The sequence below is a fragment of the Aedes albopictus genome, chromosome 1 (genome assembly GCF_035046485.1).
Source record: "Aedes albopictus strain Foshan chromosome 1, AalbF5, whole genome shotgun sequence".
NCBI lineage: Eukaryota > Metazoa > Arthropoda > Insecta > Diptera > Culicidae > Aedes > Aedes albopictus.
Genome location: NC_085136.1, coordinates 281,423,180 through 281,708,293, shown reverse-complemented (window position 1 = coordinate 281,708,293; position 285,114 = coordinate 281,423,180). Strand labels below are relative to the sequence as shown.

Here is a 285,114-nt window from a genome sequence, read left to right as displayed (position 1 = left end):
GGGATGACGGTGCGCAATCTAACTCAACATCTACTCTCAGCTGGTCAATAAGCCCACCTTTCGAATCCCGTCCTTCTGCAGGAGCTTATCGAGAAACTTCCGGCGAATATCAAATTCCAGTGGGCCCAGCACCTCATCTACTATCCTGCTCCATCATTGCAGACCTTCAGCGATTTCATGTCGAGCGTAGTAGAATCAGTCGCCAAAGTGGTTCCCTATGGGGGAAGTAAAGGTAAAGCAGATCAACCAAGGGGTAAAGAGAAGGGATTCGTGCATGCCCACGCCGAGAAGGTTAGTTCCGGTATCGCCACGGATAAAGGCATACCCTCCGAAAAATCTTGCCATGTCTGTGCTAAATCTGGTCATCGAGTGAGAGAATGCGGGAAATTCAAAGAGAGTACAGTAGAAAATCGATGGAAAATTGTACGCTCATTGAAACTGTGCCGGAGTTGTTTGAGCCCTCACGGCCGTCGAACATGCAAAAGTTCGAGCTTCTGTGGGATCAACGGTTGCCAATATCGCCATCATCCATTGCTGCACTCCAATTTGGCAACAAATAGTCAACCAACGAACCCCTCAAAAGATGAAAATCACAACTACCATCACTGTGGGCAGTCAGTACTCTTTCGGATTGTCCAAGTTACCTTATACGGGGAAGCAGGAACCTTGAATGTTTTCGCGCTATTGGATGAAGGATCATCTACTACACTCATTGAGCGCAGTCTCACGGAAGAACTGAATGTGCAGGGACCCATAGTTCCACTGTGCCTGACGTGGACGGGTGACATGTCACGCTCAGAGTGTGACTCACAAACGGTGACCTTTGAACTATCAGAAGTCGGGCAGCAGAAACGATATCCGGTGAAGAATGCCCGAACGGTTACGTCGCTCAATCTGCCAGCACAGACACTTCGGTTCAAAGAGCTTCAGAAGCGGTTTTTACACTTGAAAGGCCTACCGATTCGAAGCTATGAAAATGCGAAACCAAGATTGTTGATTGGACTCAGAGATGTTTCATTGGCGGTACCAAGAGTCGTTAAAATGGGAAACGGCGGACCAATTGCAACAAAAACATCGTTGGGTTGGACAGTATACGGGTGTGTTTCCGGCACTAGGCAACCGGAGTACTTGAATTTCCACACCTGCGACTGTGAAGTTTTGAACGAGATGGTGCGAACCTTTATAAGCGCTGAGGACCACGGCTTGCAACCAACCCGTCAGGTGGAGTCTGAAAGTGAAAAGCGAGCTCTTTGTCTTCTTGAACAAACAACGGTTCGAGTGGGTGATCGATTTAAGACAGGGCTACTGTGGAAGCACGATGACATCCGAATGCCAGAAAGTTATCCGATGGCTCTCCGACGTCTTGAATGTCTCGAACGGAGGATGAATCGAGACCCGATCTTGAAGGAAAATGTTCATCGACTAGTAGCTGAATATCAACTAAAAGGCTATGCTCACAGGGCAACTGAAGAAGAACTGAACTTGGCCGATCCGAAGCGTATCTGGTACCTTCCACTGGGTGCTGTTGTCAACCCGAAAAAACCAGGGAAGGTTAGATTGGTTTGGGACGCGGCTGCAAAAGTGAAAGGGATTTCGTTGAATTCCGTCCTACTTCCTGGACCCGACCTGCTCACACCATTGCCTGCAGTGTTGTTCCGCTTCCGTCAATTCCCTGTAGCAATTTCGAGTGACATCAGAGAAATGTTTCATCGGATACTTATGTCCGAACCCGACCGCCATTCTCAACGCTTTTTGTGGCGCCATAGTCCACACCAGAAACCAGAAATATTCCTGATGGATGTGATCACGTTCGGCGCAACCAGCTCTCCGGTGTCTGCGCAATTTGTAAAAAACCAAAATGCGCTGGAATTTATAGATGAATGCCCTCGGGCCGTTGAAGGTATTCTAAAAAGTCATTATGTTGATGACTACCTTGACAGCTTTGAGACAGTCGGTGAGGCAAAGTCGGTTAGCAGCGAAGTCAAGGTAATCCATTCGAAGGGCGGTTTTGAGCTTCACAACTGGTCGTCCAATAACAAGGAGGTTTTGGAACATCTCGGAGTGGCAACTACAAATGAAGCAAAACAGCTAACACCAAATAGAGATATCAGTACGGAACGTGTTTTGGGTATGCGTTGGATCTCGGAGGACGACAAGCTGGGGTTTTCTACAACGTTCACAGAGGAGAATCTCAGGAGATTGCAGCGCTGATCGCAACCAGTGGAAGGCCAACGAAGCGACAAATATTGAGATGCGTTATGAGTCTGTTTGACCCACTCGGCTTGTTAGCGTGCTTCTTGGTCCACGGTAAGGTTCTCATGCAGGACGTATGGAGGACGGGCATCAAATGGGACGAACCCGTCAACAACGAGCTGCTGAAACATTGGGAAAGGTGGATTAGACTGTTGTCAAACGTGAAGGGCTTGCGCCTTCCCAGGTGCTACTTCCACAACGTTAGCTCTTCTGTCTACGAGTCACTACAAGTCCATGTATTTGTGGACGCCAGCGAAGTAGCATATTCGGCAGCTGTGTACTTTCGTGTCATCGGTGCGGATGGGACGGTTGAATGCTCACTAGTAGCTGCGAAAACCAAGGTCGCCCCCTTAAAGTACGTTACGATTCCGCGTTTGGAACTGATGGCAGCCGCTTTGGGCACATCCCTGTTATCGATCGTAATTGACGGTCACACAATTCCAATCAAGAAACGGTTTCTGTGGTCCGATTCCAAAACGGTATTGTCATGGATTCATTCCGATCATCGCAAATATCGTCCATTCGTAGCTGCTAGAATCGGGCAAATCCTGACGACAACGAATGAATCCGAGTGGAGATGGGTACCAAGCAAGTTGAATGTTGCCGACGAGGCCACGAAGTGGGGGAAGGGCCCTTGCTTTGACGCAGACTGTCGCTGGTTCATTGGACCAGACTTTCTCTATGCTCCTGCGACTGAATGGCCACAAGCTGAACAGATAGAAGTAGTTACAACGGAAGAAATTCGACCTTGTTTTTTGCATCGCGAAGCCCTACCGTTGCGATTGATTGAGTTTGATCGTTTTTCAAAGTGGAGTCGTCTTCTGAGAGCGGTAGCGTACATGCTTAAAGCTGTTTCCATCTGGAGAAGACACGGTAGGAAGGACGAAAGTAATTCGCTATCGCTTACGGTATTTGCTGTTCCGTTATCGCAGGAGAATCTTCAGGAAGCAGAGGTGCTGATCTGGAAACATGTGCAGATTGAAGCTTATCCAGATGAAGAAGCGTTGCTTTCGAAATGCTGTGCAGTATCGAAGGAAGAACAGGCGAATCAACTCAAGACAAGCCCACTGTATGCGTTATCTCCTGTCATGGACGAAAAGGGAATTATTCGAGTAGACGGTCGCATCGGAAAAGCCAACCAGATACCAATCAGCGTAAAATATCCGATTATTCTCCCAAGGCGTCATCATGTTACACTGCTTCTTGCTGATCACTATCACCGTGAACTTCTTCATGGGAATAATGAAACAGTGTGCAATGAAATGCGCCAACGGTTCTACGTGCCACAGCTTCGCGTACTTATTCGCAAGGTTTCCAAGCAATGTCATTGGTGCAAGGTAGCTAAAGCTCGTCCAGAAATTCCAAGAATGGGACTTCTACCAGAAGCTCGGCTATCTCCATTTGTCAGGCCATTCAGTTTCGTTGGCCTGGATTATTTCGGGCCACTTCTTGTGAAGGTCGGACGCTCGAATGCGAAAAGATGGGTAGCCCTTTTCACATGCCTTACTATAAGAGCTGTGCATGTTGAGGTGGCCTACGATCTGACTACTACATCTTGCATTTCCTGTATTACCCGCTTTGTAAGTCGTCGAGGAGCACCACTGGAGATACATTCCGACAACGGACGGAACTTTGTTGGAGCGGCGAACATTTTGAGGGAACAAGTGAAGCTAATCGAGTCCGAAGTTGCTGCTACATTCACTACAACAAACACAAAGTGGGTTTTCATCCCGCCACTTGCTCCCCACATGGGAGGCTCCTGGGAGCGCATGGTTCGTGCGATCAAAACCGCTCTCTTCAACCTCCCGCAAGAACGCAAGATGGACGATGAGGCCTTTCAAACGATGTTGGCTAGGGCCGAAGCCATCGTCAACTCCAGGCCACTAACATACTTGCCACTTGATTCGGAGGAACAGGAAGCAATAACTCCGAATCACTTCCTGCTTGGCAGCTCGAGCGGTACCAAACAGCCCGCGATTCCAACAGCGGATAACCGAAACCTCTGCAAGTCCTGGGAATTGATAGAACAGCAACTGGATATATTTTGGAAGAGATGGGTAAGGGAATACCTTCCAACACTAACTCGGCGAACAAAGTGGTTCGGTGAAGTTAAACCTATCGAATCTGGAAGTCTGGTAATGGTCGTCGACGATACCAAACGAAATGGGTGGATACGAGGTCGAGTATTGGAAGTTGTAGCTGGACAGGACGGTCGGATTCGACAAGCCCTGGTACAAACGTCTGCTGGAGTGTTCCGTCGACCTGTTTCGAAACTGGCAGTCCTGGACTTGAAGGATTCCGATAAAGCTGCGTCGGACACCCATCTTTACGGGAGGGGGGATGTTGCGGCACAATCGGGAACACTGCCGAGATCGATCTGTCTACAGAACCACCAGCAAGAAGAAACGTCAAGATAAAACGAAAAACAGAATGTCATCTTTGGAAGCAAGTTTGAAAGCGCATTGATTATTGAATTAAAATCTATTTTTCCTTAAATTTGTTAAACTAATAATAAGTTAGTGCCTATATAACGAGTGTGTGAATCAATTTACTTGAACTCTAGGTTGGTACTAATAACATAATGTACTAGAAATTGAATTATAATTATAATAACTTTAGCAGAGACATCGCTCGTACACAAGGCCGTTCAGCACCAGTGTTAATTGAGGAATATAAGAGCGAACTGATTTGTAAGTCACTATATATTATCTTGTGAATTCTACTAAACGATTCTATTTGTAGTTTGAAGCATCGTCGTAACGAATAAACGCTATCGAAAGCAGTTCTGCCTTTGTTCTACCAGAACACGGATGGTACGTGGAAAATGCAGAATATAAACAAACATCAACTGCCATTTCAAATTAATAGTGAACTGTCGGATGAATTTTGACAGATAAATGAACCAAAACAACTTGTATTTTCATGGTCACTAATATTACAAGTGCTAACAATATTAGTGGAAAATTGAGCCTTTATGCAACACAAATTATTAACACTTGTAATATTAGTACTTGTAACTTGTATGTTGTAGCTAATATTATTAGCCCGATTATGCTACAGGGCCCAGGGGGCGTTAATGGAGAAGGCAAGTGGAGATTGGGGTGATTCAGGTGATCGTAAGGGGTCTCTGGAGATTTCAAGGGTTCCAGGAGGTCTCAGGGGTGCTTTATGGGGAAACAGGGGAGTCTCAGGGGGCCTTAGGGGTGTTCCAGGAGGCCTCAGAAGAGAATCAATGGGTCTCAGGGGACTCCTGGGAAGTTCCAGAGGGCCTTAGAGGCGTTTCAAGAGGTACCAAAAGATCTCACTGATATTCCAAGGGGTGATACGAGGTCTCAGGGGCTTTTAAGGAAAACTAAGAGGTGTCTTAGCGAGTTCCAAGGGGCCCGGGGGTTCTCAGGAATGCTTCAGAGGCGTCCCAGTTAACACAAAGTCATATATAATGTTAAATAGAAGGCTAAAGTGGAGGCAATTGCTTCCGTTCAACAGCGTCAACAGCGTGTTGAGGGGTCTTAGCCGATCTCAGGGGAGTTTTAGGGGACCTCAGGAACGCTTAAAAGGGTCAGGAAAGGCGCGTCAGAGGGTAGCAGGGGCGTCTCAAGGAACCTCAGGGGTTCCCAGGAGCCTTCAAAGGGGTTCCAGGGGGCCTTAGGAGTGCTTTATGTGGTTTCAGGGGCGTTCCAAGGAATCTCAGGGACGTTCCAGGGGAGTTCCAGGGGGTATCAAGGGGATTCCTTGGTATCTCAGAGTGCATTGAGAGGCCTCAGGGGCGTCCTAGGGACTTTCAGGAGGTCTCGATGGGGCTTTAGAAAGTCTCAGGCGCGTTTCAGACGGTCTCAGAGGCATTTCAAAGGATCTCAGGGGCGTTTCATGTGTCCCAAGAAGTCCAAGAGGAGTTCCTGGAAATCTCAGGGGCGTTTTAGGGAGTTTCATGTGGGTTTCAGGGGGTCTCAAGTGTACTTTAGGGAATCTTAGGGGTGTTTCAGACACGAATGCCACATAAGTGGTAAAGTGTCTTTAATAAATATTAATAATAATAATAGGGGTGTTTCAGGGGATTCCAGGCAGGCTTGACAGAAACTCCCTCGCGAGAAAATGAACAGACGATTTCGGCGATTTTCTGAGGAGTAAAAATAAAACTCAGATATGACAACGCACATCCTCAACAGTTTCGAACGGGAGCTTGTCACGCAGCGAGGAGTTCGTCTAGCACTCATAATTGCATGTTGTGTTTTACACGTCCACTCACACTGTAAAAGCAACGGTGGGAGCTTTTCTTAGGCTTTTCTTAGGCGAAGCATGTTCAATTGTTCAAACACCAGTGAGGACTCCCCACCTTTGGCTCTGAAAGGTGACCGAGCATCATGTGCACTGCACACGAGTTGTTCAAGTAGAGTTTGCCTAGGCGTGGCAGGGGTTCAGCAGTGGTCTCTGCTAGGACTCTTCAGAAATATTACACACCCGCAAGCATCAACTCTGTACAAGTGACTCGGCACCGCTTCCAAAGTGCCCTAGCCTGGTCAGGGGTGCCACGGGCACATCAGGAGCAATGCCAGCCAGTAAGTTCCTTATTAATGCTTACTGGCGCGCGCGATGGAACTGGTTAACGAGATAATACACTCTTAGACTACCACGGAGTAGAAGGGTGCTGGTGGTGACGGCATTTAATCCTCTTAGACCAAGCCCACGAACCGCACCGGTCGCTGCTAAGAAGGGCTCGAAAACGAAAAGTTTACGTACGGTTCGTCACGGGGCTTAGAATTTAGAGACAAGCAAACTACGGTCTCTATCCGTAGGCTCGTGCGCTCTCTCGCGTTCAACTCTCTGGGTAGCGCCAAGAGGAGACGGAGAATATGAGTAGGGATTTGTTGACAATCGTTCCTGTTGGGCTCATATAGTTTGTAGAGAATGATTTTCCAGTTTTGTGTAGGTAATTTATTTTAATTCGTACCAAATATTGATATTTATTCTCGCTCTGAAATTTCCAACGAAATAATATCATAGATCATTACATCAAAAACATTTATCTGACATACAATAGTGATAGAGTGACAATATAAACTCGGAAAAATAATAGAATGAAACAGACAAGTTTTGATTAAGTATGTTTTGAATAAAGTTTTCCTTTCTTCGCCGATCATACATATCGAAAATGTATTGATTTTCTCTTTAAGTTACGATTGTCTAAATTGCACCTTAATTTTTTATTCGGTCGATCGTTTTCAAAATTATATTTGAAGAACTTATATTGAATAGTGATTCAGTTCGGTTACTTTGATACATGTGTCATATCTCTGATACGCTGCAATCATCAATATTGACAAGGACAGTAATTGGGCGTGATCTTACACACGGAGCCGCCACACTACCCAAATTTGAGTTCTTTTGACGCAACCCCATAGTTTGGCCTAATAACTCAAATTTGAGTAAATAGATTAAATTCACACTAGGTAGTTTGCCTTTAACTCCAGCAAAAAATATACTCAAGAGTAGGTAAAATCAACCCAAACATAAGTTTTTTCAACCCAGTTTTGACAAAAACGGCATTTACCCAAAATTGGCCCCAAGTGGGTCGATGCAGCTTGCTTTGTTTTTGACAACATCGGTTTTTCTTTCAGAGAAAACAACCTTATTTTTGGTAGAAAGTTTAAACGATACTTACTTTTGAGTAAAATAAACTCATAAATAGGTAGTTTTAGTTCTCCGTGCACGATTACTTTCCAGGGTGCTTCCTCGTACTGGATTAGATGAGATAAAAGTAGTTACGATTGTTTAGAGATACTTATGGATGTGGATTCATTCAAAATTAGAAAAATTTAATATTAAGTAACGCAAGATTTTGCAGTTTTAGGTCGCCTCCCTCCCCAACATAACAACTTTTGTATGGGAAATATCGAAATTTTATGTGAAGCGTAACACAGCGCTAGACCAACTCCCTCTCCCACAATATGTTTGCGTAATTGAATGAATCCTATGTAACTCAATTCAAAAATCACAGATAAACTGCAGATATTTTTTGTTAAAAAAATTAAATCATACCGATATCAATCTATACTGTTGGAAGACAGTATTTACTATGACCAAGAATGTTTACCTACGCGAAGTTGTAAAGGACACAACTACATTATGAATGCATTTTACACACATGTCCAGAAAATTATAAGGAAAATGTAAGCTATTACTCAATAAACCTTATTATAAAAAAAATGCTCAAAAGCTAAAATTCAGATATAATATTTGCGGGGCTGATAAATTTCTTGCGAGAAAGGCAACATGGATATCAAAGCGATAAACATTATTTACAGTAAGTCACAATTCTTTCCATAAGTCTCTTCTAAAGTTGATAAAATACTTCATCATTAAATTTCTTCAAACATTAGGTTTTTAACAATTGTTTCCGGAAGTTTCTTCAACATTATCTTCTAAAGCTGCTGCATAAGTTGCTTCAAATTTATTGTTCAAATTTTCCTCAGGCGTTATAGGCATCTTTTGTGTCTTGATGCAGTTGGTCCTGGAATCTTGTTTGTAGTTAATCCTGAAAATTCTCTTTTAGTTGCTCGAGGAATTTATTCTAAAGTTGTTTAAGAAATTTCTGTTAGAGTGGCACCAGAACATTTTTCTAGGAGATGCTCCTATATTTTCCATGCAGTATCGCCACAACTTTCTCATTGAATTTTTTCGAGTTTATTTTCTCCAGGATGATTTGAGTTTCTCCATATATTTCGCTTAGAGTTGCTTATAATTTTTCTCCAATAATGTTTCCTGAAGTTTCTCCAAAAATGTATCCAAAAGTTTCTCCAAAAGGGCACAGGAGACGCTTCATGAATCTCGCCTGAGATTTTTTTCTTTATAAGTTTATTCAGGAGTTTCGCTTGGACAATTCAAATTGGATTCGTAAGTTTTGTTCGAAAAATGTGTGAGTCTTATAATAGAAATTTAAACAAACAGTGAAAATTAAACAATATTGGCAATCAAGTTGAGATTTGTTGAGAATTTTGTCAACTTCGTGCTTTGTGTTTTTATGTTCTTCGGATAGGCGAAATGTGAAATTTTTGCTCAGCGTTGCATTGACTGCGCTTAAAAACTGCAACTAATTTTTAAATGATTCAAGATTACATTTTTAACAAACTTTCATTTGATTCGTACTACTTATAAATAACTATAAGCTGGCTTCGTGACTTAGCTGAAATGCCGAAATATTTCGGAGTTGCGATTTCGAATCTTCCCAGAACGGATTGTTCTTGTTTGTTTATTTATCATTTAATTTGTGTTCAACACTGTGAAAATTGATTAGCAATTTTTTTTTGTTTGATTTCTTAATAAATTTAACGAGTTATTTCAAATAATCGACAAAAATTTCGATTCGTCTTAAAGTACTCCGCGGGCCGCATCTTAATGCTTAGAGGGCCGCATGCGGCCCGCGGGCCGCAGGATGAGCACCACTGATCTAAACAATATTTCTTCGTCATTATTTACCTACCATTAGTTTGAAACCTAGCTCCACTGCGCTGTGTGATGCGCCTCTAGAATGTACCTTCAATCCAAGAACCAAGAGATCTCAGGGGAATTTCAAGGGGGTCCCAAAGGATCTTAGGGGGTACCGGGCCAGGAGGTCTCAGAGCAGTTCAAGAGGCTCTTAAGGGCGTAAAAGTTCAGCCACAAAAGTTCAGCTTATTGGGCGCAGTGGCTTCATTTTCCCAACAGGAGAGGAAAAAAGGGCGTCTCGGGTGGTTCTCGGGGGCACCAGGGCATCTTTGGGGCACTTCAGGGGCTTTTCAGAAAAGTTCCATTAGGTCTCATTATTGTTTTTTTTGGGGTCTATGGGGTATTCCAGGGGAGCTACAGGGTGTCTCGTGAGTACTAGAATCAAAATCTTTTGAAATGCCTTGAAACGGCCCTGAAACCTCCATAATCCCATTCATACGCCCTAGAAATCCCCGTAATCAGTTTGAAACAGGATTACGATTCCCACCCAAGACCTATTATCGTCAGAGTATTAGAGGGACTGAACCCTACTGCAAACACTCACAATACCAGACGCTACGAATGGTTATGGTCTGTTATAAAAATATGAAAACGTTAGTGGAGTTCACGACAGTTAGATTACCAGACTCGACGCAAATGGTCTTAAAGTTTGGGAAGTGTTTGGATCGTCCTTGAGGATGTCATGGATGCTGCGGATGTTCTTGCCCAGGTTATGGAAGAAGGCTATTTATCTATGAACAACTTTACAATACACATTTTCTGGATAACCAATCGGAGGCATTAACATTCAACATGTTTGCTGTCAAATGGAAGTTGCCGTCAAACAATTTGATGTTCTGTTGCTTATAAATCAGATTTCAAAAATAGATAGTTTATCACCATTTTTATTTTAATGTTGGGTAAAACGCGCCATTAGTCCGCAGTTGACTCCATGTTGACAAATTTTGCACATAAAATTGCATGCATAATTATTTGTCCCTTACAAGTACAAATTATGATTTTATCTTTTGTACTGGAAGCTGAAAGCGTAACCGGTGTGTTACACTTTTTTTTCCATACTTGCCATCTGCGAACTGCTCATATTATTTTGATGCGTAATTATTACTTAAGTTCAAACTAGTCACGATACACTAGTCGTTGTGTATTGATACTAGTCTACTTTTTGCCTTCTTTCCCAACTCGGGTTACACTTTCCGAACCAACCAAACGGCAAAACAGTGGCGGCATCGCAGACATTATGGATAAACCGCCCGCTAAACTTTGGACTCGTTATTGTTGCGCTGCGCTGGAACTCACCAGTCGCAAAGACATCCTTACAGTCTTTGGACTCCGGGTGGATGTCGGACATCGAACGTCAGACACCACCGTCCGTCGCTCCACGTTCGGCTGCATGTGATGACATATTATCAGTGCTGGTTGCTGAACGGCTAGCTAGTGTAAAAGCAAAGGATGTGCTGTGCTATTAGCGAGTGAGCGCAATGCGCGGAAAAGTAACAAGCAAATATTCCAATTGTACAAAACAATTTCATTACTCGCAATTGGTCGCATGTTGAAGGGTGGGTGATATTCACCATGCCTAGTTGAAGTAAAAATGATGCTGTCTTTCTTGCTGTAAATTGGCAATATTGAACGGTTTACTGGCCTAGTATTAAATACGAAATGTATTTTGAGGGCCCTTTCAGTCGAAGCGCTAAGCGCGCGGGTATTCATCAATACCATGCAGAAGGATACAGAGGCTAGAGCACGTGTAATACCTACGTGGTTTATGGACAGCCCCTAACCTAAGGTATACAACTTCAACTTATTGGACGCAGTGGCTTAAATTCCCCAACAGGGGAGGAACAAAAAACCTCCCCGGTGGTGGGTCGTATGTTGACAGGGAAGATTGGGCATACTTCAGTAAGCCGTGCGTCTCCAGATTAGAAACGACCCACTACAGCGTTAGTTGCCTATGTAAGGGGCCGCTGATCCATGCTCAATCGTACATCTTGGTGCTCCATAAGATAAGGGTGATGGTGTCCAACATTGCGAGCCAACCGTAATCCCAGTGACGAAAAAAGCTTTAGATTGGAGCTTGGTATGTGGAACTGCTGATTTCTCAACTTCATTAGGAGACACCGCATATTCGTCGATCTACACAGCCGAATGCTCATGGGGTGGCCAGGTTTTTGTTTCGAGATAACAATTATCGTGTAGTCTTCTGAAGATCTCCAGTCAATTTTGATTATCCGACTTCAAAAACCCATCAGGTAGATCAATCACTTCCGGTACCCAAATAACGCATTTGTTACAGAAGGTTCACGGCAGCGCAAGTTTTGTTGCGGAGAAGACACTGTGACTTACTTCTAACAAATAAATACTTACTTGGAAGTAAGTTACAGTAACTTCTACGGAACAAAAACCAGTGCTGCCGTGACTCTTCTGTGCAAAATGTGTTACTTGGGCATGAAAGCCATAGGTCATCATTATGCTGATCATTATCAACAGCATAAGATAATGGTATTTTTTGAATTTAAAGTATATTTTAGTGTGCCACTTTTAGTGTGGACTTGCGATTGGAAACTCGGTACGTGGAACTGCCGATCTCTCAACTTCATTGGGAGCACCCGCATACTCGCCGATCTACTGAAGGACCGCGGGTTCGGCATCGTAGCGCTGCAGGAGGTGTGTTGGACAGGATCCATGGTGCGAACGTTTAGAGGTAATCATACCATTTACCAGAGCTGCGGCAACACACGCGAGCTGGGAACAGCTTTCATCGTGATGGGTGATATGCAGAGGCGCGTGATCGGTTGGTGGCCGATCGACGAAAGAATGTGCAGGTTGAGGATCAAAGGCCGATTCTTCAACTTCAGCATAATAAACGTGCACAGCCCACACTCCGGAAGTACTGATGATGACAAGGACGCATTTTACGCGCAGCTCGAACGTGAGTACGATCGCTGCCCAAGCCACGACGTCAAGATCATCATAGGTGATTTGAACGCTCAGGTAGGCCAGGAGGAGGAATTCAGACCGACGATTGGTAAGTTCAGCGCCCACCAGCAGACGAACGAAAACGGCCTACGACTCATTGATTTCGCCGCCTCCAAAAATATGGCCATACGTAGCACCTTTTTCCAACACAGCCTCCCTTATCGTTACACCTGGAGATCACCACAGCAGACGGAATCTCAAATCGACCACGTTCTGATTGACGGACGGCACTTCTCCGACATTATCGACGTCAGGACCTATCGTGGCGCCAATATCGACTCCGACCACTATCTGGTGATGGTCAAACTGCGCCCAAAACTCTCCGTCATCAACAATGTACGGTACCGGCGACCGCCACGGTACAACCTAGAGCCACAGACAAACAGACATACCACTCAAATCACAATCGTCGCACGATTTAACGGTCATTTTGAAAATGCAGTGTGGTTCGGACTGTGCTCGCATGTGTCATGGTGGCGCTGCTGTGCCTACACCACCTCTCAATTTTCGAGAGAAATGAACGCGACGCCGATCAATGTTTACATAAAATGACGCAATGATGAACCTTCATTCATGTTTTATGAATGGATGACGCAACGGGGGAGTCGTCACCTGCTAAATTGTTACATCGAACCGAGGGAAACAACACCTGCAAATGAATGCTTCGGATTGAGCATTATAGAGGGTGCTAGTGAGCTGCCAAACGATGATTTTGAAACAAATTTCTTCTAAGTAGTATGTCTGTTTGTCTGTGCTAGAGCGACTGAAGCAACCGGATGTCGCCTCAGCATACGCGCAGAATCTCGAGGCCGCGTTGCCAGACGAGGGCGAGCTCGATGAGGCCCCTCTAGAGGACTGCTGGAGTACAGTGAAAGCAGCCATCAACGACGCAGCCGAGAGCACCATCGGGTACGTGGAACGGAATCGACGGAACGAATGGTTCAACGAAGAGTGCAGAACGGTTTTGGAGGAGAAGAATGTAGCGAGGGCGGTAATGCTGCAGCAAGGGACTCGACAGAACGTGGAACGTTATAAACAGAAGCGGAAACAGCAGACCCGCCTCTTTCGGGAGAAAAAGCGCCGCCTGGAAGAAGCGGAGTGTGAAGAAATGGAACTGCTGTGCCGTTCCCAAGAAACACGGAAGGTCTATCAGAAGCTCAACGCATCCCGCAACGGCTTCGTGCCGCGAGCCGAAATATGCAGGGATAAAGACGGAGGCCTCTTGACGGACGGACGTGAGGTGATCGAAAGGTGGAAGCAGCACTTCGATCAGCACCTGAACGGCGTGGAGAACGTAGGCGCGGGAGCCCACGGCAACGGAGGAAACGACGACGCCAGTGCAGCGGAGGACGGTAACGAACCAACTCCCACGCTGAGGGAAGTTAAGGATGCCATTCACCAGCTCAAAACCAACAAAGCAGCTGGTAAGGATGGTATCGCAGCTGAACTCATCAAGATGGGCCCAGAAAAGTTGGCCACCTGTTTGCATCGGCTGATAGTCAGGATCTGGGAAACCGAACAGCTACCGGAGGAGTGGAAGGAAGGGGTAATCTGCCCCATTCACAAGAAAGGCGACCATTTGGAATGTGAGAACTTCAGGGCGATCACTATTTTGAATGCTGCCTACAAAGTGCTATCCCAGATCATCTTCCGTCGCCTGTCACCTAAAACAAATGAGTTCGTGGGAAGTTATCAAGCCGGCTTCATCGACGGCCGGTCGACAACGGACCAGATCTTTACCGTACGGCAAATCCTCCAGAAATGCCGTGAATACCAGGTCCCAACGCATCACCTGTTCATCGACTTCAAAGCGGCATACGACAGTATCGACCGCGCAGAGCTATGGAGAATCATGGACGAAAACGGCTTTCCTGGGAAGCTGACTAGACTGATTAAAGCAACGATGGACGGTGTGCAAAACTGCGTAAGGGTTTCGGGTGAACTATCCAGTTCATTTGAATCTCGCCGGGGACTGAGACAAGGTGATGGACTCTCATGCCTACTCTTCAACATCGCTCTGGAAGGTGTGATGCGACGAGCCGGGCTCAACAGCCGAGGAACGATTTTCACAAAATCCGGTCAATTTGTGTGCTTTGCGGACGACATGGACATTATTGCAAGAACATTTGGAACGGTGGCAGAGCTATACACCCGCCTGAAACGCGAAGCAGCAAAAGTCGGACTGGTGGTGAATGCCTCAAAAACAAAGTACATGCTGGTAGGCGGAACCGAAAACGACCGGATCCGTCTGGGTAGTAATGTTACGATAGACGGGGATACTTTCGAGGTGGTGGAGGAATTCGTCTACCTCGGATCCTTACTGACGGCTGACAACAACGTGAGCCGTGAAATTCGGAGGCGCATCATCAGCGGAAGTCGGGCCTACTACGGGCTCCAGAAGAAACTGCGGTCGAAAAAGATTCACCCACGCACCAAATGCACCATGTACAAAACGCTAATAAGACCGGTAATCCTCTACGGGCACGAGACATGGACCATGCTCGAGGAGGACCTGCAAGCACTCGGAGTTTTCGAGCGACGCGTGCTAAGGACGATCTTCGGCGGTGTGCAGGAGAACGGTGTGTGGCGGAGAAGAATGACCCACGAGCTCGCTGCACTTTACGGCGAACCCAGCATCCAGAAGGTGGCCAAAGCCGGAAGGATACGGTGGGCAGGGCATGTTGCAAGAATGCCGGACAACAACCCTGCAAAGCTGGTGTTTGCAACTGATCCGGTTGGCACAAGAAGGCGTGGAGCGCAGAGAGCACGATGGGCGGACCAGGTGGAACGTGACTTGGCGAGCATTGGGCGCGACCGAGGATGGAGAGCGGCAGCCACGAACCGTGTATTATGGAGAAATATTGTTGATTCAGTTTTATCTTGAATTTGATGTAATACTAAATAAATGAAAATGAATTTAGTGTGCCACGGAATGGGTATGAAAAAAAAGTTTCATAGATTTATGAAAAAATATAAAGTTTACGCTTGTTTGTTTTGATGCATGATTTCGTGACGCTGCTTTATGTTATTTTTACTGAGCGTCATGTTTCCATGACTAAGTAAGTGTCATGTTTTTTGATAAATGAATAATATCATAAAGATGCATCTAATGGCTGCATGACTTTTTCGTCATGCACGTTTGCACTGTTCGCTCGTATGGATTTGACCTTCAATATTAACTTCTATTCTTGATCTTGATGATAGTGTCAGTAGCGATTGTCATAATTAACTAAGAAAAACACTACTGACCGCCTGTTCTGATGGTAGGAGTATACTAAACAGGAGACCCCCAATTCATGGTATGATGCGACTGTATACTTTCTTTCAGTACCTAAGGATTCATGGTTGGGAGCTCCCTAGGTAACCAATAAGCATTTGAATAAGCCGTATTTATGTTTCATATCTGCATTCGGCCTGCTTACTGCTTAATTCAAATCTACTTAAAATATGACAGCAGTTTCGTAGCATTTCAAATGCACGATATGTTTTGGTCAACAAGCATCATAACTGCTACTTTATTGCCATGAAACAGCTAAGGGAGATGAGTGATGCTAAAATCACAACACGTTTCCACTTTCTTATTAACGTGCCACGGCTTTAGAAGCCATCATCATTCGCATGTTCAGTCAATCATAGGTAACAACGAATTAAATCAATGGGAAAACATGCATTGGCAAATTAATTCCATGGTTGGTTTTCTATGGTCGATTTTATTATCAGCACCCGCCGAGCTCATAGAATGACGAAGCAACTGCCGGTGTTATACTCATGCCTTAAATCAGGGGTTCTCAAACTTTTTTAGTTTGCGACCCACTTTTGATTTTCAAAGAATTTGGCGACCCACCAGCATAGATATTTGTAAAATTAGTCATTTTTTGGCAAATTTGTTCTGCCTTAAGGGTTAAATAAATACATTTTATCACTTTCATAGGTTGTGATGAATTTACGTTACGTAGCCTTCAAACTTTAAAAAAAAGTTGTTTTGCTTATTGATGGTGCTCTTAGGTTTTTGGAAAAATCTAAGAAAGGTTAAGGTGCCCAAGTTTGCAACATCAGTCTTAAAAATTTGAGATAAGATTCCAAATTTCTTATATATTTTATCAGTCTGGCTCCAGATATAGTGGCAATTTTATGCTTCTGCAGACCTTTAAAATCTACTTTAAATTTAAATATTGTTTGAAAATGCTATAGATATTCTCAACGAGTGGGTGAACATGAAATAGTTTTAGAATTATAGTACTGCAGGGTGCTCAGACAAGTCCTCTTTTCAGTTGTTCCGTTAAAGTTCAGATTATCGACATTGATCTGAATTTTACAAACCTTAGCTATACTGAAATTCGGTAAATTTTTTTGTCACAGTTTGAATTTTTTTTGCTGATTTTTGGTTTTCATAATTTTTTAAATATTTTAACTGCTGAAATTGGCGTGTAAATCTAATAGAAAATGCTAACTGCAAACAAAAACTTGAACTCATTTTTTTTTCAGAACACGTAAGTAAAATCTAAAATTTTACCCTAATTTTAAAATTTTCGATTGCAAATTCATAGTTTTAGAATTGATTTCACTACGCAGACAGTAGTTTTAATATTCAATATACTCCAGGCAAGACTTATCACCCTCATTCTTGTTTTTGATCGAATCCGATCGAAACGTAAATCGTTCGCATTCCCGTTTACTGCCAAGGGAGTATTTAGAAATTAGAAAATGGCTAGCAATAACATTCGACATAAGACTTCGCGACCCACCAAAAATGAGCCCGCGACCCACCAGTGGGTCGCGACCCATAGTTTGAGAAACGCTGCCTTAAATAGATCAAAAATCCACGCGCTTCATCTGATCATCTATAGCTTACCCTGTAGCGCGGTTCAGCACCATCGTCAACCCGAGGATCGAAGGATCGAATCCCAATTTGGCCGAAAGCAGCAAAAAAACAGCAACAGCAGTTCAGAACGTGCCCCAAGCCTCAAAAGCTCCACAGCAGAAGAGTGAGAAAAAAGAGAAAGGGAAGCCGTAAAATGGACAGGGGAAATACTTGTTTTTATTTTTGACAATCTGCGGGATAGGAGGGATAAGCATTTAATCAGCCGTATATCGGGCCAAAACCTGCATATTATAAGCACTAATGACGCATATATGGCAGATTAGCATTTAATGACCTGCTGTAAAGGCACATATAGTGCCGCATTAATGCCATTTTAGCTGCTTACTGGTTACCTGGGTCGTGTTTCTCCGAAAAAATCAGGTGTCCTTGCTAAGTAAAACCAAGAATAAAAAAAATTAGGTTTTTTTTTTATTCTTCAATCACTTAACCTAATTTACAGCTCTATTGTCCACTAGGGCAGTGCGTGAGCGATTCCAATTGGAAGCTGTACATTCACTTTGTAGTGGCGTAGTGGAGCATTCCAGGTGATCTCAGGGGCGTTACAGTGTGTTTTGAGGGGGTGAAAGGGGGATTTCAGAGGCGTGTACCGTAAGTACCGTTAGTAAAAAAAAAGTAAAAAAAAGAACTTCTGCAGCTGCTGCAAGCCTGAGCGTCAGTTCTCCAGGAGGAGCGGCGCACAACAACATCTAATCCACATGTCAGGGGCGGCTGATCGACGACTGAGTGCCAGAGAAGGACTCTAAGCTCAACTGTGCACTATGGTCCTTCGGAAAGTAGGGTGTAGGTGTTCGGCTTTACTGGGTCGACTTAACCACTATTACCAATATCAGCTTACACAAGCTAATATCTAACACATGTAAATATGTCTGACCTGTTTGATTCAGTAGAGTACAAGATTCAACCGTTAGTTAGATGTCAACGTGGAAAAAAACTTCGTATTATTCATTGCTAAAATTGCAAAAGTGTTTTGAAAACTACAATGGCGCTTTCGTCAGCTATGCGATTATGGGCAGTTTACGAGCCAGCCGTAAAAAAACATTGTAACGAAAAATCAGCAACGACCACAACGAGCTAAAAGGGCTTGCGATTGGAAACTCGGTACGCAAAGCTGCTGATCTCTCATTGCAATTTTGCATACAAACTTCAGAGGCACAAATCTGACGAACGAAGCGTCGAACCAAGCCGCACTTGTTAATCCTGGCTTTGCTCACTTGCGAAAAGAGGCAGCTTTTCCAAATCAAGCGCATTTGTTTATGTATTCTTAGGGTTCGTTCTTAGGAAAACGTGAGTAGGGGCCCAAGTCGGCCATTGCGGCAGCCATGTTTGTATTCTCTGAAGTTTCTCTTTAATGACCTGCTGTATAGGCGCATTATTGGTTACCTGGGAGAACACACCCGAAACTCCCCATCTTTCTTTTAGAGTCTGCTAGAGTCTGATGCATAGTTCTATGTCTATCATGTGTGTGATATGGTAGGTGAAGAAAACAAGCACCTCACATCCAAAGTAACGTTCATTATTTTCTTGATAGTTTTTGGATCAAAATGAAGAATGCTTGATCTTCTTTTCTGTAGCGGAACGTGTTCCACACGTTTGGTATCCTTTTGGAGCAATTTGGCATGCGCCAAATGAACTTCTAAATGAATTTTATACTTGAGTTGATCGAATTATAAGCATGCATTTGGATACCGTTTTCATTTTTAGGAACAGGAAATATGGCATTTAAAAGTGGTTGAACCCACACAGATCGAAAAAAGAGTGTAAAATTCTGTGATATATGATGATGTAATTCAGCATGACTCTGAGTATTTACATGACATATAACACAAATTTACATGACATATCATGTAAACCATCATAACACTAAGTTTAAATGACGTGTAAATACCATTATTTTTATCTGAGCAGAGCATGTTCTGAAACAAATAGAAAACATTTAACCCCAATAGTGATGCAAGCCCTTGACGGTTCGAACCACCATGATGGATTTTCTCATTTCATACAACAAATGATGCATCACAAAGCTGCCCCATTCTAGAGCAGTGGGTCAGTTCACTTTGGTGGAACATTGAAGAACTTTCTCTAGAACTTCAGTCATTCATCTTCGCTACAGAACTGCATACAATCGCCCTGAGGAAAAAACACCGAATTCTAAAATTTACTAGCTTTAAGCCCTTTGATGGTACGATGAACTTCCTTTGAAACTGGCTCAAATGCTTGAATCGGGAAAATGCTTACAACAATTTGGTAGTTCACGCTCCGGCTACCGTGGGCTTATTAATCGAGCTCCCGTGGGAACAATTATACCTTCCGTTATGGGATTTTCCCAACACCCTTATGCGGAACCAGAAACTGGATAAAACAAAGCTTACCAAAGGATACTCGATCGAGAGCGCAGTTTCGGGTTTTAATATTTCAATTTTCCGAACCGCGTGTCGAAAGTTTCCCTCTTCCCTCCTCCCTGGGTGGTTGTTGTCATCCGGTTGATATCCATATGGGTAAAAACAGAAAATCCTTCCCCGAACAGTCATAATTTTTGCTCACCTCTTCGGCGTCGTCGTCGTCGTCGTCGTCGCCTTTCCACCCCATTGAATGTGTGTGGCGTCGTTGGTCCGGTGTGGTGGTAGCTCCTACTTAGGTACTGCTCTGCAGTCTGACAGCATTCTGCAAATACCGATTTGCTTGTGGAGATGCCCGCTGGCAGTTGGAGTACGGTGCACGTGGTGTGATGGGAAAACTTGTGATGAAGTCACCTAAACAATAGGACGTAGGAACATTAAAGATAGAAGATAGAAGATAGAAGCTAGAAGCCAGAAGCTAGAAGCTAGAAGCTAGAAGCTAGAAGCTAGAAGCTAGAAGCTAGAAGCTAGAAGCTAGAAGCTAGAAGCTAGAAGCTAGAAGCTAGAAGCTAGAAGCTAGAAGCTAGAAGCTAGAAGCTAGAAGCTAGAAGCTAGAAGCTAGAAGCTAGAAGCTAGAAGCTAGAAGCTAGAAGCTAGAAGCTAGAAGCTAGAAGCTAGAAGCTAGAAGCTAGAAGCTAGAAGCTAGAAGCTAGAAGCTAGAAGCTAGAAGCTAGAAGCTAGAAGCTAGAAGCTAGAAGCTAGAAGCTAGAAGCTAGAAGCTAGAAGCTAGAAGCTAGAAGCTAGAAGCTAGAAGCTAGAAGCTAGAAGCTAGAAGCTAGAAGCTAGAAGCTAGAAGCTAGAAGCTAGAAGCTAGAAGCTAGAAGCTAGAAGCTAGAAGCTAGAAGCTAGAAGCTAGAAGCTAGAAGCTAGAAGCTAGAAGCTAGAAGCTAGAAGCTAGAAGCTAGAAGCTAGAAGCTAGAAGCTAGAAGCTAGAAGCTAGAAGCTAGAAGCTAGAAGCTAGAAGCTAGAAGCTAGAAGCTAGAAGCTAGAAGCTAGAAGCTAGAAGCTAGAAGCTAGAAGCTAGAAGCTAGAAGCTAGAAGCTAGAAGCTAGAAGCTAGAAGCTAGAAGCTAGAAGCTAGAAGCTAGAAGCTAGAAGCTAGAAGCTAGAAGCTAGAAGCTAGAAGCTAGAAGCTAGAAGCTAGAAGCTAGAAGCTAGAAGCTAGAAGCTAGAAGCTAGAAGCTAGAAGCTAGAAGCTAGAAGCTAGAAGCTAGAAGCTAGAAGCTAGAAGCTAGAAGCTAGAAGCTAGAAGCTAGAAGCTAGAAGCTAGAAGCTAGAAGCTAGAAGCTAGAAGCTAGAAGCTAGAAGCTAGAAGCTAGAAGCTAGAAGCTAGAAGCTAGAAGCTAGAAGCTAGAAGCTAGAAGCTAGAAGCTAGAAGCTAGAAGCTAGAAGCTAGAAGCTAGAAGCTAGAAGCTAGAAGCTAGAAGCTAGAAGCTAGAAGCTAGAAGCTAGAAGCTAGAAGCTAGAAGCTAGAAGCCAGAAGCTAGAAGCTAGAAGCTAGAAGCTAGAAGCTAGAAGCTAGAAGCTAGAAGCTAGAAGCTAGAAGCTAGAAGCTAGAAGCTAGAAGCTAGAAGCTAGAAGCTAGAAGCTAGAAGCTAGAAGCTAGAAGCTAGAAGCTAGAAGCTAGAAGCTAGAAGCTAGAAGCTAGAAGCTAGAAGCTAGAAGCTAGAAGCTAGAAGCTAGAAGCTAGAAGCTAGAAGCTAGAAGCTAGAAGCTAGAAGCTAGAAGCCAGAAGCTAGAAGCTAGAAGCTAGAAGCTAGAAGCTAGAAGCAAGAAGCTAGAAGCTAGAAGCTAGAAGCTAGAAGCTAGAAGCTAGAAGCTAGAAGCTAGAAGCTAGAAGCTAGAAGCTAGAAGCAAGAAGCAAGAAGCTAGAAGCAAGAAGCTAGAAGCTAGAAGCTAGAAGCTAGAAGCTAGAAGCTAGAAGCTAGAAGCTAGAAGCTAGAAGCTAGAAGCTAGAAGCTAGAAGCTAGAAGCTAGAAGCTAGAAGCTAGAAGCTAGAAGCTAGAAGCTAGAAGCTAGAAGCTAGAAGCTAGAAGCTAGAAGCTAGAAGCTAGAAGCTAGAAGCTAGAAGCTAGAAGCTAGAAGCTAGAAGCTAGAAGCTAGAAGCTAGAAGCTAGAAGCTAGAAGCTAGAAGCTAGAAGCTAGAAGCTAGAAGCTAGAAGCTAGAAGCTAGAAGCTAGAAGCTAGAAGCTAGAAGCTAGAAGCTAGAAGCTAGAAGCTAGAAGCTAGAAGCTAGAAGCTAGAAGCTAGAAGCTAGAAGCTAGAAGCTAGAAGCTAGAAGCTAGAAGCTAGAAGCTAGAAGCTAGAAGCTAGAAGCTAGAAGCTAGAAGCTAGAAGCTAGAAGCTAGAAGCTAGAAGCTAGAAGCTAGAAGCTAGAAGCTAGAAGCTAGAAGCTAGAAGCTAGAAGCTAGAAGCTAGAAGCTAGAAGCTAGAAGCTAGAAGCTAGAAGCTAGAAGCTAGAAGCTAGAAGCTAGAAGCTAGAAGCTAGAAGCTAGAAGCTAGAAGCTAGAAGCTAGAAGCTAGAAGCTAGAAGCTAGAAGCTAGAAGCTAGAAGCTAGAAGCTAGAAGCTAGAAGCTAGAAGCTAGAAGCTAGAAGCTAGAAGCTAGAAGCTAGAAGCTAGAAGCTAGAAGCTAGAAGCTAGAAGCTAGAAGCTAGAAGCTAGAAGCTAGAAGCTAGAAGCTAGAAGATAGAAGATAGAAGTTAAAAGATAGAAGTTAGAAGTTAGAAGATAGAAGATAGAAGATAGAAGATAGAAGTTAAGTTAGAAGTTAGAAGATAGAAGATAGAAGATAGAAGATAGAAGATTGAAGATTGAAGATTGAAGATAGAAGATAGAAGATAGAAGTTAAGTTAGAAGTTAGAAGATTGAAGAATGAAGATTGAAGATTGAAGATTGAAGATTGAAGATTGAAGATTGAAGATTGAAGATTGAAGATTGAAGATTGAAGATTGAAGATTGAAGATTGAAGATTGAAGATTGAAGATTGAAGATTGAAGATTGAAGATTGAAGATTGAAGATTGAAGATTGAAGATTGAAGATTGAAGATTGAAGATTGAAGATTGAAGATTGAAGATTGAAGATTGAAGATTGAAGATTGAAGATTGAAGATTGAAGATTGAAGATTGAAGATTGAAGATTGAAGATTGAAGATTGAAGATTGAAGATTGAAGATTGAAGATTGAAGATTGAAGATTGAAGATTGAAGATTGAAGATTGAAGATTGAAGATTGAAGATTGAAGATTGAAGATTGAAGATTGAAGATTGAAGATTGAAGATTGAAGATTGAAGATTGAAGATTGAAGATTGAAGATTGAAGATTGAAGATTGAAGATTGAAGATTGAAGATTGAAGATTGAAGATTGAAGATTGAAGATTGAAGATTGAAGATAGAAGACAGAAGATATGTTGCTTTTCCGAATTTCCAGAAAGGTAAAAGTGTTCCAAGCTATTGGAATTCATAGGACGTACCTCTTCGTTGACGATCTCACCATTCATCCCATCCATCTCGTTCCTCTTGATTGCTCCTCGTTCACTCGTCACAGTTGCTCCGAGTTTTAATTCATCCTCCGAAACCCACTCACGCGCACGTAACACGCACTGTTACAACCGGCGATGAAGTGGAGAGACAATAAACTCGCGGCTGGAATTTGACGAATGGGCGGTGGTGGCGCGCGGAAGGACCCCCGGTGGATGCGGGTTTAATAAGATTAACATTCATCTCGGCTCGGCTGATGAACCGACGCGGCGGCGGTCCATCCCCACCCGGGACGATGAAAAACTGGGCTTTTCCGTTGTTTGGTAGGGATGTGTGGCCCCAGTAACTGAGTTATTCATGCTCTTGTGGTAATAAATAATACTTCGATAAGGGAGAGATGGGAATTTATATGCTTCGATCGGGGCGGTAACAGCTGGTTGGGTGGGTGTACGGTGCGGTTTTAATCAAAACCGCATATTAAGCCACTTGATATTTACTTTTTTGAATTGTTTTTGTTCAACAATGAAGAATTGATTTTTTTTCTTTTTTTCATTACTACCATCTCTTATCTATTAAATTGGTTGTAGATTTAATTTGTTAAAAACATAAAAAATCGAATAGGGTAAATGTACCAATAGTGGTGCTATTAGTAGCTCCTTGTAGTAAAATAATTGAATAAAATTAATAATACAGCAAAATAAAAAGTCTAAATACGTTAATCGATAGTTTTTCACTTAAATTTGCTACGAAAAATGTAAAAACCATTATTTATTTCAGTTTTTGCTAATAAATCACTTGCACCAACTATAGGTACACGGTTCCTATTATGGAGGTAAAATTTAACATTGGTTCCTATAGTGGCGCATCCCATTGAATTCTTATGGGACCCACCACTATAGGAACACTACCACCACTATAGGTGCAAAGGAGCAAAAAAGCTAAGCAAAATAATGTTTTAAAAGCCAAATCCTGAACACAAAACTGAATTAATGTTTTTAATTAGGCATGCTGCATCTATTAAAAATGCCATTTGCAAGCTTTTTGGTCGAAATAGTGCTGAATTGCCACTACCACCACTATTGGTACTACCTCCACTAAGAGAGCTTTTATCCTAATAAAAATTTCGATGGAGCTAGAGTTTGTAGTTTTATCTGCTCGGGGATGATCCAGGATTATTCACGAAACGATAATTTATTGCCTCCTAACTTCGCTAATACTACGCTATGTGAATTTTGAACATGGGCGGCATGATGCCTACTATACCTTTATGCACAATACAGCGTCCGTTTTAATCCGTAGGCGTGGATTAGCCAAAGTTGTAATGTTGCTAATTCAACATCTGTCAAGACGAGCACGAATCTTAGCACAATGCGTAGCGGAACGCTTGCATATGTGTCCTACTTTGCCGGAAATAACTAATAATCCACTGTTGGAAGGAAAATCAACAAGTTTTCCTCGCACATATCGCGACATCGCAGAAAGGACATAAATCTTTCCTTCTTTTTTATTGCATTTTCATTTCACGCGCGTGCTTGGGAATGAATGGCAGCCTGACGACACATTATTAGAGTGGATGGCTCACTTTCGCTGGTTGGCTGGCTTGCCGGGGTGCCGTATCTTCCCCAGTGACATATTGTTGTGTTCGGTTGGCCACGTTTGTCGCTACTCACCCGGTTTTATGCGGGCAGCTGTCAGATTTGTCACCTTGCTTATTTGGAAAGTAATTTCCAGAGTGACCTTCCACCTTTCAACGCAATTGTCACCGCGCGTCTGCGAATACCGGCAGAGATCCAAACGCAAACGTTAGGTCGCATTTTGTCTAGTTTCGCTCGTAGTGGCATCCTCTACCTATTGTGCATTTCGGTTTCCGGCGGATGGATCTGGGTCATAAATCTCCATCAGTTTCACTCGTAGTTTGTACAGATGTTGTAACTTTTTCGGTGCCCATATGGTTGGGTGCTTTATTGTCATACGTTGGATATTTTTATCCTGGACATAATCGTGAGCTTTGATCCTACTATGTCAGCAAACGTAACAATCATCCGCTTCTGAGGTTCCTCAATACAATTATTGCCAATAAACGTAACGAGATGTACAGAATGTAGGGTAGAAGTACCAGTTTTGGCTAATCGTCTATTTCGGCAATGACAGGGATGCCAGATGTTTTTCTTGAAAAATTAGTATAACTTTTTTCAACAATATTCTATGCAAAATTTGGATGAAAAATCTGTATCCCATACAAAAATGAAAAAGCCCTTCTAGCTCAAAAATCTGTAATGCATATAAATCTGTATAGGGTGACAAAGGGTATTATCGGCAGGTTTTTGTGGGCCAAATTGTCTGAAATTTGGGCACATAACTCAGCTTGGTTGGGAAGGATTTGAGGCAAATTTTGAGATCAACAGGTTTAAAAAAAAACCCATGACGAAGAGAACAAAACTGCCGAAAATACGAGAATATTTCTTCTTCTTCTTCCTCCTCTTCTTCTTCTTCTTCTTCTTCTTCTTCTTCTTCTTCTTCTTCTTCTTCTTCTTCTTCTTCTTCTTCTTCTTCTTCTTCTTCTTCTTCTTCTACTTCTTCTTCCACTTCTTCTTCTTCTTCTCCTTCTTCTTCTTCTTCTTCTGCTTCTGCTTTATGGCTCTACGTCCCCACTGGGACTGCAACATCAGGTATCAGTAGGTCGGCTCTAGAGGCACGTTCTCCTCCATTTGGGAAATTTGTGCCACTTGGGACTTCAACATAGTGTTCTTTGTGCACTTCCACAGTTATTTATTGAAGGGCTTTCTTTGCCTGTCATTGCATGCATTTGTATATTATGAGACAAGCACAATGATACACTATACCCAGGGAGTCGCGAAAATTTTCCCGACCGGAACGGGAATCGAACCCGCCGTGTCTGTATTGGCGGTCCATAACCTAAACCACTAGGCCAACTGAAGCCCCCACAAATCCTTCTGATACATATACATAAATCGGCAAGAACTATGTTTTACAAGTATATTTTATGTTTACACGTTCACACCCTAGAAATCAGGTAAAGCCTCCTGCCCAGACAACCAATTTACATGTATATTGAAGTTTATGTTCATGTTATACGCACTTTTATGCGTTAAAGTTACATCGCATATTTTGCAGTAAAAGTGCTTTATGCGTACAAAAGTGGAGGCGCTATACGTACATTGACAGAACCATAATAATGCTATATGACGTGAAGCGATATCTTATGCGATGCACCGTGAGCATTATTGCGACGTAATTCAGCATCTTATGCGACTTAATAGTATTCGAAAAAAAAAAACAATTTTAGTCAGGTCGATATCGAACTAATGATCTTTGGATTGTTGAGCCACACTTCACACTTAACACCAAACGCTACTTATGAAACAAACTGATTTATTATCATGATATTCTAACTGACCTCAGTGTTTGGAACGCACTTGGTTCACCTGCGCTGTGCGTGTTTGGCAGACTATCTGAAGTTAAAAACGACGAGGCACCGTTTCCCGCACAGTTTTCACTACACCCCTCTCGCTAGCACCACCCATTGTTGATTATCAAGGCAACAAAACAAATAATGATAACTTTGTAACCATGATTACGGTTGTTCACTTTCTTGTAGCATTTTGGAACTGCATTCGCAGTCCACATTATGTTATCACACATGTTATCACATATAAAATCACATTATGTCAACATAAACACTTCTAGCTAGAGATGATCCAGTCCAAGGCTTAAAGTCTCTAAAATAAAGCGAATTGAATTGCACTTCTAGCTTATGCGAGTTTGTATGCACACTTTAACGAGTTTATTTGTACTTTTATGTGATTTCATCGATAAACCAATGCGAGTTAAATAGACACAATTTTCAAAGTACCAAGCGAAATCGTATAATCATCGCAGTACGCAACTCTTTTGACGCTTTGCGGGTTTACTTGCACGCTTTTGCGAATAAGTAAAGTAAGTATAGTTCATCGTAATAAAACATCAGATTGTCATCTACTACGATGTACTCATACCAAATAAAAGTTGATTTGTATTCTTATATGACTTTACCTGATACGTTCAAGAAATATCATCATATGCGACGAATATTGTCCGTCCGCTGTTCATATATGCGCTGCCCATATTCGCATAGTCGATGTAAGCGCCACAGTACTTTTTAATATTCTTTTGGAATTTTAACAATGAATAAATATAAATTTTAAGATTTTTTCCGCGTTGACATCTAACTAAGGGTTAGATCTTGTGATCTTTTTAATAAAACTGGTCACAAATATACACACGCGTTAAATATTTGCTTTTGTACGGTGGCATTGCCAATGGCGGTTACATCCACTATGCGAATATGGGCAGTGCGATAGTGACTTAAAATAGTACTTTTTACGATGTACCGCGTGCATTCTTATGCGATTCCTGGTTGTCTTGGTGATACCTCCTGGAACGTCCCCAGAAGCACCCTGAAATATCCATTTGGAACCTCCTGAGACCCCTTGGAACGCCTCTGAGAACTACCTGACACCTTGTGAGGCGCCTTTGAAATTTCTTTTAATTCTTGCTGGATCCTCCATGGAAACCCCAGCACCCCTTGAGAACCCCTAAAACAGCTGAAGCCCCGCAACCTATTTGAAACCCCTTTAAACGACCCGTCAGGACCCATATAACCGGTGCGGTAGACACATTCAGGTATTCAGCAAGGCCATGCTGATGCTGAGGGCAATTGGTTTGATTCCCGGTCGGGCCAGAAACTTTTCGTAATGTTAATATCTCGGTTCGTGGCTATCGTTCTCCATCATCAGTCACGCCCATTGCTCGCCAGGTCATGCTCCTCCTGGTACGCTCATCGGGCTTTTTGCGCTGCACGTCTTCTTGTGCCAACCGGATCGGTAGCGAACACCAACTTTGCAGGGTCCGGTATTCATGCCCTGTCCTGATTTTCCATAACTTTGTACGGTCGATACTGTCATGTACCGCCTTGAAATCTTAGTCTTTGGGACCTGGTGTTCACGGAATTTCTGAAGGATTTGCCGTACGGTGAAGATTTAGTCCGATGTCGATCGGCCGTCGATGAAGCCGGTCTGATAACTTCCCACGAATTCATTCGTTTTAGGTGACAGACGATGGAAGATGATCTGGGATAGCACTTTGAAGGCAGCATTCAAAATAGTGATCGCCCTGAAGTTCTCACATTCTTATATTAAAATAACGTCTTGCTCGAAAAACAGTTTTGTTTTCGAGGGGGCTGAACCACCGTGCACCAACTGTTCCGAGTTACAAACATCATCAGATGGAACAAGTTTCTCTTCGAATCTTTGAGGTAGATCGATGTTGAAAAAGCATTGGCCAGGTGTTGAAGTTGCACCAATACAATCTTCCCAATTATTTGATGAAAGGCATCAACAATTATTTCTCGGACAGGTCAATCAGAGCTTCGTTCAATGAAGTGAGTTCAAATTTACACAACATCCTAACTGACGTTCTTCATAGAAGTATACTAAGACCACTGTTGTACAACCTACGCTACACCTTGGAATGTATATTCCTCCGTTGCGAAATGGACTTTAACTATCAAACTAACTAATGGATGCCCTTTACGCGCATCTTCCACGTGAGTACGACCTCTGACCAAGTCACGACGTCAAGATCATCATAAGATAAACATTAGATAAGTCAGGATAGATAAGTCAGAAGGATGAACACAGACTAACGATTGGAAAGTTCAGTGCTCACCAGCTGCCTAACGAGACGATCTACGACACGTCGATTTTGCCGCCTCCAAGAATATGATCTTTAATGGCATTGTCTTTCAACACAGCCTTCCTTATCATTACGCCTGAAGATTACCAGAGTAAACGGAATAGGAACATCGACTGCATTCTGATTGATGGATGCCACTTCTCCGGCATTTTCGACGTCAGAACCTATCCCGGATCGACTCTCATCAATACCTGGTTTTGGTCAAGCTAAGTCCGAAACTTTCCGTCGTCTACAATGTATGGTACCGGCGACCACCACGGTACAACCTAGGGTGACTGTATCAATCGAATGTTGCCTCAGCAAATGTCTACAACCACGAGGACTGCTGGAGTCGATGTCAATTATTCACAGGTCCGGTTGAACGTATATGTTTGTCTGTATTTGTCGCCAAAAATATGTAAACAAATCGATCAGCTGATCGCAACATAACGTTCACCAGAAAATTGGTTCGCAGCTTCTGGAACGTGACGTCACCTTCGGCAACTTCGTGCGATTTTGGCTTGTCGAAGTTGACATGACACGACTATTACTTCAAAATTATCATATCACAAATACCACTTTGTCCGATGGGCCTAACCTGTGAAATTTAGAACATTCTCCAGCACAATGTTTATTAAAACTAGCCATCAATGATTTAGTTGATAGCATCGTTGGGTACGTGGAACGGAGACGATGAAACGGTTGACTCGACGAAGAAGGCAGTGCGATTTTGGAGGAGAAGGACATAATACGTGGAACGTGGAATGATATAAGCAAATATGTAAACAGAAGACCAGTCTCTTTCGGGAAGAAAACGCCGTCTTGAAAAAACAGAATGCGAGAATATGGAACTGCTGCGCCGTTCTCAAGAAACACTGAAGTTCGCTCGGTAGCAGAATGCATTCAGAATACACTTCGTGGCGGGAGACGAAATGTACTAGGATGATAACGGGATGTTCTTCAGAAATGCCGTTGATATTTATTCCCCACACATAAGCTGTACATATAAGCCCATATAGGCCCACATATAAGGGGCCCATATAGCCGAGGCGGTAAACGCACGGGTATTCAGCATGACCATGCTGAGGGTGACGGGTTCGATTCCCGGTCGGTCCAGGATCTTTTCGTAAAGGAAATTTCCTTGACTTCCTTGGGCATAGAGTATCTTCGTGCCTGCCACACGATATGCACATGCAAAATGGTCATTGGCAGAGGAAGCTCTCAGTTAAAAACTGTGGAAGTGCTCATTGAACACTAAGCTGAGAAGCAGGCTTTGTCCCAGTGAGGACGTTACGCCAAGAAGAGAGAGAGAGAGACATAAGCTGTACTTCGACTACAAGGTGGCATAGAATAATATCGACAACAACACGACACTGTGGACAATTATAGACAAGAATGGCTTTTATGAGAGTTTGTCTAAACTAATCAAACAACGAAATGCGGAAGGGTTCCAGATGAACTATATCCAGTTTTTTTTTTGTTTAGAGAGACTTTACCTCTGGGGCATTCGTCTCTAAGATATCCAGTTTATTAGGGTCTCACCAAGGACTGCAACAAGGTGAGGGACTCTAATGCCTACTCTTCAATATCGCTCGGGAAGGTGTAATGCGACGAGCCGGGCTCAACAGCCAGGAGTGCAGTTTTCATGAAATCCGGTCATTCCGCCGTTGTCATAGCCAATAACAAGCTTCAATTCCACGACATTTCATATCCCATAATATTTACGACGAACTTAGCACTGGATATGTGAAAATATTCATATGAATCAACTTCACGCCCAGCTCGATAATAGCAATATATCATTACCCTTCGAGCAACAACAGTGAATGAAGCATATCGTCGAAAAGATAAATAAAACTCCTAGTCATAAATATTTCATGGCCTCAATCTGTGCGGCTAAAATGCACGCAGAGCTTCCTCATTTTCAATAAACGATGTAGCAGTAGAACCACAATGCATACTGTACGTACAGTGTATCAAACAATTGTCCGTACAGCAATTTTTTGGTCAAAATAATTTTTCATTTAAATGATTATAACTTTTTTATACGTCAATCAGAAACGCTGAAATTTTGAACAATTATAACCCATATATAAAAGCTCCATTGGTAAAATTTTGAGCGAGATCGAATAAGTTTTCTGAAAGTTATAGAACTTTTAGTAAAACTTATAAAATTTTTGAATACATTTTTAAAACATTATATCTTAATGTGTACTTGATGAAACTTTTTCAATATTTTTCGTGTTACAGCTTATACCTAAGGCTTTCATATGCAGCTTCGTTTAAGGCTTTATATTCACTACAAAAAATATGAGAAATCTATATATGTTCAGAGTGTCATTTGGAAATTTATCATATTTTGTTCAATAAAAGTGTCAAGTGTTTTCAACTTTTTTAAACTCTCTTAATGATATATTTTTATACAGGACCTACTAAACTACATATGAAGAGTAGGTCCTATGGATTTTTCGTTCAGTTAATGCACTTTTATTGGTGGAAAACGTTTGGCAGATTACATGTGCAAAATATGGTAAATTTTAAAACATCGTCAACTACATACGCACATTTTTCATATTATTTGTAGTGAATATAAAACCCTAAACATGGCTGCATATGAAAGCCTTATGTATAAGATGTAACACAAAAAAATTGAAAAAATTTCATCGAGTACATATCTAGATATAATAATTTAAAAATGTGTTCAAAAATCTTATAGGTTTTACTAAAAGTTTTATAACTTTCAGAAAACTTATTCGATCTCGCTCAAAATTTTACTAATGGAGCTTTAATATATGATTCATGATTGGTCAAAATTTCAGCGTTTCTGATTGTCGCATAAAAAAGTTATTAACATTTGAATGAAACATTATTTTGACAAAAAATTGCTGTACGGACAATTGTTTGATACACTGTACATGTGACGTCGCTCAGACATCCATAGTCCATTATTGTCGGCCTTATCATCATCGACTGTCTCCACCCGGTTGAGGCCTAATTATTATTACACCCCGCCCTCAAGTGCGGTGCAATAAATATCCCGCATACATTGAACCGTTTTCTGAGACCACGCCGCCATGCGTCCAACCAACTCTAGTAGAGTAACCGAAAGCGTCGTGATTGGGCTGCTGGCTGGCGGCTACCGGTTACAACAGTCAGTGGCAGGCGATGTGACATCACACCGCCTCCCACGCACAATTTTCCACGAGGAAAATCTAGTGCAAAGCATGGGGATGAGCTGAGAACTTTCCCATTGATCACGGTCCTGGGTGTACCTAGCGAGCGCTAGCTCGCGCGACAAAAGGATGGACTTTCACCCTCCGTAGGTGGCTTGCCAGCCAGCCAGCCTAACTCATGGCGGATTGACGCGTGTACAATTCGTCACGCCGGGTATTCATTTTGAGAGGCAAGTGGTATGCAGAGCAGACGGAATGACGTCAAACATGAGACCCTCTGGAGCAACTCCTACTTTACGTATGCTAACGGGTACACACCGGTTTCGGTGCACGAATGTGGGCGGATTTAGCAAAACGGTTCATCAGCAGAGCGCCATTTTTGGTATAGGTGCTAGACCTGCTGGTTGATACAAGCAGCTTGATTGATTAACATTAGTGGTACCTACAAAATATTCCCCAATTTTTCGGAATCAAGTCGCTCCAGTCAAAACCAAAACCATTGCATTGGTGAAATTGGATGGCGTACAGGAGCATTTTTGGATCTTGCCATCCACAAAACGGACGGAGCTGAAAATGCTACTGAAGGACTATCACGTGTTTTTTGTTTAACATTTTGAGCTTCGTTCGTTTATCAGATCTCTAGATCCGTGCTTTTGGAATTTGTATAGGAACCATTGTGATGACCATCTTTGGATTTACTCCAGAGTGTCCGCCTCGGAAAGCCCTGGAAGTTAGGTAGTTTTGGAATTTCTCGAATCCCGGGAAATTATTCAAGAAATCCGAAAAGTCCCAGGAAACCCGAGATGAACGCAATTACAATTCAGATCGTTATATTTCGAAGTAACCTAACCGACTTTACTTTTGAAATGTGTTTTCTAGCATGCCACCATAATATTGAATGGCCTTATTTTGGTTTGTATTATAATACCTTCAGCAAACTGCACATTGTTCTGCTGCCTTTAGCAAGCGGTCTGTTACCATATCAGTAGGTCGGCTCCAGAGGCACGTTCTCTTCCATTTGGGAAATTTGTGCCATCGCCATGAACACGAGCCTATTCATCATTTACCTGACGGAGCAGGGAAGGAAAAAGGATAGGACAGGGAAAAGGACAGGTAAGGGAATAGAATCGTCATGACCGCAAAAGCGTATCACAATGGGTTCACATAGCGTCCTGAAAAGGACACTGTAATAACGCATAAGTGTATCACAATGAGTTCAAACAGCGCCCTGAGAAGGGCACTGTGTTAACGCATAAAGCGTAAAGAAAACCTATAGCTCTTTACATAATCCATAATCAGATTCACAGCTATCCCAGGCAAATGAATCAGCTTGCTGAATATTCGCCATGTGATAGCTGAGTCGGCAGTGGCCAGACAATGCTTTGACCAGCATGCTGCAGTTCTGCTTTGACAGATTTGATAGATACTTTGCCAACCCTAGAGATGGCTATTCCAGTATTGTTTGTGCTGAGTGGCAGCCCAGGTGTCAATCTGAAGCTTTACTCAACACTTGGATACCGCAATAGCTGGCTCAGGGCCAATTAGGTCATGTGATGCTCCAGTGCGAGCTAACTCATCAGCCAATTCATTTCCAGCGATGGAAGAATGGCCAGGTACTCATACAAGGTGAACAGCGTTTGCTGGATTCAGCTCCTCGATGTGAGTCCGACAAGCGATAACTATCTTCGACCTGGAGTTGGCCGAAGCAAGTGCTTTAATAGCAGCCTGGCTATCTGAACAGAAGTATATTACTTTGATAATTACGTACTGCTGAAGTGCTGATTGCACTCCGCACATAATAGCAAAGATTTCGGCCTGAAAAACGGTGCAGTGTCTACCAAGTGAATAAGACTGATGCAGCCTTAGCTCACGAGAATAAATACCAGCACCTGCTCGACCTTCGAGAAGGGATCCATCAGTGTAACATACGATGCCGTCTGAAATACTTCTTTCCAGATATCCAGATGTCCACTCCTCCTGGGAAGGCAATCTCGTGGAAAATGTCCTACATGGGAAATTACAAGCAATTGTAAGATCACTTGGAGCAAGGACAATTGTCCCAATTCACCAAAAGTGGAAACAACGAAGTGAGTGTTGATATACGATTCACAGGAGTTTCCTCTAGTAAACCGAGTACCCATAGAAGGTAAGTGCAAGAAAGTGCTTCTTGTTTGAGATGAATGTGTAGTGGGGCAACGTCAAAGAGAACTTCGAGCGCTGCCGTGGGAGTTGAAGAGAACGCTCCAGACATCGCCATTAAGCACATCCTTTGAATATGGCCTAATTTTGATTGGGCCGTTCTCATTTCACCCTTTTGCCACCACACAAGACATCCATAAGCAAATATTGGCCGAACAACAGTTGTGTAGATCCATTTGATATACTTGAGTTTTAGACCCCGAGTTGTACCAAAGGTTCGCCGGCATTGCCCGAAGGCCATACAAGCTTTCTTGATTCTGAACTCAATGTGAGGTGTCCAGGAAAGCTTGGAATTAAGAATGACTCCAACGTACTTTACTTGTTCAGTCACATCGATTTCAGAATCAAAGAGACGCAAAGGTCGAACGCCATTACGGTTTCGCCTTTCCGTAAAAAGAACAATAGATGTTTTACTCGTATTAACCGAAAGGCCATATTGGCGAGACCAACCCTCAACTACCCGAAGAGCGTTTTGCATCAGGTCGAAAAGGGTGCTGATGCACATACCGACTAACAATGTTAGGTAGTCATCGGCAAAACCGTAAGTAGGAAAACCGCTATTATTGAGTTGCCTCAAGAGCGTATCTGCTACGAGATTCCACAAAATTCCTGCAGGAATCCCTGGAAAGAAACCTCTTGAAGGAATCCAGGAGGAATTCCTAGAGATATCCCTAGTGAAATTCTTAGAGAAATTCCGTGGAACTATCCCTGGAAGAATTTCTGGAAGAATTCCTGGAGGAATCCGTGGATGAATTCCTGGAAGAATCTCTTGAGAAAGTCTAAGAGGAATCCCAGGAGAAATTTCTCAAGAAATCTGAAAATTTATGAAGGAACTTTTGAAAGAATGCCTGGAAGAATGCTTGGAGGTATTCCTAGAGGAATTCCTAGAGGAATCCTTACTGCAATCCCAACAGTACTTCCTAGAGGAATTCCTGAAGGAATGCCTGGAGAAACCCCTGGAGAAATTCCTGGAAACATGCAACGGTATTTGACGTTGCAGGAATTTCTGGAGGAATATCTAGAGACATTCCGTGAAAAATCTCTAGAGGAATCCTTGAATAAATTCCAAGAGGAATCCCTGGAGAAATCTCTAGAAAAAAAACGGAAGGAATTTCAGGATATTTTCCATGCAGAATCAGTATTTCAGGAGGAATTTCTGAAAGAAACACAGGAAAAATTCTTGAAGAAATCCAAGAAGCAATTCCTGAGGGAATTCCAGGAGGAAGTACTAAAGATATCGCTGAAATTCCTGAGGAAACCCTGAAGGATTTCTAAAAAAAGTACTTAGAGGAACTCTTCGAGGAATTCCTGTGGCAGCTTCTGAAGGAATTCCTGGAGGAATAGATTCCTCCTGGGTTTTATCAGGAATTCCTCCGAGATCTCGAAAGCAATCTCAAGAGAAAATTTGCATGTGAATCTCTAAACAGTTCCTGTAGGAAGTCTTGGATTTTGTGGGGTGTACTGACGTAGCCACGGGAAGGGGGGGGGGGTTAGGGTTAAATCCCCCCTCCCCCCCAGGAGCCAGAATATACAGAAAAAGCCAGAAAAAAAATGTCAAATAAAAAAAGGGATCATTGACCGTTGAAAACCCCTCCCAGAGACAATTTCTGGCTATGCCGCTGGTGGGGTGTGAACAAAGATGAGTGACATTCCCCTTGGGTGTCCTTCCCCTAGCAAGCGTCGATGATAGCAAGCATCATGACAAGGTGGGCTGAGTGATGCTACCTCATTGAGGAGTGCAGCTTTGGCGAAGCAAGTCACCTGCATCGCGAGGTCCCGTATCATGCCAAATGATTCTACTGTAGTTTGGTAAGATGGCTGGGAACGGATTGATCCGGTGAGTTACGCATTGTTCACAGATTTGTATCTGGAGGGATTTCTGAAAGAATTCCAGGAAGACTTTCTGCGGGCATCCCAAGAAGAGTTCTTAGGGGCATTTTTAAAATAATCCCTGAAGTTGTTCCTGAAAGAATAACAGAAGGAATTCCCGGGTGAATCCCTAGAGGAATTCTTGGAGGAATTTCTGAAGAAACCCCATGGGTCAAGAAGAATCCCGGAAGCTTTTACAGGCGTCAATGAGGAAGCTTGAGAAAGGCACATGGTGTGGATTTACTTTGGTAAGTGATGTTGTTCATGCAGCCTCTACTGTGTTCATTTTTACTAAAATATTAGACATGTCGATACCGTGGACGATGAACCATTCAATTAGTTTCGTTGGTGCAGAACTTAAAATAAGAATATTTACAAAAACTGACTCAGGACTTTGGGTTGATACTCCCTGGACGTGATAAACCTTTTAATATTTGTTGGGAAAGTACACGGAAAATGTTGCTTAGTTTCATATATCGTTAAATATTGTAATGATATGGAACGAGCTCACCGATAAATATCCATCCAAGTGGCCAGTAGTCATGTGCGACTGATCCTGATTAATTGATAGAACTTCTTAGCAAAAACTATATCGACGGTTAAAGATTCCTCAAAACGTAGCAACGGATGAAATCGACGAAGTAAAATACTGTGCAGTACGTAGATAAATAAGCTCATAAAAACAAAGAAAATGTTTAAGGACAAACGTCTTGAAATCCGCTTCAACAGTGCATCAGAACTTCAGACGCACAAATCTCAAGAAGCAAGCTTCAACAACAGTGCATTTTATTATTTCATTCTTGCTCACTTGTAATAAGCTTAAAATAAGAAGATCAGGTGCGTTGGTTTTCGAAGAGATTTGTGCGCTCAAAATCGTGAGTAGATGTCAAAGTCGGCCATTGTGGTGGCCATTTTGGGTTTCTAACAAGTCTGTCCTTAAGAGAAAATCAGTGGATTTTACTGTTCAAACGTGCTGTTTTATGCCAACCAGTTTCCATGCTATAAAAATAAATCAATCAGCTTGTCGCTTTACTTCAAGTTTCAGTCATGGCGAACAGCAGTATAGTGTTCATTTTCTGGTTGCATGACTACTCTCTTCTCTCAGTGATACGATGCGCGCGTGTTGTTCCTTACGTTCATAGTCCGATCACATCCTTCCAGTCAGCACATGCAGAATAGTGTTCAAAAACTGAAAAAAATCAACTTTATATTTCCAATTATAAAATATTCGATCATGTTAGCAAAACTAAACTTCACACGCTAAAGAATCAAAAGCTGATTGATTGATGGTCGACTCTTGCTCACCACAGGTCAGCATTATGGTCCATTGCATTGTCGTCATAGCCGTTGCTGCTATTCACTGATGATGAGGAGAGAGCGATTATCCAGAGAGCTAACCCTATATGGCAAACACGTGCTGACTGCTCAGCTGACGTGCATACAGACCTAGATACGTGCATGCAGGGTAGGTAGTAATGAAATAGTCGTGAAAGGGGTCGCACAAGTTAAGGCCCATGGGAGGTATGGCATTGCCAAAAATGCAAAAATGCAGGATATGGGTTTTCCTGCTGTTACTGCGGGCTGCTGGCCGATGATCTGTTGCATGCTGTATCATACGTGTGGTGCCTATTTGGTCTTAACCATAAGAGAAGGTGTGAACAGTTTACTGCCGTCATTTATGATGCAGTTTGGGGTGGTTTCAAGGTGGTTTGGATGATGAGAGGACAGAATCAGAAAGATAAAATCCAGTTAGTTGCTAGGCCGAAATTGGCGAGCTGCATATTATTTTTACGAGGGGGTTTGTTCTCCACCTTTTAGGTATGGCGCATATGTGTTGAGAAGAATGCATCTATATACCCTGGTGATCTATATTAAAGATCATGAATTTTGATATTGATTGGTTTTAGTTTAAGTTCTTGATGTTGGTTGCACTTGTGTAAATGATAAAATCTTTAATCCTGTCTGATGAATCCGATGAATCAGTATCAGTTAGCAATAGTTTACAGAATTCTTATTTTAATTATTTTTTAATATGCTGCTTCTAATCCAAGAAGAATAATATACTGAGTTGGCACGGTAAAGTACCCCCTCTTCCATCATTCTCTGTCTGGTGTTTGTTTAGTAGAGTAATGTAAAAGTAAAAGCTGCGCACGCCAATGGCTGGGTAACGCGCAATGCAGATCTTATCTTATCAGCAACTCTAAACTTCCTCGATACACTCAACGATTGGAAAGTTCGGCCCACACCAGCTGACGAACCATAAAGGTTTATAATTGATCAATTCCGCCGCATCCAAGAACATAGCTATTTGTAACACTTTTTGCTAACGCAAAATTCCTTATCATTACACTTGACGATCACCGTAGCATCATACGGTAGCAATATCCACGACGGTACAACATAGCTAGAGCGATTGAAGCAATCTCGATGCAACATAACCGGACAAGGGCGAGCTCGATGCGGCCCCTCTAGACAGAGGATTGCAGGGGCAGGGGTTCGAAGTCGGCTTCGTAGGTCATACCGGTGCCCTGCGGTCGAGATCGATCCCTACAGCGATTAAGTGGCCGCGGAGAGGAAATCCCAATCTACTGGGTTGGATCTGAGCCCGCGGTTGGAAAGGGGTCCCCGGCAAGGGTCGGGGTAGGTGAGACCCTGCTGTCTGCAACCTACGGATGCATCTGATAGGGCCTGAAGGGTAGTGATACCCTTCCTTTGCGGGCAGGTCAGATCGGGTTGCATGTGGGCATCAGTTCATGATGTCCGCTCAGCAGTAGGGCGCGGGCGGGGTTGACCCTGCCCGCCTTCCGAGGACAAAGGGAGTGGTGAGGACCACTCGGGAAACTGGCTAAGCGCCAGCATGTTACCGTGATGGACTCTCCAAAGCGAGTCATCGATGTTCGTTGCTGCAGGCTACGCAGCTAACCTTGAGGGTGCAATGCGCACTAGCCCCTCTGTGAAGCAATATCTTCTTGGTGGTTCCGGAGAGACGTAGGGTTTGGCGACCATAGGAATGTGTTTAGTGGGTCGAGGAGAGAGTAGTCCTGGCTTCTACTATTGTAGTAGAAGACGGCCTCAGCCCCACACTATCCTAACCTTCCTGTTAGGGTGTCTGTTTGCAGATTATCCCCCTATGGTTTAGAAGGAAAAAAAAAAAGACAGAGGATTGCTGGAATATAGTATAATCTGCCACACACGAAGTAACCGAGAGCACTGTCAGGAATGAAAGATGTCGAAGAAACAGCGTTACAAGCTTGAAGAGGATATTCCAAGCTGAAGCGAATGATAGTGGTCCGAGGCATGGTGGAAAAGTTCGTAGAGGAGTACGGTCATGAGAAGGATGCCAATTAAGTGTCGGTATGGTTGGAAACTTTGAACACGATCAACAGAATTCCAGCATGTGCAAAATGAAAGTGGATATGAGCACAATCGCTTGATTTCGAACATATCGTAAATACGATGGAGAGTTTTGGCTGCTCCCTTAAAGGCGGTATTACGAAAAATAATGAAGCACTACAAATACACATTAAAACAACATATAATAGTGGAACCTTACAAATGCGTAATAAATTAGGACATCACAATTGGACAAATACAACACAGAACGCAAATGTTGCCCTGTTACCCTATTGGATAACCATTTCCGATGCCAGGATGACGAGGTTTCAGAAATTTTGTTGGTCTATCAGTCAATCCTGTAAAAGTATTTTGTCTGGTTGGTTCCCTTTTAGTTAACAGTGTCGGTTGCTTTCATAGCTTGCGTTTTGTCTAGGAATTTCTAATCCTAAGGGGGCATCCCGATTCGAGTTTCATCACTAGAGTTCTATAACTTGAAGTCAGTGCCAGGGAAAGGTTTACATCTCTAGTACTTAATCACGGCCCGAAATAGTCTGAATGTTGGCAATCGAAATAGGATTGCGGCCTCTATTCTGCCAGAGCCCTATAAACGGGCGAATCGGTGACTTGATAAACACCGAGTCACAGTAGTCGATGCCGCTGAACGCGAAGGGACTATCCGATGTAACACGGGATCTATGGTGATCTGCTGTGCTCTGCTGGTTAAGTAAGGTACCCCGGGGCAAGTGAGAATCGGGGGCAAGTGAGACCTATAGCTAGTATTTTTATTATTATTTATTTTTAAGACTAACATTCTTCATGGAAAACATAGGTATCACACCTACGTATACTTTGAATACAAAAAATGTTATTGTTTCAACCATAAAGTGACCATATACGTTATTGTTGTTTATATGTAATTTTCAATTCACTAGGTAAGATTGACGTGCTCTACTACATTCGTCGTTTAAAAATAGATTTGTCATTATACAAATACTTTTTCGGTTTCAGGAGAGTATTTGGAGTTCTTGCAACTGATTTCAAGCGAAAAAGCTGTATTTTGTTTTTATTTATTACCTTTAATTTACTGCTCTCACTTGCCCCAGTGCATTTCGCTATCTGGGGTAAGTGGGACCTATTAGAATAAACAAACACAATTTTATGGATTCATCTCACCTTGTCCAGCCTATGATGAAATTAGCTCAAAAGTCAATAAAAATTGACGCGTTAGGTAATCTACTGTTGAATTATACTTTATTACCTCTATTTAGATGATGAAATTCTTGTTAAAAATTGTAAAACCTTGGGTAAAACAAAAAAAATCAAAAGCTTGTATTTTTTATGTTTTTCTTTAAATATCTTCCATTATTTTTTCACTTAACGCTGCACTTAATGTATTCTTTTGAGCATTCAGGAACCGTCCATAAAAAATTAAAATAGAGTAATGACCTTTTCAAAATTCATGATTTAAAAAAAAACATTATTTAATGATCGTAAGATTATGTAAGGGAGAAGATGTTACTGAAAATCTCGAAACCCCAGATTTACTTTTGGCGAGATTCATCAACTATATAATATAGAGACCAAGTTTGTCTCTTCACTTTACGGCGCTTTTTGTATAAAAAAAATCAATTTATTTTGCATGAGCTGCTAGAGTTGATTCAAGAATTTTTGCCCCAGCGATTTTTTTATGTCTTACGTAATTTATGCACGATACCATAAACCTCTTCTTACTTTAATCTCTAAAGATAGTCATTCATATACGAGATTTATGATTCATGTTACCTTATTTGTTGCAACTTATATTAAGCCCTTTGAACAAAAACTCTGAATAGGTCCCACTTGCCCCGTGAAACGCAGTAAATGAAGATCTGCTACACTTTTCATTATATGCATAATATATGGAATTTTAAAATTTTGAAACAGTTTTAATGCACGTTAATAAGTTTAAATATACCAACAACGTCTTTTGGGTTCATTGGAATTATTAAAAAAAATGTGTTCTGAAATTTTTGGCATGACAAAACCAAAATAGCGATTTTTTAGGTCCCACTTGCCCCGGGGTACCTTATTGGAGTTTGCTCCGGAAGCACAGCAGTGCTACGTACGGCGAACAAGATTCCTTCCTCCGATGGCCCAATACATCTCGCAACTGATGCTACGTCCAGCGAGTAGTAGGACCTTGCGGTAATGTTCGTCAAGCAGTTCTGCCAGCGGACACGATTATTGGGTTTATGACGCTATCCGGGACTTCAGCCTTCGAGAGACGTCCGCCCACACGGGGTATGGGGTTTCAGGAGTGGGGAAGACTTCCGAGATTCCTAGCCGAAAGTTCTTCCTAGTAAAGCTGTGATTGGGCTAGACGAACTGGTTCATGATCAGCCGCGTCAAGGTCTACTGATGTCGACAGCTCGCTAGAAATTGAGTTGATTGATCTTTGAGTGGCTACTCGAAGTACGCTGATGTACTTCAGGCAATACGTTAGAAATCGACGAAGTTTGGTGTATCTTGTATTATCTTTCGAGCTTCTTCGATAGCCTTGGCGGATTCTACTTCCGTGACGTTCGATAGAAGCCAACAACTTGGAAACTCTGATAGCCATTGCGGACCTCTCCACCATCTGGTTTGGTTGAGCAAGTCCGAGCGAAGCAGACCACGAGACAGTTCACTGGCTGGGTTTTATATTCTTGGTACAAGGTGTCAGGTGGAGATATCGGTCGAAGATTGAAGAGTGGAAACGAGATTTCGGGAAACTGGCTAAGCGCCAGCATGTTACCGTGATGGACTCTCCAAAGCGAGTCATCGATGTTCGTTGCTGCAGGCTACGCAGCTAACCTTGAGGGTGCAATGCGCAATAGCCCCTCTGTGAAGCAATACCTTCTTGGTGGTTCCGGAGAGACGTAGGGTTTGGCGACCATGAGAATGTGTTTAATGGGTCGAGGAGAGAGTAGTCCTGGCTTCTACTATTGTAGTAGAAGACGGCCCCAGCCCCACACTATCCTAACCTTCCTGTTAGGGTGTCTGTTTGCAGATTATCCCCCTATGGTTTAGAAGGAAAAAAAAAACACTACGGACTGCCTGTTCCGGTGGTAAGAGCCCATTAAACAGGTGACCCATAATTCATGGTGTGATGCGGCTATATGCTTACCGTGCCTAGGAATGAATGGTTAGGGGGGTCTAATAAAACCCTAACCGCTTAACGGAGCCTGTGGAGTACTAGGGCGCCCTTTACAGTATTCTGCCCTTACTGCGCTAACCGGAGCAATGGTGCAGTTGACCTTGTGTTTCTCCGAGATAATCTGCTATCCTTCTTAAGCCTCAACTGCAAGGCTCAATAAGGATGGGATTATTAGTATGTTGTTTATTAGTTTTAATTATAACCTATATGGCTCTTCGCATTATGCGTTCTTCACAGTGTCCTCTGTGTATCTTCGTCTCTGGCGTTCTTCAATCGATACCGAATTGGTTTTTATCGTTGCTCTTTTTTCTTGTGTTGTGGTTGTAAGAGTTTGATCGTGCCTAGTTTGGGTAGTGGCTATGGTTATGACAGCTCAGACAGCTTCAGCATGAAAGAACAGCTTTGGTCCAAGAACCTTACTTTCGTAGGAGGGATTTCTATGTAGATATAATGGTTTAATTATCACCTATATATTCCGCATTTTGCGTTTGACCCGATGTTTGCTACTTTCAGTAAAATTGAAATGGCAATCTCGCGTGTCATGCTTCGACCCCCAAAATGTTTTGATAAAACTGTTTGTTTGCAGCCTTGCTATTTCCAAATCTTGGTGGGATTATACTGTCAAGTTTATTCCATAAGTGGATAATGCATCGTATGGAGATCAGACTTATCAATGGGGCCTCTTTCTTCTGAAATGATTAGAACGCTTGTCGAGCATCACACCCGTGATGTTTTTTCTGGCAAACACGCCTTTCCATGGGAACCAACATGCTTACCAAAATGGAAAGTCCACTGTGATTTGTTTACACAATGTAGTTTACGATATCGGAAAAGCATTCATTTAACAACAATTTTGTTTGGGTGTTTTCTTGGATTTCCAGGATACTTTGGAACACGTACCTTTCGATTCCATATTGGAAGCCGCACGGATTGTCCTATTTATCTTTCAGTGTAATTTTCGTCGAATGTTGTGTTAAATTTAGTTATTTTAGCTTGATAAATAATAAGTTTAGTGTATATTTTTCGTCTAAACCGGTCATTGGGACCAACATTTCTTCTCGGCTTTACGTCAAGCAGCGATTAGGAAATTGAGTGTTTGTGGATGCTCCTATGCGGGAGTCTTGTCACCACTTTTGAGGAATGAGGAATTTCGTATCAGAAACGCAATTGAGATAACTTAATGTGGTTTTCCTACTTATGATTTTGTCCATCACAAGCCTCAACAGGCTGCTTCATTTATATATCTTAGCTGAGAATCCGACTGTGGAACTTTGAATCCTTTGATATGTAACTACCCAGCTTTTACGCAACTGCGTTTCCGAGTACTCGGTAAACACTTAATTAAGTGAAACTGACCTAAGAAGCCTGAATCTTCAGGATGTTCTGTTGTTTTGAAGTCGTTGTGGTAAGTAGCTACAGGCTTACTTTACGCTTTATGCGTTTTTTACAGTGCCCTTTTTTAGGGCGCTGTTTGAATCCGTTGTGGTACGCTTATGCGATTATGTCGACGCTATTCCTTTACCTTCCCTTTCCCTATCCCATCCCTTATTCCACCCTTCCCTCTCCCTCAGGTAAATGATCAATAGACTCGTATTCATGGCGATGGCACAAATTTCCCAAATGGAGGAGAACGTGCCTCTGGAGCCGACCTACTGATACCTGATAATCCTGCCCAAGTAAAATTTATAGTCAATTAGATTAGAAGAGGTTCTCAGAACCGTAATAAAACCAGAATGTAAGGTATAAGGTTTTATGATGGTTCACAAAATTTCTTGAAGACTAATTTCATCAAAATGTTGCTTGGGTGAAGTGCCCATGAGGTATCTTGAGACCTCCCTCAACCCCCCCCCCTCTGAGAACCCCTGAATCCTCCCCTGTAATTACTCTGAGACCCCCTGGAACCTCCTGAGAACCTTTGCAACACCCCTGAGCCTTCCTGGGATCCCCCTAGGATCTCCTGGAGCTCCCCCTGGACCCCTCTTATAATCCTCCTGGAATCCTCCGAGAACCCCAGAAAATCTCGAGAAAATCCTGAAACGCTCCTGAAACTCCCTGAGAACCTCTGAAACGCCCCTGTGGCACCCTGGATCTCCCTGAGAACTCCTGAAATGGCTCTGAGACCCCCTTAAACGCCTCGTATAAAGTACTATTTTAAATCACTATCGCATATATGTATGTATGGCAGACGGACAATTTTCATCGCATATGATGTTATTTGTTGAGCTTATTACGATGTATCAGGTGAAGTCATATAAGAATACAAATCAACTTTTTTAAGGTATGAGTACATCGTAGTAGGTGATATTTTTATGCTTAATTGCGATCAGCTTTACTTATTCGCAAAAACGTGCGAGCGAACTCGCAAAGAGTCAAATGAATTCGCATAATTGCGTACTGCGATCATTATACGACTTTGCTTGATGCGTTTCATAAAAAAGACAATTACACCGTCTTCGACCTTGCGGCCTGTACAGACTGAACATTACTAACATTTGACAACGGATCACACATAGAACACCCAGTGGCCCAGTGGAGAATTTTCCGTTTCACGAAAAGTTTTCCCCGACTGGAGCGGGAATCGAACCCACACTCGGAGGCTTACGAGACACCTAAACGACTGACGCCGCTAACCGCTCGGCCACGAAGCCCACAATGCGCCAGTTTAACTCGCATTGATGTATGGATGAAATCGCATAAAAGTACAAATGAACTCGTTAAAGTGTGCATACAAATTCGCATAAGCTAGAAGTGTTTTTGTTGACATAATGCGATTTGATATGTGATGATAACCAATAAAGAGTTACTGTTGGACTGTAGATGTAGTGCCAAAAAGCTACAAGAAAGTGAACAGCCATAATTATGGTTACAGTCATCATTATTTGTTTTATTGGCGTGGTAATCTACAATGGGAGGCGTTAGCCAGTGAAGGGCAGTGAAATCTGTACGGGAAATGGTGTTTCGTCGTTTTTAGCTTGCCAAACACGCACAGCACAAGTGAACCAAGTGCATTCCAACAAACACTGAGGTGAGTTAGAATATCATGATATTTAACCAGCTTGTTTCATAAGTAGATTTTAGTGTTGAGTGTGAAGTGTGGCTCGACAATCCAGAGGTCATTAGTTCGATATCGAGTTGACAATAATTGTTTTTATATATATATATATTATTAAGTCGCATAAGATGCTGAATTACGTCGCAATAGGGCACACGGTACATGGCATAAGATATCGCTTCAAGTCATATAGCTTTATTATTATTCCGTCAATGCACGTATAGCGCCTCCACTTTCGTACGCAAAAGACACTTTTACTGCATCTTATGCGATGAAACTTTAACGCATAAAAGCACGTATAACATCAACATAAACTTCATTATACGTGCAAATTGGTTGTCTGGGAGGGCTCTTGGGACCCCCTCAGAACACCTAAAACCACCGGAGATCTCCTGAAAGTCCCGAAAAATAAGTTGTCACACTTTCGGTTCGTCATAAATTTACATGGTCCGTGAACCTACAGTATCGGACAATAAAAATGCACCAAAGCTGTTTTCCCATACAAACTAGCCAACTTGGGATTGCCATATCTCAGTTATGTCTCAACCGATTGTTCTCATTTTTCTATGACGAACTACAAAACATTTCAATTTTCAAAAACTATTGAAAAAGTTCAGTGATAACTATTAATACAAAAGTTACAGATAGGTTGAATTTTGACAATAAAAATGCACCAAGACAAAAATATGTGTAGCCTAAAATGCTGAAGTCAAATAGCTATGGTGTCTTCAGCAAATTTGTTCATTGTTCATCATCACACAAGAAACATATTTCTGAGATGAACCAGCCTCGGGCTGAAAATCTCATAAATAAAGACATAAAAAAAAAAAAAAAAGAAACATATTTGCCGAAGACACCATAGTGATTTGACTTCAGCATTTTGAGACATACCTGAGATATGGCAATCCAAAGTTGAGTAGTTTGTATGGGAAAACGGCTTTGATGCATTTTTATTGTCCGATACTGTAGATTGGATTGGATTTAGTTCTTGAGAAATTCTTCTGGTTGGTGAGCCCAGATTGGGAACCACTGATCTTTGCAATACAATTACAATTCCTTGAATATTCCTTGAAGTGCAGATTCCAAAAAACCTTTTCACTTCATCCTTTGATTCCACCCCTCCCCATTTTGGGCGTAAATTGGGGTTTTAGTGTACACAATTCAGCGAGAAATCACGAGTTACCTATATTCAAGGACGTTCTTTATAGCCATTGAACTCGTCTACGCTACACACAATTTTTAAAATTTTTGTATGGACGAAAGTCTACGAGGGGGAAGAGGGGGTCTGTGTTGACCAAAACTTGTTCTACGTGGTTTATGAACAGCATCACTGGCCAGATCATATACTATAGTTGCATGACACAGTATGACCAGGAACATTATTCTTAGATGTTCTAAGGATCACTAGCTATCTATGAAGATCCGTGGACCGATACACAAGGAAAATTTTAGAGACCGTAGGAAAGGCATTGAACTCATAATTCTACAGAACATAGATGCTTAACCTAAATTATTATAAAACTTATTTATAATACAGCGAAAGATTACCAGTCACGCATGTAGATTCATTGTACTCTCATCACGTCGTCACCTTGAACCCTCCCTATACCTCTAGCTGCTCTGAGTACAATCAAACTAGTTTTAACTAACGTTCATTCGGTGTGTTGTTTTAGGGGAACCGCATAACGCCCCCCGGGGGCAAAACGCCTACACGCGATTTCATCATATTGTGAAGGTTTTTTTTAGATACAAGCAATCTAGAACTAAAACTGAGCATGTTAAGCCCAAGAACGGCTGCTATTGTCGAAAGAAAATCGTGAAAAACGACGATTTTCCACATTTGGAAAGATTTCCTAATTTGCAGCGCACAGAAATTAAGACATTGCGCGCGTGTAGACTCCTACTACACAGTTGGTTCGGGGGTGCAGTAGGAATTCGTGTTGGGGGAATCACAGAGCTTATGGGTTTTTGTCAGGCGTATTGCAAGATAGCACCATAACTTTTTTGGCAAAGTTGTAGTACTAGAATAGATCTACCACACAATGCCAAATATCATCCATTTGGTTGGCAATTTGGCCGATAGAGGCGCTATGTAGAAGGGATTGCTATGTAGATTGTGCGATATTTGCCAGAAAACCATTCGCCAGAATACCATTCGCCAGAAAGACATATGCCAGAAAATACCGTTTCCCAGAAAACCGTTTGCCAGAAAGAATCATTTCCCAGAAAACCATTTGCCAGAATGTACCATTCCCCAGAAAGTACCATTTCCCAGAAATTTTCCAAAGTTCTCAATCCAGAGGTTTTCCCAATCTAATGATAATTTAAAACATGCCTAATGAAAAATAAATCGTGTTTTTTATTTGTTTGGGATCGATTAGCCCACGATAACGATTGTAAAAATGTAAATTTTTATTTTTGTTCAGATTTATATGCGAAAGTTAAATAAATTATTGGAACTGATGTAAGAGCAAACAAGAAATGGTTTAAGAGTAACTTTTAAAGAAAAGCCTATATTTTGAGGAACGGCAAATCACTCTGAAACAAAAAAAAATATGTGAAATCAAGCCTTTCAAACTTTACAAAACATTAAATCTTTCATGTTATTTTAATTATTTTATTGCGCACAACAGCTTATTTTTTCAATTAGAACATTTCCGCATGTGTGTATTGTGGACAAGTTGATCATGATTTATTTTTTTAACGAAATTTGATCAATACTCATCAAAGATTTTCCTTTCCTCAACACATAGGATGTTCTTTCCAGCTTTTACTGATATGGAATTTTTGGCTTAACTTATATTTTTCAAAGATTCCCTTCTATCAATTGAATATAATTTTTAAGCTTATTTTTGACAATAACAATAACATGATCATTTGTAATAAAAAAATTTGTGCCAAACAGCAAAATTACCCGGAATTGTTGATCACGCACTTAAGTCAATCGAATACCAAAACAAAAATCTTCTGGAAGCAACGAGTAAAATACACAGAAATAATTACTTAAGTGACGGTTTTACCTATACCATTAGCCAGACTGCCACTGCCCGAAAGCCACTACCCCACATATCACAAGCTTGATGTACCATTAGGCCGAATATCACTTAATCAAATACTATAAAAAGCTTGTTCATAAGGACATCAATTCTAATAATTCCAGCAGAGTTTTTCCTTCTTTCAATCATCTGCTGTTCTTTCTAGATGAACTTTTTAATTTATTTGCGCCATTTTTAACCAATATATTCCTTTATCACGGTGAATGTAACATGTGAGCTTAACATTTTTAGGCTTACGGTATTATGACTATTGGCGCTCCGGCTACTGTTATAATCTTAATATCAATGATGTTAGGGCATTCGGCTGAAGGCCGTTGGGTCGAATGTTATTTGGTCGCAGTTCATTAGGTCAAAAAGTTATTTTGCCAAATGGTCATATTTTTTTTAGTTTTCTCCTTTTGTGCTGTTAAAATAATTGTTGAGGTTGGAGCTACTGTATTTTACCCATAAATCTTTCCTTTTAAATATAGGAACAATGAACGGGTTTAAGATCTGTTATTTTTTTTTCAATAATTCTAATAGTTGAATTCGGTAATACCAATATTGCTTTATGGTTCTAACATAATCAACAATTTATGCTAAAAACTAGTCTTACAATGGAACTAGAAAGAACAGCCTGTGTTAAGAAGAAGGAAAAACTCACTCTTTGAACTAGAGAGAATAGTTTCGTTGCAGAAAAATAGTTTTTGCGTCGAAGCCGTTGATGTTCAACTAGTGAAGTTTGCCTTCTTTTGAACATAGGCTGTTCTTCTTAGTTAGTAAGACTAGATTTTGATATTAATTGTTAATTGCGGTAAAACAATAAGGCAATAATAATATTGTAGAAGTATCAGCTAATTATTGGAAAACCGAACAAATTTAAGGAACCATTCCGATTCCTGTTCCGTAATCACTGAATTGCGATTCGGGATCATCATTCTACTCATTGACCATTCGGCATAATATACTTCGGTCAGCAGTTTTTTCATAATACGTGATGTTTGTGGACCTATGCACTTATAGCCTAGTTACATCGAAGTCTCACGCTTAGTATCATACAGGCGTATCTGCAATGATCCATTTTCTCTTTGCTCAAAAAACTACCGGTGAATCGTTTCGTTGTAGTAGTTGTTTTCGTTGTTCTAGCCCTAGTCGTCCTTTATCGAAACAAACCAAGAGATCATCCTAGCAGTGAACATATTGAATTATTGTAAAAGATTGAAACTAACGAGATTTTTTATGTTAATGGACTGAAATATATCCACCAAATTCTCACAATCACATCTTTAGTTTCAATTAATTCTTAGAAAACGGAGAAAATTTCAATTTCTCGAAAGTACCATTTGCCAGAATGTACCAATCCCCAGAATTTAATATTTAATATGTAATTCTGGGGATTGGTACATTCTGGCAAATGGTACTTTCGGTCAAATAGTATTCTGGCAAAAGGTACATTCTGGCAAATGGTTTTCTGGCGTTTGTCATTCTGGCGCATGGTTTTCTGGCGAACAGTTTTCTGGCAAATATCGCACAATCTGCTATGTACACTAGCCAGTAGAAGCACTCATAAGTTATCATATGCGATATCTCAAGGTCTACTTCCCAAGTAACACACTTGTCACCGAAGAGTCACGGCGGCGCAGGTTTTTGTTGCGCAGAAGTCACTGTGACTTACTCCTAGCAAATAAGTGTTTATTTGTTAGAAGTAAGTCACAGTGACTTCTGCGCAACAAAAACCTGCGCCGCCGTGACTCTTCGGTGACAAGTGTGTTACTTGGGTTTATTTGGAACAATGCTGTCTTTGATAAAGTTGTTCAGCAGGTCAAGAACAATCTGGTGATTCAACAATTAGTTTGTGATTTCGACGCTAGGTGGCGTTAGTCATCAAGTTAGGATCTTGAAAGTGTCATCGACTTATGGAAACCAAACAAAAAAAAACCTAAATGTTGAATTACCAGACTGGTTTTTTACTTCCTGAGGTACTTTGCCGAAGACGACACTTTTCTATCTGCTCTGGATCTCGCGATAGAGAAGTTTGAAACTTTACTTGATAACTAACGCCACCTGGCGGCGAAATCACCAATTAATTGTTGAAACTCCAGATTGCTCTTGACTCCCTGAAGAACTTTGTCGAAGATGACACTTGTCTTTCTGCTCTGGTTTCTGAGACAGCAGAGTTAAAAACTTTACTTGACAACTAGCGCCACATAGCGGCGAAATCATCAACTAACTGGTGGAACATCAGATTGCTCTTTACTTCCTGATGAACTTTGCCAAAGACGGCACTTTTCTAACTGATCTGGATCTCGAGATAGCAAAGTTTAAAGCTTTACTTGACAACTAGCGCCTCCTCCGGGATGAATCTGCCTACGGCAGAAAATCTCCGAATAAAGAAATAAAAAAAAAACTAGCGCCACCTAGCGGCGGAATCACCAAGTAATTGTTGAATCACCAGATTGTTCTTGAATTCCTGAAGAACTTTGCCGAAGACGATACTTTTCTATCTGCTCTAGATTCCGAGACAGCAGAATTTGAAACTTAACCTGATAACTAGCGCCTCCTAGTGGCAAAATCGCAAACTTGTTATTGAATCACCAGATTACTCTTGAATTTCTGAAGAACTTTACCGAAGGCGGCCCTCTCCTATCTGCTCTGGATTCCGAGCAAGAGAAGTTTAAAATGTACTTCACGACTAGCACCACCTACACAGCTAATCGCGTTCGATATTTTTTTACCGAAATCTCAACTGCTGAGCGAACGGCAATGGAGTTTTACCGAAATTCTGTAAAAAAATACAAATTCTTGGTAAAATATTATCGTTTATCTGTCAAACTCTAACGAAGATCAGTAAATATTGCCAGCTTAATCGATTTTTTCCGGTAAACAAAACTTAACGGTTGAGATTTCGGTAAAATATAACCGAAGTCGGTGATTTCTTCAAAGTATGTAGCGGCGAAATCACCAATTAATTATTGAGTCATCAGATAGCTCTTGATTTTATGAAGAACTTTGCCGAAGACGACACTTATCTATTTGCTGTGGGTCACCAGGTAGAGAAGTATGAAACTTTACTTGACGACTAGCGCCACCTAGCGTCGAAATCACATACTAATTGTTGAATCATCAAATTGCTTTTGACTTCCTGAAGAACTTTGCTGAAGACGACACTTTTATATCTGCTCAGGATCCCGGGATAAAGAAGTTTCAAACTTCATTTGATGACTTTTTACTTGATTACTTGATGACGCCACCTAGCGTCGAAATCACAAACTAATTGTTAAATCATCAGATTGTTCTTGACCTACTGAACAACTTTGCCAAAGACAGTATTGTTCCAAATAAAGTAGATCTTGAGATATCGCATGTGATAACTTATGAGTGCTTCTACTGGCTAGTGTACATAGCAACCACTTCTACATAGCGCCTCTATCAGCCAAATTGCCAACCAATTGGATGATAGTTGGCATTGTGTGGTAGATCTATTCTAGTACTACAACTTTGGTTAAGAAGGTATGGTGATATCTTGTAATACGGCCTGAGATATTCGCTCACACCCCCAATTAGGCAAAATCTCATAAGCTCTGTGATTCCCACAACACGGACTGCCGTGTAATAGGAATCCGTGTAATTGGAATCCGTGTAATAGGAGACCGTAGAGACGAAACCGTGTAGTAGGAGTCTAGACTGTACATGGAATCAAGCCATTAAACTACCACGCGCCTCCTACTCCTTCCTTTGGTGCCAGGAACAGTTCGATGGAGCCCCTTGGTATTTCACATCAAGTTAAAGCGGGAAATGACAACGGACGTTTTGCCTCACCAAAAAAGGCGTTTTGCCTCCTGCAGTTTCCTGGCACCTAAAGAGTAACACTTTTTTGAATTGTTTATTTGAATGTGAAATTTTTCTTGCACGCGGGTCAAAAGTTGTAAAGGTAAGGGAGTAAACTGCTCCCCAAGGCAGAATACGACCTGAGGTTTATGACCACATATGCTTAGCCAGGGCATTATGCCCCTCTTTCCCCTATGCAGTCAATTTTTGTAACATTTATTGCTCACGGTAGAAGGAAAGGATGCAATAATGAACTGAACAGAATACAAACAAGATTGCAAAGCAAGTTCTGCCCTTCTCAAATATTAGTCTAGATATTTTGCTATTTTTACAAATCGTAGCAAACTTCCAACATATGGCAAACACAAAGAAAGCTCATCGATAGGGAGACTCCCTAAATGGGCAAATGTTGATGACGTACAAGACTTCTCCGCCACAGCTCTCACAGGGTCTTGTGGGGAATTCCAAAACGAAGGTACCTACCTGTGCACAATTGAACCGACCGAAACCCGGAAGAAAGGAGGCAGAGCAAAAACTGGGAAAAGCTTTCGCCAAAGTAGTACCAAAGTTCAACGACCCACGATGACGACGGCCGGAGGTAAACTTGGTCACACGCATACCTGGCTACACTCGAGAAGAGCGAGCAATCGTGCAGGTTGGCGAGCTTTTGAAGATCAAACAGGTGATTCCACCACTGCGTCGTGCCACCCTGCGCGTGAGAGAGTGAGATAAAATGAGAAAGATCGAAGCACGCCATGGCAGGCGATCGTCGTGTGAACGGTCTTGTACTTACCTACAGCAGCGAGCGAAGCAACCTGATCACCTGAATATTGGAAGATCGCGGACTACGCTCTCTCTCGCGTGTGATCGCCGCAAGTTCACCGCCGCCGAAACTCCGCGCAATCTGTATGTATTCTAATCTGCTTGAACCGCGCGGTGCTGCTTTGTATGGGGCTCCGGTTTAATATGTTTTGTTTTTGTTTTTCGTGGCCACGGGGGTTTTCGGGTGAGCGCTCTTTCTCTCTCTTTTACTGCTCGATGGATGCAGCCAGCAGCAGCGCGGTGTGTGTCAACGCGCACGCGAGATAACATTCCAGAGTGAGAGACCTCCTCTCGGTTCGACGTGATCGGGTGCTGAAGAGGAAGAAAGAGCCAGCAGAGATCGCAAACCTCGCGCAAAGATTTAACTTTACCTGCCCACCTGCTGCCAGCCAGCCCGACCAGGCGGCCTTTGCCTTTCCTACACGCCTGTCAGTTCTGCCTATCCCGGCCATCATCATCGCCCGCCTGCCCAGAGTTCGGTGAGCGCGATCGTGGTGAGTCAATTGATGCCTCTGTGGTAGTGGTTCGCCAGCATTTTTGGACTCTGCGCGAGACTTCAATGCGCACTTGCATCTGGAAGACGAAACTTGTCTTGACGACGAAACCACTCGCGTACCTACGAGATTCTGCAAAACGGGCTCCCGTCGTCGTCGTCATCGTCGTAGTCGATCGGATCGGTAGAGTGCAGATTGCATAAGATTCCAGATCTCTACAGCAGCAGCTTCACGGAGGTGCGAAACTGCAATTTGTTTTCGGGGTTGTCGGACGTGCGCGTTAATCGGTTTCGTGTGGGTGTTCAGAGTGTTCTGTGAAACCAAGAGCCAAGATATTGCCATCAGCGAAGATGTCCTACCAGTGCAAGAACTGTGAGCGTGAGAAAGATCAAAACAATAACTATGTGAATGCCACCTATGCGGCCAATGCCAACGGAACTCGTGGCAATCGGTCGGCCTCGGCCCGGTCGTCCGGCAGGAACTCCAACGCCGGCATCGGAGCAAGTGGCGGCAGTGACAACGTTAACGGATCCGCCGGGGGCTGCTCCAATGGTGGGGCAGCGGGGTCCCAGATGACGGGGGCCACCCAGGTGACGGCCAAAGTGATGTGGGGAAGTGTCGGAGCGATCAAAGAACTTCGCGAGAAGGAACAAGCCGAACGAAATCAGGTCACCAGGGCCGGTCGCCGACAGTAGAAGTAGAAGTGGAGTGGAGTATGGCAGAAGGCAAGAGAAGCAGAAGAAGCAGTAGTAGTAGTAGTGGAAGAAGTTGTTCTAGCGGGCAGTGCGCGAAAGCGGTTGGAGAAGTTTTTTTTGCTTTTATTGTTGCGCCAGAACGTGTGCGAATTTTCAATGTTATCAACTTTTATTCTATCTATATTGTAGTAGTTAATTTATTATCATTAATATTATTATCGGATCGTTGAGATTTTTACGACATTATGCAAAGCATCGACCGAACAACGAAAGGAACACCAATCAATGAAGATCAGGTGAGTTTGTGTTGTAGCATTAGGCGATTGGCAAATAATTTATTTCCCGATTTTCTGTCTGTTTTGCATTTGCTAACAAATATATTTCAAATACTGCGTTTATTTAGAATATGTCACGTTTAGCAATCTCCCACTTCACTGTATGATTCAATCAAAACACATACAGTTGAGTCGCCACCACCACTTTTCATAGACTTTAATTTCTCGACCATCTTCAATTTGATCGAGATAACTTTCCGGATGAATGGAGGGTGCAACGCCGACTCAAGCGTAAGATATAAATAAATTACCACGCGTCTCCATGAGTCAGACATGTTGAAACAAGTAGCTTTGAATGTCTCCGTTTGGGCTGGATCGCTGATAAAATTGAACCTCTGGAGAAATCATATTTTTTTTTGAAGAATATCTGGAGTATTTTTTTGATAAATCTCTTCAGGAATTTCTGAGACAATTTCAGAAGATATCCTGCAACTGTGTACTTTTGTCGTTCTTGTACGTCAGAGTGTGTCAAAGGACTAGGTGTTACGAAAAGGTAGGGTGTGCTTAGTGCTCAGGTAGTGGGGTTCTGGATCTTCCGTCTCCTACCTTCCAACCTACCCCCAAACCATATCCATTGCCGCAAACCCCATCGTCCCCTCGGGATCACCAGAAAGTATCACCTCTATGATGGTCTAGTGCAGTTCACACTCTTAAGATTAGTTTGCACCTGCGGACTTCGTGACTCGTCTTCTAGAGGAACATCACGGTATGGGGTACAGGAATATTGTCATCTTTCCAAGTGACCGCACATCTCCCTTTGTCCTCGAAAGAAGGGGGAAGGTCAATAGTAGTCCTTAGATACCGGACTTTTTCAGGGACTCCATTTCATATCACGGGCTAGGACATTGGCGTAAATTCAAGGTGGCCAAGGGGGCTTGGTCCTCTCCAGAATAATCAATTTCGGGAAAAATCACGAGATTCAGGCAATAAGTATCTTTGGAGTATATAAAATCTATATAGACATGGCCATGACCCTCCCCCGAAGACCCAGAGTTGCGAAATATCAGTCTTGTCAGGTGACTACTGATATTGCACCATCGTCACTATCACTCCAGGCCGTTCAATATCAAAACGACAACGACAGGTAACGATGATATTGACCCGCACTCTAGATCACAATCATTGCAACTGTTGTGATATTTTAGTGATTTTCGCCAAAACTCAAACTTTTTTGTGACCAACATGCAAAACTTGTTATTTTGTACCACATATTAAAATATCAGCTTGGCAAATCTTCATTTGGATTTTTAAACGAATTTTTAAGATGGCTATCAGTGATATCCACACACCATCACAGTCAGTTCAGTTCTAATGGATCAAGAAAAGTGACGGTGACTCAATAGAGCGCACGCTGACTTGGATCGCAGTCGGCCTATCAAAATCAGTGATTTGCTTACCGTAATCTGGGGGGTAGTTGATCATCGGGGTGAAGTTGATCACAATGGGGTCCACGTCCTTCAACCGCTGAGGACGCCTCAATTCTGTTTCAATGGAAATACTTTTGATGTAAATCGATCGTGTGAATATATTTGAAGAATTTTTGAAAATTTTTATGGCAATTGTGACATATTTTACTTAAAAATATCTACTTTTTTGGATGCGTATTGAAACTCGGTGAAAAGACTGCCTTTCAAAAAATCGGCTCCCAGCAACGCCTTGTACATCGAATGACTCACAAAACACTTTTATTTATTCATGGTAGGCTTATTGAACATAGCTTTGTGTTAAATTTGATGTTAACATTTAAGTTTTATTTGAAAAAAAGCATATTTTTGCGAAAGTAAGACGTTTTTTAAGGCAATTGCATACCTTTAGGCGTTTAATGTGGGTCATTCTGTAACTTACTAAACTTTATTTTATTTTTAACTTACAAATTATATCAGTTGTAAGAATTTTAAAAACTTATTCGGATTCAGCATCATCAAATTTAGTTTATTCAATAATTTACCATTCTTAGAATGTTATGTCATTGGTTGATCAACTTCACCCCGTATTGAAAATTTTCAAATTTGGCCATTTGAGCAATTTTTATAATATTTAGCAATTTCTTGTAAAAATTTCGTTAACGGAATTTGAAACAGGTCCACTCAGTACATGTTTTAAAAATATTTGTTTGGAGTCATGTGCATTGTACTTGATTTTACTCAAAAGAATAGAGGAAAAGTGATCAACTTCCCCCCTGATTACGGTACCATTGACAGTGACAGAGTGCAACTCTGCCTAGACCTATGATCTAGTTACGCTTATGGGCTCGGATCCAACATGGTAGGCTGCGTCACGACAACGACATACCAAGGAGTCTTCCACGCGGTCAACTGTCCGATAGAAAGGACTAGTTTGACCGCATGTCATCGATGCGGTATTACCTGCGTAGCCGACTTTCGTACTCTGAGACCACCATTTTGCTGCTACCTAGTCACTTCTCGAATTCACGCGCAACCTCCTCTGCAGATCTGCGACTATATGGGCGACGATCAATAAAACGGCGTACCTGTCAAACACATCTCTACATCCTCTGGACAAGAATGTGGTTACGCACTGTGTGAAACCGAGGACACACGGACAAAACGTGTTCCGCCGTTTCCTCTACAGTACACCGACGACTAGGGAGACCCGCATGATCAAAATGGTGTAGATGCAGTCTAAAGCAGCCATGACCCGAAATTGGAATATTAATTCCCCATGACATTTGTTCACCCAATCATCTCCCTCAGAATTAACCTGTTGGTCCACCAACCATTAGTAGAACTATTCCACGCACGCTGTCATTTGGTCATTGAGGTCTACCTGAAAGTTCTGCGTATGCCCCGCATGCCACGCATTTAGATGTATTCAATATCCTCTTCAAACAGGTTGACAAAAGGTTTCCTACCGGTGATGACACAAAAGTATCAAAGCACGGCACGGTACACACTTGCCACTATTGCGCACATTACCCGATAAGTAATACTAAGTAAGTATGGATAAGGCGACACTAGCCAGGAATTGCACTAATCGGTACACACCGCAGAGTAAATGTCATTTCAAATGGACATACAGGGGATAGAAAAAAGGATCGGGACAGGCAAAATTTTCACCTTACATAAAATGTAAGTTTTTACAAGTTAGTCAACTAGTTGTGTATCAGTGATCCAAAATTGGAAAAGATCGGGCTATTCTGCACGAAGTTGTAAAGATTCTTGAAAAAGGTATAATTATTCGATAACCAACTTTGAGCTGTTATTTCTCCAGATTCAATGAACCAATTGCAATGAAATATTGACCATTTATGACTTATATAATGAACTCTGGAAAACGCTTGACTTAAGTAGAAGTTTTTAACAAGACAAAAAGTAATGGCGATTTCATTTATTTTACGATTTTTTAGTAATTTGGTCTATTTGTAATATGCATCCCATTACTTTTTCAATTTATTGGCGGCTATGTTGTTATTTTCCTTCAAAACACATTCATATATAAGTCACTTAGAGGGAAATTGAATGAAATATTAATTGCATCTTGAATTTTCAAACGATCTTGAAGTTTTGGATAATTTGGTGTTTTATTAGAAAATAATCTAATCGTTATAATTTTCCTACGTGTCAATAATTTTAAGTTAAGTCAAAGGTTTTTCATAGCTCATTATGTAATTCATAAATGGTCAAAATTTCATTGCATTCGGTTCGGAATCCGGAGGTATAACAGGTAAAAGCTGACTATCGGATAATTATAGCTTTTTCAAGGATCTTTATAACTTCGTGGAGATTAGCCCTATCTTTTCCAAGTTTGAACCCCTGATACATAACTATTTAATAAACTTACAGTGAAAATTTGAGAATATTTGATGCACTTTTTGAAAAGTCACAGCTACTTGAACATTTTTTGAAAATTGGAAATTTTGCCTCTCCCGATCATTTTGTCTATCCCCCATAATAAATCTTGCAGGCGTAAACGACATGGTTAACAAAGGTGAGCTAGAGATCATCGTCGATCAACATCCCAAGTGTTTGACGGAGGGCTTCAAGGTGATAGTGCAATCACCTGCCATAATCACTGCCTGCATCTTCGACTATTGGTTGTTCACAACAACAACCTCGGTTTTTGTGGTGATCCAGCTACAGTTTTCTAGAGTTTATACAATCCTTAATAAGCCATCAAGTAGGTAGGCAGCAGTCAACTCCGCCTCTTCGATCGATTTAAAAGACACGGACACCGTTTTCAACCAGAGGCTGTACAGACTGAATGAAACTTAACAACGGACACGACACACATTATGAGCACCAGTGGATAAATACAAGCAAGAAATATTTCTTGCGAAATGTTTCATCACTCGGAGCGAGAATCAAACCCTCAATCCATGGCATGGTACGTTTAGACGCTTGGTAACGCTAACCGCACGGCCACGAGGCTCCACCGTAGGCTTCCAGTGTAATATTATCAGCGAAGCAATGGCCACGCCCACCGAGAACTATAGCTAAAACACCTCTTCGTACATTATATTTCACTGGACTCTGGATAGAACCTTGTTGAACTTCTGAGGTTATGCGAAAGTACTTCAGACCCAATTCTGTGCGGTATACCAGTACTCGATTCTAAGAACAGTTTTCAAGCATCTTTTACAGATATTCGGGTACAGCCACACTAAGGAATGCTCTGGTAATATGTAGCTACCTAACTGGCGCTATTGAACGCATTTTCTTCGTCGATGGTCACTTGTACAGTAGTGAATTCTTCTTATCTTACGCTGGAGCTCTATTTCCGGAAGCCGAATTAGTTGCTCGAGAGACCATCTACATCCTCGGAGCCGCAACAGTGAATGAAATGAGAAAATTTGCTATTAGACACTCAAGGTGGTTTCCTGGGGTTGGGTGGGGATGAAAAATAGACCCATCAAACCACATCATTTCTCATTTCTTTTTTTTTTTCGCGGTACGCCCGTTAGGGAAGTCAAGAAGGGGACCGTGCACGAACACTTACTTTAGTAGGCGTTCAACCAGCTTGTCGTCTTTTTCCTTAGATGGTTGAGCCCCTAGTTCAGCATTATAGACTCTCCGTATGACTCCAGCTCTTGGAGGAGGAGAAGGGCCAACTCATCTTGCTGTTAGTCGGCCCGCCATTTTCTCTCTAGTTCCAACCCAAGCAGCACACAAGTCACAAAGGAGTGTCGACAGCGCAAGTTTTTGGTTGTACAGGAGTTATATTTATGTAATTCTAACCCAAAGGCAAAACTACTTGAAAATGACTCGTTTCCAATCAAAAACCTGCGCTGTCAACACTCCTTTGTAACATGTGTGCTGCTTGGGAACCAGCTTTACGCTCAGTGGTAGTGTGAGCCTCAGTACGCCGTCAAACGCATCCTTGCGGTTATAGTGTAGTTCCTCTCTCCTACCTTGGCGTCGTAGATTAGCCCCCTTCTCTGGAAGAAGCTCTCCAATATCCGGCATAGGCTATCCGGGATTACTAGTTGAAGTATGGCACACTCGATGGAGGCCCAGCTGACGCTTTTGAACGCATTCGTCACGTCCAACGTGACAACCGCGCAATAGCGAATTACGTTTCGTTTGTTTGTCCACCTGAGATCGACCCTTTCGGAAGCCAAATTAGTTACCCAAAACACCAAATTCATCAGCCTCGACAGAATAATCTGCTCCAACGGCGATATCCAGCAGATAGATTAGTCTATAGCTTCCCAACTTTCGTTTCTCGACCCCCCCAACCGCTTGCAGGCATGCTTCGAATGCATTACGAAAAGCGTAGTGACGACAGACTGGGGGGTTGCGAGAGCCAAGGTTGGGAACCGTGGGATTAGTCTGTACGTCAACGGGTTGCCAGGTGGCTTCCCATGGTATAGGTCCAGCAGTAGAGCTATTATATATGTATCGCTGTCCGGTCATTTGTCCGAATGTCGTTTGGCCTAATGCCATTTGGCCGAAAGGGTCTTTTGGCCGAATTATTATCAACATGATTTGGAGGCGTGAGCAAACTCTGGATAACATTCTAGCTGCCAATATGATCATCAGAAATATTTCATTTTTTTATTCATAGGCTATCAAGGGATTAGTTTGCGTTGAAACTGAGAATATTTTTGTCACATTTTTTTCCTGCTTTGAATCATAGGTTGTTCTTTCGAGCTATACTGATAAAGGAAACGACCCTTTTGGCCAAATGACCTGGAGGCCGGTTAAAGAGTTCCGTTATCCTAGACGGCTCTATCTGTACTTGACTCCGAAAACTTTTGTGTGGCCTCACAGGTTCAGCTGTGTAACCTGCACTATTGTCGATTGCCCACCCGTCGAATGCCCCTTGCTTGCCGTGCAAATCCGGCCTTTGGAAAGCACTCTTGGATAATGTGGTCCTTTTCTCCGCACTTCCGACAGAGTTTGGTTCTGTTTGCGCCTCATAAATTCTGACCAGGCACACTGACCAGCCAACTTTGATTTTCCCGACTGCAGCTGCTTTGTCAAGCTCCTCTACTGGGAGGTTACCCAAGCAACCAAAAGTTCGGATTCCACTTGAAGAACGAACTCAGAAGTTCAAGTTCGGTTCAATTCCAGGTTTCGTTGAACTTAATTCTCCAAAAAGTTACTCTTGTATTATTTATGAACTTGGAAGTACATGTACAAGCTTTTGACTTCTCTTTAAAACGACATTAAAGTCGAAAAAAGGTTCAGAAAGAACTTATGGTGAACTTTAAAACAGAGTTCAATAAAATATTAACCGAACTCATGTTGAACTTTTGCGTGCCTTTAAAACTCAAATATAGTTCATTTGGAGATATTCCAACAACTTGAAATCATCCGTTCCGAACTTGTTTCGAACTTGTTTTGAACTTACTACTCAAAGTTCGGATAAATATTAACCGTACCAAAAGTGAACTTCACTTGAGCTTCGGCGACAGCGGGGCCGGGGATAAATTCTCATTCAATTAAATCACTCGGATATCGAGCGCAGCAGCGACAGCTTGTGTTAATTTCACAAGTACACTTTGTTTCACTATAATATTTCAATGTACTTACTTGTAATCAGCGCAAAGCATCCGTATTGTGTGGCTCAAAGGCTGTCCCCCGCAGCGGACAACTGTTCCACCTCGGATGCCATCGGAGTTTTTTTTTGTCCAGCTTTGCTGGATGTTTCCAACCCCGTCTCACTTGTCGCTGCAGGGCGCCGGTAATCGACGCAATCGTAGTCACTGGAAACCAAGCTGAAAACTTATAATCTTTCTTGAAGTCGATGCACTGGCCCTAATTTATTGCTTTGCACTGCGAATCACAACAAACTGAAAATGTCAAACTGTGTAAGTTCACAAGAAGTTCCACGTGAACTTCTTTCGAACTTTCGACTTCAAAAAGTATTCCAAGTTCAGAGAAAGTTCACACGAGAACCTCATTGAGCTCTACTATATGAAATCAGCACATTGAGTGAAATCCCGCAGTGCCTAACAACAAATACATGGAGTAGTGGTTAGGCACCGGCTTTCAACGAGGAGAACCCGAGTTCAAATCTCAGTAAGTAAAAAACATCAAACATTATTTCAAGGTATTAGTCAATTTGGATTCCACATGAACTAATGTCTCTTAATAATAAATTACTTTTGAGGACTAAACACTTTTTTTTCATTTTTTCGAAGCTTATTTTTAAGCTGAATAGCGATCCTTTCAGCGACACAAGTGTACTTTTTGTGAACTCAAGTTCGGTTAATTACTTAAAAAGTGAGCTGAATAGAATGCTATTCATCTTCCTTCGAATAGCTGATTAAGCCCAAACATGCTATTTTATCCGAACTTTTGGTTGCTTGGGTAACCAAGGTTAACCGTGGTGATCTGCTTACCTGCCTGGTATTTTCGCAGGCGGATTGACAAGGTACTTTTACCTCACAATAAATACTCTTAGAGGGCGGCTGAACGCTTCGCGACGTCGGTAATCTTGTCCAGGTTTTTACACTGTATTAGTTGCTCGAGAGACCATCTATACCTCTGCTGACAGGGATCTTACCTGCACCTTTTCACACAGAACCTCTGAGGCTAGTGCCTTGCAGGAGGGGCATTTTGCGGCTGCCATCGGCTTCAACACCAGCATCATCTCTCACGTTCTGGTATGCCGGATAATTTTCACATTCGCGCCTAGTGACGATAGTTGATGTTTTCTTCCATGGCGCTCAACACCTCGGCGTCCCAGCTCGTCGCCCCTAACGCTCTTGCCTTTTCTCAATTTCTTTTTCTTCTTTCCGATCGTAATCCAGGAATTATGCCCTTTTTCCTACCTCTCTGGAGAGCTGCATAGTCTGGGTCCTTCTGGGATGAGTGGACCACTTCTACTTTGGTGCGTCTACCGCACTTCGCTCTTCGGCTGAAATGTCCTGTTTGCTGTTTCTTCTTGGCTAGAGCCTCCAGCTTCCAAAGTTTCAGCAGACTTTCCTTAAGGTCATTGCTGATATTATTCCGGCGGGCGCCCACTTGTGTAGCCGATCAATTGTATAGCCGAAATCGTCCAGTTGTTCGATGACTATGTAACATCATTTTCGGTAGCCAACTGCTGTTGCGGTTCAACGCCCGCGTAAGGTCTGCGACATCCATCTGCGCATCCTCTGCTGGCACTGTGCCACCTTGTGCCGATCGTGAATCACGATTCGTGATTGATTACTGGAGGGTACTCCAGCATCCGTCGTGGTGGTGACTTCGCTCACGCTCTCTTTTGTGTTAGCTTTCGAACGCACGTCTGTTGGGTTCCCCTTTAAATCCGCTATTCATCTCTGCGAATGATCGTGGTGGTTATCTATTTATGCAAGCAGAGAGGCAACCCGAGGGTTAGCACAGCCCCCAATGGAGACCAGTAGTGTCATCGAGATTACTCTACTCACTGAGTAGATTTTGTACTCCCATACATGTTAGAAAATAGCAGATAAAAAAGGAATTGTTTCCGCCCTACTGGATTTAAAATATCGCCTGTGTTTTTTATTTCAATATTTTTTCGCCCTAAGCAACATTTACTTTCTTTTTGTTTTTGCGCTTCCATACTTGCAAATACGACTCACTCAAAGTGCAAATTTTCGGTAATACCAATCCCGAGCTGTGGATTTTTTTTTTTCAATTTAACCAATAATTTACCCATCTGTACATATGTATGTACGCTGAGTTGTTTGAAAATCATAATTGACCACACGGATTGGTATTACCGAAAATTTGACCTTTGAGTGAATCGTTTTTGAGCATCTACCGCTACACTGTAGTTTGTTTTTCTCCCCCTTTATGGCACAGACCTATTTGGTCCATATTTAATCTCTACTGTAGTTATCCGTGGTATCAAACAGAATGCGAACCACGCGTTTGATCGCCTTCCAGGTAGCAATTGTTCTTCTCAACACAGTCGTTGGGGAAGCGCTGCCTGTACGATAAGGCAAACAGTTTAAAACAATAAATAAATCGTTTTCGCTCGTCATACATATGTAGGTACAGAGATGGTTATGTTTAAAAATTTTGGTCAGAATTCAACCTTTTGAGGGGGGAAACAAATAAATTATTCAAGATATTTTAAAATTTTACAAATCCGATGAGCTTAACGATTTTGCCTGATTGTTTGGGAATTTTTTAATCAAATACATTTACATATTATTTATCATGATTTAAAAAACTCACTTTGTAATTGTAATTTTAGCTATTTAAATAAAGTTCTAAAGATCTGAAAAAAAATCATAGTGACTCACAAAATGGTGCTCTTTCGTATAACATCAAATAATCAATACATTATTCTAAATTTAAAAATCCAATTCACAATTAAAATGAAAATTCAGTCGAAAATTCCTTTTGGAGGATTTATTGAATAATTACTAGTTGTGAATACCGCTTGTCGCAGCATAAAGCAACCGAACGCAGTAGTAGTGGTAGGTAAAGGGTTGAGAAAGAGTGAAACGTAAACAGAAAGGAAAAATAAAATTCAGTGAAAATAGTGCCAGTGCGATAAATCGTTGTCTAGCTGAATATTTGTTTTAAACTGCAGCACTATTCGCAGACTATATAGTGAGTTAGAAGGTCAGTGGTGAAACGCTTCAGAATCTCGTGGGTAAGCAATCAAAACAAAGCATAGTGCAGAAGCAATAATATTTAACAAAACCCTTTCCCAGCAACGGTATGAATTGAATCAATATGCGCCAGAAGCCGGCAACCAAAATAGGGGAGAAAGGTCAGTTTCGTACACTGTAAGTAGATATTTAGAGAAAGTAGACTTGCCATAAACATTTATGTGAAAATTTTCATTCCTGTTAGGGTAAAGTCGCCAAATATCGACACAGGTTAAATCGGAGAAGTTGGGACGGAAACCACTTCTTGTAAGTATTAAGTTTAGTTTAGTTTATAGATATTGTGTTAATACATGAAATAAATTTCAGTTTTAAGCATTACTGAAAAACAATCGGCTGCTGTGAAAATTCTGGTTTCCCTCTCGGGAACAACTATTATCATTTCTTCCAGCGAGATACTTCGGAGTGGCCTTCGGCAATTGCTTCGGGATGTCCTTATCGAAAGAATTACAAAAGTAATTGTCAGGTAAATTTCCAAAGGGATTGCCATTCAAACTTCCAAAGAAATAGCTGAAGGAAATCCCGTAGGAGTTGCCTATTAATTTACCAAAACAATTGCACAGGCGTTTTTTTGGCTTTCAGTCTGTTAAGCGATTGAAACGGAGGAAAGATATTTTCGTTTCAATCGCTTAACAGACTAAAAGCCGAAAATCATCTGTGAATTTCGATCGAAACAGTCGATAGCATCTACGCAAAGCAATTGCCTAAATAATTTCCGTAGATATTTTCAACAATAATAGCCTACCGAACAAAATGCCAAAGGAATGGCAAAAAAAAAATAAAAAAAATGCCCAAGAAAACCCCTTAAAAATATTATAGGAATTTTTGGATCAAAACCAACAAAAATTGCTGACAGGAACTATTTTCCGAAGAAATTCTACCAAAAAGATATTCACAGGGCATCTCACACGAAATTTGCCGAATAAATTTTTAAAAGAAATGCTTAACAAAATACCCAACAAATTCTCGTAGGGATGTGTAAAAAAAAAGGATTCCAGAAAAGTGTTAAAGACATTCCCGAAGTGATTACCAAAAGATTCTCCAAACGAATTGTCAAAAAAAAAACAGCAGAAAGAAGTTGCAGAGAGAACTTTCAAAGCAATTTTCACAGAAGAAATTTTCTGAAAAAGTTCAAAAAGCCATTGCCGAAGTTTTTGATACATAAATTGATGAAAGAAGATTCCGAAGGAATGGCCCAAAAATTTCTCAAAATAATTGTCGCAGAAATTAAAAAAAAAAAGAAGTTTCCAAAAATATCATGAAAAATGTTGTCAAAGGAATTGCGATCTCTATTTGTGACAAAATTGCTGAGACGGTTTCCAAAAGAATTGCCAAATAAATTCCCAAAACTAATGCAGAAAGAATTAAAAATTGCCTTAGAAATTCCCACAGGAAGAGCTGAGAGAATGTTCATAGTAATTGCCGAAGGCATTTCCAAAGAAATTTACGAAAATATTCCTAGTGGAATTGCCGCACTGATTTTCAAAGTAATTACTGAAAAAAAAAATCAAAAGAAAATTCAGAAGAAACTTCGGAGCAGATATTCGACGCTTAGATAAAACTGGCAACTCTAGAGCCACGTTGTCAATGAATTTGGAATTAACTTTTTCGTGTCTCGAAGTATGTAATTCTTGAACTAAATTGCTTTCTTGAAATTTTGTCGAAGAGAGTATTCTTCCAAGTGGTCCAGAACGCGAGATATACAACGTTTAGACTAAACTAAAAGCTTCTTAGAACACTAGTTCCACGTAGAGAATGATTCTTGAACTGAGGGCTTCAGAGATACCATCGGGCCACAAAGGCGTTTAAGGGCTCTCTGTGGGTTTCAGTGGGACTTCAGAGGGTCTCAAGGGCGTTTCAGCGGATTTCAGAGAGGTTCCAGGAAGGGGGGGGGGGTCTTAGAGGCGTTTTAAGGTAACTCAGGAGGCTTCAGCGAAGCTTCATGAGGTCTCAGAGTCGCTTCAAGGGGCCTCAGGGTTGTTCCAGAGGGTTTCAGGGGCGTATTGGGAATCTCTGGGGGTTTCAAGGGTGCTCTAGAAGGTCTCTGCGGCATTTTATGGGGTCCCAGGAGGTGGTTTCTGGGGAGCTTCATGAGGATGTTTCATGGAGTCTCAGGGACGCTTCAGAACCCAACTAACATTTTTGCTGTATAAGAGCTTAAACGAGGTTTCTTCCAAGGGCGTTTGCTCCATAAGCTTTTATGCAGCTACTTTTGTTAGTAGGGAATTTTTAGGGGCGTTTCAGGTACAGCCCTGGAGCTCTCTGAATCGTTCTGAAACGCTTATTGAACCTTTTGGATCGCCTTTGGGAAAGCTTAGTCTTCTGTTCCCACGTAGAGCGCTCCAGTAAAATTCCACCTTTTTCCGCAAGTATGATCTAGTATGGGAAGATTCCTTGCGAAGTAATAGCATGGAATTTTCAAGCAGAATCATTACTTGACCAGTATTTGTCCTATCTTTTTACACAGTACGTACGATGTGGGAACTAGTCATAAAACAAATCCTAAACATCCTCTGAAATCCCTTCTGAAGCGCACTATAAACTTCTTCATACTATTTGAGCCCTTTAAAATGCTTCTAGAGCCCCCAAAACACCCATGCGTAAATTTTAGACGATTTGGCTTAATTCTCTCAAAGATATTGAGATTTTTCGAACACGTCCAGAAGTTTTCTGATAGATTGAAATTCAACTATCAGCCTTTAAAAAGAGGAACGCCTTGCACTAATCTAAAGAACTTGCAGCTCAAACACAGTATTTCAACAACAAGTAGTTTCAAAGAATATCCTACCCAAGCAACACACATGTCATATACGGTAGCGCAAGTCCTGGTTGTATAGAAATTTATTTGACGTAATTTCAACATTGTGTTTTTTTTACTTTTACTTTAACTTCTATAAAAACTAAAACTTGCACTGCCGTAACTATTATAACTTGTGTGTTGTTTGGGTACAAGAATACTATTTTAGAGTCCCAAATAATATGGGAAACAAATCTCCCCAGGGATCAAGCCTGCCCCGTCTCTCCTACTTAAATTGGGCATACAGGACAAACATTTGTTAACAACACAATCAGAAAACCTCGTTTGCCATACTCAGCTCGAGCCCCGTGAATTTTAAGGCTCAAAATGGCGCGTTTTTTTAAAGGTCGGTACACGATCCCCCAGAATCAGCTGATAACACAATTGAACCCGGATTTGCACAAACATCATCGTGACGGAAATGTCCCAAATGACTGTTTTTTTTCTGGCTGGTTGGCAGTCTCGATCAAAAACGCTTTCAAGCTATCGTTCAACGTAAACTGGGTTCAAAAGAAACCCAACGATAAATAAGTCAAAGCTCTGGTTCTCTCGCTATCTCACACAGCCGCAAGTGGGCAGAGTGCGTCGATTCGAAGCACTCCAAGCTAGGTGTGAAAAACAGACCCGACCGACAATCCCCCACAACAACCGTTCATTAGTTAGATTGGTGCTCGCGGGGACCGGTGTGCATGGAGGGCTCTAAGGTTCTCTCTTTGTCTCTCTCTCTCTCTTTGACATTGACCTAGACTCGATCGGACGACGAAGCTCTCTCGTGTGAATTTTGAAAGGAACGAACTTCGTTCGACGGAGTTTCTCCGTTTCGTTTGGGTCCCATCCCAGTACAATGAAGGTGCCTAGTACAATCAACTGTAGCTTAACCATCTTGAGTGTAATGTACACAGTGAAAGGGTGTTTTGGATCCGAAAAATTCCTGTCTCCGACCAGAGGGTTTCAGATGAAGCTGCACGTGACAGAAGTCTGATGCAATTTTTCTTTTTCTTGGGAAAATGTCTCAACTGGGATAAAGCCTGTTTCGTAGCTTGCATTCGTATGACAGGCACGAAGATACTCTGTACCCAAGAGAGTCTAGGAAACTTCCATTACTCAAAGTTCCTGGACTGGTAGGGAATCGGCATGGCTTCAGAAAGATTTTTGAAAGTTTTCAGGACATTCCAGAATGTTTCAGGGGTCTTCAGGGGTATCAGTAGAGTTTGAGGGAAATCCCCAAAGGTATCAGGGAGTTTTCTAATGGGATTCTTAGGCACTTCAAGGCGTTTCAAGGGAGTTCAAGGGAATCTACGCTGGGAATTTAGTGCGTTTCAGCGGGCTTCATGGGGTTTCTATAGAATTAGAGTTCAACAACATGTCATGCAAATTATATGCGCCTAGGGAAGTTTTCAGGGTATAGAAGTGGCTTTAGTAGAATTCATGGGAAATCTATGGGGCCTCAGGGGCTTTTCTGAGATATTTTAATGCGTTTCAAGGCATTCAGTGGATTTCGTAAAGTTTCAGGAGGCTTGATCAAGTTCGGCAATGCAACTTCGAAATCCTACGCGTTTGCCAGAGTTTTGGACGCAGTTTGATCTTCCCTACGTGTCTAACTTAACTGTCTGACTCAGAGTCATTCCAGTTAACATCCATAAATCTTCCAAAGTGCTTCGTCACACTTATGATTTGGAGCCACCTGATTTCGGTACCGGACCTCTCCTAAACCAGAGCCTGTGCCCCAGAATGGTTTCCTTATGTGGAATGCAGCAATTTCGTGGCTGGTGATGATGGTTTGCTGATGCACCCGTTACTGCCGTTGCGGTCGCACTCACATTGCATTGTTTGGCCCCGGACAACACGAAGAGGCTCTGTCTACGCTGTTGTGGTGATGATGATGGTGCATTTTCGTGCAATTATGGGGATTGCGTTCGGTTCGCAACCTTTTAGGTAACGGTATGACGCAATAAGGAGCATGGAAACGGTGTCAAAGATAGACGATAGATATAGAAGATTTTTCTCTCGTGCCGACGACGTCAAAGCCGCTGCTGTAGCCGTCTATGCAATGCGATACAATGTAGCTAGACGAAATGTGAATGGTAGGCATCTAGAGAGCGAGAACCAGTTTCAGGGTTACTAATTACGGAGAAAACACGATTTTAATCCAGAATCACGAGAACTGCGTGACAGGGCTACAAGTACTGTTTGGATTTGATGGGGGGCTTTTGGATTGTATGTTTTGATAGGCTGGGAATAGAGGGTGTTGGAATAGAAACCATACTACTTATTTATTCAAAACAAAGGCGATCTAAAATTAAAATGTGTGATATCTGCACAGACGAACTAACGGATTTGTCATCCATTTGTGTTTGAATTATTCCTAATTATTTTTTATCTGCTCTACGAGTTGATCATGAATATCGTGTGCATATATTAAAATGCAGATTAATACAGGTAACCAAGTCTTGGTCTGTCTCTTAAATTTAGTGTTATGTGCATTTCCACTGCCTGCACTGTAATTGAAAAAAAAATTGTCGATCCTACTAGAATTGATTTATTGTGTAACCAAAGTTGGAAAATAAAACTAACAGAAGTCGTTTTTATTAAACAACCGAAGTGATTCATCGTTGTTTCAAAAGTTTAGCGCTAGGGGTTATTTTTCTGCCGTAACAGAATATTGCGTAGCGTTAGGGCTACACCATCCGCCAGAGGTCTACCTTACCGCTTGCGAATCCCCTGGTATCCCCTGTATGAACAAGTGACGAACCTTATGTTTTTTATTTTAATGCAGGGTCAGATTTCCAACTCCTTTTCAAATTTCATCGCGCTGGGGTAGGTAATAGGTGACCACTATTATTTTTGGGGAATGTGGGGTAATATGCATTCCTTAAGCAAACGTGATCAGATTAAGATGATTTTATGTGTGTCTTGCGTTTTACATAGTTTACTACTTTGACTAAGAGACCCCAAGTTTTGGTCCGTATAATTTCAAATTTACTGAATTAAATAAACAATTCAATAAAGTGTTATGTTTTACGTGCTGAAAAACTGTTGAGGGGAAAACGGACCTTGACGTGGGACAAAACGACCTCTGGCATTTTCCACATTGAATTCCAATGAAATACCGTGGGGATCCATCGAACTGTTTACTTCAGCAAATAGGAGGTGCATGAGGTGGGTGGTAATTCATGGAGTGATTCTATATAATCAGCACGCAATCGTATAAATTACGTGCTCTTCAAATAAGACAATCTTACCAAATATGGAAAATCATCGTTTTCTATACTTTTCATTTGAACATTCTTGTCATTATTTGACTTGACTGGCTTTATTTTAGGGGCTGTCCATTTATTATGTAAGGGTATTTTCACGGGTTTTCGACACCCCCCCTCCCCCCATAAACCCTTACGTAATTAATGAACAGCCCCTTATGTCTAGTATGCTTGCATTTGAAGCAAACTTATTTATGCAATGAAATAGCGTGAGGGCTTAAAATGTAATCGGTTGCCACCAGAACGAGGAACGACAATATTTGAACAGCTGATGCGCGAGAACGGGTTCGGGAATGGCAGTTACGCACAAAGGGGCCATGCACAAATTATGTCACGCTTCTAGGGGGGAGGGGGAGTTTTGCATAACGTGACGACCCATACAATTTTTTTTGAGGTCTCATACAAAAAGTGTGACATAGGGGGGAGGGGGGTTGAAAATGGTCGATTTTTGCGTGACGTAATTTGTGTATCACCCCGAATTGCTGCCTAACCATGGGTAAATCAATCTCAAATGTCATGACAGCAAAGTTACAGTGGAGCTCGAGAACAGTCGAGTGTATGTTACACAGGTCCAGGAAAAACAACTCAACGACCTCATCATCCATAGAAAAGGACAAATGAATCAAGGGGTATATAAAACGGAAACGAAACGGCAGACCTATTCGAAGTATCCCTGGTAACAATTTGATGCTGATTAAGCGCTTCTTTAGTTTGTGCAAATCAGCCTTCATTTGAACAAAAGCTGTATGAAAGAACTGTAATTGTTTGTTCAGTTCTTAAACATCAAATTTTGGTGATTTTATTCAGTCAAAGGTTGATTTAAGCTCTCCAAGTGGCTGAATTAAGGTTGTAGAAGCGCTTATATCCAGATTGGGAATAATTTATTATTCTATTTATAGAACAGATAAGGATCAGATGAAGCATTGGAGTCGCTTCTTCTTCTTCTTAATGGCTCTACGTCCCCACTGGGACTTGAGCACTTCCACAGTTATTAATTGAAGGGCTTTCTTTGCCTGCCATTGCATGAATTTGTATATTGTGAGGCAAGTACAATGATACACTATGCCCAGGGAGTCGAGAAAATTTTCCCGACCGGAACGGGAATCGAACCCGCCGTCTCCGGAATGGCGATCCATAGCCTTAACCACTAGGCTAACCGGAGACCCCACTGGAGTCGCTTAATCATCTTTAATTCAGCAAATAATCATCACTTATGCAGCACTACAATTAAAAAAATAAATATGTCTCACAGAGTTCTAGCCAGAATTACCATTAGGCTCTTATAGGTGTAGATGTTAGTTCATAGTGGCTGAAAGAGAAATATATAAATATTCATTATAATTGAGAATCGAACTTGGTTGCATTGATTCATAGTCTCCTACCTTAGCATCTGCTCCACCTGGAAAGGTACGAGCTTAGTGATTCGTAGGAGAACAAGTTACATACTGCCATGTCTGATTAAAGGTTGAATGGCTTTGAACAAAGGCTGTGCTAAGGTTGAATAAGCGATGTAAGTGCTGGATATGAACGCATACATTAGCTGTCAAAACATCATTGTTTTGTTTACAGTTAAGTGCTTCTCGATTTTGATAATCGTGAATCTCTGGTAAAGTCACGCAAAATTAATAAAAAATACAGGTAAATATCCTTAAAATACTACTAAGGCATGGATAGAAACATGTTTCTTTATTTATTTTTAGGGAACGCTGGCAGTTTCGACGTGAAAAACTCACATCTCTATCGTCATTATTGTATTGTTGTTTTATAACCCGTAAGAGATCTTCTAATGCTTTTAATGCTTGATATTAATATTAAGTTGAATTGGCGATTTCGTTGCTTCTCTTGTTGGTACATTGTAGAAGTTTGATTGAGAGCCGAGTACTTCTGACAAATAACACAGCGCAACATTTTTTTTGTCTCAAGAGCAAACTTATGTGTCTCCGAAGGATTTTGGGCCGCTGAATCCGAATCCGGGCTCAGATTTGCTCCAACACGTCACAATTTTGAGCTATACCTCAATTTATAGGGCAAAATATGCGATTTTGGGCTTTTTTGACTGCAAGCCATTAAGCATGGAAATATTTTTTTTAAGCAATCAAAAGGTTAATTGGTTAACTAACATCTAAATTAACGTCTCTTGCAAAATATTTCGTTTTACTTAATCAAATTTGATAGATTTAAACATTTTATGTTAGTATGAAAATTTGCATGCAACTTTTGGAGGGTGACTTGTATGGGAAATATCGTACCTTACATAAATCGCTTAAAATTATCAAATTCGATTTGGTAAAACGAAATATTTGGCATGGGTCGTTAATTTAGATGTTAATTGACCAATTAACCTTTTGATTGCTTAAAAAAATATTTCCATGCTTAATAACTTGCAGTCAAAAAAGCCCAAAATCGCATATTTTGCCCTATAAATTGAGGTATAGCTCAAAATTGTGACGTGTAGGAGCAAATCAGAGCCCGGATTCGGATTCAGCGGCTCAAAATCTGTCAGAGACACATAAGTTTGCTCTTGAGACAGACCAAAAGCTAATTTTTGATACGCTGTGTAATCGATTTCCTCTTCCGCTGGCTTATCAAGTGGCGCATCACAAACCACCACGGCTCACGGATCTGGAACCTGCCGATTCTCTTTCCCCTGATAGTTGTTTAACACTAGGGATATCATTGGTGCCATACAATTTTTCAAATAAACATATTTAATCAAGCGATACTGTATCATGTGCATATTCCGTGCAGGTTGCTTTTCGATATGGTGGCTTCTGCACTGCCCATATTCGCATAGTCGATGTAACCACCAACGTCTGCTCTGATGGGAAAACACGAATTTATAGATTTTTTCCGGATTTACATATGCACCGACTATTTGAATGAAATAATCTGTCAGTTTCGTGGATTACAGCTACAAAAAGTGAGCCGCAATGATTTTAAGATGTTTCATGTAATTTTTCCACATTTAAAACGTGTACGTCAGTTTATGCGACCATTCAGTCGTTTTGATGAAAGATTACACGGATAAGTTGACGTAACAACCAGATTGCTATGACCGTTATGTTAGCTATTACGGTACCCGTTTTCTGAACACGTGTTAGATTTTTTTCCGGAATGTCCGTCTTCTTCTTCTTCTATATGGCTCTACGTCCCCACTGAGACTTGGCCTGCCTCGCTTCAACTTAGTGTTCTTTGAGCACTTCCACAGTTATTAATTGAAGGGCTTCCTTTGCCTGCCATTGCATGCATTTGTATATTGTGAGGCAAGTGCAATGATACACCATGTCCGGGGAGTCGAAAAAAATTTTCTAGACCGGAACGGGAATCAAACCTGGGTCTCCAGCTGAATGTCCGTATTCTTGCGTTAAATACATTGTTTGTTGATAAGCAGCAGTCCCGACTCGAAAGAAGATGTACTAACCGTGGTTTCAGAAAAAAAGCTAACACGTCACATTCTGAAAATGTGAACTATCTGATAGTGCGGTAGAGCGTACCATAAAGCGTGGGCATCGTAGTAAAATTCACAGTTGGTCGGCTTTAAATCAGACCGGACCAACTGTTTTTCAATGATTATGGGAAAATGTCCTGCAAGAAATTGGGATATCAAAGCATGTGCATTATTTCATGAAATACTATGATTCCTTGGCTTATCTTTACCTGTCAAAAAAATCGCCTAGTGCAATTTGACTTTACGCCGACCAGTTTTCTTATTTCGTTTGATGTGTGCAAAATACCGGAATTAACATTAATCCCCAGGCTCTGCGATGGATCCTAACGGCTTCTTCCAATGCACCATGCAATTGAAGCAGTCTATGTTGAAAAGGTTATTTTATGCCTTATCCAAAATATGGTGTTGTAAGTAACTATTTATTAAGAAATACCTTAGTAATATTTACATTTTTTTGAGATTTACTTGATAAACTGAAACATTAAGTGTCACCCGCGGGCCTCATTATTTTTCCTCATATTCGACAAATTACGAAATGTTACGAAACTAATTTCATTTTAATAACCTTGTACTATTCCTCTACACTAAGTTTTTACAATTAAATTAGTAAATATCAAAAGCTCATACACCCAACGCCTAATCAGATAGATATGGATTCAATTTATCTAAGTTTTGGAGGATGTTTACGACTGGGAAGAAATGTTGAACTGATGTGGCTTTCTCAGTCTAACAGGATTAAAACGGCTATGCTAAACTCCTGACCACTTTTGTTAGACTGAAAAGCCACAACAGTTCAGTAGTATTGTTTCAATGATGGTTTAGAAACAAAACGTACAACTTATAATAGTTTTGCTGTGGAATGATTTTACTCGTGGCTAACCATGAGTTTACTATATCATTAATCAATCAGGTGCCACAAAAACTCACGTTTCGGGATTCAATGAGTTTGCTTCAAGCACTTAGTAAGTACCTGAAAGGGAGCTTGAGGAGTTTACGTCGTAATTCAGAGGAAGTGATAGAGATCTACCACAACCATCCATACAAAAAATATAACTGTTTATACATGAGGTGTTTGGATTCTATACTTAGGAGATTTGACAAACACCCATTTTAGAGTAATTTAAAGTAAGCACGTTAACTGCGAACAATACTCGCAGCTAACCAGGATCACGACATATGGCGGTGTTGCATGAACTACGAATTGTACCAAGTATGTAAATAAATCGATACAGTATGAACCCAATTTTGTCAGCCCCACAAACTTTTTGCTCTCATTAACTTACTGTCAAACTTTAACTAATTCAATCACGTTCATCACTAAACTACTGCTTGAAAATCTATTTAGAGATTTAAGGAGAACAAAAAATGTGTCCCCGAAACAGGCTGACAAAATCGGTTAACTGATGTATAATGAAGCGGATAAAACACGGCAGGCTGTGGTGGGGTGGGTACGTAGCTCGTATGCCAGAGAATGGCAAACTTATACCATATTAGCAGAGAACCAGGAAGGAGCCGTTGGCTTCGTGGTAGGACGCGCACGTGGACCTTTTGGGTCTTCCTCAACTGCATTTTGCGGCCCTAAGGGGCTCCAAAATCTCAGGGCGACTGGAAGCGATTGATCCAGGATTAAGACCAGTGGAAACGATTACTTCAATCGGCGTAGACTCACCATTACGAGTTGTAGGCTATCAAGTATCAATTTGTTAAATTATTCGCATGTTGTTGTCAAAGCATCATAAATGTTTCAGTATCTACATTGCATCCATAATAAGTATTAAACATAATTGAGAATATTCACTATTAAAGTTGTTGATATTGAAAATGATTTTCAGGCATCTGAAATCAAATAATTAGATATCTCAAATATAAATTATGTTTATGTCAATAAATTATCTTAATAAATAATCTCAATAAATTATGTTCAAGCACGTTTTATGGGGAGATTTTAGTTTTCTTGTACACAGACGTCAGTATTGCGACCACATGGTGGTTACGTCAAAACGTTCTTTTCAATATACTCACATGTTTTAGAACAGACACATTTTTTTAATAATTGGAGCATATGCTATACATGGTGTAGGATATGTTAAGCTAAAAAAGTGGATTTTGACCTATGTGGCGTTTACGTCACCTATGCGAATATGGGCAGTGCAGCAGTTATGAAATCCAGCGTTCGACGATCGGAGAGGACAAAATCCTTTTTCTATGTTTTTAAAAATAACACTTTTTCACATTCCTCTAGTATATTTTTTAGATCAGGTGGTACTAAGTGCCACTTCTGCTGTTTTTTTATATTTACTTTATTTAATGCTAAACCTTCAATATTGAAGATAAGAGGCTGTTCATAAACCACGTAGACCAAAATTTGACCATCTCAGGCCCCTCTCCCCATCGTAGACTTTTGTCCATACACAATTTTTTAAATTTGTATGGAGCGTAGACTTTGGCTAGACCCCCCTCCTCCCAAAGAGTCTACGTGGTTTATGAACGGTCCCTAAGCTGAATAAAGAAATGTAGAGTAGATGGATAATCTTCTTTTGAGTATCGTATGCAGCATACGACGGCAGGCTGTATAAGAGATAGGGGGGGTTGGGGTTAGACGAACCACTCCATGAAAGAATAAATATGTCAAAATTGTAAAAAATAAACAATTATTTACCTGGCTACACGCTTCTGTGATGGGATGTAACTTTGGGACGTCAATAAATAAGCTTTTTAGACATTAAATTGCTAAGCTATCGCATTTTATTTTTAGTTTCCCAGTTCTTTTAAACTGTTCCGTCCTATACACAACGAAATTTAGGTAAATTTCATGGATTATGGATAACGGTGGTGGAATTAATATTTTGCGTTGTATGGGGGTAAGACGGTCCGCCTTGAGGGTGGGTAAGACGGACAATGTTGATAGTGCCATGAGAAACACATTGAAACCCACACATTGTTCTCAGATTGAAATCTATGGAGTACAAAAATGATTATGGAAGCCGTGTTTTCGTGTTGGTTTTTGTTTAAAAATTAATTATATTAGATTTTTTGTTGTTAGAACATTTTGAACTTCGTAAAATTGCCTGAGTATTGCATACTGTTAGGCGTTTATCAGTGTATGGAGGTTTCCAATTTACAAAATAGATTTGAATTTGTAAAAACACGTTTTACTAAGAGATTTAAAGCCAAATTTAGATTCTACTATAATCATCATTCAACACAATTAATGGCGTATTAGCTGATTTTCCAAACCTGTCCATCTTACCCACCCTACCGGTCCGTCTTACCCACACTGTTGAAAAACATACATATTATCAGGTATCAGAAGGCCGGCTCCAGAGGCACGTTATCCTCCATTTGGGACATTTGTGCCATCGCCATACATATAAGCCTATTTCATCATTTACCTGAGGGAGAATGGGACAAGGGATGGGAATTAGGAAAGGGAAAGGGAACGGTGATGAAATAGGAAGGATTACCCTAGAAGAGGGAATGAACACATAAGCGCAATGAGAGCTCATAGCCCATACCACAATGGGTTTATTCAGTGCCCCGAAAAGGACACTGTAGAACGCATAAGCGTAAAGAGAGCCTATAGCTCATTGAAGGTAGCTTGTGACGTCATGCGACTTTCAATATGACATTAAAGCATCCTCAATGTTCAAGAAATCACCCAAGCAAAAACTACGTTTGAGCGAGTACTTTCTTGAAAACGTATACAACTTTGTGTAAAAGAGTCACTGTGGACATCCCAAATTGGGGGGGGGGCGTGTGAGTTCACATGAATAGGCATGTCAGCCACACGAACATCACAGATGTGATAATCGACAATGCGTTTCAAGAATTTCAGAGAGAACTAGGTTATCAAATGAATCTGGAACTCATTACTTCTTTATACAACGCACGCACCCTTTCGGGATAAAACTATGGAGTAATTTCACGTCATGAAAATACCCAGTAGAAAACTACTAGAGTTCAAAACATGTTTGAAATACTCAAATCCCTCTGGAGAAAAATAGGACAAAACCCCATTTGCTCCTGGAGATTTGAAGTAAGCAAAGTGTTTTAGTGCCCACTTAGTCGATTATATGACACATTCTACGGGCCCCGTATCATCAATACCAATTTTTCAAAGTTGAGTTATGGCATATTTGACATTTTTATCACATTCTACATTACTTTTGTCATCCAAAAATGTATTCGACATGATATTAGTGTTACGATAAATATAAATTGAATGACGATTAAGATTAACATTAAAATCGTGATTTTAAGTCTTTTAGGCACACTTTTCATCCAAACTATCGTATTTTAAACGCCAACACACTGATTTTTCAAAAGTCTTCCATCATTTGTAGATAAATGTATGTAGATTTTTTAGCATAAAAAGATTTTTAATCGGAAGACTTTAAAACTCTGAAATATGGCTGATCATAGTATGGGTTTTTATTGCGTTGTAACGTCACGAAAAATCAACATTTTCAAATTTTATTCAAATACGGAAAACGTTACAAATATGAAATTTTGTATGCTCTTTGTACTCGAAAAGATCTTTCAAATGAGATTAAAAAAAAGAAAATCGGTTCACGGAAGCCTGAGTTTCACCTGGTTGAAGTTTGCGTTGTAACGTCACGAAAAAAAGTTCTGTGGAAAAGACCAAATCTTTCTGGCTTGGACGGCTTCTGAATTGGACAAACGTAGTTCTATATTCAAAACAGTTTCGTTCTCGTTGTGTATGAGCTCTTTTTCGAGATATCGTTTATAAATTGCGTACCATTGCTGGTTAATAAACTACGTAGACTTTTGAAGGACGGGGAGATGGTGTTTGGCCAAAATCTACTATGTAATTGTACTGCGATATTGTAAATTTTTTTAATCGTAATCTAGTACCACTCAAACCGAAAATTTCTGTGATATGAGTGGCCAACAGACGAAATACTGACGAAATTACAAAGTTATTAAGTTGGTCAAAGACTTACAGTTGATGGATAGTTTGAGAGAGAACTTACAAATTTTAAATTTCATACATCTCAGGATCCCTTTTACATAGAAATACGATTTCTTCGGCAAAGTTGTTTTGTAAGTAATGGACTTGCAGTTGATTTATCAATAGGTGCGAGATTTTGCCACAAGAAGACGTTAGTTTCCATTTTGCAAAAGCAGGCAAGGGATTAGAATTTCTTGAAAAGTATTCTACAAGCTGGAACTTTTTTCACTTTGGACATATTGTATTCAAATCAAATTGTAATCAAAGATCAATGTGTAATTCTTAGCTTATAAAATTTTATTTGATTTGATTCACTTATTCCTTAGATATAAGACTTAATAGAACACAGTCAAAATATTATTGTGCTAAAAGAGCTTCATCTTTGTGTAGAGCTAACCAATCAAGTCCAAAATTGTAGATATTAGAGATAACAAGATGAGAACTATCAGTCAAAATTTGAGAATTTTTGATATATTTTATAAAAAGTTTTGGCTTGTTGAATGTGTTTTGGGTAATTAATAAAATTGGCATGCTTTTGAAAACTGAAACCACCACTGTGTGGCAGAAATTAACCCTCTAATACCCAATCCCGCCTTTAGACGGGATATAGTTTGAGCATTTTTGTAATTTTTGTTTCGTGGAAAATCTTTTTTTTTATATTTTTGGCTGATATTTAGGACTGTTCTGTATATCTCAAAATAGTTTTTGGTGTATTTTGAAGCATTTTTACATTTTTTAAAAATCATAGAAAAATTGATGTTTTAGTCATCTTTTAGAAGTCATTGTTTATTTTGTATTGAATCGCTACAATTAACAATTTTAAATTTTTCCCAAATCATTCTACCCTTGTTTAATAGTTTAAGGGAATCGAATACACTCTAAAATTATTTTCCTTAAAATTACACGGAAAATAAAATTTTCTGTGAAAAAAAATTAAAATAATCATATTTCAACAATAATCATAAAATCTCAAAATGTTTTCATCTCAAAAAGTCTGTTCCCCAAATTGGGTTCCAGGAAAAATATAAAAGTGTGGGGATGTTCAAAAATAAAAATTAGAAAAATCAAAAACTTAAATTCACGAAATCGAGAATTGAAAAGAATCATCTTCCAAAACATGTTTAAATCGATTTTAGATGACGAAAAATGATATTTAGATCAAAATCAAAAATTTGGGTATTAGAGGGTTAATAACATACGGCTATTAAACTGAAAGTCTAGTGATCTACCAAACAACTTTAATGAAGCAACCATCTTTCCAATTAATCACGATCCTGAGATGAGTAAAACTAAAAATGCGTATGCCCTCTAGCGTCTCCTAGTGGAAGTATTTGAAATCATACGGCCCATCAATTGAAAGTTCTTGACCAGCCAAACAATTTTGTCGAGGACACCAACTGTCTAAATTTTAGGATCTTGAAATATATGGGATGGATATTACGTCAGTGTTACATCTATTTTTGATATAACAAGAATCACCGACAAACAGACGTAACACCTACGAAATTGAAACTCATATGTATCTCGGGACTCTAATTACTTAGACTTTAGACTTTTAGAATGTTGATGTCTTTGGAAAAGTTGTTTATCTTGTCCAGAATTTTCAGTTAAAAAGTCGTTTGGTTCAAGTTTTTAACTGACTAGTGGTAGTTGAAATTTTGAAAAATAGTGCACTTTATATTTATTCAAAAAATATTCAACATGTTGTAACTTCTTATAAGGTGCCCAAAGATTTTGCCAAAAAATAGTTTCTCAACTAATCAAAATTTGTTGAAAACTTTTTGAGAAATTCTAAATTATTGTAAACTTTTAATAAGCGTCTCCCAGTGTGTCTGAATCTCACATCCAATAGTAAATCAGCTGTAAGTTTTTGACTTATTAAACAGTTTTACCTAAGACACTAACTCTCTGAGTAATTATGACTCTGACATATATATGATAGATTTTTTTTTGTCAGAATTAGGTCTATTTGTCTCTGGAATCACATAAATTGATGCCCCTAAGTGGTATTCAGATCTTCAGGTATGTCTTTGGTTCAATAACTGCTCGCACATCTTAAAGCGTTTTTAATTGAATCAATGACATTGCATAAATTATTGAAAAAATGTTTAATTCGACGGCGTGATTAGTTTTATGCTGCAAAATCTAAATATCTGGCGGTGCGAAGTATTGGATATCAACGGTTTAGTCTTTGGGACAATATTAGATGAATATGGGTGGTACTAGGCCGAAGATGGGTACCATTAACCTTCTTGAAGGAGTTTTCATACTGCTGATAGCAACAACTTAGCCCTCCGAGCCATTTATCACAAAACGGTTTTTTAATATAATAAAGTTGCTCTTGGAGCAGTAAAAATAATGCAATAATATATTCACAAATTCGGGCAATTTTGTCTGATTATTCTGATTAAAAAATGATGTGCATTTTCGTGACGTTACAACGCGAGCAGAACCCTGTTTGAAACTGAACGTTGTAACGTCACGAAATGTAAAAGTCGATTATCCAAAAAACGAATCCGAAATGTAAATGTTTTATTTCACTGCATTGAAGAACAAACCAATAAATTTCAATGGTGGGAGAAATTTTCAGTTTAAAATACAAATCCGAGAAAATTTTTCAAGATGTTGGTTGCGCGGTAGAGGGGGTCTATTCTAGCGCGTTGTAGCGTCACGCTACTAATACGCATTTTAAACAAATTTTTCTAATGAAAACTAAATGTTAAACAGGTCAAACATATCGGAAATTTTACAAGGAATCTGAATATGATAAAATATTTTGAGGTTTACAGTCGTTTTTATGAATTAAAGTACAAAATCTGACTACGGATGCGTAGAAACGTTGTAACGTCACGGTAGAATGTGCCTTATCTCGACGGCGTGATGAGTTATATGCTGAAAAATTTAAATATCTGGCGGTGCAAAATAACGGATCTCAGCGCGCTAGTCTTTGGAACAAAACTAGAAGAATATGGGTGATACTAAACCAAAGCTGGGTGCCGGTGTCATTAACCTTCATGAAGGAGTATTCATACTACTGATAGCAATAACTTGGCCCTCCGAGCCATTTATCACAAAACGGATTTTCAATAGAATAAAGTTCCCCTTGAAGCAGTGAAGATAATGCAATGATATATTCACAAATTCGGGTAAATTTGGCTGATTATTCTGATTCTAACATGATGTGCATTTTCGTGACGTTACAACGCGAGCAGAACCCTGTTTGAAACTGAACGGGCGTTGTAACGTCACGAAATGTAAAAGTCGATCATTCAAAAACAAATCCGAAATTTACATGTTTTATTCCATTGAATTAAAGAACAAACCAATAAACTTCAATAGTGGAAAAAAAATTCAGAATAACATAAAAATCCGAGCAGATTTTTTAAGATGTTGGTAGCGCGTTAGAGAGGGTCGGATTCTAGCGCGTTGTAACGTCACGCTACAAATACGCATTTTAAACACGTTTTTCTAATGAAAACTAAATGTTCAATAGGTCAAATATATCAGAAATTTTACAAGGAATCCGAATATGACAAAATATTTCGCGGTTTACGCTCCTTTTCATGAGTTATAGAGGAAAATCTGACTACGAATGCGTCAAAACGTTGTAACGTCACGGTAGAATGTGTCATATAGCTTCAATTCTCGGGTGGAAGCTAGAGATTCGCAACTACACAAAAGACTGGTTTATCCGAAGATATTTTGAACTTGAACAGATCAAAATTCCATTCAGGAATACCTCTTGCGGTCCGCACAGTCCGCAGAGGACAAGCTTCTTTCAAAGCAATAGTTATGGTATACCACAATGGAGGACGTTGTAGGTACAAAATCAGTATGTATGGCCAAGCGTTACGGTTCATACAAAATTTTTAGGATTTTCATACAAAAAAGCGTTACGGAGGGGGGGAAGGGGGTCCAAAATTCACGATTTTAGCGTTACGTAATAAATGGATGCTGCTTCACCAATTTTCACAGAAATACTACGACCGATCAGATAGGATCGAAGCTAGATGAGAAGGTTGTTGTTTATGCCTAGTTTGTCAAATTTTGCCAAAGAAATTTGGAAATTCATTTTATCAAAGGTAGATGGCGTCAATTTGATGGCCGCTTTGAAACTGGCGTATCAGGTACGACGCAAAACACGTCGGGTTAAAGGTTTTGGAACGAATCCGTGCTGATCCTTAGATAGGGGAGACTGGGGAGACTTGATCCCTTTTTCTTAATTTACCTGAAAGTTTAAGAAAAAACAAAAAAAACTAGATCCGATTTCCATACAAAATGGCAGGTAAACATCCATTGCAAGTTAATACACAACAGAAAGCCTTTAAATTATTGTTAAAGTTTTCAAAACTGTGTTTTTATGGAGGCATGTCTTATGATGCATTTTTCAAAAATGGGTGACACTTGATCCCTTTTTGAGCACATGGTTTATTTAAAGGGAAAATAATTCCAGAGTCTTCCTATTCATTTTCTTTTCGAGTTTTTTTTGTATTTTCGATGAATATGGAGTGTTTGAAATTGTAAGATTTCCTTAAATTTTTGAGGATATGCCGTATTTTCAAAATGGGGAGACTTGATCCCCCTTTTCTTGGTTTGTACTAAAGTTATTGTTGCGATCATATTTCGCATCTATTTTTTATCGTATACAGCCCTCTAAATGAGAACACAGATTCCTTCATAGAATGAGAATAAGAATTATTCGTAGAATAAGAATATGGATAGAGAGAAGATAACTAGTGGACTTGAGTGAATTCGACGACTAGAAGTCTGTTAACTAGGAGGCTTTGTCAAATTAGAATATTAAATTGCCTCTTCATTTAGAATATAAATAGTGAGTAAGAGTTCATTGTGTATTAAGAAAGTGTATCAATTATGTGTCTTAATCACTTTAGATTACAGCTAACACTAAAAAGATCCGGCAAAGCCGATGCCAGCTGATGTTTGCTGAATCGGATGACTGGTCGCACTGAAATATTGTAATATTAAATGAATTAATAAACCCCCTTTTTACAGCTTTAGCTTATCTACACGAATCCAGGAAGTTTGATTTGCTGAAAGAATTTCAGCACCCGACCATTCGTCCGTCCCTTCGGCAACAGTTATAATTATCTGACACATTTTATAGTTGAACTAGACTAGAACTCCAAGTAAATAGAGGCTTCCGAATAGAATTTTATTTTTCTCATGTATAATGTGTGTGTAATCCTCGAGCGATCAAGTCTCCCCATGTCACTGTTGTGTATACTAAGCTGAATTAATTAAAATATGTTAACAACAGCCTTATTTTGATTAATAAGTTTGGAAGTATTTTATTTAAACTATGTGCTGTGAAAGTTTGACACGATTTGGTTCAATTTTCACAAAGTTATTGAGATTTTTCGGAATCGCCTAAAAGATTTCTGAAGGACTGAAAACAAACCATCAGCCGTTAAAAAATAATGCAATGTACAATCGAAATCACTTGTAGCCAAAACATAGGCGTTTGTCCAGGAGTACCTAGTTTTGGAAAAATTACGCTAGAAGAAAAATGTTTTTGATTCCGAGCAAATATGGGGGGAACAAGTCTCCCCAGGGATCAAGTCTCCTCAGTCTCCCCTATATAATGGGCGTAACCTTGAACTAACTTGTTTAAAACGATCAATTCAACAAGCAACTTCGATGTGGCGCACAATGAAGCAATACCTCTGTAGGATGACACAGTGCTTTTACAGCCTTTTTTAAAACGTTTGACTGCTTCCAGCAATTCGGGAAACATCGACCTCTAGGGAGCTCAAACAACGATTAATAACAAGTGAAAGGATGACATCCGAACCACATCAGGTGGAGGACTTAGTGACTTAGGGCCGATTTCTTCACCTCGGCTTAACTGGTAAGCCAGGCTTACCCATATAGTTAAACCTGGTTTAACGCTTAAGCCAGGGTGAAGAAATCGCCCCTTAGTGATAGCGAACTGCACTCCAGATGTTGGAAAGCTGGGAAGATTATGTGTGGCGCATGCCTACGTGAGGATAGCGGATGATGGAAAACAACCCACATCCGCTTGTGTAAAACTTTGTGCGAGTACCTACTTCACAAAGTTTTACACAAGATTTATAATGATAATTGATGAATGGGTTCGAATCCCGGTACGGTCGAGAACTTTTTGGGTTGAAAAAGTATCTTCGTAACAGGCGTAGCACGCGTACAATGCAAAAATAATCAATTGCCAAATGATTGAAATAATTAACCCTCGAGCAGTCGCGTCTTTGACTACCTGCAGCGACGCCGCGCTGGCGCTGTGTACCACATGCGTGCATTTTCCATGGTGCGTGTACTCAGTACACGACGCGACCGCTCCCGGGTTAACTGTGATAGCAGTTCATAGAAATGCAGAATGCCTTTTCCCATGTGATATATTATGTGCGAATTGGAAGAGCCTTCAGTTGTTTACGTTTTTTTGCGACCATGGTCCACCTCATGAATAAAATTAAGCATTTTTGTGCTCAGTCATGCATAACTTTTCCCAGCCTAAAGCAGAGTCGAAGAAGAAAGTTGGGGATCACCACAAGACGAAAAAAAAAACAGACGCGAATGCGAAAAGGAAATGAAACGAACAAAAACATTCGTGAAGCGAAGTATGGGTTTGCTTTTTTTTGCTTCTATTATCACCTTCATCATCGTCATCTGATTCTTCTTCTTTTTCTTCTTTGTCTTCGGGGCCGGACAAGTCCGGCCTATGCACGGCACCTCATTCACCTATGGGTGACCACTCCATTCCGCGAAGCTTGCCGGTCGGCCGCTAAGATTGCCGATCCGTTTGCAGATATGCCATTGCCATGCCTGGATAACAACCTCTACCGTTGCGTTGCGTTGTTGGTTGTCTATGCTATTCTTAACAGCCGCGATCAGCGCACAAGCGAGGAACCCGCTCGTGCCGGACTCCAGCTGGCGCGGTGGAAGAAATGCGAAAGAGACAAGTCTGCTGACACCGTCGTCGCCGCTGCACTGCGGGAACATGTCAAACTAATTTTGGACATACCTACAACAAATAAGCCAACGAAATTTGACTTTATCTAATTATGGGGAACTATTTGTCGGGTTGCAGAATGGTGAGTCAAGAACCTAGAAAAAGCATCCAATACACTCTGGACCTCACAAGTTCCTACTTATATATCCAAAGGGCAGTCGATGACAAGACAGCCAGCTTAGCTGGTTTTGCAGCCTAGGCGTTGTTGTTCTTCTGACTTCAGTTAGATTGATGAGGTACGTTCCGAGCGTCGGCGAACGCGCTCCTCGACACCGTGAAATTGACTCTATGACATTTCCCTGAATTTCATTACCCCGAATGACATTACCCCGAATTCCATTACCCCGATTGACCCATTGCCCCGAATATCTATATGACAGTACACATTGAAAGAATAGCCTATGATTAGAAGAAGGAAAAACCTCTGATATATGTAAGTATTACCAGTTGCAATGCTAACAAAGTCGTTGAAAAAATAACTAGAAAGAATAGCCTATGATTGAAAGAAGGATACATACCTGATGATCACATTAGCAGTTTGAATGCCAATAAAGTTCCTCAGCAGTAAGGTTAGAAAAAACAATATATGCTCAAAGAAGGAAACTCTTTGTGGAAAATATGGTCAACCACTTGGAGCACCGTCAATTACCCAGAGCGGGTCTCAAGATAGGCTTGCGGATAATAATAGGTCAGTCAGGGTAATGGATCATTCGAGGAAATGGGTCATTCGGGATAATGGAATTCGGGTTTTTTTTTTCTTAATTCCCGTGAAATTGGTTTCCACGCTGTGCATATGAAGTAGGAACACATTGACGAGAAGATAATTGTAGCCAGATTCAGAACACGGGTTCGAATCCTTACCATGTTACGCGCCAACCGGTGCTGCCGAATTGCAAGACAAAGAGAACTTTTACAGTCAACTGAATTCTGTCGTGAACAAGATTGTCGTGAGGTTATCAAGATCCTCATGGTTGATTTCAACGCGAAGGTTGGATCCGACAACTCGGACTGAGCACGTCATGGGACGCCATGGTCTCGGAGAAATGGAGACGGAGCCTTCTTGATGTGCGGAACAAACATAGTGCCGACATTGCGTCCGACCACCACCTCCTAATCGGCAAGATTCGACTGCCCATTGCTAGGATCCATCGGCAGGAGGAGAATATCGGACGCCGGTTTAACACACGTCGACTGGAAGATGCTGCGGTGAAATGGTCCTTAGTCGAGGAGCTAGAGAACCGTGTTGTGGATATTCCAGAAGGTGGAAGCGTAGAAGATCAATGGAGCGCCATCAAGAACGCCTTCATCGCCACCACCGAGAATAATTTTAGTGAGCTACGCACCCGGAGAAAGCAGTGGATCACAGATGACACCTGGAGGAAGATAGAGGATCGAAGGATCACCAAAGCCGCGATAGACCGAGCGAAAACACGAGGAGCCAAAGCCGTAACTCGTCAGCGCTATTCGGCTTTCTAAAAGGAAGTGAAACGTCCATCTAGACGCTACAAAAGAGCGTGGACGGACTCCCTAGCTGACGACGACAAAAAAGCCACAAACACCAGCGACATCCCGACATCCGTCTCCTCTACGATGTTTCACGTCGCCTTTGTGGGACCAAGATGAATGCTACTGTTGGCGCAGCACATGAACGGCGTCACCCAGGCACCCTCAGGCCAGCAGCGGCATGGTTTTGTCATCTCATTCTCCTGCTGCTAGCAGCAAGCAGCCCAACGGCATTATTTCCACGGCGAGAGCCGTACGAATTGAATTCACGTGGAGTTAGACCTCGTTAACGAAGTTCCTGATCCAGAGGAGTCAGAGAAGGCTCGAAAGGTGAGGCTGGAGAGTGCATCGAAGAAGAGAAACGAGGAAGGTGAAGCCATTACCAGTGATGTGCAGAACCGTTTTTGCAAGGCCAAGGCAGCGTTGATGGAGCGGCGTCCGAAGAAGCAGGTTGATCGTCCTGGGGCGTCAGGCCCGGTTGCCGGAAGTACCCTCTCGAGAGTGAAACTGCCCGAGATCAAGCTACCAACCTTCGTTGGCAAACCTCGAGACTGGGTGTCCTATCGCGATGCATTCAGAAGCTTGATCCACCAGAATCGGGAGCTCACCGACATGCACACGTTCAAGTACCTTCGTTCATCGTTGACTGGTGAGGCCCTTCAGGAAGTCAGCATCGTTGAACTTTCCGCAGCAAATTATGCAGTTGCCTGGACTGCATTGGAGGAGCGCTACCACAACGAGAAACTCATCGTGAAGGCATATCTCGACGCCATCTTTTGCATTGAACCGATGTGGAAGGAGAGCTACGAAGCGCTGAGCCAGCTCATCAGCAATTTCGAAAAGAATCTGCAGAAGCTGGGACAGGACACCAATGGCTGGAGCACTATCCTAGTCCACATGGTTTGTTCCAAGCTGGACAGTGTTACGCTGCGGTTCTGGGAGTCGTCGCACAACTTCAAGAACGTACCCACCTACCGAAATTTGATGAACTTTTTGAGGAATTGTGCAGTTCTTCAATCAGTTGGAGTGAGCAAACCTCCCTCCGCCGAAGTGAAGAAGCCCAAGGTAAGCGTCAGCCATTCATCAACATCCTTCGGCCGGAGCTGTTTCTGCTCGGAAGCGTTCCATCCGGCGTTCATGTGCAAGAAATTCCAGAAGTGGAAGATCTCGGAGCGCTACGATACCGTTCGGAAGAATGGCCTGTGTATGAACTGCCTATCGTCGGGTCACTTGGCGCGGAACTGTAGCAAAGGATCATGCCGTCAATGTGGGAGGAGACACCATACCCTGCTTCACGCTGAAAGCAACAGTGTCAACCAGCAATCCTCCGTTCCACAGACGACAAAACGACCCCCAAGTGAACAACCATCTCTGACACGGAAAACACAGCCGGGAAAACTAACACACCAAAAAGCATCAACCACAAACCACAACGAACCCAGCATTTCCTTGTCAATCGTACAGACACAATCGCATAACACCAACCCACAGATCGCCACAGACCATTCAGACACACTGCAACACACTGTAGCACTCCCAACACAAACACAATCCTCCACACGCCAAATTTTTCTATCGACCGCTATTGTGCGGATCTGCGATGCCAACGGGCGATCATTGCTGGCCAGAGCACTGCTAGACTCGTGTTCTCAGTATTGCTTCGTCACCTCTGAAATTTGGCGCCACATGGACCTGAACGAGTTCCTTGATTATCTAGCGGTGAAGGGAATTGGCGGTTCGGGAAGCGTCAGCCCTCGTTTTGTCAGCATCTCGGACTTCGAGGAAGTTATACGCTTCAACGTCTTGACAAAGCTGACTATTCCACTCCCGTACGAAGGGTTCGAAACTAGCCAGCGGAATCTGCCGGCCGACATCGTTTTAGCTGACCCGGAGTTCTACCGAACATCAGAAATCAACATGATCATCGGCACGGTTCGTCTGTCGGAGATAATCCAAAGCGCTCTGGTCGATCGGGAAGTATCCAACCGTAGCTCCATACTCAGGACACATGTTGCTGATCGTCGCAATATCAGCAATCGACAACTCGCTGACTCCAGGGCCAAAGAACTCGACAAACTTGCCAACAACGGTCGCAAATGCTTGGTGATGGTCAACACCAAATCCGTTGAAGTAACCAGGGAATTCCACGGACATCCTTCTCGAGGACCTGGAAGTTGTCGCAGTTGCGGACGGCCGATTCCAGCAGGACCCGGATGCTGTAGGGTAGTTCCTTGAACTCCTCGAACGATGCGATGTCGAAGTAGTGGAAGGTCTCGCCATTAACGTTGACCCAAGTAACACACTTGTCACCGAAGAGTCACGGCGGCGCAGGTTTATGTTGCGCAAAAGTCACTGTGACTTACTTTTAGCAAGTAAGTGTTTATTTGTTAGAAGTAAGTCACAGTGACTTCTGCACAACAAAAACCTGCGCCGCCGTGACTCTTCGGTGACAAGTGTGTTTCTTGGGGAGTTCCTTCTGGAGATTTTAGTAGATTTCGCTCTATGTGCGTGAACATAAATTGGTCCTTCGAGCCGGATTTTCCGATGCAAGTCATACAGCCGTATACGACAATGTGGAAACCAAGTTCATCCAGAGCTGGAACGACTCCCGATTCCTTCAAGTAGTACGTGACAACAACACCGTTTGCTGGGGAGAGCAATGTCTTAATGTAAGGATCAACCTTCAGTCCAGCAGCCACAGCTTTCTTGGCCAACAATCCGGATCCCAACACCACCGAAGGATTGCTGGTGCTGGTACATGACGTAATTGCTACAATGACAACCGAACCGTGCTTAAGAGAATAGGTCTTCCCGTCGGTCCAGCTGAACGATCCTTCAGCCGAAAGTTCCGCATCTGAAACGGCGAATCCCTTGAAGACAACTTTGTCCTAAAACCAAGGTCATAACTGAGTTCAAGTCCAGCTCCACGATCTGGGTGAACACTGGATCTTGCGAAGCATCGCTGAAGTTGCGCAGCTGATTGGTGGCTTTTAGATAAGCCTCAATAACCTGAACCTTATATCCTGAAGTTAGACTAGCATGACGGCCTCGGCTACAATAGCTTAAACGCCCCAACCAACAACTCCCAATCCGTTGATCATGGTCGTATGAGAATCGGTACCAACGACGCTATCCGGATACTGCATCTTAACTCTATCTTTCGATTTACTATCATCCTGAATTACAACTCGAGCCAAATATTCCAAATTCTCCAGAAGGAACTCAACGTTAATGGTGAGACCTTCCACTAATTCGACATCGCATCGTTCGAGGAGTTCAAGGAACTACCCTACAACATCCGAATCCTACTGGAATCGGCCGTCCGCAACTGCAACAACTTCCAGGTCCTCGAGAAGGATTTCGCAGTTGCGGACGGCCGATTCCAGCAGGACCCGGATGCTGTAGGATAGTTCCTTGAACTCCTCGAACGATGCGATGTCGAAGTAGTGGAAGGTCTCACCATTAACGTTGAATTCCTTCTGGAGGTTTTGGAATATTTGGCTCGAGTTGTATTTCAGGATGATAGTAAATCGAAGGATGGAGTTAAGATGCTGTATCCGGATAGCGTCGTTGGTACCGATTCTTAGGCTAGTTTTGTCATCTCATTCTTCTGCTGCTAGCAGCAAGCAGCCCAACGGCATTATTTCCAATGCGAGATCCGTACGAATTGAATTCAACGCTGCGCCGCTGCTGGGCTGAGGGTGTCTGGGTGACGCCGTTCATGTGCTGCGCCAACAACAGCTACGATGCCCGTGAAGACACGTCTGGATAGTTACTGACCAACCCGGCTGACCAGTTGAAACGCTGGTTCGAGCACTTTGGAAACCTTTTTCAAGTGTCGGCCACGCCATCAACACCTCAGCATGATCCGCCAAGGGTTCGACGTATTACCCGTGTCAACACCGAAGCTCCATCAGTGCAGGAGATAGAAACAGCCATCCATAGCATGAAATCGAACAGGGCCCCAGGGGTCGATCGCATATCAGCTGAGATGCTCAAAGCTGACCCCGTAGTATCCGCACAACTCCTGCATCAATTATTCTGCAACATATTTATGGGAAACCGCGACATTTCCGGCCGACTGGATGCAAGGCGTCTTAGTAACGGTACCCAAAAAGGGTGACCTGACTGTATGCGATAATTGGTGGTGCATCATGTTACTGTGTATCGTTCTCAAAGTCCTCAGAAAACTAATCCATACAGGAGAAGATTGACACAACTCTTCGACGACAGCAAGCAGGACTCCGTGACGGACGACCTGTGTGGACCATATTGACACGCTCTGTATCATTCTGGAGCAAATCAATGAATTCCAAGAGTCTCTCTACTTCTAGCGAAAAAGCTTTCGGCCGTCTCAATCACGGAAACATGTGGGAAGCCCTCAGGCGCAAAGGTCTCCCTGAGAAAATCATCGGCCTCATTGAAGCACAGTACAGGGCATTTTCGTGCAGCGTGCTGCACAACGGAGTTTTGTCCAATCCCATCCGGTTCGTTGCTGGAGTGAGGCAAGAATGTATACTGTCAACGCAACTGTTCCTCATCGTAATCGACGGGATCCTGGTAGGTGCAATAGACCGTGAACCAAATCGTGGATTGTTGTGGTAGCCCATTACCATGGAGCACGTAAATGACTTTGGACTGACTGATGACGTTGCTCTTCTAGCTCAACGGCGCTCTGATATGCAGAGGAAGCTCGATGATCTGGCCAACCGCTCCTCAGCGGCAGGTCTTACCATCAACGTCAACAAGACCATAAATCGTTGGATGTTAACACGGTCAACCCTTCCAGCTTTACGGTAGCTGGGCAATCAGTGGAGAATGTTAAAAGCTTCCAATATCTTGGTGACCGAATAGTGGCGTTAGTTTTAAACCCATCAGGACATCGCAGCAGAGGTAACCCCAGAGATTCATTGCGGTGCAGCCATAACAAGAAAGTAAAGGAAGTCGATGGAAATTTGACCTGGCCACAAGTCAAGGCGATGGCGGTAAATGCCCCAGGGTGGAGATCTTTCAATTCGGCCCTCTGCACCACCATGGGTGCTCAGGATTGAAAGTAGTTATTAAGTGCAAGCATTTTGCGCCCGAGTCTTCCGAATACACAAATAAGTGAAAACATATTCTGACCGCTGCAGTTTCGCATTGGTCCCACTGTTCACTGCCGTGATGATGATGATGATGATGATGACTGACCGGATAACGATCGCGCGAATGGACTCTGGTGGCCGTCTGCGCAGACTTGTAGGTACATATGATGATGGCAGATCATAAGCGAAAACGACGGGCTTAAGCGACCGGCGCGGCGGCTGACCGGACTGGGCTGAGATTTGCCGATACATTCTCATTAAAGTGTAAGTGGCACTGTATGTATCATGAAGGAAGAAAAAAAACAGGAACCATCAGAGACCCAAGACCGGGCGCCGTCTGCGTCCGCGAGCCGTTTTGCGCCCTCCCAAAGGAGAGGTATCGTTCAATGGAAATTGGATGCTGTGGGTCAGTTACTCCGCGGACAAAGCCAAGTTCAAACGCACCATGTAGCAGGGGGATCGAACAGCAGTCGGGTAGTGCTATTTCTTGGAGAATATCTGGAAGAATAGCTAATTTTATAATTTTATGGTGATATCGATTTATAGCTGTGATCAAACATCTTTCCGCATTCGAATGCTGTGATAAAACTATAAGTGTGATCGGTAGTCTATTAGTGCGAAATCGGCTCGCGTGTTCATCGAAAATGAATCGCTTCCGGTAATGATAACATCCTGTCCCAAAAGTGCCCTACTTTCAAAACATATAAAAAAAACGAAATTTCAAGCGAAATTAATGATGTGTGATTCGGAAATTTCATTCGGATCAGGTATCAGTGCTGGCAAATGTGAAATGCGAAAACACCCCTCTGCGAAGAAATCCTACTGTGATCTGTCGCGCGAACAAAGCGGAAAATATTTATGCAGCTCAAGAATGACGGATGGCTGCTGCTATCCTGCTGCTTGTAGTGACCGACATTCAACAGCAAGAAGGTTCAGTGGTACCGTTAACTTAGTGATATCGATTTGCAGACCGACTATGTGAGATAGTGACACAGAATAACCGTTATCAGGAGCGCCTGAAACGAACGTATTTATTGATTCTTAGTGATTTTTCTTCTAGTGAAATCTACTTCGTCATGTGCGCTTATTCTCGTCATATCGTCATATCGAGCGGAAGAGCCAATAATTACTTACAGCCAACAGGGGTAGACCAGCACTGAAAATCACATAATCACGCAAATTTTACGTTTGAATTTCACTCCACTTACGAGTTGAAAAGTTTTCTCATTTTGCGTACGACGAAGGCAACCGCACCAAAGCTAAGTAGCTAGCCGAATTGTTTAATTTTCACTTCGCCAGATTCACTTGTTGAACCAACCGTCAATTCACACACCACAAAAGCTCTGTGTCACTTCAAAGTTGGATTTCACTGCTGTAGAATGCAGCAAAAACTGTTCAATTAATCCAATCAATCACTTTTTCCCGTCGGTAAAATGTTTGTTTGCAGCTGTCTTCGCCTAGGAAGGATGTGTGCGTGGCTTTTCTCCATACGAAACTTCGTATTTCACAACCACAGAGAAAGATTTCTTCGTTGCACTGTGTTGGCGTATAATGATCTGGTGGGCAAACATATTATTTAAATGTTTTGGTCGTGATTCTAAAGCTACAACCATCTAAATTTAAATTTTTCTGCTCAATCGTACTTTGAACATATGATTTGATTTGGATTACAAAGAATTTGTCATCTTACGAGATTCTTTTTGGGGTTTATAAGGAATTCCTTCAAAATTATTTTTGGGATTTTCCCATTAGTTTCCTTATGGGTTTCTTCCAGGCATTCCTTTCGTGTTTTCTTCAGAAAATGCTCAACGATTCCTCCAGGAATTCTTTTACGAATTCTTTATAAAACTCCTTCTGAAATGCCTCCTTGAAATTCTTATAGATTGTTGCAACTGGGGTTCAGGTATCAGTAGGTCGGCTCCAGAGGCACGTTTTCCTACATGGGAGATGCACCTGGGGTTCCTCAAGGAGTTCTTTTCTGGATTCATTCAAAAATTCTTTCTTATCTTCACTTTCAGTTCTTTCAGGGTTTTTTTATAAGAGTTTCTTCTAAGATTGATCTAGTTCCTCAAGGAATGTCTTCAGAAGCTCTCTTGAAGAATTCTTGTTGAAGTCTAACCCCAGAAACAACTATTGAAACAAAACAAAAAAAAAACAAATCTTGGAAGGATTCTTACAACACTAATGGAGGAATTTTTGATGATTTTGTTGGAAAAATTCCTCTAGGAAAAACAGCTGGAGTAAATCAATAACAACTTCTGCGGGAAGTCCGTAACAAATTCTAGCATGTTTTCCATTGGAAAAATTTAAAAAAATCGAAATAAACATCCGCAGGAATAACAAAAGGAGGTGCAGGAGCGGACCTGGTGTAATGGTTAGAACACTTGACCAAGGATGGGAAAAAATCATTCATTTATTGCGTATGCCTCACTCACATCCACGCGCAATCTGATGCGAGTGTGCTTCTCCCCCAGCCAAGCAAAATATTTTCACTTTCATTGCCCATTCTTTCTAATCGCCGAGCACCGGGCGAAGCAAGCAACGACGGCCGAATGAATCGCTACCGAATCTGAGTGCCGAAGGCGAACGAACCAAGATTGAACGAGTGCTTGCGTACTGAGTCGGGTGCGAGAGCATTCATATTGGAACGTTCACTTACGTTGAGCACATAGTGGCTGAGGTGCGATGCAAAGAGATAAGAGATCGGATAAGCGTCGAAGCACACTCTGTGGAAACTATATGCAGAACGCATGAACCGTACATAGTAGATGAGTTGCGATGAGTGCGGAGATGCGATGGAGCTGCTTCGACGCATGTGAACGCAAGAGAACGCAAGAGAACGCTTGTCGGGTATGGATTTTACGATTGCGCTCGTTGTGTATGTGAAGTAATGCGGATTTAATGTGTTGGGAATGCTAGTAGGTAATATAAAATGCGTTAATCTGTTGTTTTTAAACATAACTCAATGCTTTTTCACATGACTTGCATTTTGATGGACCAGACATAATAAAAATTTATCATACTGTCTATCGATCGCCATGTAAAATTGCATATAAAATGGTTTTCCATCAAATCGTTTAAGTTTTTTACAGCATAATTTTGTTATTATATGTGTATTGTAATATCCTGTCATTCTTTCCAAGGGGGAATAAAACACGAGTCATTAACTTGATGTATCAGAGTGAACTTCTGACTCGTCTCCCGAACTAGCCGGTATTTATTTTGATCGAAGTACAATAGGATCTTGTACAATATAGGTATACAGTTCTATTGAAAATACATCTGTATTCGATAAGGGTATCTTCTCTTTACTAAGACGTTTTCAGAACACGACATGTACACCGTGTCCAATAAGTTCTCATACAAAATACAAATTTAGAAAAATATAATTTTATTTCACATCTGCGATTCATATTTTCGAAATGAATGCATGTATTGAAGGGCCACATAATACTGATTAAATAAAGCATACGGTTTAGAACAACTTTATTTTCTATTAGTTTTTATAAGCCTAGCAATACACTTCCGTTTTCTGAAATTTGTTTGCTCTGGCACGCAATAAAAATCATCGAAAAGTTTTTCATTCTACGGTAGCCAAATAGAGTCCATAAGGTTAAATTTTGAGTTTATATCACAAGTATTGTACCAAATGGATATACTAAGGATTAAACAATACAATTTTAGTGATGATATGGTAATGAATTTGCAAGTTTACTCAACTTGGGCTGATTTCCTTGAAAATGACCGTTATATTATAGATAAACATCATAAAACGTAAATTTTGGACAAAATTTACTACAATAAGGATACTAACATGTTTTAGATGTGAGAATGGCGTGAATCAACACGATAAGATGCAGCTATGCTTCGGCTTCGTACTTCACCAATACAGAGTCTCATATTTTTTTCTCTTCTTGTCATAGTTGCTACTAGCAATGGTGAGGACAGAAACCTAATTTGTTTCAACTTAGAACCATTACTCGTTAAAATGAAGCGAAATGTCAATGAAATGACGTGCGTGCCAGCTGAAATGGACTTACGACACATAAGCGATCAGCAGAGAAGGATAAAGGACAGTTAGTTTCAAAACATATGCTGTATTTGATCAGTGTTAGATAGCTTTTCAATAAATAAATTTACTTTGAAAATCCCAATTACAGAAGTGAAATGAATTCAATTTGATTTTGTATGCGAACTTATTGGACACGGTGTATAAGAAAACATTTCATTTTCTCTGTTCGGGATTTAAATCAAGTGATCAATGTTTGATATGGTCGTTTGCTCAGTGCATGTTATTCATGTGCAAGTTAGAAAGTTTAAGGATTTATGGTATTCAACTTAATTGCAATTCTGATTGAAAGGTTCTGCTTTTTTCTTTGTCAGGCAAAATTAGATCCCTCAACGAAAAGAGTGTGACATCGATTTCGATTGATACTCTTTTACCTAATATATGATAAATATTGTGTACTTATTAGAGACATCTTTTCTCTTAGATATCGCCGAAAATTTTGTAAAAAAAAATCTATACCCTTAAATACTACATACTTGCCGAATTTTTGTTTCTTTTTGCCGAGGTCAGCACAATCAAGTAATGTTTTAGTGCCGAAAATCTGAAACGAACACACGAGTGTTATTTCATCGACATCCCTATAATGTAAATAATGTTGTGCCTTTAAATAGGCAATCGGTATATTGAGTGCTCGAATCAGGGTTTCAATAAAATATCGCATAAGAGAAGAAATGGTTAAGAGTAATTAAGTCTATCAATTGCAAGAAAATTTATGCTGTTGGAATGATTTCAAGAAAATTAAGAAAACGGAAATTAATGAAAACCTAGAAAATTGGAGGTCTGGAGCCTTGGATAAGAACGATATCAGTTCTTTCCTAATCAGACCGCCGAAGAAGAAAGTTAGAAAATTGTGAATTATAAGTAAAGTGATTGAAGCCTATTTGAAGTGAGCAAGTAAAGTTAAATTACAAGAAAAAAATCATTACAACAATTGATCAATTTAATTAAAGCTATTTTCAGAAATAAGTTGAGTTTTAATCGAGTTTCGCATTAAAAAAATCGTGAGTGGAGTGTTATCAAAGATTTGATCCTGTAAGCACATGTGTTAGAAAAATTAGTAGCCAATGATAACCAAATCTGTTATAAATAATTTCTTTAGAAAAAAAAGCGTGAGTGGAGATTAATCAAGCTAATTTTGAGGAAGAAAAAAGCCGAAAGTTGAGAAGCAATAACGTGAGGTAAATTGTGAGAATGTATAGGTGTTTTGGGGTGCTAATGAAATTTATTCCACAGTCACCACAGTGACCTCGTGGAGCATTGGGGTTGAGGAGTGATTTCGTTCGGTGGAACACCGAGCCACAGAGCGTAATTGGCACAACAAGCTGCTCGCCAAAATCATCGGCATCGTGCGATCGGACTAGGGCGATCCCCTGGAGGTTCTCCTCGTCTCGTGGCTGCGTGCCGCTAGGAGTGCCCCCAGAGTGCGTGGTCAACGGTTTTAAGGATTCGGCCTCGCGAAACCACACCGCTACCCGTGGTTGCCTGCGAACGCGAGTAGTCTGACTGGGGAAAGAAACCCACAGCCAGCGAGATCCGCCCCCACACTCACGTCCCGGGTATAGAAGATCCATGGAATTTAGTCCGATCGCCTCCAACTCCCACCCCACGTTCGTGTAAGTACCACGCCACGGTTGATGGTATTAGTGCTCTCCAGACTGGGTCGTCTGAGCTATTAGCGTCGTGTTTTGCATCGAACATCGAGGCGACGCCTGGTACCGAGCCCTCGGTGCACTCGGTCGGCGACCATCCGACTCCATCACCAACACCTGAGAACGCCTGGCTTAGCTCGACTAACAGCCGGCCGTCGGTCACCGCACGAAGATCGGCGTCGCTGCCGGCCGCTACACCATCGGTAGGCTGGTCGATCAGGTAACTCACCCGGCAGAGAATGTAAGTACCTGACATTTTTTATCGGAGCATGAGCACCCAAACACCAATAACTAGAGCGAGAATGAGTGATCAGTAGGGAAACAAAATGTATTGCTAGAGAATAAGCTTGAACTCACACACATACTATTTGAAGAGCCACTCCAACAAGTGACGTCACTATTTAGGATTTTATAATTTGAACTTGAAAACTAAAACGGATCCGTTCAGAATCTAATAGGAACTTTTGTTTTAATCAATAAAACCACAACTTAGGAATGTAAATAGCTTTCAATATAAATAGTTTTTTTTAAATAAATTGCCACAAAGGCAATCACAATTGTTCTTTAAATCGGATTCAATAAACTTTGGCTATGAATGTTCAACAATTATTTGGACTAAACAAGAACTAATAGACTTTTTTAAACCATTAGAATTTGGGATATTTACCTGCTTTGGGGAGAGAGTTCTTTGGGAAAGTGTTGGGGAGTTTATGGTGGTGGATTCTAGGAAGTGTTGGGAAAATTTGGCTAGCAGGGCAAGACCGATCTTGAGTTCTGGCAGGCGACTTGCGTCGTCTGGCGCTTAAGCCAGAACTTAGAGGCCCTTCCAGGATCCTCCTTACAAATCAGTATAACAGTCTCATATTGATTTAAATTGAAATCAACACTTAAATAGCCCAGTCCGGAAAGTAAAAATATGTGTATACATAAAGACATCGCTCACGCGGATATAATTGCATTTTATACATTCTTTTCTCAAATAATTAATTCAATGATCTCAATCTTGTACAGTTACACCAGATTTTTTTTAACTGGTCGGTTTTTGCTATTGCAACAGGATCAGAACTGACTAAGTTATAGCAAAAAAAAACGGCCCGCGCAAAACAAAAAGCGGGTGCATTTTATCTTTCCGCTCTTATAGATGAAACGATCATTTCACTACTCACATCCAAATAAGCGCTTCAACATACAAGCGACATCATCGATCAAATCACGCGAGTCGTTAATGCGCACGAAATAGGCGAAAAAGGATGTGAAAACAACATGCGCAAGCTCATTGAAAACCTCATGCACTATGGCCTATCAAACATCTCTCTTCTCATCTCATAACTTATCGCATCCGATCGCATCTCACCTTACCCACTATGGTCACAGCCTTAGCGTTCAGTGGAAGCATTCAGTACTGGGAATTGGATCAGTAAGTGTGTTTTGATTCAATCAGCTGAATGCCACTCGGTAGTTGAGAGAGCGAACATTCTTTTCGTATACACCGATGCAAGCTGATTCATTTCGATCTCTATTTGTTTCTCTCCTGATTCGCTTCGGTGGCGTCGGTGGCGAACCGTTCATGTTGCGTTCGTTCTTAGTGCTCCGGGCTCTCACTCAGCATTGGGTTGTTGGCGTTCTTTTGCTATTATGCATCGCCGGTATTCGGGTGAGCGAATGAGTTTTCCCATGCTTGCACTTGACTACCACGCCGAGGACCTGGGATCGAATGCCACTCCCGACAAACTCACAAAATGTGGGTTCTTCCTTCGGAAGGGAAGTAAAGCGTGGGTTCCGATATGAACTAGACTTGGGCTAAAAATCTCGTTAATACAGATAAAAAGGAGCTGCAGGCACTCGTTGGGAGAGTTCCGGAAAGAATTTCTGGAGGAAACTCCTGAAAGAATCTCGCAAGGAATTCCAGAAGCAATGTCGAAAAAAATCTGGGGGAATTTCGGAAGAAATCCCGGGAAAATTTCTGGAGTAATACTACTACTACTACTACTACTACTACTACTACTACTACTACTACTACTACTACTACTACTACTACTACTACTACTACTACTACTACTACTACTACTACTACTACTACTACTACCAGAAACTTTTGGAGGAATCCCGGAAGAATAACATGGACGAATCCCAGAAGGGCCGAATCCGCAAATGAGGAATCAGAGAGGGAACTCCTTCAAGAATTCAAGTAGGAACTCTTGGAGAAATCCCTGATTGAACTGGATAAATGGAAGAAAACAACAACCTGGATGCATTCGCTGATAATTTTGGCTGACAGAATTTCAAGCAAATGCCTGTTTCTACTGTATGCAGCACTCCGTCAAAATGCATCATAACTATGTACATTGGAAATCTACCAGAATACCAAAAAAGAAATTCAAAAACCCTCAAGCAAATTATAAAATTATACACTTTCCACATGTGCCTACTCACATTTTGACTTTAATCACACCAGAAAACCAACGAAAGTCTGAATCGTATACAACAAGGCCACTAATAATCATTGGCGTACGTAGGTAGGGGGCTTGTGCCCCCTCGTGCATCCTTCTCTTTCTCGTGTTTTTTTAAGGAGAGTGAGTAAGTAAAAAGAAAAAGCTAGATACGCCAATGCCACTAATAGTTATTTATGTAACGAGTGGCGAAAAGTAAATTTTTCAGCACGAGTCGTACATTTATCCAACGAGGCTTGCCAATTTGGATAAATACAAAGAGTGCTGAAAACATCGAGTTATGCAACGAGTAACATATAAAATTTTATGCAATGATTTGTTTTTCAAATAAGTTGCATAATGAACATCATGCAACTATGTTTCATAATGCAATCGTTTCAGTTGCATAATGAACCAGTTCGAAAAAAAAAAGACCATTATGATACTGAAATGAGTTATATAAAATAGAATTTATGATATTGAATTGCATAAAGTTTTTCCTCAAACAGCATCAAACTAGACAATCAATCAATCCACGCTGTTTGCACTATGTCATTTCAAAAGAAGGAAACCATAATAAAATTCTACTCATTACTACAAATCAAGTACTCAACCGATCGCGTGTTGTTTACTCGAATAGTACTGGTAATGAACCAATGTTTAGAACCTAAATCCAACTAAACGTGACACTTTAGTTTCATTTGTTGACTTCTTTGAGAAAAGTGTTTATTATAACAAAATGGACAATGGATTTATCCACGGTCTTCTTTTTCCACTGGATTTCTCCTTCTGTTCTTGTGTAACTGCGGGCACTGTTTGACATATGACATATTCATGAACATCCAGCGACTGAAAGTTCCCTGGATGTTCACCGAATCTCGCCGGATGTAAGATGTGAGCAGTGATTTTAGTAAACACGACATGCAGTTACCGTTTCACATTTTGCTGTTCGTTGGCGTGTGACGTCATTGTGGACAAGTTCACTCTTTCTTACACATCAGAATTCCACGGCCTACTATTTTCGGGTTATTGACATAAGTCAATAAATATATTTAATTAAAACCTTCTTCTGACGTTCATTTAAGAAAGAATATCTATTTTGTCAAAATAAACAACTTTCTAGAAGAAATCAAACCATATCTAAAGTGTTAAGCCTGGAACACATAGCGTCCGTTCCGTCGAGGTTTGCGTTTTTTTGACAGTTTTACCGTGGGAAATGTGTCAAACTACTGTCACGTACACGCAAACGGATGCATTGTGTGGGACACTTTAGGCTTAAAGTTCAAACGCTGGCACCCCCTATGATATTACTGTTACAAAAAAGTAAATGTCTCAAAAACACTTAAATATAATTATAAACCTGGGCGTGTTAGTGGAATACCTGTAAGTAAAAATAAAATCGAGTTATGTAAGTACTATTTCTTTTATTTCCACTAGGAATTTGACACATTCCACGCACTTCTACACCGCGGTTTTTGAACTTCGTTGAACGATATTTCATTCTCCACCTGTTGGTTTTGATTTTTGTTGCACCATAATGTAGATAATTACTTATATTTTAGGAGAAGCACTTAAAACTTTGAAAAATGTTTCGAGAAAGTAGCTAATTTCTTGGCGTTGAGTCAAAATTTGTCATTCTTTGCGATGGTGTCCCATTACGCTCTATTTCTTGAAGTAAAAAGATCCAATTTTTATTTACAAATACGAAATGAATCTTCTAATCAAATCTGATCGTTCGATATACTGATCGGCATGTAGGTATTAACCAACACAACCATTTCTGGAAGCATTTTTTTTATTCTCGCGCAAAGCGTAACGCGTGGAATGTGTCAATTGCATCCTTTGACGTATTTAGACCTCAACTGGAAAATCATTTTCAGTGTATCGTATTTGACTCGACTCAAGTTAAGTACGAGACACTGAAGACGACCTTACAATTGAAGTCGAAATACGTATCTGTCAAAAAATGCAATTTTTTAGTGGAATTAAAAGGAACAATACTTAACCCGATTTTCTTTTACTTACTAAAACATACATCTCAATTTTTTACATTTCACAAACCTAGCTTTGCTTCGTCTTTGCTGAATTTTTTGCGCTTTTGAAGACAATAAATATTTGTTGTTTGAAATTTGTTCAAATATTGCGCTAGTTTTCCTTTTTTAATTTTTTTTTCTCAAATTTTCCCAATTACCGCACAAAACTTATTGTTTGAGTCAGTTGCGTTTGATTTTTTTGTGGTTTCTAATGAAAATGTCCAAATAAGCTTTGAATATTTTGGTAATATTACTTCACTTTCAAATAATTCAAAAACAGTACTTTGTAGAATTTTGACGTCTACGAAATAGTTCATTTTGTCAAAATAAACTGTCTATATGACGTCTGTAGGGCGTGATACTAAAAAGTTGGATGGTGGTGCCACCTATGCGGATGCATTGTGATCTTCCTCTTCTTCGTTGTGGCTCTATGTTCTTACTGGAACTTGACCTGCCTCTCTTGAACTTAGTGTTTCATTACTGATTGAAGGGCTTTCTTGCCTGCCATTGCATGAGCATATACAACATATACAGAAAATAATCAAAATAATTGGGACAGGTAAAAATTTGACTTAAAAAAGTTAATCTAGCTGTAAATTTTTGAAAAAGGCATCAAATATTCCTCAAATTTTTACTGTATCAACTAGTTGTGTATCAGTGGTCCAAATTTGGGGCTTATCTACACGAAAAATAATCTAGGAAAAGGTATAGATAATAATCCGATAGCCAACTTTGAGCTGTTATATCTCCGGATTCAATGAATTGAATGCAATAAAATTTTGATAATTTACGACTTTTCGAAAAGTTACAGCTAGTTGAACTCTTTCTTAAAAGTGAACATTTTACCTGTTCCCCCTGGACACCTCTGTTTTCGTCGAAGCCGTTGAGTTTTACGTTAAAAATTTAATGCAGACGAGTGAAGGAACAAGTCATCATACTATTTTTTTTAAAGGTACCATTTATATCCCTTCCAAACAACCAAACTGTCATTGAAAATGAAAAATATTGAAAAATGTTTTCCATATGGAATTCTTACGGGTTCAGTACCGTTGCCATCGGATCGCGTAAGGTTGCATGAACTCGACTGACACAATAAGTTTAGAGGTACTTGCTGGTGTACAGACCGCTTTGCGGAGTTGTCGTTCCGGATCCTCATCCGATGTGAGGTTGTGAATCCTTTGGTCATAGAAAATTCCGAAAAGCTGCTCGAGCAGAACCCTCAAACTTGTTTTATGAGAGTGTACCACTGGTACATGACGCTGGAGGTAAGCCCATCTCCGGTTTACACCAATCGTGACAACTTCTCAGACTTCGACAGTTTTTCTGTGGAATTTGAGCTGTCCATGAAGGATGAAGTCCATGGAATTCCAGAATCTTATCGTTCCATGTGTGTTCCGCAAATCTTTGCAAGTAAGTTTGGGCATGTAGGCGGGGACAGACTTAGCTTCACAGATGGTTTGACTGGTTTTGGTGTCTACAACAATTTTCATAGGGCCGCCTTCATGCTTCAAAAGCCCTGTTCGGTAGGGTATACGTTGCTGAGCTAGCGGCTATATACTACACCTTAGAGTACGTTAGCACTCTTCCACATGAGCACTACTTCATTTTTACCGACAGTCTAAGTTTTGTGGATGCTGTTCGGTCAATGAAACTGATGAAGCACTCAGCGTACTTCCTGAATGGAATACACGAAGTCCTGAGTGCTTTGTCCAAACGCTCATACACCATCCTCATAGCTTGGGTCCCGTCACATTGCTCGATTCCGAGCAATGAGAAAGCGGACTCTTTGGCTAAGGTAGACGCTAGCGAAGGCGATATTTACGAGTGTCAAACAGCCTTCGACATTTTTTTTTTTTGCATTGGCCCGTCAGGGAACCTTGATCAACTGGCAACACAAATGGAGAGATCGAGAGATGGGTAGGTGGTTGCACTCTATCATCCCACAGGTGTCAAAGAAGCCATGGTTCAAAGGTTTGGATTTAGGACGCGATTTCATTCGTGTGATGTATCGGTTGATGCCCAACCACTATTTGTTGAACGCACATACCTTCCGTATTGGGCTCTCAAAAAGCAATCTCTGTGTCTGTAGCGTGGCTTACCAGGATATTTAACATGTCGTGTGGGGATGCGATGAGTATCGTGAGGTCAGATCTGAGCTGCATGAAATTCTCCGGGTCCGAGGAAAACAATAGAAACCCGTTGATGATGAACCTGGGTTTGTTAGGTAAATATCTGTAAGAAAAAAGAAAATCGCGTTAAGTACTGTTTCTTTGAATTCCACTAAGAATTTGCATCCTTTGACAGATACGTATTTCGACCTCAACTATAAGGTCGTCTTCAGTGTCTTGTATTTGGCTCGACTCGACAGCAATCATTCTATTCTACTATATCGAACTGGTTGTCTTTACGCTGCTGTCACTTTGATACCCTATCTATAGTAAAATGATGAGCATGAGGGGTTGATGTGTGGATCTTGTTCCTTTTCCAGTCCCATTGGGGATCCATTATGAGTTGCCGTTAGCCGATATTCAAGTGTCCGGATCCGTTAGAGCATATGATCAGAAGAGGGTGTAGGCAACCGACGACAAATTGAAAGTGCCGGGGCTGGGATCGAACCCATGACCATCCATTTATGAAGTGAACGTGTAGCCACTACGCCACGGGCTCCGGCTTATGCCATATTTTCTATTCAAAGATTGTCAATAAAACTAGGTTTTACGATCTCCAAAACAATAAGAGAATATGTTCAGCAAATAACAAATCTCATATGGGTTCAACAAACCGACCGCACACGATGTGCAGTCGGAAAACCATCAGGATGCAATATTGCATCATATGAACAAACTCTTCTCATTCGCTCCATATTTGCCACTCCAACAGCAGTTTAGAGCCATAAAAATATAGAAATGAAAGAGTAGGTATCGAACATTATCGACACATTTAATGACGAAGTGCGTCGCCATATGGCCACCAGCCATCAAGCAAACTGGGCGAATACAACTCACTACCTATTATCCAACATTTATTTGTTTTAATTAGCTTCTTGCATCAACTGGTAAATCATCAACACGTTCGTTCGTTGATTGCTGTCCGCTCCTCTTTTCACATCCTTCTACGACGGGCATCAAACAAGTGGAGTAGGTACTACCAACGCAAGTGTACTACTAATTTTCAATAGTACTACAACTGTAACACAACTGGTTGGAGGCGTTGCAATTGGTTGGGCTGTGAACACCGAGTGTTGGGACTAATACAAAATGGATGTGATGCTTCGATTTTATGTTTCACTAATTACTTTCGCACGTCACGTCACTCCCGGGGATGACCAAACGGCACGTACAAATGAGACAAAGCTGTATGATTTTACTGTTTTGGAGTTTCGTGGATAAGTGTTGGATTTGAAATGCTCCTATTGTCAAACCTTTGATTTGTATAATTTCAGATTTAATGTTTTAATCCTGTATCATACATCTTGTATCTTTTATCTCCTATCTTCTGTTTCTTTTCGTCTGTCTTCCATCTTTAATTTTTTACCCTATTTTACAGTGGTGGACATTCGTTAGGCCTAACCATTTTTATTTTATTTTTTTCAATTGCGTATATTATTCTTGGTGTTTTCTCCTTCGGTCTATCTTTTGTATCTTATATTTTATTTCGTTTATGTTTTCTTTTATTTTTTTTTTTAATTTTGTATCGATTTTTCTGCCTTCTGGTAGGGTGCGGGCACAGGTTTTGGCCAGTCTAAGGGAAATCATTTTTATAAAAATAACCAATAATCCTATGAAAACAACCAATGCGTCAAAAGAAAGGTTTCAATCTATATTTTGAAGGAAAAATGCAGAAATCATGCCAATACTTGATTTTTGTATTAAAAGTGGCACTGGCCAAAATAGGAGCTCTGCCGCAGTTTTGGCCATATTCCTAAGTTTGGTTTCTATTTTGGCCAACCACGTGTATTTCTTATGGGAGTGGCCAAATTAGAAGCACATTGGCCAAAATAGATATATGGGAGCAGATTTTTTAAGGAAATATATTTTTTCTTTCAGTTTTTAATCAAAATGTGTGGTTTTCACAGCTGTAATCATCATATTGTATTAGGATCTACTAGTAAAACATAAATTTACGCCGATTTAGATCGCAACAGGCTCAATACCGCACTATGGCCAAAACTCCGGACTGGCCAAAACTGAAGCTTCTACTCTATACATTTTCTATCCTTTATGATTAATCGTCTATTGTCTAACTATTATCCGTCTTTTATTTTTTTTATACTTTGTCGTTTTTCTAATTTTCATAAATTTCTACGAGTTCTTGATTTTTTTAACATGAAAATGTAAAATATGTTGACATCAAATGGAGACAATGCCAAAAGTCCTTATACATGAATAGGCTCCACCTGAAACGTTTATAATTCACTCTACGCACATAACACGATGAATGGTTTCCTAATTGTGTACCTCACTAACTACTCATACTCACTGTGTTCGAAAGAAAGCAAAAGTAAGTGGCTTTCGTTTTCGTTCTCCTCGTCGTCCATGATGATGGTTGGTTGGTCAACGAGTCGGCAAGCACTCACCGAAGCGGCAAAAACCAAACAATTGCCGTTGTTGGAGCAAGCCATTCTTTCCCTCATTTGAACGCAATGACCGGCGTGCATTTCTAATGAATTAATTAACACCAAGCCACTTTGCTTGCCTAGCTCTTCATTTCTCTTGCTTTTTTTTTTCTTACATTTTCTCACCATTAGTTGCATCATTTACACCGCCTCAATCGTCGCCGTACTTGTTCTCACTCTAATCACGGAGCCATGCAGCGGAGCTTTCGTGGCATCCGCCATGACCGCTTCCAGCGGCGACAACCCCCCTGACCATGACCCCGATGACATGCCAAACCTCGTCCCGGTGCCACTAATTGCCCCGAATGGAACGGACCTGCCACGACCTATCGTAACCCCTCTGGACCCGTCCCAGGTTCAGCCGAAGCGGCTGAAACTCAAGGTCTCAACCAAACGACGCAAGCATCACCAAAGCACCAAAGCAGCCAACAACAACAACAGCAACAGCAGTACCACAGCAGCCACAACCCCCAAGAACCACCCCGCCCGACCGAAACACAAGCGGAAACCCACCATGCAGAGTGCTCTACAATCGGCCGCCCGTAAGGGCCTGGAAGCCATGATCGAGCTGTTCGAGAAACGGGAACCGGACATGATCCGGCGAGGTAAGTCCCAGCTTGCGTACCTTCTTCACAAATCACATCGAACGTCCTCATTACGACTTGGTTCCCTTTTTAGGTGATGTGCTGGACCCCCAGGATCCTGGTGCACTGTTGTCGAGATTCAGTTCCTCCGATGACTTGCCGGAAAACTATACCAGGTCAGCGTATGCGGCCCTCGTGGCGGCCAAACAGCTCAAAGACAGGTAAGGTTAGCTTAAGATGCGTGCTCGTGCACACCCTACGATTCAATGGCGAAGTTCAAACGGAATGTCGATGCGCAGTATGCAGTACGGAAATACATCAATTTCAGTTGGGCTAATAACACCACTCAACACTATACGATGATCCAAAATTATCTGAAGTATTAGCCCATAAAAATAACCCATATCTATATGAGGAAGACGAGAAGGAAGCTGAGATAGAGTTGTACATAAGAACAGGCCCAATACAGGGAATGTTACTCTGGAAGAGGACACTAACGCATACGCATTCCGTAATGATTCCTAAAAGCGCGTTCTGAGTAGATTAAAGGAATAGTATAATGTTTCCAATTTGAAACCGAATTAGCGACATTTTTTATTTGACTTCCGCTGATTTTGCCTTGCGTTAAACACAATGTCGGAAGTGGAGCGCTGTATAGAGCTTGGTATAGAGCACCAGGTGTACAATACAGCGCCCCACTTCCGACATTGTGTTTAACGCAAGGCAAAATCAGTCAAAGAATAAATGTCGCTAATTCGGTTTTGAATTGGAAACATAATAGTTTACGCAACAAGGTGCAGAATGAAGATTTTTACAGCAGGAGTCGTACATTTATCCATCTAGGCTTGCCGAGTTGAATAATTACGACGAGTGCTGTAAAAATCGAGTATTGCACCGAGTTGCGCACGTTTTTTACAATTGCATAAATTACAGCTTGAGGATAGTTCTTAACAAAACTTTTTCATCAAACTGCACACTGATGTTCATAGCCATATTTAAGAAAGTCTGATCATAGCAGGTTATACAGGAATTCTAACCGGGATGCCTCCAGAATTTTCTACGCGATTTCTACACAAATTTGTTCAAGAATTCCTCCAGGAGTTGGTTCTTGGATTCCTAGGGAGTTCTTAATTATTTTTATGGGGTTTATCTATGATTCCCAGAATCCCAGACGGAATTTTCAATCTGGGATTCTTCCAGAAATTTCTTTTTAGATTCCTATACAGGTTTCATCCTTCCAGGAAGTTCTCCCGAGATTCCTCCCTTTTTTTTTTCTTAAAAACTGTGTACAAAGATATTACCAAAGGCTATAACTGTTGTCCTTTCTAGAAACAATTACTTCAAGAGCTCGTTCGGGGATTTCTGCGGTAATACCTCCTGAAACGCCATCCACAACTTCTCTGAGAACCACTTACCCCAGAAACTACTTCCAGGATTCCTCCAGGATTTTCTTCTGGAATTTCTTCAGAAACTTCTTCCTGATAGATATTTAGATAGATGTCTTTATTAAAGAGATTTTCAACCCGAGGCTGGCTCATCTCTAGAACTTCTTCCTGGATTCCCATAGAAATTTCATCCGAGATTCTATTGGCAGCTGCTTCCATGATTCCTCTGGGAGCTCTTTCCAGTACTCCTCCAGAAGTTCTTTCCGGAATTGCTTGAGAAGTTCTTTCTGGAATTCTTTCAGCGATTCCTAATGAAACTCCTCCAGAATTATTTTATGGTATTCCTTCTTGAGTTATTTTTATGGATTTTTATAGAATTACTTTAGGTTAAGGATTCCTACAGAGGTTCTTTGAGGAATTTCTTTAATACCCAAGCATCACACATGTCACAAAAAAGTGTCGACAGCGCAGGTTTTTGGTTGTAAAGGAGCAACATTCATGTAATTCTAACTCAAAGGCAAAATAACTTGAAAATGTCTCGGGTCCAACCAAAAATCTGCGCTGTCAACACTTTTTTGCGACATGTGTGCTGCTTGGGTAATGCCTTATAAGATTTCTCCAGCAGCTTTTCAAGAGATTCCCCCGGAATTCCTTCATCCAATAATTTCTTCCGCGATTTCATTTTCCAAAACTTCTGAAGATTCCAAATCAGAAAAATCTGGGAAGGACTTTCTGGAGGATTCCCAGAACTCATGAAAAAATATTGGAAGGTACACCTCAAACCCCAATCCTGGAAAGGGTTCCAGGGGAAATTCCTGATGGAGCCTTTTAGGGAATCTTAGAAGTATTTCCTGGAAGAATACGATGGGAAACTTCTGAAAGAATCCCAAGAAGAATGTCAGATGGAGCTCCCTGAGGAATCATAAAAGGAGCTCCTAAAAGCATACTAGCAATAAATTTCTAGATACATATTGGAAATAATTTCTAGAGGAATCCAGGAACTCCTGTGGAAATCTCAGAAAATATTCCTTAGAAAATCCAGAAAGAATTGTTGAGTACTTGAGTACTTTCTGGAAAAATCCCAGGTGAAACTTTTAAAGAACCTAATAAACCCCGGATGAATATCATAAGAAAAAACTCTTTGAGAATCCCAGATTAAACTCCTGGAGGATTCTTTAAATAAATTTGTGAAGAAATCCCAGATAATATTCCAATGGATTCCCAAAAGGAGGTTCTGGAGGAATGCCATCAGCAATTCATATATCAGCACACTTTTTCACGCACGCGAACCCTATATTTTGAATTCTGGGGATTTTTTTTATTACTGTATGGCTTTGGGCTGAAGGGTCTCAGATTTTCTTGAAACTTTGTCCACAGGCAGGGCTCATGGATATATGTACAAAAAATTGAGAAAAATTCAGGGTCGCCTATTTTCCCGGAAACTCAGGTGAATTTATTTTGTTCTCCCCTGACACTCCTTTGAAAAATCATAACTCAAGAACGAAGCATCGTAGAAACATAGTAACTATAACTCAGAAACGAAAAAAAAAATGCATTCCAGAAAATTTCAGCGATCAAAACTTATGAAATTTGCTTCTCAAATATATATTTTTTGAAAATTTCCCGTAGGTTCGGACATAATTTTCCGGCTTTTCTTTATGAATTTTCACAACGGTGAAAAGTTTAGTGGAAAACTTTTTCCAGTTCATATTTTTTTTTTGATTCCTGATAAAATTTGCTGTCATTTTCTTCAAAAAAGTTTGTTTCTACGATGCTTTGTTCTTGAGTTATATTTTTAGAGAAAAGGTTTTTTATCTGTATTGACTAGGCTTACATGGTACATTTAGACATTTTTCAACATAACTCAAAAAACGAAAAAAAAGTGCCTTCCAAAAATTTCAGCTTATAAATAACCTTCTCAAATTTTTTTTTTTTTGAAAATTTTCCGTGAGTTCGGGCATAGTTTTTCTGGCTATTCTTTACGAATTTTCTCAACTGTGGAAAATTTTGTGGAAAACTTTTTCCAGTTCACATTTTTTTTTCATTTCTGAGAAAATTTGCTTTTATTTTCTAAAAAAAACTTTGGTTCTACAATGCTTCGTTCATGAGATACGATAAGTAAGGATCAGGGGAAAACAAAAAAATTCCACCTGAGTTTTCCGGGAAATTAGGCGACCCTGAATTTTTCTCATTTTTTTTTGTTCATACAGTATCGGACAAGAAAAATGCACCAAAGCCGTTTTCCCATAAAAAATAGTCAACTTTAGATAGAGTATCTCAGTTATCTTTCAACCGATTGTTTTCATTTTTCTATGATGAACTACAAAACATTTTAATTCTCAAAAACAATTGAAAAGGTTCGGTGATAACTATTGATATAAAAGTTACAGATAGGTTAATTTTTGACAATAAAAATGCACCAAGTCAAAAAGTTTTGTAGCAAAAATTGGTTACGTCATATTATGCATAAGGCATAATATGGCGAATATGGGTATTTTTGGAAGTTTTGTTCTCTTCATCATGAAGGGTTTTTATCGTCTAAATTTCAATTTGGTTGTGAACGTTTTGAAGGTTGAGTTCATCAGTTTTTAGAAAACACCTTATCATGAAGAGAACGAAGCTGTCAAAATAACACTCAGTTCCTCCTATTGCACAATGGTCCAGGAGAGCGTCATTTCATTTCATTTTCACATTTGTTCGACATGACCAGCCCGTATTTGGCGCTGTCCATAAACTACGTAGACTTTTTTCGTCCATTTCATTCAGACTTTTGTTCATGCAAAATTTTCGAAATTTGTATGGAGCGTAGACTTTGACCAGACCCCACCACCCCCTATGAGTCTACGTAGTTTATGGACAGGCCCTTTTCATAATTTAACAATGCTTACCTCTTGATGCACTTGAAACAGATCTTGATTTATGCACCAGATTCATATTCCTCTTGATCGGCAAGTGTTAGAACCGCCATATATAACGGACTAAAGCATGTTACTTGTGATTTACTGCGATTCAGCATACGACGAGTATTATTTCCAATTGAAGAGATTGGAAGAGGAGGATATTATGGCGGCCACATCTTGGTTCAATCTACCATATCTATGTAAAGCAACAACCCTCATTACCGTTTCCGCAACTAATTCACCGACGCACCTGTATCCTGACATTTTGAAAACCAGTTGGAGTACAACAACATGTGTAAAAAATATTTTGCCGACATCATCTCTTCCAGTTTTTTGGAAAAAAAAGTTAATATTTAACTAAGGCATTTTGTCCACCTTAGATATTCTAAGCTGTTATTACTTTCTGCTTGGACATAGTAAAATAATCACGCGCGGATTCAGAATGACCATGCTAAGGCTAGCTGGTTCGAATCCCGATCGGTCGGTGGGTCATGGGGATTATTCCCAGCTCCGGCACTTGCTATTTTTCATTCTGCTGTTATTCTTCTTGAAAATCAGTCGCTTAACTCTCTTTTGAGCCCATGATTCTAACAGACCCGAAAACTTGGACGTCGTCGTACGGCAACTCATAATGGACCCTCAATCGGTCTAGAAAAAAGGAACAACAGCCATCCTCATGCCCGTCATTGTACCATCATATAGAAAATAAGTGAACGAAGCCCAAAAACAACCGGTTTGATAATAGTCAGTGCTAAAAATGCCATTTCGGCATATCTAGATTCAATTATCTAAGAAGTGTATCGGAAAATATATAGTTGAAAATTTTCAAGATCTTGAAGCTGTGTTGGTCTTTTCATTACCGTTCTTCTATGAAATGTTCAAATTATAGTCTAGTTTGAAACAGCCTGAAGAAATTTGATACATGTTTAGTATTATTGAAAATATTGTTGAGGAAATACACCTCACAAAATAAAAATTTGCACAAAATTAAATTTCGTAAAGATTTTCCAGCGTTTCAATAACCCTGTAATGAATAAAATTTGTACAGAAATAATCTGGAAAATATTGATTCTTGTTAGCATTTATGTACATGTAACACATTAGTCAACACTGACTATAGAGTAAGGTGGGGCAAGAGTTCAACCTTAGTTGAAAATTCAACCTATTTCAAAAAATCGAAGCAGATAAAAATAAATAAATACCGTGTGGTGATTCTACCATCTATGAGCTAAAATTTTGCTGAACAAAGTTACGCCGAATGTCTTTTCAATTTTGAGTTACAACACTTTTTGTATGTGTGCGTTTTATTCGAGCTCTTGCCCCACCACTGGGGCAAAAGTTCGAATTTAGTGTTTGTGGAATTTCGCTAACCGTAGCACACTATTTTGACACTTTGGTAATAGGAATACCTGAAACCACTTAATATTTGATGTTGGAACTGGAATACACTTTAAAATTCGATTGGGATTTTACCCAAATCAGGGTTAAATTTACTACACCAAAAATTAGTAGTTTTCCGTCAAATTCAGATAAAACTACATTTTTTTTCAACTTCAATCGAATTTTCTCACTAATTCCATCACTCTTAGAGATAATATGTACATTTTGCAGAATTTTAGGTTTATACCTAAAGTTGCCACATGACTCGAACTTTTGCCCCACAATTCGAACTTTTGCCCCACTATGTGTAAAATACGATTTCCAAATCTTTTTTGCAAAAAGTTATACATGCTAGAGCATCTTCAAAATATACCTAGTTACGCCCAAAAATAAAATATCGAATTCGATGTCATTAAAATTTCATTCCATGCGTTGGAAGGGCCATCGCATGTTACAATATTTTGATCAAAAACCAACATTTTGTCATAACTTTTCGAAATATTGATCAATTTTCAAAATTTTTGGAGTGAAACACTCTTTTTCAAAAAGGGTTCGAACAACCTTGACACCCGAAAGAAATAATTTGAATTGAGCTCAAAAACTTCAAAAGAAACTCTTGCCCCACTCGAACTTTTGCCCCACTTTACTCTAAATATTCTTATTTTCGTTAGGATAAATCCCCAACATTACACAAATGGTCGACCCTAAATAACCTCATTTTTTGGACATACTTCGACACTCTGCTTTAATGATACGCTATTTGGAGTATGAATCTCAATTTTTCTAGAGTACCTTTTTAAAGAGCCGTTCAACGGATATGGCTGAAAACGCATCATGATGGTTGTTAAGTTCATTTTTGGGATGCATTTTTAGCCAAATCCGTTGAACGGTTCTTCAGAAAGGTGCTCTGGAAATTTTAAGCTTTTTACTTCGAATAGCGTGCAATTTAAGCAGTGTGTCAAAGTACGACCAAAAAATTGAAGTTTTTAGGATCGAACATTGGGGATCTTCAAAGGTTCTTAAATTCCGGTCTCTGTTAAAACTACCTGACCAACAAAATCATAAACATGCCCAATTTAAAAGATGCGAATTAGCTGTAGGTGATTGAATCTAGATATGTCAAAATGACATTTTCAGCACTGTATATATTTAGTAGCATAGAATACATTCGGGTGCTGTACAAAATGTTAGTGCAGAGCAGCCGCGGATTGTAATCACACCCGTAGTGCCATGGTGGCTCCCGTAGTGCTGTAAGGTATCGATTAAGTACACGAGGTCAAATATTTCACAATGAATAATGTAAAAAGTAAACATCTATTTGACAATAATGCAAATTTGATCTAGTTAAACCAGATGTTTTAGAATTGGTTTGTTTTTAATTAAATAGTTGACGCTGTGTACTTGCATCTTAAATTATGTTGGGTAGCTTAGAGCATGATTGTTTGTTATGATACATTTTCCATTAACTAAAATACCGACATTTGGAGGCCCAGACTGCATTATGCAAAACTTCACCAGTAAAAGTCGAGGCCGTAGTGCATGGTCACAAAACATCGTACAAAACAAATAGCGTATGCTACAGAATACCAAATTAGAAAAAACTCATCCTTGTACTCAAAAGACCCACCAAGTAGTATTCAATCAAATGAAGTTTTTCCTTCATTCACAGCCAACAAAGGGCATTTTGATTGCCAACGCAAAAGTAAGCACATTCAAACGCTTATCACGTTTTCCACGATGTGTAGCAGCTAATAAGTAGGCACTACTAGCACCCAAGGAATTCACAAAAATTTCGAAACATAAGTACCTCCTGCTGATAGGCAGGAGCCTAATGGCACGAACGAGACAAGGGTATGGTCATCGTAAATCGTCACCAGTCGAGCCGTCTGCCACAATCATAATCACGAACAATTAATCACTCGCGTTGCGTGGTGGCTAATGCCTTCTTATTTAAATATGCCTTGTATACTAAACTTTATTGTACACCCACACTTACTACGCTCATTCATATCGCACGAAACGAACTGTTATTGCATTTTGGCGGCAAAATGCGATGCATCCGACGATTCATATTGGAGACTCGAGTACGTGACAATCTGGGCATACAAATGCATCAGCAATTACAAAAAAAAAAAAATACAAGGTTGAAAATATTTTTGGAGCGTGCAATGCAAGGTCCAAAGATTCTCGATCAGCTGCTCTGCACTAGAGATAACAATGACATCTATGCAATGTGAAGGCCAACTGTTATGTAGCAACAATAAGAAGCCATGGTCCACTGCACGAATTTATGCTGGCCTGCTTACTCTCACACGAAATTTGACGTTTGAGAGGTGTCGGCACCGCTCAAACGTCAAATTTCGTGTGAGAGTAAGCAGGCCAGCATAAATTCGTGCAGTGGACTATAGGGCACCGCACTGTTTTGATTTTGTATGGGATTTTGACGTTTCTTGGCCTTGTTGTTTACAAAATTTCTGTAAGAGTGAAAGAGAAGGAGATAATTTCATGCAGTTCCCTATTAGACCAGAGGTGTACTTTGACTGTCATCTGGGAACAAATTTCGTCTATAGAGTATACCCTCTATCATGTTTTAAAACCAGTAAAAAGACGTAACCACCAAACAATAAATTATCAGTTTTCTGTTTTTATTCAATACTAGCTGTCCCGGCAATCGTCGTTCTGCCTGCCTACTGTGTTTTTTGACATGTAGCTCTACGGAAAATGGCCCGCAAAATGGAATTTCAAACTTTCTTATTTTCGGTGCGTTCCCGGTCAATTTTCCCAATAATGTTTTCGTACGAACACGTCGGAGCCCTGTACGAATGAAACACTGAAAGAATGGTGTAGATCCGTTGGCCCGTTCCCGAGCCTATTCGTGACATACAAACACCATTCCATTTTTATTTGTATAGATAATTGTATGCGTTGATTTTTTTCACAATACTTTCTTCTGAGCACCTTTAGAGCATCTAAAAACTCACAATTTTGTCGAAGACACCAAGTTTGTATCTCATCGATTTTCAGAGTTATATCTAATTTTCTATGAAAAAGAATCGTATTTTTAAAGCTTCAATCAAAAAAGGTGCCCACAATTTTTTCACCATGAATAGAACAGAGTACGATCTTTTCAATGCAATAATGGAATGGATTAATAGTTATTGTAAAAAACTGAATTGCATGGATCACCCTAACACGATTCTTAAAAAAATATAAATTAGAAACTACAAGAGATAAAATAATGGTTTCTTCGGCAAACTTGCTCCAAATAAGTTCTTCTACAACTTTGTGAAACATTTTGCATACGTACATAAAACTATTAAAGAGAAGATGTTTGGATCAGCTTAACGAGACACCCTAATTTCACAATAATGAGAAAAATGATCGAAAAATAAGAAGAAACTTTCCCAAAGACACCATGTATCTAAAACTTAAGGTTTAGGCACAAACATTTTTGTCTTGGTAAATACGGATCTGGACCCATTGTTCAATGATCTTTGAGTATTATTGAAGGTCTTTTGGTTATGCCGTGTATGGTGTGTTCTTATTAATTGGGAGTTTTTTTTAAATAAACATTTTTTTTTAACACGACAGTTTAAACAGAATGAAATTAGAGGGGCACTGCATACTTTTAGGCATTTTATCTGCGTATGTATAAGAATTTCGGCGCCAATTTAAAAAATGGATTCCAATTTGCAAAAACACGCTTCGCTAAGATATCCAAGACCATATTTAGACTCTACTATGATTGATCTACCGAGAAAGCGGCCATGACGACCAAATGTTTCCTCAGGGGTATTTAATGACCAACAGGGTGATTTCATATTGCAACATCTCAATCATCGCCGACAACTTGATTAGAGTTGCAGAATAACAGCTAGTAGCTGCCAAATTTGATTTAAATGTCTCCCAAGGATCCTAAAGAAAGACATAAAAGTAGTCCCAAAGCGTAACTTAGCGAAACTTTTTTTTTGTATGGAACTGTTTGTATGGGGGTAATTTGATTATTTTAATGTAGCATAATTTATTAGTTTTACAATCAACCTTTGTACGACTGATATATCTTTCGAAAGGTTTATAAGCAACTTTTAAGAAACTGATTTAAAAGTTCAACATTTTCCATTTAAGTCGAAGGTATGCGAAGTTGAAAATATCATTCATTTTACCAAAAATTGCCATTGGTCTCATTCAGCTGCCAATATCTCGATAAGTATAAGGATTAGTGAACTACTTAATTCAACTACTTACGCCGATTGCCTTGTTTGTCTTGCTAAAAAAATATGTTTCTAAAGGATAATCTGAAAACAAATCTAATGTGTCAAGGAAAATTCAATAGAAATTTTCCCAAGAATTCACAAAGAAATTTCTGAAAGACGTTCTAAAGAAATTGCTGAAGGACATTCGGAAAGGATTCTCAAAAGAATTGATCGAAGAATTAAAAAGTACCGAACAGTTTCAGAAAGGCAATGCCGGAGAAATTCCTGAAGGACTCCTAAATAGAATAACTGAAGGCGTTTCTGAAAGAATTTTCAAAGGGATTGACGAATTGTGGGCTTCGTAGCCGTGCGGTTAGCGACATCAGTCGTCCAGGCGTATTGTAAGCCTCGAAGTATGGGTTCGATTCCCGCTCCAGTCGGAGAAAACATTTCGTCAACATAACACTGGGTGTTATGTGTGTTGTCCGTTGTCTCGTGTTTGTAATGTAATGTAGGTCTGTGCAGCCTCTGCCTGAAAGACGGTGTTAATTGTCATTTTTTTTTAGTTTCCAAAGCAATTTCTGAAGGTATTTTTGAAGGAATCCGGAAAAAGGCGAAGAATTCTTTAGAGACATTCCTAAAAAAAATTTCAAAGATATTTGTCCGAGAAATTTTCAAAGGAAATGTCGATGAAACTCCTAAATAAAGTTTCGGAGCAAGTTTGAAAGAAATTGCCTCATTTTTAAGAAAAACTCCCGCAAAAAATTTTCGAAAGCATCACTGAAGAATTCACGATTGCTCTCTCTCTCTTCTTGGCGTAACGTCCTCTGGGACAAAGCCTGCTTCTCAGCTTAGTGTTCTATGAGCACTTCCACAGTTATTAACTGAGAGCTTCCTCTGCCAATGACCATTTTGCATGCATATATCGTGTGGCAGGCACGAAGATACTCTATGCCCAAGGAAGTCAAGGAAATTTCCTTTACGAAAAGATCCTGGACCGACCGGGAATCGAACCCGTCACCCTCAGCATGGTCATGCTGAATACCCGTGCGTTTACCGCCTCGGCTATATGGGCCCTAATTCACGATTGCATTGAAAGCATTGTCTAAAGAATTCATAGGAACTGCAGAAGGAATTCACTGAGTAATTTTGTAAACTCTTTCCGCGTGGAATTTTTAAACAGATTACCGAGAGATTCCTCAAAGAAATTGCCGATGAAATTTCGAATGGCATTGATGTGGAAATTCCCAAAGAATTAACAAAAAAAAAAATTATTTCATTTATTTAGTTCAACATCAAATTCATGATAACACTTAATCAACATTATCACGCTTCACCTGGTACGTAGACGGGCTTGGTGGTCTAGTGGCTACCGCTTCTGATTCGTATGCCCGTCCCTTTCATCCTACTTTGTATCTGTTGGATATGAACCAGCCGCGGGCTGAAAATCTCCTTAACAAAGCTAATAATAATAATAATAATAATACTTTGTATCTTTCTATCCACTTTCTCTTTCTCTCTTCTCTACATATACAACTCTTGTATAGGGTAACGGTTGAATTTTGGACCCCTAGAGGAAATAAGTTTCAATTTAAGCCAAAATCAAACAGATTCAGAGGGTGTTACACATAACAATGATGTTAGTATGACCGTAAAAGCCTCCACTGTCCGTTAAAATTACCCACAAGGTCATTTCTAGCTGAAAATTTGATGAAAATAACTGATTTTTGAAGCATCAGTTTTTACTGTTTTGGACACCCCAATCTATTTTGGACCCTCCTCAGTATATATTTTGGACACCTGGTGTTTAAACCCGTTTGAATCTATTTTCGAAGAATCTGCCACTTGAATATGCTGGATCACATCCTAATTACTTGATTGACAAAGGCTGATTAGACGAACTTTGCGAATTTATTGCGTTAGAATGATAAACGTTTTTGTTTACATCTGCAAGTTTCCCCAGCACCACATTCTCTTTTTGTAAACATGTTGCGACACTCGCGCGGAGAACGAGATTGACAAAAATTAATTTCAAGGTAAATAATGATATTTTCTGTAAAGAAATAATTGCTGCTCGTGCAGAGCAATCTAATTTAGTGAATTATTCTAAAAGTTTTCGTCATCTCTACATTAAATCGGAGAAAGTAATGATAATATGACCCAGGGGGTCCAAAATATATGGGGGGTCCAAATTATATTGGTTACCCTATTCATATGTTCATAGCCATCGTCATTCATGAATCGCATCACCGACCCAACGGTGACTTCCAGATCTCCCATCCTTCCCGTCTAACAAATACCCCAGTCCGTGCTGGTTGTGGGGATGCAGAGGTGATCTCGGTCTTTAGTAGCAACAACCAGCACACTCTAACATTCTTTTTCCTTCCCAACTGCTGACTGTAAGGACTTGGCCAGCGCCGTTATTGAACAAAAATGTATGAGCTGCTTAAATTGCACTTTGAGAATAAGTGGAGTGTCCCAGTCCTTATTCATTTAGATCTCAGTGCAATTGGTACCAGCTCAGATCAACCACGGAGGAGCAACCATTATTGACATGTATAGTCAGAATTGATCGATGTTCGTTGATTGTCACGCTTCACCTGATATGCCCATCGTGCTCTCTGCGCTCCACGCCGTCTTATACAAACCGGATGATAAGCAAATACCAACAATGCTAAGAGATGAACCAGCCTCGGGCTGAAAATCTCTCTAATAAAGAAAAAAAAAACAACTTTGCAGGGTTGTTGTCCGGCATTCTTGCAACAGGCCCTGCCCACCCTATGCCTACCCGTATAGCATTGGCCAGTTTCAGGATGTTGGGTTCACCGTATAATGCAGCGAGCTCGTGGTTCATCCTTCGCCGGCACACACCATTTTCCTGCACGTCACCGAAGATCTTCATAAGCTCAGGTCACTTGAAATTTCCGAGTGCTTGCAGGTCCTCTTCGAACTTTTTTTTGAGAATTTTCATGAAAAGGGGTTATTTTTCAAAAACCCCCTTTGCGGAACCTCTAAATCTCGCACTTAGTATCATACGGGCGTATCTACAATGATCCATTTCTCTTTGTCGATTTTCCGGATTAGTCCGGGAAATTCATGTAATATTCGGATGATCTCTCGATGCATTTCGATAAAGAACGACTAGGACTAACATTTACAACAACAAAGACACCCGAAAATGATTTTCCAGCCAAACTTAAGAGAAAATCGATGAAGAGAAATCGATCGTTGTAGATACGCCCGTATGATACTAAGTGCGAGAAATGATTGTTTTTTTTTTTTTAATTTTGTTTGTTCTATAAAAATGCCTCAAATATGCATGTCTTATATCTATGGATTGAGGATCTTGATTTTTTGTTATTGGGACAGCCTAATACTCAGGAACGTTTTGGGGAACGGTAGCTGTATTTTCATTTTCACTGATTCATTCAGTCAAGCCCTGTTCTAAACATTTTCAATGATTGTTTCATTTCTGCTTCCATATTTATTTAGTAGGCAATTATATTGGTGCGTCCAGATTATCTCGATCGCAGACTTCAAAACACAAACAAACCAAAACCACTCCACACTGTCAAACGTGATGGCGGCCATTGGCCATTTATCACACGTCTAGTATACCTAGCCAGACAGAAGCACGACCACCAGGGTCGATCCGCATGTCTATGGGCTAGGGATGATTTAACGAAGCAAACCCATTTCTAACCAAATGTTGCGCTTTTCTGTTGTCGTCACGTCACCTGGCCTAAGCCTAAGTCTGTTGTGATTTGATGTGACCACACTACGTGGCATCGCCATCAATATTGTATGTTAATTTTGTCCCTATTATTGTTGCGTTTTTGTTGCCCCACTGACTGCTGCTATCACGCTGATTATGGTAAACGCATTTGTACCGGATCGGTGGTGGCGTTGTTTTTGCATTAGGTATTGCAGAAATTTATGTGTGCAGTTTGCTATGATTTTGACAACATCGCTTGGATTGTCAACTCTCGGGTTACCTCACATCACTGCTATGACAATCATTACCTCTCATGAAGTGTTCTGGTTGATCGACCTAACTGCAAGCATATCGGATTCAGCTCTAACCGAAAACGTTACATGACGACGAATAAATTGACGATTGGTTACCTCATAACCTGGTGGAGAAATGTGGGGAAATGGTATCATTCAAAAACCGCAAGTTCCTCATTTTTCTTCTCATTTCACTTGCTGTGGCCTACTTCCAGGTATGAAATTACACAATTGCATCAGATTGGTGCTTAGGGCCTGTCCATAAACTACGTAGACTCTTAGGGGGGACGGGGGGGTCTGGCCAAAGTCTACGATCCATACAAATTTCGAAAATTTTGTATGAACAAAAGTCTACGGAGGGGGAGTGGGGGTCTGAGATGGCCCAAAATGAGTCTACGTAGTTTATGGACAGCGCCTTACCGTACACATAGATAGGTGATGATGCCAGTTTTCAAGATTCACAGCTGAGGTGGTGACGATGATCATATGTTACTGTAATATCTCGTAACTGGGCCACCATCACCAGAGACGATGCGTTGATAATTGTGGCATGCTCGGAGAGGCGTGGTGTTTTGTAAAAAGCTTGCCGCACATCTCGTGATTTGGACCGAGACGTATGTAGCTAGATAAGTGAATCCAAAACCAGCATATTAGGCTCAGTGTACCAGTTATGGCTATAGTACCTTAAATTCGCCATAGTTGATTTTCAACCTTTAACGATGCAAATCATCAAGAAAAAATATGTGAACAATCGATCACGTTCATAAAAGGTGATTGCACTCATTTAAATTTCACATTTTGCTCAAATTATGATAGAAATAAATAATTTTCCTTAAAATTTCGGCTCCCTTGCACCCTATTTCGCCATAGTGTACCAGTTATGGCAAATCCCATAAGGAATGCATGTAAATAGTGCGAAGTGGAACCGAAATTAAAAAGTATGTCCATAACTGGTACAGGGTTCCTATCATTGGCACACGCCGTAATAAATAGTAAAAGTGGGTTTGGCTCAGTTTTTATATTTTTCCTGTAAAGTATGAAAACAAATCTATCATTTGACATATCGCCGACATTCGTCGGTCTTCTTCTTATTTTTGTAGAAGTAGTTTTCCTTAGGTAGTGCGATAACTGGTACAGGCACCCTAGGTGATATTGTTTTTAATTATAACAGTAGACTCGTCTTGAACTTTCATTAAAAACAAAACTCCTGAATACTTTTATTTTCATCTTTATTAACGTGTTTTTTTAACAAATGCTAGTTCAACTCGGAAGTTCAGTAAAGGATGTGTAATATATAGAATTCCTACACTGCAAATCTTTTTTTTGCTGGTATTCAGCAAACTCTGCTGATATTTTTGTGCTGATTGCACTCAGCAATTCCAATTTACTGAGTACAGGAACTCTTCGATATAACGTACAAACGTACAAAGTTATCACTTTGTACGTTATATCGAAATGTACGTTATATCGAAGCAGAAAAGAATTTAATTTTTTTTTATGCTAGTATTGATGTATTCGACGTGAAATTAATCCCAAATAATAAATTCGGTGAAATTCACAAAACAAATAATGAAAAACTTGAGTTTTGACGAAAAAGTCATTTCGTTTTTTGTGCTTCGATATAACGTACATTTTGCTTCGATATAACGTACACTAAATTTTTCCCCGAATTACGCTAACTCTGGGTTACATTGCTAATGCTGCAACAAAACATTGATTTGAGTGATTTCGTAGTTTATCTAAGGGTTATTGCTTTGCGTTGCGTTGCGGAGTAATTCGTAGATTGCATACTGAAAGTTGTCATGTTAAAACTTTAATACTTCTATTCTAATTGCTTATGGAATGCTGTTTGGGAAGGAACAGCTATCCAATCAGAGGTTGAAGTAAAAAATACATGAAAACTTCCATTGTCGGCCACGCCCTAGGCCACGCCCATCTTCTCCGTTACGGGGATAGGAAAGGATGTGATGATATGACACCTACTTAAGGTGAGGTCAGCGATTTGGAGTTGGATATCTGGATAGGATTAATTTGGGATTCACTATAAGCTAGTGAAGCGACAATAGTTAGATTCTGTAAGAGTATTTGAGTTGATCATGTAGTGTGAGTGTTTTAATATAGCACCAACGTTGGGAGTGACGTAGCTAAAAGATTTTGTCACTCCATGGGCCTTTTTGCTTCCGGGGATGGGGCACAGGCATTTTCACTATGTCCTGGTTAACAAGCCTAGACTTAAGCGCCATTGATCGCTCTCTGAAACGAAAAGAAACACAATTGATGCTACCTGACGGTGGGAAGGGTTAGTTAGGATGGAAGGACATCTATTTAACGAGAGGCCAGCGACTCACCGACGCCCTCGTAAATAGCAAGGAGTTGGATTTTTGGTAAGGGAATGGTGTAGGATTCACTATACGTAAGTAATGCGACTTTTATTGTTGGGTTTGGTGATTCCAAAGAAATCATCATGATCATGATTAATAGTTCAAACCAGAACGAACTCACCAAATTTCTTGTTTGATATGATGCCTCCCTTGGCGGACGAATTGACTGAGAAGTGCGACACACTGCACTAGTCCGTGCTCGTGCAGCGTGCTCGTTCAGGCCGCGCAGATACTACTCGAGGATGTCTGAAAAATGATGGTCTGGCTTCCGGGGGTGGTGTTCATACAGACTTACTCGGACGACTGCAGCTTGTTCAGTGAGATCTTGATGTCCATCAGATCCTGATATTCCTAGAGCTGCTGAGAGACCCGATGGCGGATGCGCTCGATATCATCCAGGTTTTACCTCCGTTGACGGTTATCGTCGACAAACTGGAAATTTTCGACTGGAGAAACACCGTTTGGCTTCGCCATTTTGCTCTTTATTCACATTCCGATGGGCAGTCCTTTCCACAACAACAACAAACTGAATCCAAACGAAATCTTTTTCCAGCTGCTACAGCTTCCAAATGCGCTAATACACCAGGCCTGACACACAAAACTTTAACAGTTTCACAGGATGAACGCTTTATGTTCTTTTTTCAGCGGGATTTACACGATTCTTCATGAAAAAAAACTCACACCGTAAATTCGGAGAAAAAAGCGTGACAGAAAACTCAACCGTCCGACCCCGCAGCTTGCTGCGATCCTCTCCAGCTTCGTAGTTTATCTAAGGGTTATTCGTGGGAAAAATAAAATTTTTCAATGTTGTACGTTATATCGAAGCAAAATGTACGTTATATCGAATTCGCTATATCGAGGGTACACTATATCGAAGGTACGTTATATCGAAGAATACCTGTATCAGTAATTATTTTTCAAGTTGCTGAACCATCTAGCAATTTTGACAGTTGATCATCAACGTTGTGCTGAAATTCAGCAAAAATGTTGCTGAAACTCAGCAATTTATTTTGCTGATTCTTTTGTGCTGGAACCTTTTAAAAAAATATTGTTGTGTATGTATATATATACGTCTATTGTGTATGTACAGGGGATGGCCAAAATGTTTGGGATAGGCAACTTTTTTTTCTCTCACAAAAAAGTTCAACATACTATAACTTTTCATAGAGCGCATCAAAAAATCTCAAATTTTGACTGTTTGTCAACCTACTATATGTGCATCATTGGTACAAATTTGGGCTCGATTGATTGATATTTCGCAAAGTTAGAACCGTTCGGGTAAAACACTATTTTTTGGACAACTCATTTTTGAGCTGTCATATCTCGGAAACCAGTGAACCGAATTGAATGAAATTTTAAACGTACACTAACAATATGTAAATGTTTCACAAACTATTAAAACATAGGTACTTTTTTAACTTTGGAAAAAGTTATCATGGATTGACACTTTTTGGAATTTTCTCGAAAAAATGTAATTTTTTTACGTCAATGTCAATAAATTTTCGTGTTGATATCCAAAGATTTTCCCAAGGGGTTGGTCACTCGGCACATTGTGCCCGGCACACATGCCGGCACATCTCGGCACACATGCCGGCACAATCCGGCACACATGGGCACAACATAGAAATCCAACTTTGCGGTATGGAATCGAACTGTCATTATACTTACGATTGCAAAAAATCCCTTCATACAGATTCTAGACAAGTGTTCTGGGTGGAATTTTGTCGGTAAACACCGACTAGACCAATAACATGCGCCGAAAATAGACAGGATTTATTGCATTGCTAACTGGACTGCGACAGAGTGCGGAATCTTAAATAAAAGTGCGATATTGCATCAAATCGTTCCGGTGTCTTCACCGCACTTATTCATCATGAGCTAATGAATAAGTGCGGTGAAGACACCGAAACGATCTGACACCAAATCGCACTTTTATTCGAGATTCCGCACTTCTTCGTCGCACTTTGAACTGCGCAATGCGCAATAATTAGCGCAAAAACATTCTAAGAAAATATTCCACTGGGCACATTCGGCACACCTCCGGCACCTTCGGCACACACTCAGAAATAAATAAAGTCATTAATGAATATTTTCTATGCAAAATGACGGTTCGACTGGGTTCATGCTTTGACTAACTAAATATTAAGTAGTTTAGCAAAACTAAATACCATTTAGTTTTGATAATGCATACTTTCTAGTATTTTTTTACTAAGTTGTTCCATTATGCCGTGTCTAATTTTTATGCATTTTATGCATAAATTTCAGTAAAATTTAGCTTCTATTTTAGGACTTTCATTTCATTTCATTTCATAATTAATTTACGAATTATTTCAGATGTTTTAAACTTAATAATACATTTATTTTGCGATTTTGTTCGTATTGACAAAACTTGATAATTTGACATTTTGTGCGACTCGCTCAATGACAAAACTCGATAATTTGACATGTTCAGAAATCAAACAACTTAGTAGTTACGACTCAGCAGAACACGTATCTGTCAGAAGTTGGACTTGAATTACTTATGAAGCAATCCTGGAATCAATATACTATCATCCTATTCTCTAATCGTATTTGAACTCACACTGCTAAGTTAAAATTATTTAAAGCAATATTACATGTTATGTATTCAAATTATTCTCGTTGAGCGCAATTCTTGATGGAAAATGTATATTGAGAATCAAAGAAATTGATTTTAACCACTGCATTGTCGTTTCTGAGTTCCTATTGCCGAATAGCATTACGAACAAGATTACGAACTGGTAGGATTTCGCAAAGCCTTACGAAATTTGTCGCAAAGGTTGTTGACAGCCGCAGTTCGGCTAAATTTGCATGTCTCGTAAATCAGAATGTCAAAGAAGCTTATAACTTTCTTTGCTTTGGACGGAATTTGGTAATTGAAAACTTTGTACGACTTAAGTGCGACGTCAAGAGCTAAGTAGAAGTTATGGCCAATATGCAAAGCGACACCATTGATCATTACGTAATAAACTCCTTCTGCAAATGCAAACGTTTCACAGAAAACGTATGGTGGAATGTCAATGAAATTCGTCAAAAAATAGTCCATATCTTTATCCTCCTGGCGCCAACGAACGAAAACCGATAAAAAGTCTTCCATAGGTGGGAGACCCTCTGGATCAGATTTCCGAGCGCCTTGCTGCGTAAGTTCAGAGCACAGTTTGGCGATTGCCCGAATGCCATCTGAAAGAAAAATAACATTACTATAACGTTTTTGATATGTATCACAAATCATACCACTTGCTATCTCATCGAACTCATGCTTGAGCATCAAGCATAAAGGGGTCACGGACTCAAAACTGGTTGACCTTTGCCGTTCCGGAAACATCAAATCGAATTCTTGATGGATCTGAAATTTGACTCAATGATCAACAAAATGAAAACCCAAAATTTAAATAATACACTACCGCGTCTTCGTTCAGCAAATACGGAAATTCGGATGTTATTTCGGAAACCATTCGATTATTTGCCCTCAGCGTCTGCCTGTACATGAATGTTGCTGCCAGTAACTCCATGACCCGAGGATGGGATTCCGGCGCGGGTTCCGTGGCACACAATTCCTCAATAGCATCAACTTCCTCTTGGGATATGTTTATCTCATTCCGACGTTTGCGCTTGATCGATTTTGGTCCATCGATCGATTTCGATTTGCAATTCCGGATCCAGTTTTGAATGAACCCAGTGTGCGGTCCTTTAGTCTCGCCGTTGCATTCCCAAAAAAATTCGGCCTGAAATATATGAAATGTACTGAGAATGGAATCCAGATACATGGTCTTACCGAATAGGTATGGGTTTATGGTCACGACTAGGCTGACGGCAGTGCCTGGAATACTCACTTCAACAGGTTTTCCAGGAACATCACTTTTGAGGCAGTCATAAGCTTCAACGATGGCCTTAGCTAGATTGCGTTTGTCGTCAGGAGTTATTTTTCTATAAATAATGTATAATAAAACATAGTTATGTCAGGAAGGATTAGTTAACAATTTTTTAAATGTTTACATACCGTTCATCTTTAATGGCATCCTTGAAAATTTTTGAGCAAACTGTGCGGCAAATCAGATTTTTTTCATTCTTCTTGAGGGCCAGTCCTTCGGCAAGCTTTCCACGCAACAGTGATTGGCAGGCAAGATCTGATTCAATGATATTCTGGATTTCATCAGAGCTGACTGTGAATTTTCCATGACATTGATTCGCTTCCCGTTTACAGTTTGAATCCCGGAGCGGTTTTGTAGAAGGTCCTTCGCTTCTTAGAACCTGCTGGGCTCTATCTATGCGCAGCCAGGAGCCAAGTTTCAGGCCGAGCTCACGCATCACCATTTCCTGTGTCAAAAACAGGAACGTATCCACGGTGTCAATCTGGTGTTCTACAAAAATAATTGATGTGAGTAAATATGGGAGTTTTTTTTCTCTGATAACTCAACACGGAGATTGAAGGAGGCCGGAAAAAACTTGGTTTGTTTTACTCACCGCGCAACTTTGCCGAAAGCTCTTCGCCCAGATCGGGGAGAACTGCATCCATTATGTGGAACAACACTGCACTTGTCAGTGTAGCTACGAAGGTGTAACAACACTTTTGCAAATACTTGAATCACTAAACAAACAAACTTGAAAAATAATAACGAAAACAAATAAGTGTGGCGACGAGCAGGGTGACAAGACAGTTGTCAGTCTGAAAAATATGCATTCTCACGCTAAAGTAAATTTACCCATTTTGATTATAAAATATATGCACTGAGAATCTATTTATCAGGAATCTTTATGCATAAATTGGGTATAGTAATTAAATTAATACAAAATATTCATTTCATGAATACCCTTATTTCTGAGTGCACTTCGGCACACACTGAAAAACAACCGGCACAGTTTAGGCACATATTGGCACACGCTCAAAAATCACGGCACAAATGAAGTGTGCTGAATGACCAACCCCTTGGATTTTCCACTTCTGTTCTCAAATTATCTCTAATCAGATATATTAGAGCGTATTTAGTTTAAAGGAAAAACACATTTAATAATTTTTGTGTGGTATTGTAAATTTGACTTATTTTTCTTATTTTCTACTAGGATAGCATTGAACTGAAATTCGGTTGTCGGCAAGAAACGTCATATTCGAATCACCCCTCGGTTTAGCGTAAAAAGCTGGATATGGGTAAAAAATTCAACCCGGTATAACTTAATTCGTCGTGAGAAAATATTACATTTTATAACGTCGTATTAAGTATCAATATATTGTTGATAAACGTTAAAAAATTCATTCAATTCGGTTCACTGGTTTCCGAGACATGACAGTTAAAAAAATAGTTGTCTGAAAAATAGTGATTTACCCGAACGGTTCTAACTTCGCGAAAAAATTATCAATCGAGCCCAAATTTGTACCAATGATGCACATATAATAGGTAGAGAAACAGTCAAAATTTGAGATTGTTTGATGCACTCTATGAAAAGTTACAGCATGTTGAATTTTTTTGTGGGAGAAAAAAAGTTGCCTATCCCAAACATTTTGGCCATCCCCTGTATATAGATATGTCTATTTGAAAAATTCATCCTAATGCCCATTCTAGCGAATGTCCTTTCGGATTCATGATGCGATTGAGCGGACACCATGCAGAAATCTCTGTTTCATTTGCATCAGAGTCTACGAGTGTCAGACAGAAATTCATTTGATATATGTATTAGCGTGGTTTAAAAATTCGTTTATTCGGTTTGTAACCAAATGTTAAGCCTTCTCCCGAAAATTGTGCTGATTCGGTTGAAAATTGAGAGTGCTCAAGTTTGTATGGGAATTACTATAGGAATTGGCTTCTTTAGCGGTGTTGAGATAATTCCATATTCTGAATCTGCATGCAAAACTGAACCGAAATCCAAATTTTCATGAATTTTGGTGCCCGGGAACCTATTTAAAATCAATTTGAAGTTTGTATGGGAGCGATTTGTCGAATCACCCCTCGTCGCATTTTGTACTGGGTGGAGCTGTCAAACAGTTACCCAGCTGTCAAAAGGTGATTTCAAAAAATCTCTTTGAAATTTATTTTAGGTAACAAAATAAAGTTCTAAAAATCTGAAAAAAATCATAGTGGCTCAGAAAAAGATGCTCTTTCGTATAAAATCAAAAAATGGATACATTTTTCTTAATTTAAAAACTCAATACGACATTTCTTATTTAATTGACCGTAACAATTCGCCATGTGCCCTAGAGTGTTAGTTGACCCTTGGTACTCCTAGGCTACTCTATCAGCTACAACTTTGTCGAAGACCACATTCAAATAGGATGCTTCATTAATTAGTTATCGATTTTAATCCAGAATGAAAATCTTTGATCATGATGATTACACTATCCGAGGGGCAGTACTGGTATAACCCTTGAAACATAGTAGCCATGATTTCTGTGTGCTATCTTTGGCGCCATGTGCAGCAATGTTGCCTGCTGGGAAGCTGAACGATCACTGTTAATGTTTCTCCAGTTGAATGAAAACCGATAACTAATTAATAAGGCATCCGGTTTGAATGTGGTCTTTGACAAAGTTGTAGCTGATAGAGTAGCCTAGGAGTACCAAGGGTCAACTAACACTCTAGGGCACTTGGCGAAATGCTACGGTAAATTTAATGAAAAACGCCCTAGTAATCCCCATACAAACTTCAAAGGGCTTGAGCACTCTCAATTTCTCCCAATTCAGCTCAAATTTTGGGAGAAAGCATAGAATCCGGTTATGAATCGAATAAGCGGTGTGGAGCAAAAACGATGTTTTGAACCACCTTAATATGTGTAGACTGGAACTTCTTTTTATGCCATGGGCTGAGGGTTCATAAAATAAAAAGAGTGAAAAAGAAGTTTTATGCATAAATTAAGTCAAAACTTTAATGAGGAAACTTGGTTCGCGAGAACAGGTCTTGCTCCTGGGCATCTCAGATGGGGCCAAGAGGGTTTCCAGGCAATTCCCAGAGAGCCCAAAAAATGGGGGGTTCCAAAGGGCTTCAGAGGTGTTTCAAGGGGTAGTTTCAGGGATTTTCATGAGCCTCCCCAAGGAACAATCACTCATTTAACGAACATTGCAATCACATTTTTATTCCACATTTAATTGAATTACAGTTTAACATTATTTCATCACAGCTTGTAATCAGGCGTTGTTCAAACAAAAGTGGAGAAGTTATTCAGCAATCTTTTCTGCAAGCGCGATACAGGCTTTACAGTAGGAAGTAATCTGTGTTTATTAGTCTCATATTAAACTTGTATTCAGCTATAATAACCTGCTGCGAAAATAAAAACAGTGACAGATCAACAGATTTATGAAAGGTTGTATATATTTATTTAAAAAATAGTGAAGATGACTACAACTTTGAAATTGCTTCGAAATTTAGTAAATGTTTGGAATATTTCGCATTGGTGTGCAACAAACATCAATATATTTAATAATGAGGTACGTTCCAGAATTGGTCTATTATAATCATTTTGATCTGTTGTTCAATCGAAAAGTGATAATCGAATAAATAAATCATAAATCTTATTATACAGCTTACTGTTAAACCATTATTGAACGTTCCTACAATACCTGAAGTATTAAACAACAAAAGCATTTGTTCAACTTATGTAGACCACAATAATCAGCTTTCGGAAACTGTGAAACATAAGCTTTTTAACGCGTAGAAAAAAGTTCTTCTTCAGCTTATATTAAAGCTAGTAAGGGCAAATCGAACAAACAAAAATTGCTGACGTTTGTTAAGCTTATAATTAAATTGCTGTTCACATACGTGCCAAATGTTGCATTTTGGCTTATTTACAATGGAAATAGCATCATTTCAGCTTATTATTCAGCATTTGGTTTTCTTCAGCTGCGAATGTTATAAACCAGCAATAGTTCCACATGCATGCTTATTTATGACTTTGAATTGTTCCTTGGGTCTTAAGGGCGACCCAACAGGTTTTGTTGATATTTCAATGTGATTACGGGAATTTCAGGGGCTGCTCAATAGTATTACGAGGGATTCTGGGACGTTTCTAGGGGTTTAAAGGGTGATTCAGGGGTCTCAGGTGTCTTCAAAGGGCTTTACATGGAATTCCAGGGACGTTTCAAGGCAGTTCAGAGGCATTTCGGCGAATTTCAGAGGAATTCGGGAACGTTTAAAGAACGCTCCTTGGGGTTGCAGGTTTACAGGAGCAAAAGGTTTAGAGGAGCTTTTCAGGAGATTTTTGGAGCCTTTTAAAGGCGTTCCACAGAGTTTCAGGGGCATTTCAAATTAATTACGGGGATTTCAAGGGCGTTTCAACGGGATTATCAAAGTTTAAAGAGCGATTCAAAATATTTCAGGGGCTTTTCAAAAGGTTTCAAGTTTTTTTTCTGAATGGAATCCTGGGGGCCTTTTGAGGCCGTTTAACCCCTTCAGAGTGTTTCAGGAGGTTTTAGTGGGTGTCAGGAGCCTTTAATTCCTAGTATAACCTTTTTCATTTCAATTCTCGAAATTTTTATTGAGAGTAGAAGGTATAAACTCTGCTTGATCTAAGAACTATATTAAGTGGAATGCCGGCAGGATACTGGGTACCCACCAGGGCAATTTAAATGACCATGTCTCTATCAATTTTCCATCGATTTTAGAAATTTTTGGCACATTCAACTCAGAAACTTATTATCTATCGAGGAAATATTCGACGGTTTTCAGAAAATCCTGATTTTCGATAGCATGTCCTACACACTGTTGAGACTGGGATATCCTAAAGTTTTTATGGTCAGACATGACCCCATGAAAATCATAGCATCAAAGTCAACACGTTTTATGATCCCAGAATGGTCAGATACAATATGTTGAAGCAATTTTAGGATGTATAAAAAAATGGACCCGGAAATCCAGACTTTCTGCCACCCACGGTGATTGAACGTTTCCAACCGAATATTTTCTCGAAAGGTAATGACCTTCTGAGATAACATTTAAGCACATTTAAAAATCGGTGAAAATTCACGGAGATATGTACATTTAAATTTCATAGGTACCCGGATACCCTGCCGGTATTCTACGAGTGTTTTTGCTGGCCTTACTACGGTAAAGGGCGTATTAAGGAGTTTCAGGGGGAGATTTATTTTTTTATTATCGTACAAATTGGTAGCAAAGTTCTCAGAATTCAATGGCATTTTTTTCACAGGTAGGGTTCATATATATATGAACAAAAACTCAATTGAAAAGAGATCAGGGTCGCCTAATTTTCCGGAAAACTCCAGTGGAAAACAATCATTTTCTACATACACCACCTACTTTGAAAAATCATAACTGAAGAACGATGCATCGGAGACATTTTTTTCTTGTGAAATCGTAAGCAAATTTTCTCAGTAATTCAAAAAATAAATACAAAATGAAAATTGTTTTCCACAAAATTTTCCACTATTGAGAAAAAATGGTTGAGAAAGTCCGGAAAAAATCCCAAAAAATAAAATTTATAAAGAAAATATTATAAGCTACATTCTGTAAAATTTTCAATATTTGGTCTTTCTCAGTTCCTGAGTTATGACCAATTTTGTCGAAATTGTCCAGATGTGCTATATGGGCCGTTTGTTTAAAAAATCATAACTTAATAACGAAGCATCGTAGCCACAATGTTTTCTTGTAGGATCGTAAGCAAATTTTCTCAGCAATTCAAAAAACTGCAAATTAAAAATTGTTCTCCACAAAATTTTCCACTGTTGAGGAAAATCGGTTGCAGAAATCGGTGCGTTTCCCTTACTTTTTTGGGGAGGACTTTCAGAAAATCGGCACCTTAAACATTTTTGAAGACAAGGTGTAAAAAGTGGGCCGGTCTCAGCGATAATTACTCAATATTACTTGGACAGATACCGCTCTGAAACACTCAAGTACCCCCTGAAATCCCCCCCTCCGTGTCCGTGTGATGATTAAAGCACGTGACTATAATGCCGAGAACCTGGGATCGAACCCCACTCCCGGCAAACTCACAAAATGTGATTTCTTCCTTCGGAAGGGAAGCAATGCGTGGGTCCCGAAATGAACTAGCCTAGGGATAAAAATCTCGTTAATACAGATAAAAAATTGATGGAAGTAAGAAGAACCAAAATTACACCGCGTGCACAAGCATTACTTGTTACATGATGATGCCTCTAATTATCAACACCTTTATATTTACACAACTGCATCACTTCAGCCGCACAAAACCCTCGAATCGAAACAATTTCGACCGCTATCTGGGATAACCGTCACGCCATCCACGAGCATCACGTCTTTCGTCACTACTGGTTGAAAGCGAATTCAGATTTTCATCTCCAATGAAAACCCATATCATCATCGATCGACATAGATCTCTACGAAGAAGAAGCACCGTTTTTTTTATCATCACCTCTTTCTTTTCGAGGTTGTGGATTTTTTCGATCGTCAACTCCGTTGCATATAATGTTTGATTGAAACCTGCGCTGCAATCAGGCAGCCAGCGCACATCTTCACGATGCGGCGGTTGCATAACAACAACGAGTTGCCGATTGTTTCGGGTCTCTAATCAACAACATCGCATCTCCACCGTCTACTGACTGGTTGTTTTTCGGTACCTGCCTGGTGCCTGGTGGAGTTGAGTTCACCGGCATACATAAGCGCTATAGAGCGCCTCACGGAATCACAAGCCAAGCGACCAACAATACCACTCTGTCGGATCGGTAATGTTACGTACGGCACTTCTTTCTCCCATCATCATCTGTTCGAGGCTCATCCTCGAGTCAGCATAGCTCTGTAGAGTGTATCGACACTCAAGAAGAGGCAGAGATTCCGAGACAGGTTGGCCTACACGGGGAGCTTCCTATGTGCTCTGCACTGCGAATGAATCAGCTGACGAAAGCCAGAAGCGTCGATTTTCGGTTTCGTAAAGTATAGGTAATGTACGAAAGATGACTCCACAATGCAGTAACAACAACTGCCCGCCTCCCTCCGGCTAGCCGGACTTGCCATACAGGAGGTAAAAGATCGTGTTGTGTAATTGGATGGATATTAGACTGGGTCAACAAAGACGATTTCTCGGAACAAAGCTTTTTCGATTCCTTTTAGCATCCAAAACAACTGTGTAAAATTTGGGAGCGATTGGTTGCTTCCCCGTATTCCGCATTGCAATTGAAATTTGTATGGAATTTAGTATGGGAAAACGTGCTTTTTTGCATTTTCTTCAAAAATTGAAATTTTTCATCTAAAACGATGTAACTAATGACGTTGAAGTATAGCCTAGGATATGGAGAAAAACTTTGCCGAAGACCGCAAATTGATCCGACACTTGCGAAAAAAGTTATAACGCACAGATTGCCCGGTGGTGCTTAACATTTAACATGTAAAGGAATAACATCAACAATAAAATCTCAATTTTTGGCCTAAGTTACAAGGCGAATAACTTTTTTCACAAGCGTCAGATCACTTTGCGGTCTTCGGCAATGTTTTTCGGCATATCTTAGGCTATACTTTAACGTCGCTAGTTACAAGGTATTAGACAAAAATTTCATCTTATGAGTAAAATGCAAAAAAGTATGTTTTACCATACTAACGTCCATCCAAATTTCAATTGCAATGCGGAATACGGAGACGCAACCAATCGCTCCCAAATTTTGCACAGTTGTTTTGGACGCTAATATAGATTAAAAAAGCTTTGTTCCGGGTTGATACAATCAAATTTAAAGTTTCTCTATACAACGTTGACCCACTCTAATGGATATGCTCATCTTCGCGGGGTGGATTTATCTTCGGTTTGGTAGATTTAAGTAGCATGCAGTGTGGAATAAGATGCCGACTGCCTTTGTCGCCGACACGGTACTAAATAGGTACGGGAAGAATAAAGCGATAGTATAGTAACCTAATGGGCAACCAGCAACAACTGTCACGGAACGAAAGCTTTTAGGGTTAATTCATAATGGTCGCGCGGTGCAGCGCTTTGCCAGCCTGACTGTGGGCGTGATGCTTTCCGTCTCCGTATAGTGAGTGGCCGCATTGGCATCTTCACTGTTCGAAAGTACCGTGCTTGACGAATTGTCACGGTAGGTTAGTTTTGGTCGGTGGATATTAAATGGCGGGTGTAGATTTTTTAGTGCAGTTAGTGCTTACAATAGACTCATCACATACAAAAAAATACCAAAATTTGTTAGAATATAGCCTGGTAGCAAGCCATGTATGTTGCTACATACAGTAGGCGCCCCTCCGCCCTTTGCTAAAGTTATGAAAAACCCCTCCCTTGTCGCCTTTTCAGTGCATGGGCCTGGGTGGCAGCATCTAATACGAGACCCGACTGTACATCATTTTTGTAGCTAAAGGTATTCCTTTACATTTACACAAAAAAGTTGTTCACGAATTTACTGCCAACCATCCTAGAATCCCGAAAAATTATTTCATACATGAACAAGCTTGATCATCCAACCAATACAGTTTGAAATTTAAGCCTAAACTACTTCTATATTAATATGTAATTACGAGAGTAACATAAACCGATACATGAAGTTTCGCAAATATTTGAATATTACCCAATCAGCAAAAGTGTTAAAAACAAAATAGTAGGTACTTATTTTGTTTTTGGCGAATTTTGTAAAAACACAAAAACGGTGCTTGGGTCGAAATAAACGCAATACATATTTCCAAAGCCCATGCCTGTCATGAAGTTGCTGAAAGTCCATAGAAACATTCAAAAATACTGGAAAAAATATGAAATTGAAAAAATATTACGAAAATTTTACTTTTTTGAGTTATTACGCAAAATGGTCATTTTTTTTTAAATTGCCCTGGCGGAACCTCTAAATGATTTGAGCTTCAGCTTGATTAACCGCCCGTAGATGCTACTCCAGTATCACCAGACCAGCTACACTCACACAAGGAACCAATGAGATATCTGCCGGGGATTAGCAGGCATTTTCAGTGAGTGAGCGTTGGTGACCTTCTATGTTTCGGCGAAAATGGCGCCTGCCACGCACGGAAAAAAATATTCATGTAAAATTCAGCAAAAAATCATGCACATAAAGGGAATGCTAGAGTTAGTGCATATTTACATGAGATATCATGTAAAATTACGTTACGTTCGTGTAAATTTCCGCAAATAGTCGCGTAAACGGTTGGAGTCCATGATTGTTTACGTGATGGTTGGTGGAAATTTACACGATGGTAATGTAATTTTACATTATATCTCATGTAAAAGTGCACTAACTCTAGCATTCCCTTTATGTGCATGATTTCTCGCTGAATTTTAATTACATATTTTTTTTCTGTGCGTCATGTTGCAAGTCAATGTGGGGAAGGGGAAGGAAGTGATGATTGCAATCGCTTGTGTCCACATCGTAATACCAAATATACATCTGCGTCAGCACAAATTTATGGACATGTCGAAGTGTTGGTAGGATATGGTTGGCAGAGGGTTCACACAATGGTGCCTGGATGCCAGGCGTGAGGTAATAGATTTATGTGATTATTACTTTGAAGCAAATGCGTTTGATTGCATAACTCGTAGGAGTTATCTGATAGATCAACACTGTGCTATGATAGCAAAAGAAACGGCATTTCAGCCATTTCTGGTTCTAAAGATGGCTACATGAGTTGTATATGTGTAACATTATCTGATCATCGTTTTACAGGATGGCAACGTGAAAGTGATACACTAGTTTAGGAGCCATACGTTGCCATTCATGCTATTGCGTAGAAAACAAGTGTGCTTGGGGAAACGGGATCTTAGATATGGAACTTTTAAGAAACAAAGGATTCACGGATTGACTCTGATGAATATTTCCGACAGGGTTGCCAGATCTCGCGTTCTGCTCAAGACGCACGCTGCTCACATTTTTTTCGGACGAAATTTTTTTACTTTAAAAGCGTTTCTGAATAAACAAAATGATCGTGTGTATAAAGCAAGTCTTCATGAAATTCCTGCCGACAAACGAGAGGTTCAACGATATCGAAGTGCTGCAGCGGTGATGGTACTAAATACTTTGTAAGTTTAATACTTTGTTGTGTTATTAAAATTGAATTTACAGAAAAAATAAATCCTGTTTGAATTTTGCATCAGTTTTCGAGTGTATCATTTATACGTTGCCACCCTGTAGTATTTTTTCAATCATTACCACACGCAAAACGGGAAAATATTCATTTGCATATCAAAGCTACTAATGATACATGAAAATTGCTGAACGATCCATTTCAAAATTCCAAAGAAGCATTTCAGAATATCATGAATCAATCTTTTGGATCCATAAAAAAATGTCGAATACTTCTTTTCGTCAAATTTAGCATTAAATATTCCAGAATTCATTCACTGAAAATGAAACAATCCATTGAATGATCCCTAAAATATAGGTCCACAGAAAACATAAAAATGATTCATGGAAAATATGAAAACGTTCCATAAAATATAGAAAATGATCCATAGAAAACTGGAAAACCATAAAACATAATAAATGATCCATAAAATTTTGGTAACGATCTATATTTTTTCGAATGATCCATAAAATTGGGAAAATGACCCATAATAATATGGATAAAGAAAACCCATGCACGACTTTTTCATAAAGTTTACACTTTTGGCTTATGGAACGTTTCCTATATTTTATGAATTGTTTCTAAAATTTCATAAATCATTTCAAAAATTTCATGGATTATTTTCTATGTTTTATGGATCGTTCTCCTTTTTTTATGGATCATTTTTCATATTTTCTATGGATCATTTTGTATATTTTTTTTTTGTAATCGCTTTTATTTTGAATGGTTTATTCTAGGGATCGTTTCAAGCATTTTGAGAAGCAGTTTATAAAATTCTCGAGTTTTTTATTGCTCAATTTTACGAAAAGAAGGGAGCATTCGACAATAGTTCATGGATTTTAATGATTACTTTATTCGTTCGTTCACCGAGAAATATCAACAAAAAAGATATATACTAGTTAACGGTGATTAAACCCAACAAGTTAGAATCAGCTGTAAGTCCTCGTCTAATCAAACAGCTTTGACGAAAAAATCATCTCTCTAAGTAATCAGGATCCTGGGATATTTGAAATTTAAAATTTGTGAGTTCTCTAGCGTCACATATTGATGGGAATCCTAGCCAAACGATTCATCACCATCCATCGTGAAATGGTAAATCAAATTATTAGAAAAAAGATTTTTGAATAAGCTAAACCAGATGAACCACCCTATCATAACATTAATGGGTAATAGTATCAAAAATAAATAGGAAATTTATAATAGACAATATGTAGGTATATAAAAACTGGAGCTCGATTTGAATAGGTCGTATGTGCATTTGTCGATATAAAATTCTATCAGTTTATTTTAGTTATTGTAGCAATAGGGAAGATATTTTGGAGACTTTTAATGATAGAACGGAAAGCCTGTTTTGTGATGATTCTGCTGTATGTATCAACTTTGTTCAATTTCAACGGTTTTTGCTATAATAAGCGAATCCAACTGATCGAATTTTTAATCGACAAAAGCACATACGACCTTTTCAAATCGAGCTCCAGAAAACTTAATGTTTAAGCTCAAACAGTTTTGTCCTCGTAAATACGGCTGGGACCCATTGTGCAATGCATCGCTTGCACATCACTGGGACGGAACCCGTCAGGTACTAGTGCAAATACGAAACCATTTGCCTGTCAGAAAAGACCACTTCTGATTGGTCGATTTGACAAAAGCACCGTTGCGTTCCGTTACGCTCGTTTACAAAAGGGAACTTTGTTGTTAAGTTTGCTGTGTTGCTTGTTGTCACTGATTTTTTAAAATAATATCATTAAATGCCAAGATTTATCACTTATCTCTTTTTCTGTGCTGTTTACAATCCGAGCTTGATACGGTAAAATATTATGAAATGCAATACAAAGCGATAAATTATGAGCGGAGTGAAGTGTATAATCCTGGGCATAATATTTACTGGTTTCCGAAGAATCCAAAGGCACGCCAGTGCTGGGTGGAAGTCTTGTGGAGAATGCAAACGAGGAAGACCTACTTGTTTTAAAATTTACTCCCAGAAGCAAAATTTAAAAAATAATCAACAAGTGTTGATTGATTTGCACATGAATATTAATGGCAGCACTGGAGCAGCCCCCGTATCAACTCTGACAAAAAGAATAAGAAGGCTTCTATCAATGAGCTGACTTGTCCCGTCTCACACTGGGGCAGAACGCTGTTATGGACAGACAAAACCACTAGTGCTTTGGATATCCATCCTAGAGGTTTGGTGTCTTTAGAGAAGTGTCTTGTAAGAGTTTTGACTGAAAGCTGGTGACCCAATAATTGATCTAGATAAGTTGCAACTTATAGAAGCGTCATAGAAGAAAATTTTCTTCTGCAAAGTCGTTCATTCTGGTATTTTTTGAGATTTCTTCCGAAGACACTTATACTCTTTAATTCACACGAAAGACACAGTGGGCTACTTTACTGAAAAACTCGATAAAAATAGCTTCTGATCAATATTTTGAAATAAAAAAAATCAGAAAAAAAATCGAATGTTAGGTTAGCAAAGATATATTAGAAAAAGATTATTCCATAACAAAAACTTACATAATCACGGAAATTGGAGGTTTTTCTTATTAAAATAACAAAAACAGGTGATTTACAATTTATTTGATAACTCATGGAGCAGCAGGTGGAGGCAGCTTATTTTTTGGTCAAAACATGTCAATACCACTAGCATCGATACAGTGAGGAAAGAAAAGTGGGGTAACTCGGGGCTTTTGCTATATACTAGTATGGAATCATTACAAAAATAAATGAAAATTGACCATTGAGATCAATTTTTTGAACTCCAAACATGATGTAAAGCAAGCTTAAATTGATCTAGATCAGTTGCAACGTTTTTTTACGTCGTTTTTTGAAATAACGCGTAAAAAAATCGCGTAAAAACTGCGTAAAAAAAATTGCGTAAAAAAACTTCAGTGTACCGTCGTGCGGGGCTACTTTTGAAATGCGGGGCTACTTTGGACACTTTTGAATATGGATTTTTTGAATTCAAAATATGGTTCAAATCTGTTTGATGTCTTTGGGACTACTATGAAGCAATAGTTTTCGCTTCATTTGGTAGAAATTATTTTTCAAACAGACGCTTTATTGCTTGTCAGGACACGAAAAAACATCGAATAAACCATTAAAATATACATAACGTATCAGAACATTTGGTCTGTAAGCATTGTTTCTATAGCTCATAAATTTCAAAGGGTTGATCAATTCATTCAAAATGTATCAACGTAGCATATACAATCGATTATTTGTATCGTTATACATTATAAATAACCGTTTCACCTAAATAAAGGATTAATGGTTCCTTTTTACAGGCTATCTATATAGCAATATCACGCTGTACATAATACCAAAGGTAGAACGGAACCATCTTAAAACGCATATAGGGGAACTGGGGGTAAGACGCCCACGCTAAGGAAGAGCCCAATTTTGACCACGAAACACTTCATAATACACACTTTTTTGACACAAATATGAAGCATCAACATGTTTCCTTCCAAATGGAAGAAACCATCAACCAGTTTTATGTTTAACTACTAAAAAATTCAAATTTGAAAAAAAGTTTGATTTTCGGCAATTTAGTTTTAATGAGGGGTAAAACGCGCCACTAGCTACAGCTAACGCCAGGATGCCAAATTGTGCACATATACTTGCGTGCATGGTTTATTGTCAAGTTTTATTGTTCGTGAACGTTATACAGTCATTTCATAATTATGAATCACCTGTAATTGTGGGTCATTTCCAATAAAATGCGCAAAGAGCTGTTTTATCACCAATTTCGACAAAATGACCCACGGATGTGTGATTAGTGAACTAATTTATAACGCAGATGTGCTATTGTATGGTTCTTATTTGTGTTCTACACAATTTATGCCAAAATTTGGATCTAAATGGTTATTTTAGTGTAATTAACTAGGGGTGGGCATTTTACCCCACACATGCCTCAGAAGTTTGAACCCTTGTAAAAAACTTATAAGGATCAAATTCGATACTTTTTTCGTCTGGAACACAAATAATGGAAGTGTGCAAAACAATTTATGAGGATAGCGAAAAGAAATTTATTTTAAATTATGCAAAACAGTATTAAATTTTGACAGGTCAAAATTACATCAAAAGTAACAAAAAGCATTTTTTGATGTTTTTGTACAATTTTTATGATGAAAATATGTAAACTCAAATGTTTAAAAGCATTTTTATTCTTATTTTAACGATTCCAGTTGAGAAAAGTATAAAAAATAACGTGGTTTTCCTAAAACAAGGGTGGCGCATCTTGCCCCCTATGGGCGTTATGGCCGCAGTTCCCCTATTTATTTAAATCATGTCCGATATAGTATACTACAGTATTGGTACAAAGTAGTTTTCTAAATAACACTGGAATTTGAAATGCAGTATTGTTATAGATAACAATGTCCAAAGTAGCCCCCATCCGGTTCTATATGACATGTGTCCGATTGGTGTATGAACAACTTTTTTGTTTATTGATGGATTTTGTTCAAATTTTGCATACATCCTACATACATACTCACGATTATTATGTGTAAAAATATTGGGAATTCATTCACTACTCTGGGAGTTATAATGTCATAAAGTTGAAAAACCATGAAAAAGTGTAAAAAGAAGCCCCGCACGACGGTATAGTATTTAGCCGTGTACAAAATTAAAGTCAATTAGTTCAAAACTGACTCACTTTTAGCACCATGCCTTACTTAGTTACCTACCGCATTGTCCAATGTTGCATTGCAAGCATTTTTCCGCACTTGCACAACAATTTCCATCATCATCACGCTAACGCCGCTCAGCACTAAAGTGCATAATTTCCAGACTACACCAAAAATGTGTAACCCTTGCACATTTACAAAATCAGCTCCAGTGTCCGCAAAATCGTTAATTTCGCAACAAATTTTGTACGCCAATCTAGCTAGGTTTACTAGTGACCTTGGAAAACAAAAAAAAATCAACATTTCGCATCTAGACGAGTGTACGAGCTGTTTTTTGAGAATGTGTAACAGTCACACATTTTTGTGTGGTCTGGAAATTATGCACTTATGAGTAGGTCTTACACATTTGAGTGCTGAGCAGTTTTAGCGTGATCGTCATCACCAAGGGAGCAGGGCCCCTTTTCTTCACGTCGAAAAGAATTAGTAAGAAGCCAGGTAGCCAGTAGGTAGTAGGGTAGGACGGGGCAAGATGGCCACCCGGGGCAAGATGAGCACCCCTCCGTTTTACTACTTTTATGATGAATTTTGCCCAAACAACTTCATAATCCGTTAGAATAATGTTCATCCTGTTTGTAAACCTGATAAAAGGTACTTCATAATGAACGAATTAAACAACATTATCAAATAAGTCGATAGCATGGAATTTTAGCATTTTCTTATAAGAAATCATCAGAATAAAATAAGGTTTTTATGTCAGAATCAAATTTTTACCATAACTCTAGTTATCAGCCAACATTACTAGCTTACTGCAAAGCATTTTAATTTACATTAGAAAATATTTTCTAAAAACAAACATTAAAATTTATTCAGTTTTAGTTATTTACCTATAGTGGGGCAAGATGAGCACCCCTGATGGTAATATAGAAAATATTTTGAAATTATTGTAATCCACTCAATAGTGCCGAACATAGGTTTCCGTAACCTCTGCAATTATTTGGTTGAGTAAATTTCTAAAAATAAGCAACCTAATAATCGTTTATTGTTTTTCGGGTCATTTTGTATAAAGTATAAATAATTATAAATAATTATAAATAATATAAATAATTATAAAACCGCATTTTTTTTCAATAATCGAAAAAAAAATGATAATTTTAGAACGTGATACCATAGCTATACACAAGGTTCACTATATCAATCAGTGTATGACCAATGTATCGTTAAAATATTGGGATTTTAATGAAGTGCTCTTCTTGCCCCGTAGGGGTGCTCGTCTTGCCCCGTAGCATGTTCGAACTGACCATAAAACATTTTTTTTGTTTAGTCAAATAAATCATCCTTATTGTGAATTTTTAACCCTCCCATGTTTGTGGGTGATAGAAAACAAGATATAGAAGAGAACTACTGAGAGGTACTTTGAAAAATTGTGTTAACTTTCAATAAACTCAACGTGATCCTTAGGGTGCTCATCTTGCCCCGCCCTACCCTAACAGCAATTCTTCTGATTATGAACAAGCCCACGTTTATTACTGCTCCGAACCGATTGTGTCGGTGAACAAAATGCGCCGAGTACCTACCTACCTTTACAGCAGTTGATGCTTGCAGACTGCATATTGTTTGGCAAATCCTCTGCAATCAAGACATTTTTTCTTCCATCAGGCCGTGTGAGATTTGACGAAATTAATTACATTGTTAGATATGCCCTCTCTTGCGGTGCGCCCTCTTGTTGGGGTGTAATGTAAGGTAGGTAAAAGACGATTAGCATTCAACAATGGGGTTGGCCCGTAGGAAACTTGCGAATTCAATGCAATTTCATTGAGTTTACTGCCTGAAGCAATGCAATACCATCGAATTTCAGTGCAGCTTCTCAAATTATATGCGTTTATTGCAATAATGGAGCTTCATTTGGTGAAATATACCAGATGGATACCATACGAAGATTCTGCCCTTATAACACAAAGCGTCCAGCTCGACAGCTGCTGTTGGTCAGACCAACAATTTCAGTCTATGCTGGGTCCTCTTGTGGAATGACACGACTTCAACGCAAATCAGCTGAAACGAAGCTACTATTTTCTCGAGAAGAAAAGGAAATGTGCGGAAGGCGGGGCAAAAGAGTGTGGGCTGATTCTTCAGCCGACGAAGACCGTTGTTGTTCCGCGAAATGGCTGACCAGTCAAATCATTGGTTCGAACACTTTGGAAAACTTTCTAAGTGTCAATCACACCTCTAACATCTCGGAATGATCCGCCAAGGGTTTACTCATATCAGGGCCGGATCTAAGGGGGGGCCGGGGGGGGCCGGGCCCCGGGCCACCACATTTTAGGGGCCCCCACAAAAAACTTTTTTGGTTGCTAACAGTAGCTTTATTTTTCATATTGCTCATGTAATGTTCGAAAATGAGGAAAAACATTTCTGTTCATCTCTCCGAGGGGCCTCCTCATCCGCTCGGGCCCCCACAGTCCTTAATCCGGGCCTGACTCATATCAACACTGAATCCCTATCGTTGTAGGAGAAACAGCCATTTTCTAATTAGCGTAATGTCCAAACTGAGACAAAGCGTGCCTTTTAGCTTAGCGTACCCTTAACTTCCAGCATGGTCTTGCTAAATACCCGCGCGTTTATCATTTCGGATATGTTCATGAGCTTTTTTGTTTGGTGTATAAACTTGTTTTAAGTGAAAATTATGTACCATTTACATTTTGCCCAATATTCGTGAATTTGTTCCGTGACTGTTGTTGCATTCATCTTATTTTTTGTAGATACAATTTCTTCCACGGTTGATGACGGTGCGCAATCAAGAGAAAACAGACGAACCATGGGGCGGTGCGGTGGGTCTGCTGAGTAAGAAAGCCATAGGGCGTGGGATTTGGCTGATGCAAAGTGGGAAATTTCGTAAAAAAAAACAGCAACAGCAGCCGCCATGAATCCGCAACAGATACCTATACCGAGTCTTACAACTAATCTCTTTCGACGGAAGCGTTTCGCTACTGTACGATGAGAAGTGGGAAGATTTTGTGCCTTCATGAGGGGGTATGATCATTATGCCAAAGTGTATATACGCAGTTTCAGAAGAGCCCAATCAAGTAACGGTGTTATGTAACGAACAAGCTGATCCGGCTTCCAATGTCCAACGATTTTTTGTTGTTGCTGTTGCGCTACTGATGCAGAAATGTCTTTTCGTTTTTGGATCGAGGATATATATCCCGTCACCTTTATGCCGTATAGGTAAGCACCCTATCGATGGGAAAGGCAAATAGTTTTTGCGACGAAGTCAAGATGGCTTGTGCCCACTACTACATTACCTTGATTCGGGCTAGAAAACAGAGTGAGGAAAACCAACAGTGACTGAGCCATAAATTTAGATATTGGAATAATTACGGAACAAATCCCATTAATGACAGTGCCAAGACAAACATCCACTAAGACGAAGAACCATATGTGTTCCCTGAATAAGACGCCGAATCCGTTATCGAAGCGTCCACAGTGGGAAAAAATGGACACAAAATCGCAACTTTTAGAAGCCGCTGGTTTAGAAAAGCATCAAAGACCTATTTCTACGTAAAAATTGGCAAGGAATCGAATGGTGACGATCTCGTTTTGTGCAGACCACGGGAAATGTCCCATTTTACCTCATTATCCCCTTTTTCACCATTTTAATGCAAAACATAACAAACAAACAGAGATAAACCTCTGCCGCCGATATATATTCCAGAAAAATGTTAAATACTATAGCATAGGCTTTTCTCGTTTGCAGTTGAACATTTCATTGTTGTCTAGATCACTGTAATGTCCCGTTTTGTCCCACACTACTTATCAATTATGGAAAACTAGTTTTTTCATAGACTCTCAAGCTGCTTCCAATGTTTCCATGCAAATCAAAGGAATCATGATGGAAACACTATTTAAAAAACGGGATAGTGTTGATTTCCACTATGACAGATCACGGGATTCGGCCTATTTTGCCCCAATTCTCCCTAATTTTCATGTTTCGTTGAAAATCTGTACTGTAGAGCTGCATCAATGAAAACCGTTAACTATCTTAGCGAAGATAATCCACAACGAGGGTGATACATTTACATGTAGCCATTATAACGATAATGTCCCATTTATATAGGGCAAAATCCTTAAAAAGTATAAGAAATAGTTTTTTCATAAATTTTCAAGATGTTTTTGATGTTTGCATGCAAATTATAGTAATCACGATTCAAATGCTCTTATGAAAAGGGATCAAGTTGGTTAACACCGTAGAAGAGCACGAGGTATACCCTATTTTGCCCCAATTCACCCTAATTTTCATGTTCCGGACCAAAAAACATGTAAATATCTCCGCTGATGATTTTTTAGAAAAAAAAAATTGACAAAGATAATTCACAACGAAGATGTAACAATTTCATGTTGCCTATACCACGATAATGTCCCATTTTGCCCCATTTCCTTGAATACTATAAAACATTTGCTTTTCCAGAGGTTGTCAAGCTGTTTTCGACGCATCCATGTAAATTATAGCAAATACGATACAAATACTCTTAAGAAACGAAATAAAGTTGATTTCCTCCATGGATGAGCACGGGATACGACCCATTTTGCCCCACTCTCCCTAATTTTTATGTTTCGGAGTAAAATTTGACCAAAAAGCATATGGAGATCTCTGCTGATGATCTACATCCATGAACATTTTGAATATTTTAGAAAAGATGATTCACGACGAGGGTGATATATTTTCATTTTGCCCATATCACGATAATGTCCCATTTTGCCCCATATTCCTTACATAAGTTTTAAAGATGTTTTTGATGTTTGCATGAAAATTATAGTAATGAAGACTCTTAAGAAACAAGGTAGAATTGGTCTCGACTATAGCAAAGCACGGAATATGACTTATATTTTCCCAAATTCACGCCAATTTTCATGTTCGGGTGCATAATTTGAGCTTGAAGAAGATGAAGGTAACGGTTGTTGATCTACATATCTGTAAAACGCTCAATACTATAGAGAAGATAATTCGATATGATAGTGATTCAGCGATTCTTTTAGGGAATCATTAATTCATAATTTATCCAGAAATTTCTCTAAGCTTTCAAAAATATTTCCTGGATGCCTTTCCGAATTGTTCAATGTGTTTCATGAGAAATTCCTTTAGGGACTGTCATAGAAAATCTTCCAAAGATTTCTTCAGAAAAAAAACTCCATCAAATGAATTCCATGAAAAAAAACCTTCATTGACTCATTTAAAAGTTGCTACAGGGATTAATGCAGAATATTTTCAAGGAAATTTTTCAGAAATTTCTAAACGAATTACTTCATCAAAACTTCCATTTTTTTTCAGAAATTATACTCAAACATTCGTTCAGATATCAGGTATTCGTCTACGAACTCCTCCATACAGAGATTCTTCATTCTCGAGGATTTTCGCGTGAATTTCTCCAGGATTGAGGAAACCTCCAGGATTTTTTCCATGGATTTTTTGAAGGAACTTCACCAGAAATACTTGCAATGATTTTCTACAGCATTTTGATTTCTCAATAGAAATCTTAATAAACCCAGGTGATCTATCGGATACCTCTAAAGGCCCCTTTCAAGAATCCTTCAGGATTTTAGTATGGGATTCTTGTAGGAATTTACTAAATTTCTATAGAAATTTTTCTAAGAATTCCACCAGTGCCACAGTGGGCAGAAACGGGCTCGTAATCGGACTTATTTAGAAACCGCTGGTTTTGAAACTCAAACTGAACTAAAACTAAATCGAATGGTGATGGTTTCATCTTGTGCAGACTTCGGGAAGGGGTTCATTTTGCCCCATTTTACCCTAAATCAGCCGTTTTCAATGGATATACTTTCATAACTTTCCACGCCGCTTATTTTTATGTATACAAATTGACGAATAAGAAACTGTTTGAGTGATGAAGATTTAATGCAGTGCTGAGCCTAAGAAGTGACCCATTTTGCCCTATTTCACCCTAAATTTATAGTTTTAATGAACGTGTGTCTGTAATTTCAATTGATTCTGATTTTTTTGCACATGAATGAACAAATTTCATGCTATTATATCTACAAAATTGAATGACGATGACATCATGCTATGCTTAGTCCAAGAAGTGGCGTATTTTACCCCATTTCACCCTATATTAGTAATATTGGTCAATATAACGTCTATAGCTTCAAATGCTGCAATAATTTAAGCTTATGATTGGACAAGTAGTATGTTATCAGCACAACAGCACTGAATGATGATGGGGTTATGCTGTGACATGCCTAAATAATGGCCCATTTTACCCCATATCACCCTATATAAATTATTTTGCAAACAGATCTCTATAAATTAGTTTTATAGATTTTTTTTTTTTACAAAATAATCCACCAATTTGATGTTATCTGAATTGGATGGCAGTGTAGAGAGGGGGTGCTGAGTTCGAGAAATGGTCCATTTTACCATAAGTGACCCTATATTCATAATTTTAATGAAAATAACACCCTAAATCCCATGCTGATGTTTTTTTGTACAGTAAATGTACAAACTTATTGTTTTATTTTTATATAATTTAAAGGCAGTGATGGTATGAGGTGCTGAGTTCAAGAAGTGGCCCATAACTTTTGTCCAACTGAGATTTCTACAGGAGTCGGACTGGATATTCATATTTTTTTTTATTTCTCGTCGGATTCTTTCTGATTTTTTTTCCAATGATACCTCAATGGACTCCTAAAATACATATTTTCAAGATTGCTTTAGATTTTTCTGGGATTTCTTCAAAACGTGTTTTATGGATTTTTTTTTCGAGAATTCCTTCTAAGATTTCTTTAGAGAATTCTTCAGGGGATTTTTAGAAGTTCTTACATTACAGTTTATTTAACCTTAGTAAGGTCTTGGGGTCTTTTTTAACCTTTTCCGAATTTCAATTCGCTATAGCTTTTGTTTCGAAAGGCCTAGAAATGTGAAATTTTCAGACAATTATTTTTTTGTGGAAAACTATCATTTCCATTCATCCAAAACATTGGACGACCCCTAGGGGAGCTCCCATAAAAAAGTTACAAATAAGACCCTGGGGTCATTTTTGACCCCAAACTTTGAACGGCTCTCAAAAATCAGTGGCTGGGCCGATTTTGATTTTCTTTGGCCCAAATGAAAGCCACACATGTCTAGTTTTCAAAACCCCCGGAGAGTTCCGGATTTGGTCACTGTGGCCACCGGGAACCTGCTTCAACTGAAAAATGCCGCTTTAGAGACCCTAACTTTGGCAAGCTATAACTTTGCAACCAAACAAGTAATCAGGACCGTTCAAGAATCGTTGGAAAGGTATTCACGTGGACTTTGATTAAAGACATTAATATTGACTAATTCTTAAGAACCGGTTCCGGAAATCCGGAACATCCGGAAAGTAATGTTTTTCACGATAATGTGCTAGAAAGCACATAATATTATTTACAGGATAGAAGTTTTTGCATCAAACTTCTTTAGGCCATAATACAATCTGTCGAGAACTATTCCTGTATGTTTCTGGTTATGTCCCGTCCTTCTGGAACTGGTTCCAGGGATCCCACAAGATGGCCAACGAGTTGACTGTAACGAAATTGAACGGTTTTCCGCGCTAAACACATCTGCGTTGGTTAACTCATGATGAAATCTCAATAATTTTACATGCTCCATATTGTTGTGATATGTAAAAATATTGTTGTCTTATGTGGCCACCGGAGTGACCACCGGAGAAACCCGTATTGAGGGACTTCCATGTTTTTTCAACAAAGATAGGCATTCGAAGGCTCTACACGGGAAAAAATTCGTTGCCGGATCCATGACTAAAATGTTATGAAATCATAAAACTTGTCGCTTCATGATATTGTAACTACAAGTCATGATATCGTGACGTTAACAACGATTATCATGAATAATAATAACTGATTCCATCAACAAAAGCCATGGCCGTCAAAAGCGTTATGAAAAAAATAAGCTCGTTTTCATAAATTGAATACCATAAAGTTGAGTCATGGTAGCATGGCTCTGAGTCACAAAACTATGACGCTGAGTCATCTCAACCAGACGCTGAGTCGTATAAACATAACGCAGAGTCATAAAATCATGAATCACAACAAACGAATCTGGGCACTGTAAGCGTTACGCAAACCCTCGCGCAGAATCACCTTCGCCATTTTTGTCACTTCTGTCAAGGCGCCTTTTGTGAGCGGCAGTGTTTTCCGGTGAGATTTTTTGTTTTGTTTTCGAAAAAGTGTAGTGAATTGTTCATACTTAAATAGTAGTAAGCTAAATAATTATTGAACTACATTCCAGAAGTTGAAAGTGGAAAAACTCCATATTCCGGCACAAAACTCCGGCCAGCTTCATCAACAGCAGAACAATCAAGCTCACGCACAATTTCGGCACAAAATTTTGGCTAAATGCATGACGTAATCTATGGACGCCCCCTATGTCTATGGACCATTTTACGAGACAGTTCAGAACAACTGATCGCTCATTTTATGAATGAAAATTTAACAGTATGGAGCTGGTCATTTCGACAGATCTCACACGAGCAAGAAAAGGTCGGCAAACTGCAAGAAAATTGTACGTCTCTTTCTTGCATGTGTGTGATCTGTCAAAATGACCTGGCTAATATCAAACATTTCGAGGTTAGGTTTCGTGGTGTAATGAAGAATAGACTTGCGTGGTGTAATGAAGAATAGACTTTGTTTTTTTGCAGCCAAACAAGACAAAAGAAATCTCAAAAAGTGCAGCCAAATGACAAATACCAGAATCATAAAAATTACTTCAATATTCAGGAACCTTGTTCATGATTTCAGAGTGCGTGCTTCACGATAACATGACCTTAAATGCCACTTTGCACAAATTAATCCGAAGGTATAAATTACAAATACTAGAATCATGCATACTGCTTATGTTTTTATAACATTAGGTAATAAATTAAGAACATGCTTTATGATAACATGACCAGTACTACCATTTTTCGCAAATCGATCCAGTACATAAATGACAAATACTTGCACCATGAGTAATGCTCAAGCTTTCATAAATTTAGTTCATAGTTTGAGTACGTACTTCATGATAATATGAACCGACTTACCAAATTTCGCTAATAAAACTGGAACCATAAATGACAACTACTAGTTCTATGAATACCGCTTCTGGTTTTATGAATCTAGTTAATAGTTCTGGTATTCATGGGCATGATATCATGACTTAACTTACAAATTTTTGTCAATAAATATGAAAAACGTAACGCCAAGGTGACGTTACGGCAACATGAGTCATGAAAGTATGACCTTTTTTGTGGTGTATATTTATAACATGAAAACACACATTTTACGCGAAATCATGACTCATTTAGCAGGTTTCAAGCAGCGGATTTTTTCCCGTGTAACTTCATGTTTTTTCATGGCCATGTGGCTTCTGGCATTAAATAGAAGAATTGACCATTCTGGTCTGTTTTGGCTACCGGAGTGACCACCGGAGAAATCCGTATTGAGGGATTTTCATGTTTTTGCAACAAAGATAGGCATTCGACGGCTTTAACTTCATGATTTTTCATGGCCATGTGGCTTCTGGCATTGAAAAGAAGAATTGACCACAATGGTCTGTTTTGGCCACCGGAGTGACCACCGGAGAAACTCGTATTGAGGGAGTTTCATGTTTTTGCAACAAGGATAGGCATTCGAAGGCTCTAACTTCATGATTTTTCATGGACATGTTGCTTCTGGTATTAAAAAGAACAATTGAATATTCTGGTTCGCTTTGGCCACCGGAGTGACCACTGGTGAAATCCGTATTGAGGGAGTTTCATGTTTTTGCAACAAATATAGGCATTCGACGGCTCTAACTTCATGATTTTTCATGGCCATGTGGCTTCTGGCATTAAAACGAAGAATTGACCATTCTGGTCCGTTTTGGCCACCGGAGTGACCACCGGAAAAAATCGCATTGAGGGACTTCCATGTTTTTGCAACGAAGATGGGCATTCAACAACTATAACTTCATGGTTGTGTACTATTTTGATTATTCTGGTCTGCTTTGGCCATCGGAGTGACCACCTGGAGAAACACATACTAGGGAACTCCTATGTTTATTTTTAAACGCTCATATTATCTAGATTTATCACCAGAAGCAGTCTTTCGACGGCTCAATTTTCATGCTTCGACACGCGACATATTATCTTTATGCTCAGTTGTTATTCTTATTGTTCAACAAGGTTATTCTGTAGTAGTGGCAATTCATGTTAAAATATACTGCGACTCTTGTAGTCTGATACTGCACTGTCAATGGTAATATGGTTAGTTCGAGAATTGAGGATAGTTTTACTTCGGTTCACAAACAAACCTTTCATCGTATATTTTGGTTAACACCACTTAACGTTTTGGTCGTCTATGTTCACTGTTCTTGAAAATCACATCGTTTCTTTTCATTATCTTTTTAGATATGTCCACATTATTTGTTAGTACTTGATATGCTTTCTCCTTTCTTGCTGGCTCTATTTTCTTATACTTACGTGAAGTCAGCTTTTTCAGAATGAAAAGTTGTTTTAGTTGGTAGGAGAAGGGCTTTCTTGAGGAAGACAAACAATGTTTCACTTAAATTAGGGAATTATCAAGTTCTGCAATCAAGGAATTCAGTCACAAATATTATCCATTTAGTGAATTTTATGAACACCGCAATTCTTTAATTTTTTCAATAAAATAATTCGTCTAGTAGTTTCAACTGGCATACTCTTAAATTTCTACGGAAGATTCCTTCCGAGTCCGACTGACATCAAGGTATACAATTAATAAAATGTGCATGCTGCCCAGAGGCAGAATTTCAAACCAAGTATCTCATCAATGAAGAATACAGTCTCTCCAAGATTGCAGAATTCTGAGCTATGAGATTTTTAAAATTTGCGTGTTTACTGGTGCCACTTAGAGGCAGAATTCTGTCACAAGTGTCCCATTTTGTGCAAGTCTATGTCATACTGATCAACTTTGCCGAAGACACCATCTTCCTAAGTTATTAGGATTCTGAGCTATACAATTTCTAAAATTTGCAAGTTCACTAGCGCCACCTAATGGCAGAATTGCGAAACAAGGTTTCCGTTTTATGTAAGTCTATGTCATACTGGTCAATTTTGCTGAAGACACCAACTTTCTTAGTTATCGACACTAGTTTTGCTGAGCCGAAAAACTTCAAAAAAAGTCGAAAAAAAAGATAAACGCCGCCAAGTGGCAGAATTTTGAAACAAGTGTTTATTTTTATGTAAGTTTATGTCATACTGATCAACTTTGCCGAAGACACCATCTTTCTAAGTTATCAGGATACTGAGCTATGAGTTTTCTAAAATTTGCATGTTCACTAGCTCCGCCTAGTGGCAGAATTGCGAAACAAGTGTTTATTGTTATGACAGTTTATGTTATTCTGATTAACTTTTCCAAAGACACCAACTTAATAAGTTATCTGGGGGAGCGACACTAGTTTTGCCAAGCCGAAAAATTACAAAAAAGTCGGAAAAAGACGAAAAAAACGGTAAACACCACCTAGTGGCAGAATTTTGAAACAAGTGTTTATTTTTATGTAAGTTTATGTCATACTGATCAACTTTGCCGAAGACATCAACTTTCTAAGTTATTAGGATTCTGAGCTATAAGTTTTCTAAAATTTGCATGTTCACTAGCGCCGCCTAGAGGCAGAATTGCGAAACAAGTGTTAATTTTTATGTAAGTTTATGTCATACTGAACAACTTTGCCGAAGACACCAACTTCGTAAGTTATCAGGATTCTGAGCTATGAAATTTCTAAAATTTGCATATTCACTAGCGCCGCCCAGTGGAGGAATTTTGAACTTCGCAACTCATCGTCAGTAAGTTATTGGCGTACCCAACAACTTTTCCGAAGACACTATCCTTCCAAATTATCAGGGTCTTGAGCTGTCCCATATCGTAACGTTTGCTTGACAACCTGATATGTAGGGACAATGGAAATTCGCGGCAAAATTTCTTAAATTTCGTGGGCTGCTAATGTAAATTTCGCGGCACTGTCGCGGTTCCATGTTTTTGACCGTTTTGCTGAAGAAAACTCTAGTTTTGCATGCCAAATAAATAATTCACTTGGTTTTTAGAGCTCTTATCATGAATTCATCGAAAAAGTAACAAATTAGATTAAAAATTAGAAAAGAAGCATACGTTGAATATACAGTAAACTTGTATTATGCGATACAGAATCGTGTATAACTTACCATTGTCAAAAGATATCAGTCAATTTATGTTTAAAAAGTTGAAATTGATGGAAATTTATAAGGCATGTTCACAATTTTGTCAATTTTCCCGGCATTTCGCGTGATTTCTCACATTCGCGGCCAGAAGCAAATTTCGCGGATTTCGCGGCTTCCGCGAAATCGCGAATTTCCATTGTCCCTACTGATATGGTTTCTGTAGTGCAATTTAGCATCAAACTGTTGATGGTCCCTCTAGCCGCCAAGTTGCCAACTAATCCTATGAACCAAAGTTCTAAATGGTATATCTTATCAAGCCCTAAAACTTTGCCGAAGAAAGTATTGCGCTAACTCTTAGTCTTAACACACCCGAGATAATAGGCCATACCCCCAAAAGGCCGAAAACCTATAAGCTCTTAGTCTCCTATTAAGCGGATTCCTATTGCGCCCCCGACCAGTGATCTTATAAGAGTCTCGACTGTATATACAAAGTTATAAAATAGGTTGAAAGAGACTGGCCAGGGCCAGGGATAAAACCCAGTGCCCAGGAGTAATCAGGAACATTAAACATCAAACCACAAAGTCCGTCAAATGAATCAGAGCCTTAATTCAATAAAGCTTTCAACAACAGTATAAGTAGTAAAATTTCCACAACTGTCGTATACACAATATTTGCGCCGATAAATAAATAACGTATGATGAACATCCAGCTACGCCTCTGACAACATCACGATTGGTAACCCCTAAAAAAATTCTTGCGCCCCGTTGTTGATCCTCATCATCATATGCTCGATCATTATCCTCGTTTCGTCCAACTACTTTGCGTGGTCTCCCAAAAACCAAACTGTCGTTAATTTATTCTTCATCATCACTTCGTCGTCGTCGTCGTCGCCATCGCCGTGGACCGAGCCAGTGCCAAAACGGACCAGAATGGTCAATTCTTCTTTTTAATGCCAGAAGCCACATGGCCATGAAAAATCATGAAGTTAGAGCCGTCGAATGCCTATATTTGTTGCAAAAACATGAAACTCCCCCAATACGGATTTCACCGGTGGTCACTCCGGTGGCCAAAGCGAACCAGAATATTCAATTGTTCTATTTAATACCAGAAGCAACATGTCCATGAAAAATCATGAAGTTAGAGCCTTCGAATGCCTATCCTTGTTGCAAAAACATGAAACTCCCTCAATACGAGTTTCTCCGGTGGTCACTCCGGTAGCCAAAACAGACCATTGTGGTCTATTATTCTTTTCAATGCCAGAAGCCACATGGCCATGAAAAATCATAAAGTTAGAGCCGTCGAATGCCTATCTTTATTGCAAAAACATGAAACTCCCTCAATACGGATATCTCCGGTGGTCATTCCAGTAGCCAAAACAGACCAGAATGGTCAATTCTTCTATTTAATGCCAGAAGCCACATGGCCATGAAAAAACATGAAGTTAGAGCCGTCGAATGCCTATCTTTGTGGCAAAAACATGAAACTCCCTCAATACGGATTTCTCCGGTGGTCACTCCGGTGGCCAAAACAGACCAGAATGGTCAATTCTTCTATTTAATGCCAGAAGCCACATGGCCATGAAAAATCATGAAGTTAGAGCCGTCGAATGCCTATCTTTGTTGCAAAAACATGGAAGTCCCTCAATACGGGTTTCTCCGGTGGTCACTCCGGTGGCCACATAAGACCACAATGTCCAACAATATTTTTACATATCACAACAATATGGAGCATGTAAAATTATTGAGATTTCATCATGAGTTAATCAACGCAGATGTGTTTAGCGCGGAAAACCGTTCAATTTCGTTACAGTCAACTCGTTGGCCATCTTGTGGGATCCCTGGAACCGGTTCCAGAAGGACGGGACATAACCAGAAACATACAGAAATAGTTCTCGACAGATTGTATTATGGCCTAAAGAAGTTTGATGCAAACACTTCTATCCTGTAAATAATATGAATGTGCTTTCTAGCACATTATCGTGAAAAACATTACTTTCCGGATGTTCCGGATTTCCGGAACCGGTTCTTAAGAATTAGACAAAATATATATGTCTTTAATCAAAGTCCACGTGAATACCTTTCAACGATTCTTGAACGGTCCTGATTACTTGTTTGGTTGCAAAGTTATAGCTTGCCAAAGTTAGGGCCTCTAAAGCGGCATTTTTCAGTTGAAGCAGGTTCCCGGTGGCCACAGTGACCAAATCCGGAACTCTCCGGGGGTTTTGAAAACTAGACATGTGTGGCTTTCATTTGGGCCAAAGAAAATCAAAATCGGCCCAGCCACTGATTTTTGAGAGCCGTTCAAAGTTTGGGGTCAAAAATGACCCCAGGGTCTTATTTGTAACTTTTTTTTAGGGACTAAGGAAGGTTAAGAAACAATTATGCGCAATTTCTTTTTTGTCCGCCGTTTTTTTTTTGGACGTAGAAAATTGTCACAAAGAGTTGGAATTATGATGAGCGCAATTTTCAGAGGTCGTCACTAACTTTTTTGACTCGAAATTGTCGAAATATCTTAGCTTAAATTTTTATAAGATGTAGTTCTTTTTTGTTTCGAGAAGCAAAACCACTATTACATTTTTTGTTACTTGTTCTTGAAATTATTTAATAGAAGGACATTCTCATCAGAAATCACTATCACATAATTTTTTGAGAGTGCAAAACATGTTACACTATTTTTGGAATGCAATGAGTGCCATTTTCTGATCAGACATGCAGTACTTGTAAAATGAAATACACACTGGTCATTTTTCATACAAAATGGTCAATTTTGGAGACCTGTATCTCAAGTTCTTGTGCGTCAATCATCCTGAAATTTTAACTGAAACTGAAGTAATTTAAAATGTTATTGGCGAAACTTTAGAAATCATATATAAAAATTTCGAAACTTTTGAAAAATTGTTTCGTGGGGGCTTTTTAGCTCTGACAAAAAAAACACTATTATTTTTCTCAAGACTGACAAGCCACCACGAAACAGTTATATTTTGATAAGACTAACAAGCTACCTAAACTATTTCTAAAACAATAAATTTCAGAGATTAAATTTATTCTGCAAAGTTGTATATACAGTTAGAGTGAACAATTTAGAGTGAACTTATGTTATTTCTGAGCTGCACTTAAAATTTCAGAAAAATCGGTGCTCTTGATCCAATATACAGCCTTATAACTAGTTTTCCATAATTGATAAGTAGTATGGGGCAAAATAGGGCATTGCAGTGATCTAGACAACAAAGAAATGTTCAACTTCAATCGAGAACAACCTATGCTATAGTATTTAACATTTTTCTGGAATATATATCGGCGGCAGAGGTTTATCTTCACTTCTTTGTTATGTTTTGCATGAAAATAGTGCAAAAAAGGCTAAAAAGGGGCAAAATGGGACATTTCCCGTGGTCTGCACAAAACGAAACCGCCACCATTCGATTCCTTGTCATTTTTTTACATATAAATAGGTCTTTGATGCTATTCTAAACTAGCGGCTTCTAAAAGTTGCGATTTTGGGTCCACATTTTCCCACTGTGCGTCGGACTAAACTTAATAGCTTGTTCAACTAAAACAAAACTAGAAAACGGAAACTATCTTCAATCTAAAATCTTTATCTTAATAAGCTAAATTACACATTCAAAGAACATAGACAAGGTCATGCTACTTATCAAAGTGAATCTCGACCCAACGATACCTTCCCATTCTTTCTTTCTTCCAACCTGACTGCAAGGACGTGGCCAGCGCCTTTATTGTACCGTTAAAGGTTAAAGCCTCTGAAGGTGAGAATATTGAACACTCCCAGTCAATTATTCAGTTGATCCATTATGCAACTGTCATTGCTTCGGGTCAATCACGGAGTAGCAGCCATAGAAAGTCAGTCTAAGTTAAGTCTAAACTAAGCTAAGCTAAATTACACATTCATAGAACATAGAACATAGACAAGTCTTGCATAACTTTTCAAAACGGCCTATCTTACATAGAAAACTTCTCTTCGTTTATTTTCTCTTTCGCTAATAAGTGAGCCAAAATTTCCGTGACATCATGACGCTAAACGTCATAGTTAAAAAGTTATTAACCCTTCAACGCGCGCGCGCTGTTGTAAAATGTACAATAAACGATCAAAAAACCTTACTCGTCGTATACTGCACGAGCGCGGTGCATTTTCGGTTGCTTGATGGCGTGCGTCCTGAAAGGTTAATGGGGCACGTTCGGTGTAGTACTAGATTTGTAGTAATGAGCTGAATTTGAGTATGGTGAGAAGGTCAATTCTTCGTTTCTGCAATAAAATGGTGCAAAAAGCGTGGGTATTATGACTCCTTGGCTAATTTAATGCTGTTTGAGCAAAACTTTGAATAACTATGTTGTTTATGTTGCAAGAAATGAAGAAAACAACAACATTGTTGCCCAAAGTTTTGCTCAAACAGCATCAAATTTGGCAAGGAATCATACTGCCGGTGGAAGCATAATTGTCCCATGTGCATTTTTGGCAATATTGAGATTTTGCAGCCCATGACCATGTATCGTGGGGTACTATCATATGGGGAAATAAAAATAGGTAGTTTGTTCCGAAAATTGTTGAAAAAATGCATGGCCGATTTGTAACATTCTTAAAAGTGGACGCATAAGCGTCACGTTTCATAGGAAATCCTATGGAACTATAAAATCGCTCTAAAACAAAAAATAGTGCTCAAATTAAAAATTGGTTGATGTTAAAACACGATTCAGCACTTATACTACATAGTTGAGACAATTTACTTTTTTCGAACTTTGGACGCGATTTTCTCGATTGTCTGTTTTTGCACATGGGACATTTATGCGTCCACCGGCAGCATAATACCCACGCCTTTTCAACCATTTTATTGCAGAAACGGAGAACTGACCTTCTCACCATACTAAAATTCAGCTCATTACTACAAATCTAGTACTTCACTGATCTGCCCTATTAAGCGCGCTGAAGAGCGCGGGTTCGATTCCCGCCGCAGCTGTCAGGAAAAGTTTTCGGCCGTGTTACTGGGCGTTGCATGCTAGTCCGTTATCTAGTGTCGTGCTTCCTTCAAAGAGCGAACAAGCTCACTGGAAGCATTGAACGTCTTCTTCTTCTTTTATGGCTGCTCTACGTTCCAACTGGAACTTGGCCGGCCTCTCTTCAACTTAGGGTTTCTTTGAGCACTTCCATAGTTATTAATTGGAGAGCTTTCTTTGCCTGCCATTGCATGATTTTTAAACATTGTGAGGCCAAAGGCAATGATACATTCTGCCCAGGGAGTCGAGAAAATTTCCCCGACCGGAACGGGAATCGAACCCGCCGTCTCCGGATTGGCGATTCATAGCCTTAACCACTAGGCTAACTGGAGACTCCTGGCATTGAACGTGTCGTGCGTAAGTTTGCGGAAAATCCTTGCTTAAGATCACTCCAATGCAATGGTCTGGGGATTTTGAATAGGGAATATAGTTCAACAGACTATTTTATCACATTCAACAAAATTTTGTATAGGGTAGAAGCTTCAGTTTTGGCCAGCCCGGAGTTTTGGCCATAGTGCGGTATTCAGCCTGTTACGATCTAAATCGGCTTAAATTTATTTTTTACTAGTAGATTCTAGGGGTCTCCAGTTAGCCTAGTGGTTAAGGCTATGGATCGCCAATCCGGAGACGGCGGGTTCAATTCCCGTTCCGGTCGGGAAAATTTTCTCGACTCCCTGGGCATAGTGTATCATTGTACTTGCCACACAATGTACAAATTCATGCAATGGCAGGCAAAGAAAGCCCTTCAATTAATAACTGTGGAAGTGCTCTAAGAACACTAAGTTGAAGAGAGGCAGGCCAAGTTCCGATGCGAACGTCGAGCCCATAAAAAAAAAAAAAAAAAAAAACTAGTAGATTCTAATATAATATGATGATTACAGCTGCGAAAACCTAACATTTTGATTAAAAGCTGGAAGAAAAAAATATTTTTTCTTAAAAAATCAGCTCCCGTATATCTATTTTGGCCAGGGTGCTTCCAATTTGGCCACTCCCATAAGAAATACACGTGATTGGCCAAAATAGAAACCAAAGCTGAGAATATGGCCAAAACTGCGGCAATGCTTCTATTTTGGCCAGTGCCACTTTTAATACGAAAATCAAGTATTAGCTTGATTTCTGCATTTTTCTAATAAAGTATAGAACGAAACCTATCATTTAACACATTGGTTGTTTTCATTGCATTATTGGTTATTTTTATAAAAATGATTTCCCTTAGACTGGCCAAAACCGATGCCCGCATCCTATCTGTTGTAATCATGGTAATCCATAATGAAGTTTTCATTTTTCTTAGATAATTTCTCCATTGGTTGTGCTGCAAGCTTTTTTATGGGTGCACTAAACAGACTGCCAAAGAAAACGGTCCAAAACGACGAAAGTGCAGGGGTCCTTGCACAAGTCGCTGCCGTTGGGACCACGGGGGTATCCAATCGATTGGCGTACCACCTTTTTAGGTTTCTTGCGATGCATATCTTCAACGCTACCAACCCGGACCCAGATCAGGAAAGGTAAAACAAGTTCTGCTGCAAAACCCCATTGCGACCCCTTGCCATGCCATGCCGTGGGGGAATGCAAGATGAGAAAGAGAAAGTTGGCCCTGCATCCGCAATGTGCTTTACAGAGTCGACCGCACATACGACACACACCGATCATCGAATGCTGTTGTTGTGGGGAGGGATACTTTATACCAATTAAGTGCAATTTTCGAACGGTACGACGAAGAGGACGACGACGACTTCTTTTGATAAGGGTAAAAGTCACCTCCCCACGCCACATCGCGATGTGGTGTAGTGCGATGCACTGCAGAAGCTGGAAATGCCGAGTAATGGCGAAAAAATTCAGCTATATTTTGCATAACTACATAATTGACTCAGTGGAAAAGTAACTATTTCCTGCTTCAAATGTGGTTCAGTTTCCCTTTTCTCTAGATTTTGCATGATGATTTTTTATGAAAGATTTTCATTTAGAAAAAAGAAATAAATGCAATTGTGATAAATAGCAAAACTTCTTATTTTGCCATTACTTTGCGAAAAGGTCATCTTTTCACTTATGTTAGGTATTGACCTGATTGTTCATCGACTTCAAAGCGGCATACGATAGTATCGACCGCGCAGAGCTAGGGAGAATCATGGACGAAAATGGCTTTCCTGGGAAGCTGACTAGACTGATTAACCCTTATGTGGCCGACAGGGTACCCGGGTACCCAGCACCCATATTAAAAGCACGGTGTAGAAAAAAGCAAAACAATTGTCGGACACATAACTAGACGAACATTTGAAAAGGGCCAATCTGCTTTTTGTAAACAAACATGTTTCTGTCTCTACAGGGCCCATCTGCATCCACCCACGCACATCAACACCCTTAAGAGATAGCTTGAAGAACACTCTTTCTGATAAGGGTGTTGATGTGCGTGGGTGGATGCATATAGACCCTACAGAGACAAAAACATGTTTGTTTACGCAAAGCAGATAGGCCCTTTTCAAATGTTCGTCTAGATAACGGTTAAAGCAACCATGGACGGTGTGCAAAACTGCTTAAGGGTTGCGGGTGAACTATCCAGTTCATTCGAATCTCGCCGGGGACTGCGACAAGGTGACGGACTCTCATGCCTACTCTTCAACATCGCTCTGGAAGGTGTGATGCGACGAGCCGGGGAACGATTTTCACAAAATCCGGGCAATTTGTGTGCTTTGCGGACGGACATGGACGGCATGGACATTATTGCCAGAGCATTTTAACGGTGGCAGATCTGTACACCCGCCTGAAACGCGAAGCAGCAAAGGTTGGACTGGTGATGAATACTATTGTTGATTATGTCTTGTCTTAAATATGATGTTGAACAAATAAATATAGGTATTGACCTCAAACGAAGTCGTTAAAGTTATTTTAGTCCAGTGTTTTTACCTTGATCATAATGATTTAGACACAGATTGAATTTCGGTAAAGGTTTTTCCATAGATTCTTAAAGGGATTATTAAGTAAGTCACAGTGACTTCTGTGCAACCCTTACATACGCTGCCGTCACTGTCGCCTCCAATTCTTTAGTCTTAAGGACTGTATCGGAAATTAACTATATATGTTCAAAACATCCTAAGAAATAATTTATTCAAGTTATAAATAATTTTATTTTTGGAGGTACTAAAGACTGCCCCAGAAAGTATGGACGCACCTAGTCTTTAGTTGTCTGGGCGTGATCGATGGTTCTTGTTTCGGGCTCCGTTTTGTCTGTTTCTGCTTACTATAGGATCGAAAATTCAAACGTTCTTTGCCACGATGAACATTGGAATTCGAAATGATAACTTTTTTAGTCATACCCCGCTCTGTGTTAGTTAGAAGGTTTTTTGTTGTGCTCAAACACCTTCATTATTTGTTTATCCAAACGAGGGATAGCAGGATCTTTATTTTTGACCCAATTTTTGCCTATGCTTTAACGTATTATTCCTATCGTGGTTGCTAATTGCTGGTTGCACAATTTTCTCACTTACTCCCACCATATTTTGTTCTTTTCCTAAGTGACCTTTCAAACTCTGTACATCGTTTGTGCACATTTTTTCAATGATGTTCCGTTGAAAGTTCATGTATTTTGAAATACACTGTTGGAACCGCAAAAACCGTCATACAAATGTTGAGAAACTAGATTGACCAACAGGATGTAGCTTTCAAAAAGATCAAGTCATCAATAGTTATGAAATGCCAGTATTTTCTTACTGCGTCCATACTTTCTGGACCGGTCTTTATATAAATCCTCAGAAAAAGGAATGGCTTTTTTGCTTTTGTAAAAATAATTATTTTTCATGGTCATCAATCTCAAAGTTTAAACGCATGATCTTGAAATTTTGGACACTTCTTAAAAATTTGAAATTGCGGAAAAAATGGAAATTTTTTTGATTTTTTAAAATATATTAGCGCAAATATATTCTTTCCCAGATTGCTCATAATATAGGTAAAAAATTTTTTTCAAGAAAAAATTCGATTCCATTTTAGCGCAATTCTTAAAAATGAAAAAAGGTCATTTTTCAGGGACATTATTTTTTGATGCTCATTCAAAGCACGATTACGCAAATAAAAAATACATCAAATTGATGATTCAATTTTTTTTTTAATTGGAAATGTTTTAAACTTAACGACGAGGTAGCTTTAGTAGAGAACGAAATTGTATAACCTTTGAAGATATTTAAAACAGACTGTCAAAGTTCGACAAAAAATTTGTGTTTTTTTTAGGATAGGTCATTTTTAAAATGTTGAGGGTTTTTCGATCATAAATATTTTTTTTTAAGTTGGTGTTCGGTGATATGTTATGTGTACATAACTGCTAACAATAATTAATATTTTTTGGATTTTTCGCCGTACAAGTTTTATTCGCTACAGGTTATTGAAACGCTGAAAAATCTTTAAAAAACAATAATTTGTCCAAAACTTTAATTTGTGAGATGTATTCATTCTACAATATTTTCAATAATGCTAAACATTTTTCAATTTTTTTCAGGCTGTTCTAAACTTGACTGTATTGTGAAGATTTGATAGAAGAACCGAAAAGATAAGACCAAACATGCTTCAAGATAGAGCATCCTGAATGTTTATAGTTAATTTCCGATACACTCCTTATGTACGTTTTCGCCATAGTTTCAAATTTTCGAGTTTTATTAATATCAATAATATCAATATCATCAGCGAAACCAAGCAGCTGAACGGACTTCGTGAAAATCGTTCCACTCTTGTTTATCCCCACTCTCCTTACTACACCTTCTAAGGTGATGTTAAACAGCAAACTGAAAGACCATCACCTTGCCATAACCCTCTGCGAGATTCGAAGGGACTCGAGAGTGTCACTGATACTCGAACTACGTGCATCACTCGGCCCATCGTCGCCTTGATCAATCGTATTAGTTCATCCGGGAATCCGTATTCGTGCATAATCTGCCATAACTGGTCTCGATCGATTGTATCATACGCCGATTTGAAATCGATGAACAAGTGATGTGTGGGCACGTTGTATTCGCGGCATTTCTGCAACACCTGGCGGATGGCGAACATCTGGTCCGTTGTAGCGCGTTCACCCATAAATCCAGCCTCATATTGCCCCACGAAATCTCTTGCAATCGGTGATAGACGGCGGCATAAAATTTGAGAGAGTATCTTGTAGGCAGCGCTCAGTAGTGTGATCGCGCGATAGTTCCCGCAATCCAACTTGTCGCCCTTTTTGTAGATGGGACACACGATACCTTCCATCCACTCCTCCGGTAATACTTCCTCCTCCCAAATCTTGGTAATGACCCAGTATAGTGCTCTCACCAGTGCTTTTTCATCGTGTTTTAGCAACTCGCTTGATAGTTGATCTGCTCCAGCGGCTTTGTTGTTTTTCAACCGGCTAACCTCCGCTTCAATCTCTTGGAGGTTAGGGGCTGGAAATCATTCGTCCTGCGCACGTACTCCTAGATCTGTTACCATGCCACCTTCGGTGATTGCAACGTCGCCATTGAGGTGCAAAGTAATGCTGCCGCCACCTCTCTACCACCTCACGCTCGTTCGTGAGAATATTCCCGTGATTATCTCGGCACATGTCGGCTTGTGGCACAAAGCCTCTGCGCGAGAGGTTCAGCTTCTCGTAGAACTTTCGTGTGTCCTTAGCGCGGTACAGCTCTTCCATCGCTTCGCGATCTCGTTCTTCCTGCTGGCGCTTCTTCATCCGGAAGACTGAGTTCTGCCTGTTCCGCGCCTGTCTGTAACGTGCCTCGTTCGCTCTCGTACGGTGTTGCAGCATTCTCGCCCATGCTGCATTCTTCTCGTTTTTCAACTGTTCACATTCGCCGTCGTACCAGTCGTTTCTGTGATTCGGAGTCGCGAAGCCTAGTGCTGTAGCCGAGGTACTACCTATGGCGGATCGGATGTCCCTCGAACCATCTTCAACTGTAGCTGCGGCACTTCTACGTTACGCAGCTGCTCGATGTTGAGCCGCGGCGTTCGACTTCGACGCGTGGTGATAACTGTCGATAGCTTTGAACGCATACACACAACGACTAAGTAGTGATCCGAATCTATATTGGCACTGCGGCATGTGAGGACATTGGTTATATTCGAGAAGAATATGTGATTTACCGTCGATTAGAACGTGGTCGATTTGGTTTTCTGTTTGATGGTCGGGTGATCTCCAGATGGCTTTGTGGATATCTTTACGGGGGAACAAGGTGCTTCGAACTACCATACCACGGGAGGCTGCAAAGCTTACGTATCGCTGGCCGTTATCATTCGATACGGCGTGCAGGCTGTTTCGCCCGATTACCGGTCTGTAGATTTCCTCCCTTTCTACCTGCGCGTTCATGTCGCCGACAACGATTTTCACGTCACGCGGCGAGCAACCATCGTATGTTTGCTCTAACTGCGCATAGAACGCATCTTTCTCGTCATCAGGTCTGCCTTCGTGAGGGCAGTGGACGTTGATGATGCTGTAGTTGAAGAAACGGCCCTTAACTCTCAACATGCACATCCTTGCGTTGATCGGCTGCCACCCGATCACAAGTTGTCGCATCTTGCCCAACACTATAAATCCTGTTCCCAGTTCATTGGTGGTGCCACAGCTTTGGTAGAAGGTAGCCGCTCGATGCCCGCTTTTCCACACTTTCTGTCCAGTCCAACAAAGTTCCTGCAACGCCACGATGTCGAAGTTGCGGGGATGTAGTTCGTCGTAGATTATCCTGTCACATCCTGCGAAACCTAGTGACTTGCAATTCCATGTTCCAAGTTTCCAATCGTAGTCCTTATTTCGTCGCGTGGGTCTTTGCCGATTGTATCGAGTCGTATTTTCTCCTATGTTATTCGCAATGGGGATTTTTACGGGTGGCTTATTGGGCCTACGCCAACACTCCTGTCTCGCCGGAGGGCCATCGTGCCAGTTCTGTTTAACGTCCCAACCAACACTGGGACGACCACGCTGATGGGGCTACCACCTTGGATCTCACTGGGCGTGGTGCAGCGTTTCTTACTCAGCCGCTGGATGCCAGAACAGACGCTGTTTGAGCCGCACCTCCTTGGTGAACAGACACTCGGATCGTACCTCCTCAATCTAGCTGAAGTCAGAAGGACAACAGTGCCCAGGCTGCACTACCAGCTAAGCACACAACTCTTAGCTGGCGGCCTTTGTCATCGCTTGACCCGTGGAAGCATGAGGTAGGAACTTGTGAGGACCAGAGCTATGTTGGACGCTCTCCTTATCGACTCAGTTTTGCAGTCCAATATACCTAACTCATTTGTTTTGGGAAATTTCTCCTAGCGTTCTAGTCAACGCGGAACAAGATTCATTTGAAAATAATAAATACATTATTAGAAGATTTATTGATCAACTGTTTTCGAGAGCAATGATAGATTTCTTCTCCAGTCCTACGTAATACTTCACAAAAACAGATAGCTCTGGTTTTATTCAGCAAAGTTATTGAAGATACACTGCAGATATCTTGTAGGATGCTTATAAATATGCATGGCGAGTTTTCAGGACTAAAGCATTATATTATTTGGTAGACTGCTTCCATATTTTTTGCGAATACCCGATACAGTTCTTGCTGGATTCCTGAATAAGGCAAGATCAACTCGCCGGCGTGAATAATGGAAATATTTCTCCCAGTCGCTTAAAGCGGAACACCTTCCAATGTTTATGTCGGATTCCTTGTTTACATTTATTCGAATGGTTTTCCATTGAACAGGTAATGCATACGACAGATCAGGTAGACTTTCTTAAGTGCCGCGGTGCACTTGTCATGACTTTGCGGAGCACCAAGTGCACCGCGGTACACGATCTGAAAACCCCTGATCTAGACCGTTGTATAGCGGCCATCAACGAAGCCGGCATGATAACTTCCCACAAACTCATTCATTTTAGATGAAAGACGGCAGAAGTAGATCTGAGATGGCACTTTGTAGGAGGCATTCAGAATTGTGATCGCTAGGAAGTTTTCACACTTCAACTTGTCACCTTTTCTTTCACTCCTCGTTAGTTCGTCTTCCACGTCTGTACTTCCCGCACCATTCAGGTGTTCGTCGTAGTGCAGTTTCCACCTTTCGATCACTTTACGTTCGTCCATCAAGATGCACCCGTTCTTATCCCTGTACATTTCGGCTCGCGGCACGAGCGGATGCACGAGGGATGCGTTGAGCTTCTGGTACAAGTTCCGTATTTCTTCTCACTCCGAGCACTTCATCCAGGCGGCGCTTTTTCACCCGCAAGAGGTGGGTATGCTTCATTCATTTATTTATTCCTTTATTTATTTTTAACCTTCGTCGTGCATTAGGGTCATTATGACCCAAAACGCGATTTCAAGCATTAATATCTCTTTTGTTAGTTAACTTATCGTAATGAAACTTCTTGACTTTTAATATTTTTCAGAAACGAGTCCTTAAAAAAAAAAATTTCTTAAGGTGAAACCAAAATGGCGCCACAAAAAAAGTTACGAATAATGCATTGGGGTCATTATGACCCAGAAAATCAAACTCTTGTAGAATGATGATTTTTTCACCAATTTAAATGACCAAAGTCTTATTTGATAGATAATTTCATCAAGAATGTGTTGATATGTTGAAATAGTGGTTCCGGGAACATTGGCCACCGGGAATCTGCTACACAGGGCACCATGTCGGACATGTAGGATAGCACTACATTTTGCCAGTAGTTGTGGAATATCTCGCGTTCTGGACCACTTAGAAGGATACTGTCTTCGGCAAAGTTTCTCAGAAGACTAAGAGCTTTCACATAGGAAACAATTTAGTTCGAGAATCACTCACTGCGTGGCGCTAGTGTTCCTATGAGCTTCCAGTTCAGTCTGAACGTCGTATACCTCGCGTTCTGGATCACCTAGAAGGGTACTATCTTCGGCAAAGTTGCTCAGAAGACTAAGAGCTTTCACATAGGAAACAATTTAGTTCGAGAATCTCTCACTGCGTGGCGCTAGTGTTCTTAGGAGCTTCCAATTCAGTCTGAACGTCGTATATCTCGTGTTCTGGACCACTTAGAAAGATACTGTCTTCGGCAAAGTTGCTCAGAAGACTAAAAGCTTTCACATAGGAAACAATTTAGTTCGAGAATCACTCACTGCGTGGCGCTAGTGTTCCTATGAGCTTCCAGTTCAGTCTGAACGTCGTATACCTCGCGTTCTGGATCACCTAGAAGGGTACTATCTTCGGCAAAGTTGCTCAGAAGACTAAGAGCTTTCACATAGGAAACAATTTAGTTCGAGAATCACTCACTGCGTGGCGCTAGTGTTCTTAGGGGTTTCCAGCCCAGTCTGAACGTCGTATACCTCGTGTTCTGGACCACCTAGAAGGATACTGTCTACGGCAAAGTTGCTCAGAAGACTAAGAGCTTTCACATAGGAAACAATTTAGTTCGAGAATCACTCACTGCGTGGCGCTAGTGTTCTTAGGAGCTTCCAGTCCAGTCTGAACGTCGTACATCTCGTGTTCTGGACCACTTAGAAGGATACTGTCTTCGGCAAAGTTGCTCAGAAGACTAAGAGCTTTCACATAGGAAACAATTTAGTTCGAGAATCACTCACTGCGTGGCGCTAGTGTTCCTATGAGCTTCCAGTTCAATCTGAACGTCGTATATCTCGTGTTCTGGACCACCTAGAAGGATACTGCCTTCGGCAAAGTTACTCAGAAGACTAAGAGCTTTCACATAGAAAACAATTTAGTACGAAAATCACTCACTGCGTGGCGCTAGTGTTCTTAGGAGCTTCCAGTTCAATCTGAACGTCGTATATCTCGTGTTCTGGACCACCTAGAAGGATACTGCCTTTGGCAAAGTTGCTCAGAAGACTAAGAGCTTTCACATAGGAAACAATTTAGTTCGAGAATTACTCACTGCGTGGCGCTAGTGTTCTAAGGTGCTTCAGCTCAGTCTGAACGTCGTATATCTCGCGTTCTAGATCACCTAGAAGGATACTGTCTTCGGCAAAGTTGCTCAGAAGACTAAGAGCTTTCACTTAGAAAACAATTTAGTTTGAGAATCACTCACTGCTGGCGCTAGTGTTCTTAGGAGCTTCCAGTTCAGCCTGAACGTCGTATATCTCGTGTTCTTGACCTTTTAGAAGGATACTGCCTTCGGCAAAGTTGTTCATAACACTGAAAGCTTTTACATAGGAAACAATTTAGTACGAAAATCACTCACTGCGTGGCGCTAGTGTTCTTAGGAGCTTCCAGTTCAATCTGAACGTCGTATATCTCGTGTTCTGGACCACTTAGAAGGATACTGTCTTCGGCAAAGTTGCTCAGAAGACTAAAAGCTTTCACATAGGAAACAATTTAGTTCGAGAATCACTCACTGCGTGGCGCTAGTGTTCCTATGAGCTTCCAGTTCAATCTGAACGTCGTATATCTCGTGTTCTGGACCTTTTAGAAGGATACTGTCTTTGGCAAAGTTGCTCAGTAGACTAAGAGCTTTCACATAGGAAACAATTTAGTTCGAGAATCACTCACTGCTGGCGCTAGTGTTCTTAGGAGCTTCCAGTTCAGCCTGAACGTCGTATATCTCGTGTTCTTGACCTTTTAGAAGGATTCTGCCTCCGGCAAAGTTGTTCAGAAGACTAAAAGCTTTTACATAGGAAACAATTTAGTTCGGAAATCACTCACTGCGTGGTGCTAGTATTCTAAGGTGCTTCAGCTCAGTCTGAACGTCGAATATCTCGCGTTCTAGATCACCTAGAAGGATTACTGTCTTCGGCAAAGTTGCTCAGAAGACTAAGAGCTTTCACATAGAAAACAATTTAGTTCGAGAATCACTCACTGCTGGCGCTAGTGTTCTTAGGAGCTTCCAGTTCAGCCTGAACGTCGTATATCTCGTGTTCTTGACCTTTTAGAAGGATACTGCCTCCGGCAAAGTTGTTCAGAAGACTAAAAGCTTTTACATAGGAAACAATTTAGTTCGGAAATCACTCACTGCGTGGTGCTAGTGTTCTTAGCAGCTTCTAGTTCAGTCTGAACGTCGTAAATCTTGCGCTCTTGATCACTTAGAAGGATACTGCCTTCGGTAAAGTTGCTCAAAAGACTTAGAGTTTTCATGATGTGATGCTACACACCAAGACGCTTTCAGCCAAATTTTGCTGAGCTTAACGAATAAGCTTTTTATGTTGAACTTTCGGCAAAATTTGCTGAGTTACAGCAAAACGTTGATGGTGATCAGTAGATTTGCCTGAACAAATCAGCAAACCTTGCTGTATTTTCACAAATATTTTGCTAAAACTTTCAACTCGGCAAATTTCAGGAAAAAATATTTGGGGTGTATTGTTCTTAGAAGCTGGTAATCGTTGTATATCCATGTTACTATGTTTGTAAAACCTTCCTAGAAGAAAAGAAGCTTTTACATTGAAAGTTTATTCCAAAATTCGCTCACAACGTGGTAGTTGTGTCCTTTGGAGCTGTCAGTTTAATCTCGGTGTCAAGTAGTTTATTCTTTTTTTTTTCAGTTATAATTTTTGATATCTGTGCAGCAATCCAAAACAATCAAAATTTCTTTTAAAATCGGTTCTAAAATCACTTTGAAAGTTCCTTCGGGAATTTGTTTGGGATTTTTTAAACCTGCTACATTATGATCTTGTACCTACTTTTCGAACCCTCTAAGCAGAATACCCTCTACGAATAAGTGATGTCAAAGGATAAGCAAAATAGGGTGGGATTTAAAGGTACAAAACTGATTACACTCATTCGTAGCCTGCTAAATTATTTTTGGAATTTTTTTGCCAATTCTTTTGAAAACTGTCTGAGCGACAATTGAACTCGCAATTTCTTTGGTGAAAGTTTTCAATGTTTTTTTAGGAACTTATGTAACAAATGCTTCTGCAATGACTTTGTGGTCTTCTTTAGAAATTTCTTCTGCAGAAATTTCTTTGGGGATCCCGTCTGAATATTCTTTTTGTTTTTTTTTTACAATTTGTTTGGAAAAGCCTCTGCTTATTACTTTGGGAATATTTTCAACATTCTTTTGGGAACATATTTGCCAATTCTTACTGATTCGGTATTTCCTTTGCAAATCGGTTTGGCGAATTTCTTAAAAGTAACCCTGTGGAAACATTTCGTATTTCCTTTTGGCGGAATTTCTTCAGCAAATTCATTGAAAATCCTTTCAGCATTTTTTTTGCATTTGATTTAAAACTTCATATAAGTTTTTTTTTGGGTTTTCTATTTCGGCAATTCTTTGGAATTTTGTACGATAAATCTTTTGGAAATTTCTCAGCAGTAATATTGGAAATTTTTTGAAGTTATTATTTTTGAAAATACACACAGCATAACTGTGGGGTTCGTGATCGTACTGTTAGTAACGCAAGCCTTTTAGGCTATTGTAAGCTACGGATTGTGGGTTCGATTCCCATTCCGGTCGGGAGAAAAATTTCGCCAAACGGAAAATTCTTCATTGAACCACTAGATGTATTACAGTTTTACATGTTATCCGTTGTCTAGTGTAAGTTATATTCAGTCTGTGGTCTTTGGCTGAAGACGGTGTGCAAATTTATCAGGCAACTCTTACGGGATTTCCTTTATCAATTTCTTTGGAAGTTTTTTTTTATCCCCGAATAACGGGATTTTCTGCCGTAGGCAGGTTCATCCCGGCTTTCTTTGGAAGTTTCATCTGCAATCCCTTTGGAAATTTAACTGGCAATTTGTTTTGCAATTCTTTCGACAGCTCTGTGCAATTGAATTTTTAAAAATTTCTTCAGTATTCTTTCAGCATTGGAAATTCCTTTAGAAAATCCTTACAGAATTTCGTTTGTTATTACTTTGGAAATTCAATCAGATACTCCTTACGAATTGAAAAAAAAATACAATGGTATGGCCGGAGAAAATCTCATCAGGAATTACCTAAATAATTTCCAATAATCAAGGTGTTTTCAAGAAGTTCATCAAAAATCAAGAAGTTCTAGAAAAAAATCAGAATGTTTCAAAAAGCAATTTCCAAAAACGTTTGAATGTTGAAATAGTTGAAGGCACCCTCAAGAAATTACCGAATGACTTTCCAAAGGAATTACTACTGAAATTTCACAAGGAAATCCTGAAGTAAATTCCGAAGCAGAAGAAATTTTCAAAAAGAATACCAAATAAGCTGTCGAAGGCACTTCCGAAAGCATTGCAAAAGAAGTTTCCAAATAATCTTGATGTAATTTCACGATCATTTCCAAAGGAATTTCTGTGTGATTTTTAAAGAAATTGAAGAACAAATTACCAAAGGAATTGCTAGGTAATATCACAATTAATTTGCCGACGAAACTGCAGAAAGGAATCAATAAGAAATTTCAGGAAGACATTTTAAAAGTATTTATCAAATAAATTCTCAAAGGAAATTTTCAATGCATTTTCATTCTAATTGCAGAACAAATACTCAAACAAAATATGTATTGAAAAATGAAAGCAAAAATAATAACAAAGAATTTGCGGAGAGAACTATTGAAGGAATTGTCGAAGCAATCAAATAAGTTCAAAAAAATATCAAAGAGTTTTCTGAATGATTGCCAACAAAGTTTAGAAGAACTTTCCGAAGGTGTTACCAAAGAAATAAAAAAAACAATTCCTCAAAATACTTTCCGAAGATAAAAAAAATTAAAACATTAAAAAAATATGAATATAGCCTCGTAGCCGTGCGGTTAGGGTCACCAAGCTTATAATCGCACCATGCTATGGGGTGAGGGTTCGATTCCCGCTTCGGGCGTTGAAACTTTTCGTGAGAATAGTTTCTTCCCCGTTTCCACTGGTGCATGCTCCGTAGTCCGTTGTCTAATGTTAAGTTTAAAACAGTCTGTACAGCCGAAAGCTGAAGACGTTGTCCGTGTCATTTTTTTTTTAATATATTTTTAAATGAAATGCAAAATGGTTTTCCAAAGCAATTGTCAAAAATGCAGAAAGTGTTTTCAAAGGAATTATTGAAAAGTTCCAAAATAACTGCCGGAAAATTTTTTATCAATTGTCTAGGAAATTTTAATAGTAGATCCCCAAAGAGATTTCTTGAAAACCTCCTATACAAATTAAAAAGCTTTTATTCTTCTAAGCAAATCTTCTGAAACCTGTATTTTTTTAAATGGTTCAAAACGCGAAATGTAGGACGCCTAGACCAAACTCGTAGCTTATTATAGAACTTAATCAATACAGTGATTAAATCTTGAACTTAATTGTTGTCTTGAAAGAAGTCGTCTCAGCAACGTTTTTAAAACGGCATTCTTTCGAGTGGTCCAAAATGCGGGATAAATGACGACTAGACTATATTGGAAACTACTAAGACCACACAGTGGGAACATTTCAAACTGAATTGTTTTTCAGATAAAAGCTCTAAGTCTTCTGGGAAATTCTCTCAAAGAGAGTGTCCTTCGAAGTGGTCCAGAGCGTGATATATACAAAGTTTAAACCAAAAAATTCCACGTAGTGAGAGGATCTCGAACTGGAATGATTTCAATGTGAAAGTTTTTAGTCTTATGGGCAAAAACTTATCCTTCAAAGTGGTCTAGATTGCGAGATATACGACGTTTAGACATAACTGGATACCCCAAGAACACTAGCGTCACGTAGTGAGTAGCTTGAACTAAATTGTGCCTTATATGAAAACGCAACTTTGTCAAAGACAGTATCCTTCTAAGTGGGTGAAGTCATGAAATTCAGTTTGTTTTCCATGTGAAAGCTTTCAGTGTTCTGAGTAACTTTGCCGAAGACAGTATCCACCTAGGTGGTTTAGAAAGTTTAGAACAAACTAAAAGCTTAGAAAAGTACTAGTGTCACGTAGTGAGTAATTTTCGAACTAAACCATTCTCTATGTGAAAGCCTTCAATCTTATGTGCAACCATGCCGTATCCTTCTAAGTGGTTCAAAACGCGAGATTCACGACGCCACAGACTACTAGCGCCACATAGTGAGCGATTTTTGAACTAAATTGTTTTATATGCGGAAGCTCTTAGTCTTCTGATCAATTTTTCCCAAGACAGTATTCCCTTCTAAGTGGTTCAGATCGCGAGATATACGACGTCCAGACTGAACTGGAATCTCCCAAAAGCACTAGCGCCACATAGCGAGTGATTCTCGAACTAAATTGTATTCTATGTGAAAGCTCTCAGTCTTCTGAATAACTTTTCTCAAGATATACGACGTTCAGACTAAACTTGAAGCTCCTAAGAGCACTAGAACTACATTGTATTCTATTTGAAAGCTTTCAGTCTGCTGAGTGACTTTCCGTAAGACAGTATCCTTCTAAGTGGTCCAGAACACGAGATATACGACGTTCAGACTGAACTGGAAGCTCCTAAGAACACTAACGCCACGCAGGGAGTAATTCTCGAACTAAATTGTTTCCTATATGAAAGCTAATAGTCTACTTAGTAACTTTGCCGAAGGCAGTATCCTTCTAGGTGGTCCAGAACACGAGATATACGACGTTTAGATTGAACTGGAAGCTCCTAAGAACACTAGCGCCACGCAGTGAGTGATTCTCGAACTAAATTGTTTCCTATGTGAAAGCTCTTAGTCTTCTGAGTAGCTTTGCCGAAGACAGTATCCTTCTAGGTGGACCAGAACACGAGATATACGACGTTCCGATTGAACTGGAAGCTCTTAAGAACACTAGCGCCACGTAGTGAGTGATTTTCGAACTAAATTGTTTTTACGTAAGAGCTCTTAGTCTACCGAGCAACTTTGCCGAAGGCAGTATCCTTCTAGGTGGTCCAGAACACGAGATATACGACAATTAGATTGAACTGGAAGCTCCTAAGAACCCTAGCGCCACGCAGTGAGTGATTCTCGAACTAAATTGTTTCCTATGTGAAAGCTCTTAGTTTTCTGAGCAACTTTGCCGAAGGCAGTATCCTTCTAAGTGCTCCAGAACACGAGATATACGACGTTCAGACTGAACTGGAAACTCCTGAGAACACTAGCGCCACGCAGTGAGTGATTCTCGAACTAAATTGTTTCCTATGTGAAAGCTCTTAGTCTTCTGAGCAACTTTGCCGAAGACAGTATCCTTCTAGGTGGTCAAGAATACGAGATATACGAACTGGAAGCTCACAGGAACACTAGCGCCACGCAGTGAGTGATTCTCGAACTAAATTGTTTCCTATGTGAAAGCTTATAGTCTTCTGAGCAACTTTGCCGAAGGCAGTATCCTTCTAGGTGGTCCAGAACACGAGGTATACGACGTTCAGACTGGGCTGGAAACCCCTAAGAACACTAGCACCACGCAGTGAGTGATTCTCGAACTAAATTGTTTCCTATGTGAAAGCTCTTAGTCTACTGAGCAACTTTGCCGAAGACAGTATCCTTCTAAGTGGTCCAGAACACGAGATATTCGACGTTCAGACTGGACTGGAAGCTCCTAAGAACACTAGCGCCACGCAGTGAGTGATTCTCGAACTAAATTGTTTCCTATGTGAAAGCTCTTAGTCTTCTGAGCAACTTTGCCGAAGATAGTATCCTTCTAGGTGGTCCAGAACGCGAGATATACGACGTTCAGACTGAAGGGGAAGCTCATAGGAACACTAGCGCCACGCAGTGAGTGATTCTCGAACTAAATTGTTTCCTATGTGAAAGCTCTTAGTCTACTGAGCAACTTTGCCGAAGACAGTATCCTTCTAAGTGGTCCAGAACACGAGATATTCGACGTTCAGACTGGACTGGAAGCTCCTAAGAACACTAGCGCCACGCAGTGAGTGATTCTCGAACTAAATTGTTTCCTATGTGAAAGCTCTTAGTCTTCTGAGCAACTTTGCCGAAGACAGTATCCTTCTAAGTGGTCCAGAACACGAGATATACGACGTTCAGACTGAATTGTAAACTCCTAAGAACACTAGCGCCACGCAGTGAGAGATTCTCGAACTAAATTATTTCCTATGTGAAAGCTCTTAGTCTTCTGAGCAATTTTGCCGAAGACAGTATCCTTCTAGGTGGTCCAGAACACGAGATATACGACGTTCAGACTGAACTGGAAGCTCATAGGAACACTAGCGCCACGCAGTGAGTGATTCTCGAACTAAATTGTTTTCTATGTGAAAGCTCTTAGTCTTCTGAGAAACTTTGCCGAAGACAGTATCCTTCTAAGTGGTCCAGAACGCGAGATATTCCACAACTACTGGAAAATGTAGAGCTATCCCACATGTCCGACATGGTGCCCTGTGTAGCAGATTCCCGGTGGCCAATGTTCCCGGAACCACTATTTCAACATATCAACACATTCTTGACGAAATTATCTATCATATATAAGACTTTGGTCATTTGAATTGGTGAAAAAATCATCATTCTATAAGAGTTTGATTTTCTGGGTCATAATGACCCCAATGCATTATTCGTAACTTTTTTCTAATGCCCGAAGAAGGTTAACTAAAAATTTGGAAGAGGGAAAACCCCTTTGGGAATGCTGTTTCAGTGTGGTTTTGCATCACACGTTCCGTGCTGTAGCATAACCGCCCTAGCTGCGTTATTCTCGTCCAAAAATCTCTCTACACTATTCGACGAGCCAACAATTTCTCCGGCTCCTTTCCACATTCCCAACGTTGATCTCAGCTGCGTTAGTAATGGCGGTTTTTTTGTACTCCAGCAGTCCTCGAGAGGGGCTTTGAGCTTGCCCTCAATCGGCAACGCTGCCTCAAAATTCTTTGCGTATGCGGTGGCGACATCCAGTTGCTCCAGATTATATCGAGGTATCCATCTGTATCGTACGTAGTTAATTACGGAGTTTTTGAGGAATTTTTACCATCACCAGGTAGTGATTAGAGTCTATGTCACGTCTACACCCCGATAAGTCCTAACGTCTATAATGTTAGAGAAATGCCGTCCGTCAATCAGGACGTGGTCGATTTGGGATCCCGTCTGCTGTGGTGATCTCCAGGAGTAACGATAAGAGAGATTATGCTGGAAGTACACTGTGGTGCATAATTGATCGGACAAACGCCGATTTTCATACAAAATGGCCAAGTTTGAGATGCTGTAACTATGGTTTGCTTTGATGGATTGAGCTCAATTTTTGACATGGAACTACAAATATGCTGAATTTTGTGTATATAAAGTATAAAATGTTTTCGTTCACAGGTCTGGGCGTGGCAAGGCGTTGAAAATATTGCAAAAGTGATCGGACAGCGGTACCCCTTTGATTTACACGCGTGCCGCTGTCCGATCACTTTTGCAATTTTTTCAACGCCTTGCCACGCCCAGACCTGTGAACGAAAACATTTTATACTTTGTATACACAAAATTCAACATATTTGTAGTTCCGTGTCAAAAATTGAGCTCAATCCATCAAAGCAAACCATAGTTACAGCATCTCAAACTAGGCCATTTTGTATGAAAATCGGCGTTTGTCCGATCAATTATGCACCACAGTGTAGGTGCTACGTATGGCCGGCTATGTTTTCAGAGGCGGCGGAATCTATCAGCTGGTGGGCGCTGAACTTTCCAATCGTTGATCTGAATTCCCCCTTCTGGCCTACCTGAGCTTTTCCTGGTCATCATCAGTGCACGTTGATTATGCTGAAGTTAAAGAGCCGATCCTTGACCCTTAACCTGCAAATTCTTCGTTGATCGGACAACAACAGATCACATGCCTTTCCATATCGCCCAACACACGCGAGTATTGCCGCAGCTCTGGTAGATGGTATGATTACCTCTAAAAGTTCGTATTGATCTTGTCCAACACACCTCCTGCAGCGCTACAATGCCGAACCCGTGGTCCTTCAGTATATCGGCAAGTATGCGGGTGCTCCTGATGAAATTGAGTGATCTGCAGTTCAACGTACCGAGCTTCCAATCGCAACCCAAGCAACACACATGTTATAATAGAGTTACGACAGCGCAAGTTTTGGTTGTATAGAAGTTTATTTTACGTAATTCTAACATTGTGTTGAAATAACGTAAAATAAACTTCTATATAACCAAAACTTGCGCTGTCGTAACTTTTATATAACATGTGTGTTACTTGGGAAGTCCCTTTTCGTCGTTGGGGTAGTCGTCAATTGTATCGGTTCGTATTCTCCTGTTGATTATTCGCAGCTTTTTAAAGGCAGGCTCGCCTACTAAAGTTTCTCACATCCCTGCCGGCAGACGCGGTTCTGTCACATTCGCCCGAAAACCATTCGCCCGAATTCCAAATGCCCGAATGACAAACGCCCGAATGTAACAAACGCCCGAAAGTCATTCGCCCGAAAAGACCATTCGCCCGAAAATACCATTCGCCCGAAAACCATAATAATCTTGAAAACACTTTTCTAAAATCAATTAAGGCGTCGTTCAAGCGTATGGCTGAACGCCATTATCAACTAAAAGTAACTGCAACCATTTTCGTCAGAGGGTTTTGCATTCTTTGAACACATTATGATTTAAGACTTATACTGCTACAGACATTTAATATAGCAATATAGCTGTGGAAACATTGATTGGAAATGTCCCTTCTTTCGTTAATAGGCTTTTCTTTCTAGTTTCACCTCCAAGGAAGTTAAATTCAATTTGATGACTTTTTACCAGAAATTTGCCCTTCTTTCAATCATGAGCTGTTCTTTTAAGTTGTTATGGGGAACCTTGGCGTTATATAACTTTACAATTTCTGGATTCCAAACATGTTTTTAATAGAACAGCTTGTTCAAATAAGAATGGTGAATTCTAGCGATTTTGGTGTTTTTATTTTCTGGTAACGGATGCACGGACATTCACACGTTTTAATCTTTATCAATTATTGTTCTTTTAACGAAACGTAGTATTCCGAGTAGATCAGTCGTGACCCCAATTAACTTAAAGGTATTGACTACTCTATGCTGATTTTGTCTTTATCCCTTTATTTGAGAAAAAAAAAAAATCTTGTTGAAAGAAATAGCATAGAATTGTTCTGGTCATTCGGGCGAATGGTCTTTTCGGGCGAATGGAATTCGGGCGTTTGTCATTCGGGCGAATGGTTTTCGGCCGAATGTGACAGAATCGGCAGACGCGCCAACTTGGTCAAATTATTGGGGGGCAAGGCCTGTATTTTCTGATTTTTTGTATGGGAAATTTAAAAAATCGTAATTATTGGGGGACAAACCTATGCTTGCCCCCCCCCCCCCTAAGTTGGCGCCTATGCCTGCCGGTGCCAACTAGGTATGCATCGAAGTTGCATGGCAGGAAGTTGAAAGACCTGATGCGGTCTGTATTGCTGGGTAAGCCTTTATCGTGCCACTACCAAGAATACTAACGGATAACTTCTATGAATTATTTACGATGTTCTCCAGATATCACTCCTGGGGTTCCCTTATGGATTCATCAAGGAATCCATGTGTTTCTCCAAGGATTTTCCACGAATTGCTTCAGGAATTTCTATAATAAGGCATCATGGATTCTTTCATGCTCATTAATTCTTCAAGAAATTCCTTCAAGGACTACTGTACGGATTTCCGCAAGGATTTTTCTAGAGATGCATCCAGGATTCCACGCAATCCTCCATGGATTCTTCCCGGGATTGTTTTCCTTATTCGAAATTATTTTAGAATGGTTCAGCTATTTCTGGTAAACACCAGACTTTTGATGATCTATAGAACTAGTATCAGAAACCACCATAAAAAGACCAGAATAGTCCAGTGACCACCAGAACATCTCTAAGAATGTTAATCGATTATTTTGTGATCTGTCATCTAAAATGTCGCACTTGCTGATCGCTCATCGGTTGTATTGAATTGGGTACTGTAACACTATTCGGTCATTAAAACGAAACGTCTCTGCTATTCACAGCGAGGTGACATAACCAATCAATCCAATTGCCTTCTTACATGTTATTTGAAGCGATCTCCGTTGAGTGCTTGGGCATACCGATACCCATTGGCGTAGCTAGGGGGGGTTCCAGGGGTGCCTGGCACCCCCTAGAATAAATTTGGCACCCCCTAGAATTTTTCCTTGGCAATCACTTAAAATTGAAAACTTCACCCGATAATTCCAATATTTATTAATGGAGCATTTGACCAAAACATACACTACACCAGAATTACTTCATTAGCTGTTTTACTTTTTAGAGTTTTGGATTGCTAAGATCAATATCAACAGGCTTATATTTTGTAAATTATACACCAACATAGCCCCAATTTTATCCCAGCTGATTAGTTTCTTTAGATAAGAGACTTCTATGATATATGATTTTCTGAGGCACTATAAAATGTGTGTATCTATGCAGGAGGTATCAAGGCTTTATTCGTGGAAGATCCAGAATGATTTTTTTTTGTGACTGCTCTGGGCATAATTTTCTGGAGTTGGCCATTAGCTTAGTTGGTTTTATTAGAAAGCTCTTTATATACAGCGAACTCGTTTGAATAAAGCTTATACTTATATAATATTGAGCGCGTTACATCGCAAGTAAGTTTTTTCGGTAAAAAAGACCAAAAGAGGTTAATACCATCAAGCATCCAAAATAAAAAGTTTAAAATTTTACGTCGGTTTTGCACCCTCATAAAATTAGTTGGTCACCAAAATGTTGCTTGAAATGTGGGCTTCTGACGGTTCACTTATTTAATAGAAAATATATTTCTCAAACAAAATTTCAAGATTATTTTTTCCAGCTATAGCTTATTATAAATACTCTAGCTCCATAGGCTGTGTTGCAGAGCCATGCTCAAATACAACAAACAGAAATACATTTATCGTCCAGTACGCCTCATTTTGGAGCTCCCGCAGTCATGCCTCCCAATCAGTTTGAACGGTAATTCCAATAAATTGGCCATTTTTCATTCGATTTGCGTAGGCTTCGTACCAATAAATTTTTCTAGTCTTCTAGGTGAATGTGGAATATAGATTTTACCAAAACTATATTTTTCAGAACTTCAAAAAGTCAGTACACACTGAAATAACGTAGCATGCATACACAAATTTTGCATTTATAGAGCAGAAGGTTACACTGTAACAGGAGATGCTTAATTTAAAGACATTGAAATCTTCTCAAAATGACGTATAATGTAGGCAATGTATTTTTTTAATTCGAACTTAACATTTATCGCGCCAACCTATTTGTTTTCTAGCTTGTAAACCATCCTGTGTACCCACAGCAAATTTGTATTTTCTGATCCAACACAATATTCAGTGAAACAACGACCGTGTTTTATTACGTAAAACCAAACAATATAAATTTCCTATATGGCAAGCTTTAATGATGATTTTGTTGTTTTTAAAATTAAAAAAAAAATACTTGAAAGATATGTTTTCAATTCGAACTGAACATTCATTGCGAAAACTTCTTTGGTTGAAAAAAATCCAGTATTAATAAGAATAATTTAACAAAATAATTTTGAGAAGTCTAAAAAATACACAATATTCATAAAACAAATCGAACTCATTTTTTCTTTGGAAATGGGGTAGGCAAATATTACAGCCATTATAGATTCCTTAGGAAATTCCATCGGTATTTACTGCAGTTAATCAATTGGAAATTGTCCAGGTAAAGTTTATTTTCGGATATTTATATGTAATTTTTTGATAATTACTTTGTAGATTTCTTATGTAATGCTTTTGAAAGTTGGTGGTCAATTCTTTTGGGATTTTTTTATGATATATGTTTAGAAATATTTTAGTAAATTCCATTTAAACTGCTTCATAATTTTCTTTGGCAGTTTATGTGGTAATTGCTTTTGATATTGTTTTAGCTATTTCTATGGGGATTCTTTCGGCAAGTTTGTTTTATTTTCGCCAATGTTTTAACAATTTTTTCGGAAATTTCTGTGAGAATTGCTGTTGCAATGATAATTTCTTCGGTGATCATTTTGTGAATAACTTAGTTGTTTTGCACTTTCTTTGAGAACTCCTTTGGAAACTTATGTGTATTATGTGTATTAATAATCATTAAGTAGTTCCTTTTAAATCTTGTAACCAGTTGGTTCCAAATCTTAGGTTTTTTTGTGTATGAGTGTTTGTCTTTGAGAAAATTCACGTTTTTAAATATATAAACAAAACAGCAGGCTACACTACCCTAGCGAGTAACCGTACCGCTGCTAATGAGACTTAACTATAAGGAGAATGAGAGCTAGTAAGATGGCAGGTGCGATAAACGAATCGATTTAGAGATGAGTGCCAATGGGCGCAGCCATCTTCTATTTTGGAAGATTGGCAGAAAGAATTTAGGCGTCCGTGTGTGAAGACCGGTGAACAGTGCAGTGCAACTATTGAACCCCAAAATACCCCCCCTTATTAGGGGCTGGACAAGGGAGCTGCCTCCGTTCAGGTAATTCGGTCTAGATAAACCTTTTACCCAGCCTGACGGAACATTATAATCCGATTTAGGACCTCGTATCCGTTTTAATAGAACGGTCAACACATGGCGGAATTCATTATGGCTTCCGAGCCTAATCGCTAAGCAACCGCCATCGTCCCATTCAGGACGATTCTCCTCAGGCCATTGGCCTTAAGTGTCAAGGAGGAGTTCCCCTCTCGGCCGTCCAAGGTGGCCATGCCACGGCCGGCCGATCGTGTCCACGAGGGAAGACGCCTGATCGCCCGACACCACCCAGCAACGCCCGCTGGTCCCTGCCGGTAGAGTACCGGCCTAAACCCGACAAATACTGCCATTCACCGTTCCCAAGCTGCCCCGGCGGCGAAATACCGGCCACACGGTAGTGCAGGAGCAGCCGTGTGGGCCAAAGCGACGAAGCGAAGAAGCATCTACAGCAACGGTAGTGAGTACACCTTCCATTGTCCACGTCTCGCTTACACGCCACACAAAAATGTACACCCACACCCACACGCCACGCTAGGTTTCAAATAAATTGTTTTAAAAATGTGAATCTTCTTGGGTTTTTCATACGTTGTCGCGAAGCCCCTCCGATTACCGAGTAGCATGCCGGCCCTGAGACCCAGCTCGAGGGGTCTCATGCTACTGAGCTTGAAACCGGGAGTAATTGGGAGCCACTGTGGCTGCGGAGCAGCCCCAAAAGTCTCCGTGGTTACAATCTTCATCGATTTGATTTGGAAATTTCTCAGTTTATAGTTTTAGGGATTCATTTCTCAGTTCCTTGGGTGTGTTCTTGGAAAATTCTTTCAACTATTTCTTTGTGAATATCCTCGGATATACCTTTGAAATTCCAAAACAACAACTAATTCTCAATTGGGCTTGCTCAGAGAATTTACAAAGGAGTTGAGATTTTTAAAAGAATTGTCAAAGACATTCGAAAATGGAAACGCCGAATCAATTTGCAAAAAAAATCTCGAAGGAATTCTCAAAGGAAACCCCGAAGTGAATCACGGAAAGCTTCCTGGGGAACTTCCAAAGAGACTGCATGATAAATTTCCATCAAAATTTCCCAAGAAGATTCAAAAGGAGTGCCTATAACAATTCTATAAGAAATTATAGAAGTTTAAAAAAATCACCAAACCCAATAACAAAATTAATTGCCGACATATACTACAAAGAAGTTGCTGAATCAATTTACATAAAAAAGTATTCACAAAACAAAAAGAAAAGTTCAGAGAGGAATTGCCTAAAAATGTGAATGAGGGGTTTCCTAAGAAATTAATGCACGATTTTCCAAAGAGACATTGCCAGAGGAATTTTCAAAGAAGTTGTTGATTAATTCATCTAAAGGGGTTTCTGGAGATTATTAGAAAGGAATTGTTGAAGGAATTTCCCAGCAAACTCCAAAGGTATGCTCTAAATAATACTGAAACAATTGCCGCATATTTTTTCGAAGTAATTTACTGACGAAATTTCCAGAGGAATTACAGAAGAAGTACCCAGAGTAACAATTGCAGAGGTCTCCAAAACATATTCCTGAGAAAATTCCAAACGAGTTGCTGATGAAATCCCTGATGGTATTTACGAAGCATATTTTATTGGAGTTGCCGAAGCTATTCCGAAAGAATCTGTTGCAGTATATCCCCAAATTATTACTGAAGAAATCTCAAAAAAGTTATATGTATAAATAATTATCATAAAAATATAGAAGGGATTCATAAAATAATTGTCGATAGAGTTTTGAAGAAATTACCGGAGGAATGGCGATAGAATAGATAAATAAATTCCAAAATAATGTACCGATGAAAATCCTGAAAAAAATGTAAAAGGAATTGCCGAAGACATTTCCATAGAAATTTGTGAAGATGTTTGAGTCATTGTCGAAAGAGTAATCAAAAGCATTACCGAAGGAATTCCCGAAAAAAACTAAAACAAACACTAAAATAATAGTTGACATAGAAAGACTTCTGAAAAAAAAATGGCGAAGAAATTTAAAAAAAATCCGAAGGTTTTAACGATGCAATCAAAAAATGCCAAATAAACTCCTAAACGAATTGCCGAAGAAGTTTCCAAAGTAATTACCGATGAAATTTTCATAGGATGTATCACAAAAGGCTTTGTAACAAATTTCAAACGTATTACCGAAGACATTCTTAAAGAAATAGCCGAAGAAAATTCAAATTGCCGAGTGAATTTGCCAGTTCGAAAGGAATCATTTAGGGATTTCCAAAAGGATTTTAAATTGTTAAACTAATTGCAAATAAATTGCCGGGAATATACCCTGAGGAACTGCCGGAAGAATGTGTTGCCGAAAATACAAATTTCTTGTAGTACATGTCGGACTCGATTATTCGTAGTCAAGTTTGGGAACTTCCTAAAACATATATCTTGCAAACGAAATTCTGTACGAAGCTGAAATTTCAATTGATTATGAATCACAGCTGGTTTTACAGAAGTCAAAATTTTGGCTGTATAAGGCATTCCATTCATCAGATATATTTTTGTTAAGCTTCAGAACGCTACTTAGGTATTCACAACTTTTACAATTGTTTTGGAAAGCTATTTGTATATACAAATGTATTTTCATTCAATACAACAAAACGGGATGTCACGATGAATGTTAAATTTGAAACGAAGATGCAAATCTCTAGGACATTCATTGTTTTGTCGATGTTTTGTGGTATCCAAGAATTTCACAAGGATTTACACTTTCTCAAAATGGCTCTGATTATTTTCATTCAACAAAAAAGGGGTTGTCGTGATAAAAGTTAAGTTCATTAAATGTGAAGACTAGTTCTTCCCGCAACGTAGTGGTACCGGACACCAATTAGACTGGCACCCCCTAGGCACCCCCTAGGAAAAAATCCTAGATACGCCAATGCCGATACCACCAAAGTAGCAATGTGTTTTGGTTTGCTACAACATTCGCACTTTACAATATTTCACGCTTCATAAGTGTAAAAAGTAAACCATGCTCTTTTTGCCAGCATGAGCTACTTTGCATACGTGCTCGCAGTCAAAACGATTCCCTCAAGTACCATACGCCAGCAAATTATACCTAACCCATCGATATCATAACGATTAAACTTCAATTGGCTTTTGGGACGGCTAGGAAAATATTTATGGCATACATACTCCATTCGGCTCAGTTTCAGTCGTACAGCCACAGCGCAATGGCTTATTATTTTTGATTTCGAAGCGCGGCGCTGACCAACTCCACCAGAACGTGAGCACTGGGCGCGCGCGCGCGCGCGAAAACAATTACGTCGAATCAATTTGATGCTCTTTGCATTGCTTCCAAAAATAAGCAACACCAATAAGTGTAATACGGGGGGTAAATGCACCAATGATCATCATCATCAGTAGATGCTGCAATTTCGCTCATTTGAATCTGGTTGCATTTCGCCACCACCACCAGAGACCAGCAGACTGCGAGACGATTGCGCGCGGCGGCGGTGGATCAAGTTCAGTGTACCAAAACAGCAGCCAGCAGCTTTCATGCTCTGACATCATCGACCGCGTTTTTTTTTTAATTTCTTCTGTGTATTCGCTGGCTTCTCCATCGTTAGATTTTGAAATTTCACCCGTGTGGGGCCAATGGCTTTCTGTAGGTTAACCGAATTAGAGTTCAATTGCAAGGTTGCCTAGCGGGCGGGCAGTGATTGATTGAGTTGTGCACTGTATGTGCAAGTGCACTATAGTGAACATGCATACCAACGTCCGCTCGATCGCGGTAGATCAAAATAACCAATTTCACTTTCGATTAGGTCTTCTGGGTTCAACGGGTCGTTCGACAAGATTGGCAACAAGTGATGTGAATGATTCCGCACACGATCGGTACCTTGAGGTCTGTTTATAGCTTTGATGGATTCTGTTTTACTTTCGTCTCTAGACGGATGAGGTGACTTGATTAAGGAAACGAGAACCTCACGTGTGGTATGGATCGATGATACCTTAGAAGCGGAGCGGACACATTCAATGTCAATTACTACCTCCGTTCAAATGCAATGACAATTATTTGACCTAACACAATCTGACACAAATGACACAAAGCAAGTGTTGCTTTCCTTCTTCTTTCAAGAGTACCCAGGTTTTCGGCTTCATGGCCTTGCGTCTGGTGGAGTCAGTTGTTTAGGTGTCTTGTGAATATCACGGGGTGAGGATTCGATTCCCGCTTTAGCCAGAGAAAACTTGATTACCAAACGTGAGCTTATCGTCTATCATCACTTGAGGGTTACCTTGAGCTCATCCACTCCTCCACAACTACGATCATGTGGACTTTGGTCCATTCCGTTTCTTCGACGGATTCACTGTAGACCTCCTGCAACTTTAAGGTGTCTTACTGCATCACTAAGTTTTCAAATGAATCATTCACTATTTGCTTTTCAATGATTGTTTGCCTCGCATTTTTGAAGTGATAAAAAACTGTCAATTCTGCAGCAACGCAGCAGAAAAAGTATCATCGCAATCACTGCAAGTGAGCATATACACGCAAAACAAGAAAAGCTACCAAAAATTGAGATATGCCTTTTCTACCAATTTATGTATTAAAAACGTACAGAAAATGTGATAAATCATAATCCATTCGTTGTATTAAGATGCGCTACACGGTTCCATAGCTTCCATACCACTACACACAAACACCTCCATTCAAACCCGAGAAGTTGAACAGGGTTGCGTCTAAAAATAACTTTCGCTTCGCTGCTGAGCTTCGCGTCCTATTGTCTACATGGAATTTTCCACTAGCAAACAGCAACCTGCTGGATGCGGGCTTTTCAGTGCACAATGGGTCTAGAGTCGTATTTACGAAGGCAAAAATGTTTCTGCCAAGTTCTGTCATTTCGTTTTTTTTCATTATTGTGAAATGATTACGGTCAATCAAGTGTGGCTTATCCAAAAATCTGCTGATTAATTATTCTCTATGCAATATCAGAATGTTTTACAAAGTTATAGCAAATTTACAAAAATAACACATTCGATTGATTTGATTGATTTGTCTTTATTCAAAAGACTTTCAGCCCTTGGATAAAACATTCGAGTCATTAGAACTTTTCGAAAAGTTTTCAATTAATTGCAACTTTTTTGCCTTCGGTCATATTTTAGTCGAGTCCAACGATACATGAAGACCAATACATTAGTCACAAACTTTCAAAATTTAATTTAATTCGGTTCGCTTAGTCCTAAGGTACAGTAATTTGATAAACGGAAGTCAAAAACTAGATATAGATAGAAGGGCTCTAATTGCGTGTAAAGTTGAATAACACAAGTTTACAAAATAAAACGAAAGTCGTGAACTTCTGTCAACGACCAAAATTTTTGAAGCACAATTTAGTGCTGATTTCGAAACCCACCTTCAAAAAATTTAAAGTAGAACAGTTTTTGAGTTTTAGCTCAATATCGAGTTTTGTAACTTTTCAAAATATGTAATTTACTAAAATTCAAATATATTGCGTTTTGTTCAAAAAATTTTAAATCTTTTTCCATAAATTAAAAGCTGAATACAATACCATTCGATCATCTGAATACAGGTTTTGCGTCAGATTGATGAAATTCAAGATATAGGCGAGTTTTAGGGACGATCTTCTTAAATTTTAGCAAAATTCCCAAAATTTTTTGAAGAAATGTATTTTTTACAATAAGAAAAAAACAACTTAAAAATTCTTTCTCGACGTTTATTTGACATATCATATGTAGGCGAGTTACAGTAAAAACTTCAGCTCAATCGGAGCATTGATTACGGAGAATGAGATGTTTGAAGTGAGCGACATTGCTTAAAAATAGAACAAAAATCGAACTCAAATCATCAACCTTGTATGGAAAGTCGAAAAAATTTCCGCTCTACTGTAATTTTTTTCCTTCGCGTTTTCGAACTCAGGGCATGATTCTACACCAAAAATGATCATCAGCTTACCGAGTTCAAAAATGCTGTAAACTAGTGTAATCAATCAAGCCCAAATTTGCACCAATTAAATCAAACTCGTTGAGGAACAAGTAATCAAAATTTGAATAGTTTTGGTGGACTTTATAAAAGGATACAACTTGCTAAAAATGTTTTAGGCGATTTTTAAAACTTAGCCTATTTAAGTCAAGTCAAAGGTTTTTCAAAGAGCTATATATTAGTCATAAATGTGCAAAATTTCATTTCATTCGGTTCACTTAATCCAGAGATATAGCAGTTTAACTAAGAACACTCAAATATGAAACAATTTACTAGAGTCGCTCCAACTTCATGTAAAACTATCCAATCGAGCTCAAATTTGTACCATTTATAGCTAATTAGTTGTGCAACTAGCAGATAAAATTTGAGAATATTCCCTACACATTATAGAAAGTTACAGGTTGCTGAATATATTCGAGATAATAAGTAAAAGATACATGCTTCTACTAATTTGCAACTAACGCCGTCTACTGACAGAATCCTGAACTAATCAGCTAATCAACTGAAACGCCTTAATAAACCAAACAACATTGCCGAAGAAACCAACTTTCTAAGTAATCAGAGTTCTGAGATATATGGAATATAATAATTAATTTATCGTCAGCGCTACCTAGTGGCAGAGATGGCATGGATACACTGATAAACAGCTCTGCGTATTGCGGAGATTCCACCTGTTTAGACTCCTGCGCGAAAATTAGTTGCGTGGATTTTTCTTGCGTGGGCCTCCTACTCCGAAAATGAGCCTAATAATTCATTTGCGTCGGAATCTATAAATCTTCGCAACGGGCAATACACATCTTCAATAAAATGCGCGCCGCTCTGTTTTGCTACGAATGTGGACCGGCGACAAACACACACCGCTCAGTCGTAAATCTTTGCGTGAGAGTGCGAATGTGTAAGTTGCCACACCAGCTGCGCGAGACGTCGCAGAGCTCAAACTTCTTCTGCGTGAGCTTCGCTCATTTCTAGGAATGTGCTACACATCTGCGCTGTCTGAGCTGCAAGTTGTAGGCTCTCGGCAGTACAGAGTAGCGCAGCGCTGCGATGTGAGCTGTGTGTTGGACTGTACTTTCTCTTGCTTTCCTGCGCTCACCGTCGTGCGCGATGCGACAACGCTGCCGAGCGCGTGCAGTCGGACCACGCCGACCACGCAGAAGATAATTCTTTACACGCACTCTTTCTCATCATGCAGGCTGTGTGTAATGTGTATCTTCTCACTTAGCACTCAGAGGAGCATGCCATCTCTGCCTAGTGGTGGAATTTTGAATCAAACGGCCCATCACCAGTTAAATCTTGGCTGGCCTAAAAACTTTGCCAAGTATACCGAATATTTAAGTAATCATGGTGCTAAGATGTACGGTATGGAAATTTCACCAGTGCTACGTCTTACTGTCTGTGATGTCTGTCATACCAGAGACAAACAGACGTAACACTGATGAAATGTTTATATTAAATATCTCATCATCCTGGTTACTTAGAGAGTTGGTGTCTTCGGCAATATTATTTGGCTGGTCAAGAACTAACAAATGATGAGCCGTTTGATTCAAAATTCCACCACAAGGCAGCGCTAGTGAGCAAACAAATATTATATTCCATATATCTCAGGACTCAGATCACTTAGAAAGTTGATGTCTTCGGCGATGTTGTTAGGTTGGTTACGGCCGCTCAGTTGATTAGCTGATTGGTTCAAGGTTCTGTCAGTGGGCGGCGCTAGTTACGAATTAATTGAAGCATGCAACTTTTACTTATTATTTCAAATATATTCAGCAAGCTGTAACTTTTTCAAAAATGCACCAAATATTCTCAAATTTTTCCTGCCAGTTGCACAACTAGTAAGCTATAAACGGTACAAATTTGGGCTCGATTGGATAACTTTACATAAAATTGGAGCAACTCTAATAAAGTAGTTAATATTTGAGTGTTCTTCGTTTAATTGCTATATCTCTGGATCAAGTGAACCGAATGAAATGCGACATTGCACAATTATGACTAATACATAGCTCTTTGAAAAACCTTTGACTTGACTTAGACACGTTCAAAGAAAACAAACTTACAGCTTGTTGATTACTTCACGAAAAAATATCAATCATTTGAATGATTTTGCAAATGTGTAACTAGCGCCGCCTAGTGGACCATTAACTGTAAGCCCTTGACTCACTTAACAACGTTGTCGAAGACACCAACTTTCTAAGTGGTGAGAGTCCTGAGATATATGAAATTTAGAATTTGCCGTTTATTGGTGGAATTTCTAATTAAACGATCCATCACCATCCATCATGGGATCGCAAATAAAATTATTAGAAAGCAGATTTTTGAATCAGTTTAACCAGACGAACCACCCTAACATAACAATAATAGGGAATAGGGTCAACAATTTAAAATAAACTTTCTAAAACTCAATATGTGTCTAAAAACTTAAAGCTGAAGCTTAAACAGTTTTGTCTTCGCAAATACGGCTCTGGACCCATTGTGCAGTGTGGCGGCTGTATCACTTCCATCACCAAGCCACGTTTGTGTTGATGATGATGGCTTTCAGCCTCTTGTCTTTTCATGTGCAGTTATAGCCGTGCTGGTTAGAGCGCAGGATACTGTGTATCACCATGATAGTGTCTCGGTTCGATTCCCGCCGTCGCCCGTATTTCTTTTTAAACATGTATTGGTATTTGATGCCGCCGCTGCTGCCATGATCAGTCTAAAAATAGAACAAATAATGAGAAACCAGTGCGACAGAACACACGCACACATGCGAAATTTTCCTTTTCCAGATTCTAGGAAGCCAATACAATTTTTGGTATACTGCCACCTACCAATTTTTGTATTTGCAAGGCCCTAATACAATATTTGTATATGTTTCATACCCAATTGTATTAGAATCTGCCAATCTCAGGTTGCGTGACGATGATACTTTTTCACACGAATATTCGCTTTGGTGGCAGAGAATTATCACTTTGAAATTTTGAGGCTCATATCCAACATGGCTACCGATGCTGATGATGCCGTAAAAAGCCTTAACTTCAACACCTTGTCGTACATGACATTCAATAGCACCAGACCAAGGATGAAAGAATGAAAGCATTTCCGTTCCAGCACATCTGATCACCCAAGGAGCCTCTGCTAGAGCTACTTTTGAGGCCTTATCAGTGCACCTTCAGGAGGGGGCCTCCCCTAATCGACAGCCTCTGTTTCCAGCTGTCCTGCGAAAGGAAGCCAAGGACTCGGATCATGACGCGAGAAGTGTCCCTCGATGATCCTCTTTAGTATTTCTGAAAACTGAACTGTTGTGGGAGCCATTATACCTCGTGTCTTGGCCACCACGACCCTAGGTATTACCCTACGTATTCTTACTGGCATCTGACAGAGACCCTCCTATCAGTCCTTTTTGCTCGCTCAGACGAGTCTCGGTCTTAAGCGTGATTTTGTCAGCCATCAACGCTACCCGTTGCTCATCCTGCTTCTCATCAGTACGTGCTCATTGCATCCGTCTCCTAGCTCGTAGACAAGCTCGACGCAGGTTTGCTATCGCTTGAGTCCACCAGTACGCCGGAGGTCTCCCATTCCTGCGGAAGTCTTGCCTATGCAAGGTGGTATCGCATGCACGCGAAACCATCGCTACCAACTGGTCACCACTTAGGCCGAGTTCCGCTCACAGCGGAGCGCCTCCCTAAATACCAAGCCGTTGAAGTATGAAGTCTTCCACGTAGCCGATACTTCACGCCAGGGGTCGCCCGCTGGTTCGTGAAAAGGCTTTTCCATTCCACGACCCATGAATTGAAGTAACCCGCTATTTTACAACCGCCCTGTCAGCACGGCCTTCATACAATCATCCACGTGAACTCCTCGATCGGCCCACGCGGAGGCGCATAGCAGCTACAAAAGAAGACCACGTCGACCTTGGCGACCACGAAGCCCTCGTAGGATGTAGACTCCGACTTCTGATATGGGTATTTCCCGTTGTTCATTTTGGACCCATTCGCAACCATGTTTCCGTTATCGGCGAGTACTCGGTATGGATCCTCTATGACGGCGATATTCGTCCACTACTCAGCGACTGCGTAACACAGCAATTGCTGGGCTGCGTCACAGTTATTTATGTTCAGCTGCTTTGCTTGCTCTGAAGGCCGGGCACCTTGGCCCTCTCGTCGAGTTCTTGCAGTTCTCAGATTTCTCGGAACAAATGAATCATCTGGGACGATTTGTGTAGTTTTGCGCCTTATGACCTACGCCTCCACATTACCTACAAAGCTTGCTCCTGTCAGTGCCTTTGCAGTCACTCTTCCTCGTCCGTGATCTTGTCTAGCAGTTGCTTTAGAGTTACTTTCGGGGTGAGAGGCATTACCTCGACACCCTCACCAAATACCTCTTCCGTCAAAAATTTAAAAGCGGCATCATTGAGAGTTTTATCGCGCTTGAGCTCGATGATCATTTTGTCTGTACAAGTACGTCGAATGCTGCGTATGTCGGCTCAAAGATCCACGAGCTTGGCATCGCTCCTCGTCGCCTTCAAAACTTCCGAGTACTTAGTCTCATAGATGATCTATCTTAATGTAGATCTAACGCTTCGCATCTGCTCTCCTACCTTTCCTTGGCACCCATCTGCTCCTGTTCCTCTTTGTTTTTCTTCTTCTTTTCTTTTTGTCCATTAGGGTCCAAAAAGCATCCTCCTCTTGACCCGTCCTCTGCCTTCGATATGGAACAGGCTGGCCTTTTCAGATCCACCCTTCGCTACTTCTCACGACGCCTGGCCGGTTTCCGACTCGTCGGCATGATTGCCTTTCACTCTCCTCCTGACCTTGCAAGCACTCCCTGGTGGTAGCTCCTCACTTGTAGCTGTCACACGGTTCTTACGATTACCTATCGTAAGCACCGCGTCTGGCGTAACATTCGGGATACCGAAGGATGCGAAGGTCTTTGTCTCGGTAGACATTCGCAGCTTCAGCTTCACGGGCTCTGCTGCTTCCGCAACCCGAAGTTGCCATGATTTTATCATAATCTTGCTTGGCCACCATCGTTGACTTCTTAATAAGGCTTGCTTGAGCTCCTTGCTGAAGGTCGACTTCAAGGACGCAGTCATTGATGGAGTCATGCTGCTGCACAGCTGCTTCCATGGCAGAAAGTCGAACGCTAAGGTTTTCTTGAAGGTCGTACACTTTGGGCCTTCCGTTGGGTGTTTGCTGTTCTCGGATTTCCCGGAACAGATCAAACAACTGGAGGGTTCAGTGCAGCCTTGCACCACAGAGAAACAGACGTCACACTTCGGCCGTTTCCCATCGATCACCTTTTAACGGTTGATTCAAATTTTCGGTAGTTCGCAGCGCTGGCATCGTTTATACTCCTTTTTGACGTTTGCTTTGTTGAGAGCTGAGGACTTTCAGAGCCAAGCATTTGCAGATTGCAGACAAGGCCCGAGGTACGAGTACGTCTGTTGCTGCGTACATCGGCTCGCAGATCCCTCAGCTTAGCGTCGTACCTCAGGGCCTTCAAGACTTCGCCAAGTACTTGGCCGCATCGATCTTGATAATGAGATAAATGGCCTAAGCTCCTCTACCTCTACCTGAGCTCTTCTTCGGCATCTTTTGCTTCCGCCTATCGGCTAGGGTTCAAGGGTTGTCTCCTCTTTAACCCGCCCTATAACCTGTGGTAACTGAGAACCTACACAAGGTCGCAACTCCCTGTCCCCTTCAATCCGGGATGGGTATTAAAGCTGTTAGTTACAGCAGTATGTTTACAGTAAATATATGTACTAGATTATAGATTTCGACTGGGCCATTCGTTGCGATCAGATTTGGGAAACCCCTAGCTGGCGCACGGGTACTACCTACTGGTGCAGATTGTTGCATCTACTCAGTAGCACTACTTGGTAATTTGCCTTATGAATCCACTGTCACACAGCGTGTTCGGACGAAGTCGGTGCTGTCGGTGTCCAGTCCATGCTGGTGCATGCTGGGCCAGTAAACGTAGCTTCGCGCGAGGGCCTTCATTCGCTGCCTTCAAGGATGGCCGCGATGGAACTGTTCCAAGCAGCGCTTACGATACAACGACACGGGATGACGAACCGTTCCGCAAGCATATGCACTCATCTACCACGGAGAGCGATTCCTGCTTGGATCGGGCCCGTCCAGTTTTGGCTGCGTCCAACCGTTTTGGACACAGTGTTCGACTTGGCGGAGCAGTGGATCTGCTTGGGTGCTTTGCGCAACGACTTTGAAATGGAGAGGCAACATTTTACGGGATCTATAGAAGGAACTGACCTGAGATCCTCTTCGACGTTGACCTCGCGATAACGTAATCTTCGGCGGGCTTCACGTGCTGGTTGTGGCTGTGGGTGGGCACTTATTCGATGTCGAAGCCGTATAGCAGCATACGGAGGGCGAAGCGTTGAAGGAGTTCGCAGTGTACACTGGTATTCCCTTCTTGAACCCCTAGATCTGGAACAGAGTGTGATGGTCGGTTTGCATCCGGAAAGGCCGGCCAAAGAGCATCTCCTGGAACTTCGTAACGGCGAAGACGATTGCCAAATATTCACGGTTGGGCTGAATGTAGTCTTGCTCTGCATTCGTGAGTACCCTGAACGACCTTGCCAGTGCAGCCGGAGAACTTGTGGCTGATCATTGCCCCTAGTCCAACGGAGGAAGCGTCGACGGAAACGATGATCTTCCGCTTTGGATCGTAGTGCGTAAGAAGAAGATCCGACGAGAGGATTCGCTTGAAGAAAGCGTCGGACAAATCGATCTGGCTGAAGACCGTACAGCCGAAAAACTTGACCGTCTGGAAGTGCAAGCGGATATTGGTTTGGTTAGAGAACGGCGTTCATCCTCGTGGAGTAGTCTCCACAAATTTGAATCGATCCGTTGGTTTTGCGAGCTACGGCTCCATTCTTTAACACGCTAAGTACCGACAGGCAAAAAAACGTGGAACTATTTTTTCGCACATCCATATCTCAGCAGTTAGTGAACCGAATTTCAACCTTTTTACGTTATCGGAATCCTACATTATCCTAGAAAGGTGTAGTAAAAGCCGATTAGAATTTCATGCAGCTTCCGGTGAAAACCAGGCGAACACATTAGTTCCACATTTTAACTTCTTCCGGTTCCGTTTTGTTCCCAGATTGGTTATGAGAACCTTGTCTTTGTAACGAGTTCCCTTGGGACCTAAACAAGATAGCAACATTCTGTCTTCGGCAAAGTTGTTCAGATTGACAACCACTTCCTGGAGATGAATTTCATAGTTCCGAATTTCACTACTACGTGGCGCTAGTATGCATAGTTACTTCCGGTGCAACTTTGGTGGGATATAGCACGAGATTGAAGCCAGATAGGAAGGTACGATCTTGGGCAAAGTTGTTCAGAGCTACGAGTACTTCTAGGTCATGAAGAGCATAGTTCTAAATTTCATCACCTCGTAGCGCTAGTGTACACATTTACATCCGATACGACTTTGATGAGATATAGCACGAATTTGAAGCCAGATAGGAAGGTACGATCTTCGACAAAGTTGTTCAGGATTACGAGTACTTCCAGGTCATGAAGAACATAGTTCAGAATTTCACCACCACGTGGCGCTAGTATACATAGTTACTTCCGGTACGACTATGGTGAAATATATCATAAGATTGAAGCCAGATAGGAAGGTACGATCTTCGGCAAAGTTGTTCAGCTTTATGTGAATATTTTAGCGTGATTATTGTTAAAGCTTCGTGGATCTCATGGCAGATTTTTGTTTTCGTGAAAAATGTAAAGGTCAGAAAGATATTCTCATAATGACGATGCACAAAAGTTTTAGCAAAGATATACAAAGAAATTTCTGGCTCCAATTTCATATTTATTATGTAGAATAAAACATCAGGGACTGGTAATAAAGCCCATGATCATCTGCTAATTAAGCGAATAGCGAATAAACTGCGCCACGTGCTCCGGCGCTCTGGAGAGGAATTTCCGAAAGAATCACTGTATAAATTTCTAAACTAAAGGAATCTTTAGAGAATGGAGGAGATCCATGATGAGTCTCTGAAGGAATCACTGAAAAATCGTAAATGAATCGCAGAAGAAGGCTCTGGAGTGATTTGAAATAATAAAATCGCTGAAGTCTTCAAGCTCCGGAGAAATTCCTGAAACATCCTTGGGGAGTAAAAGCGCTAGAGGATTGGATTATGAAGGAAAATGCAAAGGGAATTCCAGAATCCCTGTTGAAAAGTTTCCTGTAGAAAATCCAAAAGATATCCCTGGAAAAATTTACAAAAAAAAAAAATATTCAAGGATCCCAAAATCACCAAAGAAATACCCGAATGTAATTTTAGAAACAATATAGAAAGAACCACTGAAGGAATTCCCAAAAAATCACTAGATAAATTCCCGTTCGAATCCCTGGAAGAAATTGACAAAGAAATCGCAGGAGAATGGATCTTCGAAGGAATCTTTAGAAACATTTCCAATGTAATTGCAATTAGCATATTAATCTCTAAAAAAAATCTCAATTCTTACCTCTTGGTGGAATTTTGAAGAAATTTTCGAATATCTGGAAAAATCTCTGTATGAATTCTTTAATCATTTCTTGAAAAATCCCTGGAAGAATGTTTCAAGGAATCCCCACAGAAATTCTCGAAGAGATCGCTGGAGGAAATTCTAAAAAAAATGCTTGAAGGAGTAAGCGAAGGACACCTTGGAGAAATTCTAGAAGCAATTTTCTCCCAGGAAGAATATCGGTTGGAGCGTCTGGAAGAATCCCTGAAAGGTTTCCGTGAAGAATTCCCGGTAAAACGACTGAAAAAAACTCACGATGGAATTACTGGGAGGATTCCCAAAGAAATCCCTACTGGAATTTCCAACGGCATCCCTAAAGGAATTCTCGAAGAAAATTTACAGGAATCCTTGGAGAAGGAATTTCCTGAATACTATTTTGATGAATTCCTCGAGGAATCCCTTCTGGATCCCTTGGGTAAATTCCAGAGAAATCACTGGCGAAATGCTTGAATATTTTTTTGAAGCAATTTTAGAAAAAAATCTCTGGAACAAAAATCCCTAAAAAATTCTCGAATAAATCCTTAAAAAAGAATCCTAGGACATACCCTGAGAGAATTCCGTGCAGGAATAGCCGTGAGGATTCCCGCGTAGGAATTTCCGTGAGGAATTCTCATAGAAACAGCTAGAAAAATTGTCAGAGGAATGCTTCGAGTGAGTTAAAGAAATCCCTATCTGGCCTGAATTTCACTTGCATATCTCGCCAAAATCGTGCCTGAAGTTATTTTTTACACTATCACAACGTGGTGCACGGTAGTGCACGTAGTCTTGAACAATTTTGCTTTCTTATCAGGCTTCAAGTGCGTGGAATATCTTACCAAACTCGAACTAGAAGTAGGTATGTACACTACCGCCACGAGGTGGTAACGTTCGGAACTTGAAGTACGCGTGAATGAATTTGCCGAAGATCGTACCTTCCTATCTGGCTTCAATCTCGTGCATCCCACCAAAGTCGCACCGGAAGTAACTATGCATACTAGCGCCACGTAGTAGTGAAATTCGGAACTATGAAATCCTTCACCAGGAAGTGGTTGTTGCTCTGAACAACTTTGCCGAAGACAGAATGTTGCTATCTTGTTTATTTACCCAGAGAACTCGTTACAAAGACATAGTTCTAATAACACTAGTTTACAGCATTTTTGAACTCGGTAAGCTGATGATCGTTTTTGGTGTAGAATCATGCCCTGAGTTCGAAAACGTGAAAGAAAAAAATTACAGTAGAGCGGAATTTTTTTCCATGCAAGGTTGATGATTTGAAATCGATTTTTGTTCTATTTTTAAGCAAAGTCGCTCACTTCACACACCTCATTCTCCGTAATCAATGCTCCGATTGAGCTGAATTTTTACTGTATCTCACCTACATATGAAATGTCAAAAAACGTTGAGAAAGAATTTTTAAATTGTTTTTTTCTTATTGAAAAAAATACATTTCTTCATATATTTTTAAAAATTTTGCTAAAATTTAAGGAGATCGTTCCCAAAACTCGCCAATATCTTGAATTTAATCAATCTGACGCAAAACCTGCATTCAGATGATCGAATGGTATTATATTCAGCTTTTAATTTATGGAAAAAGATTTAAAATTGGTTGAACAAAACGCAAGATATTTGAATTTTATTAAATACCATAGTTTAAAAAGTTGTAAAACTCGATATTGAGCTAAAACTCAAAAACTGTTCTACTTTAAATTTTTTGAAGCATGGTTTCGAAATCAGCGCTAAATTATGCTTCAAAAATTTTGATCGTTGACAGAAGTTCACGACTTTCGTTTTATTTTGTAAACTAGTGTAACCAATCTGGGAACAAAACGGAACCGGAAGAAGTTAAAAATATGGAGCTAATGTATTCGCCTGGTTCTCACCGGAAGCTGCATGAAATTACATTCGGCTTTCACTACACCTTTCTAGGATAGTGTAAGATTCCGATAACGCAAAAAGGTCGGCACTTTTCGTTACAAAAACCCTGTTGGTATGTAGGGTATTGGTTCCCTTATTAAGCATGTGGATTGAAACGCTGTTTGTTTTGTTTCTTATTTTTGTATTTTTTGTTAGAAGTGAGCACCCATGAAAACAAAAAGAACGGAATCAATCGGTGCCATAATCGCTTGTTTTCGAATAGGATGAATATGGGAGCGTGAGATTAATGATGTAACACATACCCTATAAGCAGTGTTAGTATTTATGCTTTTTATATATTTTTATAAAATGAATATTTGACTCATTTTTTAGTATTTTAAAAAGAGCTTATACATTTTTCATATTCAAGTGCATTCTGAAACTAATTTTGTGTAAAGAATGCCCTTACGAGAATTTGTGTGATTTTTATGTTACCACACTTTCTCAAAACCTCTCTACGACGGGAAACGTGTAGGAGAGTTATATGGTGCAGAAATTAAAATTGTTATATTGAATAAAATTGGCAATCTTAAATGGTTTCCAAAAAATAAATGAATAGTTTAAAAATTAAAAAAAAAAATAAAAATTCCATAAAAATACAAAAAAAATGATCTTTGAAAGATGCCAAAAACCCAAATCCCCCTTGTTTTTCAACGAGCAAATTGACTTCATTTGTTCAATGGCAAACCAAAACATCCACTAAAACTGACTGCAAACTGCATTTGAAGACAGAAATAAACCCACGATCGGCAACAGCCCAAGTCAAGTTTAATCGAAACGACACCCGAATGCACAATTGACGACCGGTGAATTTGTCGTGATCTGTATTGCTGCACTAGGCCAGGCGTATATCAATGAGTGCAAACTGCAACACTATGTTCACACTCCTATTATTGACGGCCCACCAACAACGGACCGGATTTTGAATTGCTGCTGCAATAAGTGTTAATATAGACATCCATTCATTCAAGCTCGGAAGGAGTGATTGATTTGGCTGACAATTTAGACCTTTATTGGCTTTCTAAATCAATTCAATAGGACACTGAAATTGTTATAGAAGAGAAATAGTCCATTTTTCGACCGATTTTATGAATGCAAATTTGGGAGCGGTCCTGATGTGATGGTTAAAGCGCATACCTTTCACGCAGAGGACCTGGGATCGAATCCCACTCCCGACAAACTCACAAAATGTGAGTTCTTCCTTCGGAAGGGAAGAAAAGCGTTTGAAAAGTTATTGTAGAAAAACAAATCGATCAACAACCCTAATAAAACCGAAATAGGGCTAATCATTTACGTGTATTCTGTTATGTACTCAAAACCAACAAAGCTACACAAACGGAAACCAATGGCTTTTACGTCGTTTTCACGAAACATGCTAGAACGGGCCTTTCATTTCAGGGACACTCTATGGGATCATTATAGCATTCATGTGTGAATATTAAGTATAATAACTCAGGCCAATTACGAATTCGAACAAAACATTAAACGAAAATGAGATTGAACATTATTTTATTTTATGCAATTGAAACAAAACCCCATTGGTAATGCGCATTGAAAGTGAAATTAAAGCTAATGAAGCCTCGCACGGTGTGTTGAAACAGGATTATTATCGCACTTTCATGAACCTAAAATATTTTTTCGTTATAAGTTAGCCTTCGCAGTATATATTAAGATTCTGGAGGTTAAAAAATCTTTCATCGGGGAAAATTAAAATAAATTCGATTTTAGTAGTTTACCACTTTTCTCATATAATATGGTATTACGCAAATCTGATGAACCTAAACTCCGCTAGAAAATGTCCCCTTCCTAATAATAAATTTGAATCCATTTAGAAAAAAAACGAATGCAAAAGTCTTTACAACGAGTTTAAATTTGTTTGGCGTTCGTTGCATGTGTCCAGCCCACTACAGTCTGCCGAAAATCATAAATCATTAAAGTCTACTTTCCTTCCATTTGTCTGGCATATAGGTATTTGTAATGGAGTTAAACAAATACTTCCCATTAGTGCGACTCATACATTTGAGGAAGCGCCATACATCTGTAACTCATACCATTTGCAGCACATACCCTTCATGTGCTAATTTGCCTGAAATGGCGGTAATTGCACATACTTTGCATCTCAAACCACATCCACATGGATATTTGCCAAAAAGTGTGAGTCGACTATACTGAGTGTGCGTGACTTATTTGTAAAAGTTCTGTCTCTGATCTGTTAAGGACTTTCGCCCATACAAAATCTCAAAATTTTAAAAAACTTATCTCCTTGTTACTTATAAATTGATACCTTTAGGCTTAAGTGGGCTGTTGAGTCTCAAATAACAAAAAGTTGTTACAAAAAACATTAGATTGGCGTTGTCATATTATGTTAATGCATTTAAAAATGAACATTCGGTTTAAAATAACTTACACAGGGGCAAGTTGAAACGGGTGGAATAAGATGAAACAGCGGGTTAACGTGATATTATCTAGTCATGATAGCAATTTGAATTTCATTACATTTTATTTAATCAAACAATCATTTGGTCAAGGATAATTATACAAATGGTATTGAAATCTTTTTCAAAACATCATAAGTTTTTATTAAGAATTTACCTTGCCGAATGAAACGCATGCTTGATATATGTCAATGTGAATGACATCTTATAGTATAAGTCTAAAATATATTGGAAACATAGGGACCATTCATAAACCACGTAGACTTTTTAGGGGGAGGGGGGGGTCTGGCCAAAGTCTACGCTCCATACAAATTTCAATTTTTTTGTATGGACGAAAGTCTACGAGGGGGGAGGGGGGGGGGGTCTGAGATGGCCAAAATTTGGTCTACGTGGTTTATGAACAGCCCCATATCAATTTGCAAGTAATACGATGAATTTCAATAATAGTAGTCTCGTGGTCTTGATAAAAACTTCATGCATTATAATGGTTTCAATGTTATGACTGCATGAAATAAAGTTTTTTTTCCCAAGTAAAATTCCTTCTATTTTGCAAAGTGAGTTTGACAACAGATTTAGTATGGGGAGAAATGTCACTTGTCCTTGCAGAGCGTGACAAAAACGAAATAAAAAGGAATAGTGATTAAAATGACTAGTCATAAAACTGAAAAACCACTGCACTGTACTTACAAAGTGGAAACTATCCATTAGAATTGAATTAAAAAATAACCCGTACACCCGATACCTTCCAACCATCTTCTATGTATTATGACTATTTAGCAATCAAAATCTATCCAATGATTCCGAAATGAAGCATAAAATAGCTAATAGAAGTTCTTAAAAAGTTGTATCGAAACCTCAAATTGCGCCAATCTTGCCTCACTTTGCACATCACTGTTTGTTGTTTTTTTTTTTATATTCTATGACATTTCCAGAACATTGATGTCTTCTTAATCTTGTTCTACATTTTCAATTTTTATTTTATCTGTAAATTTAGTTAACCGTTATGTGGCCGGCAAACTTTTTGCTTTTTTCTACAACGTGTATTTTAAATGGGTGCTGGGTACCCGGGTACCCTGCCGGCCACATAAGGGTAAAATTTGTACTCAGCATAAATAACAATGAACATATTCAACATGAACATATCTAAAACTAAGTAAAAAGAAGATAGAGTTAAGGACTGATCCTTTTAACTGCACTACGATTTTGCATTCTTTGACAGATATGTACGTTTTTCGACCTCAACTGTTAGGTCATCTTCAGTGTCTCGTACTTAATCCGATATTATTTTTACGTACATGTATTCCGCTAGCATGCCGAGGTTCATCATCATCATATCAAATCTATTCTCCAAGGGCTGATTTCTTAACCTCGGATTAACCGGAAAACCCAGGCTTACCCATATAGTTAAACCTGGTTTAACGCTTTAGTCAGGGTGAAGAAATCGGCCCTATGTGTCCAACATGCGAACTAAAGTATTCATAGGATAAATTTTTACTTTTTAGAAAAACATCGAGCCCTGCAAAATCAGAGCACAATATACATAAAAGTTCTTATGATATTCGAAGAGCTATCACTGCTAAACTAGCTCAAAACAACTAAATTTACAGTTAGCATGAATGTAAAAAAATACGCCTGATTAAGTCACCATATTTATTTAATGATTTCGCATTCGAATAATCTTTCGTGGCCGTCTGATCGTCGTTTAGGTGTATCGTTACATGGTTTGGCATGCAAAGTATGTGCAACTAATACCCGCCATTTCAGGCAAATTATCACATGAAGAGTATGTGCTGAAAATGGCACGATTCACAGGTGTATGGTGTTTCCTCAAATGTATGAGTCGCACTAATGAGAAGTATTTCTAGAGCAACAATTAAAAAGGGCCCAAGAGGTCTAGTGTCTTTTTTTCGAAAACGCTCCGTAGGACCAAACAGCATCCCGCCCACGCAAATGTACACCGTTATCCGAAAGATCGATGTTTGCTCTCCCTGATAACGGTCTTAGTTTGTGTGAATAAGCTAATGGGGGCTCAGGAACGACGTCTGAAATCATTTTTTACCAATGCTTATATGCCCTTTTCAAATGTTGCTCCAGATTTGTTTTCCTCCATTACAAATATCTATGTACCAGACATATGGAAGGAATGTAAACTTTTATAATTTATGACTTTCGGCAGACTGTAGTGGGCTGGACACATGAAACGAACGCCAAACAAATTTTAACTCGTAAAGACTTTTGCACTCGTTTCTCTCTAAATGGTTTAAATAAATTCATTATTAGAATGGGGACTTTTTCTAGCGGAGTTTAGGTTCATCAGATTTGCGTAATACCATATCATATGAGAAAAGTAGTAAACTACTAAAATCGAATTTATTTTAATTTTCCCCGATGAAAGATTTTTTAACTTCCAGAATCTTAATATATACTGCTAAGGCTAACTTATAACAAAAAAATATTTTAGGTTCATGAAAGTGCGATAATAATCCTGTTTCAACACACCGTGCCTCGTAGTTTTTGAAGCGAGCTATGGGCTCTTAAACGGTGGTGCTGTTACGTCGTCACACCACATCGTTCAAAACTATGCCCAATATTAGGCTTCAATAGCCCATTTAACCCATTCGACGTTTTAACGTCGTCATCAAAGGAAATACGGCTCTTTCTCTCTTATTGGTGCGTCGTCGTTGGGTTGAACTCGGACGCAGACCCGTTGTTGAGCTGCAGCAAGAGGCTTGAAAAAAAGCGGAAAAGCAGGAAAGACACAACTGCGCGGGGTATAAATTGCAGTCAACTTACGCCGTCGCGTCGTTTGTCGAATTGGCCGGGAGGGAGTTGATCTCGTAAATAATGAACGGTTAAACCCGTTTTGGCTGCAGTTGGTTGGCGACTGAAAGAAAGTGAAACCGTTTCCCACATTGCGGAGCTTGAGGAGACACAAACTTGCTTTTCCGTGCCGTGCCATCGTTCATTGGATATGGCAGCTGGTTTGGTTTTGAAAAGAAACAATTTATCTTCAGAAAATTTTCCATTTCATTTCAATGGAAATTTGTATGCAACAAAGTAAATAAACAACCATGGAACTCATAGTTTCAATTAAATTTACTGGAATTTTGAACAGGAGCTTCTATTGAAAGGCCAATGTGATGCTGGATTTGAGAACCCGAAAACGTAACAGCAGACCCGCCTCTTCCGGGAGCTATACTGTGCCGTTCACAAGAAACATAAAAATTCTATCAAAAACCCAACGCATCTCGCAAAGGCTTCTTACCGCGAGCCGAAACGTGCAGGGATATAAGAACGGGAGCATCTTGACGGACGGATGTGAGGTGATCGAAAGTAAAAGCAGCACGACGACGAACACCTGAGTAGTGCAGGGAGCGTAACTACGTCAGTATAGCAGGGCGTATCAACGAGCCAACTCCCACGTTAAGAGAAATTAAGGATGGTATTCAGCAGCTCAAGAACAATAAGCCATCCTTATCATGGTATCGGAGCTGAATTCATCAAGATGGGCCACCTACTTGCACCCGCTAAAAATAATCAAAAGCTGGGAAACTGTTGCCTAGAAACTAGAAATCCTCCAAATATTGCTCCTGAAATCCATCAAGTGTACGATCAATACATTTTTTTCTGAGATTCCTACAGGATTACTTCTGCAGATTCCTCCATGAATTCTACGAGATTCTTCCAAACATTTCTACTGACTCAGTAATACTGAGATTAATAGAATAATGCTCATAATATTGCTCCAGAAGTTTTCCATATTTTTTATAACTGATTAACTAGATTTTTAATGCGAGGATAATTAATCTCGGGACCCTTTAACTTTTGTTTACCAAGGAAAAATCCATATTTTGCGAGTTCATCGGAAGTAGGACTTGATTCCATGTCCTCGAGGTGATAAGCATGTGCTCTAACCATCCCACCAGGTACACCATAAATTCTCTAGAGAGTCATATTACGATATTCTTCCAGATTTTTTTACGCGAGTTCTCCCAAAGATTCTTTCAGGAACGTCATATACGATATTCTTCCAGATTTTTTTACGCGAGTTCTCCCAAAGATTCTTTCAGGAACTCCTCCAGAGATTCCACGAGGCATTCACGAGTGCATTCACGAGTTTCTTCTGAGATTCCGTCAATAATTTCCATCAGACAGATCTGGAAATTCATCCACAGTTGTTTCCACAAAATCTTACAGTCTTCTTCTTCTTCTTCATGGATCTACGTCCCCACTGGGACTTGGCCTGCCTTGCTTCAACTTAGTGTTCTATGAGCACTTCCACAGTTATTAATTGAAGGGCTTTTCTTTGCCTGCCATTGCATGAATTTGTATATTGTGAGGCAAGTACAATGATACACTATGCCCAGGGAGTCGAAAAAATTTTCCCGACCGGAACGGGAATCGAACCCGCCGTCTCCGGATTGGCGATCCATAGCCTTAACCACTAGGCTAACCGGACGCCCCAAAATCTTATAGTGATTTCTTTAGCAATTTCTCCCAAAACACTTCAAGAATCAAATATTTTGCCATGCTTTAGGACCTTCAGAGATTCCAGATTCCTTCGAAAGCTCTTTCAAAGAAATTGTTCTTCTGCTAGCGATTGTTTCAACAGTTCATTCCAAGATTCGTCTAGGAATTCTTACAGAAGTTCACCCAGGATATTGAAGCGATTCTTCGATGCATTACAATCTCCCCATAAATTTCTTAAGGGTTTTCTTCATAGATTCCCAAAATAAAATTCTTCCATGAATTATTCCAAACATTCTCTCCTGAACTCTTTCAGAAATTCCTCCTGTATTTTTTCCAGAGATTCCTCTCAAGTATTTTTCCAGTTAGTTTTTTGTTCTTTATGACTTTTCTATGTAGGTATTTTTTTAGAGTCCTCCACGGCATTCTTCAAAGATTCCAGCAAAAAATGTTTTCACAAAATCCACAGAAATATTCTAGGATCTTACCAAAGTTTAAAAAAAACAAATGCGACAATTTCTCTAACAATAATTTTTTTTTTTTCAGAGTTTCCTCTAAGAATTACTAAAAATTCTTCGGAGAACTTATAACACGGATATTCGTATAGATGACACTTAAATGCCTGCAGAGATTCAAGGAATTTCAAGGAACTTCTCCCAAGACTCCCAGAAATTCTATCTGCCCACCTTTCTTGGAATTCACCCAAAATTTCTTGTATGGATTTATTCAGAGATTCTTCAAGGAATCCCGAATCCCTCCGCATTTACTCTAGAGAAGTTCCTCTGAGAAATGCTTGCTTCAGTTACACTTTCAGGTGAATATATAACGAAGCCACCCCTTGAATTTTCAACAGCACAAATCGGAAGAACCAAATGATGGATTGTGATGAAAAGTTGATCGATTGGTCACCACCAGCGGGTGACCAATCGATCAACTTTTCAGCGTGGTGAGATATTTGGTTCTTCAGATTTGTGCTCTTGAAAATTCGAGGGGTGGCTTTGTTTATATTCACCTTCAGGAGCTCGTTCTTTCAGGTATCTCGCCATGAATTCCAAAGATTCTTTCAAAAATTCCGTCTGAAATTCCTTCTCAATTTTCTTTATGAGTTTTGCTCTTTCTTCATGAATTACTTCAGGAACTCGTTAAGATACAGCTTTTAGATAACCCAAATATAACCCAGTTTTTAAATAACCCAAATTTAATCCAAAAATACTTCCCCAGACTTCTCAGGCAAATCATCCATTGATTAGGTCTGTAGGATATATATTAGCGTACGCAGATTTTTTTTCTCTAACTCACTCTTCTAAACAAACACGAGAAAGAGAAGAATGGCACTTACAGAATGAGTGAGAAAAAAGAAAAAGTTGCGTATTAAGCTGGTCTAAAAAAAAACGATGTTTGAAAAGTCACAAAAAGCAAAGATATACATATTTGAAGCATTTTTGTAGAACATTTCAGTTTTCTAAAAAAACATTTACAGGATCCGTCAGGGCAATTTTTAAAGTATGGCTATTTTTTATGAAAATTCTCAAAAAATCTTTTTTTTTTCGTAATATGTTTACCACTTCTGAATTTTTTCGATATTATCCTATTTTTCTATAGACCACTGGTCATTCTTGACAGGTATTGGTTTTATAAATAGTGTGTTTACTTTGACGGTATAACCGGCTATTTTGACGGTATAAACGACTATCCAGATTTTTACGCTAATGCGAGGGGTGATTCGAATATGACGTTTCTTGCCGACAACCGAATTTCAGTTCAATGCTATCCTAGTAGACCACTGTTAGAAAGTTTGTTGATTGAAGTGTCAAAAATTTTCACGGTATTTGTTTTGTACCAACAGTGTTCCTCAGCGTATTTTGAAATGGTGTTTTCTATAGATAGTAGAGTAAACATAGATCCGCGGACACCGCTGACTAAAATGTTTCAAGCGTGTAAGTAGTATTTTTCAAGAGTGCGACGGTTGAATATGACGTCATGCGCTCCATTGATGTTGTTCAAATCGTGACGTCATGCTCGTTTGGATACAAATTTTGACAGTTCGTTTGGATACAACGGATTCATCAACACGGATCTATGTTTACTCTACTATCTATAGTGTTTTCTATTTATTCTGCAGGACAAATCCTAGTTTTTTTTTTTTACTTTTAGGTCAGCTGCAAAAGGACTCAATGCATATTGACTGGATTTGTATGTGGAAACTCGTTAATATAGGGGTGCTGGGGGTAAAGTGGACAGGTGGGGTAAAATGGACAGGGTACAGTTTCATGGCTTTTATTGTTTTTCAAAATATTTCAACGATTGAAGCTTATGCCCAAGCATGAATCATTATACTTTTGCTGATCTTGATCATTAAAATCAAATAAACCTCTTTAAGATGACAAAAACTTTAAAACATACGTGAAAAATCGGAAATGATGTAAAATCTGCTTATAATTTCTAAGGTTTTCTCGTAAGTTATTTTCAAATTATTAAAAGTTTTACACCCTAAACCAATAAAGTCCATGTAGTAGAATATATTTGACCGAAAAAAAAGTTAAGTTTGTAAAAAAAAAGTTTTGGAAATTTTTTTTAACAAAATCAGACCGTGGGGGTAAAATGGACAATCGGTTAAATTTCACCAAAATTTCATGTTTCATGTGAAATTTCAAGTAAAAATTGTGAAATGTTTGAATTGTCATAACTTTTTTGTTTATTAGTTTATCATCACCAAATTTTTATGGTAGATTGCTAGTACAATGGACCGTTTTCCCTAAAAAATTACGTTGGTAAAAAGATAGGGTTTTGAGATATTTGAGTTTTTATGACATTTTTTAATGTTAAAAAAAATATTTTTTTACACTGTATATTTTCTTAGGAATCACCATTTAGTAATCTAACTTTGCTGAAAAATTCATAGCAATCGAACGAACCATTTTGGCTGTGCAGATTTTTGAATATTTTTGAACCATTTTCACATACACCCTTTTGAAAAGCTAGTCGTGATTCAAAATAAAATTTTGATGTCGGAAAATGGCGATTTAGATGGAATTGAAAAACTGTGCAAAGTTTCAGTTCAATAGAAAATCATGAATTAAAAAATTTCCTTAATTTTGATGCTGTTGCTTGGAATCGTTCATTTCTGGGATGATTGGCGGTAGATTCATGAAGAGCTTTCTTGTGAATTACTACAACAATGACGGGTGTCGTGGTTACTGGTAGCAATGCATTAATTTTGAGATGATTTCATGGAATCTCCGCCTACTACGGTTCTTTTTTGTTAAGTAGGAATAATCAAACTATTCAGAGATTACATAATCAAGACAAGTTTGATTCAAATGAGCATTTCATAAAAGATACAACATTTTCCTTTGAAGAAATACGTGAATTTGTGATTCTTGAACTTGAACTTGAGAATTTTCATGAAAAATAGCCATTTTTCAAAAGTTGCCCTGGCGGAACGTTCTTTTAAAGGTTTGATCAATGTCTATTTTGGAGTATTTGAATTAAATGTAAGAGTTTCCTAGTTCACTTACATATTTCTAGGGTTAATTCAGAATGAGTTGCTGTGACAATTACTGTCGGCTTGTTAAAAGTTTTCTGGTATAAAAATGCCTCTAGAGAATCAATCAGGATTTACTTCAGAAATTCACCCGACGATTTCTACATTGATTTCTCCAGGTATTTCTCCAAAGTTTCTTCCTTGAATTATTTCATAGAGGAGCTTTTTACAAGAATAGTTTTTTTACAGGGATTACTCCATAGTTTTCCATATGAATTTTCAAATGATTTTCCAGGGAATTTGCAAATTTTCTTCTAGTTATTTTTCTCCAGAGATTTATTCATTCTCTAGAGGCTCTTCCAATAACTTCTTTTGAAAATGCTAGAAATTGTTCCAGGAATTGCATCAGTGATTCTTGCAAATATTTCGGCAGAGTTTTCATGATGGCATTCTTCCTGAAAATTTTCAAGCAGTTCTTTCAGAATTTCTCCCACAGCCTCTTCTATGAATTCGTCCAGAGATTTATCCTACAATTACATGGCTGTTGTGTCCATTTATTATACAACTTTAGTGACTTCAATCTGTGTAGAACAGCACAATAAGTTTAATAGTATACTGTACTAGATATGCAGTAGTGCGTCGTCCATTTTACGTCATACCCATTTGTAGCCATTGAATGTGATAGGGGAAGGCGGAAAATAACACACTGTCTAAGCAAACATAGCCTTAGCTTCTGATACTCCAGTTTCGCCAGACCAGCTACATACATTCACACAAGGAACCAATGAGCAGTGCTGAAAAATTCATTTCGTCAAATCTAAATTCTATCACCTACAGCTCATTTTAGAAGCTGAACCTGAAAATATGGTATATTAAAAACTTGTGCGGCTAGACCAGTTCTGCAAGAAAGTCACGGAAAAATTGCTATTTTACGAATATTTAAGGTAAATGTCACGGGCTTCCTTCGAAAAATGCCAGATGATATTCACGGTGAATATCATTTGGCATTTTTCACAGGTAGACCGTGACATTTACCTTAAATTTTCGAAAATAAGCGGTTTTTCCGTGACTTTCTTGCAGAACTGGTTTAGCCGCACAAGTTTTTCATATATCATACTCTCAGGTTTAGCTTCTAAAATGAGCTGTAGGTGGTTGAATTTAGATATGACGAAATGAAATTTTCAGCACTGCCAATGAGATATCTGCCGGGGACTAGCAGGCATTATCAGTGTATGAGTGTTTGTTTTGAAAATTCTGATCTTTGGATTTGCACCATCAGGCACATCGTAAATTAGAAATCTTTTCATCTTATCAGAAAGAAGGATGTTGAAATATACTTACCTTACCTTACCGGTCAGGCTAAGGCCGGGGTGGCCTCTGCTGTACATAGTAGCCGCCTCCATTCCACTCGGTCCATGGCTGTTTGCCTCCAGTTCCGCACTCTGCGTAGGGTCCGCAGATCGTCCTCCACTTGGTCGACCCACCTAGCTCGCTGCGCACCACGTCTTCTTGTACCGGTCGGATGACTCTCGAGAACCATTTTAGTCGGGTTGCTATCCGACATCCTGATGACGTGACCCGCCCACCGTAGCCTCCCGATTTTCGCGGTATGGACGATGGTTAGTTCACTCAGCAGCTGATGCAGCTCGTGGTTCATTCGCCTTCTCCAAGTCCCGTCTTCCATCTGCACTCCGCCGTAGATGGTACGCAACACCTTCCGTTCGAAAACTCCAAGGGCGCGTTGGTCCTCTGCACGTAGGGTCCATGTTTCGTGCCCATAGAGGACGACCGGTCTAATCAACGTTTTGTAGATGGTTAACTTCGTGTTACGGCGAACTTTATTCGATCGTAGAGTTCTGCGGAGTTCAAAGTAGGCACGATTTCCTGCCACAATGCGCCTCTGAATTTCTCTGCTGGTGTCGTTGTCGGCGGTCACCAGTGAGCCCAAGTACACGAATTCTTCAACCGCCTCGATTTCATCACCGTCGATATAAATTTGGGGTGGTGGGCGCGGTGACTCCTCCCTGGAGCCCTTTGCCATCATGTACTTTGTCTTCGACACATCAATGACTAATCCGATTCGCCTGGCTTCACCCTTTAGTTGGATGTACGTTTCCGCCATCGTCTCAAATTTACGAGCAATAATATCAATATCATCGGCGAAACCAAGCAGCTGAACGGACTTCGTGAGAATCGTCCCACTCGTGTTTATCCCCGCTCTTCTTATTACACCCTCCAAAGCAATGTTGAACAGCAAGCACGAAAGACCATCACCTTGCCGTAACCCTCTGCGAGATTCGAAGGGACTCGAGAGTGTCCCTGATACTCGAACTACGCACATCACTCGATCCATCGTCGCCTTGATCAACCGTATCAGTTTATCCGGGAATCCGTATTCGTGCATAATCTGCCATAGCTGTTCTCGATCGATTGTATCATACGCCGATTTGAAATCGATGAACAAGTGATGTGTGGGCACGTTGTATTCGCGGCATTTCTGCAACACCTGGCGGATGGTGAACATCTGGTCCGTTGTAGGGGACATGGGCAACATGTAGTCGTCTTCTTCGCATTTCAACCAAAAAAGCTTTGGAAAACTCAATACACATTCTGTGATAACACAAAGAGAGGATCGATGAAGAGAACTCGAAATGCTCAGAGCTGCTTCGCGAATCAAGACGAGTGCGTACCAGCCAGCCTCCTGTCACCGCAATACTGCCCCACAGGAAAATAAAGAGCCAACATCTCTGGTTCCCACTTCCAGCCGCCTTGTTGAACATAATAGCGGCGGCTCGGCGGCTTGGTTCCCCATGACAGCGCAAAATTTGTAAACAAAAATAATTCCAGGAGCAAAAATCAAAAGCGGCGAAACTTTATTCCACAACCAATTTTTTTGTACCTTTTAAAAGCGTTAGTTTAAGCGAAACATGATTTTTAATTTCGCAATTATTTATTTAAAAATGAAGTCGTAATAGTATCAGCTCATCTTCGTCACGGGAATAAAGTTTCCATAAAATTTATAATTGTTATTGATATGATTCCGCCACAGTCAATAATCGTTCCTGGATTTTGATGCTGACCTCAAAAACATGGCCACGTGACAGGAGGCTGGTACCAGCTTCGTTAGCTCGCGAGTGAAGTAGTGCGAATATATTCAGGCCTCTGTTGTTCACGAGTAGGGTTGCTTTGCGTTTGTGTCTGCTCAACCGCAATCCTGTGAATTGTGTGTTTATTATTCTGAAAATGATGCTGCATATTTCGCTTGACTGGTAGACGTTAGGGCCTGTCCATAAACTACGTTGACTCTTGAGGGGGGACGGGGAGGGGTGCTCTCAGATGCCCAAAAAATAGTATGTAGTTTATGAACAGCGCCTTATCTGATAGAATGACACTATGTTGTGAAAGTTGGAAGGAAGGGCAACGTTTCAATCCGTTTCTAGTTCTAGCGAGTTGCTTGAAGATGACAACTAAAACATCCCTTTAAGGAGAAACATCAGAGAATAACAATATGGCTGCCACAATGGCCAGCTTGGACCTCTATTCACGTTTTCAAGATCATCAATCTTGAAAATTCGTAAACAAATGCGCTCGATTTGGAAAAGCTGCTGTTTTATAAGTTAATTGTTCTTCTCTAAAATTGAAATATAGCTTTTTTACGGGAGCTCTCATTTTATCATATCTGAGTTAAAACATTTTAAAATGAATAGTGCCAATTTTTCTGACACTTTAGTTATTTGTATTTGCAGCTAGTGACTTAGTCGAAAATAGTGACTTGGTTACAAAAAAGTGGCTAGACTTTGCTTAGGGTAGAGAATCATGAACGAAACATGAAAAAGTGGACAAGCCTTTTATACAGTTATATGATTCGATGTCTCATGTTCATACGATTTATTCATGTAATCAGAATAATATTACTTTTCGGTAGTAGCAATAACTGCAGTGCCGAAATTAGTAGCTCAGCAAAAACAAATTACTCTAAAATTGCGCGTCGTCAATTTTACGTCATATCCACAACCATCAAATGTGATATTTCTCATCCTTACCTCGTGAGAATAAGACATATCATATGTATCAAAAATTTTACGTCGATCAATCCCAAATCACACCTTCACCATCGCTTACCTAACTCTTTGCGCTTTCAATTTCAAACCTTTCCAACCGAAAGGCTTCAAAAAAAAAAAAAGAACAACTTTTATGATTGATCATAAGACCACCGCCACCAACTCTAGTGCATGTCCGTCCGTCCACTTCTCTCCTATAGACTTTGGTCCACCGACCGTCCGGTCGCAGTCGTGTCCGCATTATTGTCATTACGTTTTCTATTTACGCTCGTGATTTAATCATTTACACACGAACGGGGAAATAATAAGCGTTCCTTCGTGAAAAAAAAAACAATAAGAAAAAAAAACAACATCCGATCAGCGAAAAGACAATCCCCGTCTTATTTGTGGAAGTGCATACCCCACCAAACGAAGTTACATTTTGGTTCGGGAATTGGGGTTTTTGACAATATCTTGCCACCAAGATGCTGGAGAAAGTATCAACCAAACAGACGGTTTCGTTTACAAACAGGAAGCCGCGGCTTTCCCAGCGGCAATTACTTGGATAGCTATTACACGCATACCTAACTACCTACCTACAAGATCAAAGACGAGGCGACGGCGGGCGACCGACGAAAACGACACTAATAGGACAATACTTCCTTTGAATGAAAATGGCGGGTTTCACTTTGATTTGGGTACCGTAATACCGTGGTGTTGTACTAAAGTGGATATCAAATGTACCATACACGTTTGAAAATCGGCATTTACATAATCGTTTCCAAATTGAGTGTGAGCATTGATGACCCATGCAATTTATGGTAGATTTTGACCAGAACAATAGGAATCGCACAGAGAATCAATCAATGCAGAAGCTGACTAATATGTAGTTCACATAATGTGCACAATTTCAGAGCTCTCATTTTTAAGAAGATCAAAGAGAAACATCTAGTATGCTTCTGCATCTGCAGAGTTGTCTCGGGAAGGAATGTTAGTTAGTGGGGTGGGTTAAGGTGTGTATATGGGAGTAACCTATTATTAGTGTAACTTCGTGCCTGTAAAATATAGATCCTTATACTGGAAAAGCAAACTTAATCCCGAGTTGTGAGATAACAACAGAAAGAATAAGAAGAAGAGATGCAAAAAACGATGTCCTACTTCGATATTTCTTATCGCCATGCATCTAAGCTGTATTACTACATGTGAGTCAGCCAAACTTTATGACCATTATGATCAATTTTACGACATTATGGAAATCATTTCACCCAAAAACACAACATAATTCGCTGCCCTATTGCAAAACACTGTTGCTTTTCAACCGAACATCACCACACAGATTGAAAGACTTCACGTCTGCCCAAAACTGGTTCCTCCTCGGTCGGGTGGCGGCAGTTATCCAACAGCCCAAAATTTATACCCGCTCAGGCTCACTCAAAACCCAAAATGAATTAATCCACCAAAACGAGACACACGATCAGGCAACAGCGCACGTTTCGGAGCCGAGCAGCGACCCTATACACTGCTCGGGGCTGTTCCTCTGCTGTGTGGCGCAAAACAATGGGTAGAAAGTTTTTTTATCATCGCGTCTCGCGGTGCCGTGCCGCCGCCACGCCACACACGTGACATCGACAGACCGCGCGCGCGCATGGTTCAACGGTTCAAGCCAGCTCGCTCTGTTCCGTAATAGTTTTCATCCTACATGTTTACCAACATTTAAGTTGCTTTTGTTTCACCTCACTGTTCCAATGCTTACGTTCACATTGTAGACGACCCACGAACCTTTCTGCCAGCGAAATGCCCTCCCAAAAGGTTATTACGTGTGGTCCCCCATGCCTCCTCTTCCACTTCCTCTTTTTTTGCGCAGTCTTTCGATTGCGTCTGTCATCGCTTCGGAAGAAAATAACCCCCCTTTGGGCTTAAATAATACCTACCATGTTGCGAAGAAAATTGCAAAGTTTGTGGACTTGCGAATTTCTACTCTTCATATATATGTAGTAAGTTGAATAGCGGGCTTGGTGATTTAGCGATTATCGCATCTGATCCGTATGCAGAAAATCTTATTTCCAATCCCTGGCCCGTCCCCTCTAACTTTTTCCTACAGAAACGGTTAAAAAAAAACTTTCATAATACTGTTGACAATGTATCATTTATTACGCTTGAAAACTCAGATTAATCGACACAAAATCACACACCGCTTTATGCCTGGCATCTACACACCAACGTGAACCCTTCCTCATATTGATCTGCAATCTGACGTAGCAGTCGCCATTCTCGCCTAAAAAAATGATGATCAACACTCACACACTGAAGATGTGTGTTAATCCCAAAAAGCTATCTCATTGGTTCCTTGAGTTAGTAAAGTTGATCTGGCAATACTGGAGTAGCAAACGGGTGTCCAATCAAGATCATACTTAGAATAAGTTGACTTGGGAAAGCGTTTAACATTTTGTCTACACTCAAGTAACAAAGCATTTCAATGATTCTAAAATGTCGGTTTAAAATACGCAACTCTGTACACTAGTAGATCTACACTTGGATTGGCTCAGTGACTGGAATTTGAAAATGTCTGAAAATATTGAACTCAATCAAATTTTGAATTTCATATTTATTGCTAGTAGTTTTCCTGGAGCAAAACTCATTCTACTCGCAGAGATCGTCTGAGAGAAAAGAATGTCTAAGAGAGAAATATATAATGGACAACAGAAGCTCTTTTTTACAACTTGATGCGGTATGTCAAGAAGAAATAATATGAAGTTAGCAAGAAAAATTGAAAGTGAAATTCATGATGATCTATTGCTATCAATGCGATTCTGTTGGCAGTAAGTTCATACAAAAGTTTTGAAAGTCCAATCAGCGTTTCTGTCCATGCCCTAGAGAAATTGTCAATTCATCTCTAGAGCAATTCTCTATCCCGCACAGTATTCAGCTGTCTCGAATGTTGGACACATTGTGTCTCGAACATAAACCGCGAAAAAAGAAAGTAAAGACCCAGAGCATTTACGGTTGACATGCATTAATGGGCATAATAGGGCAGTCGGTAGAGTGGTTGAATCCGGTGGGTGCGGACATGATCAAATGCTTCAAGTTGCAGCACCCATTTACGTTGAATCGCTCTTGCACGTCGTTGATAATCAACTTCTGGCGAAGCCGAGCAACAACATGGTATGAACTTTATATTTAGACTACATATGGGGAAAACATCAATCAATAGGTGGATAAAATAAATGAAATTCTACTCACATGGCCTCGACATAAGATCAATAGTTTCCTTTCAGTTTCCGACCTTTTGGCCGAATGCCATCTGGCCGAAAGTATCGTTTGACCGAATTATGATCGAATTAATTAGGAGGCGAGGACAATCTCAGGAGTAACATTCTAGCTGCCAATATTATCATCTAGGCTCAGTGTACCAGTTATGGCTATAGTACCGTAATCCGGGGTCAAATTGATCACTTTAAAACAACTTTTGCGGATAACATTAGTGGAATTTCAAATATTGCCAAAAGAATTTCTGTAAAATCAGTACCCAGTGGATCACCATGGAACTACGTGACAGAATTTTGTTCAACAAATTCAAACTTTAAGTTAAATAACTCTAAATATCATTAAATAGGATATGTCATTTTGGGGCGAAATTGATCAGTGTACAACTAAGCATCGGTTGGAAAGGAAAATTTCCTTGTGCGCTTAATTTTGCTCTTCTAAAACCGAATAACGCGTTTAAAATCTTACAACTAGTGAATTTATTACTTTAAATGCAAAATTAAATTATGAAATTTCCCCTTAAACGCCTACAGGTAGGCAATTTCATTTGAAATAAGTTATTTCTATCACACTAAATGACTATTTCAACATAAAATGAACTTTTTTTTAACTTTTTCATGTTCTTATTAGCTACATAACTATCCAACCAGGGCTCCACAAAAATGTTAAAACAGAGAATTTACGGGAAGTCCTATTAGCAATCGATTGTTTAGTAGCCATGATTTCAGCTAAAAGAGTATTCATTACAAATTCCTAAAAAAAAAATAAGCCAAACTAACTTTTTTCTAAAAAATAAAATTCTACACTCATCTCTAGACATCTACGAATCAGATAACGTAAAAAGTTTAAGATCATTACGACGCTTAAGAGTTCCTAGTATGGAATTACAATGTAGTACCCAAATGATCAATTTCACCCGCTGATCAATTTGACCCCGGTTTACGGTACCTCAAATTCGCCATAAAGGGTGGCACGGTCAAAATTTGATCACACCATTTTTTTTTTTCATAACTTTAGACTGCGTACACCAAAACAGCTTTTTTTGGACCAGTAATGGTACATTATACGTAGCTTATATCATAGAATTGACATCAAAATCCATTAACACCTATGTGCCTGAGCCTCATTTTGCACCCAATTTCAAAACCTCGAAAATCTGATTCTCAACCGTTTCTTAACAAAAGTTAAAAGTTAAAGTTAAAAGTTTTGACAGTTGATCACAAAATCCTTCAAGTTTATGTAACCGGGATCATGGTTCCGGATTTTTCCGTTGTTCCGGATTTATGGCCGGGGGTACTGGGGTAACCTCCTTATCAGATAGAGGTGCAACCTATAATTTGCCTTCGAAAACTAGTTTGCGGCATATCAAACTTCATGATTTTGCAAAACAAGAGTATTGGACCATGTTTCTAGATATTTCAGATACAATGGCCACTTCTATGGATGTTCCGGACCCAGGTGCCCCCAGGGAAGTGGCCACTTACTGACCGGTTCTGAAACCTAGCTTGCGACATATCAAACTTCATGATTTTGCAAAACAAGAAATTTCAGATACAATGGCCACTTCTTCGGATGTTCCGGATCCTGGTGCCTCCAGGAAAGTGGCCACTTTCTGACCGGTTCTGAAACTTAGCTTGCGACATATCAAACTTCATGATTTTGCAAAACAAGAGTATTGGACCATGTTTCTAGAGATTTCGGATACATTGGCCACTTCTCCGGTTGTTCCAGACCCAGGTGCCCCCAGGGAAGTGGCCATTTACTGACCGGTTCTGAAACCTAGCTTGCGACATATCAAATTTCATGATTTTACAAAACAAGAGTATTGGGCCATGTTTATAGAGATTTCGGATACATTGGCCACTTCTCCGGATGTTCCGGACCCAGGTGCCCCCAGGGAAGTGGCCATTTACTGACCGGTTCTGAATCCTAGCTAGCGAAATATCAAACTTCATGATTTTGCAAAACAAGAGTATTGGACCATGTTTCTAGATATTTCAGATACAATGGCCACTTCTCCGGATGTTCCAGACACAGGTGCCCCCAGGGAAGTGGCCACTTACCGACCGGTTCTGAATCCTAGCTTGCGACATATCAAACTTCATGATTTCGCAAAACAAGAGTATTGGACCAATATTTGAAATCTCTAGAAACATGGTCCAATACTCTTGTTTTGCAAAATCATGAAGTTTGATATGCCGCAAGCTAGTTTTCGAAGGCAAATTGTAGGTTGCACCTCTATCTGATAAGGAGGTTACCCCAGTACCCCCGGCCATAAATCCGGAACAACGAAAAAATCCGGAACCATGATCCCGGTTACATAAACTTGAAGGATTTTGTGATCAACTGTCAAAATTTCATTAACTTTCGTTGAGAAACGGCTGAGAATCAGATTTTTGAAGTTTTGAGAATGGGTGCAAAATGAGGCTCAGGCACATATGTAGGTGTTAAGTATTGGTTGATATACAAATAAAACCAACGACTTGCCTTTTTAAAATTTTGTACAAAGCGCTCCACAGTAAATTTTCGGCAATTTAAGGACAGTAAAGCACAGAAAAAAAATCATTGAAATCGGTTAACTTTTTTTTAAAACAATAAAAATGTGTTCTTATTTCTAAATCCTCTTTTTACAAAACTTTAGAATTGCAGATCTCAGGGTTGAACCATATATCCGCAAATATCAAACCGATTTTGATGAAAATTTTATGGTATAAGCTACATACAATGTACCATTACTGGTCCAAAAACCAGCTATTTTGGTGTACGCAGTCTAAAGTTATGAAAAAATTGTGTGACCAAAATTTGACGGTACCACCCTTTAAGATTCTGTGTTCTGTTCTGTGAAAATACCCTAAATCTGTGTTTGTTTGTCGTAATGCTGCCTTCACCGCTCTTAAAGCGTCCTCTCCTGGTATGGCAACATCAATAACAGGCTGACTTCTGGCCTCATTCGCTAGTCGGTCGGCTTCAGTGTTTCCGCTGATGCCGGCATGCCCCAGGACCCAGCAGAAGCGGACAGATTTGTTTTGCGAAATTTTCTCAATCTCCTGGATCAATGGGTGCTTGGACGTTCCGGATTCTATCGATAATAGGCAGCTTGCCAAATCCGTGAGAATCACAATTTCATTCTTTATGTTCGGGATCGAGACTGCCATCCTTATGGCATAGGCCTCCACGGAGAAGACACTGTAGTCTTTTGGCAGACTGGCTGTTCCTGAGAGGCTGTTAGTATGGAAGGCAGCCCCAACTGTGCCTTCACATTTTGAGCCGTCGGTGTATAGGGTAAAAGGATATAATGCGCCCCACCGGGGCAAAACGCCCCTCTTCATTTTCTAGCGATTCAAGCACTTATCGTATGTGTGATCGATTAGAAATCTCAAATATTGAATAATTATTGCCATCAAGCTGGTCCGTTGGTGGATTGGTACAAAAAAAGCAATAAGAATATCAAAAAGTCTGAAATCCAGGCTTTTGGCGTAATATTTTACCTCTTGTGAGCTGACTTCATTGTAAACGAAGCTAGTTCTATTCGCTTGTGTTACCTTGCAACTTTTATGCAGTTAAACACTTGTTGAAAGACCCTCCTAGGATAAGCATGTGGTGGAATTATCCCCTGGGGCAGTTTTATCACGGGGCTGGACGTTTTTCTTTTGATGGGGCGTATTGAAAAGGCAAATTTTGGAACGTTTGTTTTGAAAAGGCAAATTTTGGAACGTTTTCGAAAAACGTTTCAAAGCTTCCATAGCCACCTCGCAAAGGTAAAGTTCGCATGCAACACTTCACTAACTTTAGTAACAACGATTTGCAGTGAACAATAGATGGAATAAGGCACCAGTTTCAGATATATTGCCATTTCTGCTTAGGGGTGGGGGGGGGGGGGGGTCATATTATACCTGTTTACCCTACAACAGTTGATCGATGGAAGCGGGTGGAGAGCAGTTGTTGAATAACAGGGCGGACTCTTTCTGGTGGATCACCGGCTCTTACACTTCTCTTTACATCCCACACGGAGAAACTGAAAAACTCAAAATTAGGTACTTTTAAACTCAATTTTGAGTTCTTTTTCATCTCCCTTTTCATGCGCTCTTTCTGTTGTTGTCAGAGAGTGAAGAGAGAAACAGCCCAACTTTTGCAGTTCCGTGCGTCAAGCCAAAACTGAGTTTCTAGCCCAGTACTCAAATTTGAGTGAATACAACCTAGTCAAAATTTCGGTTGGGTGGAAAAAACTTAAAATTAGGTATTTTTTTCACATGGAAGCAAGCGGGAACAACCCAACAAAAACATCGTTACCATCAACTCAAAATTGGCTTGACGCACTCAACCCCGAAGTTGGGTGGAAAGAACTCACTTTTGGGTAGTTTCGTCTCTCCGTGCACACTATTCATGGTTTTCGTGCATGCCATGCACGAACGCTCTGTCTTACAAGTGTTCCAACCACGGGGAGTGCTGTACCCGTCAGCTCCACCAAACGGTCTGATACTCGGTGAATTAGGGGAAGAGTGTTATTGTCACTATTGTTCGACAGCATTCGAATGGCCGTCCGTGCTGTTGACTGAACTGCCAGTAGCTCAAAGGGTAAAGTGCCTGCTTCCGCCATGACCGCGTTGATTGGACTGGTCACGAAAGCACCAGAGGCAAACCGAACCATCCTGTGGTACGGTGGGGCGAGGGTCTGTAGGGAAGCTGTCCCTCCTCGACTAACTAGTCCCAACTAACTTTTTTATAGTCAAACAGACTAGAAGAGGTTCTTAGAACCATTATAAAACCAAAATAAAAAGTATAAGTTTTTAAGACGGTTATCAAAACCACTACATACAAGACTAATTCGCTATCAAATTGTTACTTGGGAGTCCCATTCCGTATGTTAACTTCGCAGTGACTAACGCCGATCCAACCTGCAGCAAAGTTTTCCTGTTGCCGCGAGGGAGTCTAGAACCAATCATTTTTAGAATCCGAAGTCGAGGTTCGCTAGGGTGACCATATGGTATCCTAAAGGAGGACATGTCCACCTTTTTGGTCAAAAATCGAATGTCCTCCTTTTCTATGAAAATGTCCTCCTTTTCTATGAAAATGTCCTCCTTTTCGAACTTAAAACTAAGAATGAATAGCGGAATCAGATACATTTTTTATATAATTCATATTTATGTGTACTTTAACGATTGCAAATTCTACATAGATCAGATACAATAATTAGAAAATTATAGTTAAGCTATGATACGCACCAAAGACGTTTTCAATTAGTCACCCATGCTTCCAAAGCTAAATTATCAAAAGTACGTGTCATGTGAAATCGAAGAACTTTTAATCCCCATCTGAATCCCCAGATCCTCACTATAACTTATGGGGAGTCAATATACCGATATGTTTTATATAAAAAATAAACCATAAAGGGTTTACAACAGTACCACAAGAAAGCCTTGCCAATTAAATCCACCTAAAAATACAGTGAAACGTCAACATAATGTTTCCATCGAACATGCTTTATTGATATTGCAGAAGTGTTTGTTTCTTATCAATCTTTAATAGTTTTCTACAACAGCACAATACAGTATAAATCAGCCGTATTTTTTGGTGAGAACTCTCGATTCGCCTAAGTTATTAAAACCTCTAGTAAATCTTTGGGAGTTAGAATAGAGTAGCATTGATAGTGGCTGAGTAAAATGTTGTGGAGTCTAAAAAACTGACATGACTAGTGCTGCCGTTCTACGCATAGTTGTCCCATGTTATATGGAAATCCCATATAACATGGGTCAATTGTGCTTAGAACGGCAGAGTGGTGTTTGTTGATGTGTTTTCGTTTGTGATTTGTTTTAGATTGCCCCCTTGTTATTCAACGTCCGCTGCTTTAGTTCGACTGTTATACAACGGAGAGCAAAAGTGATTTAAACATTGTAAGTTCTCCAAGCTTTTTTAAAAGGGTACATTTTCAAGAGAACTACAGAATTACAAATAAATAACAAGTATCAATTTCCATGGTTACAATGATAGCAGATTTCAACTCATTTTCTTGTATTTTCGTGCTCTTTTGAAAAGTGTCCTCCTTTTTATACAAATGTCCTCCTTTTTAAACCGAATTAGGTTTAAATGTCCTCCTTCACTTCATTTCCATATGGTCACCCTAAGGTTCGCAGGCTTCTTTTACTGATTTACAGTGAGGCTTGAAGGTCAGCGTTCGATCTAGAGTGTCACCCAATATCCGCAAGCGGTTGGTCTTCGGAATTGCTACTTGGTCGATTGTGATCTCGTTCGCCGGCTCCCAACGTGCATTTGGACTGCAGTAGAAGGTGTACGATTTTGTTGCAGACATCACAAATCCAACGCTCTTTGCCCACTGGTTCACAGCCTTGACAGCGGCTTGCAGTTTGCGGTGCAGTCCTTGGGTTTTCGGCCGTCGCACAACGAGGAGAATACCGTCTGCGTACACTAATATATCGACTCCCTTCGAGTATTACTCTGAAGATAGGCTGCGTTGCGACGAGAAACAGTGTTACCGATAGAACGGAGCCTTGTGGTACCTCGTTTTCCAACGTATGCTCGGTAGACAGCTTTCCTGCTACTGACACCTGGAATGTCCGCTCCGCAAGGAAGCTGTGCAACATGTTCATCATTCGACCACGTATTCGCCATGACTTTAAGGTGCGCAATATTCCGTGTCGCCAGGTAGTGTCGTACGTCTTCGATAGATCCAAAGAAGCAATCAAACAGTGCTCATCGACGCACGGTAGTGACTTCTCCAGCTCGGCAAAATAAGTGTCGGTACCACGTCCGGCACGGAAAGCGTGTTGGTGGTTGTCCAGTCGTCCACTTTTTTCTAATTCGGTGATCAGACGACGGTTGATGATCCTTTCAAGCAACTTCGCCTTGCAGCTGATGAGCGAGATAGGTCGGAAAGCATCAGGTCCAGGCTCACGACAGTTTTGTTTCGGAATTGGAACGACAATAGCAGTACGCCAGGTGGCAGGGAATTCACCGCTATGCCAGATTTTATTCAGCAAATCAAGGAGCGTCATCTTCACGGGCAGGAGGAGACGTTGCAGCAGAGGGTACCCTGTCATATCGATACCTGTAGAGGCACCTCGCCCTTTGTCGAGAGCCCACAGAAGTTCATTTAGGGTTAAGTCGATGTTATACACATCTCCTGTGTTTTGCGAAGGAATCGTGGGACCTCGTTCAGCTGCCACTTTCGCCATCTGAAACGATGGAGGGTAGCTACAAGTCGCTGATCTCTCGCTATAAACTTTTGCTAGTTCTTCCGCTGCTTCTTTAGGGTTGTCCGTGAAACCATTCGCTCGTTTGATAACAATCGGTCGCTGTTGTCGGTTTCCACGCAGTGTGTTCACCGTTCGCCAAAGCTCAACTGTCATGCTGCTAGGTGAGATTTTAGCTACGAAGTTTTGCCAAGACTGTTCCTTCGCTTGATTAACTGCCTTTCTAGCTTCCGCTCTAGCTTCTTGGAATCTTGTGATACAAATAATATTAGGGATGATGCGATACGTGGTCGTGCGGCTAAGATCACCAAGCCTTTAGTCGCATCGTGCTAAGGAGTGCGGGTTCGATTCCCGCCGCAGCTGTCAGGAAAAGTTTTCGGCTGTGCCACTGGGCGTTGCATGCTAGTCCGTTGTCTAGTGTCGTGCTTCCTTCAAAGAGCAAATAGCTCACTGGAAGCATTAAACGTGTCTGTGTCTTTTTTTTTTAATATTAAAACGACCAGGCCCACTGTGCAGACTAAAGGTTTTGAAGAAAGTTCAAAAACTAGCGGCAATTAGATTACCCACGTATGAACGCATGACGCATTTTTTTGAATATGATAAAGGAAGAAACGGGGACAACCGTACCAACCGTTCCAGTTGAAGGGGGGATGGGGTATGCACGTATAACCGTTGGGAATGGCGTAGCTAAGAAGGTAAAGGCACACTCCATGGTACTATAATTTCCAGGGATGCAATATGCTGCAAATATTAATATTGACAAGAAAATATCTGAAGCATTTCTAATATTTCCAGGATGCTTTTCAATACTGGCTGTGCAAGCACTAGAATAGAATAGAGTAGAATAGAATATTTATTTCGGTAATGGTCCAAAAATAATCATCATTTAACTGTGGAATGAGCAGAAACTTCTATGGAAAAGTATGACTATATACATGAATCTTGCGAAAAAAGACACACTTTCATTAAAGAAATGAAACAGTTTCGAACTGGAAATTTCTCTGATAAAGACACCTAACTCAACTTAACAACATAGGCGATTGATACATTTTTTTTTTCTCTGTTCGGGACATAACCACTGCGACCAATATTTTGATCTATTGTGGTATACCCCGTGTCCTTTGTATAGTGCATGTCGTATTACTTTATCACCATTGAGAAGTTATAAAGTATTCGGTTTTGTTACAGTAGTCATTTTCAACATAATCGCAAGGAAGGATTCTGATTGATAGGTTCCGCTTTTAACACGCTCCTTTTTCAGTCAAAATCAGATCCCTTAACGAGAACGTCAAGAAATGATACCGATATTCACCATGCATCGGAACCCTAGTCCTTTCTGTTTCAAACCAGTGAACACCGAATAAAAGATTAGGAATACTAACCCATTTTTTCTTGTTTCAAGATCCATCTCGGCCACACCTAAAACCGAGACCTATCACTTTCAACAAGGTGTGAAATGTAATAAGGACCAAAGTGATTTCCTTTGATTACTCAAATGTGCTGCTCCACCAGCTGGAAGCAGTTAGGACTAGGGTTCGGTTTGGTAGATCTTTCGCCGCAACGCAACCCAAAAAGGTGATCTTACCCACGCTACGGGCTCCGTTAAAGATCGAGCATATTTTAAACCCCCTCAACCATTCATCCCTCAGCACGGGTCGCCTGACACCTTGGATTGGGGTTACAAGGTGTGAAATGTAATAAGGACCAAAGTGATTTCCTTTGATTACTCAAATGTGCTGCTCCACTAGCTGGAAGCAGTTAGGACTAGGGTTCGGTTTGGTAGATCTTTCGCCGCAACGCAACCCAAAAAGGTGATCTTACCCACGCTACGGGCTCCGTTAAAGATCGAGCATATTTTAAACCCCCTCAACCATTCATCCCTCAGCACGGGTCGCCTGACACCTTGGATTGGGGTTACCTTTTACCCCCGGAACAGGTGGTCCGTAGTGCTATTCTAAGCCGGCAACTACACGGGCAATTTGCTTTGATACATTTGCTAACACAGCTACTAAACATATTATTATTGTCCCCAGTCACACAATGCCTAATTTGCACTTTTTATCACTCCAAATATAATTTTTCCCGCTGACTAGATTATCATTTGCCACAAAACATTAAATGAATTGATAAAATGACTTTAGTTGAAACATCTTGAAAATAATGCCTTTTTAGTGACTGACCCGAAAATAGGCCTGGGTTCTTCAAAGATATCCAGATAATTGCATAATCTGAATCAATCAATATCAATAATAATCAACCAATGTCATTCGCCCAGGACAAAAAAAAATATGTTTCATCTAATGATACTCAGTTGGATTAACAATAGGGTCCTAAAATGAAAAATATTTTCCCGGTTTTGCTGCATAACATAAAGGAGCATGATTTTCTGATCTCAATAGTATTTTTCCGAACTTAAACAATGGCAGAATAGTTAATAAACTCGAAAATAAAATAATGGTGAGCAGAGGTCTTGTTTGACATTCGAGGTGAACCTTGACGTTACGAAAGTGAAACGGCGGTTTGCAAAAGACATCACATTGGCTCACTTTTGACAACAAATGTTCCTGTTTGACATACACGGTAAACAAAATTTACCCAAAAGTGAGTGCTGAACAAGGAGTGTTGCAAAAATTATTAGAATTTTTGAAAATATATTTTATGGGCTTTATCTAATAGGAATGCCCAAAAAATGAGTAATCATGTCATTTTAATCAATGCTTGATCGAATTATGCAGCAATTAAGATAGGCCTTTAGGAGCCTATTAAACCTCCTGTCTGTCATGTACATCTCTGTATCTAGACAATTTGGTGAACATAGGGGCAGAGTTCTTCTCATTAATGTTTCGACTACTGTGATAATTTGGAAATCCACAGAAATATTATTTCTCAGCTAATATTCAAACTTATTTCGTTTAACTATTGCGCAGCAGACGACCCTATCATGAACTCAAGCAAACTTGTGTACGTTAGCCACTGCAAAGTCAAGTGCGAAATTCGACTGTGATAATAAAGAATATGGGCCGCGTCAAAATGAGTGCAAATGTCGCTATACTGCCTTGAAGCGTATCGTCAATAATATTTAGATCGATTTATTTCGGAACTTTATTGGTCCAACTTATAACAGATACCGTAAAAGATTTCATTGCTACACGTTTGATTCCGAATTTAAGGACAATTGTTAAAATTTCGGTCAATTGTTATACACTAGTGAAAGTTTCAACATTTTTTACACCAATTCTTCCAACGCCTATATTTTTCGATATCACTGATATGCTATTACGGGCAACGGTAGTCCATTAAAATAAACACATCGCCTCTATTTATCCTTCCGATCTCCTTCCCAAGCGCGCCTCAATCCCTGTGTTACTATCCTTCGGGTGATCTTGACAGGGCGACCCCGCAAGCTCGTGTGTTCCGAGGAAAACCCTGCAGCACATGGCTCCGATCCGCGCGAGCTTCCCATCATTTCCCACTCCCCGCGCGCGCTCTGCACCAACCACTCAGCCACCCACCACGACCACACTCAGTCGTCTCGCGTAATCACCTACAGACATAGCTGCAACAGCAACAACCCCGTTTTCGAAGAACCTGCATCAGCAGCAGCGGCGGCAGCATGGATCCGCGCCGCAACGAACGGTTATTTTGTGGGGCTGCGGTGGGGTGCGGTAGTTCCCGTGAAGATCGCTGCTCGCTACCGCCGCCACGAGAGAGAGGGATCGCGAGCAGCGGTACCACCGCTGCTGCTCGTTGACTTTATAAATACAATACGCAAGCCGATTGAACTCATCAGTCTTCACTTGCGCTTTCGCGTGATCAGACCTTTCTGTCGCCACGGTGTTAAAGCTTGATACCTTGATACCTTAGGGGAAAAAAAGTGTTGGGTTGGAGAACGGGGTTAAGCGCGAAGCTGGGATACAAGTGTGTGCTGAACTTTCACTCTTGATCAGAAGAAGAAGAAGACTGTGCAGGAAGAAGAAAGTGCATTCCGTTTGAACTTCGTGCCATCTCGAAAAAGACACAAAATGAAAGTGAAATTGAGTTATCGAACCGCCGATCGGCGGTTCGAAAGTGACATTACCTAACAGCCCACAGGGTTGAACCATGTGTTCAAATTGATATCTGAAATTTTGATTTTCTGTGTTCGTGTTCCTGAATGGCAGCACCAACGTCGAATATGTGGCCCTCGGACGGCAGATTCCGCCGAAGATCTCGTTGAAGCGGACGCCCCTGGAGGGCATGTGCCCCACGAGGGAACCACCGCCGTGCGTTCCGGCCAGTCGACGGTACCGGACCCACGACGGAACGTGCAACAACCGGAAGCGGCCGCGCTGGGGTTCGGCCCAAATGCCGTTCCATCGCTTTCTGGCACCGGAGTACACCGACGGTGTCGAGGGAATCAGGTGAGTTTTGATAGATAAGACATAGGGTATCGCGCCACTTGGGCGGTGGCTTCTATATTCGTCTGTTTTCCACTATAACTCAGTCAATTTTGAACCAATTGACTTGAAATGTAGTACACGGGTAGATACTATACCTATCTCTCCACATTTAAAAAGTTGTGGCAATTGGTTCAAATTCGACTGAGTTATAGTGGGAAACAGACGAATATAGAAGCCACCGCCCAAGTGGCGCGATTCCCTACTGAAAATATGTTATCGGCTTTGCTGTTAACATTTTTGGTCATATTTACCGTTATTCGGTAAAAGTTTATCGACGTTTAGTAAAGCCTTGTAGTTGTTCCATACATTTTTACCTGAGAATTCTTCCTGAAATTTTTTTAAGAATTCGTTTGGCAATTCTTGTTTTTTTAGGAATTTACTTGAGAATTGGTAATCTTTTTTCTCATACCTTAGCCATTTTTCTTCAAATTTCCTCTAACAATTTTCTGAGAAAATTTCTTCGATAATTCTCTGTAATTCATCTGACAATATCTGTGGAACATCTTGAAATACTCCTTCTGATTTTTTTTTTTTAGAAAATTGATTCGGCAATTACTTTATAAGACTTCAACAATGCCTTCAAAATGTCAATGGCATTTTAAATATGACTTCATTTGGCAATTCATTGGAAATATACCTGACTATGTCTTCAGAACTTTCTTCTGTAACTCTTTGGGGCTAATCCTTCAACAGTCCCTTCGGGGATTTCTCCAATTATTCAATGGACAAATGCTTTATAATTTGTTTGGAAAAATCTTAGAAATTTATTTCTGTGATTTATTTGGGAAATCCTTCGTCAATTTCTTTGAAAATTTTGTCGATAATTAAGGAATTAAGGAAGACCGTATTCGTTAATTTCTGGAGAATTCTATCAACAAATTCTTCGATAATTTCTGTAGAAATTCTTTCGACAACTTTGTTGCAAAAATTCTTTGACAATTACTTTCAGAATTTATTCGCCAAATTATTATAATATTTCTTACCCATTTTTTTGGAAATTCCTTCTGCAACTCCTTCGGGATTCCCTTCGAATTTTGATTGCAATACAGTAAATTCTTCAACATTATTTGTTTCTCGAATTCCTCCAGCAATGCCCTTGGAGATTCCTTTAGAATTTCTTTGAAAACTTTTTCGGCATTTTTTGTTTTGGAATTTTTTTTGAGAATTTCTTTTGCAAATAGTTAGCTAAATTCTTCAGCGATGACCATGGCAAATAATTTAGTTGAGTATTATTTTTTTTCCAAAACTCGTTCAACAATTGCTTTGGAAATTTGTTTGTCATCTTTATTAAAAACATTTCCAGCATTTTTTTTGAGAAAAGATTGGGTAATTCCTTTAGGATTTCATTCGGCATTTTTTTTTTGGGAATCGTTTCAGCAACGCCTTTGGGGATTTCTTCAGTAATTTATTTGGAATTGCATTCGGCTACATCTTTAAAAATTCGTTCAGTTATACCATTGTGCCTTTTAGGATTTTCTTCAACCATTTATTTGTAATTTCTTCGCCAATTCCTTTGAAAATTCATCCGATAATTTCTTGGATTATTGGCCGCAACATTTTCGCAGTTTTTTGTCAGTTTCTGCGGGACGTTCATCAGTAATTTTTGTTTTCGGAAGTTCCTTAGGAAATTTTGTCGGCAAATTATTTAAAAATACCTTGAGGGTTCCTTGACTGACCAATTCCCAAAGAAGTTTCAAAAAATATTGCGGAAGAATATTCCAAAGGGATTATCAAAGTAGTAAGTTTCAAAAAAAAAAAAATGCCGAAGGAATTGCCGAAGAAATTGGAGAACCAATTTTTATAGAAATTTCGAAAGAAATTTTCAAAGAAACGCCCAAAGGCAATTCTAAAGAAAATTGCCAGAAAAGTTCACAGAGAATTTGCTGAAAAATTTCGGAAAGCAATTCCCAAAGGAATTGCCTAATCCATTCCCGAAAGAATTGGCGATGTTTTCTTTGAGAGAATCGACAAATGATATCAAAAACAAACAGCAGAAGGAATTCCCAAATGCATTGCTGAAGAAAATTACCATAGAAATTTTAAAAGTAATTACTGAAAAAGTTCCAACAGAAATTGAGCAAAGAAATTTCCTCAGCAATTGCTTGAGAATTTCTCAAAAAAAAAACATTTCTGAACGAAAAACTTTGGAAATTATTTCTGTAGTTTCATTGGGCATTCTTTCGACAACTCCATTGTCATTTTTCAGTAATTACCAAAGGAATTACCAAAAAAGTTTCAGAAGGAATTATTTAAACAATTCCCAAAAAAATTCCGAAGAAGTTTCAAAAAATATTGGCGAATAAATTTCCAAATCTTCAAAAAAAAAAAGCCAAACAAATCCCAAATTGCTGGATTAGTTGCCATTGAAATTTCCGAAAGAATACCGAATGAATTCCCCAAAAAGCATTTCCAAAAAATAAATCAAAACAATCACGAAAATTGTTCTGAGGAGTTGCAATTTATGAGGGAATTTCCAATCAAACATCAAAAGGATTTCCTAAGGAATTGCCTAATCAATTCTCAAAGTAATTGCCGAAGATGTTTCCAGAAGAGTTAACGAAAAAAACAGAAAAAATAGCAAAAGCAATACCTAAAAGCACTGTTGAAGAATTTTCCGAAGAAATTACTGAAAGTTTTTACAGGAATTGAACAAAGAAATTTCCAAAACAATTGCTCAAAAATTTCTCAAAAAAAAAAATCCGAAGAAATTTCTTAAAGCCATTTCTGAAGAAACTTCCAAAGGAATTTTCGAAAAACTTTTTAAAAGAAATTGCTGAATCATTTTTCGAAATAAGAGCCAACATAGTATCCCATTGAATTGCTGAAGAAACTTTGGAAGAAATTCCCGTATTTGAAAATCTTAAAAACATCATAGCGGAATTCCGGAAAGACTTGCAAAATAAATTGCGCATGTGGAGCGGGCCTGAATTGATGGTTAAAGCACGTGACGCCGAAGACCTGGGATCGAATCCCACTCCCGACAAACTCACAATATGTAATTTTTCCATTCGGAAAAGAAGTAAAGTGTGGGTCCCGAGATAAACTAGCCTAGGGCTAAAAATCTCGTTAGAACAGTTAAAAAATAATAAAAAAAAAACAGAAAAAAATGCGCATGAAATTTTTAAAGTAATTTACGAATGAATCGCTGAAGAAAATGTCGGAAATTTCAAAACAAAAAAAAAAAATACCGGAAAAATCAGAAAGAAATGGTCGAAGGAATTCCAAAGGCCGAAAGTTTCAGATCTATAATCGTTATCAGTCTGTAAGGTCTCAATACGCCGCTGAGATCCCTTGAAATCGTCCTGAAGTTCAACTTTAAACTCCTCTGAATCCTTCATAATGCCAAACCCAAAATGCCAAAACCCGATCACACCCGAGGGCCTGTTAAGCCTCCTACAACCCATCTGAAGCCTCCTGAAGTCCTTATGAACCCTACTGAAACGCCTTGTGAAGCCTCTGAAACCCCCCTGAAGTAGCCCTGAAACTCACTTGAGAGTATATGACGCCCCCTAAAACTCCTCTGAAGCCTCCTGAAACGTCTTTTAAACTCCCTGAAGTCTTAGGTGTCACTAAACGCCACTGAAACTCCCTGAAGTCTTAGGTGAGCCTAATAAGCCTCCTTCTTGAAATTTCTGGAAACGCCTCTGAAACTCCATGAAGCCCTTATGGAGCTTACCTGAAAGCATGTGAAGCTCCCAACACTTCTCTAAAACCTCCTGAAACGCGCTGTGGCACCTTGAAATGCCTCTGAACCCCACCCTGAAACTCTCTTGAAAGCACACTGAAGCCCTGGTCAACCCCCTAAATTCCATCTGAAGCCTCCTGAAGTCCTTCTGAGTCCTACGGAAAGCCTTATAAAGCCTCTACAACTCTCCTAAAGTAGCTCTGAAACTCGCTGGAGAGTATATGACGCTCCCTAAATCTCTTCTGAAGCCTCCTGAAAGGCCTCTGAAACTCCCTGAAGTCTCAGATGAGCCTTTTAAGGGCAAGGTATTTGGAATACATAGCTCAAATTTTCTCGAGCGCAAATCTAGAGAACCGTCAAACGGATCTGGCTGAAAATGTAACTCAATGATAACTGTGCGGAAGCAAACATCAAGCTACATTTTCAGCCAGATACGTTTGACGGTTCTCAAGTTGTGTGCTCGAGAAAATTGGAGCTATGTACTCAAAATACCTTTTCCTTAAGCCCTGTAAAACCTCTTTGAAACTTCTTGAAACTTCTGAAGATTCACGATCGTTAACGGAGTCCGTAACGCCCCAAAAGTGCTCTGAAACCTTCTGAAACGCCCTGGGACACCTTAACACGCCTCTGAACCCCTCCCTGAAATTCCCTCGAAAGCTCGCTGAAGCCCTGCGAGACTTAAACTCTCCTTGAACTCAACATAGAAATCCTTTTAGGTAACAAACTGCTTCCATGTGGGTAATGAATTCATTTAGCTAAAAAATCTATTTGTGCACCTCCGATTCATTACCTAAATGGAGGTACCAGTGTACCAGTGTTCCTTCCGATATTTCACCGGGAATTTCTTGCTAGGAACGTCGTAAGCAATCTCTGGAGGTATTTCAAGGAGAACTTCTAGTAAATGCCGGCTGGAACCCTTAAAGAAACCACAGAAGAAACGTTGGAAAAAAAATCCACGATAAACTCCACGAAGAACTCTGAGAGACATTCTGGTAGCGACTCCAGATCTTTTCAGATATCTTCCGGGAGAAACTACAAGATAAATCTCAGGTGAAACTGCAGGACAAATTCCGCGAGAACTTTAAAAATATATATCCCGGAAAAAAAACTCTTGTAAAAAGTTCGGGCGAAACTTCAGACGAAAGCTCACGATAGCTCCTCCTACAAATTACAGGACGTACTCCGTGGGAAATCTCGTGAGGGACTCCGGAAGCAATACCGGATAAATCTCTGGAAGAAATACCGGGAGGAACTCCTGTAGAAATCCCTAGAAAACCTCCTAAAGTAGCTGGAGGAAGCTTCAGTACAAATCCCAAGAATAACTCCTGTAGAAATCCCCGGATGAACAGTGGAATATTTCTTGCAGAAAACGTTGGAGGAACTCTGGGGCAAATCTTGCTAGGGACCCTGTCAGTAATACCTGTGGAAGTAATCCTGCAAGATCGCTATGAAAAGCTTCAGGTGAAATAGGGTCGAAATTCAGAAATCTTGAAAAAAAGGGGAAGGAACCCGTAAGAACCTCCAGTAGAAAAATGCTAAGAAAAATGCCGTGAAAAAATATGATAGTAATCTTGTGAGAAATCCAGGAAGGAATTGCCAAAGATATCCCCAAAAGAGCCAAAGATATCCCCAAACCCATGTTAAAAAAAATTATGGACGAATTCATCTAGAACTTCAGGTGTATCACTGGATACAATCTAATGTCTGTATTTGTTAGAGCCTTATCTGTGGACGTACAAGGCCTTAATATCCAAAAGCTCACGTTCCTCAGCATACCATAATCTAAGAAACAGAAGTCTCTCCGTAGACCTCTTCTAACCCCGTAAACCCAACTAACCATACGTTTCTCTCCTTTCTTCAGACGTTCCATCGCCAACGCCCCGCTCCCCTCGGCTCGCTTCATCAGCCTGGTAGTGCACGGAGCCCGCCAAGAGGAAGCCCCCGTCACGATGATGCTGGCCCTATGGGGTCAACTGCTCGATCACGACCTCACGGCTACGGCTCAACCCCGCAGCCTGAACGGATCCACCCCCAGGTGCTGCGGACGCAACGATGAAGGCCTCCATCCGTCCTGCCTACCGATCAAGGTCCCCCTAGACGACCCCTGGCTCTCTCCACTAGGAGTCCGCTGCCTGGAATTTCTCCGATCGGCCCCAGCTCAACGGCGTGACTGCCTGCTATCGTGGCGCGAGCAAACCAACCAGGTCACCTCGTACATCGACGCCTCGCCCATCTACTCCAGCAACCCGCGAACCTCTGACAACGCAAGAATCTTCCGGAACGGTTTGCTCCTGTTCGGACGGGGACCACCCAGCGAAGACGTCTGCTTCCGAGCGGCACTCGCCAACCAATGCATTCGCCCCGGGGATGCCCGAAGTGGCGAACAACCGGGACTGCTGATGCTCCACATGGTCTGGGTCAACGAACACAACCAAATCGCAACCCAGCTCTCGGACATCAACCCGCACTGGAGCGACGAGAAACTGTACCAGGAAGCTCGGCGTATCGTTGGAGCCATGTTCCAGCACATCACCTACCGGGAGTTCCTCCCGATCGTGCTGGGTAAGGAAGTGTGCCATCTTTTTGATCTAGAGCTGGAGACCAGCGGGTTCTACACGGGATACGACCCAGGTGTAAACCCAACCGTGGCGAACGAATTCTCGGCAGCTGCGTTCCGATTTGGGCACTCACTGATACAGGGTTCGTACATGAGGGCCGACAGGCATCACCGGTTCATTCCGAACAACGTGACACTACACGAGGAAAGCGCCGAGGGAGATCTGGGCGGACCGGGGTCCCTGCATCGATTGGTGCGCGGCATGGTCAACCAGCGGGCCCTAAAGCGGGATGAGTTCATCTCCGCGGAGTTAACGAATCATCTATTTCAGACAAGAAGTAAGTTCGGTGGACGGTTTATGTGATGGGGATTGTACTACAATGGATTTTTATCTCGACAGGTTTCCCATTTGGCTTAGACCTGGCAGCGATCAACATACAGAGGGGTCGAGATCACGGCATTCAGCCGTACATCAACTGGCGGATACCTTGCGGGTTAACTCCCATCAAGGATTGGTCGGATTTGGACCGGGTAATGGGTCCAGCTTCGGCCTTGCGATTGCGCAAAGCCTACCGCTCAGTTGACGATATAGATCTATTTGTTGGTGGTCTAGCCGAACGTCCGGTTGTGGGAGGTATCGTAGGACCCACCTTTTCCTGTATCATTGCCCAACAGTTTGGCAATCTTCGTAAAGGGGATCGGTTCTGGTACGAGAATCCCGGTTTCGAGTCCTCGTTCACCCCAGCGCAGTTGGAATCCATCCGCCAAGTAGCGTTTTCGCAAGTCCTTTGCCGGGCACTTGGCGGAGGTACCCTGCAACCTCACGTATTTCTACCAGCTGACGCCGTACAGAACGAACGACTACCGTGCGACTCGAAACTGATGTCACCCATCGACCTTGAACCTTGGACCGAACGTGACCCATTCACGAGACCCAACGACGATCCAAACGCCGAACAAAGTGACAATGACCTAAGTGCCGCACAACACATATTCTCAACCACCACGACCAGGAAACCTCTGAAGAACGCCAACATCATCAACAAAGTAGACTTCTTTCCGAACGGAAACACAGGACATCAGATACCCTCTAACGGACAGATCGTACTGAACTCTCCTAGACCATCAACGACGATTGTAAACAATAAGCTAGACTTTAACCTTAATACTCCTCGACCGACGACTGCACAACCGACTCCGCCTAGACCTGCTCCTCAGAAAGACCCCTTACCAACGCCATCTACCGTGATAGACAACAAACTTGATTTGACGGGGACGACCGTTCCTCCAAAACGGAAATCTACCAGGAAAACTACGCCGAGAAGGCGTCCGACGGCTGCGACAAACCTTGTTATCAACAACATAGACTTCAGCTTGAAACGTGACTCCATCGACAACGGAACTGATGACGAAGACTTTGAACACTCTTTGAAGAAACGTGACTTGAACCTGTCGAAATTGTTTACAAAAGAAGACAACGCAACGCTACTTTCCAAGAACCACAACAACGCACTTCGAAGTGGCTACTACGGGGCACCTGCTCCGGCACCACCCTCTGACTACGATGACGTTGACAACTACGACTCTGACCCGCCGGTATTCGTTAAACCCGGATATGGCCAGGACTCAGGGTACGGACCAGTGACAGAACCTCTTCCAAACCCTTACTACGGAGGATACTACACTACTGAAGAACCGACTCCACCTCCTCAACCACCGTACTGCGGTTACAACTGCTACAACCCACCTATGACGACCTACAATCCCTACGGACTTGACACTCGACGACCCACCAACCGACGAACAACTCCTAAATGGATACTGTCCAACAAGATCGTCAACAGTGACTACGACAACAACAACCAACTCAACAACAGACAAACTACTAAACGACCATCTCAAACGCAAACTCAGACCGCATTTCAAAGACCTGGACTACTAGTAATAAACAATGTTAGACCAAATGACAAACCTATCTTTCTATCGTCTGCTCCTTCTGAACCTCTGACTTCTTCATCTAGCCTCAACTCTAACGTCTTTCTTCCAAACTCTCAGAAACCTTCCTCTTCATCTGCCTCTCAGTCTGTCTTTTCCGTCGACCCTAGACCTCAGTTCTCTTCATCTAGACCTATCCACCATCAGTCTGCTGTACCTTCGCCTATCTTCTCTCAGAAAAAGACCAACAACCGCAAACCACAGAAACAACTACAAACTGACAGCAAAGACCGACTGCCGTCCCGAATCGTTTCTCCTCTTCTTCTGCAAGACTACGACTATGACATACCGGACGCCAACCAGCAGGACACACTGAACATCCACGAACACGACGGCTACCTCCGACCCGAACAGAACAAATACGAACCACTGCGAAAGACCCACTACGGACACGCAACGTACCGCAACTACAGCCAGTACAACGCACGCGAACCGTACGTCGACAGCTACACGTTACAACCGTTGACCGACGCTACGCTCTGGTCTGACAAGACCTCCGGACAGCGACGATACGCCGACCGGTATCAACAACCACTGGAAGAGACCGACGATGACTTGGACCAATACGTCGGACCGTACATTGACCGGGACAAGGTTACGCAAGAGCATGACGTTACTGATACGGAAAAGACGAACAATTATGACCTTACTGATGAGAAAACCGGAACGCATGACGAGAGTGGGACCAATACGAACGTTATGGACGAAACTGACCATGAAGTTACGGAACACGAGACTGACGAGTACGAACGAACTGCTGTTAGAAATGATCAGACTGACAAGAAACGAACAGGACAAGATGTTGACCTGGATAAAACTATGATTGACGCTGTAGCAAAGGACCTTGAAATGACAGATAACGTAGACATTACAAAAACGACAGACAACGTAAACATTACAAAAACGAAGACCGATACATTTGAAACAATCTCACAAAACAAGGATTTTAATAGTATTGGAAATGACGACAAACACAATACTAAACTGAAAAGACAAGACGAATTTCACAAACTTGATAATACTAGACAAGAGCAGATGGACACCTTGAAAACATCTACGAAACATCTACCAAGCTTATACAGGACCGAATCTTACAAAGACAATGTACCGCCTAATACTGACAACAGTGACCTTCATACAAGCGACAAAGTGACGGACAAAGTAGACCTTACACTTACGGAAACTGAGATGACAAACAACAACGTGAAAGACATCAACTCCACTGACAAACTGACGTTTCAATACACGGTTGAACAACTCTCTTACCAACTACATGACAAAACGGGACTTGTGCTTGACAAACACGCTACTGATAAGACTGTCAATGCAGAGAAAACCAAGATCATGTTAGACAACTACGGAACGGACGATACAAACATTGGAACAAAGACGCTACCTGACGAACATCAACCAGAAACTAAGAACGCCGCACAAGTACCTTATGACTACAACCGAAGACAAGAAGACGCATCTAACGAAAACTTACGTATACTTTCTTCAAACGAGCATGACTACACTGCAGACGACGCTCAAGAACATACTCCAACTGCTACTCCTACAGAATCAACTGACGACTCACGCGAACAAGACTTGACCAACCACAATGACCACGACGCACCAAAAGACCTACATCCTCACTTAACAACCAAACCAAGCTCAACCAAGGGACAGACCTATTACGACGAATACGACGACGAGTCTGACGATATCCATGACGATCCACCGAACTCCGATTCGATAGACCTCCAGACCTTACTAAACATCCAAGACATTCACGCCCGAACTCCGGACCGACCCGACCCCATAGAATCAATATTACCGCTGGACGAAAACGAGACTTCCAACGACCCACCAAAAATCCCACAAGTTGACAACCAGACAACTCAGCGACCTCACCGACCTGACCGACGTCCAACACCGCACCAAAGAAGACGTAGACCGACGAACTCCCACGGAAAACGACCAACCGCGACAGCTGCGACCACGACCGGACACAACGACCGACGACAACCGGGAATTGCGCTGGTTCCCTTCGTCCTCCTAACTAGTATCGAACGGTAAGTTCTTCAACATCTCTTTCCGATTGCCAACAAATAACCATGAATCTACTATCTCCCGCACAGACCGGACAACTGGGTGATGTTCAATGTGGCCAAGTCGAAGAAGCGTAACCCGCTGCCGGATGTTCCGCAGCTGAAGAGCGATGCGTTCTCGCTGAGCGAACTTCCGAAACCGATCAGTGCCGAAGACTGATGAGGAAGCTTAATTTTTGGGAAACGTCGACATTGTCCATTGTCGCTTTTGTAAACACCTTCGTATGGACTGTGACTTTCTATCTTTCTACGGGACATCTGACCAGGACTTTTTACTGAACTGAACGGTAACCGACAAACACCGACAAAACCGACAAACATATTCCACACAGCATGACTTGTTCTGAGAGACTGGAACTTGACCTTGACTAAGACCATGACCACGATACAGGAGTCTTGAACTGAATCATTGACGTTTCGTCTCCGTTGTGTAGGTTCGATTGCACGAATTTGTTATTATTTATTACACTATTTATTTATTGATATTTATTAAAACAATTTATGACAAATTAACTTATACTGGTTATAGTGTTTTCATGATGACAGACCATTATTACCACGATAAGGCCATGCTTTGATGGGCTCATTGCATTCTTCATTAGGCCCAGCCCTGAGTCAATTGCTTTCAGACCCTGCCTAGACGTTAAGTGCTCTCAGGTCCTCTTCAGCCGCAACAGCCATCTTGTGCACGGCTTGTCTCGAAGTCACTGGCTCTTCCTGGTTATCTAGGCGCTGTCCATAAACTACGTAGACTCATTTTTGGCCATCTCAGACCCTCGTAGGAGGGATCCTCGTAGACAAATTTCTGAAATTTTTGAGCAGCGTAGACCTTGACCAGATACCGGTCGACGATAGTGGATCATGTGGATGAGGGAGTTGAATATGTACGTGGTTTGCTGTTACTTCATTTACGCGAGGATGGAGAGGAGACGGACATGTCCCGGAGATCAGGGACACTGGAAATGTTCAACGAGAGATAATCTCGCATTGTTAACCTGCTTCACTTGAACAAGCTGTACACACGGCAGCGGAAAATTAGGTCCCCTTATTCGCTCACCGCTGCAAAAATGTAGTACAGAAAGCTGGATGTGCAGAGGGAATTGGATCAAGCGATACGTTGAGATGGAGCGCTGCTGGGCTAAATACATACATGCATGTCGTGATTCGACTGCACCAACGCTCCAGGACCAACAGCGGACATGCAACGAAAGCAACTACGAGATGAACTAGCACTCCAGGATATTTTGCCACAGTATACATTGAGGCCGTATAGAAACTCGAGACAGTTTACTGTGTATTCAACTGCGACTACTGTTGTCAAGACACTGGGATAGCGGACCCGCCCGCAATCTAGCCCGCAATGAGATGGTGACACAAAAATCTGCGACTTTTGGAGAACCAGATCACCACATTACGGGCCAAGATTGGTCAATTAACACAGTATAAGCAGGGGAATCTATCAACGAGACTAGTTCGATATATTACTTTAATTTTGAAGTCCTTTGAACTTCTAGATCTCACTGATGTCTTTTTTTTTTTTTATCTAGTTCGTTTATTTGGGGCTCAATCGCGTATAACGCTTTACGGAGCCGAGAATCTTTCTTTGTACTTAATAGTATACATTATACAGAGTAATAACTTTTTAATGATATCTGTTAGTAATGGGTGGAAGCCAGGGTACTCGTGGCAGCTCGAGGTTAGAAGGTCACATTTTGAGGGATGGACAGGGTAAGGATTGGGCCAAAGGTTTCACTGCTGCTCATCCGGGGGTGAATCGCATCTTGCTAGCGTATTCGGTGCCTTGTGGTGTTGGTACCAACTTGTTGTGGAACTTGGTTTTCCGGATGGCCAGGAGCAGCTTGGTAACACAAAGAGGACAAAACAGAGAAAAAAAAAAAAAAACTGGAGAAGAAAACACAAGCAAATTAAACTTTTATACCAGCAGAGTGAAGAAAGTCGAAAATACATCCCATGTATGTGACATCGCGGGTCCCCAACACATCTCTCACAAGAACAAAGGGTTGTCTACCTCGGGCCTCAAGGGTATCCAAAAGTAGCGCTCTGGAGGCGTCATTATCCGGGCATTGCCAAACTACGTGGTCGATGTCATCATAACCGGAACCGCACTTAGTACAAACATTGCTCAACGCGAGGTTAATCCTGTGTAAATGCGCGTCTAGCGAGTAATGGTTGGACATAAGTCTTGACATCACGCGAATGAAATTGCGACTTACATCCAGACCATACCACCACACTCGCAAAGAAACATTAGGAATAATGGAATGTAACCACCGTCCCAGCTGGCCATCTCGCCAATCATTTTGCCAACTTTGAAGAGAACTCTGGCGAACAAAATGGAAAAATTCATCATGTGAAATTCTTCTATCATAGATCTCACCTTCCTGTGCGCCCACCTTTGCGAGAGAGTCCGCCTTCTCATTGCCATAAATTGAGCAATGTGAGGGGACCCATACAAAGGTAATCTTGTATGATCTTTCGACCAGTGCACCCATCTGCTCCCTTATTTTTGTAAGAAAGTAAGATGAATGTTTTACAGGTTTCATCGACCGGAGTGCCTCAATCGAACTAAGGCTATCCGAGAAGATGAAGAAATGGTCTACGGGCATGTTGGAAATCATCCCCAAAGCGAAGTTGATTGCTGCCAGCTCAGCAACATAAACCGAACAAGGTTCCTGAAGTTTGCGGAAGGCGGTGAAATTTTCATTGAAAACACCGAAACCAGTGGATCCATTTATGCGAGACCCATCAGTGAAGAATCTCTTACAGGAATTGACATTTTGGTACTTTTCGTTAAAAATGCGAGGAATAGATATACATCGAAGTTGATCTGGTATTCCATGAATAGCTTGTTTCATGGACAGATCGTATTTAACAGAGGAACTGTCATTAGTGAAGTGTACACGGGGAGGATTATAACTTGGTAGGCTTATATCAGATGACATGTAGAACAGATAGATTCTCATGAATTTTGATTGAGTGTTCAGACTGAGCATTTCTTCGAAATTTTCAATGACAAGTGTGTTGCTCACTCCACACTTAATAAGTAACCTTAGCGAGAGCTCCCAGAATCGGTTCTGGAGAGGTTTCACCCCTGCCAGGACCTCTAGGCTCGCATTATGCGTTGAGTGCATACAGCCGAGAGCAATACGCAAACAACGGTATTGAATTCGTTCCAACTTTATTAGGTGGCAGTTTGCTGCTGAGTGGAAGCAGAAAGAGCCATACTCAATAACAGAGAGAATAGTCGTTTTGTAAAGTTTTATGAGGTCTTCCGGGTGAGCACCCCACCATGTTCCGGTAATTGTGCGTAGAAAATTGATCCTTTGTTGACATTTTTGCACCAAATACTTGATTTGGGTACCCCAAGTGCCTTTTGAATCAAACCAGACCCCAAGGTATTTCGAAGTCAAAGACTGGTCGATTTCTATTCCCAAAAGATTGAGTTTCAGTTGGGCTGGGTTCCGCTTTCTAGAAAACACAACCAATTGAGTTTTTTGCGGAGCAAACTCGATCCCTAAATCTCTTGCCCAGATTGACAGATTATTTAGAGAATTTTGCAATGGTCTTTGCAACATTTCTGCATGTGGGCCTTTTAGAGAAACCACAGCATCATCTGCAAGTTGTCTTAGCGTGCATTGTCCTTCCAAGCAACTATCAATGTCTTTCACGTAAAAATTATAAAGCAAGGGACTTAAACATGAGCCTTGGGGTAGGCCCATGTAACTTATTCTGGAAGTTGTCAGTTGTCCGAGATTGAAACTCATATGTTTTTCTGACAACAAATTATACAAGAAATTATTTAAAATTCCTGGAAGTCCACTATTGTGCAGTTTTTCTGACAATATTCCTATGGAAACTGAATCAAAGGCGCCCTTAATATCCAAGAAAACTGAAGCCAGTTGCTCCTTTTCCGCAAAGGCCAGTTGAATATCTGTTGAAAGCAACGCTAGACAATCGTTTGTTCCTTTGCCCTTGCGAAACCCGAACTGTGTATTTGAAAGCAAGTTATTTGATTCGACCCAATGATCGAGTCGTGATAGGATCATTTTTTCCAACAATTTCCTTAAACATGATAACATAGCAATTGGGCGGTATGAATTATGATCAGACGCTGGTTTACCAGGCTTTTGAATAGCTATTACTTTGACCTGTCTCCATTCATGCGGAACGATGTTGTTCTCCATGAATGAGTTGAACAGGTCCAGTAATCGTCTTTTCGCGATATCTGGGAGATTCTTTAGAAGATTGAACTTGATCATATCGCGTCCCGGAGCGGAATTGTTTGATGAAAGAAGAGCCATAGAAAGTTCCAGCATAGTGAAGGGTCTGTCCAGAGAACCGTCTCTTGGGGATGTTTCCCAAGAAATCGGTTGTGCTGGGACTGAGTCTGGGCAGACCTTTTTCGCAAAGCTGAATATCCAACGGTTGGAGTATTCGTCACTCTCATTAGAAGAAGAGCGGTTTCGCATGTTGCGAGCCACTCTCCAAAGCGTTGTCATTGAAGTTTCTCTTGAGAGACCCTCAATGAAGTGTCGCCAATAACTACGCTTCTTCGCTTTCAGCAGGTTTCTCAGCTGTCTTTCGAGCTTTGCGTACTCTTGATAAAGATCTGAGGTACCGTGCCTACGAAAAGTTTTGAAAGCATCAGATTTTTTAAGATACAACTGGGTGCAATCATCATCCCAACCTAGTGTGGCTGGTCTTCTTTTGAAGGTTGCACTTGGAACACGTCGTTTTTGTGATTCTAATGCACTCTTATATATCAGTTCAGACAGGAATCGATACTCATCCAAAGGTGGGAGGGGATTGAATGATTCGATGCCAAAAGATACCGCTTCTGCATACTTTTGCCAATCGATATTCCTTGTGAGGTCAAAAGGAACCTGAATTGGATGGTCTGACCTTTCACTATTATGCTTTATGGTGGTTATAATGGGTAAGTGATCACTACCATGAGGATCCTCGATTACCTTCCACAAGCAATCGAATGATAGTGAGCTTGACCCCAGTGATAGGTCGAGACGACTTTCTTTGCCGTCAGATGCAATACGTGTCACTTCACCTGTATTTAAAATGTTCAAATTGAAATCGTCGCACAAATCATAGAAAATAGCCGCTCTATTATCGTCATATGGTTCGCCCCACCCTGTACCATGCGCGTTCATATCACCCAGAATTAAAACTGGATGTGATAGTGCAGAAACCGCATTCCAAAGATGACGGCGGTTAATTGAAATTCTTGGAGGAATGTAAACGGAAGCTACGCAAAGTTCTTTACCCTTTACGTTTATTTGGCAAGCGACGATTTCTACGCCAGGATGAGTCGCGATTGGAATTCTATAAAATGAGTAAGTCTTTTTGATCCCCAAAAGAACTCCCCCATAATGGTCATCTCTATCCTGGCGTATAATGTTAAAATCGTGGAAGTTGAGTTCATCTTCAGAAGAAAGCCATGTTTCACAAAGGGCAAATATATCACAATCAGAGTTGTGAATCAAAAACTTAAACAGGTCTAATTTAGGTTTTAGACTATGACAGTTCCACTGTAGCACAGTGATCATATCTTGTACCTCACTTGATGAATTATCCATCGAAAGATATGATCGCAGCAAGGAGGGGCCATGAATGTGTCAGATTCCGAAGATATTCTTCTACTGTAGGTATAAACATATCAATAATGCCTCTAAATGTTTCTGGAAGGCTGAGGGCATCATATAAGCGATCCACGAGAACCCTAAAAGTAAACAGTCCTCGCTTGGGTCTAGGAGGCTTGTTTGAACTGCGAGGTACTTTGGTAGCTTTTTTCTTGCTACCTTGTCGATTATTTCTCTTTGAAGTGTATTTAACAGGCGGAGACGGGGGTGACAGGTTCTTGCTACAACATGGATCTGAAGCTGAAGGAACCTGATTCTTCGGAGTTTTTAAGTTTACCCCGTCTCCTTTAACATTAGGCAAACTTTTGAGGGAAGACTTTAAAAAGACCTTTCGGCGCAATCCCGGGGAAGATGATGACTTCCTTTTTCCAGGTGCGTGTACCTCCGAAAGAGATCTACCCTCATCAGTTTCGCCATCGTCCTGATCATCGGAAGACAACTCCTGATAGGGATTTTCAACTGGGACAGCTGATTCAGACACGGAATCTGGTGTTTTAAAAGATTTCACCATCTCCGCATATGTCTGTTTGGAGCGCTTTATGATAGAGCGACTCTCATTTCGAATGCGTCTTTTGTAAGCCGGGCAAACTTGCAAGTCGTGTGGATCTCCGCCACAGTAGCAACATTTTTCCGCTTCCTGTGTGCAAGAGTCCTCCAAATGAGCTTGGTTGCATTTGCCACAACGGGGCTTGTTGTCGCAAAAGCTATCACTGTGACCAAACTGCTTGCATTTGGTACAATTAAAAACCTTCGGCCTAAAAAGATGCACTGGGTAAAAACCACCATCAATTACAACAAATTCCGGGAGGACGGAACCTGGAAAAGTCACTCGAAAAAACGCTGAAGGCGAGTACACCTTTTTATTTCCTTCCATGGAAACCTTAGATAAGCGTTTACAATCTAGGATAGCCACATCAGGAATTGACCTATTTTTGAATCGACCAAAGCCGGTCTTGATGTCCTCACATGTCAGCATTTCGTCGAGGATCTTCCCCTCCACCTCCACTTCTCGTGCTGGCACATAGACCGCGTATTCAACAGTAAACGCTTCGTGTTGAGCAATTTCATTTGCTGCTTTGTAGCTAGGTGCGGTAACACGCAGCTTGGATGCTTTCACTTGGTGAATAACGGTCCCAGGATACTTACGCGTCAGCTCTCGAGAAATCGAAAGCATATTCAATGGTTTGCATTTGCGCCGGAAATAGACAACCCAAGGTCCAGGCGAAGATGGCTGATAAAACCGCGTACGAGCAATGATATCATTGGGAGGCGTTTCGCCTCCAATCGAATCGTCCATGTGGAAGCAAATTTATGGAAAATAACTCAAAAGTGCAAAAGAGGAAGAGAAAAACCTTAAAGTATTTACAGTGCACTTTCTTCCTCAGGACGACAACTGTTTGGTTTGTAAACCAAACAATGTGAATAATATATAGAAAAAAAAATAAAGCAAAAAAAAAAAAAAAAAAAAAAACTTGTACTAATAATATACGAATTCAATTCTTATGTTTATTTTAGCGCACCCTGTAGGATGCAAAAAAAACGGTATCGAAATAAAAAGAAAAAATAGCTAATAAAAAAAACAAAAAAAAAATGTTCTGTTATTTACAGTTTGTACACCCTTACCCGTATACAGTAGTTTGGGAACCACTGTTATGGATGTCAAAAAAAAAAGCACGTGGTCGAATGTGGACTGGGGATACAATAGACAAAAGCGATCAAAACAAATTGGGCGGACAAAAGAGTGTATCGAAAGAGTGATACTTATCTGACCGAAGTAGGTAGAAATTTATCACAGGCAGGTCGATGGTAAAGCTGTTCGTCGCGTCTGCCTTCGCACCCGTTGCCGCCGTCCTCTTCGATGACGGAGGGGCTGATGATGGCGATAAAGATGACTTTCTTGGATGCGATGCTTCTTCTTTGATGTACGATGATGCAAGCACCTCGCTTCCCGGGTTGCGCTGGATACCACCTTGCGACACTACACTTCGCACAAGCAGGAAAACGTACGATATAAAAAACCTTCCGCACTTGCGGGGGAAAAAACTCCACTTATACGAGGTCTATCGCGTGGTGAGATACGGAGCACACGTCCGACTCGTCCAAATGCACAACTGGGAATGATCACTGATGTCAACAATGCAGAGATCGTCGACATCCATTGACAGCGGTTGAGTGTTCCTGCGAAACGATTGAGCCGTAATGGGAATGTTCGAAGCGGAAGGAACAAAACCGCATGTTCAACCTAGTGGTTAACATAAAGGAAATGGTGTTCTACAACCGCATCCGAAATGCCAAGAAAGTGGACCTTTCACTGCGCTTCGATAAGGTTACCGATTTGCGTCTCAGGGCGTCCCACAAATTTTCGTAGTTCAGAATACTTCGTACTTCTTGGGAACTTTCACTAAGACGCACTGCATCCAGTCGGCCGGAAAAGTCACGGAGTCCCATGATGCAACTGTTGGAGATTTTCGACTTCGATGTTTGGATTTTTCTCTGGGAGTCTGGCTATCAGTCACAACAAGTTGCGTTGTATTTTATAGAATCTTCATCGACGTTTCGATCTTTTATAGGATCTTTATCAAGGCTCGATACTAAATCAACAAGTTGAAAAGGATATTCAAATCTTTTGCGCTGAGACCATAAGGTCAGCTTTGAGCATCTCTGCTGATATGCGAACGACCTAGGGCTAGGGGATATTATTGGACTTCATGCTCCAGATGGCTGTCTCAATCTGCTGCAGTGATGGTGCCTCAGAATAACCGAGGTCGGTGAGTAACTGTGCAGTAGCGTCTTTCATTGGCATTCACGGATTCGCCCTTGCTCCAATCAGGCATCGTGAGATCCGTAGGTTGCTGCTTGATGCTCACGTATCTCAGTTCTATTATACCTTGAAATGATAAGGGTCGATCTCGACCACAGGGCACCGGTATGACCTACGAAGCCGACTCCGAACCCCTGGACCACCTCTTGTACCGCATCTGAACTAGCCATTCTCTGATTCTACGCGCCACCTACTCTGTAGCTCCCAGACGATATGGGTGATAGCCGTTGAAACGGCGTTCCAGCTAACCTCATCCCTACACATCCTCTGGACCAAATGAGTTGTGTCCTCCCCGCATGTGGCAAGCATGCGGTCACGTATTGTGCGAAAACGCGGGCACACTGATAAGGATGTCGATAGACAGCATACTAGTAATGGACGCAAAGAACGTCGTGTGACACGGTACGGAACGCGCTCGCAACCCTCAGCCACATAAGCCTGTAAGTACTTTCCAGCTTTCGTCGGTAGCATACAGTACTTAAGCTGCTAGTACACAGGGTCAAATATTTGTCCAAAAAGAAACCAATGCTCAAACATCTTGTTTGACTCGAATTTTCATTAGTGTCAAACTGAGGTTGTTTCTTGAGTTCTTTCCTTGTCAAATATTTGACCCTGTGTACTACTGGCCTTAGCGCAGTGCCCCACACCAGGCCGCCATACCTAAGTATGGACGTAGCAACACTAGCCAGAAGCTTGCGCTTACTGGCGTACATCACAGAGCTATTGGACATCATCCGGGACAGTGCCGCAATAGCTGTGGAGGCTATTTTACAGGCATAATCGACGTGGCTACCGAAGGTAAGCTTAACGTCGATCATCACGCCCAAGTGTTTGACGGAGCGCTTTGACAGGATAGTGCACTCACCTACACTGATCTTCGCCTGCTGCTCCGCTTCCGGTTGTTAACAACCATCACCTCAGTCTTGTGGTGAGCCAGCTCCAGTTTCCTGGACCGCATCCACGCCTCCACAACCTTTATCGAGTGGTCGGTAGTCAACTTCACCTCCTCGATCGTTTCACCGTAGACTTCGAGCGTAATTACGTCGGCAAATCCGACAATCTCCACTCCCACTGGGTACTCTAACCTCAACACCTCGTCGTACATGACATTCCATAACACCGGACCCAGGATGGAACCTTGCGGGACCCCAGAAGTTATGTGACAGCACTTCCAACCCACCTCCGTGTCGTAAACTAGTACTCGATTCTGAAAGTAACTTTTTAGAATCTTGAACAGGTACCCCGGTATCCCCAGACGCAAGAGCGCATCAGCAAAATAGCAGACCAGCTGGCGCTATTAAACGCATTCCTTACATCCAGAGTCACTACCGCACAGAATTACCCTCCTCTTAGGCTCGAGTGCTTTTATGGCGGTTTTTGTAACCGACAAGATAGCGTCTACGGTAGACCTCCCTTTCCGGAAGCCGTACTGGTTGCTCGAAAGACCATTTTCGCCCTCGGTGAACCTCAACATTCTATTGAGGATGATCTTTTCGAGCACCTTCCCGCCGTGTCTATCAAGCATATTGGTCTATATGCCGACGGGTCTCCGGATGGTTTCCCCGCCTTTGGCAATACAGTTATGTTCCGATTTTATCACGCCCTCCGCGCGTCAGTCCTTCATTTTTCATTAATTTACTGTTACGTTTGAAAGCAAGTGTTTCCCCTTTTCTTCAAGATGAATGCTGAAGGTGCGTTTTGCAACTATAAAAATATTGGAACTGCGAATAGGCTTTGAGGAATATTTAAAAGCATTTTTGAAAAGGGGCGTGATAAAATCGGAACAATACTGTAGTACCAGGCTCTGCTTCTTCCAAGCTTCTGGGAAAACTCCCTCGTCCAGACATTTCTGCATAGCAGACCTGAACATCTTGGGAGCCTCTGCAATAGCTACTTTAAAGGCCAGGTTCGGAACTCAGTCCGGACCTGGGGCCTTACCTACGCTAAGAGACTTTGCTATCCCCGCAAGTTCCACATCGGTGACCCTCTCCTCATCGCCAGCCCCAGTCCCCGGCTGTCCTCCGAAAGGAGGCCAAGGACTAGGATCATGACCGCGTCGCGTGTCAGATAGGCGAAAGAGCCCACTGCCTCCTGGTATGGAACCTGTCTCATTTCACAGGTTTCATCCGGCGTCGCCGGTGGTATCGGTTTGTCTAGTCTAATGCTTGCCTCTGCCGGTGTGGAGACTGGGTTGCAGTTCACCAAGTAGAACCGTCGCAACACGCTGTCACGGTGCTTCATTTACCGTTATTATCAAAAAAAAAATATACCATCAAAACCTGAAACGCCATTCTTTTTCTTTATCATTCCTACACCTCTGAACAAATTTTCAAAACAATCGTTAGGCGAAATTCTGAGTTACGCCCTTTTAAAGGGCCTAACCCCTAAAAAATCAGGGTTTCTATAGAAAAACATCATATTTCATAACAGAAGCATGTTTCTGCCATCAAAATTTGAAACGCCATTCTCTTTCGTTATCATTTCTACACCTCTGGACAAATTTTGAAAATAGTCGTTAGACGAATTTTCGAGTTACGCCCTTTTAAAGGGGTTAGGCTAAAAAATGAGGGTTTCTATAGAAAAACATCATATTTCATAACAGAAGCATGCTTCTGCCATCAAAATTTGAAACGCCATTCTCTTTCTTTATCATTCCTACACCTCTGGATAAATTTTTAAAATAATCGTTAGACGAAATTTTGAGTTACGCCCTTTTAAAGGGCCTAACCCCTAAAAAATCCGTTGTCTAGTGTCGTGTTTTCTTCAAAGAGCGAAAAGCTCACTGGAAGCATAGAACGTGTCCGTGTCTGTCTTTAATATTGGCTATTTGTATTGATGTTTGTATACAAATTGGCCATTACGCTAATATAAGGGAAGTATTTTCAAACATGTAGGAAGCAATCATGTTTGTATCAATTGCCATTCATAGCGTGGGACGTAAGTTTTTTGTATTGCTTTTTATAGACAAAACAAGCGATGACATGCGCCTATCTCATTCGTTAGATTTATTGGTGAATGCTCTTTTCAATTAATAAACATACGAAACTAAGGATTGAGATTTTCAATTGTAATGATAGTTCTATATTTAACTGCTAAACTACGTTACCGAAGAATAAACGTGATTAAATGAAACTATGTTTTATAATAATTCTACTATAAGTACTTATGGCCTAGGCCTTCAAATGGGCGTAACTGGAGAATTTTACCAACATTATTTTTGAAATTCAGTTTATGGGTGTGCATTAACTATATAAATGAAAAAGTAAATGAACTGTCGTTTATGTTTTTCATTGTATATTGTTCTGGCTATAATAGTAAATGAAGCCAACAACGTCCGTATCCTACAGGTTAAAGAATACTTCGCTTATACTGGCGTTATGGCTAATTTTTATACACAATGCATTCAATATTAGTGCATAGTATCAAATTGTAGCATCATTAATGATACTTTTCATTATTTGGGACTTTGAAGCATGCTTCTGTAATGAAATATGCTGGTATTCTATAGAAACCCCTATTTTTTAGCGGTAAGGCCCTTTAAAAGGGCGTAACTCAAAATTTCGTCTAACGATTATTTTTAAAATTTATCCAGAGGTGTAGGAATGATAAAAGAAGAGAATGGCGTTTCACATTTTGTTGGCAGAAGCATGCTTCTGTTATGAAATATGATGTTTTTCTATAGAAACCCTCATTTTTTAGGGGTTAGGCCCTTTAAAAGGGCGTAACTCAAAAACTCGTCTAACTATTATTTTCAAAATTTGTCCAGAGGTGTAGAAATGATAAAGAAAGAGAATGGCGTTTCAAATTTTGATGGCAGAAATATGCTTCTGTTATGAAATATGATGTTTTTCTATAGAAACCCTGATTTTTTAGGGGTTAGGCCCTTTAAAAGGGCGTAACTCAAAATTTCGTCTAACGATTTTTTTAAAAATTTGTCCAGAGGTGTAGGAATGATGAAGATGGAGAATGGCGTTTCAGGTTTTGATGGTATATTTTTTTGATAATAACGGTAAATGAAGCACCGTGGCTGTAGATGTAGTGCTCCTGATCTACCCAAAGCTCTCTGTTCTTCCGATCCCGCGTGATCCTCAATCCCAGGCAGAAGGTCACTTAGCCGAAGTCCTTTATTTTGAAGCGATTGTGGACGAACGACTTTAATCTCCGCTTCAGCTTCGCTTCGTTTGTAAAGATCAAAAAATTGTTCACGCAAATTGTGACGAAAATCATTTTCTCACCTTCGACTCGGAAGTACAGGCATGGATCAACTTTGGACTGTTCCGGTGCAAACTCCTTCAGCGCTTTGTCCAACTGACTGTTCCACACGTGGCTCGTCTGTTTCAGCCTTCCGCAAACGACAGACTTCCCAACTAAAATTTATTGAGAATGTAAACATCAACAAAGCATCCTCAATACGGCTTGATGCTGAGTTACTGTGTTGTACATATGGACGAAAGCTTCTTGCAAGCCCTATACCAATGAATCTGGCGAACTTTAATCCACATGTTTATGCTGTGCGAAGGAGCTTCTATGCCATGAAGTCATAGCTCTTTTCTCGGCTCCTATGTAACCACTGATTGAATAACATCTTGAGAAGGCGCTTCTCAGCCTTTTCGCAGTTGTTAAATAATAATTATACGGCATCCACAAATTAATCGATTAAATATAATTAGGTTATGGATACCGTGACGCAATACATGTGGAACTGAAATTATCGTTTTTAAAATTGAATAAGTACTTGCCGTTACTTGGAATCGAACTCCCGATCTCCGTACCCACTGGTCCCGATGATGTCCTCGCCGCCACACTGCTATATAAATAGCATAGAAAATAGCCCGTTTTGTTTTACTCCAGACAAGGCTTCAAAATTGTGCCACAAGAAACCTTACCCAACTTCATCTTGCTGCAAAAGCTTGTGAAACGTCAAACGCATTAATGTTTACATTGAACAAGCTGTGTGATTGCGCCAACAGGTTCTTCGTCACAGCTTCTAGCTGAAAGAGTGTTCTTTAAACAGCTACGAAGCGCTGCTGTTTTGTGTTTTGGCAACATTACAAAACGTACCGTATAAAAGCAGCTGTTGTATTGGCTGGGACTCTTACTCGATTTGCACATCTTCCGGCAAATCTTTCAGCATTGCATTAAAGTGCAATAAAAGCAACCTAAATAATTTCACAGATCAGAGATGGATAGCTGTGAAGAATTTGTGTAGTAGCTATACCGGATCGTACACTCAATACCTATTGTTAGCGTCGTCAGCGTGTCCCACGAAAATCGATTTCTGAGATGTGGCATCGAACTTCCTTCTTCGTTGCTTCGGCACGTGGACCAACCCAAAAATTCTCAAATGTCGCAAAACTGGCTTCTTACTGGTCCACCTTCTTCCGATGTCGTCTCGATTGACCTCTTGGAGTTCCGAATAATGAGGTACGCTGCCGTTGAAACCACCTCGCTTTCGCAGGCACGAATCATTCTGCATGCTTCGGGCAAACTCGGTTCCGTTGTCTGTCCTTAGAACCTTTATAGCTTCTGTTCTTTTAGACTCTCGGTCAATGACTTGAACGTTTCATACGCTCCAAACGCTTCGCTTTTTCGTTCCAGGAAATAAAGGAACACCTTCCGACTTGCATCGTCAATGAATGTCATCACGTAATGGCTGCCACCGAGAGATGGAACTTCGATGGGTTCAACCAGGTCCAATAGCCCTTCGGCTCGCGAAACACTGGAAGGAAAAGGATTACGTGCATGCTTCTTATCCTCGATACATACGCTGCACTCCGGAATAGCGTCATCTCACAATTCGAATCCGTCCACCATCGTCACCAACTTTCGCAAGCTTTGGCGATTCAGATGACCTAGCCGTCTGCCCCAGATGGATGCGGTTGGTGTCATCAGTGGCTGCTCGTTGATCCGGTTTAGCTTGTACAGGTTATCCACGTGTGTGCCCATTGGCGTACCTAGGATTTTTTTTCTGGAGGGGGCCCAGGGGGGCCTGACTTGAAATGACTTTTAAGCGGCATGGACGCCCGGTATGTGAATATGCAAATCGGCATTTCAGTGTTGAGGAATCAAAATGCCTGTTTTAGATTTATTTCTAGTTCCGTAAACTATGAGTATGAACAATGTGGTCTCCAGTTAGCCAAGTGGTTAAGGCTATGGATCGCCAATCCAGAGACGGCGGGTTCGATTCCCGTTCCAGTCGGGAAAATTTTCTCGACTCCCTGGGCATAGTGTATCATTGTATTTCCCTCACAATACACAAATTCATACAATGGCAGGCAAAGAATGCCCTTCAATTAATAACTATGGAAGTGCTCAAAGAACACTAATAAGTTGAAGCGAGGCAGGTCAAGTCCCAGTTGAGACGTCGAGCCATAAAGAAAAAGAAGAAGAGTATGAAAAATACCTCCAGCAAGTTTTCCAAAATTTGCTGCCGTGATTCCATCATGAATTCCTCCAGAGATTCCCTCAAGAATTCATGTAGGGATAACACCAGACATTTCTTCGGGCATTTGTCCTGGGATATCTTTAGAGGTCCCTCCAGTGATTGTTCAAGTGCTGTTTTCGAGGATTTCTTCAGAAATTTCTCAAGAGATCCTTTAAGGTATGTCTGTAGGTATTCCTTCAGAAATTTCTCCATAAATTCCATCCAGAATTCCGCTAGAGATTGCTCCAATAATTCCATCTGGAATTATTCGAAGTATTTATGAAGGGAAGTCTTCCAGAAATTCTTTCAGAAAATTTTACAAGAGATTTTTCAAAAAATAATCCTGGAATTTCTTAAAAATTTTGTAAAAAAAAATTTAGAAGTCCATCCAAGTAATCCTTCAATAATTCGTCCAAAAACTACTGCAGACATGGATTTCTCAGATTTTTTTTAACCAGGGATCATCTAGTAATTCGCTTAAAAAGGCTCTCCTAAGATTCTCTTAGGAATTCCTCATGGAATTGCTTCCGGGATTCAACATGGGTGTCGGATCGAATGAGAGCGTCTAACTGAGGTTTGAGAGCATATATTTCGTGGTGCTTCAAAACTGAAAAACGAACTTAAATTATAAATCTGCTGGCGACGAAAATGCTTATCTTACTTACAATTCAGTGGGCTCATAAATTTACTTTCGAACCCGACAAACTTCACCAATCGGCGGATCTTACTGTGAGTCGACAATCTAGTAATAACAAGGAGATTAGTTCAATCTGGCTTAAATTCACTTGGGAATCAATTATTTACCGCTTGTACCACAATTACGAACTAAACTAGGAATGGCAAACACCTGTAACTTTCGTTTTCTGCTACGCGATTGAACGACTTCACAACTGTAACTTCCGCGACTGAATATAGAACTAGATGCTTTGAGGTATACAATTCAAGTGCTCCGTTTTCTAAAACTAATTACAATAGAATACGAAAGATAATGGGACCCAAGCGCCTTTTGGCGCGTTAATGATTATCATACGAGAGGTACTCCCTGCTGCTCGGTGCGCATGTGGTAGTTGGCGGGCAGTGCGGCCAACTCTGCGGTGGTCGCGTCGACAATGGGGTTTCTTTACAAATTCCTCAAAGAATTCCTTCAGAGAATCACCCGGGAATTCAATGTGATCCTTTCAGGAACAACTTCTAGGATAATTTAAAAAAGCCTCCATGAACTCTTTTTGAGATTCCTTTAGAAATTCTTCCTGGTATTAATCCAAGACTTCCTCCAGGAACTGTTTAGAAATTCGCTTAGGAATTCTTCTTGGGCTCTTGGAGTTTCTTCAAAAACTCCACCAGGGATTCCTTCAAAAACTGCTATAGGGATTTCTCCAAGAGTTCCTCTACGTACTCTTATTAGGATTCCTTCAGGATCCTCAGAATTTCAGTGATTTCTTTAGTACTTCCTCCTGGAATTTCTGCAGAAACTCCTTCTTGAATTCGCTCAGAAATTGAGCCTTGGATTTCTTCATGAATTCTCCCTGGGATTCCTTCAAGGGATTCCTGCAGGAATTCTTCCAGGATTCTTCTGGGAATTCCTGCATGGATTCCTTTAAAAAAAAATTCAGGGGTTCGTCCGGGAATTCTTCTAGGAATTCATCTAGAAATTCCTACAGGTATTCCTCTAGAGATACCTTAAGGAATTCCTCCAATAATTCCTGCAGGAATTCTTTCAGGGATTTCTTCTGAAAGTGCTCCATTCATCAAGAAAATTCTTCATGAATTTCTCCAAGGACTTCCTCCAAGAAATGCTCATGAAATTTGATAACGGGATTCATTCAGGAATTGCTCTAAAGATTTCTCAAGGAATTTCTCTAGAGATTCACTTGCTGTTTTCTCAGCTCAGAAGCGTGCTATCAAGGAACGGTGTATGGACGACTTTTGCCTTTTGATTTTGTCTAAAAGTTTGCCGAATAAAGTAGGGGTCGCACACCGAAGTCGTGAGGGCGCTGTGAAGGCAACTCGTCACGAGGTGAATGTAAATTACACTCACCTCGTGGAGAGTCGCTTGCGAAGTTCTTTCACAATGTTGGTATGCGTGTGCCACCCCAACTTTATTCGGCAAACTTTTAGACAAAATCAAAAGGCAAAAGTCGTCCATACACCGTTACGTGATAGCACGCTTCTGGGCCGAGAAAACAGCAAGTGAGTGGAACTCTTTGCAAATGAGTGTTCCCATCCCTGCCAGACATTCTTCCCGAATTTCATCCAGGCATTTCTCCAGGAATTCCAAAAAGAATTACCTCAGGTATTTCTTCAGTAATTCTTCCAGAAATTTCTCATAGAATTGATCTAGGAATTCCTCCAGGCATTCCTTCGGAAATACCTACAGCAATTCCTTCAGGAATTTGTCCAGGAAATCCTTCATGGATTCCTTCTGAAATTCTTTCACGATTATTTCCCGAAGTTCTTCAGGGTTTCCTTCAGGAATTTATGCACGAAATTTCCCTCCAGATTCAGGAATTCCTAGGATGATTCTTCTAAAAATTGCTCCAGATATTCCTCCACAAATTTCTCTAGGAATTTCTTCATAAATTTCTCCAGGGATTCCTCCAGGAATTCTTCTAGGGATAGTACCACAGAATTTCTCCAAGAAATCCTCTAGGGATTTCTCCAAGAATATGTCCACCAGGAATTTGTCCAGAAGGTCCTCCAGGCATTCTTCCTGAGATTCCTTTGGAAATTGCTTCAGGGATTTTTCCAAGAATTTCTCCTGCAATTTCTCTAAGGATTCCTTCCGGAATTCTTCAAGAGGTTTCTTCATCTTATCCCGGGATCCCTCCCAGAGAGATTGCCTCTAGGGAATCCTCCAGGAATTCATCCAAAGATTCCTTCAGGATTTCTTCCAGGGTTTGCTACAGGAACATCATCAAGCAGTTCTCCAGGAATTTCTCTTGGAACTCCTCCAGGGTTACCTCCAGGAATTCCTTTAAGAATTCCTCCACGGATTCAACCAGGAATTCCTCCAGAGATTTTTCAAGGAATTCATCTAGGGATTGCTCCGGGAATTCTACCATAGGTCCCTCCCAGAATTCCTCTAGAGGTTCCACCATGTTCATTTAGAAATTTATCCAGGGATTGCTCCAGGCATTCGTTCAGGAATTTCTCCAAGGATGCCCCTAGGAAATCCTCAAATTATTCCTTCAGAAATTCCTCCAGGGATTCCTCCAAGAATTCCTCTAGCGATTTCTTCAGGAATTCATCAAGGTATGTTTTCAGAAATTCCTCCAAGAATTTTTCCAGGGAAGAATTTTTCCAGAAGTTCCTCCAGGCCTTTCTCCTGAGATTTCTCCAGAAACTACTTCAGAGATTCCTCCAGGGATTTTTCCAAGAATTTCTCCAGAAATTTCTCTAAAGATTCCTCCAGGAATTCCTCAAGAGGTTTCTCTATGAAATGATCTAGGGATAGCTCCGGGAATTATACCAGAGATCCCTCCCATAATTCCTCTAGAGATTGCATCAAGAATGCATCTAGGAATTTATCCAGAGATTGTTTCTGTAATTCATCCAGGAATTTCTCCAAGGATGCCTCTAGGAAATCCTCAAATTATTCCTTCAGAAATTCCTCCAAGAATTTCTCTTGCGATTTCTCCAGGAATTCCTCCAGGTATACTTTCAGAAATTTTTCCAGGAATTCCACCAAGAATTTGTCCAGAAGTTCCTCCAGGATTTTCTCCAGCGATTCCTCTAGGAGTTGCTTCAGGGGTTCCTCTAAGAATGCCTCCGAAGATTTCTTAAAAGAATTTCTCCAGGAATTCATCCAGGAACTCCTCCAGCGATTCGTCCAGAAAGTTGTCTAGCAGGAAGGATTCCTCAAGCGATTTCTTCAGAAATTTCTGCAGGGATTGCTCCTATTATTGCTCTTAAATTCCTCCTTTTAAAAATTCTCCCAGGGGTTCCTACAGAGTTTACTCCAGGCATACCTGCAGGAATTCCATCAGGGATTTCTCCAGAAAATCCTTCAGGAATGGCTCCGGGAGTTCTTTCAGAGATTGATCCAGAAATTTCTGTAGTTATTCCTTCAGAAATTCCTCTTCGGATCTTTTCTAAAATTTATTCAGAATTGCCTGATTTTTTTTAATTACTTGATGGATTTCTAGAGGAATTCCTCCATCGATTTTTTAAGATAATTTTAGAAGGATACTGGAGCCATGAAATTCTCCAAGAAGCCCTCCAAGAATTCTTTCACAATTATCTCCGAGAAATCTTTAAGGAGTTCATCCACAGATTTATTTTGGAATCCATCCATGGATTCCTTCAAGAATACCCCCTGCAACTCCTGCATAGTAATTTGTGTTTGCCTCTCCGGTACACAGTCAATTTACTGCCGGCCCCAGTAAACAGATCAGTGAATGTCTATTGGATAATAATTATGTTATCAAAAGAACATGACTTAGCTCGTTAAAAAGAGTTAAATTATTTAGGCTTACCCTAGGGAAGTGATATTCACTATATATGCAACCAAGTCAAACAAATAAGTACATGCCTTTCAAAGAACTTACAATAATTTAACAACTAAACCGAAATGCACAAATAGCTTATTTACTCACCATTTACCTCCACCAACTCGAACATTCCCTCTCCAATAGGAACTAATTGCACATCTCTCGGTACCACTGTTTGCTCGAATGGCACTTAGAATTCACGCACGATGGACACCGTAGCAAAAACTTCGGATTCACCGCATTCCCATTCTTCAGGTGACTGTGGACCACATCCGTCATGGCATCGATGAACAGCGGATGATCGTTGGGGGCCGCTGCCCGTCCGATCCGTTCCGCTCCCACCTCGTGGGCCAACTCCTGGCAGTACTCAATGTCCAGCTCGTGCAGCGTTTCGATATGCTCGTTCACGAAGGCAATCGGCACCAATATGAAGTTCTTCTTACCCTGCTTGATGTAGCCTTTGATGGCATTCTCGGTGAACGGTTCTAACCATGGCAGCGGGCCAACCTTCGATTGCCACACCAGGCAGTACGGATTACAGTAGTTAAGATGTTCCATAACGTTCTGAACGGTGGCGCCTACTTCGGAGGGATACGCATCGCCTCGGTTGACCGCTTTCAGCGGCAGGGAATGGGCAGAGAATAGAACGATCACATCTTTACGCTTTTCGACCGGGAATTTATCCAGTTCCTTCCGGATGTTGTCGGCAAAGGTCTTGGCCAGCAGGGGGTGCGTTCCCCAACGATCGATCACGCTCCACTTGGCGTTAGCCAGTCCGTTCTTGTTGGATTTGTAATGTGTGAAGATGGCATTGAAACTGGAACCCGAAGTGGCGCAGCTGTACTGAGGATACTGCGAAAACAGGACAACTCGTTCCGGTTTATCCTGCTCCACCTGTTTGAGGGTGTCTTCCGTAAGGGGCGTTACGTAGCGGAAGGCGACATAGTGTTTGTGGGGCGCCGTTTCCGGCGAAACTTTATCCAGCTGCTTGCAGAGAAGCTCACCCTGAATGTTGGTCCATTTAAAAATCGGTGAGCCTCCGCCGATTTCGGCGTACTTTTTCTGGACTTCCGGTGTGCGACGCTTTGCGATCCAAGGTCCGAGTTTGCTGGAATAACAAAAATAAATGTTGGCAAAATTCCTTAAGCAATTTCCTGATAAAAATTGTCTTGTAAGATTTCACCGGAAACCAAGGATCGGCACATAACAACGTCAATGTTCCCACACGTCCCAACTTACCTCTGAACGGGCAGCTGAATCATATCGCGATCGGTCATAATCCGGAGCAAGTAGTCGTGCACCTGATCCGTCGTTTGTGGCCCTCCCATATTGAGCATCACGATGGCTGTACGCGGCTTGGAATATTGCACCGATTGTACACTGAAGTTTCGCATTTGTGCCAAGGTGCCTGCCGGAGTAGAAGTAGTAAGATTAAGATAAGTGGCCACTTACATCATAACGAGGCAATTATGCTTAGTATGTGGAGAGTACTTTCACATTTCTACTCACCCAAACGCAATGAGCTACATCTTGGAAGGAAAATGTTCTTCAGCATTTCGGCTAAGTTGTTTATTGACACACTTCAAACTAAATGCAATTCGGTATTATGCAATATAAGGAATAGCTAAGAATTACCTTATACCTTCGTGCTAATCTTAGCAATTTCCTAGATAAAGAAACAAACTACAAAAAGTGTAAAATCACCAAAATCACGGCAGCCGCAGGCGAAAGGGAAAGGCGATAGATTGTGCAAACCGCAAACAAATTGGTTGTCACCGTTGTGTGATGATGATGATGATCATTGAAAACACAATGTCAAACGTCAAAATCTGCATTCACAGTAAAAAATTTAGTTCATTTTTCATGCGAGTCGACATTAATAGTCGACATTCACGCTCGTTGAAAACTACTCAACACGCTAACCTGAAACTACCCATCGACTGGGTCGATTCGACCCGGATTTTCATGTTCCCAGCACGGAGGAAGTTAGGCGTTCGACAATGTTAGGCATTTGTTAGTTATGTTGCTCATCGAAAATTTTTGGAGAGCATAAATCATAACCCCGAATTTATGCTGAATGTTCGATTTTTTTCGCGCATCATTGACAGCTGAGCAAATGGCAGTGGAAAAACACTTTGTTAGTTGCGGCAGCTTAAAAATCGCGTTCGTCGGTCGAGAAAAAGAAAAAAAATGCTCGTCTCAAATAGTTAAACCCGTAGGAACCATTTCCGTCGTTGCGTTGTCCAAACCGTCAGTTAATCGTCGCTGCTCCTGGCCACTAAGTCCGTTTCGTTCGCGTCGTACCGTCGCCGGAACCAGTCATCTCCAAAACAGTGACCGATTCCGTTAAGTTTGGCACCATCGTGTCGGTGAGTCATTTTATTTTCAATTTGATTTATTTTTCATTTAATTTCAATTAAATTTTATTGAAATTTTAATTAAATTTTAATTAAATTTAAATTAAATTTAAATTAAATTTTGATTAATTTTTAATAAAATTTTAATAAAATTTTAATAAAATTTTAATAAAATTTTAATTAAATTTTAATTAAATTTTAATAAAATTTTAATTAAATTTTAATAAAATTTTAATAAAATTTTAATTAAATTTTAATTAATTTTTAATAAAATTTTAATAAAATTTTAATAAAATTTTAATAAAATTTTAATTAAATTTTAATTAAATTTTAATAAAATTTTAATTAAATTTTAATAAAATTTTAATAAAATTTTAATTAAATTTTAATTAATTTTTAATAAAATTTTAATAAAATTTTAATAAAATTTTAATTAAATTTTAATTAAATTTTAATTAAATTTTATTTAAAATTAATTTTAATTTTAATTTTAATTTTAATTTTATTTTAATTTTAATTTTAATTTTAATTTTAATTTTAATTTTAATTTTAATTTTAATTTTAATTTTAATTTTAATTTTAATTTTAATTTTAATTTTAATTTTAATTTTAATTTTAATTTTAATTTTAATTTTAATTTTAATTTTAATTTTAATTTTAATTTTAATTTTAATTTTAATTTTAATTTTAATTTTAATTTTAATTTTAATTTTAATTTTAATTTTAATTTTAATTTTAATTTTAATTTTAATTTTAATTTTAATTTTAATTTTAATTTTAATTTTAATTTTAATTTTAATTTTAATTTTAATTTTAATTTTAATTTTAATTTTAATTTTAATTTTAATTTTAATTTTAATTTTAATTTCAATTTTAATTTTAATTTTAATTTTAATTTTAATTTTAATTTTAATTTTAATTTTAATTTTAATTTTAATTTTAATTTTAATTTTAATTTTAATTTTAATTTTAATTTTAATTTTAATTTTAATTTTAATTTTAATTTTAATTTTAATTTTAATTTTAATTTTAATTTTAATTTTAATTTTAATTTTAATTTTAATTTTAATTTTAATTTTAATTTTAATTTTAATTTTAATTTTAATTTTAATTTTAATTTTAATTTTAATTTTAATTTTAATTTTAATTTTAATTTTAATTTTAATTTTAATTTTAATTTTAATTTTAATTTTAATTTTAATTTTAATTTTAATTTTAATTTTAATTTTAATTTTAATTTTAATTTTAATTTTAATTTTAATTTTAATTTTAATTTTAATTTTAATTTTAATTTTAATTTTAATTTTAATTTTAATTTTAATTTTAATTTTAATGAGCATGAGCATGAGCATAGATGACCGTACTATTCGTAGTTGCTACTCCGTGATTGACCAGAACAATCGAAGTTGCACAAGGAACCAACAGACGGAGCTTGGGAGTAGCTTACCGTCCTCAATGTGCATCTTCGAGAATTCCAAACTTTATTAGGTCAATAACGGCGCCGGCCACGTCCTTACGGTCATCGAGGAAGGAAAGGAATGTTATTATGACGTGCGTTGCTTACTAAAGACCGAGATCACCTCTGCGTCTCCACGTCTGTCATGGGAAGGACTTTTTGTTAGTGGGGAGGGAAAAGGGCGCATGATATGAGTTCACTTTGGTAAGTGGAGTGATTCATGCAACCCTATTAATATCAAACCACTTATTTTCATTTGGACTAAAACAAAACACATGCCGACATCGAAGATGACGAACCATTCAGATAGTTTTCGAAGTGCGAAAATTAACGAAAGAGAAAATAAAGTGATTTGAACCAACGTGGCTTTGGAACTTGGGCCGACACTTGACGTGACGAACATTTCAATGTCTGTTGACTAAAATCGCAAAAAAATGTTGTTTGTTGCATTTATCGTATCATAAATCGCCCCATACGAAGATGAGCAGTCAAATAGACGACGACGACGACCGAATGAAAACGCGGCCTGTAAACTTTGCCTCCAAAAACTCACTAAATCACCCCGTACGAAGATGAATTTTAATTTTAATTTTAATTTTAATTTTAATTTTAATTTTAATTTTAATTTTAATTTTAATTTTAATTTTAATTTTAATTTTAATTTTAATTTTAATTTTAAATTTAATTCCCTGGCCAAGTTCGCAGGGGTTGACGGTATTAAAGTGAAGGAGTTTCATTTTGATTATTGTAATGTAGTGTTCTTTAGTGAAACATATCACCTTTTTAACACTTTAATGCGCCTCCAACGGTTCATCACGAACCGGCTGCTGCAGATGGAGTATGGCTGATCATATGCATCAGACATGCTCGATAAACATGGAGGATCCGCCAGGGCTCATTAGAGTCTATTCCCAAGCAATAGTTCCAAGTCGGTAGGATTTAAGAAGGTTTTGATGATCGTTACAAATCCTAATAAAAGCATTGTAGGATTTGTGACAGGTTTTGGAACCTTTTACAGCCAGCTGACTTCAAAATGTTGTTTGGGCTCTATTTCCCACGTTTCTCGGTTGATTTTGATTAGTAATTTATTAATGTCATAGTCGCTTTTCCAAACTTTTACAATGTTAGTTGGTCATATTTTCTTTAAACAAACCAATTGAAATCGACCGAAGAATCAATAGTGGGAAGGAGATTTGCAGCACTTAAATGTGCTGATAGATTCGAAGCTAACGTGCGAACACTTAAACGCATTGTTGACGTCAATGCGTTCGACGTGACATTTTGGACAAAAATTGACTGCTTTTTATTAACTGAACAACGTTACTTGTGTATGACTAGGTTGACATTTCTAGGCTACGCTTGAGAAAATGACATGGTTTATCTAGGTAGGACCGATAGGACAATTGAACGAATTTGAACATTTTTCATAGTATTTGTAGGTGGAACAAATACATAATAGTTGACAAGCAATCTTTATTATTTTAAAATTTTATTGCAATCAACTGCCCTCCCCCTGGATATTCAATCTTGACGCGATGGGAGGGCTTAACCCATTAGCACTTTAGTGCCAGTTTATTCACCACCGCTTGGACTTTGAGCTAGATATATCTGGTTTACGAGTTGAGCGCAAGTGAAGGAATCGGCCGTAAGTGCTAATGGGAACCAAAGGAGTATCCGTTGTGCATTTATCACAAGTTCAAGACAAGTTATAATTCAGCTTGTATAGACCTAATCTTTGTATTCATTGAATTTTCTCCAATTTAACAATAATTGTTAAATTTAACGTAACGCAAGAGTGGGTAGGGGAGGCCTCTGCGTTACACTCATCATTCATTACTTGAAATCGAAAGTACACAGGACAGGGGACGCTAGGATAAGTTGACTTACAGCCTTACAGATTAGATTCATTACAATTAGAAAATTATGGACTGATTAGGGAAAGATAAAACTGTTGATTATAGGAGTTTATATTTGTATTTCTTATTTTTATGGGTTTTGTGAATTTACAAAAGTTAACAAAAATCATTATCATTTTTATTTTTGACAAAAATCAGTTGACTGAACTTTTTTGTTTTTATATCTTAGACGGTATTATTTCACTGATCAAAATAAGCAGGAATTTAGTTAGGACTTAGGACGGTTGACAATGTAAAGGGTTACGCTGGATATAATATTACTTTGGACTGAGATGATCACAGATATGCAGAATACGACTAGCGAAATTAGGAACACAATTTGATACATTATTGACTATATTTTGACAAATAGGGTTTGACAAATTTCTTTACAATATCGAATGGAAGCTCAAAAAGTGTTATCTAACACTAATATGAGAGTTATTTGGGGATGATGCTGGTGCTGTCAATGACTAACATCGGTTATTGACATTATTGGTAATCAGCTTGAAATAATTTTCAGAATGTATTATAAAATAATTGAGGATATCATCTGAATATTGTTTGGGGAAGCTGTCAGAAAAATTAGTTGCCCATATCGGCTAAAAACGCTAGCTCTGGTAGCTGTCTTCGAATAATTTTCAGAAATATCAAATGTTTAAAAATTAGCTACGACACATTTTTTTCTTTTTGCTCTTTGTATATTTCTTAAGAAAAGTTCTCTGAAGGCGTTAACATAGCCATAGACACCCTTTTTTTTATCTCTGAATGTTGTCCAGTGACCTCGGAGATTTTCGATTATTGAAATATTGTTCAATTATCAAATCATCTTTGGAGCTTCCATTCGATCAAAACACTATTGCGTTGGGAAAAGTTAAAAACAGTATTTTTAAAAACTACTACGACCCAATGCTAATTACTACACACTTTGCTCAAGTTGACGACATCGTCTAGTCCATCGTGAGTATTGGTCCTAGTAGGGGGAAAGTTGGGAAAGGGTCCAGGCTTTGCTATCAGCTGTCCTGCAGCTCCACCTGGTCACTCTTCAAAAAAAAAAAAAAAAAAAAAAATTTAATTTTAAATTTAATTTTAATTTTAATTTTAATTTTAATTTTAATTTTAATTTTAATTTTAATTTTAATTTTAATTTTAATTTTAATTTTAATTTTAATTTTAATTTTAATTTTAATTTTAATTTTAATTTTAATTTTAATTTTAATTTTAATTTTAATTTTAATTTTAATTTTAATTTTAATTTTAATTTTAATTTTAATTTTAATTTTAATTTTAATTTTAATTTTAATTTTAATTTTAATTTTAATTTTAATTTTAATTTTAATTTTAATTTTAATTTAAATTTTAATTTTAATTTTAATTTTAATTTTAATTTTAATTTTAATTTTAATTTTAATTTTAATTTTAATTTTAATTTTAATTTTAATTTTAATTTTAATTTTAATTTTAATTTTAATTTTAATTTTAATTTTAATTTTAATTTTAATTTTAAATTTAATTTTAATTTTAATTTTAATTTTAATTTTAATTTTAATTTTAATTTTAATTTTAATTTTAATTTTAATTTTAATTTTAATTTTAATTTTAATTTTAATTTTAATTTTAATTTTAATTTTAATTTTAATTTTAATTTTAATTTTAATTTTAATTTTAATTTTAATTTTAATTTTAATTTTAATTTTAATTTTAATTTTAATTTTAATTTTAATTTTAATTTTAATTTTAATTTTAATTTTAATTTTAATTTTAATTTTAATTTTAATTTTAATTTTAATTTTAATTTTAATTTTAATTTTAATTTTAATTTTAATTTTAATTTTAATTTTAATTTTAATTTTAATTTTAATTTTAATTTTAATTTTAATTTTAATTTTAATTTTAATTTTAATTTTAATTTTAATTTTAATTTTAATTTTAATTTTAATTTTAATTTTAATTTTAATTTTAATTTTAATTTTAATTTTAATTTTAATTTTAATTTTAATTTTAATTTTAATTTTAATTTTAATTTTAATTTTAATTTTAATTTTAATTTTAATTTTAATTTTAATTTTAATTTTAATTTTAATTTTAATTTTAATTTTAATTTTAATTTTAATTTTAATTTTAATTTTAATTTTAATTTTAATTTTAATTTTAATTTTAATTTTAATTTTAATTTTAATTTTAATTTTAATTTTAATTTTAATTTTAATTTTAATTTTAATTTTAATTTTAATTTTAATTTTAATTTTAATTTTAATTTTAATTTTAATTTTAATTTTAATTTTAATTTTAATTTTAATTTTAATTTTAATTTTAATTTTAATTTTAATTTTAATTTTAATTTTAATTTTAATTTTAATTTTAATTTTAATTTTAATTTTAATTTTAATTTTAATTTTAATTTTAATTTTAATTTTAATTTTAATTTTAATTTTAATTTTAATTTTAATTTTAATTTTAATTTTAATTTTAATTTTAATTTTAATTTTAATTTTAATTTTAATTTTAATTTTAATTTTAATTTTAATTTTAATTTTAATTTTAATTTTAATTTTAATTTTAATTTTAATTTTAATTTTAATTTTAATTTTAATTTTAATTTTAATTTTAATTTTAATTTTAATTTTAATTTTAATTTTAATTTTAATTTTAATTTTAATTTTAATTTTAATTTTAATTTTAATTTTAATTTTAATTTTAATTTTAATTTTAATTTTAATTTTAATTTTAATTTTAATTTTAATTTTAATTTTAATTTTAATTTTAATTTTAATTTTAATTTTAATTTTAATTTTAATTTTAATTTTAATTTTAATTTTAATTTTAATTTTAATTTTAATTTTAATTTTAATTTTAATTTTAATTTTAATTTTAATTTTAATTTTAATTTTAATTTTAATTTTAATTTTAATTTATTTAATTTAATTAAAATTAAAATTAAAATTAAAATTAAAATTAAAATTAAAATTAAAATTAAAATTAAAATTAAAATTAAAATTAAAATTAAAATTAAAATTAAAATTAAAATTAAAATTAAAATTAAAATTAAAATTAAAATTAAAATTAAAATTAAAATTAAAATTAAAATTAAAATTAAAATTAAAATTAAAATTAAAATTAAAATTAAAATTAAAATTAAAATTAAAATTAAAATTAAAATTAAAATTAAAATTAAAATTAAAATTAAAATTAAAATTAAAATTAAAATTAAAATTAAAATTAAAATTAAAATTAAAATTAAAATTAAAATTAAAATTAAAATTAAAATTAAAATTAAAATTAAAATTAAAATTAAAATTAAAATTAAAATTAAAATTAAAATTAAAATTAAAATTAAAATTAAAATTAAAATTAAAATTAAAATTAAAATTAAAATTAAAATTAAAATTAAAATTAAAATTAAAATTAAAATTAAAATTAAAATTAAAATTAAAATTAAAATTAAAATTAAAATTAAAATTAAAATTAAAATTAAAATTAAAATTAAAATTAAAATTAAAATTAAAATTAAAATTAAAATTAAAATTAAAATTAAAATTAAAATTAAAATTAAAATTAAAATTAAAATTAAAATTAAAATTAAAATTAAAATTAAAATTAAAATTAAAATTGAAATTAAAATTAAAATTAAAATTAAAATTAAAATTAAAATTAAAATTAAAATTAAAATTAAAATTAAAATTAAAATTAAAATTAAAATTAAAATTAAAATTAAAATTAAAATTAAAATTAAAATTAAAATTAAAATTAAAATTAAAATTAAAATTAAAATTAAAATTAAAATTAAAATTAAAATTAAAATTAAAATTAAAATTAAAATTAAAATTAAAATTAAAATTAAAATTAAAATTAAAATTAAAATTAAAATTAAAATTAAAATTAAAATTAAAATTAAAATTAAAATTAAAATTAAAATTAAAATTAAAATTAAAATTAAAATTAAAATTAAAATTAAAATTAAAATTAAAATTAAAATTAAAATTAAAATTAAAATTAAAATTAAAATTAAAATTAAAATTAAAATTAAAATTAAAATTAAAATTAAAATTAAAATTAAAATTAAAATTAAAATTAAAATTAAAATTAAAATTAAAATTAAAATTAAAATTAAAATTAAAATTAAAATTAAAATTAAAATTAAAATTAAAATTAAAATTAAAATTAAAATTAAAATTAAAATTAAAATTAAAATTAAAATTAAAATTAAAATTAAAATTAAAATTAAAATTAAAATTAAAATTAAAATTAAAATTAAAATTAAAATTAAAATTAAAATTAAAATTAAAATTAAAATTAAAATTAAAATTAAAATTAAAATTAAAATTAAAATTAAAATTAAAATTAAAATTAAAATTAAAATTAAAATTAAAATTAAAATTAAAATTAAAATTAAAATTAAAATTAAAATTAAAATTAAAATTAAAATTAAAATTAAAATTAAAATTAAAATTAAAATTAAAATTAAAATTAAAATTAAAATTAAAATTAAAATTAAAATTAAAATTAAAATTAAAATTAAAATTAAAATTAAAATTAAAATTAAAATTAAAATTAAAATTAAAATTAAAATTAAAATTAAAATTAAAATTAAAATTAAAATTAAAATTAAAATTAAAATTAAAATTAAAATTAAAATTAAAATTAAAATTAAAATTAAAATTAAAATTAAAATTAAAATTAAAATTAAAATTAAAATTAAAATTAAAATTAAAATTAAAATTAAAATTAAAATTAAAATTAAAATTAAAATTAAAATTAAAATTAAAATTAAAATTAAAATTAAAATTAAAATTAAAATTAAAATTAAAATTAAAATTAAAATTAAAATTAAAATTAAAATTAAAATTAAAATTAAAATTAAAATTAAAATTAAAATTAAAATTAAAATTAAAATTAAAATTAAAATTAAAATTAAAATTAAAATTAAAATTAAAATTAAAATTAAAATTAAAATTAAAATTAAAATTAAAATTAAAATTAAAATTAAAATTAAAATTAAAATTAAAATTAAAATTAAAATTAAAATTAAAATTAAAATTAAAATTAAAATTAAAATTAAAATTAAAATTAAAATTAAAATTAAAATTAAAATTAAAATTAAAATTAAAATTAAAATTAAAATTAAAATTAAAAATAAAATTAAAAATAAAATTAAAATTAAAATTAAAATTAAAATTAAAATTAAAATTAAAATTAAAATTAAAATTAAAATTAAAATTAAAATTAAAATTAAAATTAAAATTAAAATTAAAATTAAAATTAAAATTAAAATTAAAATTAAAATTAAAATTAAAATTAAAATTGAAATTCAAATTCAAATTCAAATTCAAATTCAAATTTAAATTCAAATAAAATTAAAATAAAATTAAAATTAAAATTAAAATTAAAATTAAAATAAAATTAAAATTAAAATTTAAACAGGCTCCGATTTTTTTTATTAAATATGTTTCGTCCAGCTTTCATTCGAGGCAGAAGTGCGGTTGTAGTAGTGAACGCCGATAAAAGTTCACTACTACAATCACACTTCTTGCTCGGATGACAGCTGGAATGAAAACAAGCAGCATAAAATTTATGCCTAACATTTGTCTAACAGCCCATAGTAAAACATGTCTAACGTTAGTCTAATGTTAGACTAACAAACATGTTTCGAATTTGCAACATGTCTAACAAAAGTGTGTCATATCTGTCTAATTTTAGACTAACATTTGCCAAAAGTGAGACAAAAAGTTAGCCTAACATGCTGGCCAGTTAGTCTCACATTAGGCTAATGTTAGGCTAACCCTCCGTACTGGGTTGTTGGCAGTTGTCAAAATCCGGGTAACCCGAAAACCCAGATTCGTTGAATTTGGGTAAAGATCTGGGTAATCGGCACTTTGTCACTTTTCGACTTGAGAATATGGCAGCGGTCAAGAGAACGCAGAAAACTATGAATTATTTCGCGAAAAATATGCCGATAAATGACGGGAAAACAGTGGAATTATTCCGGGGAACTGTTTTCCAGCATCAGGTAAGTGAACAGCACATGGCAATTAAGAGCTTTTTATTTAAAATCTAAATTGGAAATAATTTAACAAAATCAAGGCCCCAAATGAGCTGGGTATCGTTTACCCAGATTTTGCCACCAACATCGGTAACCCAGATTAGAGTAAAGGTGCCTTTACTCAGTTTAGAGTAACTGCAGTTTTGCTCAGTCTGGGTCGCTTTGACACCAATCTGGGTAACTGAGGGTTAGCGTGAAAAGTTGGTCGAAAGTTAGTAACAATATTATTACCTCAAACTGAGTAGTTTTAAACTCACTCACCAAAAAAAAAAATGCGCTTTACTCTCTTTTGAGTACATATTATCGTCGCACCACCAAATCGAAGTCGTCGCTAGAAGCATATGCGAAGTTGCAGCTGCGAAGTAAATTTGAATCTATTTTTTCTGTTGCGCATCATTAAGCTAATTAAGAGCAACAATATGCACTAATCCAAATTGAGTTGCGACATTTCTAAGTAGGTTAAAAATCAATTTTCGCACGTTCGGTCACTTCGTATTTCGACCAAAAGCATAATATTGTCGCGCTTAATAATATTGTCGCGCTTATCTTTTATTAGAGTTCTGCGGCGGTCGTACGCTCGCAAGGCATACCGCCGCATGACAGTCGCAAGGCAAAACAAAAGAAAAAGTGTTCCCGCCAAAAACAAAAGCACGTGGGTTTCGCGAAGTGACAGATGTTTTAGAATGTATTTGTGACGAACGGCAAGAGTAACTCAGTGGAATGAGTGTTCTTGCTGGCAAACTCCATATAATGGAATTATATACTTTTAAATCTGGTAACGCTGTTATGATAAGTGACTGTCGCGCTTATATCAGAAGCGAGCGGCAGATATTGCTCGTTGTGAAGATTTATAGATTCCGACGCAAATAAATGATTAGGCTCATTTTCAGCGTATGTGCGTTATAAATGTTTGTTTACAATGCAAAACTATCACCAAATGTGTACCTAACAACACAGCGTAAAATATTCACCAGGACGTGGTCTGGTTTTATATCTGTGGGCCCACGCAAGAAAAATCCACGCAACTAATTTTCGCGCAGGAGTCTAAACAGGTGGAATCTCCGCAATAATCGCCATATTCTGATTTTTCTTGAGAGGCATAATATAACAGCAGCGGCGTCATGGTCGCGATTTTTTTCGCAGTAAAGTTTGCAGATTGTGAACAATCCTCGGTACCCACATTACGTAATTTATGTTTAGTCCTTTACTGTCAGAGCCGAGGTCAGAGCTGTCAGATCAGTGTAACACGCTAAATATAATTTACAAAAGGTCGAGGTCTTGAAATTAGTCTGTTATAATAGGCTGTAAATTCACTCACCTGTAACGAACAAAATCGTGTGCATATCCAAGTGCAAATCATTAAAGTCGCTGCGGTGAAATTGACTTCCAACCAGTGCGCAAAATTTTCGAACAGACGTGCTGAAGTTCACCGAGCGGCAATAGGCTCCTAAAGTCCTGTCGGGATTCTTGTTTTAAACCACAATATATGGTTCAAGAGTACATATTTACTCAATTTTTGACGTTTTTATTAACCGTAGTTGAAAACAAATAATTTTTATTTTTTTTAACCTTTTGTCTCGTCCCTAGCTTATAACACATACTTTGAGTGATTTTTTTTTCACCGTGTATGTCAGATAGGAACATTTTTGAAATCCCAGTGCGAAAAATGTCAAGCTCAGTCACACAAGGTTGACCTCAAATGTCAAAGTAGAACTATTTATCATTTTACTTATTTCGAATTTTCTCATTATTTCTTTGTTTTTCAAGTTCGAGTAAAGTACAATTCCGATTAGAATACCATGCTTGATCGTATTATTCAATATAAGCGAGATTTCGTCTTTAATTTTAGGACCCTATTTTCATTCACTTGCCTGCATATTCATATTCAGCTGTTCGATACTCTCAATACTGAATGAAAGTCAATGAATATGTCGAGTAGAGCTGTTGCACTCTTCCTTCTCTGACAACAATATTGTGTATTTAGCACCAAATTGGTGTCGGAAGTAACTTCATTGACTTCCGCTGCCTTTCCTATGCGTTAAGCATAACGTCGGAAGTAGTGCGATGTATAGTATTGTGCCTACAGAAGAAAATCAGAAGCGATGTGTCGCTAGACCGATGTGCTAATCTGGTGACGTTCATAGTATATAGACACAGAGAACAGACGTCTATCTTCGCTTTTTGCCTTGTGTAAAACTTTGTAACGGTCATTTCAGAGTATGTGGTTATGCTCCCGCTGCGCGGCGCTAGCGTCCCATCACTTACATTATTGTGTTGTCATATTTGTTTCCAGTGCTCGCCATTTTTGGCCGTTTGGCGCTCGTGTCGCTTTGTGGGCTAGTGTATTTTAACGATGAACACTGCCATCATGGGGTCAAATCGACTTTATATGTGGGGCAGTCTCCGTTGGTGGCGTTGAAGTACACTTAAATCCTTTACACACGATTTCAACGTATTTTTGTTCGAGCTTAAACGTCTGTTCTCTGTGCTATAGATACATTGGTGGTCTTGAGTGCGCGACTTGTAATAAACTTTCCCTTAAAAAAATACAATTTCTTAAGGTTTGCTCTTCAACAACCAAATTATTTAGCACAGCATTTGTGTTTGCATTTGAAATTGTGAAAAAAGATCTATTCATGTTCATCAATTCCAAAATGTCAGAACAGCAATGACAGTTCTGTTGACGTCGCCAGACATTGTCGCGTCACTGAACTCTCCAGCGAATTGCAGGTTAGTGCTGCTGCGACAATAAATGTGATGTTCTATACAGCGCACTACTTCCGACGTTATGTTTAACGCAAAGGAAAGGCAGCGGAAGTCAATGAAGTTACTTTCGACACCAATTTAGTGCTAAATCCACAATATTTAGAATGAGCGCATGAAAAGAGTGATGAAAAAGAACTCAAATTTAAGTTAAAAAGAAAAATTTATGAGTTATTCAGTTTCTCCGCGTTGAGTAGTCTGTTTTTTTCGTGTAATGAAGAGTCGACATAAAAAAGGATTGATTTTTGTTTCCGTGCAAGTTCGAATTTCGAACTTGGTTTGTTGTTGTTTTGCTTTAAAATTTCAACCGATTTCCATCCAAAGTTTTCAGAATTTCTCCAGGATTTGCTAGGAATATTACAAAAAATATCGCTCCAAAGCATATTCAATTTACAATGGCATCGTTTCTGAATCGACCGCTAACTTTGGCCGAGTTCAGCAGTTGGCTGCAGTTGATTTGTGCGGAAAGTGCCGTGATTTCCCAGACCTCGGAGCAACTGACGGCACGAGCGGAGAAAATCGCCAAAGTGAACGGTAAGAATTGATTCAGAAAAATTTCAAATTCGTTTCCTCAACTGTTTTCCCGCAGAACTTTTAGCCCACCGCGCCCATGAAGCGCGCCAAAACTCCAAGCAGTTGGAGCAAGATATTGCCGAGCAGCAAAAGGCCAGTCAAGCCGTTCGTGAGTGCCTCGGCGAGATGGAGGATCGATTGGCCAAGTTGAACGAAGAAGACCGACAGCTGAAGGAGAGACTGGCGGAAATGGAACAGCCTGCTATAGCACCCGGAGATGGTGCTCTGCTAACCGAGGACCAGGTGGTGGCACTGGAGAAAGAGCAGTAAGTGATGGGAGATGGGATAATTCAGATCGAACAAAGTGATTGATTTTTTTTTTCTTTTTAGGCGGAAGTTTATATTCCTGAAGCGGACCATTTGCCAGAGCATCGATAAGAGTAATGTGGCCTTGCTGCTACCGGCCGTAATGCAGAGAGATAAACTGGAGGAAATGGTGACTGCTGCTGCGAGTAACATTTCCTCCTGGGACGAAATTCTTAAAGACTAAGCTTTACGTAAGTATTCTCTAAATAATTTTATTTTAATTTATTAAATTTTGTATTAAACGAATTTATTTGCCTTGAAACAATTTTGTGAACATCCCCGTCCACAAGGATTCTCAGTGCTTTGGATCCTTTTTATTGCCAAGTCGGCTTCGGATTGTTGTTTGGGCTTTGTTGCCCACATTTTTTCGGATGATTTTCATAAACACTTTATGTAGCAAAGTGTATTTGGATAATAAGCTTTTGCGTTCAACTTTTATTGAGAGACTTGTTTAATGCTAGATCTAAGAAATGATTGGAATGAGTTTATTTATTCTAGTTGTTAGAAATAAATGTACTTATCTTAGGCACCATGTAAAAACTAGTTGTTTGTTTGTTATTGACACTTTACACAATAATTGTGCATTCGTGTCGCGTAAAAACTACCCAGGTAACCAACTAAGCATTTGAATAAGCCGTACAGTAGACCGTAATAAGCATTTCAACTGCTTCCTGCCCTACAAAAGCAGTTCGAATGCATAGCTGCCTTGGATTAGCATAAGCTGTGCTACTCAAAAGCTTGTGACCGTTAATTAGCATTTCAACTGCTTGAGGTCCTTGAGGTGTTTTTGCTCGGAAGCATTCAGAATGCTTTTCAACTGCCCTTCAAATGCTAAGAGCAAAGAGTATGGGAGATATGTTATGCGTTTGACAGCGCATTGCTGTCTCTCTCTTACAGGGTTTATGCCTCTATTAACAAATTAGGTAGCACATCTGAGCTGCTTATTCGTTTTTCCCTTTCATCCAAAGGCTCAGCCGCAGTGAAGAGAGTTGTCAGACAAAAGAGCCATAAAACAAGCAACAAAGAAGGTGCGACGATTACTCTTTATCCCTACTGGTAACAGATAATGACATGATCTCGAAATACAGGTTGCGACATTGTCATTATTGTTGCGCGATGGTTGAATTTTGATTCACTGCTCAGCAGAAAACATTGCTGCGGCTGGTTTGGTTTGGGAACATGGCCATTATCATTCTCATTTCGTCGGAAAATATATACCGAATTGGTGGAAACCTTGGCGGATCATAAGATTATTCGCAAGAGGCAATCATATGCCATAGATCGTAGAGGGAACGAAAGTGCTGTTTACAAAATGGAATATCTATTTGAAAACAAGTTTTGGGTGTTGGAACCGAAGCTGTTTTCAGTTTCAAATCATTCTTTATATTGAGGATAAAATCAACGCACGACATCGGAATACCTGCAGCCCTGCAGCATATTCTGGAGCGTGGAGCAGAAACTTAAGCAGCAAACATGATTGAGTAATCTCCGGATCGTAGGTTCAAACACCAATAACTGCTAAAACATGCAAAAAGGTACTACCTAACATCAGCTGGCAATGAGAGTCTAATAGAGGTGGGGAAGACGATACTTCGTGTGCGTGAGATCCGTGTCTGGTACAAAACATGCCACTACTACAAGCAAAGCGAGCTCCCATAAGAACGCGTGTCAAATAGTGACGTCACTATTTGTGTTTACATTTTTCTTTGCTTACTAATACATAGCCATCTCTTCTTCTTCCCCACCTGTAATATACTCTCATTGATCAGCTGGAGTGTGCAAGGACGAGGAAGCGGGAACGCTGAGAGAGCGAGAAGCAGACGTAAATCTATTTTTGTTTTTTTTTTTTGCTGGACGAGGCGTTACGCTTTTTTTGACATTTTGATACGACGTTCCTGAACAACCCCCCCGTAACTTCACAGATGAGCTCAGTTTCGCGTACCTACTTGCAAATCGCAGATGTCGCTACTGTTCGTAACCAACGGGTCCATCCTTCACTGACGCAACCATTTTTGTCCATGCGAAAACATCTTTTTGTTTCGTGGTGAGTGGAAGCCAACAAGAGGCTAGCGTTTCGTATCAAAAGGACGTATTCAACAGAAGCGCAAAAACTAATGTTCATTAAATTGAAATTATTTTGATTTTTCTTTTTGTTGTTCTAAGAAATGTAATAAAAGCACATGTTTAAACGGTCTTGCATATAATTGGTGACTGCGCATACTAGACCAAACCAAAGAACAAACTCGAAAAAAAAACATCTGCAAATGATTATTTTTAACTTCCGTTTTGGCTTTGCCGCCAGATATGTAGCTGTAAAATGTTAGCATAAGTAACCTAATTTATTACTTGATGGTGCTTAATAACCGCACTAGAAGAAAACATGAGTTTCTTATTAATATTATGAAAGCCGACTATTTTGCCTTTACCCGTTTTATAGACATAATGTTCGCTTCTAGTAAACAAATTCATCATGCCGCACTTAATTTGCATTTATCTACCACAAAAAAAGCGCAAACAACAAATTAAGGCTTTAGTTTAATGTTTTAATATTTTTTTGTGCGGTTTGTTATTGTCGGTTTTCGTCCTTTTCAAAAGTAGCGCTTGCCGCTTTGAATCTGACAGTACCACCCGGACCAAAATTTTTAGGTACGCTGACGTTGTTCGGCAGCTGTCAAGAAGCTCCCGGGTTGTTCCTGAAGGTGCTCCACTCAGACAGCCCGTTATTTTGCCAAAACCTGTTGTGGGGTAGCACTATAGGTGCATATATGGTCAATTAGCATTAAATGCCTTGTCGTAAGGACTACTATAATGCTAGAGGAATGCTATTTTAAATGCTTACTGGTTACTTGGGTAGTGTTAACGTGGACAACATAGCCTATTTCGCCTAAACAGTAGGCCTTAGTAGACTCATTTGCAATTTCTTTCTTCTAGCATTCCTGCTGGGATTATTCCTAATATTTTCCCGGATATGAAGGGATTTCTTCAAGGATTAATCAGGACTTCTTCCTCAGATTTCATCCAGGGGTTCTTTCAGAAATTCCTCATGGGAATTCTCCAGGTACTCGTATTGGTCTTTCTCCATGTATTCCTCAAGGAATTCCTATTTTGACCCCTCAAGAAATTCTAACTGGGGTATTTCCAGGAATACTTCGTGAGATTCCTCTAGGGATTTTTGCTGGTATATTTGCAGCAGAAATGTCTCCTGCGATTTCATCAAGGAATCTATGGAGTTCTCCAGAATACCTCTAACGATTTTTCCAAGGAAAACTGTAGGTAGGGTCTGGGACCATTTGAGCAGGAGCACCTATTTTGGGCACTTGCTGCTATAACTCAGCAAATATTGAACCGATTGACTTGATTTTTGAAATACGATCAGGAAAGCGCAGTATCTAGCTGTGTTCAAAAATTCAGGTTAATCGGTTTGAAATGGACTGAGTTATAGCAGCAAGTGCCCAAAATAGGTGCTCCTGCCCAAATGGTCCCAGACCCTATTCCTCCAGGTATTTATTCAAGGAACTTCTCTTAGGATTCCCCCGGTTCTTCTTCTTCTTCTTCTTCAAAGCTTCAACGATTTAATCCAGAAATTCCAGCTGTAATCCCTCAAGCAATTGCAACTGTGGTTCTATCACAGACAAACAGACGTAACACTCTTCAAAACGGCTTGGCACATGCATTTAACGATCAATTTAAATTTCATTTGATTTGCGCGATTGTTCCACCAGATGCGCTAGTGTTCGATCGCTTTGGCGTTTACCAGTGTACACGTTGCTGAATGATGCAAACGAAAATTACAGGCAATTTGTGTAGTAGTGTGCGTGTCAGCAAAACGTCAAATCGAAACCTATCATGGCCGACAGTGTCGCGCGCGGTTCTACCAACAGGTGGCAGTGTGCTCATGAAAATGACACCGGACAAAAGTTTTTGATGAAATTCCTCTAAGAGTTACGTCTGTTTGTCTGTGGTTCTATCATTCCTTTTGAAGAATCTCAAGAAACATCTTTGTAGGAATTCTTAGAAGCATCGTGGGATGTATTATTGTAGGAAATTCAGCAGAAATCCTAGAAGGAATTGCTAGAGGAAACTGTACAGGAATTTCTTGATTTTTTTAAACCCCATCATGAATGCCTGAGAGAATCCAAAGAGAAATTTCTTGAAGAAATACCTGGAGGAATACCTAAAGAAGCCCCTGAAAGAACCAGTAGAGGTATCCTGGATGGATGCATAGAGAAGACCCTGAAGGAATCGCGGGAGGGATTTCTGAAGGGATCTCAGGAAGAATTCCAGCAAGAATGCCAAGATAAATTCCTATATGAATTACTTTGAGAATTCCTGGAGGTATTATAGTTAGAATTTCTGGAGGAAGAATTGCTGGAAGAACCTCAGGAAGAGTTATTTGAGGAACCCTTGGAGGAAGGCCAAGATGTGTTTCTGCAGGAGTTCCATGAGGAATTTCTGGAGGAATCTACGGATAAAATCTCTGGTAGAATTCATGGATGAGTTCTTAAAGAAATCCCTGGAAGAACAACCGAAAAAAAATCTGCAAGAATCCCAGGAGGATTAAGCGGAAGGTCCCAGCAAGAAAGCCAGGACATAGCTTCAGAAGAATCCCTAGAAGAATTTCTGAAGTACCACAGTTTGAATCTCTGGAGGAGTCCTAACAAGAATTTTCAACCTAAGGAGAAATTGCTTGCGGAATTTCTGAAATTTCTGGAGGCAGGCCACAAAGAGCTCCTGGAGGAATTCCATAAGAACACGCAGAAAAAAATATATTGATTTTTTAGTTCTTGAATCAAAGTGCTTTGAATCAAAGAAAATAAATCATTGAACCACGGCTATACCATTTTGCTTTGAATCTAATACATTTGGTATTAGTTTCAAAGCATTAATTTCACTATTTCTAAAATCAAGCCAAGTTTCAAATACTTTTTTGCTTTGAATCTAAAACATCACTGCTTTGAATCTAGGCAATTTTGTAAATTCAAAGACTATATTTTTTAGAAACAAATATACATGAACTTAGATTCAAAAACAAAACATTTTTGTTTAAAAATGACAACGAAATAAAAAAAGGCGTGCGAGAATTGAACAGGGGTACTGTTTCAATGTGTTTCACTGATAGCGAGCTATCGTTCACGACTAGATCTGCTCTTGAAAAGCTGAGGGTAAAACTGAATCATCTTGCTCATTATTGGCGAAGTGCATTCTCCAATATTGAAAAAAAAAAAAATTTTTTTTTTATTCAACAAACCTCGCGACTTAAATGAAGTCTCTTTAACCTTTTGGAGCCGATTTGTTTCGCCGCTGTCGACGCAACCTCGCTGGTGTCGAACACGTTTGTTATGCTCGGTTTCATCGCCGGGGTCATATATGACCCCTCCGGCTCCAAAGGGTTAAACTTGGTTTTAATACATGTGTTATTTTTCTGCGTGAAGATACTGGAGGAATCCCTGGATAAAATCCCTGAAGGAATTCCAGGAGGAATCATCGGAGGAACTTCTGGAGGAAGCTCAGAAATATTGCCATGAATAATCCCAGCAAAAATTCGTGAAAGAATCGCACGAGAAATTTCTAGAAAAATCCCTACAAGAACTCCTGAAGTTATTTCAGTAAAAAAAAATATAGAGGAGTCCTAGGAGGAATGGTAGAACCACAGTTGCAATTGCTTGAGGGATCCCTGTTGGAATTTCTGGATTGAATCTTTGAAGATGTTCCTGGAGGAATCACCGCAGGAACTTCTGCAATAATTCCAGAAAGATTGACTTGAATGACCAAGAATTCTAGAATTTCTAGAATAACCAAGAATTTCTAGAGAAGTTCGTAGAATTCTGAAAAGTATTATAGAAGGAATTTATAGAGAAATCCTAGTAGGATTTTGCTGGAAGAATCACTGCAAAAATCCCTAGCGGAATCCCACAAAGTATTCCTGGAAATACCAAAGTTAGAATTTCTTGAGGGGTCCTAAAAGGAATTGCTTAATGAATCGCAGCTGGAATACATGGAGAAAGACCATTATGAGTTCCTGGAGCAATCTCATGCGGAATTTGTGGAAGAACCCCTAGATGAAATCTCAGGATTAAGTCCTGATTAATCCTCGAAGAAATCTTTGGAAGAATCCACAAAGGGATTTCCGGAAAAAATACTAGGAAGAGTCTCAGCAGGAATGCTAGAAGAAATCTCTAGTAGAATACCTGAAGGTACCACAGTTAGAATATCTGTAATAATTCTAGGAGAATTTGATGGAAAAACGCAGAAATAGTTGCGCGATGAGAAACGGAGAGACAAGTACGAGGACAGGTATCGTCGCAAATTGTGGAAAAAATAAAGTCAAAGTCATTCCGTTCAATCCTGAATTTGATGCAGAGATGTCTGATGAAGACATCATCTTGTTGATGAGAAGCCTGAGGTTCCATCCAGCTTTAACGATACACCAAATGAAGACGAACTTGAGAGTCATGGAGTCATGCGTTGGCGCGATGCGTAGCACGAGGGCAGTATTGCCGCAACGAAACCAAGAGACCACCATTAAGACACGAAAGCTAACTGATGACCCGAGGACATTTAATGAAGCATCAAAGGACCTGAAGCGGAATTGTGGAAGTCAGCTATGGACGATTAGATGACGTCGTTGCAATATAATGGCACCTGGCAGCCCGACGATTTTACCGCCAGGACGCTAGACGGTTGGCTGCAAATAGATCTTCAAACGGAAGCTAAACGAAGATGAAAACCTATACACGGAGAAAAAAATAAAGTCATATCAATCATATTACGGTCGCGAACAAGCATATTTGTGCACTGACTTTTATATAAGCCCTTTTTGAGATTGTATTACGCATAATACCATAAATCAAAGCATACCAGAAGCCTAAAATAATTATAATTGTTGAACTGAATGGAGCAAGACATATGCATGCCTCAACAATATTTATTGTTAATGGTTTGACAGCTCATTTATTGTTATGATAGATTCAAGCATGGTCATGTTCAACTTAACCCTTCACTTGAGGGCCAAATTAACTATATCGGATGGTTGCTTTGAGCATGTACAAAAAATCGATAGGTTGAGGTTATGTTGCATTCCTAGAATCATCAAAAGCTTTTCGATTTTAAATAAACATTTCTAAAATGGTCGTATTTAAGTGCAATATGTTCAAAATGTAACATATTGCACTGAATACCACCATTACAGGAACGTTCAAGTAGCAAAACAAAAATTGTTTATTTTTATAAATAATGTTTAGGTAATTAGGTCTCTTCAGCCCATCAAAAGAGCTCCCCGGTCACGCCGTCCATCATAGGGACCTTCTCTTTGTGATATCGTACGACACACCAGCAACTGTCGTCGCATCCGAAGTCCAGCTGGGCATCCAGTCCGGCCTAGAGCTTTTCCAGCAGGTCGTCCAATTTTTCGATTTTCACAACCGCCCAAAGGAAACCGCTCACGAAGAATCCATGTCTGCAGTCCGGGTTGTCCAGATTGGAGTCGATTATGTCCTCCACCAGATCATTGTCAACTTGCCATCTTTCGTCACCTTCTTGAGCTGGGCGCCCAGCGCCAGCGAAAATATCCACTCGCAGCATGTCATCTGTCGACATGTGGCAATCGCAGAATTTCTCCTTTACCAGCGGAACCTGTGTTCCGATTGCGTTGATTCCGGTATCTCTTCGGTTTTGGTGCTACGACTGCTGCATTTGTGGCCATTTCGGTGGCGATCGGTGGGCTGCACCTGGCAAATATTAGAAAGAAAAAAATACATCATTAGTTTACAAATTCATGCCCATTACCGGTGGCACACTTACCTGAAGTGGTGAATTCCGCACAGAAGAAAAGCACACTTTTTAATTTCCCAGGAAAGCAACTGGATTTTCAATCAAATGAAGACAAGACGACAATATCGCCGTCGTCACTTTCTACCGCCGCTGCCGCCGCCATGATGGATAATGCCTGAGTAGACAGCAGTCTGGAGGCTCGCTCAACGCGGGTTCAAGTAATGACATATTATACTTAATTTAAGCATTTGATGGTTGGTATTCAATGATGTTCATTTAAATGAAACATATGCTTGATGTAGACATCAAATCATTGTGAAACAACCATTTGAAGCAATTATGCCTAGCATATATTCGAAAGTTGAGTGAACTATGGAAAAGGTTATATTAATCAGAGAACATTTCTGTCCGTGTAAAGCTCGTATATTCACTCAAGGATTCACTCTAAAGTTCGAGACAGTGTATGACGAAGTCATTGCTCCGGTGGTTCAGCAGATGACTTATTCCGGGTATTGTTGACTGTTGCCAGTCAACGTGAAATTGTTGTGAAGCAAACAAAACTGCAATGCAGAATAAAGATCTGAACAGAGATGCCGTGTGTGACCCGTCCCTTCCCAACTACTTTGTATCTTTCTATCCTTTTTCTATATGCTCTCCTCTTTACAATACAACTTGTGTGGCATCCCTCATGCATGCGACCAGTGTAAATGGGACTTAATTTGCCGTACACGTTAGTATGACAATTCGAAGCCGTTATACGGTGCTCCCTCAACGAATACGCATAAGACACATGCAATGAATAGGCCACTCTTTGGACGACCACCTCCGAGGTAAGTTGTGCTTCTCTGGACGCTTCTGCACATTTAGCGAACCTGCCAGTAATTGAGCGAACGAACAAAATTTCGCATAAACGTGCTTATTATAATTCGGCATCATCAAAGCCTCGCCGAAATCAACGAAATAAAGCAACTTGGGAAAATCGCCCCTCGCATGCACCGCAACCCGCAAGTAGCACATTCAATTCGTTTCAAAACGATGCTTGTTGAAATTAGCCAACACCGCTTGACCCATCACCAAATGACGCCATTTTAAAAATAGCAAAAAAAAATCCCCAAGCCGTTTCAAAACGATGCCGCTTAAAAATGAAAATTTCCGCTGCAGCATGATAAACTCACAGCTTTGCACAAGCATATCGCACAACTTGAAGGGAATAAGCCCCAATCAAAGTAGCAAAGTAAAGCGCAACCCCGCCATGGTCGGAAAAAATGCAGATGCCGCAAATATTTTCCTTTACAATCGTTCTTTTTCAATTGCAAAACATAACTAATACGGCGCGTTTTGAACTTTACAGATTGAAATTCGAAGTTCTTAACAATAATCCCAACACAATCTGCGCAATGGACTACCGCGGCAAATACGTTCGGCCAACGGAAGACCTAAACGATTTGAGCGATTGCGATTTGGAGCGAGACGCAGATACCAGTGACAACGAAGAAGACATAACCAACAAAAACGAGACGAACGAACCCGCATCGAACGGTGGTACTGACGAGGACAGCGACAGTGAAAGCACCGCGAGCCACCGCAGCAGCAATTACAGCACAGCCAGCATCGATTCTTCCAGCGACGATGACGACCAGGCCACCCCAACGAAGACGAAGGAAGACAGCCCGACTGGTGAAGCCAACCCCAGTAAGCAAAATTATCCGGAAAAGGACCGCGACAGCCGGATGGAGCAGATCGAAAAGGTTTTAGCGGACCTCAGGAAGGCTGTAACTCTGCTTCAGCCTGGTAATCAACAGCTCGCACCACAGCAAGTGACCCCCGAAGCCGGCCGCAGCTGGGATTTCACCCGCGAACCCGCCCAAGCCACTGGTTCACACACGACTGTACGTCCAGAACACATTAAGCCCTATCCCAGCGGTGTCCGCCCGAACAAAATGTGGGCCGAGTGGTACGACTTCATCGAGGATTTCGAGGTTGCGGTGTCGATGCATAATACAAACGACCCAGTCTACAAGATGAAACTGCTGTACCTGTCCCTTGGCAAAGAACTGCAATCGATCGTCAAAGCAGCCAACCTCCGCCCCAGTCTGACGGACCCGCAGTGCTATTCGATTTTCGTCAAAAACATTGAAACCCATTTGCGATCAATGACGGACACAACTGCAGAACACCAAGCTTTCCTGAAGATGAAACAGGGAAAAGATGAGTCGACCGTTACTTTCCACGCTCGGCTTATAAGAGGCGTAAAGCTATGTGGCTACAATTCCGACGACGAAAGCCGATTTGTCAGAGCCCAATTGCTAGAAGGTCTGAGAAACAAAGAGTTGGCAAAGGCTGCCCGCACCTATGGCTACGACACCAACTTCATTGTGCAATCGGCAATTCGCGAGGAAGTTTATGAGGAAGAAACAGCTGAAAGAACGGTTGACGCCAATATTCTGAAAATTGGTCGGCGCTCCGGTGTCGGCCGAAAACGAATCAACACTCATCAGCAATTTGGCAACCCGGTGACCAAGCAACGCCGTACGAATTCAGATTTCATGAGAAATGGACCATGGCGCCCGGAACGATCGAGACAAGCAGGCAACTCCACACATCAAGCAAGA

The 285,114-nt window shown here is 39.7% G+C and overlaps 5 protein-coding genes, 1 long non-coding RNA gene and 1 pseudogene across 9 annotated transcripts; 3 read left to right on the top strand and 4 right to left on the bottom strand.

Annotated features, from left to right (window-relative positions):
* Positions 1 to 53,872: 53,872 nt before the first annotated feature.
* On the top strand, positions 53,873 to 54,912 carry LOC109398466 (serine, glycine and glutamine-rich protein). Its single transcript, XM_062846849.1, has one exon. The coding sequence runs from the start codon at positions 54,534 to 54,536 to the stop codon at positions 54,876 to 54,878; it is 345 nt and encodes a 114-aa protein (XP_062702833.1). The 5' UTR covers positions 53,873 to 54,533; the 3' UTR covers positions 54,879 to 54,912.
* A 97-nt stretch (positions 54,913 to 55,009) lies between these two features.
* Positions 55,010 to 240,445, top strand: LOC109622683 (uncharacterized). Of its 2 annotated transcripts, none has more exons than XM_062846848.1 (7): positions 55,010 to 55,174; positions 108,259 to 108,731; positions 108,805 to 108,931; positions 229,324 to 229,563; positions 235,149 to 236,182; positions 236,245 to 239,896; positions 239,963 to 240,445. In XM_062846848.1, exons 1-7 carry the CDS (start codon positions 55,164 to 55,166, stop codon positions 240,090 to 240,092), a joined length of 5,667 nt encoding a protein of 1,888 aa, XP_062702832.1. In that variant the 5' UTR covers positions 55,010 to 55,163; the 3' UTR covers positions 240,093 to 240,445. The 2 variants fall into 2 exon arrangements, with proteins under 2 accessions (XP_062702832.1, XP_062702831.1); XM_062846847.1 differs by lacking the exon at positions 55,010 to 55,174 and adding an exon at positions 93,744 to 93,989.
* Positions 127,253 to 129,785, bottom strand: LOC134287519 (uncharacterized). Its single transcript, XM_062849425.1, has 3 exons — positions 129,440 to 129,785; positions 128,976 to 129,336; positions 127,253 to 128,902 (listed from the first exon to the last, which is right to left on the bottom strand). The coding sequence occupies exons 1-3, from the start codon at positions 129,489 to 129,491 to the stop codon at positions 128,341 to 128,343; spliced, it is 975 nt and encodes a 324-aa protein (XP_062705409.1). The 5' UTR covers positions 129,492 to 129,785; the 3' UTR covers positions 127,253 to 128,340.
* A 14,948-nt stretch (positions 240,446 to 255,393) lies between the features above and the next one.
* LOC134287517 (uncharacterized) lies at positions 255,394 to 255,960 on the bottom strand. The gene is made up of 3 exons (XR_009997356.1): positions 255,657 to 255,960; positions 255,518 to 255,594; positions 255,394 to 255,459 (listed from the first exon to the last, which is right to left on the bottom strand). It is a non-coding gene; the product is annotated as an uncharacterized LOC134287517 (long non-coding RNA).
* A 3,416-nt stretch (positions 255,961 to 259,376) lies between these two features.
* Positions 259,377 to 261,122, bottom strand: LOC109622685 (ferrochelatase, mitochondrial). 3 transcript variants are annotated; one of them, XM_020077109.3, is made up of 4 exons: positions 260,978 to 261,112; positions 260,852 to 260,929; positions 260,582 to 260,750; positions 259,377 to 260,450 (listed from the first exon to the last, which is right to left on the bottom strand). In XM_020077109.3, exons 2-4 carry the CDS (start codon positions 260,895 to 260,897, stop codon positions 259,490 to 259,492), a joined length of 1,176 nt encoding a protein of 391 aa, XP_019932668.2. In that variant the 5' UTR covers positions 260,898 to 260,929; positions 260,978 to 261,112; the 3' UTR covers positions 259,377 to 259,489. The 3 variants fall into 3 exon arrangements, with proteins under 3 accessions (XP_019932668.2, XP_019932667.2, XP_019932666.2); XM_020077108.3 differs by having other exon boundaries at positions 260,985 to 261,108; XM_020077107.3 differs by having other exon boundaries at positions 260,852 to 261,122.
* A 13,016-nt stretch (positions 261,123 to 274,138) lies between these two features.
* LOC115259591 (uncharacterized) lies at positions 274,139 to 275,190 on the top strand. Its single transcript, XM_029860308.2, has 3 exons — positions 274,139 to 274,387; positions 274,443 to 274,692; positions 274,757 to 275,190. The coding sequence occupies exons 1-3, from the start codon at positions 274,249 to 274,251 to the stop codon at positions 274,914 to 274,916; spliced, it is 549 nt and encodes a 182-aa protein (XP_029716168.1). The 5' UTR covers positions 274,139 to 274,248; the 3' UTR covers positions 274,917 to 275,190.
* Positions 275,191 to 281,794: 6,604 nt separating this feature from the next.
* On the bottom strand, positions 281,795 to 282,434 carry LOC115259592 (adenylate kinase-like; annotated as a pseudogene).
* Between the last annotated feature and the right edge of the window lie 2,680 nt (positions 282,435 to 285,114).

What these genes read in the sequence shown, in the direction of transcription:
- LOC109398466 (XM_062846849.1), top strand. Translation starts at nt 54,534, where the DNA reads ATGTCCTACCAGTGCAAGAACTGTGAGCGTGAGAAAGATCAAAACAAT.
- LOC109622683 (XM_062846847.1), top strand. An exon ending in ACCGGACATGATCCGGCGAG is followed by an intron (nt 108,732 to 108,804) that starts GTAAGTCCCAGC and finishes TTCCCTTTTTAG; the next exon opens with GTGATGTGCTGGACCCCCAG. An exon ending in CTCCTAACTAGTATCGAACG is followed by an intron (nt 239,897 to 239,962) that starts GTAAGTTCTTCA and finishes TCTCCCGCACAG; the next exon opens with ACCGGACAACTGGGTGATGT.
- LOC134287519 (XM_062849425.1), bottom strand. Translation starts at nt 129,491, where the DNA reads ATGGATGCAGTTCTCCCCGATCTGGGCGAAGAGCTTTCGGCAAAGTTG. An exon ending in GCTTTCGGCAAAGTTGCGCG is followed by an intron (nt 129,337 to 129,439) that starts GTGAGTAAAACA and finishes TTATTTTTGTAG; the next exon opens with AACACCAGATTGACACCGTG. An exon ending in GATGCCATTAAAGATGAACG is followed by an intron (nt 128,903 to 128,975) that starts GTATGTAAACAT and finishes CATTATTTATAG; the next exon opens with AAAAATAACTCCTGACGACA.
- LOC109622685 (XM_020077107.3), bottom strand. Translation starts at nt 260,897, where the DNA reads ATGCTGAAGAACATTTTCCTTCCAAGATGTAGCTCATTGCGTTTGG. An exon ending in ATGTAGCTCATTGCGTTTGG is followed by an intron (nt 260,751 to 260,851) that starts GTGAGTAGAAAT and finishes CTACTCCGGCAG; the next exon opens with GCACCTTGGCACAAATGCGA. An exon ending in ATTCAGCTGCCCGTTCAGAG is followed by an intron (nt 260,451 to 260,581) that starts GTAAGTTGGGAC and finishes TTGTTATTCCAG; the next exon opens with CAAACTCGGACCTTGGATCG.
- LOC115259591 (XM_029860308.2), top strand. Translation starts at nt 274,249, where the DNA reads ATGGCATCGTTTCTGAATCGACCGCTAACTTTGGCCGAGTTCAGCAGT. An exon ending in GAAAATCGCCAAAGTGAACG is followed by an intron (nt 274,388 to 274,442) that starts GTAAGAATTGAT and finishes GTTTTCCCGCAG; the next exon opens with AACTTTTAGCCCACCGCGCC. An exon ending in GTGGCACTGGAGAAAGAGCA is followed by an intron (nt 274,693 to 274,756) that starts GTAAGTGATGGG and finishes TTTTCTTTTTAG; the next exon opens with GCGGAAGTTTATATTCCTGA.